This window comes from Theobroma cacao, chromosome 6, assembly GCF_053813885.1.
Source record: "Theobroma cacao isolate CCN51 chromosome 6, ASM5381388v1, whole genome shotgun sequence".
Taxonomy (NCBI): Eukaryota; Viridiplantae; Streptophyta; class Magnoliopsida; order Malvales; family Malvaceae; genus Theobroma; species Theobroma cacao.
Window position 1 is genome coordinate 186,670 of NC_142644.1, and position 232,818 is coordinate 419,487.

Here is a 232,818-nt window from a genome sequence, read left to right on the forward strand (position 1 = left end):
ATTTTTTATATATATCAACTGACCACCAGACAATGATTCTTATATTTTCTAGGGAAGACCATTCTTATATTGTGTTTCATATATTCTAATATTTTCCAAGGATGGATCGATAGCAAAACTTGATGTCAATTCTGGGCAGTTCCAATCTTAGATCCAATACAACGTTGTGACAAAATCATGGCTCATAAACTCACTTTCTAAAGAAGGTTTGTTGCTTGCTACGAATATGTAAACATCACAATTGATACCAAAACCCCATTCTACTTACATTTGTCTAATCATCTAGAGTTAGAAGTGTTCTCGAGACAACCAACAAGAAGCTACTTTAAACAAACCCACAAAACCACAAAGACACAAATTAGCCCTAGGGCGACATCACTTGGGGATCCATCAACAATCAACATCGGGCCACCATCGATTGTTTTCAGACACCCTACACACTTGCAAAGTCAAGCAGCACCAACAAGCTGCACCTAGACGAGCCTTGTAGCACGAGCAATAAAAGTGCAAAAAGATTGCACACCTAAGTGTCGCACATGCACAATGAGCATGCATGAGCCACACACATTGAAAGCACTGAGTTGCAAACTAACTTCCTCATCTATGGATCAACAACATAAACTTGATCTTGATTTGGGACAACTTTATGATGATCCCAAATAGTATAAACGTCTCATTGGCATATTACTTTATCTCATGATCACATGTCCGAATATTAGTTACACATCTTGAGTCAATTTATACACAACTCAAGACAACCACACTTTGACGCCATTATATGAATTTTTTGATACCTCAAAATGCTCCCTGACAAGGCATTTGGTCAAGAGCAATTTCAAACTTTACTGGGCAAGGTGGGCATTTCCAATCTTCATGCTCCAACTTAAAGGGGAGTCAAGGAGAATTAACTTAGGATATGGGCCACACGCAAGAGAACTGTACGCATAAGGCCAACACAAACAGATGCGCACCAACTGTCCACGTTCACAAGACAACTTGCATGAAAGGGGTCTGATAGTTGTTAAGAAGAGTAGCAGCCAGTAAATGATTCTAAGGCAATTAGAATACTTTTCATATTTAAATTTTCTTTACTTGTTAATTGCTTTGCTTACATAAAAAGTAAGTCTAGTTTTTAAGACATTTACTTTATTATCTTTTTACTTTACATGCACTCCAAGAAAGTCTAAGATTAGAATACTTCTTTATTTATTTTACTTATATTACAAGTAGGTTTAGGATGGACTATCTCTATAAATAGTTATTTTATGTTTTAGTGTAAAACTAAACAAGGTTTCCTTTATTCCATTCTTTTGAGTAGGGATTTTTTGTTTCCATTATTTTGAACAAGGTTTTCCTGATTCTATTGTCTTAAGACATTTGAATAGAGTTTTCTTGATTCTAATTTTTTAGACAATTTATTTTTCAACATACTTACTATGTCTTGATACCTTTTCGCAAACTACATGCTTAGCATGTCTTAATGCATACCTTCACATGTGTTGTGTGGAAATAGTGAATGATGATACCTGAATATTAAGTACGTATGCATGTCACTCACATGTCATAACATCTCATACCATGATATATGAATTACACACCTCAACATGTCTTGATCACGTGCTCCATCACGTTTTGATCAAATGCTTTAGTACGTCTTGTATACGTGCCCCACACGTCCTGATTTCATGACTTAATGTTTCCCGTTGCATGTTTCATCACGTCGTCCCAAGCATCCATTCCACAAAGTGCATGACTCTTGTAATATGATAGGGAAAGTGGTGCGCAAAATGCTTACCAAAATATCCTAAATTCGAATGATTGAGGATTTTATGTTGTTATAGATCCAAGAAGGTTCGATCCGGTGTTAATTGTAGTTGATAAATATATGATGATGGTATTAAATGTTTAAGGGATTAAGAGTGCCTCTTGTGTTAGATCGAAGGCTAGAAAGTGATGAAACAAAGGAGAACATATCAGTCCTTAAAAGTGAAAGTATTGATACTTGACTTATAAAATAGGAAAGCAGTGACGAGTGTCGTGTCTCATACTTCGAATCTCGGATACATATTTCGAGTTTAGTGGTACCCTAAAATCGATTTTCTGAAACCTTAGAACCGGTTTTTTGAAACCCCAAAATTAGTTTAGTGAAACTCTAAAACTGATATTGGAAACCTTAAAATCGACTCAAAAATCCAGTTAAGTCAGACAAGAGTAAATCGCCATCGCAGCTCCATTCCGCCTTCCTCCCGCATTATATCCCCGCCATGAGATCAAAAAGGAGAGAAAAAAAAATAAAGAAAATGTATGTTGGTGAAGGCTACCACGCGTCAGCAAAATAACCTTATTTATTTAATATATACATATATGATAATTAAATGGATGGATATTTCTTATTGGCAAAGGCGAAGTGAGGTACAAGTTAGAAGTCGAGCGTTGAGAGTGTGGGAGCGGGCATGGCAGCAGCAGCAGTACTCAGCTACTGCAAGCCTTCGCCATTTATTGGCCAATTTCCTTCCAGCTTTGTAAGTTTCATTCTCCTTTATTTTAATTGGAGTGGTTTTTCGCCTTCTATATATATATATTTCATGTCATTGAATTAGTCTGGTTGTAAAATTGTTGGCTGCTAGTTGTAGTTTGCTGAGTGATCATTAAATTCTTCAATAAGAAAGACAAGCAGAGCTGCCCATCCATCATTTACTTCATTATAGTATTCGCATGTTAGAGGTTTGAATTTGATGATAATTTGTTCCATATTTTCTTTTGCCTTTTTCGTCAATAAGAAGAGATTAGGATAGAACATGCTATCCAATTTGGCTCACTAACTGTTTCTTTCTGGGATTTGATCAGCTGCAGTTCCCATGGAATTATGTTCTTTTATAGTTTTTCCTTTTTTCCATTAGTGATAACTTTAGGCTACATTTGCCTAGTAATAAGGGTTTTGTTGATGCCTCGTTGACTACAAAAGCTCTATTGGCAAGGGATGCTCTAGTATGCTAAAGCATTTCCAATAGTGCAAGCTCTCGAAAGACTCTTGGTCTCTAGTATTCTAAGGCATTGCCAAGTACGTTTTCTCAGTTTCCATGGTCTTGAAAGATTTGTGTTTCTTAAAAATTTATTCTTTAGGTCAAGGAAGGTTCCAATTAAGAGGCCAAGAACCTTTATAGAGCATGCACTTATGCCACATCATTTTGGTTAAGAAAATGGTTATTCCAATTGATAAGAACATTACCAAGTTTATTTTGCTCCCACCATCTCCTAATTTTCTTGCCGCATTACATTAGGTCCATTGATGAATTTACTGATACATTAGGTCCATTTGTTTATTGAAATTGCAGGGGAAGTCAGTATCTTCACAAAGCTTTGAAATCTCAACGCAGGCATCTAGAGTCACTGCACTATTTTGGGGATCTAAGAAATCTGTGAAGTCTCAACCTTTAGATTCTTCATTGGGGGATTTCACTTTGATAGGGGCAGGAACAGAGGTGTTCTTATCTGACATCTTGTAGAAACTAAATAAGTCGGAATTTTCTTTACGTAGTAGTATCAAGCACCTGGTACTGCAGCTAACGTCAACTTATTATTTCTAACTTCAGGAAGCTACGGGGAACCAGGCAAGAGGCAAGAAGATATCGGTCTCTATTATTTCTTCAATCATGGAGGTTTCACCACATGAATGGGATGCGTGCACTCTGGACGCTACAGGTCCTGAGAAGTTTAATCCATTTCTTACTCATGGTTTCCTTTCAAGTTTGGAGGAAACAGGTTGTGCAGTGAAGGTTAAGGATCATAGCTCTGTAAATGCTTAATAAGTTCTTTGTCCATTTTTACTATAATGCCGTTTGACCATCATATTGGAATGCAGGCCCTGTCTTTTTTTTAATTTAGGCTCATTAATTTTCTTCTTCATTTCCAATTGTGAATGCAATTCAAAATGAGGTTACTGTGTGACCTATCTGCATCGCACCATGTTTATTTGGAAACTGTGTGGTATCTGTATAAGATAACTGAGCAAGTTCAAGTTGAATTGGTTTTTTACGTGAAGGAAAATAAATGTCATTGTTTACATCAAGTAACTAATTAAAGTGATGAAAAAAATTCTTTATCTGTATGGGTATGCCATGAATCAGTTCAGAAAGTTCATACCTGCAAGTATCCTGTTCATAGTTGAGTTATGAGTTAGTACTGCATTTAAACATGCATTCAGGCCATTTCCCACTCCCCCATTCACCCGCACAATGATTTAATAACTCTTTAAAGTACACTGCTGTTCTTGCAGCGATTCATTTTAGAGTAATGGTGCATGCATTACTGGGGATTGCATGAGCTATATTTTGTCTTTCTTGTTGTTGGCCCATTTATCCTACATTGTAACTGTCACAAGGAATTATTCCTTTATATGTGAGAAATATGCAGCTCGGCTCTGTCACCTTTAGTTAAATAATTGAGACCTTTAGTTAAATAATTGAGACACATAAGCTTAAACTCCATATTTTTTAAAGTTTTTATGTAAAAATTTTCAGGAAACAGGATGGATGCCAAGCCATGTCGTTGCTAATGATGAATCTGAAAATATTTTAGGTGTTGTTCCACTCTATCTTAAAAGGTTTAGCATCTATTATGCTGTCCGTATTGAACATGCTAATGCAGTTTCTATACTATATTTCTTAAAATTTTTTGTTTACCTACTTCATTGGTTGGCCATTTTCTCATCTTTTCTAATGTGGATTTGCAGCCATTCCTACGGTGAATTTGTTTTTGATCATTCTTGGGCAGATGCCTACTATAGTTTTGGATCAAGATATTACCCAAAGTTCCAATGTTGTGTGCCTTTCACTCCAGTGACTGGGCCTAGGATTTTAATCCGCAATACTTCATTCAAAGATCAAGTTTTTGACATTATAGTCTCTGCTCTGAAGGATCTGACAGCCAAGGTAGTGGAGGAATCGCATCATTCTTTTGCTGAGTGCATTACTTATCACAAGTTTGCATGCCAAACCATATCCAATCATTTGTTTTGCTCATAAAGCATTTTGTGTTGTTTCTCACATTCATGAGATACTCAAGGATAATTGGTATAAGATTGAGCCTTTCGTCTTTCTTTCCTCTTTTTTGAGGTACAATGATGGATTTATATATTTTCCGTTCTGCATCAACCAAATCATATTTATACCAGAATCCAATTATCCAGTTTTAATAAAAAAAAATGCAGATCTATCAATTTTCTTGCAAATCATGAACTTTCCAATGGGCCAACATTTTCTAAATGTGTACTCAGATACAAATTTTTGTCAAACATGCCAGAGAAATTATTCTGGAGTTCTAGTGGGCCTGGTTAGTTAAAACTTGGTCTTGTTAATGTGATAGGAATCAATGTGACCATTCTAGTTCTAAGAAACACCATCATTGTCATTGTGCTATTCCAAATTTTGATATTAGATTGGAAATGTTGAAGGAGAGCCCTAAAGTAAAAATGGTTAGGAGATATTATGCCAGTTTGCTGAAGCTGCAGATTGCCTTAAATATGGAAAAACTACCTTACAGTTCCAGAGAACTCAAAGAGCCAATGCAACTACCTGCTTCCATTGGCAGATGGCCTTTGCCTAGACCGACCCACAGGATAGAAGAATAGAGGAAAAATATTTGAAACAAGCAGTTAAATGCTATTAATGAATGGGGCATAATGGGAAAATTATAGGAGGAAGAGATCTGCATGAACAAGACAACCAAGACTATCTAAAGCAATGCAGAGCACCATGACAACTGTTTGTTGCACAGTTTAATTAAATATTAAGCCATATTGCAATATGAGGCCTCCACGTTCAACCTTCTGTTTTTGTTCTTTCTTTTGCACTGTGCGAGTTATTTTTTTCTTGCAACCACAAGAATAAAGATCTTGTTTTTAAATTCCAATATGCTACCCCCTTAATGCAATTTAATCTCTTTTGACAGTCTCAAGTTTCCTCTCTGCACATTACCTTTCCATCTGAAACCGAGTGGGAAAAATTGAAGGATAAAGGATTCTTACAAAGGATTGGAATGCAGTACCACTGGAAGAATCGCAACTATAAATGGTGAGTCCTGACTGAACTGTTTCTTAGTTATGATAAAATGTCCTTCTGTAGTTAAGTACACTGCTGCAATCTATATCAATTGTTCTTTTTTTCTCTATATTTGACTTAATGTTGAAATCTTGGCATGAATCCTCACTTGTGTAATTGGCTGATTTCCATATATTCTCATAAATAAAAAAATATCAATCAAAGAAAGAAATTAAAGAAATTAAACTTTCATCTGCCATGTTTCCTAAGAGATAGACAAATAACAGTTAGAACTTGACATTCCATCGTAGAAATGTAAGTAATTAAATAAGTATTGAACAAAGCAATATGTTATAGAAAAAGCTGCATCAAGAGAAGATATGAGAAATAAAGATAATCAATGGAGGAAAATTCCTGTGATATGGTATTTGTTGTGTTCGTTTATTATGTCAAGTTGAAGCTTTTTTTGTTATTTAATAACTAATATCTTCTGTTCTAGTTCACAGAAATATTTCTTTTGTTTCATATTTATGTATAATTATAAAAATACTGTAAATTATGTCTTTGCACTACAGTTTTGATGAGTTCCTAATGGATATGAAGCAAAGTAAAAGGAAAAATATTCGTCAAGAGCGCAAGAAGGTCTGTATCTTTTTCCAAATAGTTTAACTTAATAACTGTGTACTTAAATCTTAAATGGCAAACTTTGACATTTTGCATGAAATCTTCTTGAGTTGATATGAATTGGAGCATTTAGAACTCATTAAGACTTTACTAAGATTCACATTATGTTAGTAGTTTTTAACTAGTACATTTTTACATACTTCAAATAATTATCAAGCTAGAATATGCGTAAAACCCGATACTTTGCATATGATGGTGTTGATACTGATGATTGCATCCATGTTTTGCGCTCTCTTTATTGCTTAAATGAATCCCCTCTAGCATTATAAATTTTAGTCTCTAGCTGTAACTGAATTTGCTGTTATGGCAATTGCATTTTGGGGTACACCACATAGACCACTTGTGAAAGCTCTAAGTGACTTTATATTTCTATCAAGGGATGTAAATTCTATCTGGTATGGATAGCAGCTAGAAAACATGAAAATGATATTTCCATAGATATGTATTATTTCTAAATCTGCAAAACTCTTTCAATAAAATATTGCAGTTTCAATGTCATAGAATGAAGTCAAATTGTAGGTGCATTTGTTTGCTGCCTTCTATTTGCCTGTTATGAGGAGGTTCTCTATTTGTGTCAGAAACATATGGTAACATGCTCAGATAGTTGCTTCATTGAAGGACATCCTTCTTGCTTATTTGCTTTTATCTGAGTGAACTTTTCTATTTGCAGATTTCTGCACAGAACTTGACTATGAAACGGCTTAGAGGCTATGAAATAAAGGTAGATGTCATTAATTCAACCGACCAATATTTCCAAACATATATGCAAATATTTAACTATTTCTTCAATTATGCATGTGATAGACCCTTGAGCATGTTCTATAGTTTTGCTGATCCTTTCCATGTGGATCAATGACAAATGTTACTCAGTTTGCAAAAGAAAACTGGCGGTTATACTTTTAAATTTGCATTGCTTGGTTAGGACAGAAGGTCATCTGTATCTATATGTCAATGCATGTGTTGAATGTCATTGAAAGAAAGTAGAGTTTGGAATTTTCTTGCAGATCATCCAATTTAATTTCTTTTATGTGCATGACCATGCGCGCTTACACACGTGTTTGTACATACATATTATTTACATATGCTTGAATTAATGTGTTCTGTTTTGTGTTTACCCTTTCAAGCAGTATGAATTTATTCCAAGTAATGATTAATTTGTTCTTTTTTGAGCTGTTATACTGAATAAATTGTTGCAGCAACATAATGGGACTTTAATTATTCACTTCTTTCACTACAATTATACAGACGGCAGCAGTTGCATGTATTACTTTTATTTTTTATGGCTGTCTTGGCAGGCCAGTCACTGGGATTCCTTTTACAAGTTCTACAGAAATACTACTGCTAACAAGTTTGATCCTAATCTCAAACCTCCTTTTGGCTTTTCATAGAAATTTAAGTAACTGTATATAATGTTGATGAACATATCTTAGATTTCTTTCTGTTGTCCTATTCTATGAGCTGCCTGAAGTGTACTGTCAATTTTATAGGTGGGGTAGTCCTTATCTAACAGGAGATTTTTTTCACGAGATGGGATCAAAGATGGGAGATCAAGTGTTACTTGTAGTTGCTGAAGAAGGGGATGAAGTTGTGGCAGGAGCTCTAAATCTCATTGGAGGAGATACTTTATTTGGACGTTTATGGGGATGTCACCCTCAAGTCCACTATCCGAGCTTGCATTTTGAAGCCTGTTATTATCAGGTTCAGATCTACATGTTTAAGAAAAAAGAGAATAAAAAAAAACAAACCTGAAAAAGTTAGTAGAAAAAAAGGTTCTTTTATTAGGATTCAATTACCTAAAACATTTTACATTAAGTACAATCTGGAACCATGTTAAACCAAAAGCAGACTCTTTAACTAAACCATGAACTGCAATTTTAGAATTACAATCCATGAAAAATTTAATTGTTCAACTAACATCTTATCATCCTGCATCATTCTCACCTTGTTGGAGAAAATTTGACCTCAAGTTTTGAAATATTCAACTAGAAGGTTCTGGCAAGATTCAAAAGAATATAAATTTCAACTATGAATTTCTCTTGTCTTACAAGCATTTTCAGTAAAACAACTTAAACATCTCACTCTTGAAATAACAAAGTCAATAGGAAAATGCTCATTGATAGCCATAGGTGATTTCCAGAACTGGAAGAATAAAATCAACAGAAGGATCTTCACTAGGCAACTCTTCAATAAACTCCTCTTTTGCTTCGACCATCACCAACTCAGACTGTAAATTTTCAAGTTCAACCACTATGTTCTCGACCTTTAGAATCCCAAAAATGGGTTGTACGTCTTGCTTCTCAACTTTTGTTTATACAATGGCATTTGGCTTTTCTTTCTCAAAGGATTACCAACAACTGGTTGTACTATAGCATTCTCTTTTTCTTCCTCATGGCATGATTATAGATTTATGCATTGTTTTGCCACTGCAGGCGATTGAAGCAGCTATTGAATTGAATCTGAGCACAGTAGAGGCAGGAGCTCAAGGTGAGCATAAGATTCAGCGAGGTTATGTGCCCGTGACAACTTATAGCTGTCATTACCTTATGGATGAAGGTTTCAGGAAGGCCATAGAGGACTTTCTGGAGCGAGAATCATGTCAGGTACATATACACACAATGATACCTTGAAATAATTTCTTAGCGTGTTACATATATATCAAAATCAAAATGGTAACTGACTCCTACAAACAGTACGCTTGTCTAGAAAGAACCTCCATGTAATTTATCCATCCTAGAATTGTCACAGTTCAAGTTAATTCATCTTTTGCAATCCATCCACAACTCTTTCTCCCTCTGAAGCTTTGTTTCAAGAATAGCCAATTACTTGCATTACTTCATGGAAGCTCTAGCTTTTTTTTGCAGTTGCTAGTGGTAACTTGATGTTTGTAAATTCGAACCCTTCATTTGCAGGTTAGGCTGGTTATGAAACTATTAAACGATTCTGGTCCCTTTAAGGAGGGTATACACTAAACGAGGTGCTGCTTTTTGTAGAGGAAGCAGCAAATACATTGGTGTTTTCCAGCAAAATATGTAAATTGGTGATAACTGTAATTCACGAAATGCTTTTTTTTTTTTTTGGGTGCTTTTACACGTAAGTTGAACCATGTAACCACTTGAAAGCCTTTGTGCATAATCACAGCAGCAGCATTATATCACAAATGGAGAATAGGGAAAAAGTAGTTGCAATTATATGAAGGTATTTGGAACAAATCATGGTCAGCAGTAACATAGGCAACTCGAAATCAGCTCTAATGTATCTTTTCCAGAATTTAAACTGCTTATGTAGGATAATGTCAACTGGAAATCAGCTCTAATGCATCAAGACTATTGTTCCAATTAACTGGTTATGGTGTTTTGAGTTTTAGGACTCTTTGCCTCGCTAGAATCACCCATAATTCCCGGTGGGTAATCAGCAACTTGACTTGGCCTTGAGCTCCCAAGTTTTCTACTAGCTCGGATTGGCTATCCCCCTCAAACTCAAATATCTAAAAATTTAGTTATTTACTATCTCCATATCATTTGTATTTTAAACCTATGAGTTTACTCACTAACCGATTGATTATTCAACTAAAATTAAATCCTTTCCGGTAAACAAAGCTTATTCAAAGGATGATCAAATATTGAGGATTTGCATTTGCAATCATTGTTAAAATTCCATTTTCCTCAAACCTAATTAAGAGATGGTTTACTGCCACTACTTTAAAGGGCCACAAGTAACAGAACCAAATCAGATGAATAGCAAAAAATAAAACTATATTATTCGGAATCATACACATCAGAAATGAATAGCAGTTATTTTCTTTCTCAATGCCATGAACACTTCAGGAATCAAATCCCGTAGCATTTCTATCATAATGCTTTTCTCTGTTCTATTATCCTCCAAAGAAAACCAAAAAATTAAATTTATCTATAATCCTCCAAAATTTCTGCAACCAGCAATTTTCCTGCCTGCTGAACCTATCTGTACAATTTGAGCCAAAATAAAGATCAAAATTGGATGACTATGACAAAAGCCCTGTAAGAACTAAAGATCCCAAAACTTTAAGAATGAATGATAATTGAGGATAAAAAAGAATTTCAATCCTTCCCTAAATTAATCTCTCAAAACTCCATCACTGTCGAGCTGAGGTTGAGCAAAGACTCCAATGCACTAGGAGCAAACTTCCGAGCAAAGAGATAACACGCAGATGTTTGCTCCTCATTATATGAACAAAGTGTCCCATTTTTCCTTATGGCTTGTATAAAACCCTCCGTGATATTAGCTCCCCCATGCATTGCTGGATGAGGACCCCCCATTGACCAGTCAACCCAAGTCACGCTCCGGTTTGCATTCAAAGATCCATGGAACATGTTCAGGAAAGTTGGAATGTAATGCTCATCTGGATAGCAAGCAGGCCTACAATACTTCCTGAAAAGGGTGTAGTATTTGGTGTCTGAAATAATGTAAATGGCAACTAAACGGTGCATCTCAAACCATTGAGATCCTTTTCGCCATTGATAGAGCTTAATGTCAGGAAGCATCTTGCGGCTGTAGCGGCCACGACCATAGCGGGAGGGATCATCATATGACTCAACAAAACTGTAGGTAGAACCAATGAGATACTTGTAGACAGTTGGGAAGTTATAGACTGGGATGCAGCTCTCAGAAAGAAGAACAAATCGCTCATTTGAGAAGTCAAGCAGTGCATTTGCTAGAAGGCGCCTCTCTGCATCGGCCAGTAAAACAGTCCCCCATTCCACATTCTAAAAAGAAGAAAAACGGTTCATGAAATAAAGGAAACATACTTTGATCGGAAATGGCAGACTAAATGTGAAAAAATTGAGTATTTAAGATGAGGGAAGTAATTTCGAAATAAAATTCATGTGCAATGTTGATTTACCTGTCCTAGTTCATTGCATCTTTTGCATTCATCTGTGTGTTTAGTGAATATTTACAACAATGTTTGCCATTGATCTGTTATGACACATAAAACAGATATTCTCACCTCTCTCTCTCCTGTCTCCCCTCTCCCCCTCTCTCTAAACTACTAGCTAACCCAAACAAAGGACTTACTTCTGAGCAAGGTTATGGCACAAATAGAAGGAATAAAACACAATACAGGTGGACAGGTTAGGAGGCAACAGGGTCATATGTCAGTGCAGGCAATGATCCAGAGCAATGTTATTTACACCTTCCTTGATGATCTGAAAGCAATAAAAATTATACAACTGTGATGACACCAACTTGACCAGTTGGAAAAGCTTGTCATTCTGCATGTTCTTACTGTTTTCTTTCTTTCCCATCACCATGGCTAAGGAATTAAGGAAGGGGTGCTTGGGCAGTGAGGCTTGATCAATGAGAGGATGGAAGGAGGATCAGGAATGGAATAAAATTGAGCTAAGAAGTGGATTTAAGATGAAAAAGAGAATGGACGGGGAAAAAGGAGAAAAGGAGAGTGAAGATTGACCAAAAACCATGACATGGCAATGAAACTCCAGGAAAATTTAGCCCACCCAATTCGATATGGTGGTCTCAACTACCCAATAGGTAAGGTCCCGTGTCAACTTATATATAACTACAGGCAGCAATGAAATTTCTTCCCCCTATATTATTATGTTTTGTAAGGACTAAAAAAGATTTTTCTTGCTTTACAACATAGATTTAAAGGTTTTGATAGACTTTGGATATGAAGCTTCAAACTTGGCACTATCCTGAGATCTACCACTCTGAGGAAAAGTGGTGGAAGAGCGACAGACTCATTGTTTGGACAGATCTAAACATATTTAAAATAGATTCCACAACAGACTTCAGCATCCAAACTCTTAAAATGACTTTTGAGGATATTATTTGTAAGAAGAATTAATAAGCTAAAACAAGAGTCAACATCTAAGTGAACAATCAGGTTCAGGCGCGTCTAATAATAAAAAGAAAGTGAAAATTTAAAAACTTTGAAATTGAAAATATAAGAATGGCACATGGAATACTTATGTCCAGAATATAAACACCTTATACAATCTGTGAATAGCTAAATAATTCATAAGGCTCATCCAACCTTTATTATGCATGAGATTGTCATCATTGTTCACAGTTTAAAAACAATCAAGAAAGAATTAAAAAAAAAAACAACACTCAAGAAAGCATTATAATTTCCCAACTGTCCGACACAATTCACAAGCAATAAGAACTGAATCTGAATCTCACATCCCCTTCTCCTCCTTGACCCTCACTGTTGTCTAACAATTTTGACCTGTCTCAGCAGGTAAATAACATAACGAGCCAACTTGTATCCAAGTTGATTGGTAAAAGGCAAGGCAGGGCACGCAAAGTCCTCAGGGTATATTCATTAATTTTGGGTATGAATCAGTTGTTTCCCTAAGTTTCAAAGAAGCAGAGCTAGAGCTTTATAACAGGAATTTAAGCATCTGTCTGTCATGATGTAATACAATCAACATAAACAACCTCAAACCTGGTTTCCATAAACAAGTTTTGTAAAAAGTTGTGAACTAATCTTGTAGTAGCAAAAAATGAAGAAGGAAATGACAAATGAAAAGGGACAAGGTGTGAATAGCAGGTACCTGACTAGGGATCTGTCTGCCATAGAAAGGAGAGTGAGAGGAGACATTGAGGTGATAGGCAGGAGGAGTGTGGAGATAAATGGAGAAATACTTTTCATGGCCCTTGAAAAACCTCTCCCATAAAGGCAGCAAAGGCAAAGGCCCTCTGGTCAGAAACATGAAGGCCACCTTTGGCACCCTAGGAAATGGGAATTCATTTTTGTAAGGCGCCATGGAAGCTCTCCAAAATAACTCCTCATCCGACATTTTATGGCTCAAATTGGTTGGATGAAGGAAGGCATCCATGCTGAAGCAATCCACTTTCTGGCTGCAATTGGCTTTGGTGGTGCCGCTGGACACACGAAACGAAGTGGCTGTGGAAGTAGAAAACAGCTGCGCCTGCGCTTGGGAAGAGAAATAGGTGTTTATGTGAGAGCTGGTGGCTAAGCCAATGATAATCCCAGCCACGAAAACCACCAAAAATGAGAGAACTTGCACCAGTTTCAGCAAACCCATGTGCCTCTCTCCATCTTCTCCTCTGCCTCTGGGCATAATTTCTTTTTTTTTTTTTTCTTGAATGAATGAATTGCGGAAATTCCAAAATGCTTTGCTTCTTTTCTTTTTTCGCCACTCACCACTCGAATCTATTCATTCAATTCATATACAATGGAGATTCCAAAATCTCCTTTCCTTTGTCTTTCCAGATCCAGAATAAAACTATTATTCTACTACTGCAATTGTATAAATAAAGCAAACAAAACAACGAATTCGCACTTGATGTCGATCGGATTTGGAAGCAATAACAAAAGGGAACAAAGAGAAATAATGATTAATTTGATTAGGATGGAAACTGGTCTGGTTGATGATTTGATTTGAAAATGATTTGTTTTTTTTTATCTGACAAGAGAATCCCAATCGGAGTCGACCATTAAAGCTTTGAATAACGTAAAAACAATACTAGTAGATATGAATATATATTTATAGTTATATGTTTCATTTGGATTTAATTCATTTTATAGCAATATTAATTACAATAAATTAGACAAATCAATCATTTCAATTTTCAATTTTCAATTTTTGTTGAACAGTTAACAAACAGTTGAAGAAGATGGTGACGTGGAATGTTATTGCATAAATTAATTGGGCTCCAGCCCATCCGGTCCTGGTCAATCCAACGTGTGTTATTAATAGAAATATAAAAATGCCTCGTGCTGAAAAGGGTGGCCAAGCCGATACTGTTGATCTAATCTATGCCGAATTACAAGCCCAATAAGAATATTAGGCCCACCTTTTGACTAATTTTTAAGGTAATAGTAAACAAAAATATGAATTATTTTTTATATTCTACATATATAACTATTATTCATTAATACTTTTAAAAAGGACTTTAGTTTATAATTTTATTTAAAAACTCATATACAAATCTGCATAACCTAAAATTTTATAGATGGCGAACTTTGTTTTTTACAATAGAGGAAAAAGGGTCGGTTGAGAAAGAAACACCTACCAATATGAATTTGGTGACAAGTGCAAAAGAATGATGCAAAATCTCTTCCGTGGTGAGTGGCGACCCGTGCCAGCGTTGAAGAGTAATATCCCTTAAAAATATCTTACTTAATTAATTATATAAAAGAATTAATAACTACTAAATTATAATCTATATTAATTAAATAAGTATAATATAAGTTTAACTTTTTATAATTACATATATGACTTTTGAGTTTATAAAAAAAAATAAAAGAATGGCTCTTAAAGCATATAAAGTGTTTTAGTTAATGGTAGTTATAATATATCACGTTATTTACCACGTTTAAAAACAAATAGATAAAGGAGGTTAACATAACTTTAATTACCACATTTAAGAGAAAAGTAGATAGAGGAGGTTAAAATACAATTTTCATTATCACGTTACAGGAAAACAATAAAAAAAAGAAGATCATTTGAGAGAAATTAATCCGAGAGAAGAAGAAGGCAGAAAAAGGAAAAATCTATTCAAGAAAGCAGTGATTTAGATACAATCAGGTTTTAACTTATGAAAATTATATTTTTGCATAGTTCGAAATAAAAATCCCTAAGATTAGTTTATATTTCTTTCACTTTTGCCCAAATTCAATACTATTTTGGTGACTTTCCGAGGCATAATAGGTACCAACGAAAAGATCTTGAAAAGATATTTCTAATGCTCTTTGTAGCATCTCGTTTGACCTCTTAATTAGAAATATATGAATTTTTAAAGTTGACTAAAAATTCATTTTTAATAATATTGATAACCCAACTTTGAGTCACCAGAATTTCACATTCCAAAAAGGCTTGGAGTCGTTTTTAAAGGGCTTTTGTAGTATAAAATGTGCTCTTTAATTCGGTGTCAATGGTTCGATTAGGAGCTTTCTGTGTCAATGGTTCAAAGTTGGCTACTCGAATCTGGAAATTGAGAAATTTAAGCAAGTCTATGATAATTTTTAAACTTTTGGCTTTTGTAACTTGGGAATTTTTCAATCTTTTTTATCAAAACTAATTTTAATGTTATGGTGTGACATGAATACTTCAATTTGGTTTTGATTTTATGACTAAAAACAATTCGAGTCAAGAGTTATAAGTGCTCGAAGTAAGTCAGATGGTTATGAAAATCTAAAATTTCAAAATTTGTAAAAATTCATTTTTAATTATTTCAAAAATTATTCTTGACCTATATTCAACTTATTTTGATAGAAAATTCAAAAATTTAAGTTATTTGATTTTAATTAATTTTTTTATTAATAAATGTTTATTTAAAAAATTATTTTTAAATTGACAGATTTCGAAAATTTTGTTAACAATATTCAAGAGTCAAGATTTAATTAGCATTTGATGTATTTCCATCAAACCTCATATGTGTTACTGATTTCAACTTTTGAGCTTCTAAGTTTTGAATGTTTTTATGTATTTATAAATTATTAAAGAAAATCAATTTTTAGTTTTAATCAAAATTAGTTTTGATTAGCGAAAGAGATGCTACACCCTAAATGCTTTAGAATAACTAAGGAGTCATAGTTCGTTTTGATAAGTTAGCAGTGTTGGTTACTAACTTTGAATATTTTGAATTAACAGGCTTCAAGAGGATTCTAATTCTTTGTCTTTTGGTTTTGATTTAACGAATCAAATTAGTGACTGATATTTTTTCAGTATTTTCACACACTTAAAATTAGCCACAATGTGATTTTTACACTTGTGTATAATATTTTGTCCTATGGTTTGTTAAATTGGGTGAGCATGCTAATAAATGTAAGTAAATATGATCTCTATGCTGAATTTTGAAATATGATTTCAATTTTGTTCTGGAATATGATTTTTATTAATGTATGCATATATGACTATCTTTGTGAATATTGAGTTTGAAACAATTATGTTTTTGATATGCATGAGATATGTTTTGACAAAATGAATACATTATTTTGTAAAATTTGGATAATTTAAAAATATATGTTTCCGTTTTATTTCCTAGTATGATTATGCTCTGACTCTACCAATGGGGTTAAATGTTGGTCATGTTGACATGCATTCTGTGATTAGAGATCGATCTCCCAACCTCACCACCAATTACAGAATAGTGGTATTTGTGATACCTGTTTAGTGCAGCCAATGATTGGTTTTGATATACTTCCAACCCGTGCCATTGAATTTAATTATGGTTCTGATTTTGACTTGTGCCACTAGGTAAATTGTGGTTTTATTTCTTATCATGCCACAGGCGTTAAATGTGGTCATAACATGTTACAGGAGATCAATAAAATATGAAATTAGTGTGAATTATGTTTTGTTATATTATCTAAAAGTTTCAAAATTTTGTTAGCTATGTTATCTGAAGTGAAATTATATTGACTTTTATTATTTTAAAGCAAAATTTTGAAATATATGATTCTGAATGAGATTACCCAAAATTTTGTTTTGATACTTATATGTGTATTAATAGTTTCAGCCTAAATTTTTTTAGCATGCTTAATCCGGCTGATAGGATGTCAGTTATTTGCTTAGTGGTTGTACTCATTCCACTAATTCTCATGATTTTACAAATTTCAATATCTTTGCATGTTTGGGAGTTATACTTGCTTGGCAAGAGTTTTGGTTAGCAAGATTAACGTATACCCTTGGATAATTATAAGCTTTGATATGAGTATTCAATTTTTAGTTTGTTAAGTAGATGTTAACTAAATGAGAAATGTGTATCTTTTGAAAAATTATATTTTAATATTATATTTGGAGACTGGAGAATTTGTAAAGTGTAAATTTTGAAGAGAGTGTGAAGATAGTACATTTGTTTAGCATGATATTTGTTGCCTTACATGCTTATGGGATTTGTTTCATAAGTACGTGGAGTCTGTTATGTCCTAAAACCTTGAGTCTAGGGCATGACAGATTAAGTGGTATTAGAGTTTAGGTTAATGAACTATGGGTTTTGGAATCTTTAGTTGAATTGATATTTAGATAAAAAGTTTAATTGATAATTAGAAAATGAATTCGAAAATCAATGGTGAGGAAAAAGAGATCTATGGTAAGAAAAGGATTGATTAATTTGATGAACAGTAATGTTACATTTATAAGTTGATGTGATTTCAGAATGAATCTTGATAAGATAGATGGTTTTGGAAATCTATGATAAGGATAAAGAAATTAGTGGTGAGGAAAAAGATTTGTTAAGTAGATAAACAGTCATGCAATGTCTATAAGTTGAAGTGATTTTAGTATGAATTGCAATAAGTTAGATATTTTAAGCTCAAGGTTATTGTGAAAAAAAAATTTGATGTTTGAAGACACTATGGAATTGAAATTAGATTTTTGACTTATTGAGATTTTTAAAGTATTCTTATGGATGTAAAGTGAATATTTGATCATGATTTTAATATACTTTATTGGAGTTTAAGTATTAAATATCAAAGTTGACAAGATATGATATTTTGAAATCTTAAGGTATGTATTGGTATTAATGTTGTGAATTGCCTTGTTTGGTGATTGTTTTCAATCTTGCATATGTGAAGAATTAGCATTATGATGATTAAAAGAGGATATTTGATCTACTTGAATGGTTTGTTTTATTGGAAAAGTATATAAGCTTGATGTTGAGAATTGACATTGTGCAAGATTTAAGGATTGATCATTAAATTTCTTTTTGATTACTATGAATTTACTTGTGGTTAATGTGATTAATTTGTGAATTGTGACTGCAGTACAACTTAAAGTACAATATGAGATTCATTTATATTATGTTTATTAGAGAACATCGTTCATCATGATATGAGTTTTTGTCATGATTTTGTATATAAAAACTAAGGTCATGATTATAGAAAGGTTGTAATATAGAAGTTGAATTTTTATTTAGCATTCTGAACTACTGAAATATGTGTTGTTAAGAAAGTCTGATATGTTACAAATGCATTGAATATGATTCCGTATTGTGGTAAGACTAATTAATAATTATATATATTTTATATTGGAAATCTTGATTATGGTTTCAATTTTGAAGAATATAAGAAAATCTATTAGATTAGGTGATGCTTTTAATTGGTGGTTATAAGTTTGCTTTTGATATGAATTCGATTAGTTGGAGTTTATAGTGGTTGAAAATCTATATATAAGAATTTTCCTTATGATACAAAAATTGGGTGTATAGATTTTTAGATTTTGATTTTGAGAGTTGATAATGATATATTTGATATAAGAAAAGCTTGGATAGGTTGATACTTATAAGCTTTATGGAATGTTTAGTTGTCATATGATAGTCGATCTATGAAATTAGAAGAAAATAATATTCGAATTTTGAAGATGACTTGAACAGTTAAAGATTAATATTTAAAATGTATGATATAAGATTTATCAATATGATTTAGTGCATTGATTTTATTTTGTCATAGATTCATGATGATTAAATTTATCAAGAATATTCTGTTAAAAAAAACTTGTGGGTGTGATGTATTACCTCGGCATAATTTTATCAAAGTTTAGGGATGATTTAACTGTTAAAAAGTACTCTGATAGCTAAAAAAAAATTTGAAATTAGTATGTGATATATTTGAGGTTATCAGAGGATTTCTTAAGTTATAGATTTGAGGTGGTATGTGGTCCTAATTACTTTATGTGAATTGAAGATTTCTTTTTGGAAGAGATTCTTGCACTTGTTATTATAGTTGTGAAAAATAATGTTATGAAAGTATATTTTGCTGTTTTTGAAGTTATATTGAATGAAGTAACAGAGTGCGCAGTGGAAGCATGATTTGGTTAAAATAAAGATTTTCGGTAACATAGCTAGCGATAGAGATATAAGAAAATAGAGATTGAGTGATTTGTATATTGATGGTGTATGATTATTGATTCTGATATTGAAGATATTTTGAAAATGTAATTAGGTTGAGAAATTATGGTGTTTTGTTGTTTTGATCCCATTAGTAAGGAAGATGAATTGTATAAAATTTGAATTGTATTGGAGTTATGTTGCCTAGCCAAGATTGAGATTTTTGAATTTGCATATTTGGAGTCTATAGAGTTCTAAAAAGTTTAGTACTTTTGTAATTGCATCTTGCTTTGGATAAGAATTGAGATTTTAAGTTTTCGGATGTTTGATTAGTTGGCTATATAAGATTTAGATTTATAATTATGTTGAATTGGCTACTGGATACAAGATCATGTGAAGTTTTGATAGAATATTTTTAGATTACGGAGATGAATTCTTTAAATGAGGAATGTATGTACTATTTGCTTAAACGTTGGACAAGATTTGAAGTTTATGGAATTTTGAATTTAGGGACCAAATTCTATTAAGTGGGGGAGTATGTAATATCCCTCAAAATTATCCTACTTAATTAATTATATAAAAGAATTAATAATTACTAAGTTATAGTCTATATTAAATAAATAACTATAACATAAGTCCAACTTTTTATAATTATGGATATGACCTTTGGGTTTATAAAAAAAAAAAAAAAAAGAAGGGCTCTTAAAGCAAATAAAGTATTTTAGTTAATATTAGTTATATTATATCATATTATTTACTACGTTTAAGAGAAAAGTGTAGAGAGGAGGTTAACACAACTTTAATTATCACGTTTGAAAGAAAAATAGATAAAGGAAGTTAAAAAGACAGTTTTCTTTATCATGTTAAAGAAAAACAGTCAAAAAAAGAAGACCATTTGAGAGAAAATAATCTGAAAGAAGAAGAAGAAGGCAAAAAAAGAAAAAATCTATTAAAAAAAGTAGTGATTTAGTTACAATCAGTTTTTAACTTATGAAAATTATATTTTTGCATAGATCGAAATAAAAATCCCTAAGTTTAGTTTATGTTTCTTTTACTTTCGTTCAAATTCAATTCTATTTCAATGACTTTTCGGGGGCATGATAAGTACCAATGGAAAGGTCTAGAAAAGATTTTTTTTAATGGTCTTTATAACATATCGTTTGACTCTGTGGTTAGGAAGATATGAATTTTTAAAGTTGAATAGAAAGCTTTTTTTAATAGTTTTGATGACCTAACTTTGAGTCACTAGAACTCCACATTTCGAAAATGTTTTGAGTCATTTTTTTAGGGCTTTTGTAGTATGAAATGTTCTATTTAATTTGGTGTCAATATCTCGATTAGGGGCTTTTTGTGTTAAGAGAACTGAAGGTTCAAAGTTGGCTACTTGAATCTAAAAATTCAAAAATCTGGGTAAGTCTGTGATAATTTTACACTTTTGGTTTCTGTAACTTGGGAAATTTACAATTTTTTTCATCAAAACTAATTTTAATGTTATAGTGTGACATGAATACTTCAATTTTGTTTTAATTTTATGACTGCAAACAATTTAGGTTAAGAGTTATAAATGCTCGAAGTAAGTCAGATGGTCATAAAAATTTGAAATTTTAAAATTTATAAAAACTCATTTTTAATTATTTTAAAAAATTATTCTTGACATATATTCGACTTATTTTGATAAAAACTTCAAAAATTTAAACTATTTGAATTTTACTTAATTTTTTTATGAATAAATATTTATTTGAAAAATTATTTTTGAATTGACAGATTTTGAAAAATTTGTTAACAATATTCAAAAGTCAAGATTTAATTAGCATTTGATGGTTTCTATTAAATCTTATATTTGTTACTAATTTCAACTTATGAGTTTTTAAGTTTTGAATGTTTTATGTATTTATAAATTATTAAAGAAGATCAATTTTTATTTTTAATCAAAATTAGTGTTGATTAGCGAAAGAGATGCTATATCCTAAATGCCTTAAAATAACTAGTAAGGAGTCATGATTCATTTTGATAAGTTTGTAGTGTTGGTTACTAACTTTGTGAATTTTAAATTAATAGGTTTCAAGAGGATTCTGATTCTTTGTCTTTTGGTTTTGATTTAATGAATCAAATATGTTATTGATATTCCTTCGGTGTTCTTACACTCTTAAAATTAGTCTCAATGTGATTTTTGTACTTGTCTATGATATTTTGTCTAATGGTTTGTTAAATCAGGTGAGCATGCTAATATATGTAAGTAAATGTGATCTCTATACTAAATTTTGAAATATGATTTCAATTTTGTTCTAGAACATGATTTTTATCAATGTATGCATATATGACTATCTTTATGAATATTTACTTTGAAACAATTATGTTTTTTATATGCATGAGATATGTTTTGAGAAAGTGAATATATTATTTTGTAAAATTTAGGTAATCTAAAAATATTTGTTTTCATTTTGTCTCTTAGTATGGCTATGCTTTAACCCTACCAATAGGGGTTAAATGTTGGCCCTATCAACATATATTTTGTGATTAGAAATCAATCTCTTAACTAGACCACAAGTTACAGAATAATGGTATTTGTGATATCTGTTCAGTGCAATCAATAGTTTCTTCTGATATACTTTTGACACATGCCACTAGGATTAATTGTGGTTCTAATTCTGACTCGTGCCACTGGGGTTAATTGTGGTTCTGATTCTAAGCTATGCCACAAGGATTAAATGTGGTTGTAGCATGTTACAGAAGACCGATAAAATTTGAAATTAGTGTGAAATTATGTTTTGTTCTATTATCTGAAAGTTTCAAAATTTTGTTAGCTATGTTATCTGAAGTGAAATTATATTGACTTTTGCTATTTGAAAGTAAAATTTTGAAATACATGATTTTGAATGAGATTACCAAAATTCTGTTTTGATACTTATATGTGTATTAATAGTTTTGGCCTAAACGTTTTGAGCATACTTAATCCAGCTGATGAGATGTCAGTTACTTACTGAGTGGTTGTACTCGTTCTATTAATTCTCATCATTTTATAGATTTCAACATCTTTGCATGTTTGGGAGTTAGACTTGCTTGGCGAGAGCTTTGGTTAACAAGATTAACGTATGTCATTGGATAAATATAAATTTAATGTGAGTATTTAGTTTTTAGCTTTGTTAAGTAGATGTTAGCTAGATAAGAAATTTGTATCTTTTGAAGAATTATATTTTAATATTATATTTAGATATTTGAGGTTTTGTAAAGTGTAAATTTTAAAGAAAGTTTGAAAATAGCATATTTGTTTAGCATGATATTTGTTGCCTTACAAGCTTATAAGATTTATTTCATAAGTACTTGATGTCTGTTAGGTCCCAAAACTTTGGTTTGGGTCATGATAGATTGGCTTAAAGCTCTACGCAAAAAGAGAAAGCAATGCGGGAATCACATGAATCTAGTGATTTTTTTTCTCTTCTGCAACGGAGGACAACGCAACAAATAACAAATCTACTTTTGACCCAAAAATCTAGCAAATACGAGTATTAAATGTAAAGAGCTTAAGATTCAATTAATCAGAGGGAGGAAATAGAGAGAAATATGTGGTGATTGCTATGGGCATCGCAGAGTTGTTGGCTTCATTCTCCAAGTGGGAGACAGTTAGATAGGATTAATATATTTGTGTAGTAATTAATATCAACCAAAAACAACACTAAAAGTATTTCTATCTAGGTAGAACACTAGAAAAGAACAGAATTGAAGCCAAAAAAAATGGATAATACAAAAGAGTTCGAAAGGGTGGTATATGATCATGAATACTATGAGAGTAAACAAAGTGATGGGTCATCAAAATTCTCAGATGTTAAGGCGGTTGGGACAATGAAAGAGCCATTGCTTTTCAAAAACAAGATTAATAACACCTTTCAAATTGCCATTGTTGGTGCAAATGCCTGCCTCATTTAGAGCCTTGATTATGAGTAAGTCTAAATAAATGTTTTCTTGTGTTTTTCTTGCATCATTGTTATATCATTTTGGAATTATTAAAGCAAACCAATTATATTTGATTCAGTTTAGAAGCAAATTGCTGAAATGTAACGCATAAAATAAAGCTTCTAATTATAGGTTTTGTTTTCTTTTGAAAATTGTATTTTCCCATAATGCCTAGTCTAAAGTGACATTACAAAATGACTTCTGAATCTTGTTTTTGTTTAAAAAGTTACTCTAAGAAAGCCAAAGAGCCAAAGCAAAGCCTTGAATTAAATTTAATGACCCCATTAGTTGGTGTTTACCTTTTGTTCTACTGACAAAGCACCTAAACATGCATACAGGGACATCAAAATCGATTGACAACTAAAGGGAAATGAGTCGAAAAGCCACATCTCCCATTTATTGTTTCCTTTTTGAGAAAAAAAGCTTTATATATACTGGAATGATCTCTAACAACCATCAAACACTACTAACTCTCTAAAATTCCCATGCTGTATAGTCTTCATGGCATTCCAACACTGTATGTCATTCATTTGTTCTTTAAAGTTAGCATCACACTGCTTTAACTAGACCTTAATTTGGTTTATGCCTTCTTTTTTTCTCAAGGTCATAGAGAATGATCTTTTTAAGCAGGACTAGAGGTCTAGAGCTAAGGTTGAAATATTCGAGTATATTGTTCTTAAGTGGACTTTAGCATTCTTGATTGGGTTGGGAATAGGGCATGTTGGCTTTTTTAATAACCTTGCTGTTGATAACATAGCTGGTTTCAAACTTTTGCTAACCAACAATCTCATGCTGAAAGAGAAGTAAGTTTAACCGTTACTTTATAAAACTATCTTGCTTTCCTAGCCCTATCACATTATTTCCTACTTAATTTAATTGTCCTTATTATCCTGTTAAATTAGCATATGTTTAGCTCTTGTTTGGTTGCAACTTGACACAGATATAATTGTATGATTCTCCAACAATTTACAAGATAGTTTGGAATACTAGTTTAAAGTTCATTTTTTTTAATTTTGGATTTGAACTGTTTGTTTTTCATTGAAATTTCATAAATTCTTGGGGCTCCACTACATTTCTTATGTACCTAAAACATTTTCCATATGGTCCACCCGCATTCAATTGAGCTATATTGTTCAATTAAGGTGTTATATCAATAAGCACAAACATAATGTTAGTGTAAAGGTCATGATATAATGAATATACACCAGCCATAGTACTTTGTTTTGGAGGTAGTGCCTCCAACATTTGACAACATTTGACACAAAATGCTTTAGTTTATTAACTTGTATCTCTGTATTGGGATTTTGGTTTTCCAGATAGAGCTATACTCTTAGACTAATTAATGTTACCAAAAAAACATGTAAGATTGGCACTTGTAATTTAATTGTTCTTCACATAACTACTTAGCACGTGACCATGGCAATTATTGAATTGACAATGCTTATTTTTAGAAACAGCTTCCTATGGCATTATGAGACTTGTCAGAATTAGGAGTAATTATGAATCATTCTCATTCCAATGTAGATATTATCAGGTATTTGCCGCATATACTGATTGTCACATGGTTTTGGTTGTTGCTACTGTCGCCTTCTATGCTTATATTGCTCCTGCAACTGCAAGCTCTGGCATACCTAAAGTGAAAGCATACTTTCATGGTGTAGATGCTCCATCCATTTTGGTTCCAATTACATGCTTTGCAAAGGTGAGTCACACATTATTAAGTGATACTGTGTGTGTCCATCCACTAACAATTTGAAAACTTAAGTAATTAGTACTAAGTTACTACATCAATGAGCTGAAAATTTAAGGTAATCATTTGTAGCCCATTCTTTGAGGGGTGTAAAACTTTTCCAACTTATCTAGCAACTTTCTAGCCAATAAATGTAACAATGATTGTTTAAATAGTTTTATGATATTGATTCATACCTAGTAGATTTTGGTTCCATATTTGGAGTTGTGGCTAGATTTGTTGTTGGTAAGGAAGGACCTAAGGTACACATTGTTGCTTGCATAGCCTATTTACTTGGGCAGGGTGGTTCTCGTAAGTACCATTTGACTTGGAAATGGCTCAAATACTTCAAAAATGACCAAGATTGACGAGATTTAATCACATGTGGTGCTGCTGCTGGTGTAGCAGCTTTCTGTGCCTCAGTTGGTGGGGTACTCTTTGCATTGGAAGAAGCAGCATCATGTTAACTCTAACCTCTGTGCCATCCTTCTTAGTTAGCATAGTAATAAAATGAAAATATACAACTAGGTGCAACAACCACATGGCTTTTTATTTAATTATTTTTGTTAGTTTATTGTCATCTTCTCTCAATCATCTGACTTAGTATTAAAGTAAAAATAAAAGAAATACAATGGAGTGGAAGTTGAAAATATTGGAAAAACTTGATTACGATATATTAGATTGTTTTTAAAACCTCTAAGGTTGTTCGAAAGCCACACCAAACTTATCAAGGTAATATGATCATTCATAAAAATTGGGAGAAGTATTTTAACTTTCATATGCATCTCAAAAAGACTTTATGCTATATGTAGTTGAGATTTTACTATATTGATGTCAGTTCAGTGCTTTCATATGATCAAGGACTTTAAGGCTCTCTTCTGGTGTTTTACCTTGAAACAAATTCCTATTCTTTTATGAAATTACAAAGGTGGCGGAGTGCCTTACTTTAGTGGACATATTTTACAACAGCTATTGTAGCAATGGTGTTAAGAGGTTTCATAGATTTTTGCCACAGTGGAAAATGTGGCCTGTGTGGGCAAGGAGCATTGATCATGTTTGATGTCAATTCCACAAATCCCAATTACAGTGTCCTAGAACTAGTTGCAATTATATTCCTTTGGATTATAGGAGGAGTTCTTGGAAGCTTGTATAATTATTTTGTGGACAAGGTCCTCCGTACTTACAGCATTATCAACAAGTATGTTTAAGCTCTTTATAACAAAAATGTTAATTACTTGAATATGTTATAAGATACAAATATAAGACTATAATCATTTATAAAAAAATAATTTGCCTGTTATTAAAAAATGTCTTTAAAATTGTGAAGTCTGCTGATATTTTCTTGAAAGATTTGTGTTTAGAACATAAAAAGTACTTATAGTTTTACAATTGACATGCATGTTGCACAAATTCATTCTCAAGGTTTTGTTTTTTTTTTTTTAATGCTGAAAATTTCCACAGGGCCCAACTATCCTGTAAATATTTTATTAATAATTAAAAAAATTAAATATAGCAAGGAGGGGGATAAAAACCTGGCCTCTAGAATTACATGAGCAGAGAAAGAAAGAATTCATAAAACATGGATTACTTTCTTTGCAAGAATTTTTGAGGCAAAAGAAAAGTAATTTGCCTGTGTACAAGGATCTAAGATAAGTTTATAAAGATAAAAAGCAAAAAAAAAATAAATCGTAATTTTACATTTATTTGAATCTAACATAAGGTAAATTGAGAATACCCCATAACTTTCCTTGTGCTGCTGAAATAACTTGAAGGCCATGATGTTGATGTCCATGATTCGCTAACCAATCAGCCGCTTGATTTCCTTCCCTATATATATGAGATATCTTATAAGAGAAATAGGTTAAGCATTGGCGTATAGCTGCCAATAAATACCTGTTGTCATGTGAACCCCGATATCCCTCCTTTAACATTTGAATGACGATCATAGCATCCATCTCAATCCAAATTCTCAAAATATTATAATCTTGGCATAGGATAATCCTCTATATAATGCTAATAACTCTGTTTGTACAGAATTTTTAAGGCCTAAGTTTTCAGAAAATGCAAATACTAACGTACTTGTATAATCACGTAGTATCCCACCACCTGTAGCATTTTAAAAATTATTTATAGAGCTACCATTAATATTTAACTTAAATACATCTATCAATGATTTATGCCAATAGATTATTTTTGATTGAGGAGGTTTCTTTCTCTGGAAATTCAGTCCCTACATCTGAGCTATCTGAATATCTCCTCGCCATTGCCAACGTTGGAACTGCCCCCCATACAATAACTGATTTATAAGTTTGAAATTGCGCCATATCACTCAGCTATGATGCATACCCAAGTTCCTATGCTTAGCATCATTTCGTTCCACCCATAGGAACCAAAAAATAAATAAAGGCATTAGTGTACGTATGTGGCCCTGCTTCGTATAATCACCAGAGTATATCCATGCGCAAAAGATGTGAAAAACATTTTGCAGATTAGTAACATAGATTTGAAAGAATTTTGTAAAATACTTCCAAACCTGTTTAGCCACTAGGCTATCCCACATGACATGAATGAGAGTTTCCTCGGAATTATAGCATTGACATTTAGATGCAAATTAGAAACCTTTGTTTTTCAATCTCATCTCCATAGGAATCCAATCATGTAATAATAGCCATAAAAAGAAAGATGTTGTTAGTGGGATACTTTTGTGCCAAATAAAGTTGAATACAAGATTAACTGATTGTCATTGTCGAATTAAATCCTAGGCACTTTTAGTAGTGAAATGCCCGTGAGAAGTAAGAACCCAATAAACAGTGTTATCACGTGACGTGTCAATCGAAATTTGCAAAATATCCCGAATAACCTCCTCTGGCAACAGTAGTTTTAATTTATCCACATCCCACTTATCATTTTCAAAGAAATCGCAAATCTGTGACATAGATGAAGTAAAAGAAGGAAAGTGATTTACCAGAGGTTTGTCCCCCATCCAGCAGTCATGACAAAAGAATAATTTTCCTCTACCAATCCACCATCGCATGTTTTGTTCCATCACCATACAGCTCGCCACCATTCGTTTCCAAGTCTGAAAGTCATGTATTTGGTTTTACATATCGTGGAACCTGACCAACACAATATTTCTGTCTCATAAATTTTGTCCACAAGCTATTGCAGGATTGAAACCTCCACCATAGCTTCATTCCAAAAGCCTCAAAGACACCAGCTATGTTCCTAACATCTAAACCATCTTCTGAAGATGGGAAGGTAATTTTCTACCAAGACATCCAATGTATCCTCTTCCTATCTGCCGAATCTCCCCACAAGAAACTGTTAAACAGTCTTTCAATTTTCTCAATTACACAAATAGGAGGTTTAATGTCACGACCCGATACTCCCTTTGAGCTCGTGACATCCATCGCGATGTCTCAATAGACATTCATTACCCGAAATGTCAATCGAAACCTCACAAGACTCTTGAATCAGTTTTACTTCTCCCCTGTGAATAATAATTACTAAATATCATATTTTAAGGGATATAAACTATTTTTAAATCAAAACAAACAAAAAAAATAATTTTTGCCACACAAGGGTATTTTGGTCATTTTTACCCGAACATTTTGAAACCTGGTGACAATACAGTATACGATCGAAAATATATACATTTCTTATCTAAAAATAATTTTAGCAATCTAAATCATCCATTTGAAATGAAATTATGGCTAATCAAACTAAATAAAAATATTAAATAAAATATTTCATTTTTTATAAAATAATATTTATAGAACTCTGCGTAAATAATTTTTGTAGCGTAAAAGCAAAATATATTCATACAGACAGTGGCACACGCAGTCAGGTATACAAAATATTCTATAATGACATGTGGGCTCCCAAAATAAACAAATATGTACAAGAAGGTAGACCTTTGATTTCTAAGGATGTAAATCTTAAAGTAGATCCTCAACGAAATCAGCTATTTATAGACTATCTTGAGCCTGAAATGGGTAAAAAGAATGGGTGAGTTTATATAAACTCAGTGAGTAAACAAGCATCATCTAAAATATCTAAAGTCGAATAAATGAAGACAACTTAAAATAGTTCATCGTACTATGATTCATAACGTTTCAAACTCATTTCAACTAAATAAAATAATTTCATTTTACTCAAATAATCAACATGGCTTATGAATTTCTTAAAATTTTGGCTCGTGGCAAAACTCATTCTCAGGGATACCTTGGCCGGGGCATCCAACCGAGTCTGCCAAGGCTGTTAAAGAAAAGTTCATATACACATAAAACACATTTTTACGTTTAAAAGCATAGTCGTTCCTTAGCGTTGGCTGAGTTCACCCTCACGTGGTGGTTTAACGTGTAGTGAACTCTAAAACTTTTCCTTAGGAGATATCTTCCGCATCTCTCGTACCAAGATAAAATATAACCAGGTTTACCGTTCCCCTCTCTAATAGGCTGGTCCACGGAAACCCACCACTGCAGTGACTAATCAATATCCCACCAAATCAATAAAAGTTTCGACAGCATGACATGGCAATTATATCACTATCAAGCCTGTTAAGGCAAAACAAACAATTCATACAATTTCAACACAATTTCCAATTCAGCCATTCATGCCAATATCACTATAAGCTATTCAATTCAAACCATAAATTTACAACACAATCAAACAGTCTCCAATTACTCAATTTCTAAAATCATCATTCAATTTCAAAATGATTTATAAAACTCATTTCATTTAATCACATTTTACTTATAAAACATAAGGATTTACTATTTAAACTCATTTTTCTATAAAATCACAAAAACGAATAAAAACTACTTTAGATAATTAAAACGATAAAAAGGTTACTCATAATATCAAGAGTCGAAGTACTCCTAGTCTCGGTCTTCAGGTACAATCTCCTTACCCTTATCGGAAGTTTCACCACCTATACACAATACACGACAAATAATTCAATATATTGTGTCATATCATTATAAATCTATTTCAGGCTCTATATGAATGCATGAGGTTGTTTGGATAGTCACTTAAAGACGGTGTTACACGTTGGTTCAATTATGATCGGAATGGATCGGTTTTTGACCTAATTCGAACTCTCCACCTTTGATTTAACCAAAACATCCAAATTGACTCCAATTATATTCATCACACTTTCAATGTCCCAAAATACACCAAAGCGCCTCAATGAGCTTGACTTTCTTACTGTTATTCAACTTATTTACTAAAAGAACTATACTTTAAAATTACCATTTTCGATTTCCATCACCACCATTCATTAAATTCTAACTAAATAACACAAGATATCACAAGAATCATCATCACTAGGTTTCTTATGAAATTCGGCCATGATGGGTGCATAAACACTATGGTTTTTCATACTTGATTTTTTTATACCATAAATCATTAGTTCCTAACCAAATCACTTGAAATAAAAATCAAATCCACCATCAACAAACCATAAGGAAGATTCGGCTAATGAGGGAGATGGAAGAACATGAATTTTTCTTGTTTGCTTTTCATGCTACACATCACCAACCAACTAAAAACACTAGAATAACATATTTTTCAACTAAATTCATCATCAAATCTTCTCCCCCTAGGTTCGGCCAACAAGGGATCCATCATGAAATCATGAACTTCAACCATGGAAAATGAGAAAGAATGCTTAGGAAAGATAGATCTCAAGCTAAAATTGAAAAATCTTATCTTTTGTCACTTGATTCCTTGAAATTTCAAAAATTTCTCTTGAATTTTCTAACTAGGGTTTTGTTCTTTCTTTCTTTCCTCTTTTCCTTGGTGAGGCCGAACATATGGGAGTGAAATGGGAGAGTCATGCGCTGATTTTTAATGTAAATTATAAAGAAATGAATGTCACCATTCCATTGGTCTATGTTTAACACTTAACAACTAAGCTTTCTTTCACCACCACATAAAATATCTCAATTATCCATAATATAAGATGTTAATGGATGAAATCCTTAGGCATGACAAGTGTTGGGTGATGTAAAATTCCAATTTTGCCCTTTGGTGGCAAAATGATTATTTTGCCCCTACGTCATGAAAATTTCAATTTGACTCCAAATTAATCCTCGAACTCTGAATCACCATATTAAGTCATTCTGGGTTTTTAAAATTCTCAATTTCATTCTTAAAATCTCTATTTGGATTAGTTCGAGGCTTAATTCAATTTAGTTGTATCACTAGGTTTACTGCCGACTTTTAACGATTTTTTTCGGGGCTTTCCAAGTATGCAAACATATTATCAAGCACATAAATGACATGGCAAATATTTTATAGAGTTGGGCTTGACATTTAAGGACTTGAAGTAAATAAGCGGGCAAGGAAGACAAAACACTTCTCACTAAAGTAATTCTACCGCCTTGGGACAACGTCTTATTTTCCCACCCTATGATGCGCTTCCTTATCTTTGCTACAAGATCATCAAACAACAATACCTTTTTAGGGCTTTTATACAGAGAAGCCCCCAAGTAAGTGATAGGAAGACAACAATGTTTAAATCCTATAGTTTGATATATGATTTGGTGTCTAGAATTTGCCAAGTTTCGATGAGTAATGAAACAACTCTTGTGGTGGTTAACACGCTGTCCAGATACAACTTCATATTCCTGCAAAAATGATAATATTTTCTGCAAAGATGACTTAGCTCCATTAGAGAAAATAATCACGTCATCGACAAATGTTAGATGACTCACTACCATTGAGCACTTGGACAAATAATGAATAGAGAGATATTGAGCATAAAGAGCATTTTCTTTTTAAATAAGAACAAGAAGTTGTTCCTACCTTGACTAGTTGATCTTTCATTTTGTAGTTGAGAAAAAATTCTAGAATCTGGATTTCAATTGATTCCTATTACAATACGTGTGATCAAACTTGGACAATTTGATGCATTAGTTGACTTAGTCATTAAGAATTGTAATGCTTCAATAGTTTATTTATACATGACATTGGTTTTGTTACCATAAAAGTTCTCTCCCTGTTGAAAAGGTCTGAATGACTCAGCAGAAGCAAACACAGTTGAAAAATCAAGTCCATATACAAGAAAAGAAAAAGGAAAAGGGTTTAAACTTGTGTACATTGTAAACACAAGTTGAAGGGTACTACTTACGTGCCACAGTCGACAGAAGAGGCAATGGTCGCACCTACAACAAGTCCTTAATTAATTAATGGAGTATATAACTATTGAAAACAATTTTTTCCATGGACCCAAGAGAGAGAAGATGAATGAACCTAATTGTAAATAAAACTAAGTGAAAAGACAATGCTTAAGAGTATAAGCCCACAAAGGCTAATAAGAAAACAAAAAGGTGAGAAGGATTAGAAACTATAATAATAATAATACAAATAGTTCATGTGTCCCATTTTAACATTAAAAAAATCAAATTTGATTATTAGATATTTAAAAAAAAAAATTTTGAATCCCCCTTCTTTTTTTTTGGTCCGTCAGACAAGTGGCAGGTGACTTCCCCCACATTGAGAGAGAAGAAAATTGGATTTTAAAAAAAAAAAGTTGAATTTAAACTGTCCCCATTGCTTATTGGTCGCTTTTGGGTTATTTAACCATGACCAGAAACCAAACCGTCATTTTCATTTCTCATTTCTCAACTATTTCGCTGAGAGAAATCGAAATTTGAACAGACGAAACAAAAATATTCAAAATTTTTGAATCCCCTTCTTCAATAACGCAAAAAATCAGATCCAAATCTAGGGTTTTTCCTTTCTCGTTTTCTCTCTGTCTCTCTCAAAGCTTCGATCTCTAATTATTTTTGTTTTTGGAATCGAAGAGAAATGGAGGCAATCGAAGAATTGGCAGAGCTTTCCGAATCGATGAGGCAAGCGGCTGCTATCCTTGCCGATGAAGATGTCGATGAGACCTCATCATCCTCCTCCAAACGCTCCTCCACTTTCCTGAACGTCGTCGCTCTCGGCAATGTCGTATGTTCCTCCATCCGATCATATTTCTTTTACACCTTTTTGATGTTCCCTAATGGATCTGCTAGATTTCCTATTTCTTTTCGGTGATAAAGATTGGAAATCTTTGGATGCCAGCTGAAAGAAATGTAACCGGACTAAATATAATTCTTTATGGAAAACTGTCATATTTAGTTGAATTTTATTGATTGATGTAGGACGCTATACTTTTTCATTGGATTGCTAAAGTTGATATTGTTGAGAAAAGCTAGATTTACTAGAAAAATGAGAGAGCAACACGCTGGCTAACATTATATTTGTTTTTTTTAAGGTTTCTTTTGATTCTTTTCTCTTCAAAGCTGAGGGAGTTTTTTAATTGCTAATTTCTCTTCGATTAATTCGAATGCTAATTTAATGATGCTCTAGGATATTCAATCTATAACAGTTATTAGATCCTTGAGGCATGTTGATTTAAACATGAAACATATTTTCCTGTTCACTTTTAGGATTACATCAATTTACCTGCTGCATTTCCAATTTTTTAAAGTTGTTAATGGTTTTTCTATGGAGAGAAAAAAGAAAAAGAAAAGAAGAGAGGAATAAACATTCACCTTTTCCTGAAAAGGCTGGGCATGAAAAGGCCTGTATTTGCTACGCATTCTGTGCCTTATTTGTATTACTATACCCAAAACTGTTTTCACTGTGATTCATTTGTATCTCCAAGCATCTCTTTATGGTGGTGAAGTAGTCTGCATCTTTGTTTTCATCTTTTGGTTGAGATTTCAGTACCTATTTCTTGTCTCCCTCTAAGAGCAGGGAAAACTTAAACATTATTCAAATCATAGGAGGTAGCTCATTGAATAAAAGTTCCTAAAAAGTGAAGAAACAGCTAATTTGTGTTGTAATCAACCTGTTTCTGTCCTACCATGAGGTGTTGAAATATTTTGTCTCATTCTTATATAAATTTTAATTTTCCTTTTCTGAATGTACCAAATAGGGGGCTGGTAAATCTGCAGTCTTGAACAGTCTAATTGGGCATCCTGTTCTGGTACGTTGCATTTGTTTTGAGCTTTTGAGGATATTTATTTTTATCGGAGGACTTCCTTTATATTAGTATTTAATGACAGCCAACTGGTGAAAATGGTGCCACTAGAGCTCCTATCAGCATTGATTTGGCTAGAGATGGTTCTTTAAGCTCTAAATCAATCATCTTGCAAATTGACAATAAATCTCAACAAGTTTCTGCAAGTAAGGCTTCCTTTTTTTAGTTTGTTGCTTCTATTTCATTTGTGGCTTAGTGTTGCTTGTTTGCACCTGGCAAATATACCATTGTTATTATATACTCTGCATATCGGTCTTTTGATGTTGTGATCTCTCTTTCTGCCCTTCATCTTTCAAATTGGTGCATTGTAGGTGCTCTTCGGCATTCTCTACAGGATAGATTAAGCAAAGGTTCTTCAGGCAGGAGTCGTGATGAAATATATCTGAAGCTTCGTACTAGTACAGGTTAGTGTTGATGTTTATTGAATTGTATCATTGATTTGTAGTCGTTTTAGTGAATGTATAAGTAGAAGAATTTCTATAAGAGGTTGATGTCTCCATGAAGTTTTGCTTGTTATATGATAGTTTTAAGTTGTTTTTCTTTTTAAATGATCAATTTAATGAGTATTGTGCTTTTTACATCCAGGGGTGCTTTTAAGAACTAAGTTTGTACATGTGGGTGGCTGGATTGTTTGCAATTATTACCTATGAACTTTAACCAGAGACCTAGCTAACTTTAATAATTTATACTAGCTGATTACCTGTGTCTGGCCATGGGGTTAAATTTTATTGAATAGATTTAAAAGATTATTGTTATTATACTTTTTTTGCATGCACCAACATATGTTCATTTTTTGTTATTTTTAAAAATATAAATTGAGAAATTCTTATATTTGATGATATCTGTACAAATTATTTTAAATTATAAATTTTTTGAATAATCTTAAATCATTACTTTTTTTAGAAGTTTTTGTTTGAAAATATTTAGGAAAAGCGGTAAAACAATTAAAGAATGGCGGAAACAAAGGAAAATAACAAAGAAAAAGGTCCAAATTTTAAAAAAAAAAATCCGTGAAAATCTCAAAGCATATATTAGTTTTTCTAATTTTAAAAGATACAAATTTGTTCATCAAACTTTACTATTTGATATTTCTTTAAAAGTTTTTCAAAATTAGAAATTTTTAAGAAAAATTATCTAAAAGGAATGAAACATGAGAAAACAAATAAGAATAATAGAAGGAATTTAGATTCCCATTTTACTTTTTTTCCCCTTTTAAGTATATTATTTTTCCTTATTCGTATTCCTCATTTCTTTTTCCAAATGAGCTGAAAATGGTTTTGACCAATTTAAAATAAAAGATAAATTCATTGACTAAATCTGTATGCTTAATAATGTTTTTTCTTAAGTCATTCTGAATAATGTTATTTTTATTTGAAGATATTTCAAAATATAACAAATGAAAAAGAAAGAATAGAGGAGAATAAGAAAATTAGAATATTTTCCCAAAACCAAAACCGTTTTTTAATTTTGTTTTGTTGTCCTTTTTTATCACCTTTTTCTGTTCTCTTTTCCCCTTAGTTTTCCTTTTGATGTAAAAGACCAAAATACCCTTAGAATCAATATATTATATAGATGATGGCGTGTAAGTTTCTTCGTTTCCTTACTCTTCTTTTAAATAGTAGTGGCATACCAGATCTAAGTCTTTGTTTGGGTTGCGGAATTATATTATCCATGAAAATCAGTCCTTAAAAAGAAAATATTTCTACTTTTTGGAGAAAACAATTGTAAATATATTCCATGAAAGTCAGTCCTTAAAAAGAAAATATTTCTATTGTTTGGAGAAATCAATGGTAAATTTTTCCTTTGGTTGGTGACCTATAGAATATTTGCATTATTGAGGCATAGATGAAAGCTCTATTAGCTAATCTAATCGAATTTGATTAATCTATTCAAATCTATTTCCAGAATGATACCAAATAGGAAGTTAACATTCATCAAACGCAAATTATCATAAAGTCTTTGTAAGAAAACATGGCCATTCAGAGGTCTATACTTCCCTTTCCCCAATGTCTCTGTTTCTCTCACGTGTGCATGTGCTAAGATATATTCTTGTATGTATGTGCACGTGCAATATAAAACTTACCTTACATTAATAAATTTCTTAACAGTTTTTCCCCTTGTTTCGTATCTCAGCCCCACCATTAAAATTGATTGATTTACCTGGACTGGAGCAAAGAATTGTGGACGACTCATTGGTGAGTGGCTGAATGTTTTCAATTTTTAACAGCTGGACCCTCTGACACATTCTTTGTTTCTTAATTCTTTATTTAGATTGCCAGTTTTTGAGATGTTTTGATTGGCTAGTTATCTGACTATTTCTCTTACTTCATTCCTCAGCTCAGAGAGTATGTTGAACATAATGATGCTATTTTGCTTGTTATCGTGCCTGCTGCTCAGGCGCCAGAAATTTCATCCTCCCGAGCACTTAGGATTGCGAAGGAATATGATTCAGAAGGTGGGAATTCCATAGTTCTTGCATATTTAAATGATATTTTTCCAGGCTGAAAGTGAGAAAATTTTTCTTTCCACTGTATTTTTAAAATTGTTTTGCCAATTTTTAATTGATTGTAGGGACCAGAACTGTTGGCATCATTAGTAAAATTGATCAAGCTGCTTCAGACTCAAAAGCCCTTGCAGCAGTTCAGGCTCTTTTGTCAAATCAGGGACCACCTAAAACTTCTGATATTCCATGGGTTGCTTTAATCGGTCAGTCTGTTTCTATAGCTTCAGCTCAATCTGGAAGTGCTTCATCTGATAATTCTTTAGAAACGGCTTGGCGAGCGGAGAATGAAAGTCTCAAATCAATTTTGACCGGAGCCCCTCAAAGCAAACTCGGGAGAGTAGCTTTGGTAGACACCCTTGCTGGCCAGATACGTAACCGTATGAAACTCAGGCTTCCAAATCTCCTTTCAGGGTACTTGCTTTGCCCAATTCCTTCTGCCCTTTGGTTTCTGTTTATGTCATTATTCAAGTCTACGAAATTGCTGCATTCTTTTTTTTTTTGGTGGTACTGTATTTTCCTTTCTAATACTGCTCTATTACTGCCTAGAAAGTGGGAAATATTGTGTTCCTAGATCCTATTTTGGTGCAGAATTCTTTTGTTTTAGCTCCCAAGGTTTAAGGAAAGAATTACCACAAGGCCCCTTAAATAGATTCTTTCAGAATCTATGTAAATTTATATTGCTAGTAAATCACATATTATCTTTAAAAGCTCATGCTTGTATTAAGGTATCTGTACTACCTAATGAGCTTAGTATGATTCTCAATCAAAAATTGTTATGAGGTTGACCATTTGCAAAATAATTAGGTTACTAATAGATGTCTTCACAATGGTAGAGGTGGCCTAGTTGGCAAGTAAGTATTAAGGTTAAGGTTCTTTTCTATGATTAGATACCCAAATATATGTGAGGTTGATAGCATCGCACAAGATCACCAACATTTGGAGTCTTATTGGAATCATCTTCAATTTGCATCCATATACACCATCATCATCATCATCATCATTATGATTAATATTAGTATTATTCGTTTGTTGTATAATTGGTGGAATTTGCTTCATTTTTTTTAAGACAGTTGTTACAGAAGAGTTGAAACTAAACTTGGTTTTACATTTATTATTATTTTAAAGCTGTCAATGTCTTAATTCCTTTTTTAGGTTTCTAATTATTCCCTTCTTCACCACATGCCAGGCTTCAGGGGAAGTCTCAAATAGTCCAGGATGAATTATTGAGGCTTGGTGAACAAATGGTTAGTACTGCTGAAGGCACAAGAGCTATTGCGTTGGAGCTGTGCCGTGAATTTGAGGACAAATTTCTGCAACACATAACGGGTGGTGAAGTGAGTTGCTTCTTGTAGAAGTGAAATGCTCATCTTTATTGTTAAGTACTGATAGAGAGGGCTAAAGAACTATCTGCATGCTTATGATAAATGTCCAAACAATATTTAAAAATGGCTATTTTTGACAAATCTTTGTAGTGTTTTTTGGTCTGAGTCTGATTTAATAAATTCTCTTATATTGCTTGAATTATTTTTGCCCCCAATTTTGCAGGGAAATGGTTGGAAAATTGTTGCTAGTTTTGAGGGAAGTTTCCCTAACAGGATTAAGCAGCTCCCTTTGGACAGACATTTTGACATAAACAATGTCAAGAGGGTAGGTTCTACAGTCAAATTTCATTAAACTTTTGTGCCTTCTTAAGTTGCTAGTTATTGGTCGGTTTCTTTACCTTCACAATGGCACTTTTCTCTCAGATTGTCTTAGAAGCTGATGGTTATCAACCCTATCTGATATCTCCAGAGAAGGGTTTAAGATCTTTGATAAAAGGTGTCTTAGAGCTAGCAAAAGAACCTTCACGTTTATGTGTTGATGAGGTACCTCTTTGTTGTGCTCTGGACCTATACTTTCTTGTAAAGGTTAATTCTTCATGATTGTTTTCCCTTTTGTTGCATATTTGTAAGTATACTTTCTACTAATGCAAGCATTAAGCCTTTTATTTCTGCTGTATCTGTTTTCTAAGTTTTATATAAGTATGTTTGCACAAGTTTCTGCTGTTAACATTGTAGGTGAGGAAACAAGGTTATGGTTGGAATAGATAACAACGTATATTAAGCATTTTCACTATAACAATTAAATCGATATTCTGGCACTTTTTCCCGTGTGAAAAAGGTTCCTGAACATTTATAGCTCTGTTTCCATGCAATTAATTAATCATATGATATTCATCTCAATGAGATTTTTTCTTTGTTTTTTATTCCAACTTTGAAGCCAATGTTTTTGGGTGCCTGTCAAATTAGGTTCACCGTGTATTGTTGGATATAGTTTCTGCTGCTGCAAATGCTACACCTGGTCTTGGAAGATATGCTCCTTTTAAGAGAGAGGTATATACTTTACAAACTTTAAAAGTTTAGACTATTGCATGTGGAATTTATTACTTAAAAAATTTATGCAGGTTGTGGCAATTGCAAGTGCTGCACTTGATGGTTTTAAAAATGAAGCCAAAAAGATGGTTGTTGCACTAGTGGATATGGAACGTGCGTTTGTTCCCCCTCAACATTTCATTCGTCTGGTGCAAAGGCGGTAAGCTAAGAGATATACTTATATGAAATATTTTTTTGGTCGTTCTAATGATTTATTTATTTGTTGCAACTTTTCTGTTCCCCTTTCGATAATTTAAGCAATATATACTTTTATTTTTGTTTTTGTTTTTGTTTTCTATCAATTCTCTGACCCATTAGTTTTCATTAGAATGGAGAGACAGCGTCGAGAAGAAGAGCTGAAGAATCGGTCCTCCAAGAAGGCACTTGATGCAGAGCAGTCAATTCTTAATCGGGTATGGAGTTATTTACTTTCTTTATGCTAAGTTGGCTTTAGTAGATATTTTAATATTAAGCTTGTCGGTGACTACATTTGTCCAACAGACTATTTGTTTTCTTCATTTCTGTTTTTTAGGCAACTAGTCCTCAAACAGGTGGACAACAATCTGAAGGAAGCTTAAAAACGTTGAAAGATAAATCAAGTAAGCAAGAAAAAGATGTACAAGAGGGATCAGCGCTGAAGACTGCTGGACCTGGTGGTGAGATAACAGCAGGTTAGTAATCCAACTGAGGATTTGGAATACATAACTATGAAATTTATGTTTTCATCTACCATCCGGAATCATAGCCTCGAACGTCTTCTCTTTCCTGTGGTGCCATTGCGAAATGGCAAAGGATTTGTGCCTGTGGGAATTATCAAATTTTCATAAGTAGTCTGTGAAATAATGAACATGATGCTGACATGCTGTCTCTCAGGAGCAGAGCCACAATATGTGTAAGCAAGGGCAATTTACTCTCCTGAATTCCAAAAACAAGCAGGTTTTAGTTTGAATCTATAGCACACTATGTAGATGTTGTAAAAGTGCTCTTGCTAACAGCAGGCAGGGATCATTTTGAAATCCTAGAAACATATTAAAGGTCAAGACTTTAAAAACTGGGTATAAAGCTTTGCATTCATTTTTTTTAGGAAATTTACTGGTTTTTAAACTCTCAATAATATGTTAATAATCCCAGTTATATAATGTTCTAACTTCACATCTCTCTTTCTCTCTTTCTCTCATATATATATAGATAGATAGATGTAAGTGCAAAAGCTTACAATAAACACATATGTGTTCACCTCTTAGTTTCCCTTCTTAGAATCTTGTAGTAAGGCTGGCTGGCTGGAATATTGAAATGGTGATAAAAGAAATCCCACATCTCTCAAAATTAGGGGTATCTTAGGCATATAAATAAAACAACGGCCTTTCTACAATTGCCATTTGGTTTTAGGTTCGATGCCCATCCTAAAAATTTAACATGGAATCAGAGGAGGTGTTGTCCCCATTCGTTAGTCCCTTCGTAGGTCCCCCGTCAATTGATTCATGCCATGTGATAGGTCTGTGGTCCCATACTTGAGGGGGAGTATTGAAGTGCTGATAAAAAATATCCCACACTGTTTAGTGGTTTTCTGGACATATAAATATAACAAGGGCCTCTCCACCTATTGCCAATTGGTTTTAGGTTGGATGTGCATCTGAAAATTTTTAACTCTATATAGAGTGCAAAATCTTGTAATAAACATGTATGCATTCATCTCTTAGTTCCTTTCTCAGAATCTTGTAGTAAGTCTAAGGTTTAGCTGGTAAGAAATGTCGAAAAAGTGAGGTTGTAGGGATTTAGGAGGGATAGGAATGGTAGAATGGAAGTTTGGCAGGTATTTATTGCAAAGTTCTTCATACACAGATACACCTTTATATTAATTATTTGCAATTTTAAACAAAACAATTTTCTTTTCATTTATTGAGCTTATTCTGGATATGATCCTAAATAGAGCCCAATAGCACAATACGATCCATGTAGCTGACTGCTTGTGGGAAAACCCTTAGCATCAATTCTGTTTGTATCTGCAGGATTCTTGCTGAAGAAAAGTGGCAAAACAAATGGGTGGAGTAGGCGATGGTTTGTTTTGAATGAGAAAACTGGCAAGGTTAGTGTGTTGTATTTTCAAAAACCAAAAGTTAGTGTGTTGTGCTGCTATTATCCATCTGTGTGTGTGTGTGTGTCTGTGTATAGCTGATGATGCCTGTTATTTTCTCTCTGTTCAAGTAATGATGTTAAACAGTAATCTTTGCTACAGTTTGGTTATACAAAAAAACAGGAGGAAAGGCATTTTCGTGGTGTCATCACATTGGAGGTATGAAGTGAATGTTCATCTCTCGGATATCTTGCTTTGGAAGTGACTATAGTTGGATTATAACGCTAATAGACACATGCATGTCTTCTGATTGTTCAATATTATTCATTATCTCTTAGTGATTATAGAAGTTGATTAATTTTTGTTCACTTTTTAATGGTGCAATGTGTACAAGTGGCATTCTAACCTCTCTCTCACTCTCTCTTTGCAAGTTGCTTTGTATGAGGGTATTGGTACTACTTGAAGATTAACACTCTCCATATGTCAAGACTAACTTTGTTGTCTTTTAGGGTGTTAGTTGCATTAGCTCGAAGGTGCTTGTTTCGAGATATTGGTTATTATGGAAATGTTTTCATCACTTTTAGATTGCCTTGTACATGGGTAGCACCGCCATTGTTTCTTTTGGTGCTTTTGTTCTTCACTTGTTAAGAAAAAGGGAAATAAAAGATTCTTTCTTGATCTCTGCCGAAGGACAGATTTGGGGGAATTTTCCTGCATATGGTGAATGGAAGTGAAGGAATTAGGATTAGGATTAGGGTTTAGAGCCTGTTTGGCCCAGTGGAAACTTCTATATGAACTGTTGCTCGAGTAAGGCTGTTCTAAAAGTGTTGCAAACATAAGCTAAATTAGCAGTTATCGAATTAATGCAGAAATGTTGTAAATGTAAAAAATAATTTATTAATTATAATTTATTTTTCATAATTAAAAAAAATTAAAAGATTCAGCTTTATTAAAATCATAAGTTCTAGAAAGACACAAATAAATAAAATAAAATAAGTTTGTATTAGTTATAAGTAACAAAATAAATTAAATTAAGGGATAAAATTGAACCAAATAAAGATGAATGTGGAAAAATATAATTCTCTCTATCATTTTATAAATTATTGAAGGGTAAAGTGAGAATTTAGAAAGGTCTTATTAAATATTTTTATTGGTGAGAATTTCATATTTTAGATTACACTACATCTCTATCTGTTATGTTTCTGACATTAATGAGCACCCATTTTGTAATCTGGCCTTTATATTTTCATATAAATTTTCATGTTTGACTTACTTTGTTTTATATTTGTAGAATGCAAACGAATTATTTTCTAGGTTTTGTTGTTAATTTAATTATGAGGAAGAAACAATATGTAAATATTGGTTAACATTCAATGTGGCAGTGTATTTGGAAGATATGAGGGGATGATTTTAAAACCCACTCTTGTTTAGGTATTTTGATGAATGAAAAATTAACAAATCTATAGATTTTATTGTAATTGTGAAATTTCTGTTTTCAAAGGCTTTATTGTTCTCATTTATCCTAACTCTGAACTCCAGAGTCCTCCTTTGAAACTTAAATTTCCAAATGCTATCTTAATACTTCAAATGGATAAAGAAATTAATTCCTGTCCTTTTCCCTCTAAACTACCCTAAATATTCTTAATACATAATTATTTAGCTAAATTAAAATTATTAGACAGGAAATCAGTTTTCTCTTCAAAAATAAAAGACTAGTGTGTGTGTGTGTGTGTGTGTGTGAGAGAGAGAGAGAGAGAGAGAGAGAGAGAAAGAATTTTGGGCTTGACTAGGAATAAAAATCCTAGAATTGCTGATTGGGACTAGAGAATTAGTAAGCTGTTATATGTTAGATTGCTTTGCTTTATAGATGTGATCTCAATAAGATTGCTCATATTTTAAATCGATTGGTCTGTCCTCTATGTCAGTCACTGCTTTTCTAATCATTTAATCATCAGGAATGCAACATTGAGGAAGTTGCTGATGATGAAAGTGGCTCATCCAAAAGTTCCAAGGATAAGAAGGCAAATGGACCTGATTCTGGGAAAGGACCCAGTCTTGTTTTCAAGATAACTAGCAGGGTTCCATATAAGACAGTTTTGAAAGGTTTACTAGTTTCCTTAAATTGATTTTGTTGTTCTTATACTAAGTTGCATGCCATTATATGCTTCAATTTTATTTTGCAGCTCACAGTGCTGTGTTGTTAAAGGCTGAGAGCACTGCAGATAAGGTTGAGTGGTTAGAAAGGTTAAGAAATGTTGTTGAATCTAAAGGAGGGCAAGTGAAGGGTGAATCAGCCCCTCCCATGAGGCAAAGTCTATCTGATGGTTCACTTGTGAGTTATTGGTTAATTCCGATTGGCTTCTCTTATCTTATACTCGTGTTCTGATGATGTTTTAGGTTCTTGGAGTTCTGTAGTTCATTATTTTGTTAGGATTTAGGGGTATTTTGGTTTAGATTGTTTTAACTAATTTGATCATTCAATTTGATTTGGTAAAATTTTAGCTATGAATCAATGTGTGGTTGACCAGCATAAGAATGGCCTTTTCTTTTTGTTGGGAAAATAGTATCAGTCAAAAGGTTTTTTGGTAAAAAGTAAAAAACTGTGGTTTAAATAAAACAATTCATAAAAAAGAAATCACCTGGAATGTTTTTATTTGTATTTTTATTTGTTTATAACAGAGTGGAAAGTTAATATTTTTCCTATGATTACTCTTAAATATAAACAATTACTTTTCAACTTGTTTGCTTTTTAATCAGTTGGGAAATTTTCAAAGGTTCTCCCCCCTCCCCCCACCCTCTTGGTAAGCAAAGAACTATTGAAAAAAAGTAGCGTTTGGTATGAGGAAAGTGAGAGCACATTCCTTGCAGTGTGTCTAATTAAATTACGTTACAGTGTTTGTATATTGCATTTTAATAAATAAGGGTAATTCTGAAAATTGACATTACATTTTCAGCAAAGTATTAACGCTACAATGTCATCTTTCATGCATTTTAATCGTTACTTTGCTTATATATTAAACACGGTAATGTTATCTTTCTTGCAATCACATTACCTGTAATCATATTGCATTGTAAGGTACCAAACGCCACCAAAGAGTTGTTGGGGAGGTGGCCAATGTATAGCTTAATTGGCCTGCTTTAATTCTGAAAAAAGAAAGTTGGAATCTGGTTTGTCTATCAAAATTTTGATTATCAAACATCTATTATTACCAATATGCATATTGCCCTTGCAGGATACAATGGCAAGAAGACCTGCTGATCCAGAAGAAGAGCTTCGGTGGATGTCCCAAGAAGTACGTGGTTATGTGGAAGCTGTTCTTAACAGCCTTGCTGCTAATGTTCCAAAGGTCAGTTTATTCTCTTGAATGACCTTTTGTGTTTGTGCTGATGTATAGTTTCTAATCATCATTGTTTTAACTTAGCAGGCTGTTGTTCTTTGCCAAGTAGAGAAAGCGAAAGAAGACATGCTCATTCAATTATATAGCTCTGTTAGGTCAGTGCTATTTATGTTTCCTAGCCTGTGTAAAAGTGCTTGTTTTTGCTTCTTCCTTCTGTCTTCTTTTTGCTTTGTCAAATTGATTCTAGAAGTTTGCTGGAAGCAGCTTGCTCGATTGTCATGGATGCTCATTGATTCTGGCTATCTTTTTTCTTTGAGGCATAGTTTTATCCATAGTAAGATTCATTCTGCTGGATATTCGTTTTGAAGATAGAGCCAATCTTAGGAGGCTCATACTGTCATAATAAATGGGTAATGAGGGTTGCCGAATGTTTGATATATTCCTACCACTTTTGTTTAATGTTGGAAGAACACAGTTTGCGGTTAGGTCAAAGACATGCAGCTTTTATACATGCTATTAATATCCATGCTTTGTTGCTGAAAACTATTACCTTTTTTGGATATACTTTTATGTTTTGATGTTATTTCAGTTCTTACTGGGGAATGACATTACTCTCATGCTTTGATGGTTAGTGCCATAAGCAATGCCAGGATTGAGGAATTACTCCAGGAAGACCAAAATGCAAAGCGCAGGAGGGAACGTTACCAGAAACAATCGTCTCTTCTTTCAAAACTTACGAGGCTACTTAGCATTCATGACAATCGAGCAGCTGCCGCCTCCAGCTGGTCTAATGGTAGTGTAGCAGGTAGCATTTTCTTGTGATTCTCGTTGTGCAAAGAAATGTCATGCTTATTTGCAAAGATGGTTGCCATCCATGCGCATGTACAATGTTTCTGTAGAAATGTTAATCATACAATGTGCTTTGTGCAAACCTTTTCTTTCATTTATTTGGTCAAATTGGTGCAAAACCTTCCAATGATCCAGAATTGAATGCATTCCATTTACATTTAACTGTAGGATGCTTGTTTTGTCTTGTAGTGATTTTATTTTATAGGTCTCTCCACCTGAACAACTGTGGTTTTTTCTCTCCTTTTGTTGAGATACAGAAAACAGCCCACGAGCAAGTGGACCCTCATCAGGTGAAGACTGGAGGTCTGCATTTGATGCTGCTGCAAATGGACCTGTTGAATCATCTAGATATGGGGCCAACGGTCATAGCAGACGGTATAGTGACCCAGCACAGAATGGTGATGTAGGTTCAGGGTCAAGCTCTGGCAGCCGGCGGACACCAACTCGGTTGCCACCAGCACCACCACAGTCTGCTTCATCTTACAGATACTAGATAAGGACTTAAATCACTTATATTTCATTCATGCAAATTCATCTTGGGTGGGCATTTGATCTTGTCATGGAGCATATTTCTCAAGCTCAGATTATATCATGTAGCGTTTGTAGATTTAGAATAGGTGTGTAGATATATGTGGCGTTACATCTATGTGATTTTGAGATGTATTTTTGTCAATTATAATCTTTTTTTCTTTGGGAGGGGTTGTATCGGTAGGAGGGTCATCTATTTCAATTCTTTAAGATACTACAAATGTATTTGTTTGTATTGAATCTAAATGAGCAAAACTTTTCGTTGTCCGGTTGCTTTAAGGAAAAAGCATTTAACCTTTGGAAGTAAATTACCCAACTTATGCTCTTTTCCATAGCAACTTATATTTGTTATTTAGTTTCAAATGTCCCCGAATATTTCTTATTTCTTCTGTGTTTTTTATTCGTCTGCTCTTGATCCTAAATTCTCACACCAAAAGCTTCTTCAATAGCTTTTGTTGAGACAAATTTAGTGGAGTCATGGGTGTAGAATTAAGCCCAGGTTGGCCGTCTCTGCCGAGTATAGCTAGTTAGCATTGGCCGAAAGCGGCACAATGGGGGGCACTGATGATTGGTACTCAGAATCAGCCAGTACTATCTCGGAAGAGATGTGAACTAGGCATACTGCTCTAAAGGACGTACGAATCTTGCACTCTTCCACCTTGAAGCTTCGGTTTTTGCAGAGTTTCCATGTGCAGGTATCAAAGTTTGAAAGCATGAAAATCCTTGATCGAAATTTTGAAAGCAATAATGACTTTCTCTCGTTTAGTGTAGCACAATATTTTTATTTTCTTTCTAAGTATCCAACACATATTGAGTGAAATTAACGATATGATTTTTTAAAAATAAACAGTACTTATTCGAAGGAAAAAAATATTATAAGAAAAAAGTTAAAACTTATAAAAGACCTAAGTAAAGTTTACATTTTACATTCTAAATAACAAATCTTGATTTGATTTGAATTAAAATGTTAATAATATTTATTATTACATAAAAATAAAAAATTTAAAATTTTAATAATAAATAAAATTTAAATGTTATCTTATAAGCCTAAAGTTATGTATGGATTTGATTTTTACTCTGAATATTTTTATTTATTGGTATTGGCCGCTTTTGGACCGACCCAAGCTTCAAACCGCAATCGAACCGAATCGAATCGACCCACATTTTAAAAGACACGAGTTGCGGCATCATTTTTCTTCCTTCCTCGCCTGACAGAAAAACCCTAGTCTTAAACCCCTCCCCCTTGTCTGTGTTTCTCTTTTTCGTGTCTTTGGAAGAACACTAAAAATAAAAATCAAAATAAAAACGAAACTGATTGTTGAACCATGAAGAGCAAGAACGAGAACAAGAGAGTGTCGGCCCCAAAAGGAGGGCAAAAAGGCGGGAAATTTTCCATGAATAATGGCCCATTCTTCGAAGCGGAGAGCAAGAAGCGGCGGAAAACGGAGTACGAGGACGATGACATTGAGTCAGGCGACTCAGAAGAGGAGGCAGAGATTCTCGGGGGTTTTGACGCAAGCGGGGGAGTGGAGGAGGATGAGGATGATGTGGAGACCCCCGGTGAGATTCGAAAAAGGGTGGCGACGGAGCTTTTGGATAAGATGCGGGCAATAGCAAGGAAGGAGAAAGAAGATGAGGATGAGGATTGGGAGGAAGGGGAAGAGGCCAGGGATTCGGTTGTGGCGAAGATTTTGCAGCAGGAGCAGCTTGAGGAGAGCGGCAGGGCAAGGAGAGTCCTTGCTTCCAGGTAAAAAGTAAAAGCCGTCTTAGCCTTTTCCAATGTGTTCGTACATGTAACTTTTACGAATAACAATTTCCAATTACAGTTCCCGAGCCTTCCCTGTGTTTTTTCTATTTGTTCTAGGTGCAGAAAGTTTAAAGCTTGACTTTGTATCTTTTGCTGACATTCTTTTTTGAGAAAATGTCTTTTGTAAATGTCGGGTAGTAAACAATAAAACTAGTTTCTTTGGAATTGAAGTCCTTGGAAAGATTTAGGATTATTTTTGCTTTCTTGTTGAGACATTCTTTTGGATGCTTACATTGTTGAATGTGCTCATGTCAGACTTAAAAAACCAGAAACTACTGATGGATTTAAGGTCTTAGTGAAGCACCAACAATCTGTTACTGCTGTAGCTCTCTCTGATGATGACTTGAAGGGCTTTTCAGCATCCAAAGACGGTACTATCTTACAATGGGATGTAGAAAGTGGCAAAAGTGCAAAGTACCAATGGCCTAGTGAAGATATTCTTAAGAGTCATGGGGCCAAGGATCCACGTGGTCGAGTTAAAAAACATAGTAGAAATGTCTTAGCATTGGCTGTTAGTTCTGATGGGCGATATTTGGCAAGTGGAGGCTTGGACCGCCATGTTCATCTGTGGGACATTCGTACAAGAGAGCATTTACAGGTAGTTCTGGCTTATTCTCAGACTTGGTGGATATGCTATATAAAATTGTATGCTTTTTTCTTTAGTTAAAGAAAAGGCCCAAAGTGAAAGAAAAAAAGAATATATTATTGTTAAAGACATTTAATTTACACATGATGGACCTTTTTATGCTATCAAGGGCTTATATGCTCATTTGGTTTTTACCAGTTATAAGATTCTTGAAAATTTATTATCATGCTGTGTCCTTGCTTGAGTCTTCTTTTAATTTACTCTGCACTTAACCTGTTCCAAATTTTCAATTCCATGAATAATGAAGTGTACAGCTTTCTCAATTTGACCTTTAATTTGTGCTTGACAGGCATTTCCAGGTCATCAAAAACCTGTTTCATGTTTAAGTTTTAGGCAAGGCACGGCAGATCTTTTTTCTGGATCATTTGATCGAACAGTCAAGTATTGGAATATGGAAGACAGAGCTTACATTGACACAATATATGGTCATGAAAGTGAAGTATTGACGCTTGATTGCCTAAGGAAAGAACGAGTGTTGACTGTTGGACGTGATCGGTGTATGATGTTGTTTAAGGTAAACATGATTAGTTAGAAGTTTTAGTTCATCCTCCAAATAGACAACCACAGACAAAAATAACAACACTGATGTGGAGCTACTTTTAAGGAGTACCTCATGCTTGCATTAAAAGTTTGCTTCCTCTGTAATTACAATCAAACTAGATGGATATCTTCTAATCTGCACATCCTCTAGCCCACCTTTTATTCTGACCAATGTGTTAAACAACTAGTGGTATTACTGGCATCAAGCTGTAGGTTGGGATTTTGCTTTTCTTCTGCATATCTGATAGGCATCAGTTCTGCACTCTGCTAAATAGGTCCTTGACCAGTCACGGTTGGTATTTCGTCCTCCACCATCATCTTTGGAATGCTGCTGCTTTGTTAACAATGATGAATTCTTATCTGGCTCGGACGATGGAAGTATTGAACTTTGGAGCATTGGAAGAAAGAAACCTGTATACATTGTGAAGAATGCTCATGCTCTGCTGCCTGCCTGTCAGAATGTTGAACAAAAAGGCAGTGAAAAAATCCCCAATATCCGTTTAGGTAAATCACATATTTCAATAAATCATGTTTTTACTAGTTCTGATATTAGAAGAGGGAGGGCTGGCCGCTGGGAATTTTGATGGCATTCTTTTTAATCCTGCCATTTTGTGCACAAATTATCATTTATGTTTGCTTTTAATCTGATCATGGATACTATTGAAGTAATCATTTTGCGATAATATTATTGATTAAAATTATCTAATTTTGACTTTTTTGTGTCTTGATTGTCATTGATCCTGTCAATTGGTCTTATGCTACTTTTCCTTATGCACACAAAATTATTTAATGATTTCTTGCAATCTGATCTCTGGTAATACTATGAGAGGTGTCTAGCGGTAAAGCAGGCCTACTTGTCAAAGCTAAGCCCAGGCCTAGCCCAGATCGCCCATAGACATGCTTTTATCATTGAATAATTATAAAATGATTTTATATATTAGAATTAAAGATAAATATAATATCTTATTTGTTTAATGAAACAATACTTTGGGTCAGGCTTAGGCTAGCTCAGGCTTAAAAAATCTTAGCCTAAGCCGCCTAAAGTGGGCTGGGTAGCCTGGCCAATGGACATTTCTTCTGTCAAGTTTTGGTTTCTTAAAGATGCCTAAGTTATCTCTTAGTGTTTTTCTTTTTGGTTTTGATTTTTAATCTTTTCTCTGTTCAAATGCTGGTGTGATATTGTTTTCAGTCAAGAAAGAAACAAAAATGGCCAGCTTTTAGGTATGATTTTAGGTTGTTTGTGTACATTGTTAGCCTCTTTTCTTAGTTTGCTTCATACTTGAACTCAGCAGAGAACGGTGATCACAAAATTGAGAGCTATAGTAGTTCATCAACATATTCCTGGGTCAGTTCAATCACTGTATGTAGAGGCAGTGACCTTGCTGCATCAGGAGCTGGTAATGGCTGCATTCAATTATGGGCCATTGAGAGTGGGAGAAAGGACATCCAGCCCTTATATGGCATTCCCTTGGTAAGTTTAAGTCACCTACGCAATACCTCAGTTAACAGTTTACTACAGTTTTCAATTGCACTTTTAGGCCATTGGATTATCTATCGCTAACTCAAATTTTTGTAAAGAACTGAATATAGTCACCATAATCATTTTCATGTATCTTTAACTCTCCACTGAAACTTATGTCTTTGGAGAAATACTAATTAATGCATTGCCGAACTTTACAAAAAGATACTGGTATTTCTTCATTGCTGTTAGCATTAAGGATTGTGCAAAGAAGTCCTAGAGATCAAAGTTATGGATTGAAATTGCTTCAAATCTCTTGATTAGATGCTTTATATGGTATATGCTCTAAGTGACTCTTACTTCCTAGTTAAAGTATTCTTCCCTTAAACTGTTGGAAAAGATCCATGATTAAGCTGTTGTCAAAGTATTACAATTTTGTAAAGGAAGTGGTGGAATGCTATTGGGAATGTGGTCAGCTGCAGTCACTTCACTTTAACACTTATCTGATGAGATTTGAAACAAATTACTATCTCCATTAACTCAGATTCGACCTAGTAGGTTATATTGTCTACTAAGGTGCAAAAGCTCAACAAGTAAGACAAAATGGCTGAGACAAGACACTATTGTACTTTTCTATTGTAACAGAAGTTTCGTTAATCATTTCTAGCAAATCTTTATCACAAGATGAGTGGCATTCGGTTGAGAAAGGTCAAAAACACTCGTTAATCCAATGGAGTTTCTTATAATTTTATATTTTTCACTCTTCTTTTGGAATATTAGTGAGGTTGAGTCCTTCATAGTATTGCATTCTTGTTTGACCTTTTCCTATCTCATTTTGGTTGCTTACCGAATCCTTTGCATGATACAGGTGGGATTTGTTAATTCCCTGGCTTTTGCAAATTCTGGACAGTTTCTAATTGCTGGAGTTGGGCAGGTGAGGCATTTGTCCTTGACATGATCTGGACAAGTCTCTTGCATAAACGTTTTGTATTTCTGAGTTTGGTTGAGGGGTGTGAATATTAACTTGAATTGTTCATTTTATATGAAGTTCATTAAAAACAAACCATGATTCTGTAATTACATCCTAATGTGCTAAATTTGGCTCCTAATAAAGAAATTTAGTTCTTAGCAGACTGTCAAATCATTTCTATTATGTATTAATTTTCCTAGAAAGTCTTCCACATCATTTTTTTTTTAACAATATAATTCTTTGGTGGCTAATATATGTTATCTTTCAATTGAATAATGGTTTGGTGCCTTACTCTTATGTTTTTTACAATCATGATGACAAATTTCGAAAGTTATTTGTCTTTACATTTGTATGTTTTACATGAACATCAGTAAGATTGATTGCAGAGCAGTTCATGTTTAGAAGGTATACCATGGTTTCATTCTTCAAGGAAAACTTAGAAAATTCCCTTAGCAATTTTACCTCTAATGCTGGTTGATTTTTATACTACATTTTCTACCTAAACTTCAAGGATTAAGAATCATAGTGAGGATCAGTTTGAGCGTGGGCACAGCTCTTTGGATCAATTTTATTTTGGCTTATCAAGTATATATATATATATATATATATGGTTTAAAATGGGTGCTCATTCTGTGATATTATTTAAGGAGGGCTACTGTGAGACTCTGCTATATATACTTTTGTGTGTGTGCATGTTTTATGTTTCTAAGATGAAATGGCAGCTTGTCAATCTTCTTGGTGCTTCAAAATACTTTTGCTGCAGGAACCTAGACTAGGAAGATGGGGACGCCATCCAACTGCTCGGAATGGAGTTGCAATTCAATCATTGAAGCTCTTGTAAGACAGGACAAGATTTTGCATCTCTTCAGTTTTGACTACCATGAGCTGAGAAATTCAGTGTAAACATAGTAGTGTATCTTTACCATTGAGATTTTCTTTTTGTTGTTTCTTTTTTTAAAGGAAAGAAAATTTGATATATTATGATCAGTTAACCGTTCTGGCGTTATGCATCCAGCCTTAATGGCCGCTTTCAACAAATCCTCCCTCCCATTTACAGCATCCGTTTTTCTTCATTTAATTGCCAAAAGAGAAGAGGAAAATCATTTGTCAATTACAACATTATTTTATACAGGGGTTCTTAGAATTGCAGGAGAATCTCAATTAGCTAATAGGCCATTGGTTGCAATATATGTTTCAGGGATTCATTCAGTGCATTGAGACTACAAAATGGTTGATTTATAGTCTCGTCTCCAAACCTTTCTGCATCATATCATATTCATCTCTCTCCAAAGCTCTTTTCTTTCTCTTCGTAGTGGGGGAGAATGTCAAAGGTAGACGATGTTTTAATCTCATATTAGGTTCGTCTTTTGGGGGAAATTAATCATCTCGTGACACTTGTATTTTGAAAATGATATATCAAGGGTAGGGTTTGTTTGGTAATTGTAAAACAACTGTATAAAATATTTTACAGTTTTCTGATATTTAGATAAGTTGTCAAAAATATTTTCTGTTTTTTGTATTATCTTGCCGAAAATGTTTTATTTGAGTGCTAAAATGATCTCATATTATAATGAAAGCAAGTTCTAATTTTAAAAAAGCTTCCCATTTCATCATTTTTTTTTTATCATAACACTGTAAAGATATCAATATTCATAAATTGTTTTTCCTATAGTACATGTCAATATTCCTCAATTGTGTAAAACATTCAAAATTTATATTTATAAATATGTATTTATTATATGATGATCTTCGAAATATTTTTTATTATAATTATTTGTAAGTTTATTCAATTCATAAATATAAATATTAATTACATTAAATGATTTCATTATAAAATATTTTTTTAATTAATTTTAATATTATTGAATAATTTCAATATTAATATTTATCACACTTATTATGCTAATATTAGTGTAAGAATAGTTTTTTTGTTCTTTGAAAAATGTTTTACGCTATTCAGAAGTATAAGACATTTTACGTAATCAATGAATATTTTTTTTATTGACCTGTAAAATGTTTTACATTTAAAATAAATTTGAAGTCTTTTAAATAATATAAGTCTTGAAAACATTTTAAAAAATATATATTTTACATTTAAATAAACATATTCTAAATATTGATTATTGTATAAGATATTAATCATTATATAAAACAAGAAGTTTGATCATGGTGTATTAAAATTTTCAGATCAAGAATTTTGATAATGACAAGACTTATGACCTTGAAGAATATGTGATCGGTTGTTGTCAACTTTGACATAAAAATTAAATGGTAATTCTAAACTATGTGTTAAATTATATAACTTAAAGTCTATTTTATATTTAGAGTGAAGGGATGTACTAATATCATGACGTGAGGGATGAAGAAGCTGACTTGGCCAGAATTAAATCTTCCAATAAATGGTAGACGGGAGTGCAAGTTATGTGGTTTAGCATGTCACAAGAGAAGGTAAATGTTTTTTTATTTTTATTTTTTTTTTGGGTTTGAAGAGTGTTTATTTCAAGGTTAATCATTTTTATGAAATTGAGAAATAATAAATATTCTTTTACAATATACAATATAATATAATATATAATTTTTCTAGATTAGAATTTGCCTTTGATTTAATGTATTGCCAGGTAACAATGATCAAATTATGATTTTGTAGATGAAAAATTTGGCTTTGATTGGCTTAAGTTTAAAATTATAATAATAAAGTCATTGGGTCACATTAAATGCCCTTCCTAAAGCAAGTGGACAACAAACCTCCAGCTTTATTGGGGAAAATATTTTTTGTCCTTTTTATGTTATTCCTACTCCATAATATTATTTGATAATTAAAAAAATGGTAATTTTTTTACGCTTTCATGCGGAAAATAAAAAACAAAAAAAATATAATAATTCAGCGCACATATATTACACATTTATTTGTTTTATTTTACATTTTTATTTTATTTTTAGTTTCTCCAAACACTCCCGCGATTACGGGTGCCTTTTTGGTTTCCTTCTCTCCATCGCACCCAAATCCATCGGCTCGATCCAATCCCATTACCATCCACTTTTTTCAAGGTTACATTTCAAATCCGTACGGTTCAGATTTCTAAGGCTTCCTCTGCGGCGGATCTTTTTGTTTTGTTTCTTTAAATTCGCCGATTGCTAGGGTTTTCTCTGGTTCAGATCTGGGTTCTTTCTTTGAGGCGATTTCGCTTTTGATTTTTCGCAAAGATGTTTTGGCGTATGACTGGATTGTCCACTGCGTCTCCTGTGAGTTTTGCCTTTTTTTTCGATTTTCTCTTTCTTTTTTTTTTATTTTCTTATTTTTGATCTATGCAGATGTGTTTTTGATTTCTTGTGTATTTAATTGAATTCTGGGGTTTCTTGCTTGTGAATATTCTGTTTGGCTGCCGGATAAAATGCAAGAAAAATAACGAGGGCTTGAAAATATTGTGTTTCAGTATCTGGAACTGACTAAATGCCTTAGGTATTGGATGCTCCTCATTGTTAGCATAGGGTTACAAAAATGGACTATGGGCTGGTTTTTATGGATTTTTTCAACTTTGTTGATTGTTAGAGGGTTTTTTTAAGCGGCATCGTCCTCTTACTCTGAATTTACTTGAAATATAATTTTCATCCATTCAAATTCAAGTCTACAAACCAAACAGCGTTTGCTATGGGATAAAACGAGTACCTTTCTTTTTTTATTAAACTATTCAAATCGATGGATGTATTTTCAAATGTGAAATTTAGTGTTGGTAGCTCTGGGATCAATGTTTTCTATATTCTCACTGTCTTTATTGAGAAGGAAGTTGGAGGGGAGGAAGGAAATACTTTGTTTTTGTTCTCCTTGTCGTAGATTATACTTTAGATAGGCAAAGAGCCAGAAATAGTCGGACCCTGTGTTTTTCTCTCAAGTAGGTAAGGCCGTGGAGGAAAATTTTTAAGCTTGCATCGTCATGCTAATTGCAGCAGAAAAGAATTCACAGAAAGTATATGGATTTGACGCAGCTGCTATACTCTTCTCTGGAAGCATAAGATGATATCCTGTAAATAATCATTATCTTTTACATATTAGGTGGGGCTGGTAAATGGTGGTTACCCTTTTTGTACTTGCCAATAATCCTCATTGTGAAAGGAAATGATATTTAAGGGCCAAGGCTATGCTTGCTGTTAGTTTACAGTCAACTTGTATGTTTACTATTTTCTGTCTCAGTACTCTTTAGAAAGTATGACTTTTGTTTTCTTTTGTCAATTCTCCATTTCATGATCATTGCAGGTTGAGACAATTTTGGATAAGGAAAATTTTACATTGGAAGAGCTTCTTGATGAGGATGAAATCATTCAGGAATGCAAAGCCCTTAATGGGCGGCTAATAAACTTGTATGGTTTTTAGTCTCCACATATGCTTGCTTTCTTTGTTCTTTCATCTCCCAGCATGTTAAATTTTTTTTTATACCATCACATTGCAATTTAGTAAATATGGGCTCTGATGTGCTTATTTAGTGCTTTTTGACTTTAATCACCATGCAGGGTTTTGTTACAAATGAGACAATTTGTTAATGTTTTATCATAGGAAATGGCTTTAAGTATGAAAGCCTTAGGCTAAGGCTTCTGAAATCCTCAGGGAATTTTAGTTTTACAATGTATTAAGAATTAAATAATGGGGTGTTTGGAGATCTTTGGGCAATTATGTAGAAATGCATTCACCTTTTTGGTATTGGGATCATCATAGATGCATGTCTTCTTGACATGTAAAGTTAAAATTAATAAATAAAGAGTAAATTACAAAACAATGCCTCATGGTTTGAGGCAAAAAAAATTTGCCCACTGAGATTTAAAAAGTGAGACTTAACCACTCCAAAGAAGTTATCCTTTGGTTACAAACTATCACAGTTAACCATTACTCATTTCTCTACCATGTGTTCTGTATCTTTTATTCCCTTCCCTGTCTTTATCTTTCAGAGTGTTTGAACTCTCTCTTTACTTCTATCTGATTTATGATTTCTTTATTTCTAATCTTCAAAGTACTGGCAAAAATAAAAAAAAGATGTTCCCAGCCTATGGACTGACCAAGCGTGTCTCCAAATTTCAGCCGTGAATCACCATTCATATATATGAGCCTAAACTTTCACTCTTTCTCTTCATTTCTTAGAAGGCTTTTCTTTTGGTGAAACACCCCCCAGATATGATAATAGCTCTATAAGAACATGAACAATTACTTACATAATCAAGTAAATTGATTATTTAATTGTTGCAGCCATGACTGGAAAACATTTTTTTTTTTCTGACTGAAACTTCATTTTCTTTTCTTTTTCCAGAAGCATCGTTCCATCTAAGACAACTAATTACAAATGCAATCAGGAAAAAAACTATTAATAAGATAAATAATGTAAAAAAGGTGCTTAAAGTTCTTTCTTTCCCTTCAAGTTCAGGAAAAAACACTTTTAGAAGAACCCACTAAACCTCATAAATCCTCTTGATTCATTCTTCCATTTTGCTGCAAACCAAAAAAAAAAAAACACAGTAATCAGGAAAAGTAAATCAGAAATCACATGGTTATAGAGAGAGAGAAATAGTTCAAAGTTCAAAGTCACTTCAAAACTCAGTAGAAGATGAGGAGAAGGGAAAAAGAAAAATGAAAAACAAAATGCTGTGTGCGGAGAACTGGAGGAAGAAGTTAATGGTGTTAACTTGAAAGCTAATGGAAAATTTCCTCAGGGTGGTTAAGTCTCACTTTTTGAACCTTTAGGGGCAAATGTTATCGTCTCATACCACTGGGTGTTATCCTATAAATTACTCGAAAAGAAATGCAAATGGTTATCTAAGAGATTATAGCTTTGAATCAACATAAAAGGAGTTGAATTTGAGGCGAAGAACACATGTAGAAGCAGGGTGAAGCATTATGTACAATGCTTTTAAATATGTAGAAAACCAAGTAAGCTACATTGGGGAAAAATCAGTTCAAGATTGATGGAGATCTTTTGCTAAATTTGATGAAACTTTCGGTGGAGCTGCTCAGTTGAGTTTAGGCCCCATATTTGTATATAGAATGTCATGCTGGTTCACTTGGAAAAAGTACTCTCTTTATTAATAATTATATTATGAAGAATTGCTTTATAGTTGTTATTAGCCAATGCTTTGTCTATTAATAACTGGAGCTTAATGTGAAATGTAATCAATACGTACTATAGCCTCTGGCAGTATTGCTACCAAGGAGCTATCTATCTGGAATAAATTCTTTGAATAGTTTTTGTAATTTGTGGGGTTGTTTGCTTTTTTTATCGCTTGCTAGTCTACCAAAGGTATGGCTAGATGAAGCTGCCTTTTTTCCTTTTTTTAAAAAGACACAAAGGGGATGCCAACCCAAGTACAATGCTAATTTTTACAGAAGTAAAGATTAATAATATCCTGAGTATCATGTAATTCTAACAGATGCTGCCTATGAAACCAAAAATAAAGTGTTAAAACAAGTGTCCAATAGCTTTGTACCTCTACAAGAATGTGAACCCTTCCAAGTCTGTTTAACTCCTTTTCAATTAACCAGCAACAACGCATTAGCCATATACCAAAGTTCTCTTGCCCAAGGGCAAGTAGGAAAGAGATGATGAATTGACTCTGCTTCTTTTGTGTGCAAAAAGTATCTATCAAACCCTTTGTTGAGGTCCTTCCAAGCAAATGAAGTAACCTTAGTTGGGCCTTTCAGAGGATGTTGATAGCTTGAACTTTGGGAGGGTTGGATTTAAGCTGCAATTTTGCAAATTTTGTGTATGTTAATGGCTAAAGTTTTGCTTCATTGATTTTTTCACTGTCATATATTGTTCTCATTTGCAGCTTGCGTGAGAAGACTCAGGTTGAACAACTTCTTCAATATATTGTGGTAGAACCTCCAGAAGATGCTGAGAAGAAGCGAACTTTCAAGTAGGTTCTATTAGATGAGCTTGTGCCCCCCCTCCCCTGAAGATAGTACTTTATACATAATGTTTTGATTTGTGTGATTGTAGGTTTCCTTTTATCGCATGTGAGATCTTTACATGTGAGGTTGATATCATACTTAAGACGTTGGTCGAAGATGAGGAAGTAAGAAGTTGACCCTTTTATTTGCCCTGTTTCTGGAGTTGTAATTTTCCTTTTTTAATGTTAGTTTTTAAATCATTTGGTGCTTGCTTGTTTGCAGTTAATGAATTTGTTATTTTCCTTTTTGGATTCGAATCACTCCCACAGCACATTGTTGGCAGGGTACTTCAGTAAGGTATTCGATTTTGAACTTTTGAAATATTAGCATGTTTAACTTCGTAGCTTTTATGCATTTCATTTCATTTATTATGTTTAAAAATATAAGGAACTTCGAATGTCTTGTTATAGTTGGTTATGGTTTCTTGCTAGGTTGTCATATGTCTGCTGTTGCGGAAGACATTGCCATTCATGCAGTATATTAAGGTATCTTTAAGATTTTATTTGACTGGATTGAGAAATGCATTGTGTTTATGCACTGAAAACTGGAATGATGGTTGTCTGTTGGTATTACATGACATGTATGAAAATTTTGTTTTGCTTTACTATTTATACATTGGCAACAAAGTGTGCCAAGAATGAAAATGAAAATTTTATATTTGCATGGAAAATCTGATGTAATCATAAACAAATGGCCATGTGTTAATTAGGACTTTGTGATGTGTTTGCCATCTGGTCTATCTACCTATTGAATTTGCTTGTGCCCTTGTTTTGAGGGTTAGCTCTATCTCTGTTATGGTTTTCTTTTCTTATCTTCTTTGAACAGTTAAATATTTGTAAAAGATGTTGTGTTTTTCCTGGTCTTGTTTGCCTGTTTAGCATAAAGGATGTAATAGAAGATACCGGTGTAACTCAATAATAAGTAGAGCCGTTGCAGTCCCTCCTCACACCTCTAATTCGACTATTTGCAGGTTCATCACTATGAGAGTTCTGGGACTACAGTAGCTCCAGATACTTTATTCCAATTTTAAGCATAATTTTCTGTTGTTTTGTTACTCATAGGTTAAGGTAGAAAAACCTTTTTACCTTGTCTAAGTAAAATGAGAATTCTGAATGGAAGTGTGGATGTGATTTTGCATGTTAAAGATTGAGCTAAATTAATTATTTCTATTCTGAATCCATGAAAAAATTGACTGAAACTATTGTTTATTTCTTTATGAGTGAAGACTGAAACTTCTCAATGGGAAGAGGGTCTTTCTTTAATTTGACATATTATCTTGCTAAATTTGGATGGCTGTGTTGAGAATTGCTGTATATTTCCTTATCTTAATTGAACTTTTGTATGCAGATTGAATCTCTCCTTTAGCACTTCACTGTCTGAACTTAAGTTACTTAGAATTTAGATTGATTTGGTTTGTGGGACAGGAAGTGGAATTTAGAACATCACCTGTCCCAAAAGGAGTTATGGTGGGGGTATTTTTTTTTCACCCTTATTTTAAGCAGATTTGTTTGGAGTTCTAGATTTAATTAGGAGTTGTAGAAGTACTTAGGAGTAGTAGAAAATAGTGCATCATTTTAATTTGTAGTTGGCTAGCTTATTCCACCAAGAATTTCATATCTAGGTGAAATTGATTCTTTCTTTGTGGAGTCATTTTACATTTTGATTTGATTGATTTTTTTTCAGTTTTAGAAGATTCAAAATTTAGATTACACTGCATTGCGTGATTTAGTACAAAACATCTAGTGATTAGAGTAAATTCTAATAGCTATGTTATTAACTTCTTTGGTTTTTTCCCTTGCTGGCAGCATAAATATGGCTGCAACCAGTGGTGTTATATTAGATGCGTCTCTATATGGATACGTGTCAATGTAACAAGGAGTAAGGACTGAGATGTTTGATGCTTGAAGATTTTGAAGAATGCCATCGGTTTTTATGGACTTTTAGAAGACTTAGTGTTGATAATGTTGTTGAATTATTTGGAATTTGGATAATCTGATGTGTGCCACTTGAATCTGTAATATAATGCATGTTAATATAAAGTGCTTGCTCAACTTCATGTCCTTTTAGGATCATCTCTATGGCTGTGTTGCAGTTGTGGATGCTTATTGCTGCATGTAATGCTTTGTTTATGGAATGGAGATGTTGTCTTTGAATTGGATTTGAAGTCTCCTGTATACTATTGATCTGATTTGTTACCTTTATGCTGCTATGCAGGGTCATGAGGAAATTGTCAAGCAGCTAGTTGACCTGATTGGCATAACTTCCATAATGGAGGTTGGTGTTTATCTATCTTTTTTTTTTTTTTTTGAAAAGCATGTTTATCTTATCTTTATCTGTTGCTTTGCACATATGAACCTCTCATATGCTTAAGGTGTTTTTTTTTTCTCATTTAATGAGATTACTTGTGCACTTGGTTTGTTATGGAAGTTGTTCATGTTGTCAAATCTTTTTGGTAGTTTGCAATTCACAAAATACACTTTTGATTCTAGATTGCCCTTGCTACCCTGCTGAGAGGTTTAATATTAGCTTATGATAGTCATTCCTTGTTAATTAGGTTTTAATACGTTTGATTGGTGCTGATGAGCATATGTATACAAACTACATGGAGTCGATGCAATGGATAGAGGATACAGATGTATTGGAGATGATCGTGGACAAGTTCAGCTCTTCAGTAAGTGCCTTTGACTATTTGAGCAATAGCAAATTTGTATTTTTTCTACTTTCATAAAATGTGGTTGTCACTTGACAGTTCCACACTTTTGTGAGGGTCGCAGGTGTGGAGATTGGCCTTCTTTAATTTGTTGTGCACTGGCTTTACCATCTTGCCTTTATTTTTCTTTTACTGTTTTAGGATACTAAGCCCCTGATCTTCTCTAAGGATATGACACTTTATATTCCTTCCAACCTTGCCCATGTGAGGAGCACTTTAGGTAAAAAGTATAAGCTAGTCTCAATTAATGACTCCTGAGTGGTGTATTTGAAGTAACCAAATTTGAACATTTGCTTGTCTTCTTTTATCGTAAGGCATTTATGGCAGCACTACTATACACACACGTGTGCACACGCACGCACACATATGTATATAGCACAAAACAGCTAATTTTTGTAGCAAGAACCTTTGGGGACCAAATTAACATTTCGATGTGGTTGGCAAAGTATGCCTTACCTTGAGGATTTTTCAAAATATTGTCACTAGAAGATTGCAAATAATTCCGACGTAAGGATTTTTATTACTGTATTCTTTTTTTATTTTGCAAATTAAACAAGGAGTAGCTCAAAAATCACCTTCTTTCCGTTTTCTTTACATTGTGTCATGATGTTTCGCTAAGATCTTTTGTTATTTCAATTGCTATGTCATTATCTTTATTTTATATATATCATCTTATTATTCCATGATGATGCTCAGTATCTTTCTACTCTTACTGTTTTTGTTTTTATTTTCATTTTCATTTTATCTTTTAATTCTTTGGGGCCAACCCAACACTTTGGCAGGGTCAGCCAAATTGTGTACCTTGAGAATTTTCGAGAATTTTGTCAGTACAATATTTCTGACAATTTCGATGTTTTGGGGATTTTTACTACTATATCTTCTTCTATATTTGTAAAAAAAAAGAAGGAAAGGGTAGCCCAAAAATTGTCATCTTACTTTTTGTTTTACTTGGTATTCATGTTTATATTTCAACTGCCTGGTGATTAATATTATTATTCTTTTATCATTTTGTTACTCCATGATGCTCAATATCTTTCTACTTGCACATTTTATTTTATTTTTTTTGTTTTCATTTAATCTTTTGATCACGATTTTCAATCAATCTATTTATTGTACAGATATTTTGAGACTCACCTAATACTTTGTTGTAGCCTGCAAAATTTTCCTTATATCAAGAATTCTCCTAAAAAGTGGTCACTAAAATTTCATTTACAAATTCCAATGTTGGACAATTTTTAATTTTTTTTTAAATGATTTTCATTTTGCAAAATAAAACAAAAGCATGCTATTGGAACTCAACTTTGGCCAGATGACACAGCAGTCCACCACCCCTATCAAATTCGTTTTTTCTTTTCTTTTTATAAATAAAGGTATCTTTTTGTATGGTGGACTCCTCTCTTTAATTCTGAAAATTCAAATTGTCCTCACTCTGAAGTGCTTTCTCTTCCATACTGCTTCCTTGGTGTTGCTGCGGAAAGCCCAGTTGCCAACCGATCCTCCCTCCATCCTTTTTCTTTTATTTTTATTCTTTCCTTTGCTTCTTTCCCCTTTTCTCCTGTTTCTGTTCAGGCTCTCTCTTAATTCCCTGTTTCTTCTTGCTGTTTATTTAGATGAGCTTCTTCTCATTTTTTCTGTAAACCGGCCTTGCATCTTCCAATTTTCCTGAAGCAGCCCCTACTGTCACTCAACATCTAATTCTCTCTTTCAAATAATGAATACTTTATCAAACATTTACTACTGAAGTTAATATTTGCTTTCAGATTCTTTCTAATAGCTGTTAATTGGGTTTTTTTTTTGGTATAGGGTGCTTGGGTTGCTAGAAATTAGCAGGATATGTAAATATTTGGTTTGCTACTTTTGCCTCCTCGTTTTCCTCCCTTAGTTGGGTTATTTATAGGGAGAGAATGGGTGGTGGTGATGGTGGGGAGACACCTTGGGCGGATGTTAAGCCAAAAGGTCAACCATTAGGGACTTTTTTATTTTCTTTTGATGTTATTTTTCAGAGAGGGATATCTGATGGAGGATCAGCCTGAGAATAAGTTAGAAATGAAACAAAATAAAATGAGATAAAGTTGAAGAGAAATGAACATGGAAGACAAATTAGATTACCCTAGATAAAGAGGGCTATCTGCAAACCTCGTTTGTAAATACATATTTGACTTTGTGTCCAACGGGCTTCTCTTTATTTAAACCCAATTCTTCTGCTGTTCTCTTGTACCTTGATTAGAACACTGTTGTTTGATTCTTTGTTGCACAAGTGCTGATTTCTGCACCATTCATCAAACTCTTTTCCACTAATGGAATTAGTGTCTGCCAGTTTAGTAATGATAGAGATGTACTGATTCTTTGTTAGGTATTTTGGAATTATTTCCGCATAAACTTTTCCTGACCTATAAAGAGTATCACCTACTTATGATCATTGAAGGCATGTAATTAAGGTGTCATGTTCATTATTGGTGTTGAAATGTTTGTCAGTATCCATTGAACGTATTTTCAAATTTTTTTTTACAGGATTCTGCTGAGGTGCATGCCAATGCAGCTGAAACCTTATGTGCTATAACACGATTTGCTCCTCATGGTCTTGCTGCGAAAGTTACAAGCCCAAAGTAGGTCTCGTCCTTTTCTTCTCATGTTGCTTATAGATGTGTCCAATATGTTTTCTGACTTATCAATCATTTAATTTGGTTTTTTTTTCTCTGTGCTGTCATGAAGTTTCATCGGAAGATTATTTCGTCATGCTTTGGAAGACTCAAGACCAAAATCTGTTCTGGTCAATTCCTTGTCTGTGTGCATATCTTTGTTAGATCCCAAGAGGCTAACATTGGGTGTATATCACGCATATAACCGCCAATTCTCTCAAGGGTCACTGATAGCTGCAAACCCTGAGACAGTTGAAGGAATGCTGGAGAGCTTAGGTGAAGTAATCTCTTCTAATTTACTATTAGTTGCAAACAAATCCTTTTGCAGACTCACCTTGCTCAGATTTGGAAAATGAATTAACCGAAGATGTTAAAGGGGTTTTCTTTTCTTTGCATATGATGTCTTATTATCAAATTAATTTTCCTAGAATCACTTTTTTTTGAAGAACTCTCAACTACATGTCTATGAAAATGTTTAGATATAAATTACAGAAAGAAAGAGTGTTACCATCCCACTTAAATGTCAGTGTCATCCCACAGGAGAACTTATAAATCAGGTTACTATGCTGCAGGTGATTTACTGAAGCTTTTGGATGTTTCATCTTCAGAGTCAACCTTGTTAACAACATACGGAAAGTTGCAGCCACCTCTTGGGAAACATCGCTTGAAGGTGGTTTTTTTTTTTTTTTTGTGTTTTATAAATTATCTTTGTGTATTTTGAGAATTGAGTGTGTTTTTTCCCCTGCATGAGTCAGCTATAGCTTATGGTTGAACTTATAAATTTCTATACTCGATTGCTATTTTAATGGTCCTCTTCTATGTATCATCAATTGCCCATTTAGAAAAAGCTGATGAGATTATTTGTAATTTGAAATGGGGCTTTCCAGATTGTCGAGTTTATTTCTGTCTTGCTGACTGTTGGTAGTGAAGCTGCTGAAAAGGAATTGATGCGACTGGGAGCTGTGCAAAGGATTTTGAACTTGTTCTTTGAGTAAGTTTAAGATTCTTGCAATGTGATGATTTTTCTGATTAGATCTTATTTCTCATTCCCTTATTTAATTTTCTGTGCAGGTATCCTTACAACAACTTTTTGCATCACCACGTAGAGAACATAATCTTGTCATGTTTAGAGAGCAAAAATGTTCCACTTGTAGAACATCTTCTTCGTGAATGTAACCTTGTGGGAAAAATACTTGAAGCAGAAAAGAATTGCACGTTAGCTTCTGATCCAAATATGGTAGTTATCCAGTCATACTTTATTTGGATCTTGTATTCATTGTGCACCTTCTCTCTATTTTAATGTTGAATTGGTGCTTGGTTTTTCCTGTGTTCCAATCTCCTGCAGCCAACAATTAGTGCTGAAGGTAGAGCACCACCCAAGATAGGAAATATTGGACACTTGACGCGTATATCTAACAAACTAGTTCAGCTTGGGAATAGCAATGGTGAAATTCAGGCATTTTTGCAGGTTTTAATTCTTATGCAGTCTTCTTTGCATACTTTTATATACTTTTGTGTGTTTTATGTAGTATTGCAACACTTAACCCATCTGGAAATGTTTTTGAATTTCTGATTAGGGAATCAGAAGTATAGTTTAATCTCTAAAATTGAATGATATCTAATATTCTGTCTATCCGGTGATAACTCTATGTTTCCATTTGGGGATGTTGCATATAAACATCCACAATTAAGTCTCACATAGTGTGAAATTATCAAAGATGTCTAGGGTAAGAATTTTTATCAACTGAGGACAAAGAAACAGGAATCTTAAATAAGGTGATGATTATAATTTTTTTGAGTGCTTTTAATGTATTTTCTTAATAATTTTTGGGACCGAGGGAGTGTGTTAAATTACACATGGTGACTCTTGATTCTTTATTTATAAGTTTAGCTATTATATTGTTGTTTAACACTTCTGGAATTATACTGTCATGTCAAAATTTTATCTTTTTTCTCTGGATGTTTGCATTTTGGTCTCCGTACTTTCAGACTATCTTTGTCTGGTGTCACAATGTGGGAGGTAGCCTTCTCCCATTTCATTACCTGACTCTCTCATTCCCAAGGTTTGGACCTATGACTTCCAAGTTGAAAGTTCCAAGTACTAACCATTGGGATGTTCTCAAGGGAAGTTTCTGCCTATTGCTGTCAGAGATGCAAAATCCTATAGGCTCAAAATTTTGGTCCACTTTCAAGAGTTGTGTTTTTAATTTGTTTTTCTTTTGACAGGAAAATAGTGAATGGATTGATTGGCATACAAATTTCCTATCAAAGCGTAATGCTACAGAAAATGTTTACCAGTGGGCTTGTGGGTAGGTCATCTTCCTCTGAATATTGCTCTTTTTCTCTTCTTTTTAGAGGCTATTCGTGATTGCCATATTTTTGGGTGAATTTCAGCACAGCTAAAATTAAATTTTGTGCACGGTAGAGCCTTGTTGGAATTGCCTTGATTGCTACAGTTCCATTGATCCCAATTTACAGAAACCTCGATCCTGGATAATAATTTCACTTAGTATAGTTGGACAAGGATTATATGCGGTAGTAGAACTGTTTTGTGATAAGTCTTATGATAAAATGGATGAAGATTAATGAAATTACACAAAGTAGAGGGAAGAAGTGATTAGTTTATTGATTGGAGATCTAATATTAGATTGCAAAATTAATTTTTCACTTCAACCTTAATTTTATAGTCAGTTTATAGTCAGTGTCCGTAGGCAAGTTGTCCAATGTGTCCAGTTTCTTTGACCGAAATACTAGGGTATAATTGTTTGCTTATACCATTAGCAGATATTTAGAATTTTCAGGTTCTTGTAATTCTTGATCTGATACTAAAAGACCTTTCTTGCAGTCTACTTGCCTATCTAATCCTAAGTGAGACAGTAAAATAGTTTTCTGCTAAGTTTTTGTGTAGAGTGATAATTGGTATACAGAAAGTTGTGATGGGAGAAAAAAGCATGGGTGAGGGAACGCCAAATTTATGGAGAGTGCTGTCTTAAATTTATAGAATGCTTCTTTTGACGGGTTAAGCTGAATTTTCAAAAGCTATTTAATTTCACAATGTTTTATGTACACTTATAATTGGTCTTTCAGAACAATGTAAATTTATCCTTGATAAATAGTGGAGCTAATTAATATAATCACCGGCAGTGTATTATTGGTCAGTTTTCTTTAGTGTAGGTGGAAGGTTTGTTGGGATAATTGAATTCTTAAGGTAGTTATGATCCCTTTTTGATTAGAATATGTGGTTTTGATATTCTGAGATATTCATAGAGAATTGATTAGGATTAAGGTCAAATTTGCCATTATACCATGCATCAATATTGAATTTTGCTTTAGTACTTCAATTGTATTGAATTTTGCCAATTTACTTTAATTAATGGCTTTTTTGGACAAAAATAATGGAATAGTGCATGTGAAGTCACATGATATTATCTCAGGTGTTTTTGATTAGTTGGCAATAACCCCGATCCTAGCAGCCATGATTTGCACTGGCAGGCAGTGCTGTGGCCGCTGGCAGCTGGCTGGCTTTCCCTCTCCTCCTCCCCTCCCTTTTTCCCTTCTCGGTCTTCCCTTTTGTTTTCCTCTTTTGCAGTTGTTTCTCTCTCTTTACTTCTCTTTCTTTTAACTCCAATGCTGGATCTGGCAGCAGATGACAGATCGGCTTTGGAAGGTCAGATCTGGCTATTCTCTAACCTCCCTGTTTCTCCCTTCCATGTTCTTCTCTGTTTCTTCACTCTTTCCTTCTCTTTGTGTTACGTCTCTCCTCTGTTTGTTTTTCTTGTTTTCAAGGTTGGATCTGGCCGTCTGGTGCCAGTATCGGATGGCCAGATCCAGCACATTCCCCCCTTCTCTCTCTCCCCTTTTCACTCTGTACTGTTTATTTTATAAATATTTCTTAATTTTTTCTTTTAAAACAAAATTTTGATAAATTTTAAAAAATTAAAAGAAAGAGCAGACTCATTTTTTCCAAATCAGCATGCCACATGTATGTTTTTTTCAACATGCACATCACAAATTTCCCCTCTGCAAAAGTAATCAAATTGAAAGTATAGTGGCAATAGTACAGTGGCAAATTTAGCTTTAATCCTGTATTAATTTGTCATTTTATCATCGAATGACGTAGCCCTTTCTTTTTCAAATCAGTCATCAAGCTGAAGAACTTGAATGATTTTGAATGTCAGGCCAGAAACGAAAATGATTTTTGAATGAGCTTTAGCTACTTGAATTGTTTATTACCATGCAAAAAACTGGAACACAGACAAGGAAAATGCTTGGAAGTTTCTTCAAGTTGCCGCTAACATTTTTGTTTGATATTGTAATATTTATATCTCTCTGAGTTTCTTTAATATGATTCATCAATTTTGACAGGAGGCCAACTGCACTACAAGACCGGACAAGAGATAGTGATGATGATGATTACCAAGATAGGGATTATGATGTTGCAGCCTTAGCAAATAACTTAAGCCAGGCATTTCGATATGGCATTTACAGTAATGACGATATGGATGAGGTGCTTTCTAAAACTTTCTTAATAATTCAGCTTTATTTGAGTTTTATTTATCTACTTATTGAGTACCAAGACCAAGAGAATACGGTTTCTGGAATAAGAAATTATTCTGCATTATAAAAGGATGGAAAATTAGCAAGAAAGATGGAAGCTTGGGCATTTGGTTTGAGTGGATAAATACACCATTTATATCAAGAACAGTTTTTAGTTTATGAATTAGCCTTGAATTGGTTAGTCTCAGGACAAATAAATTCTAGATTAGATCGAGTACCACTTTATTGTTGTAGCTGGATGTAAAAGTCATGGTCAACATAAAAGGTTATAAGAGTTGATCCTAACCCTAATCAATCTGGTTTTTGCTTTTGTTTTGTTTTTTTTGTTTTCATTCTTCGGAGTGGATAGTTGAAACACCAAATCTGTCTTATTCTTTCTGTTCTTTTATCTATAAAATGTAAGCAACCAATCTGTTAGTTCATTTTAAGTTATATATATTTCATTCCTCTTTCTTTGTTGGATTAATTGGAGATGCTAATTATCTGAAAGGAAAATAAAAAAGATAAAGAGGCTATAAGTTTTTCATCTGTTGTATGTAAATGGAATATGGGGATGTAATCTGTTGTTTTGAATGTTATCGAGAATTCAATTGTTCAATGTTATTGAGCATTCGATTTTCAAACCCTCAAGTCTTTATGTATTTGTTTTTCCAACTAACAGGACCTTGTTGCAAATAGTTTTGTAATTATGCAAGAAACGGTGATGCTTTGTTATATAAAAAACAGTGGTTTTCCCTACTATTCTCATTTTAGTTACTGTATCAGGAATGTCTTTATGTTGTTTAGCAAATAAAACTTGTTAGTCTTTGACTATACTATCTCTAGTTTTTACTTTGTATTTTTAAATCTTGTTAGTTTAGATTTGTTTTTTATTTCAATATTTGTCTTTGTGTATTCATTCTGTCGTTAAATTAGTAGACACTCTGATTTAAAATGTGGAGGTGTTTGTTTATTCATTTGATGATATCTTTTCCATTTGTTTCAGGTACATGGCTCTCTTGAACGAGATGATGAGGTATATGTCGTGTTATGATCTCAAATTTCAAGTCAATAGCTGGACAGTTGGTCAAAATAATAATTGTGTAGGAAAAAGTTTGCCAAAACTTATTTTGAGGAGTCTTCCTCTTTGTGCTTTTTTCCCTTTTGTTATAATGTGGAATTGTTAGTTCTTGCTAATGATTTTGCACTCTGTTGTTAGTTTGGTCATCAAAATATGATCTCCTTTTATCATCAAGAACATCCCCTGTCAATGGTTTTCCTTTCCTTTTTTATTTTTTTAGATTGTTGTTTTTCTTCCCTCTCTTTTGGTAAAAGAATTTTTGCGAATACCTGTAATGGTCTATTGCTGTTGTACTTGTCAGGATGTTTACTTTGATGATGAATCTGCTGAAGTTGTGATATCTTCTCTGCGCCTAGGAGACGACCAAGAAAGGTAGGTTGAAATCTTCTTTTGAACTAACTGGTGGAAATGAGAAATTAGTAACTTTCTTGTCCATGTTGAATTTTCTATTTTTGTGCTGACTCAACCGCTTGACCTACTTGGTGGGGCATTTTCTTTATTGTTTGCAGTGGGTCTCTTTTTACGAATTCCAACTGGTTTGCATTTGAAGATGATAGAGTTTCTAATGAACGTTCAATTGGTGCTCTTGCTTCTCCATCACCTAATAATGAGGGAGCTGGTGTTGTAAATGGCGATGGAGAAGATGAGGTTGTTGTCGGTGAAGATGATGACTTGGATGATACGGCGACATCTTCTCAGGTGCCTGATGCAAAATTAGAAGATAACTCCGCTGACGTGTCTGAAGACTCTAGAGAAGCTGGGCCAAGTGCAAATGATAAACCACCTGCGTGGGTTGAATGGAGAGAGACCCCGGATTCCAGTGAAGCATCCGGTTCTGATGAATCTTGTACCATCCCAAATGGTGAAGTGCAAGTGAAACTGGAGGATAAAGGTAGTGGTCTTAACCCAGATGGTACTACTGAAGATGCTCCATCCTCTGACAATACAAATGAAACTGCGTTGGGGAGATGTGCATCAACAGATGAAAACCCTGGTTCAAAACCTCCTGAGCCATCAGAGTCTGTTAGTGGGAATTCAAGTCCACTTGTTACTGAGGAGGAGAAGAGAGCTTCAGGAACAGAATGTGCCCCTGAGATTACCAAGGATGGAGCTGAAGAAACAGAGGAGTAATGTAAATCCCAAAGAATTGGTTTAGTTGAGCTAACTCATGTGGGGTGCGGACATGGATGTGGGGAATGAACACACTGCGTGGTTGACCAGGCTGGCCTTGTGTACAGGGTTGGTTATTCGGGCATTGGGTCGATCAGAGTTAATGATTCTTTTACCAGGCCCAGGCCCTGGCCCTGGCCCGTTTGGGCAAAATTGGAGGAGGCAAGTAAAGCAACATTTAATTTGTTGTTGTCTAGGTTGTGCTAGTAATTGAGGAAATGGCGGGTAACTTTTAGCGCAAGAAGGTGTTTATATGACATAATTGTTGTTTCCCTACCCAGTTCCCATGAATGATTATAGAAATGATTTCTTCTTGTGAATGACGTTCTCATGTCTCCTTAACCCCGCACTCCCTCTTTGACCTTTCTTCAACAGGTATAGTCTAGTGTTTTTGATCAACATTGTTTGTATTCCTTTTCTTGTCTGTTGTGGTGGGAAAGAGTCTCTCTTCTTTTATTTTGGGTTATTAATAAAAATCATCACCAAGGCTATGCCATGTCTTCGTTAAACGATGCGAAATTTTCTCAAATTAAAAGATGCAATTACTTAAACAAACAGACATTTATTAATCATTTTAATTTTCAAAAAAATAATAATTACATCTTTTATGTTCATAAATTACTGTAATAAATTCAAGCAAAATAGATTCGGGTCAATCCATGCTAAGTAAGATCCGCCTGTATTCGTATATATGTGTTTGATTCATTTCTTTAATGTTTCCATTTGTCATTTCTTCATTCTTCTTTCTGTTAGTTCATCAATATATGTATTCTCTTATCTATTATTTAATAATAATAATAATAATAATAATAATATATTTTTAATCTTTTACAATTTATATATATATATATTGCAGTGTCTTCTCATTATTTCAGTTTTACTAAACCTTTACCCCCTTTTTTCCTCCATATTTCCTCTCAAAGCGCAAAACTTTGAATCGGATTCCTTTTCTCATTATTACTTCAATTTGATGTTCTTTCTGGGTTTTTCCTTCCGAGACCCGAGAAAAAGAGCCGAAACGGTGTGAAAAATAAAAATGCTAGGTGGGTTGTACGGGGACCTCCCTCCGCCGTCCGATGAGGATAACAAACCCAGCACTAACTCCACGGTGTGGTCAAGCAGCACCAAGATGGCGCCTCCGACCCTCCGCAAGCCTTTCTCAGGGTTCGCTCCGCCACAGACAATCCTCAGATCCCAAAACAAACCCAAAAACTCAATTCCCAAAACGACACCTTCTGTCTCAGCCTCAGCCTCCCCCTCCCCCACGCCGGTTGCGCCCGACGAAATGGCGCAACAGCAGCCCGCACTGGTGGGCGTCACTTCCACTGTAATGGAAGAGTATGACCCAGCCAGGCCCAATGACTACGAGGACTATCGGAGAGAGAAGAAAAGGAAGGCTATGGAGGAGGAGATGAGGAGGGAATTGGAGAAGAGGAGGAGAGAAGAGGAGGAGAGGGAGAGAGAGAGAGAAGAGAGGGAGAGGGAGAGGGAAAGGGAAAGGGAAGGAGATTACAATGATTCAAGGTTGAATATTTCAGGCGAAGAGGCTTGGAGACGACGTGCAGCCATGAGTGGCGGAGTGCCAAGGTCCCCGTCTCCGCCGGGGAATGCTGAGGGCTTTACCATTGGAAAGTCGGAGACAAGTGGGCTGGGCGTTGGGGCAGGTGGGCAGATGACTGCCGCCCAAAGGATGATGGCGAAAATGGGGTGGAAGGAAGGGCAGGGTCTTGGAAAGCAGGAGCAGGGAATTACTACTCCATTGATGGCAAAGAAGACAGACAGGAGAGCTGGTGTGATTGTGAATGCCAGCGAGACTAAGCCTGATAAGAAGGTCAAGAGTGTCAGTTTCAATGGCCCCCCTACTCGTGTTTTGCTGCTTAGGAACATGGTATATGCCCAATTGCCCTTCTTGCTAATTTTTTTTATGTTTGTTTTAGATGGCATTTCTGCTTGCAATTTAAACTTCGCTGCTCAAATTTTTCTTACGTGGCTTCAGTAGCCTTTTTTGCTTGACCTCTTTTCTATTGGTTTCAGTATGTCAACTACTTTTAATATGTAATTTTCAAAACTAGTGCTTTCATGGATGTCATCCTGATCAAAGGCTTCTGGCATATCCTACTTATTGGTTTAGGTCTTGATGCTATTTCATGCTGGCATTTATTGATGGTTGCCTTGATGATAGTGATTGGACTTGTAAATTCTCTTTTGCCTTTCTTGATTCTGTGCCCTCTGTGTCTTGTCTAAGTTGGAAACGCATACTAGATCACTGATTGCTTGGATGAAACTTCATATAACACAGAGAAAAGAATGGATGCAGTGTCGCAACCATTGAATGCTTAAATCATCCAACAACAAAGTAGCAAAAGAATATGGCAAATTGTTTATGTTTGTTCCAATCACTGTGATAAACACCATAAAGAGGAATACATGGATTTTTGAGTGCTTGACAGACTCTAGCAATATGCAACATAAGTTTAACATGAAATTTATTTCAAGCCTTATGTTAGATCAAATTTAAGTACTCAAAGAAGTTGTTTGTGGTTAATTGGGTGGCTGATGCTTGTTTTAGGACAAATCTGAAGAATGCAGTGCTTCACTAGTCTAAAATTTTTCCATTCTAGTGTATTGAATTGCTATTCATTGCAATCGTAGATTCTTAGGTTGGCGACCATATGTCTTTCGGTTTGGTCTTGAGAGTTGATATCGTACAAATAAAAATTAGGTCTTGGGGGATACGGTTGTTTTCATGTCACCTTTCTTGGGAGGCCATCTTCAGCAGGACTAGGCTCGTTGGCTTCTTGGCAAAAAAATTTTACTGCTTGTGTTAATTGAAGTTTTTAATTTCGCTGAAAACATGTCTCTCTCAGGCTAGTTTGAAACAGTTGGGGGCATGTTGGGACGTATTAGGCTAAATGCTTGTTTAGGACATGGATTTTGCCCCAATGTCCATTTCAGGACATTAACTTTTAATTGGTCATTTTAGGATCTAAACTTTCAAAATTGAACAAATTCAGGAAAATTGATTGCAGAATCTGTTAGATCCATTAAATTTTTCCATGTAGCTGTAAAAGTGATAGGTGGCACATAATGTGGCAGTCAAGTAGACAACATCACCATTTAATCTTCCCCTTTTTTCTCAGAATGTTGCTTTCTCTCTCAATCCTTCCCTTCTTATTCTCTCCCACAGTAGCCATAGCTTCTTCTTCTTCTTCTTCTTCTTCTTTTTTTTCATTTTTCAGCCTTTAATTTCTTCAATTGCCCCTTTCAAGTCCAAATTTCATATCAGACACATCTGTCCAAATACGAAGAATCTAGACTCCATTTACAACCAAGGAATGTTTTATAGGTGTGATTTCGGAAATTTATAGTTTAGCCATTACATCATTGGGTATAGAAGTCCAGAACGCCTTTTTTTTTTTTTTAATAATGTTTGATTTTCTAATATATACTCTTCTTAGATGCTTCTAAAGCCAAAGTTTGATTCCTACTCAAGCGATGTGCACTATAGCTTTTGTCATGACCCTGTATCATCAACACAATCTTTCATTTACTTTCCTTTGCTCTTAAAAATGGTGAATTTCCTACTTGGAAATGATAAATCATGATATTAACTAATGCTCTTAAAAATGGTTGACTCTATATTAGTAGTTTTTAAAGGCAAAAGTTGAGTCGGACAATCCCTTCCTTGAAAAGAGAAAGCCTCTTTTCCTCTTAAACTATAACCTCTAAAATTCCTTTGATTAATCAAGTGCATATAAGTTTTTCCTTGTATCTTGGAAGATGTGTTTAATCTTGAAATTTGGACTTGAAAGGGGGCAGTTTAGTGAAGTTAAAGGCTGAAGAATTAAAAAGGAAAGTTGTGTCTATGGTGAGAAAGAGACATTTTGAAAAAAAGAAGAGAAAGAAGCAAAAAGAAAAGGGGGAAAAAGTTCAAAAGTGATGTTGGCCTAGTTGACAGGAAAAAAAAAATTAAAAAGGTTCGTCAACCACCCTTACCTGAATATGTTCAATTTTTAAAGTCTAGGTCCTGAAATGACCAAATCAAAAAGTTCACATTTTGAAATAGACATTGGGGCAAAGTTTGTGTCTTGAAAAAATCATTTAGCTGGATATATTATAAAGCATTCAGCTAGGGTTGGATTCCACTGATATAGCCAAGCTTGGCATTCCCTGATATTAGGCTTGTGACATGATTGGGTTATCTTGGGCCTATATGATAATTATACGAGTGTCTTTGCTTGTATCTATTTACATTATAATGGTCATATCATTAACTAGTGAAGCATATTGAACTGAAAAGATGTGTGGCACTAAGAATGACTAGAGCAATGACTTAATTAGTCTAATGCATGTATTAACAGTCGAGAAGGATGGTAAAATGGTGGTTCGTCTTCACATCCTTTCCCCCTTTATTTCTCAAGTTTCTTCATAATTTCTCTTAACTATACACCTCCTACAAGCTCTCCCACCAACAGGAGAAAACTAGAGGAAGAAGATTTACATGGTCTTCTCCTCTGTTTTTCTTTTCTTTGGTTTCATGTCCTTTAACTTGGTTGCACTGTAAGTAACAGTGAAATGGAACAAGCATGGCATATATAATTTTGGATAAATTAATTTACTAAGTGCATTTTAAAGAATGATGACAGCAAATGCAATCTGGCAATAATGGGGTTCTTACTATTAAAACAGTTTTCTATTCTTTTATTTTTTATAAGAGCAATGTAATTCTTTCTTGTCTAGCTCTGGTGCTTTCTTGGAAGTAATTATGATGGTATAATTTGTTTGCATTGAATTATATAGAAGAGAAAGGTAGCCAATTTCTTAGGATGCATGTTGGTGTTGACTGTTCTGTGCATATGTTGGTTGTGGATACGGCCAACTTCATCCCGAGTTCAGTGCAAATTATTTTTCCTAATGTAGTGTTTATTTGATTTTCATTTTTCCTTGTCTTGTTGGATGTGTTTAAGCTGTTCATGAAATTAGTTGTTATTATCTGGATAATTTTTATCACCTATAAATGATAAAAGTGAGAAAGAATATGAGAGATTTGTTTGCTGTCTTGATGACTGAGATGCGCTGACGAGATGGAGGTGGGAGTGGCTAACTATTGTGCTTCCTTGTTGAAGGTGGGTCCTGGTGAAGTAGATGATGAGCTAGAAGATGAGGTTGGATCTGAGTGTGCCAAGTATGGAAGTGTTACCCGAGTTTTGATATTTGAGATAACAGAGCCAAATTTCCCAGTAGAGGAGGCAGTGAGAATATTCATACAGTTTGAGAGGTCAGAGGAAACAACAAAAGCATTGATTGACCTTGATGGTCGGTATTTTGGGGGAAGGGTTGTTAAAGCCTCGTTCTATGATGAGGAGAGGTTTAGTAAGAATGAGCTTGCTCCGATGCCAGGGGAAATTCCTGGTTTTTCTTGATGCAGTGAAGGAGGTGCACTGATAGTTGATCCAAACAAGTGTTGTAAGTAGCACGCATCCAAGCTTGGAGTTTGTTTTGGACATTTTCATAATTTGTATTTGTACTACTAAAAGCGAAGAGTTGTAGCAAGTGATTGTTATATTAATATGAAGGCTGTTGAGATAGAGCGTTTGTTCATCAGTTTTGTATTGTTTTGATATGTGTGGCTTGCTTGCACTATTACATATGGCTATCTATGTCTATGTGCATTTCCTTTTGTCTATAGCTTCATTTACGTTAATCCAAATGATTCAAAAAGAAGATGGATTCCATTTTAATACAGATTGACATTGACATGTAACTTCTTCCAGGGACAAAATTTTTAAATTGATTTTTTTTTTTAAATGTATAGAAGCGTTCAATTCAGACTTGTGCCTTTAGTTTTCTACCTCATAATCCCTTAAAAAATTGTGGATTAAAACGACAACCCACGAATATATCCATACCAAAGTAAGTTTAGAATGTAGATTGGAATTTAAACTCATAAACTGAACCAAGGTGATATGTAGTCTGTTTCTATGAAATGTTTTTAGTTATATGTTTTCCTCCTTATTGCCCCTAATAGGGGTGAACCAGGTGGCATGCACTGGCTAGGTGGTGCTGCCTCCTGTGGGTACAGTTGCTGCAATGCCAACGTTGAAACCCCATCCTCACCACCATACATGTAAGGAGCTATGGGAATGAGATCGTCGCAAAAACTGTCAATGACGCGGATGGGATCTTCGACAGCTGCCACCGGGTTGTGTCGAGGGGATGCGGTGGTCGAACACTCTCCTCCACCTATCACAACGCTGCTACTGGGTGTTGGGGCGGTGATTGGTTTCATGGCTCCACAAACCGGGCAGCAGTTGGCAGTCTGGAGATATCAATCAACGAAGAAAGTTGAGCCGAACAAAACCAAAATTTTAAACGCAAAGGGTGAAATCAAAAGAGAATAGTTAAATCCATGATCCTGTCCTGTCCAAGGCATTCATAGTAGAAGTGTTTTAAAGTAGACAGACCATGTAATAAGTTTGTGGCGTTGTTTCGCAGGGAAAGAAAAAGTTAGTAGTACCTTGGAGAAGGAGACGGAGCGGTAGGTGGTGCCATCGGGTTCAACCACCCAACCAGCCTCGTTGGCAAGCTGACGAAGGACTTGATTGATATCAGCGCGAGGGAAGAGATGGTATCCGCCATGCCTCCTAAGCCCATGAAAGATGTTTGTAGTTATTGCCCTTCTTTGCCTTTCTCTCATTTTGGTCCTCTCTTTCTCAATCTCGCTCCTCCCTCTCCCTCTCCCTCTCCCTCTCCCTCTCCCTTCTCCCATCTCCTTCACAAAAGAAAATGCCGTCCAACAAATTAAAGTCGCTATGGTCTGTGGCCTCTGTTGCATGACGCATATTGCATGCTACTCATCCCTAAAGAAGAAGGTAGGCAAGTAAGATTTGCGTGCTGCTGTTGGCTGCCTTGGGGATACACAGTCACGCGCTGGAGTAGAGCGCGTGTTAGGGAAGTACTAACGCAACATAGCAAAACTGTTCAGAGTCAAACATGTTCTCAGTCTAAACTGAAAACCAACCTTCCTATCCCTCCCCTTCCCTTCCCTTCCCTTCTTCTCCCTCAGAGCCAGGACTTGTCTTTCGGAAAACAAATCAAGCCCAAAAGCCTGCAATTTCGTAATTTGTTCCACCGCCATTCCACATTCACTGTCCAACACGTGTCTTCAACCATACACAACATACAATTTTTCTTTCAAAAGTCGCCCCCACTCTAAGACATAACGTTCTGCTTCTGTTAGACCAGATGTTTTTCATCTGAGATTCAGGGATCAACCCTGGTTTCACTAATTATTCCCACATACTGCCGTAAGTATTTTTAGACAAAAATAAATAACCTTAAATGCATAACAGATTTATAAAACAGCATGTTTTCTCTACTTTTCATATCTCTTTCCGTTACAGATACAACGAATGCGGCGATAACTATCATAATAGCCTATGCAAAAGAAAACAATCAAGTCAAGCTACTGAGGCACTTCTAGGTCTGGTCTTTGGTCAAATTCTTCCCTAGTTAATTCATCCGGAAATGCATCTGGATATGTAGCCATAATTTTTTCCTTCATGCTCCTGCAGTATAAATAGGTAGATAAATCAGTAAATGGACAGAGAGACTCTTTCTGGATCAGCTATGATTCAATTATAGATACGTACGATAGTCTAAATCAGGAACAAAAATTGCAATATGTCGAAAAGTAAATCCAATACTTGAAATCCATACAGAGATAAACGTAAAGCAGTTAGACAAAAAGGAACCGAGATGTGTGTCCTCACATTCAAATGTTGCTAACTGAAGCAGATACCAAAATTTTAAAAATTACAATCAGTTAATGCATTCTTTAAGCTTCCAAAAAATTTTTTACATCATACTTTTCCTTTTTCTCCACCAAAGCATTGCATTATATATTGATTTAATTTATTGTACAATTTCTAACTCTACCCGAGAAATCAAGTTTAGTAACCTTTGGAGAGTACAAACAGAGATGATCAAACATGACTGAAAAGGAGTCTTCGGATACCAGTTGTGCAACTAGAGTATATTGGCAAAAGTACAATAGCCAGATAATAAGGCGACAATAGTGTAATATGACCAATAACTTGACACATCCCATATACAAGAACCTTCACATGTATTACAATTTAAATGTCATCACAGAAAAAAAATTATTTAATAAAAATATTGTATGTGATCACTTAAAACAAGAAATTATAAAGAAATTATACCTAAGCTTTTGAAATATATAATTAAGGTCTGACTTCATAGACTTCAAGAGACGTGTATTTCTTGAAAAGTCACTAGAAACCTCAGCAAAGCAATGTTCTGAGTACTCATTAAAATGAGATAAAACTGCATTGCTGTCCTGCAACCTTCCCAATCTGCAAGTTGTAGCATAAATAAAAACTAAGAATAGAGGAAAACATATTGTTACACAAATTCAAGCTACCTTCCCAAAATATGCGACCAAAGCAGGGACAACAACAGAACAGTACATACAGGAGAGTTTAAAAAGCATCCCATTGTAAACTTATAATAATTTTGGCAGAGTAAGCTAAGCTAGATAGATCTTTGTTCTCAAGACTGTAGAGGGTCTCCTGTTTTCAATTCTCAGGACAAATGTTTCTGCACACTGCAACCACAAAAAGTGACCTTAGCTTGAGAAATGACTATTAAGTGACTTTGGGGATAAATGCCAGGCAATGCCCCTTTCCCCTAATTCTGTAAACAAAGGCATGGGGACATAGACATGCCGCATCTGACACAACATCTCTAAAAACCAAGATATAAATGTTTATGTTTGTATTCATATCATTTTCATGTATGCTAAGAATCAGGGAACACCTGGTTCCTGCAATCCAAAAAGCATCTTGACAGAGTATAGCTCATTTATGGAGATTAGTTTTTTCTGCCCGATATTATACTGATTTGAATGATGAAAAAGAATGATCAAGAATAGTTTCCAGCCATTTAATAAGATCACGAAACATGCTGTTTCTTGGTTAACCAGCTTGAAATGATTCTGACCTGAATTTTAAAAAATGCCATGTTAACCTGTCTATATACAAAATGCAATTACGACTCCATTAATCCATTAGAAGATGCCAATTTTAATTATTATTTTTATTATAATACTCTCCTAATGATTCAATAATCAGACTGGTTTTGTAAATATAAACTACATGTTAACAAATTAATAATGTTAATTTCAAGTAATAAATCATAAACGTTTCAACCTAATGATAAGCACAAATGCTAATCTCGAATTTCTTGAAAATATCCAACACAAAAAGCCATTTATTTGATTGCATCATCTTCAAATTCCATTTAGAAATCTATTCTTAAAATACTAAAGCAACAAACTAAATGCACCAACAAGGACAAAAAATGAGCAGGGAAAGAAAACAGAGTAAGCATTTTCGCCGTTTTGCAGATTAATTTCAGCAAACAATTAAATCAAATCCAATTTTTTTCTTTTAAAAGAAATATACCAAATGAATTTTCATACAACCGAAAAATCAAATCAAAACAAAAGAAAAAGTAAAAAGTGCAGAAAAAAAAAAAAAACATACATGAGGTGCTGCAGATGCTTGAGAGAGTCCAAATCATTGGTATCGATTAAGGTTTTGAACTGACGAGACACCTCTTTTGAAGCTGCTCTTATGGATTCTTTCTCCGATTCCTCCATTACTCTTTTCGATGCTCAATTTTGTTAGGTGTTTTTCTCCTCTCTATTATTCATTTATTTTTCGAAATTTCAACTTCACCGACTCCCCTTCGAGACTTAGGCCCAATACCGCAGCTTAAATAACAGAAGTTAAATTTCTGCGCCAAATGCTGATGTGGCGCCTACGTGGCAATACTGATGGAACCTAAACTACACCGTCTCATTGCCCTTAAACGAAGCCATCTTCCTGTTCACAGGAGGAACATCGAAAGCTTGAACCCCAAACTCCTCTCCTAGAAAGTCCTTAGCCGCACTCTTCCTTGTCCAAACTCCACAGAAGTCGAAAGGAAAACAACAAGACACAGTTGCAGTGGCGGGCACACTCTCTTCATCTTTTCACACTTCCCATAATTTTACAAAAAATAAATAAGAATGGGAAAAACAGAAGTGAAACGGACGGTGACGTCGCTATCGTCGATGTTCCCCACGGAGGAGGCGCAGAAGGCGGCGAAGCGGGTGGAGGAGACGCTTTTAGAGAAGCAGAATGAAATGAACCAATTGAGAGGCTTCATCGCCGATAACACCTCCCTCATTAACCTCGTTCAAAAGCTCCCCGACGAACTCCACCACGATATCATGGCAAGCCTATCCATTTACAATCAATCGATTTTACTAGTATTTATGCTTCTTTTTGTAAAAATAAAGTGAAGTTTTTTTTTTTTTTAATTTTTAAAGGTTCCCTTTGGGAAAGCGGCGTTTCTTCCTGGTCGCTTGATCCACACGAACGAGTTTCTGGTATGGTACCTTGAAGCTAAAATTAGAAGCTTAATTTTGAAATTAAAAAAGTTTGGCATTTTGGTTTAAGAATATAAACTAACTGCAGGTTCTACTGGGAGAAAGTTACTATGCGGAAAGAACAGCTAAACAAGCTGCTGAAATTCTAAAGAGAAGAGGGAAGTCATTGGAGTCTAAAGTAGATTCGTTGAAGGCCGTCATGCAGGATCTTAAAGCTGAGGCTTCCTTTTTTGATTCCACTGCTTCTGAAGCAGCAGTAAGTTTGAGTATCTTGTTTGGAGTCTAAACTGGATTCTCTTTTGTAGCTAGTCTTTACCAATTGTCATGATTCTATTGTTACAGGAGGGTCTTGTGGAGATTAGGGAAGAGTACGAGGATGAGAGTTCTACCCAGAGGGAATCTCAATCAGGCAGGGTCTTGCTCCCTTTTTTTTTCCTATCAGTAGCATAGCATTGAAACTTTGGACTTTACTTGATTTAGTAGAGATGAAAATGGAAGCCACTGGATTCTGATTTATGTCATAGACAAAGCTAATGGAACTTTAGTTGCTTCCATTATTTCTTTAACACAGTTGGCATCCAACGTCTGTTTAACACATTGCATTACCGTCTTACTCTGTTCCTATCTTTATATATATATATATATATATATATATATATATATATACACACACATTATCATGCAGCCTACTTATCACATGTTTGTTACTTTTATTTTTACTTGATTAGAATAAAATGGTTATTGATTACTTTTCTGAAGATGAGGATTATAAGTCAGGCGAGACTTTTTCTTTTTTAGATCCACTGGAGCAAGATTCACCTAGTTTCACTGAAGCAGACAATATGGTGGGTGCATCTGAGAATGAAGAATATGCCCGTATAATGTCCAGGTTGGAAGAACTTGAGAAAGAAGAACTTGCAGCTGAAAGTTGTGGAGAGGATGATGAAGATCAGGATAACAATCCTGCTGAAAGTGACGGTGATGACAAGGAGCAAACTAAAGCTGTTTTTGACAGAAAAAAGAATAAAGGTTACAGTTCTCTTGATCATGATCAAAGATATTCAGAGGTAATGTTGAGACTTGATGCTTTTTATATGTTGAATACAATTATACATTGAATGATTTCTCTGGTTACTTATGACATGGGTGTATCAGTCAAGGAAACCGCTACAGCAGTCAAAAGGCAAAGATCCAATGAAAGAAGAGATGTCTAATAATTATCATCATCAAGATTTAATTAATCAGTTAGCTGTAAGAGACTTAATTCTTTGTATTTTTTCTTTACTCTTTTACCTTTTTTGTTAATCTTTGTCACTTATTGATGCTCAACACTGTGAATTAATTTTTGTGTTTGTACAAGCCATTGATTTCTTTTATATTTCAAAATGCAGTGTACTGGATTGACGGTAGAACCTGTTACGAAAGGTCAGTATTGGTGTTTTATATCTCTGACTTACTCATGTGGTTAATCATGTAAACCTAATAAGGAAAAGAAACTATCTTGTCATATCCACCAATAGACTTACATATCATTTAAAGTTTGTTTTATGGATGACACAATTCTTTTATTTTATCTTATTCAGGTAAAATGTCACATAGTGGGAATATGCGCCAAGACACAAAGATGTTAAATCCTTCCATTACTGCTTCTGCACCTTCTGAAAAAAAGGTGAAGTTTGCAGTAGAACATTCATCAAGAAATGAGGTATCTATAGCTTGTATTTAAACTCTATTCAAACCGTTGTCCCCTTAAAATGCTTTTTGCTTCTATACCTTCATCCTTGGTCTTCATTGCTGCAAGGCATTTCTTCGTTTCAATGTCCAAAATTTCAAATATCTGGCACAAGCATTGCAATTTTAAAGTGTTGAGCCTATGCGTATTATATCGGCATCATAATATTGGAAGCAGTGGTCTTTGGGGGGAAGAGAAAAGAACAATACAACATAGTATCAATTATGTTTAGAACAGTTTACATAACAATGATGATTTCAGTTTGAGTTTCATCTTTATATAAAGTACATTAAAACTTGCAAGATCCTCATGGAAGGGCTTTTAAATACATATTTGACTCCAATTTTCTGTTACAGAAATCTGTCCAGACCTCAAATTCAGGATTTGATGGTTCCAAGGTACATCTACCTCCAATGTTGGTTAGTTTTTCATTTTCATGGGCATGATGCATGCGATTATGGATCATGATGTACTACTCTCTATTATATAAAGGCTTTTACAGGCTCCATAGTAGAGCATAATGAGAATATGGAGAAAAATTTGGCGGGTCAAAGTACAACTTCATCACAGGTATTGCTGCCTATACACCTTTGGGAGCATGTAAGAATTTAGTAAAGTCCATTGAGTTCTAATCCAATTTGTCCTTAGCAGCTTTCTGGTTCTCAACCGTGGAAGCCAGTGTCTAGATTCAAAATGCAAAGAAAGTAGTTTGGCGTGGTTAAGAAACATGGGAAGGCACGAAATCTAACACCACTGGCTTATACTCTGAGCAGCACCAAGGATACTTGTAGCAGAATAGAAAATAGGAATGTTGTATATTTATGATTTATGCTTGTTTGATTCACATATATCATTGTAAGTAATTTTGGAGAATGGACCCTTGGCTGTTGAGGATGAAGAGAAAAGGCCCAACTACAACCTCTTTTGACTGGGCTTGGGTTTGCATTCTTCTGCCCTTTTAGAAGGGCTTTGGCAAATGAGAAAGAATGCTTTGAGGAGACAAGGAATAAAGGGGAAAGAGACAGAATGATTATAATTATAATAGATTAGTATTCGTATTTGTTTATTCAAAGACAGTCAAAATGATGTGCGAATCAGTTGAAAGCACATGCTATATCCTGGAACGTATTTAAGTTAAGGTTACCTTTTATGCAACTTTTATTTTAATAAAATGAAATAATTACAAAAAAAAATTTTGAACCCGACGTGAATCGAACACGCAACCTTCTGATCTGGAGTCAGACGCGCTACCATTGCGCCACGGATCCACGGTTGCTTAAAGATTTTTGTCACAATTTTAGAATCTAAGATCAAAGCTTCTTCTTGAAGCGGATTTTATTGCCGTTGTTTTCATGCATGTTTCTCCTGAAAGCAATTGAAATTGGTTTTTCTGTTGTAGAGATAAGGATCAAGGTTGAATCGTGGAATCATAAAAAATGCAGAAATGAGAAACCAGAGACCAACTACTGCTACTTGCAGTTACTACTAATACAAATCCAATTCACTTTTGTGTTGATGAAGATATATTCAGTCTTCAGACCCACACTTCAATTCATTCAAAACTTGCTTCTTTGGTCCAACACAAAACCCCAAGAACAAAAGCATCAATGATCAAGTCTCTCCACTCTCTACCCCAAGCAATTTCCCTAAATCCACATCTGCAAAACCCCAGACTCTGACTCTCATGCCCGCTCTCTAAAATATTACTGACTACGCGCTAGTACCAAGTACCAATCTCTCATTTTTTTTTTTTTTCTTTTATGATCAACTACCATACTACAAGTGATAAAGGTGCAGCAGGAGCAAAGAACGCCCCATCATCATCATTTCGTTTCCGTCTGCAGAACAATCCAGCTCTTAATTTACCCCCCCCCCCACCATTCACAAAACCAGAAAGCTCCAAGTCTGTTTTAAACGCCCTAGAGGTAGAGGGACAGACCATGTATAATTAATACTAGTCTATAACATAACTTTGTACCACTAATAAATCGTCTATATCATCATATTCTAGTAATAAATCTCCAAGCCTGAAAATATGCAACAGCCAGGGAAAGTAGTCGACTACTGCAAACAGCTCTTATTCTTGAATTCTACACATATACAAAGACAAAAGAACAAGGAGAAACCCTCGGGAAGATGGGTTCTCTTTTTCTGTCTTTCTTTTTTTTTTTTCTTTTATGAACCTTCATTTTTCAGTCTGCCTTTTACAGTTACTTTCCCTCGGGCATTGAAAAGCCGGAGATCTTTGCACTTTAATGTGGGATTTTCTTTTCTTTTCTTTTTTATAAAAAAAAATGGGTGCAGTGACCTGTGGTGGAATAGTAAGAGTGGGCAACGCAACGCAATGCATGAAAAGAATCCAAAACCAAAAGCACGCTTGGTTATGAGTTATGAATGAATCCTAGTGCTGAAAAAGTGACAAATTTTTAAGAGAAAGAAAGGAACAGCAAAAACTGAAAAGAAAAGTATGGTCTAAGCATGAGATGAGATGAGATGAGATGATACAAGACAACAATCGACAAAAGCAGAAAAAAAGTAGTCCCCTCCACGCGGGAACAGTGCTTTAAATTTTGGTCTGCACTCCGCACCTCCCACCCTAACCCTAAAGGATTAGTATAAAGCATTGAGCAGCAGATTTGGGAAATGGCGGATGAGATAATTACAAATGTAATTAAGTAGTCGCAGCAGTAACGTTGTCCTCTTTTTTCTGAAAAAACAAACAGAGAGGGGGCCATATGGCATACAGCAGCAGCATGCACGAGGCTCGAAAATACAGTGGCTTTCGCACTCAACTTTAAAACAATGCCTCGAATTTCAAACGCTGAAAAGGGCAGCCCTCAACGCTATATATAGCTAGCTGAGAGCCTAAGACTAATTCTCTCTCTGATCGAAGCATGGGTCCCATTCTTTATGTATCATCATCCATGACATGTTCATATATGTTTGCTGCCATCTGCATGCATGGTCTACATGATTTCTGCAACCCTATAAATAAACATCCGTACCTACGGTTTTGGGGGGCATTCAGTTCTCTCAGTTAACGTTCATAATTCATACAATGAGTGGGGCCCCGCCTAGGAAAGAGAGAACCATGAATATCAGCCATTTTTGATTGAGCAGAAGCTGGTTCCGTTTTTGGGGCTGGGATTCCGAAAGTGACCCTTCCTTCAACTGAGATATGGATTGTTACTTTATTTATCGTTTCTGCAATATATTGCTCAACCTTTTCAGAAAAAGGATTGGAGCCTGAACCGTTGAAGGTCTCAGTTTCTGGTTCGATTAAATTGGCTAGTAAAAAGGATTAAATACAGTAAATATTTAATAATAAAACTATCAAAGTTATTCTCAAATCTATTGTATTGGACACTTGATAAATCTGTAGTACTATCTGGGATAAGCGGCTTAGGGATATCAGATATGGTATGACCCAAAACTCAGCTCAGCTCTATAAACCATTTGCATCCTCCTAGGCAGCCTACCACGCATGAGATTACACCCTGATGGATACAGGAACCCAAGATTTCAGTTTGAGAATGGTGGATTCTTTTTTCAGTTTGAAAAAAGAATTGGATTTGCAGAATTGGAAAAAGGGTTACAAGTTTAAAAAAAAAAATGATCATTCTGCAAGGGACTTCTCAGTTTCTGCAAGGATCCTTCAGAGTTGATGATCTCAGTGAGAGAGACTTGGGATCTTTTACCTATAATAGCATTTCTTCCAGCATTTCACAACAATCCAGTAATGACTATGCCATAGAGGATAGAGCTTTGGTTTGTCCTCATTTGATCAAGATTGCCTCCCTCGCAGCAGATCATAGATTTAGACATGATGTATATCGTCATTTATTAGACAAGATATTGCCTGGGATAATTGCAGAAGCAGATTTTCTGGCCTGCTATTTGTAATAAATAGACTGAAAAGCCCGCTCCATTTACAATTACTAATTTTTCTTTCTTTCTTTTTGCAGTAGTGAACTGAGAGAGAAGACTGAAAAGCCATTAGAATTTAGGAGCAAGGACTTGGTCTAGTCTCATCCTTGACCCCATAAAATTTGCTCTAACAACAAATCCACTCAAGAATCAAGAGTTCTAGGACCAACAAAATTCGAAAGCGTTGTAGTTGCAGGCTGACTGATGGCTGCCAACTAAACTTTCAGTTGGCTGAGTCTGTCATCCTTTGCTGGAAGTAAATAATCGTCGAGATACCATACTAGCAATCAATTGCTTTCAGGGTCTTTTTCTCCTGCCGTGTCAAATCACAAATGCCTTAACTTGTTTATAAATTTACAAATTTCTCGCTGTTTTCTGTAACGATTCTCCTGAAAATCAAAAGTTCACACTGGGACCTTCCTGTCCAGATGACAACCATAACTATACACTTGTCTTTTTAATATAAGCCCTTCGGATTCACTTGAGAAAACCCCCGGATCCTCGCTTGCAAGTTCATTGTCAAAATGCTTGATCTTAACAGGTTTCACAAAGGGAAGGTTGGTGGTGAAAATGATAAGCATCACAAAATCAATTAAGCATCTTGAGAGAGATCGCCATAATAAATAGAAAATTTGGAATGAGACGTGACATCACATCGCTCTCCAATGTGGAAAAAACGTATGATCAAGATGAACCATTATAAGACGTTTATCTGCTGGAAATATAGCGTACTTAAGAGTCAAAGATCATTGTTTATAAAAGACCACAATCCAAAGTTTTACGGAGTTCATGTAGGGAAATGCAAATGGGGTCTTGCAAAACAGTTTTGAAGAGCATGCTTTACATCCAGGGTCTGCATAGTTTGCCTTATCCTTCTGTGTCTTTTGAGGAAAATTTAATCCCGCTTAGGATTGATGCTTGACAGGAAAACAAAAAGAGCATAATGACGTTGAAACATGTCTTATCTTCCCCGTATTTAAATGGGAAAATGACACAATTCCGCAAGGAACTAAGCAACAGACAAACACAAGAAAACTTGGAAGTGCCAACAAACCCAACAGCAGGCAGGCCCCACAGCTGTTACCCCACTACTCGCAACATTATCCAATTTGATTGAGATCCAACCAACTCAAAAGGGAATCAGATAGTTAAAGATAAGCAGATTCACATCATCAAGAAAACATCTAACCATTCACATAAAGACATAAGCATTCATAAAATCCTACCAATAACTTCTTTATATATCATACCATCTTCTCAAGTACTAAAGAGCAAATATATAACTTAATAGATACCTAAAATTTAATTCTTCCATACATCTTACTAGATCACACAAAAGACCAGTTTACGAACATGAAGGTAAGGCAGTGATTCGCATCATTGTCATTGAGAACCTTCCATGCAATAGCCTGCTCATAGGACACTGGTCTGCCCATACTAGATACACATATCCCTGCTGGGAGATATGCAAAACCCTGCAATTACAAATATAGCACATTAGATAAATTTCTATCTAAGCCAAAGAATAAAAAAAAAGGTTTCTCAATGACTTTGACAAGCCAGTGTCATTTTGTTCTGTTAAACCTAAGAAATGAAGAAAAGGAGTCAAGGCAGTCCCTAGGAGACTAGAGAAAAGTAGACATTGTTAGGACTGGTCAAGATGGTCGAATGTTATAGTTATTTATGCAATTTAAAATGCATTTCAAAGCTTCAGTACCACATTCAACACTCGCAAGTTTTAAGGGCCTACCTGTTAGAATCAGGTTCATTCATTCTTGTATTAGTTTGATGGAAAAAATTCAATGTCAGAGCTGCATAATCCACTTACTGAAAATTTTACCTGTTGCATGATTTTTGAGAACTCAGAGCAGAGAATCTTGCGGCCAGCTTCATCAAGAATTTTGTCCAGCATTATGTCTTGCAGGGCCACTAGAGTAGTTTCAAGCATATCAAGCCCAGCCTGATTTGCGAAGGTAAAAACTGGAGATGCCTGCAATAAAATTTGACCAATTCCGTTAGTTTTCCTAGAACAAAGTATTAAGATAGTTTCGGTCGGGTAAAATGAAGAATAAAATGACACTCAAGTTTAATTTACCTCTAATAAGATTTAAGACACACTGAATAAGATTGCAGTTTCAGGCGGGTAAAATGAAGAATAAAATGACACTCAAGCTTAATTTACCTCTAATAAGATTAAGACACACTGAATAAGAATGCATTTCCACAAGAAACATGGAATTTAAAATTTCAAAGGAGAATGTTCATTACATTTGTTTTCAATGAACAGCACATAATTGCATCTGAATGGTGCCACAGTTGCTTCAGCAAAGCATCGCCAGCTTGTGAATCTACTCGAAGGAGTTCTTCTCCAGTATGAATTCTGAAATAAGCCATACAATTACCATTCTTATTACATTAAGTCCATAAAGAGAGAATAAGATATAACGAAAGTGGGTGAAAAACCTCGTATTTTTCCTTTTCATCTCTGTAAAAATAGTTAAGTGCATTGATAAAGAAAATGATCAACAATTCCACATGGCTCATCTGCTCTTTCATTAAAATGAAGGAAACTCATCGCAGTTCATTAATACATCCCATTAACACCAGTCTTATGAAATATAAATGTCCACAGCCAGTAACTCCAACATAACTCATTGCCAATAATACAATTTTAAGAATCCATGGTGAAATGCTGATACAGTCAAAGCTGAAAACCTTCTCTGGGCCAGGTTAAAGCCAAACAAAATTCTAAAGCATAAAATCAAAGCCATACCTGTAGCTTCGACAAATCCAACGTGCCAAAGTAAGAGCCTCAGGAGAACCAGGTAGGGCTTTTGGTTCCATATTGGAGCTAAGACGGGATGGGGCAATAGCCATGGCAACCCTTTGAACAGATCCCACAACACTACGCACATACTGCCGAGCCATAGCAGCCACGTTGTCCCTCAAGTGGTTTTCAAAAGTGAATTGGAATGCAATGGTTAAGACAGATCTAAGGTTATAATTGCTTGGATCACCATCACCAGCTAGGCGGTTGCTACCAGGGCCCACTTCAAGTGCAGAAGCCAAATCCAATGTTCGAGTTGCTCCAGCCCCATCCTGCATACAAAAGTTACAGAAACAAATACCAGAGAATAACTATAACAGTCAAGGGGTAAACTAATTCTAAAAAAACTGCCTAAAAGTAAGAGGAATTATTCTCCTGAATTCTTCATTATAGGAAGCTCGCAGGGTTAAGAATCCTCAAGTTTATTCCGACAAAACATTATATTTACAGTATTTAGACAAGCCAAACCTAAAAAGGGGAGGGGAGGGGAGGTGGGGTGAGGTCAAATCATAGACCTGCCAAAGAATCCAACTGTTGAAACCCCAAAACTTCTCAAATAATTCAGAGCATCGGGGTTTTTCACTATTCTACTTTACCAGCAAACTATGATTCTGACTTTACATACTAGGTAAATTAATTAATAAAAAATAATAAATGAGCCAAACATCACAAGGGAAAACCAATTTGTACAAGTTTCAAGCAAATGCAATTCATCATAATCAATTTACAAAGTCTAGAGCAAACAAGAATTTTCTCAATCTCTTTTTTTTCTTTTCAAAAAAATCCCTATAAAGTACAAGCATGCTAAGGAAAAACTCACAGCACTAGATTGACATGTCAACGTAACTGTCTTGGGATCCAGAGGTATGACTCGAAATCCAGATGGCAGCAATGGGGCATCATCAGCAAAGGATTCATCAATAGGTGCAAACACAAGCTGTGCACAGGCGCCAACTGCATTTTCATCAATCCCACTGCATAGCTGCCACAACATGTTTTAGAAACCACATTGTCAGCGAAGAAACAACCAGTAATAAACATATCTGCTAAAGAGCAAATAAACAAAATTTCAGATATAACACTAAACTAACCTGTAATAAGTACATATCCCGTGCCAGAGCTACATCTTCTGGCGTGAATGCATGGCCTTCTAGCCGAACAACTTCAAGGAACTATAGCAGAAACATATTTTAAAAGGAAATTTATCAAAAAGAATTCATGGAAAATCAATGACAATTATATAAGAATGATTACCTCTTCATGTTCAACGGTATGGGCAAGAGGCAGAATGACCTGGCTACTAGGGAAGCCACCAGGTCTTGCACAGGGAACCGCATATGGACTAGCTTTAAGACAAGCAGCAGAGTAAGTATCAACTCCATAATCGGCCCACTCTGAACGATGCTCCCTCAAAAAGCGAACAAGTAATGCAGGAGGAACATTCTGCAGTTCCATATTACCAGATTTATGACAAGTTAATCCACTGTAGGACCTATGTGATATAGGCTAAAGCTAATGCAAAAAAAAAAAAACAAAATTACTCCCATATGGCATTTGGCATATGGGAAAATACCTGAAGCAACATTGATGCCTTGGCACATAGTACACCTCCCCCAAAAGAAGGGAACATTGAGGTGTTGTATTGAGACCCAAGAAATTTGCCTGGAGATGAATTTATCATAATGGTCACATCTTCAACACCATCACTACCCATCAGTGACCAACCATCATCAGCAAACCCATTCACAGCATCATTAAAGCCCCTAATATCATTTTGAACAACAATCAACAGAGGATAGAAATGACAAATGAAATTGAACCTCCAGGGTTGAAGTATGAAGAGCATGTAAAATTGAATCTTTCCAACTCTTTCTCCCGTCCTACTTGACTAAGTCACACAATACTGTAATAGTAATACAGCAGACTAATAAATTCATTAGCCAGGTGTCTCAATACTATGGTAAATGCCTAACCTGCAAAGTCGCTGACTAAAAGTCCTTAAAACAGCAGGTTGACGACCACCACCATACTGAATTTCTCCACTTGTTTCTTGTGCAATTTGTCGTATATGCCGCAAGGCCTGGATCACAGAAAGCATGATAAAATTAACACAAGAAACATTCACATGTTAAGTAACGTATGATCCTGCTAATGAACTTACAGCAATGGTCATTTTCTGAGCAAGAATTTTGGACGATTCATAAAGTGGCCTGAGAACTTCAGGAACACTCCAAACCTAATGTATAAGAGGTACAAAAATGGTAACACAACTTAATAAATCAATTTTCAGTTATTAAAAAGCCAGAATTGTTAGTTAGTCCTTGTCCTCACATCTAAATCAACATGATCAACAATGTGAATAATGGAGCCACCACCCTCACAAGGTCTGATTAGGAAGCCACTAGGAAGCATTTCAGCTCTGACAAAACTTGAAGTAGGAGGCCCTGTAGGGCCACCAGTAGAAGATGTTAACGACCTCTCGCATATCTGCACATAAGTATGAAATAGCAAACATGTCAAAGATCACCTTACACCCTGAGGATTAAAAACATACAAATGTAAAAAGCTTAACATCAACCTCCTGATGCATGGTTAACATCAATATTCACCTATTTCTATAGCCTCTCCCATCTATGTAAACTTCAAGGTGTGAAACCTCTGTTAACATCTCCAAGAGAAACATACAGGACAATACTAGGAACCAGCATACAACTTACCACAAGACTTCCATCTTCTAAGCTTGTAGTATATCTCAGCGTCCAAAAATCCCGTGCCGCTGCCAATGTTGTAGGTGCAAAAGTCTGGTAAATAAAGAACCAGAAGATTAGCCAAGAATAAACTAAGTAAATCAGCTACATGGCTTAAAATTGCAATATCTACAATAACATACCTGCATATATATGAGCTCAATGGTTCCTCCATTTCCTGTAGGAATTACACTCAATACATCAAGGCATCGGCAGTCACGAAACCAAGATGGACGATCTTTGAGGATTTCCGCAACCTGAAATGAGATCCATCATATACTTTAAAATTTACATGCATTTGCACATGACATTGTTTGAAAATTGTTGGAGATTATTACCTTTGTGGGCTCAAGACTCACAAGACCACAGGCTCGTGCTGCTACCCCACTACAGTTGCGGGAAACAGCAACAATACCAATAGAATCCGGACCAGGCTACATAATACAAACAGCAAGTTACATTTTCAAAATATTGGGGAAATGCAAATATCATGCAAACAAGTCAGACATGATCAAGCGAAGTTCCATACTAATGCACAAGTACATACACACAAAAAAATGAACATTTTAATGAGCTGTACCTTCATCCCAATCATCTGGACCCAGTCGACAGCAGTTCCAGTAGCCTTAGACAGGAACTCTGCCAGGGTCTCCTCAGCTATTGCGAGAAGGCTAGCAAATAAAAAACAAGGTTCAGTGATAATGAGACCAATCAGAAATTACAAATTTATGTTTGAACTAAAAGAGACATCCTTTACTTACCCAGCTGGGCTGTTAGCATCCCTTAGGGGGTGCTGAGGTGTTGGGTTTTGCTGTTGTTGGTGCTGACCACTCATGACCACAGACTCACAGCTATTATTGTCTGTGGTCGTTGCAGAACCCTGTTCATAATCTTACAAGTAAGAAAAATTTCAAGTACAAAAATAATATAATGCCCATAAAATTTCAAAGATTCTTATGGAAGAAGCATCTAAAAAATGAAAGCAAGAAGTTGAAACTCAAGTATTATTGGTTTATGAGGGGATATTTAAAAATTGAATTCCAATTTGGCAATATAAATTGTAACATGAATGCATGGAAGTGTAGGAAGTTGGTATCTCATAAATGTTTCGTACAAAGTTTTCATATAAACAAGACAAGATATCCAGAACATGACAGGCCACTGGTAATGTAGGCAGTAATAGGAGAGAATGAATCCTGCAATCAAAGAGTCGGCTGCCAAACATTTCAAAGCACAGGAGCTAGGAAATAAAGTTAGAAACACTCACGGTCTGCAGTTGCTGCCTCATGTATCCATTCTCATAGACCAGCTGGGAGACCTGCTTCTGCAATCGGTCATTCTCTTCCATCAACAGCTTATTCATCGCACTCAGCTTTCTATTCACCGTCTGAAGGCGGGAAGCTTCCTTCCTCTGCTTTTCGCGGCATCTTCATAAAAAAGGACAAGAATTCAGAAAACTGATTACATAAACATATAAATTCTCATTAACAAAAATTGCTGAATTTGTTCATCTGTTACCTATAGTCATATATATCTAACACACACACACACAAGAATAAAAATCAAATAATGACAAAATATGAAATGGCCCACTCCAAAGAGCAATGCCAGACACAATGAACTATTTCAAACGACTTCCAAATAGCCTATTTCTTGAGATGTTAAGGGTTCCAAAAGAAAATCTAGCAACATTTTACAATCAAACCAACTATACATGTTAAAGGTGTAAAAGGACACTAAAAGAGAGAATCCATCATTAGAAAGAATTAAAAAAAAAAAAAAAAGATCCCCAGTCGGTGTACACTGTACAACCTAAGACAGATTCGTAAAATGCTACCAAAAACAAGAAAAATGTCAGCAAAGAAAGAATATAAGTAGAAGGCAAAAAATGAAACATGGAAAAAGCAGCCAACAATGGATAAAATTTACACCTTGGTTCATTAGTTGGTGCATAATACCCTATGTAAAGAGCAGGGTTCGAATCCCCCTCCCCCAATTATAAAAAAAAAAAAACCAACAATGGATAAAAACTAAGCACATAGCTAGTAAAATGAGTGGAAAGATACTAAACAAAATAAATTTAATTAGTTCCCTTTATCCTTCATCACTTTAAATCAGTGGCAAGTAAAAGGAGCAGAGACTTTCTTGCTATTAAGAATATACACATACTACCATAAAAGTTTCTGTTTAAACATCTTGATATTGTGCAGAAACTTAATTGTCAAAAGTTCGAATGATAAAACACAAGAAAACCAGCGACACAAAGGCAAATATATTGTCCTCAAAGGTCTACTAGATTAGCTGTCATTAACTTCATACAGCTTTTAAAGAACCCAGAAATCAGAAGGAAAAAAAAAGCAAGAATTAACCATTACCACAAAGAATAGCCATGGGATGGCATTTTCCTTCAATTTCTTCACATAATATATAAGGCAAAGCGCAAAGGAATAATTAGTAGTATTTTGTAAAACAAAAACCATTAAAGCGGAAACGAGAAAAGCAATGGAGTCAAGAAGAATCCATCATCTCCCCAGAAATCCATATCCGTCACATAATTTTTTTTACAATAAAGAAAAAAAGGTGAATAAAGATCACAAGAAAACAAATAGATTTAAAGACGAAAATAAAAAAGAACACTTACTCCTCTTTGAAAAAGGAAGGAAAAAACCTACACTTCGGTTCTTCAAACACAGAAAACAGGGAAGAAAATTTTACCAAGTTCTACCTTTTGAAGAAACCACACATCGGATGTGGCATTAATGCAAATCGAACCAACAACAAATGATATAAATAAATGAAAAACAAGACGAAAATGCAGATAGGAAAAATACTAAATAAAAATAAAGTCTCCTCAGTAGATGATCAAGAAGATTGGGAAGCAAAAAAAAGTCCATTATTTTGTCAGAAAATGAACTTAAATTGACAGAAATATAGACACCAAGAAATAAGACAAAGTAGAGTGAAATACTAAAAGAAAGGCACTGATTCATCTGGCCATTTCCCATTCCTGTTTTTGGGCCAACTTTAATACTAGCAGGATAGTTTTGAAAACAATACAAAGGGCAGAAGAAAAGGGAATGGAAAGAAGTGGTAAGAACACTACCCAATGACAAAAGAAAGAAAGAAAAGAGAGCATGGAAAAGAAAAGGGGAATAATATAATAATACCTGCGGTTCTGAAACCAGACTTTGATCTGCTTAGGCTCAATGTTGGAGAGAATAGGACACTCTCGAATGAGCTGTTGCCGTCTTAAAGAGCTAGGCTTTGGGCATTCACTGTAAACTCTTTCCAGAGCCTCCACTTGCTCTGGTGTATACCTCACATACTTGCTGCTATCCATCTGCTTGTTATTTGATGAGTCTTTGTGCATGGAAAGTGCCATTTTTTCACATTAAAACACACCCAAACAAATAAAACACTAAACAAAATGAAGAGATCACCAAAAACAAGACACACCCAGACTGAGTTTTTGAGTGTTTCTCTTTTATTGTCTTCGGCAGATAAAAGCAAATCTCTAGCTCGTCACTTGCTTTCTTATCAGAACAAACTAAGTTTGTTGCTTTAGCTTTGGTTTCTGAATCTGATCTCCTTCTTTGTTGATGGTGGTGGCGGTGTTGTTCACAGGCAGGCTCTCTCCTCCAGGAGAGCCTCCTCTCTCCTTCATCAGATAATGGGTTTTGTCTTCGTTCTTTGTTTCTCTCTCTCTCTCTCTCTCTCTCACTCAAAAGCACTGGGTAGAAGAAGAGCTTGAAACTGCAGGGGTCCTGTGGTCTTTATCTTAGACGCCAATCTCGAGATTCTTCAGAGAGAGAGAGTGATAGCCTGACAGGGCTAATTTTTTTCAAAAAAAAAACTGAAAAAGGGTGTCGTTTAGATAAACAAAAACAAAAGCAACCCACAGAAATAGACAGAGAAAGAAAGAAACAGAGAGATGAGACTGTGTTAGTGTGTAGTGTTCTTTTGTTGTTGTTGTTGTATATAAATATAATAATTGTTTTTGTATGTGACAGAGATATCAAACAGAGAAAAAGGAAAGAAAAAACCAAGCAATGCCAGTGCCTAATGAAATTGAAAAGACCAAATGTGCTTCATTTAGCTTTTCCCTTTGCTTGCTTTCTTTTCCTCTTTTCCTGCTTAAATCATAAAAAAAAAAAAAACCTCCGAACAAAACAATCTGCTGATCAGTACTCTCTCTCTTCCTCTGACAACAATATAAACAAATATTTTAATAAAAATTACTTGTACTGAAAGAGAGAGAAGAAAGAATAAATGAGAGGCTGATTTTTTTTTTTTTTTTTGCTTGTTTTAACCTGTCATTTGCAGAGACGTTTTAATTATAGACGATTGTTTTATTGTTTTTAGCTCTTCATTTCTTTCTTTAAAATATACTGCTCGTACTAAAAAGATTACCCTGATGCAGAAATAGCATCCCTCTCTCTCTCTCTCTCTCTTTAGCATCACTGTATCAGTACTTTAGCTCTGTCTCTAGCATTTGTTTGGTTGCTCCTATCCTACCCTATGTGATGCATGCATGCTGTCTGTATGTGTATGTATGTGAGTACAAGCATGCACTCGTGCATGGCATGATGTATGATTGATGCATGTGAAGATAATGCGTCTGTTGCCTCTGTGGGCATGCATGTTGCATGGGAGGCGTGAAGAGAGAGAAAACAATAAAGATAGACAAAATTTTACTTTTCTGAAGGCCCGAGTATGGGTCCGGATGGGTCAGCCAACCAGGACCCGGTTCCGACTTATTCAGGTTATCGCATTTGGTCATAATTAAGCTCAAATTTTTCCATTTTTAAGCAAGACAAAACAACTTTTGATCAGAGAAAATTAAGTGATAATACATAAATGCTATATATAGATGAATATGATTTTTCTTATTAAGTGAATGTGATAATACATAAATACTATATATAGATGAAAATGTGTATCAGATCAGAACATCCTTGTATCTTAAATAAAGTTGAACATAAAGACGAAAACTGTAGCATCAAAGATTTTGGTGCAAAGATGGAGCATGACCAACCAACCTTTTGGTAAGAAATCAAAGTGTTTCCCACCTCCATACCTTGGGTCAGAAGAATCCAAGAGAGAGAGAGTAAAAATTTTGAAAGAGTATGTTTCCGCTTTGGATGCTTTGAAGATGGAGAGGGACAACACTTTTATTGCAAATGTCAACCTTGTGAGATCTAAAAGTCAACAATTGCTTTATTCTACACAGACTGAGGCTCACTTGGTGTCTTCTTGTCTCCCCCGCCCCGCCCCCGCCCCCATTTGATTATCATGATCTTTGCCTTTGCTTCCTCCTTTTTAACCTTTTATTTACTCGTAATTAGTTTCCTTTTGGAAGGGAAGGGAAGTCAAGTCAGTGGGGGGTTTGGGGTTTGGGACATGGTTACCCCACCCCCATGTTCCCCTCAGAATCACATTGCGTGATATTGCAAAATATAAACATTTTTACAAAGCAAAAAGATGCAAGATGGAAGATGGAAGATGGATGGGGTGACCCCATTTTTTGTCATGCACCAAAAGAAAAGTGTCTCTGTGTGTGTGTGTGTGTGTTAGCCAGCAATTAGCCTTCAGGAATTAGACCCCACCATCACCATGCACATTTCTCACTCTAGAATTGTGTGCCTTTGCTTTGCTTTGCTTCCGTTTTACACCTCTCTCGCCATGTTTTTGTGTATTGTCATTGCGAGTGAGGTGGTGCCGGGGGTCCATATGCATGATCAGAGGTGTAAAGGTGCCTCTTGCCTTATGGATATTATTTATATATACATAGGTAGTGAGAAGTTGTTTGCTAGTAATTATGCCACGAATTTCATAAAATACTTGCTATAATTAGGAGTGGCATTAAAGTATATGAATCTCATTTGTCAAAACCTTAAGAAAACGACAGGAAAAGGGAAGGAAGATCATTGCCAAGCCATGGATGATATATCTCTCTTCTCAACATCACCATGCATATCTTTATATATACTGTTTACATGGAGACAACAGAAGCATCTTTATCTTCAAATTAAAAGTATTGATCAGGTGCATGCTTCAGGAAGCAAGGCAATGTTGCCTATATATGTATGTATCCATGTATTTTCAGCAATTCAGCTATACTTTTCTAGGGTTTACTTCAACGTCCCCTATATCAAATATTTAAGCAATCTGGCAAGATATATAGCAACCAAGGACATTGCTTGTTTTTGGGTTTCTCAGGCAGCCGCCAATATCATCCAATTTTATTTTATTTTTTAAATGTCTCTGGAAATTAAGCTCCCACAGTGCATTGATGTTGCATTACTATCTGTTATGGTAAAATTCTCTTCCATTATGATATAGCAAAATATGGAAAAAGATGTGACATGCGTGCTAGTTATTCTGAACAAAGCAAGAAAGAAATAATTATAATATTGTAGACAATATTTATCTCCTAAATTATTTCTCTCTGCTGTCTTGTCTGCAAACTGTTGGGAGTTGAATTTGGTGATGACTGATGGCTGATGAGGCTGAAACCATATTGGAATGATTAAGGAGAAGAAAATAAAGAAAAGAAAGAAGATGCATGTTTCAAAACAAAAAGCCATTGCATAAATATGTATACAGTGTTAATACTGGTATCCACTAGTACTACAAGTTAAGAAAAATGATGCAGATCCAAAAAGAGACAAATTCAGAAAACGCTTATGATTTAATTTCATGGAAATGATTCAGCGGCTGGAAAGAAAAACATTAAGGTTGAATTTTAGTAGATTCCATACCCTTGATGAAGGGATATATGAATGGGACAGGAGGATATTGTTTGCAGTTTGAACCATCCATAATCAAAATCATTGACAATGAGCAACAGTAGTACTAAAGACCACTTGGTTGACCTCATTTTTTTTTTCAAACCACTATAATTTCGGACAAGTTTGGAGAGAGGATATATGAGTGGGGAAGGGAATTACATGATATTACAGAAAAATGGGGGGAAAAAAAGACAAAATTAAAATTATCTAAGGTATAATTAATGGATATATATATATAATTTTGCACGTCAAGCCTTATAAATTAAAAAATAAATATGCATACTTAATTTTAAAAATGAATATCATTATGACAACGGCCTAGGCCCAAACGATTACAAGCCCACAACAAGTGACGTAGTCGTCAAGCACCACAGTCGTTATAATAAAAACAAAATATTCTTGACAATGACCATCATATTATTGTATTGTAGTGTATTGTATCGTATGTGACAACAGGCGTGTTATGTACCCCTCAGATAAGGAGAGCACGTACCCAAAGGTTTGATGTCACTATCTCACTATACTCAGACACATACAATACAAACTTAAGCATCGGAGAGGGAATCATTGAAAACCCTCTTCTGATCCTTATTTACGTCTCCATCCACGTCAGTCGAACACCCTTTCAACCCATCCAATCCACCTCTCCCCAACCGATACATTCTTTGATTTAAACTTATAATTTTATATTTACTTACCTTGACTATATTTTATTATCTATTTAATAAACTATAATTAAAAAGTATTGACAACTTTAATCCAAAGTAATTCAAGTAAATTCTATGTTCGTAATAAAAAACTTTTAGAGATAAAATAATAAATTTATTAATTGATAAATGTTTTGAAAATTCAGATAATCAAATGTATATATTTTATGTAGGTACCAAATTGTACATTAGAATAATAATTCAAGTACCTTATTTGTTATTAACAGTTTTATTTTTTGAATATAAAACTATTATTAAAACTGATGGTGCACTTTTAGTCATTTATTCATTTTTTGTTTTAAGGTATTTAACTCAATATATAGTTATTCTTTTAGTCTAATCCTTTTTCTTTCCATCAACATTGGAGAACGGTCGAACCCAACTAAAAAAAAAAAAAAAAACCATATTAAGCTTAACGTTGCTTCATCTACAGCACAAGGTAATGATTAGATGAAATGTGCACTCTCCTGAAGTGGGTCATCTCATGACTCGTGATTTAATTAGTGCTAATATATTTAATTAAATATCAAATCCATGACATCTTAGAGTTGGATTTCCATGTATAATACAGAGCTATCAGCCCCATCCCCATTTTGAGCTTAATTTATTCAAATGCCCATTGCCTTCTCTTTTCCAATGGCCCATGGCATTTTCTTCTTCTATATTTTCCTTGCAATAAAATATCAACTTTAAATTAAGAAATCCTTCACTTCTCCTAATCAGAAACACGAGACCTTCCCTCACTTCAGATTCAGACCAATCAACTTATACAACATACATTGACAAGGTTTCCAGTTTTTAACTAAACTATAGCAAACTTAATCAGTAAAGAGGTACAAGGGAGCTCCAACTCTATGCCACTAGAATCCCATCAGCTATGCCTTCTCACTTCATGCCAGCCACTTCAACCTACCCTCTTCCTCACAATAACAATTTGGACCAGGGTTGATTCTTTAGGGCTGCAGCGGCCGGCCATTGCCCAACTTACAAAGAAACATACATCACTTGCTCATCAAACCTCCTCAAGCTGCCCCACCTCTATTAAGTTTCACTCTTGAGAAACCATTATACATACACATACATATGTCTCATTCTTGGTGGCATGGACAACAACTTCTATTTACTCTAAGCCATGCCAACCATGCCAAGACATAAACATACAACACGTTACAAATCGATTTAAACCATCTCAAATTATTATCCAAGTTGATAAGAATAGCTAATGGAAATGGGGCTAATACTACACTGCAACAAGATCTAACCCTCGCTAAACTATTGGAAAACAAATCAACCTGACTCCAGTTTTTCGTTTGAAAGACTCCAACCTATCACAGCATTTAAATCCACAGAGCAAACTTCCTATCAGTCACTCAGGAAAAAATGTGCAGGAGAACTATCAATGCACTTGAACAACACTCTACCTTGCTTCATTTAAGCAACCTCCCTATGGTCCTGCCTATTACTTGAAAATCTATACACACTACTGACTTGTAAGTACAGTACTAGAATGGTTGGTGTCGAACCTATGTTCTCTGGCTTTGTGGCAATAAGCCCATTGTATATATCAGCAACTGCTTCCAAAATCTCAAGATGTGCCCTCTGCAGAAGCTACCTCATTTTTATCAGAGTTCAGATTGATATCGGACTGTGATTTATCACCTGATGCTGCATCATTCTGTTTGTTTCCATTTTTCTTTGCATTGAGAAACCGGCCCCCAGATCCTCTAGCCCTTCTCAATGCATGCAAATGACGGGATTCATGCAAGTATGGCTGCAAAATCAGTGCAGTGGCAACTAATGAGTCAACATTGTAAAACTAAACGCAAACATTTGAAATGAGAAAGAATCATAAAACCAAAAATGTTAACGTACTTTCCGAGACTTGAGAACTTTATTCTCTGATTCAGCTTTTGCACGAGATTGTCGACGCCGCAAGATGCCATGATATTGTTTTGCATTCACAAAAACAGGCTCCTCAACTGCATCAGATGGCAAAGGAACTCCAGCTTGCTGAATACCCATCAACTGAAGATGGACCTAAAACAAATGCAAAAATAAGCCAACTTCAGTCTTAAACCCATAATTACAATTGTTTGATAAAAAAAATAGGGTCATAAACACCACAAAAAAGAACACTATACCATAGGTTGACCACCATAGGGCTGTGGAGGATAGGGTTGTGCATCATAGGGAGCAAAGATGCTTCTATAATAGGGATCTGGATAGGGGTAAGTAGCTGGTACCTTCAGTTTTATAAGAGAGGGAAACAAATAAATATATCAGAGATCCTTAACAAACTTTTGTACCTCTCAAGGTCATAGTTCGCAATTACTTCAGTCATATAACATCAGCAAGAACTAACATTTTGGACAAAGTAAATCCTTTAAAACAAACACAGGCTCACAACAGCACCAAACAAAAGTGCTTTTACAGAAACAGGAAGAAGAGCAACATCTTTTGATTATCATAATAAACATAAAGCAGTACCTCAAGCTTCAAATAGCTCAAACCACAGAAAGTTTTATTAGTAATTTCATTTAGAGTCAACTCCTTTTCAAAAGTGAATAAACAGATGCACCAACATCATACAATCTTTTTTCACCAGAGATGTTTTATATCAAAACTGTAAGATTGTAGTAGCTGGGAAAGAAATAAACACACCTCCTCTCAAGCAAATAATTTTTCTTAGCCAATGAGGATTTGGTCTAATTATGAGTCAAGCTACTTGTTAGTCGTGAGCTACTTGGGCTCGGCTCAATGAATACTTGAATTCAACTTGTTCACTATCAAGTCAAGCTCAGGCTCGAGCTGCTCAAGGAAGAAGTCAAGCCTAGTTCAGCTTTGTTAATCCTCAACTCGAGTGGCTCACAAGCCTCCTTACTTATGTTAATAATAACTTAATAGAAAAAAAAAAAAACTTATGTTAATAATAATTGAGCCTAATCGAGTTGAGCTCAAGGAGCTCTATTATTTTTTGAGTTGAGCTTCAGCCTCGAGTTTTTTAATTGAGCCAAGCTCAAGCCTAGCACTGTATCGGCTTGGCTTGGCTTGTTTACACCCCCTAGGTCCAAATGGTAGAGGAAAGGGCTAGGCCCTAGTTTGAACATCCCTACCTTGTGTGTTTGACTGCACTCTTATATATAAAGGAGGAGGGGGGTGTGGAGGGCTCATAATAGCTTGTTTGTGAACCAAATGTCTGACAGCAATTTAATCAATTACAGAGCTCAATAATCCCCCTCTCCACCATAGCCATTTCATCTATCAAAAGAAAAATGAAACAATCAATATCGTTCATATGACTCAATTCCATTAACAGAAAGGGTACATTATTACAAAACAAAGTTCATGAGGTTGCAAGTCATGTCAGGAGTTTCACCAAGTCTATTGAACTCACTAACTATTACTAAGCTAAGTGCCTTGGTCCTTGTATGAGGATCTTCTAACCCAATCAAAGATGCTTAGCATATTAACTATATTGCAACTAGCCAAAACTTTATGTACCAGGATGCAGACAGCCAGAGATGAATCTGCCATCATTTAGCGCAACGCAACTACAAGAGTAACATAGTATGGAATTAAGTAGCCAGTTGACCAACAGATATGTATAATCAGAACTTTTTACCAAAAAAAGATTTTTTAGAAGGAAAAAGACAATAAACACTTGTTCTCCAGAAACTAATTTCCTAAATTAAAATAAAAAAAAATCTCCTAAATTTACAACCTTCAAGTGAATAACTGCCAGTACCATCACCCTCTCAACAGACAGAAAACAGCAGCATCTGAAAAGCATTCTTGTATTACAAAAATTTCTATGCACCTGTTAATAAAATTTATTCGGCATGCAGATTCAATACTTCCTTTTTCTACCACAAAGACTTTGGTTGCAAATAAAACTAATCAAGCCTAGAAAGTAAATATAACTCATCAGGCCTAGGAGGTAAAATTACTCCCACTAATGACTCCAACAACCAGACAATTTTAATATTGGAAAACAGAAAAAACACAAGAAAATCCAATTTGACTCCACCTTGAAACAAGAGAGCCCCGACTAATTTGGCAGAGCACAAAGACTGGCATTTTAATATCCTAATTACTGGTAAAGAAATCATCTGCTGACACCATTGAATATTTAAACAACTATACAAGACCACAGAAAAAGTTTAATAAATGCAACAAGACTCGATAAAATCAGAAAACTACTAAGTACCCCCTCCCTCTCCTTTGTCTTAACATTGTATGGTTGGGGGAAGCAGGCGATGTTGGATCATCAGAACTGCTATTACATCCTCATACACGCATTGACACCACTGCAAAATGATGCTCCGAAACTTCACCAATTCTTAACTACATAACCCTCGACTTACATGATTATGGACACATTGCATTCTCAAACAATAAACTTGCACAACCATCTCACTAAACCCCAGAAGTCAAGAACTTAGAAAGTATAATTACTTGTCCAAACAGTGGGATATAAAGTCCGCATATCCTCATATTGAGCAATTTAGCCATTCAAGTTAATATCAAACAGCACATATTTGCTATTCTCTATATCCACCAATATCATTTCTATATTTAACTAAGGTTTTCTGCACACATTGCATTTATGTTTTTTTCCTTACATCTACCACTGCAAGGATCCATTGGAAAATTGTAATTGCTCAATAGAACTGAAGACTTGCACATAGACAACTTCACCATCTTAACAACTTTGTCAGTCCACAGGTCAATTTAATTTTTTCAGAAAGCATTTCTTTTTGAAATGTTTTCTCACAAACATCATAAAATAATGTTTTCTTGTTCTTGAGAATAAGGATGCAATTATATCATGTTAATAGGGAGTGATATCTGAGAGGACTTTCATGCAAGTAAATTAAATATTAATTTAGGTATCAAGAGATTTTGTGAACATATCATTCAATGCAACTAAAGTAGTCAGACCAAAATAAATAATAAACGATTTTCATATAATATTTTCTGCATGAGATTAAACGCATACACATATATGGCCAGGTTAGACATTCACATGTTATAACTAAGTATTTCAATCTTGGTTCCACTCTCCCCTGGATGTAAATGGTAACCGTGAATCATGGATAAAAAAGAGCCAGGAATTATATTCCCTGGCAGAATATATTGCAGGCTACCTTTTTAAATGCATGTAGAAACCAACTTCAATATCAGATATCTTGCTGAAGGCATTGTGATGAAGGGGGAGGAGGACGTAAGGGAAGAGAGGGGTTTGCGAGAAGTTTCTTTTTAACTAAACGATTGGCTAAAATAAAAACTAAACAAAGTAATAACATTGTGAAATAATTTTCAGAGAAGATGATTTAAGTGGTTAAGCAAAAGGTATGCAAGGCCAAGCGACTTAAATGACACTTTGATGATAGCTAATTAATCACAACTAGTTTCAGACAATAGTTAGTGGGTCAGACATAACCTAAGTGTCAATACAATGACCAGTGCAAGCTTGCTTCAAGGAGAATGTAAAGCTGAAAATAAATATTAATGCCGAAAAAGATTTTACTCTGAAGATGATACCACAGCATGTTGAGGTGTCGCGTATGGGACGTTTGTGGTTGTCATGGCCAAGTGAGAAAGTCCTGTTGGAGGAGATGAGGACTGATCCTGGGACTCTGATTGTTTTTGCTGCTCATTAACTTCATTATTATCTGGAAAAGATAAATTAGTTAATACCAACAACATACTGAGAGAGCACTCCAAATGAAAAGCAACCAACAAACAAGGTCAGGAAAATGAAAGCACTTAGACAACTAAGATAGAAAGCAGTGCAAGCACAAATAGTGGCAAGTAAAATAAAACAATGCTGCCTACAAAACCCACCAGCTGGCCCAGTATTGCATGCATATAACACATGGACAGAAGGAACCACCCCAATAAATCTAATAACAAAGAGGAAATACCTAATAGAAAGTAATTCATTCAAATTTCAAAATGAAAAGAAATAACAAAACAAGGTCAATAAAACAAAAGCACCGAGACAAATAAGATAGAAAGCGTCCAGGCATGAATACTGACAAGCAAGTTAAATCATGCAACCTTAAATACCCACTAAATGGCCCCGTAATGTGTCCTTATGACACAGGGAAAATCTTCACAAGGAGCTACCAAAATAAGTGAAATAAAAATGAGGAAATAAGCAGGAATTCAACAAGCTGAAAGTAAAAAAGTTTTCCCAATCTCATTATTTAAATATCAAACCTCAATTAAATGCCAAAAGATCAAAGATGAAAAAGGCCACAAACATATCTAAATTTTGATCCATTCACAAAGTTCATAACAGCATGATTACAGTGATAACATAAAGCATGAAGTTGACGAAGCATTTGACAAGAAATACCAGAAAGATCAGGCACAGACGAAGTCATGAGGCTGTTATGCGCACAGGATCTGCAAACTCAAATCTGGCAGCACAAACAACAGAATCAAGGTAAGGGCTCTAGAAAGAATCAAAGCACTATTATCAAACAAGGAGAGCTTAGAGTTTATTTTAGATTTAGATTTAAATCAAAGTCTATATTGGAATATATTTTAGGGAGCTTCTCGTGAAATCAGTTAGATTTAAAACAATTTTCACAAAATTTAGACAATCAAAGGTTTTTACAAATTATAGGTATGCCACACATATGTTATGCGCTTGCTCCTGAGAACATAACTATCACAAATAGGTAGTTGTTTCTAAGACACTCAATAGCTATACCTTAAAAAAATAAGTTGTTACTTAGGCTTCGTTTGATTGTTACTTTTACAACTTGCTTTTTGCTTCTTCAAAAGTTACTAAAATGCAAAAGTAAACAAAGAAAAATCATAGTAATTGATTAAATATGAAGAAATCACTAAAATGCAACACAGATTCTAACATAATTATTCTCTTTAAAGTAAAATCGTGCATTTGTTCTCCAAAAAATTACATTCCTAAGTTTAAATTCTTCAAAAAGATTTATTTGCTTTTGCATCTGAACACAATTGTTTTATTTAACTTCCCAAAGAAAAAAAGAAATAGCAAAAGTAACAACCAAATGAAACCATAGTAAATTGCTACTTGTTACAAATCATAACAGCAAATGAGCCCAAATTCAAGATAAATCATACCTACAAGTCAAAATAAACTAGATTTCTATAAAAAGGTATTCAAATGTCCCACTAAAACTGAGATAAAGCTTCATTATAATTATTAATTCAGCAGCTATAAACAGCACCACTTTGTCTAGAAAAATAACAAGAAACAGTAAGTTTCACACAAAATGAGCTTACAAATTCAAAAATGATAAATTATGAAAAAGTTTGTAAATAAGCAAGCTCAAGCTTCTTTTTATTTCTTGATTGTTTTGCCACTAGTGAGAGATTCATTTCTTCTAGAACAATAATCCACTTCACTTTAGATTACTCTTTTCAGTTAAACTGAATATAAAGTGGCTTGGGAAATTTTCGCTCTCTATCCATTCCCTTCCATACTTTTAACCCATCCTCTTAGTCTGCCCAGTGCCTAGCAATCAGTTATAAACTCATACTACCTTCTCTCAATAGTTTGAGACCAACAAAGTAATAAGTTACAAATATATATCCATTCTGAATTCTATTTCTGAAAAGTAAAAACTAGAAAATTCCTAGATAAAAATGTTTATGAGCACCATACACGAGATTGTTAAGAAAAAAGAAAAGGATAATCAAATAAATTCAACTCGAGCAAATTCAAACTCGGTTCAATGAGCTCAATTAACTCATGCAAAACATAGTCAACTCAATTAAACAACATACGTGAGCCCTGAAACAAAAACCAACCAAAAAAAAGAGAAGAAGAAGATGAAAATTGGGGGAATTTAAGAAAGGAATTATTCATTACATAATCTTTTGGGGAAATTGAAAAAAGAAAACCTCCAAAATCTAAAAGAAGCGGAAAATGCCAAAATTTCACAGCTATTTTCTCACACTTTCTCAACATCCAAACGGACCAGGAAATCGAGCTAGAGGAAGAAAAAAAACATTTCTGAATAATTCTCCTCTGCTCGAATTTTAAAAAATTATAAAAGGAGAAAAAAACAATTAGCATCTGTTAGCTTGTGGGGAAATTCTCTCTCTGTAACCAAAAGGAAACAGCAGAAATTTTAATTTGAAAAAGAGAGAAAAGCAACTAGGGTTTCCTGAGAATCAAAAACTTTACCGTAAATAGCGAAATTGACTGAAATTCCGTGTGTTGCAGAGGGGCGTTTTATTTTTACGTTTATTTCTGTTGCGCGAATGTGAAATTATGAATCTCTGCTAACTGTGTTTGGAAACTCAGAAAAAATAATGAAATGAAAGGAAAATGAAGGAAACATTCAAAAAAAAATAATTACTAAAACATGAGTTGAAAACTATTTTACCTTTTTTACTTTTTAATATAATAATTCTTTTTGTCACGCCTTTCGTTTTGCATATGGCATGTGGAAAGAAAGTTATGCTACACTCGGGTTCATGGAGTCTCATTTTGATTTATGCATATATAAATATGTATTATGTTTAATCTAATTTCTCTTTATTAAAGTCTCAAATGGAAAATAAAAAACTCCCTTTAGCAATTCCATCTTTTCTTCTCAACATTTTTCATTTGGCTCTCTCTATCTATCAAGGTGAATTGGGTTTATAGAATACAAAACTCAAAGTTTAAATTAATTTTTCTTTTTTATTAGATAAAAAGATATTTGAATTCAATTTATATATTTTTATATAAAATTTGTTACAAAATGGTATTAATAAAATCAAAATTTCATTACTAAGAGTCAATTACTCAAATATACAAATCATGTTGTACATATATAACTAAAACAAGATAATAGAATTCACACGGACTCCATAAAGATATATTTTTAAAAAAATTAGTTATTAAATATGCATTTAATAATCATTTAACATCATTTATAACATTTAAAACTTCTTTCGTGTATATGTAAAATTATAAAATTTAATTTAAAAATGAGATAATTTTTTTAAATAAAAGAATACATATATCTACAATTAAGTTAAACGTTAAAAAATATTTTGTTCTCAATATTGTAACATGTGAAACTAATTCTAGTAAACATGATATATCATATAGTATGATGTATCCTATTCTTTAACTAAACATCAAATAAAAATACTAGTTTTACGGTATTTCAGCATCGATATATCGCAGACGTATGATTAAGAAGAGCGCACGGTGACTATTTTGGACGCGCAAACACAGTATAGAAAAATCTTCCTTGGCCGTGGTTAAATTTCAATGGAAAATGAGTTTCGGGCAGTGATGGTGCTGAGTAGGGAGATAGGAGAATAAATCTGGGCCACGAATGATGTGGCGCCCAGAGGTGTGTGGATGGGATTGAAGGTGACCGCTGCCCGTCTATGGGGTGGAGTTGAAAGTTGGAGTACGGATCAGCTACACGTGGGTCCAGCGAAAGGGATCGTACAATTGGTACTCTGCTGCTGTCCTCCTCGGGGCACATGTTGCTGCCAAAACTCCTAGATTAGCCATGTCACCAAAAGGAGAAGTCTTGAAAGATTCTATATTTCTATTCCAAAATTTTTTCGACATTTTTAGAACACATTTGTAAGGGCACCTTTTTTAATTAAAGGTGTTCACCGGTCGAGTTACTTGTATAAATTCAAAGTGAATTTGAATATAAATATTTGATTTTCAGAAGTTTGAATTCAATTCAATTCAACTTGATTATGTAATTTTAAGAATAATTTTATTATGTGCTGTAGTTTCAGGAATATGATTTAATATGTGGTGTAGATTTAATTTTAAGGGTGTTTTCGTAATCTAATAAGTCATGTAATTTTAAAAGTATTTTCATCATCGAATGTGTCATGTAAGTTTAAAAATATTTTAATAATTTGATATGTGATGCAGTTTTAGAAATATTTGCATAACTTTGTACATGATGTAAAATTCATATGTTGTTAAGATTTTTCATTATTTTAATTATTCAAAGTTATTTTGTTATTGTTTTGGTTACAAATTTATTTTTCTTGAATATATTTGGATCGTGTTAATAATCCAATGGCCATCCAAAGTTAGCAATCTACTTGTATCTTTTTAGATGTATGTATGATACAATGAAACATTTCATGATTGCATGAGACACTAGGTAAAAAAAAGAAATATCTTAATTAATTTTGATCCTTAATTGACTTGATCTAAAGTGCAATAGTACTAGTAAAAGTTAAATACCCAAATCTCTTAATCAAAGTTTTTGATAAAGACAAAAGTTGTGGCCTTTTAACTCCTATATAGTTGGCTCTGGTGTCTTATCTTAAATAGCAGAACCCAAAGTTTTTTTTAAATTTAGATTCATATGAGCTAAAAATAGTTTGAAATTGATGAAGAATAAACTCGTTGAAAGTGTCATTTCAAAACAAAGTAAACAAGAGGGAAGAAGCACATTGAAATGTAAATATGTTATATAACTTGCATGAATGTTGGTGTTGGGGATTCAGATGGCCTTAGGCTTAGATTGATATACATGTTTAAATAGTGCAGGCCCTTGGGTGAAGCCACTCAAGTAAGGGCTTTAGGTCTTTAATTTGGAGAGGTTTTATAATTTTATAATATAATTTATTATATTAAAAATATAAAAAAATATAATTAATACAACTATTTATTTTTTTTATTTTTTTAATTATATATATAATAAATCTCAATTTTCTATCACTATCTAATATATAGAATACTATATTATTTTCAATCAATTAACAATCATATGTATTTAATAATCTTCAATAATTATTTTTTTCTTACTTATTTTTCCTATTTCTAATCAACATATTTAGTAATTTATAACAACTATTTTTTCTCCTATATATAAAACTAATTATTTATTTTTTTAATATATAATATATACTTTTAAATTATTTTGTTCTCATTTGCTCTTTCTTCCTTCTTCCTTTAACTTTAATTTTTCTTTAAAGAACACACAAAAAGTCCATTATGTTATTTTTTTTATAAAGCCATGAACTTCATTTACAGTTTGTAATAAGCATTCAACAATTAGGTACTATTATTTTAATATTTATAGACTTTTTTACTTTAATTTTTAATTTATATTATATTATTATATTGCTTTTATTTATGTGATAGTTGATTTATTTGAATTAAAAATTTGAATTGTTGATTTTGTATTAACCATTTAAAAAATATTAAAATTTTACATCTTAAAAAGCTAAAAAGATAAAAATTTAATAATTCTTTTAATTTTAATAAAAGAATGTCTCATTGAATATTTTACTTTAAGCCTTTGAATTTGTTGAGCCACCCCTATGTTTAAACTTGTTTGAATGTTTGCTACGTGTCCATAGATTGTTGTTAAAGTAGATTAAAAATATGTTAGTGGACCATCAGATGGAAATGGTGTACTTGTATCTCTTTTGTATTTTTGCTGTTTTTTTACCAAGATTGAGTAGTGGAGGAATGTGTGTGTGCGTCTGATCTCAGAATTCTGATTTTGAAGTAATACCCCTTTCTTTTCAAGTTTGGTACAAATGATTTGATTTCATATTTGATGGCCTTTTGGGAAATGCAAGAGGTCTATGTAGTAACCAAATCACCCTCCCAAAGGGCTTCTCTGGGCCATGATGGAGAAACTATTACACTTTTTTTTTTTTTGTTTCATTATTATTTTAAAACATAATATATAATTAAAAATGAATTATATAACTTTTTGGATATCTATTAATTAATATTAATGAATTTGATAATATAAAAATGATTATGCTTTCTTGTTAATAAGTAATTAATTAATCAACTTGCTCAATTTGGTACCTTCCCCTTTTCTTAATGTACATCTAATTGAAGCCAAATACTAACAAATTTCCTCAAATTTCCTCAAATTCCAAGGATAGAGCTGGGATTATGTTAAAGGTTTTTTCATCAAAAATTGAGTTAATTAGTCATAATTTATTATTAATTTATACCATAAAACAAATAAATTGGTTTAAAGTTGATTGTATTAGCATTATGCATAAACAAAAGAGTCAAAGGGAGGGGAAGCAGAAGTAGCAAAGTTTTAATTGGGAACTAAACTAAGCAGCAATCCGAGGAGCCAAAGGTAACAGCAAAGAGGCAAAAGGCTTCTTTTGGCTTTTGCCACTCTCCAAAGGATCATTTATACTAATCAAATTCACCACATCCTTGTTTCTTTCATGTTCATTTCTTCTTTCTCTGGAAACCCCTTTAAATCACTCAGCCCTACACACAAGACAAGCGAAAAAAGCAAGACCCAACCCCCATTTCTCTTCACCCTCGCTTTCTTTGCACTTCTGACTATCTCTATCTCATCTCATCATGGCTCATTCTGCTGTATCCCAGGTTTTTTTTAATTATTATTTTTCTCTTTGAGTACCCAGGAATATATATTTTTTAAAAATCTTACGATTTCTTTAGCTGTTATTGAATTTATCGAAATGGGTTTTCTGAAACACTGGTTTTGTTTTGTTTGTTTTTCAGGTTTCTGTAGCTGTTCCCATTGGAAGCGATATTTCTCTAAGGAGATCTGTATCCAAGGTATTGATTAGTATTATGATTCTGATTTTTCATTCAAAATCTAATTAATTTTTACATTCCTTTTGAGTATTTGGTTAAGTTGCCGTGATGGGTACTTTGATTCTTTGGAAAGACTAGGGGTAAACGATCTTTACAAGTTCGAATTTTCAGCTCAGGTTGTTAAGCCTTTTATGGAGGAATTTGGACAATCAAGTTAAGATGTTATGGTTGAATTTTTTTGATCTTATCTACTCTAATGCGCTGTTGGAGTGAGAATTTATGTATAATCTTGATCACCAGTAACCAAACTTAAACCTTTTCTTCTTATGGGCTAAAATACAATTAATGTTTTAAGTTTTGATATTCTCTGAGACTGAGAGTGGTCATAATTTGTGTCAGAAGAGATTATTTTCACAAAATAGTGCCACAGGTTGTAGGAAAAACGAGAATACCATGGTCATCTTTCCTATAATATTTAACTATTTCAATTGTCAATATCAACTAAACAAATGCAATGCCTTGTTTGTGATTTCTTCTTTTGTGTCAAGCTTCAATTTCCAAGTTCTGTCATGCCTAGAGGCTGAAGGAGTGTCTAATGTCCATATTCATGCTCCACTTTTGCCTTCAAAACTGTGACGATAAAGCCAAATGATCATCTCTTCTTCTCCTTCCTTCTTTCTTTTAAGAAGTCAAAGTTGCTGACAGCAGAAGAATCATATTGCTCTTTGTTTCTTCCTTTTCCCTTTAAAATACCGCATTGCACTCTTGCCACTTCTGAACACATTTAAAGTCTTCCAATAAATTGAAGTTGCTAACTTCATTGGCCAAAGTGAGTGTGGTTGTCAAATGCAGCTTTGTTGACTAATTTGTCCACATGATAGACAACTGTATTCAGCAATTTGTGTTGGGAGTTGTTTCTTTAGTTAATATTGTTGGTGCGATAACTGAACTAGAGTTGCATTGTTTCTTAAGAAGTTGTTTCAGCTTATTTTTCTTTATCCTGCAAGTTAACCTTCTGCATGGTGCATATGGTAAATTAGTTCTTAACACAGAAGCACTTGGCTTTGTTGCAGAGGAACAGTATAAGCTTTGGTGACAAGTCATGGGTTTCCACCTTATCTTTGGATTTAAAATCACGAAATATACAGAAGAGCAATCAGTACATAGTATGCATGTCAGTGCAACAAGCCAGCAAATCCAAGGTTGCAGTTTCACCTTTAGAGTTGGAAAATGCAAAAGAGCCCCCTCTAAATTTATTCAAGCCCAAGGAACCTTACACAGCTACCATTGTTTCTGTGGAGAGACTTGTCGGTCCAAAAGCTCCGGGTGAGACTTGCCATATTGTGATTGACCATGGTGGAAATGTACCCTACTGGGAAGGGCAGAGCTACGGTGTTATCCCTCCTGTAAGCTTGCCATACCTATAATGCTGTGTTTTTTACTGTTTTGAGTTAGTTTTGTGCAGTTAAATCAGTAATTTTTATCCTTAGAATGTATCAACTTTAAGCATAGATGAAACTTGCATTGACAAGAAATCATGCTTGGAACATAGGAATGAGATATTTTTGAATTTTGAATGTCATGTTCACTATCAGTGTCCAGTCGCATCCATTAGTGGCTCTCAATCTCATAGCTTGAAGTCATGTGTATTCTTTGAACTTCTTGTTTTAGTTTCTACTTCATCGATTTCCTTTCTAAAATTTCGTTTGTTTCTACTTCATAGGGTGAAAATCCAAAGAAACCAGGGTCTCCCCACAATGTTCGTCTGTATTCCATTGCCTCAACCAGGTACGGAGATTCTTTTGATGGGAAGACAGCCAGTTTGTGTGTTCGTCGTGCTGTCTATTATGACCCTGAGACTGGAAAGGAGGATCCTTCAAAGAATGGTGTATGTAGCAATTTCCTATGCAACACCAAGCCTGGAGATAAAGTTCAGATAACTGGTAAGATCCTTTAATAAAGTGGAACATCTTAATATAGCACAGTCCTCCTACATATCTTAAATATTACTGTAGGGTGATGGTTAAAATTACCCAACATACAGTTATTGACAGCTAGTAATTCAAATCAATTGGAAATTGCAATACAGAAAGCTAGGTTTTGGTAGTTCATAAAAAGACGGTCTTTAGCTTTTACTAAATTTTACTATCCTGATAGCTTCATAAGGTGTATTGCAATGTCTTAAGGCAATTTTATTTGGATGGTCCAACAAGATTGTTACTGAACTGCTTACATTCCAGCCAATTGTGCATTATATTCTTGGTTGAATTCCACTAAGGTTGTCTTGCCATTATCTTATCAAAATACTAATTCTTGTTTAAATCTTTTTGCCTAGTTAAGATTATTGAATTAGGTTCTTTTTGTTTTTTTTTTTCCTCTTGTTGGTGTTGGTTAATTATATGGATTTTACAGGAAAATTGATTGTCACAACTGATCACATATCTCCTATTAACTCACTAGAATCTTTCGGCAGGTCCCTCTGGCAAAATAATGCTTTTGCCTGAAGATAACCCAAATGCCTACCACATAATGATAGCTACTGGCACTGGTGTAGCTCCATTCAGAGGCTACCTACGGCGCATGTTCATGGAAGATGTTACATTCAAGTTCCGTGGCCTTGCATGGCTTTTCCTTGGGGTAGCCAACGCTGACAGTCTCCTTTATGATGATGAGTTTACCAAATACCTTCAGGACTTCCCAGATCACTTCCGATATGATGGAGCTCTTAGTAGAGAGCAGAAGAACAAGAGTGGGGGCAAGATGTATGTTCAGGATAAGATCGAGGAATACAGTGATGAAATTTTCAAGCTCTTGGATGATGGAGCCCATATATATTTCTGTGGGCTCAAGGGAATGATGCCCGGGATCCAAGAAACACTGAAAAGAGTTGCTGAGAAGAGAGGAGAGAATTGGGATGAGAAGCTTTCACAACTCAAGAAGAAGAAACAATGGCACGTAGAAGTATATTAGTTTTGCAGGACTGTACTCAAGTTATGCCCTGTCTTTAAAGAGATGCGGCAGTGTAGCCATGGTAGACAATTTGGCATTTTTCATTTAATCGGACCTTGGATTTCGCTGTCAGCATACATTTGAATGATTAAATAATCGAGCCAGTTGCGTGATTAATACAAAATTAGAAAACCTCTCCATTGATGATTGTTGAGTTTCATTTCATCTTGGCTACTTGTGTTTGGGTTGTTTCTTCTTTTCATTCTTATTGTTGAATGCCATCCAAAAAGGGTCCGGTCAGAACTATCTCCTTTTGGACTTATGGAATACAACCAGGCCGTGCTTGGTGAATGTTATATATATTTACATATATATTGCTAGATTGGCTTAATACATTACTGGTTAAATTTAAGATATCAATGAGTATTTTGTAATGGAAAATGTTACATTAGTTGGATTAAGTATGATTAGAATATTATATAATCAGGTTCGGATAAAATTAAGATAATCAAATTATTATACATCATGAGTCCGGATTATCGCTAGCTGTTAACATTAGAATCCAAGCTTTAATTAATGAGGCACCACACAAAATAAAAAAAGAAAGTCAAAAGGTTATAAATAAATTTTAATTAAAAATATATTGGTGATCTTTTTTAAGCTTTATGCATTATGTTTTGGTCACAAGTCTTGAATTTTTATTTAATAAATATTAGTAGAAAATTAAATTATTTTGGGCTAAAATGTTGATTTACTGTCTTCTTCCGATAATAGGCAGAAGACAGATTCCATAGACTACGTGATTCATTCTCGTTGCTGACACCTTACACAGAAACTGTCTTTATTATATAAATTATTTAAAAATTAAAAAAAACGCATACAATAATTACAGAATAAAAATAAAAATAAAAATTTAATAAAGCTTGCTTTCCATAGTTTTCATTACCTTTTCAAAAGTAGACCTTTTTATTCTCATTCTCTCTCTCTCTCTCACCCACATCTGCCTCTGGGTAATCTTTGGATTTGCAATTTCAATTCAGTGGTGAACTTCTAAATACCTCTTTCAGATCTTTCATATCATTTTCATTGAATCTCTTAGCATTCTTTGACTTTTCTTTCTTTCTTTTTTTTTTGAATTTTCCGTAGTTGCTTTGGTTAATGGGTTTCTTCATATTATCCTCTCTTTTAATCAACGGCAAACTCTTGACTTTTGATATTGTTGTACCTTGTAGCGGATTTCTGAGAATACCAACACTGGGCTTTCTCCGTTTCTGTTCTGTTTGTTGCTGAGAAAATGTAGGAAATGAAATTAAATTACAATTTTCATTTGGGTTTCTTTTGGATTTTTTTTTTTTAAAAATCATTTGGGTTTTTGTATGGTTCCATTTTTCACTTACTGCAGTTTTGGGATATTGTCATATTTGATTTGAACTTTTACCTTAATTTCATTTGTCTATTTCTTCTTTTACCTTGGACCACCTTGTTTGACGATTAGTGATTCTTTTTGTTATTATCATTTTTCTGGCGTTTTGATTCTCTTTAGAATGCAGTATATGATTTGGAGCCCAGGAATGGAAAAAAAAAACGTAGAAGATATTGAAAAGAAAAATGAACAGAGAAAAGTCCTAACAGAAATTACATGGCAAGTTTGTATCCATTTAGCTGATATGGATTGGTTCTTGTTTGGCTTTTTTATCAGATTTTCAAGCTTTCTTGTTGGATGATCGTGGTTTGGTAGCAGAGCAATGAGTGGAACTACCACAGGTATGCTACTGTTACATCAATCAATGATGAATGATTTGAAACTTTCCGGTCATAAATTATAGATGATAGTCATGTTCTCAATGTAATATTATAAGGCAGTACATAGCTCAGAATTTTTCTTAGTTAATTATTATAATTTTTTGGTTAATCTTTCCTTCAATAATTTGCAAAATTAAGTTCGCAATCTACAATGGCCAAAAATAGACAAGCTTGCAATTGTTTTTCACATGTGAAATTTTAAGTAGTAGGTAGCTATCATGCATGGGACATTCCACACACGCTCAAACTTCTCTCAAAGTAATTGCATGATGTTTTACCACTATTTTGTGGTTGGCCTGTGCATCTCAATTTGAAGAAAACGAGGTGAACAAAGTGTAATGCTTCTTTTAAAAAGAGCTAATTTTCGGAATTTGGCTTTGTAGAATTCAGTTGTCAACTTGTTTTCTTCACTAGGAAGTGCATAAGTTGTATATATAAAGGCCTGAGAATTAGACTGGTGCTGGAGGATGAAGGGATAATTCATATCCTTTATGCCACTCATTTCTTTTCTCTTCTCCTTATCCTCTCTACAAACACTTAATATCTGGTTTTGCACTGTGATCAAACACTAAATGCCTAACAGTTCTCTTTTTGGTTTACGTAAAATTGAGTATAAGAGGCTAGAGATTCTCCATGTTGGTGCATTGACCTTAATCGGCATAATTGCGTATCTTTTTTAGGATAATATATCTGTCCTATTCTTTTATATATGTTGATTTTTGTTTTTTATTTTTGATACATTAGTTTACTGATTTTTTTTTTTGGTAAATATGTATTTCCTCTGCAGCCAAAGCAAGATTGAAGAACTTATTGAGTCAGACTGATAATCGCCATTGTGCTGATTGTGCTGCTCCGGATCCAAAATGGGCGTAAGTTTAACCATTACGACTTGCTTAGGTTCTGCCTATTCATTTCTTTTACTATGATGATACGGTGATAATGAAGACAGTTTGATTAAATCAATCAACAACAATGTACAGAATATTTGTTTTTTCATTTTCAAGTCCAGTTTGAAGAGAAGATTTTACTTAAGCAATGAACATTGAGTAACTTGTTGACTTTCTTTTCAAGGACAGAGCTAGGGGAGTTCCAAGGGGACCATGACCCCCACTGGTTTTCCAAATTCTACTTTATCCCTTAGATTATCTTACTTAATCTTTTTAGTTTTCTTTACCTGGCCTCCGTCAACTTTTTCAAATTCTATGTAGTCCTATGAAAGTTCTTTTTGTTTTAGTTTTGTTAGTTATTTTTACTTGCCCCTTGATTTTCTCAAAGTCTTTATATAATCATTAACATTTTTAATCTATTTTACTCGATACTTGATTAATACTTATGAACTTTCTCTTTAATACTTATGTAATAAATCTTTTACTTTCACAAAATTCCTTTGTACATTTACTATAGGATTATATGATGCATTTAACTCTCCCAAATACATGTGTACGACACAAACTTAATTTCTCGTATAGATACTAAATGGTGATAGTTAGCTTTTTTTAGAGTTATTTTCTTTTGTGATACTTTTTTATATTTTGTACATACAACTTCTACAATGATTTGCTTTTAGTCTATGCCATGCATAGGGAATACTAATTTACTATAATATTGCAAGATATTTAATAATGTACGATAGTGTATTATAAAAAAAAATCATTATACAATAACATCAACAAAATAAAAGATATTGTAAATTTTTTTTTTAATAATTGGGGGAGGGGGGATTTGAACCTTGCTCTTTAAGTAGGGAGATAATGCACCAACCAATGAGCCAAATGCTCGGGTGCAAAAGATAAAAAAAAAAAAAGGATATTGTAAAGATATTGTAAATTTAGTTATTAATTTTTTAATGATTAAATTTTTATGTATAACTTTGTTATAAAGAAATTGAAAAAATTTAAAAGCTTAAATACTAATCTTATGCAAAATATGATAGCATCCCATGCAAAGTGTCGGTATCTATCAGGGATATTTAGTCCTTGATGTTAGGAGAGTGTGTCGCCTGCTCTAGGCACTATGTGTCTCTCAAGTTGGTAAAAGGGCCTAATGGGCCCTTGTCTAATTGGGCTTGAAGCTCTTGGTATAACATTTGCCTCAGGTCATGGTGATCATAAATTTTTGTCTTGGATGTGGTCACTTGCATTGCTCACCATTTCTGTAAATTAACTTTTGGCGGTTATGTTTTGGGCTTGTTTATCTTTTGGGGGATGTTTGCCATAGTTGTTGGGGTAGTTTTTCGCACTTATTTGATTTTGGTGGAGGTTTGCATTGTGTTATAAATTTTCTAAAGAGTTGCACTTGTAAAATTTTTGGATTGAATTTTGAAAAGCCTTAATTTTTGCAGTTCATTGAATTAGAGACAAGTAGTCTCAGAACTAAAGTGACGTCTGGTTTTGACAATTGTTGTGACACACAAGTGTGTGATTTCTTTTTAATCGTTGACATCACGACATGCTAGGTTGTGTGACTGCATGCAATGCCATGTGACTACATGTATTTTGGTGATGTCAGTTCGTATGTTTGCATTTGCTCACTGGCAAATGTCACAAAGCACATGGATTGACATAGTTGGTGATAGTTCAAGTGACTCTTTGTCTGAGGTGTTTGTTGGTCACTATAAGTTGGGTACAGGGGTGAAAAAATTTCACTTCCGTTCTTTTTGCTTTTCTAGTGTTCTCGAGTTTTTGAGTGCTGGGTCTTCTTGCATTTCAAGTGCTTTTTGCCATCTCTACATCGTTTTTTGTTAATTGTCTTTCATTGTCTACCGTCAATATTCTAGTAAGAGTTTTTCACTTGTATTCTGTAAGACTGAAGCATATGATGGGAAGGCAAAGATTAAAGACGACTAGTCATGAGGGTGATCACCTTAGTTGCCCCTACGCCTATCAAGGGCTTCAAGACCAATTAGCCAAGGGCCCATTAGGCCCCTTCACCATATTGGGAGACATGTGGTGCTCAGAGCAGGTGTCACATGCTCTTGACATCAAGGAGTGAATATTCTTGACAGTTTCCACCAACTGTTTACATTGTTCTAAGGTCAAGACGTACCATGTCACAAAAGGTATGGTCTTGCTCTCCCTCCTTCCTCGTGTCATCCATTTGCAACTAAAGTTTCAAGGGATTAGTAGATTCTGAGTTGATTTTGATGGCTTTAGGTTTCTTTGTTTATGGTGCTAAGGTAAGTTGAGTCTTTCTTCTTGTTTGTCTACTTGGTTGGCGTTTGGTATTGGTTGGTTAAGGTTTGGGTTGGGTGGGTAGAATGTTTAGGGGAGAGTTGAAAGGGGGGTTGAGTGGGAATTGGACATGACTATTGTCATTCCCAGAGACAACACCAAAATATTGAGTTCAAATGGAGGAGAAGAGCTGAGTTAACCGGAAGACTTCTCTGAATGGTCTGGAAAGCCTTTTTGGTTGGATTGAGGACAAAACTTGCAAAAATTGGGTCATCAGAGGGTTTCTATGATTCCCTCTTTGATGCGTAAGTCAACAAGTGAGGAAGGAAAAAGGGAAGAAAAAGTGGAAAGAGAGTGAGGTTATACCTTTCAGTAGTTCTCCTCTCTTATACATGGGGAAGTACATCTTGACCTAATAGCACACCATGCAAGGTGTTGGTGGCAGCTGCCAGGAATATTCAGTCCTTGATTCTATGATACATGCTTGTATACCTTAGGAGAGTAACAGGACCCTTTTGGTGGCTTAAATGCCTTTCACGATGAAGATTTATTTGGCCCATTCTTAATGAATGTTATGATTTTATTTGATAACTTGGTGAGATGCACTTACTATATTTTTGGCTGAAATTAGCTCTGTTGAATTAGCGTGAAATTAAATTTTTATATAGAAAGGGCATTTGATTTCAAGTTTGAGGATCAAAGAAGGATGATAGTGAGAAATCAACAAATCTACATCTGTTTTTTCTGTTATTCCTTAATTTGCTCAACTGTTAACCAGAAAATTGGTGACATAAAGGAGAATTAATTTCTTTTAGTTGCATCATCATGTGTATGGGCCTTTTTGTTCACTAATTTCTCCTTGAATTAATAAGAAATGTTAATTGAGGAATAAAGGAAATATTTAAATTAGAAATCTTGCATTTTCTTGTGAAGTAGTGTAGATTTATGGTTCATAAAGAATTAAATATTTAAGAAGATATCTTTAATTCACGCTGGATTCATATTATTTTGTGCTAGTTTGTTATTTACATGAAATTGATTTTCAGCACTTGCATAATGTTATATTGAAGTGTCTTTCAGGAGGCCTTTTTAAGTTGACAATGTTGAAGATGAGTAGTGCAAAGCTATATAACCTAACCACATAAAGCACATAATCTCAAGCTTGTGTATGTATATTTGTTTGTGGCATGAGAAAGGATTCAGAGAATCACTTGACAATTGTATTTTCAGATCAGCAAATATTGGCGTCTTTATATGCCTGAAGTGTTGCAGTGTGCACAGAAGCCTTGGTACACACATCTCCAAGGTGACTACTATAGGCTGCATTTAGTTTAATATTTTTTTTCACTCATGGAATATTGACTCCTCAGTGGGGAAAGATATGAGATATTCTGTTGGCTGCTTATGGCAACATGGTTATATAATTTATCATAGACAATTTGTTTATCTGATTTTAGCATGGAGATTTAATATAATTAAATGAATCAGTAAAATTAGAAGATCCAAGAATTGGGTAATAGGTGTGTACTTTAATAATAGAATGTCAGCAAAGCTGTGATTTTTGACAATTGATAAATAAAATGTTTGTTGGATGAACTCAAATTGTTGTGCGGAACTGATACATGGCAGAAAAGTCGGCTGTAATGTAGTGGGTTGGTTGTTATGATCATAATACCAGTTGAATCTTTCATGGTTTAACTGAAGTCTTTCACTTGTTTATGTTATACTTATAGGTTTTTTAACTGTAGATTGTTGTGACTGATTTGCTCTTTTAAGGACTTAACTTCAGGCTATTATGTTTTTTTAACATAATTATGGCCAAATCGATGTCTATATTATGCTAACAATTCCTCCTACATAATCCTTTTCTAGTTGATGATACTTTGAAATTTTAGTGTGTTGTTATTCTTTCTTTTGTTCTTGTCCCTTTTTCTTCTGATGACAGCAACAATACTTTCTGATGATCCCAGGTTTTATCTGTGACATTGGATGAATGGTCTGATGATGAAATTGATGCCATGATTGAAGTTGGAGGAAATTCCTCTGCTAATGCAATCTACGAGGCATATATACCTGAAAATTGTTCAAAGCCTGGCCCAGATGCTAGTCATGATGAGCGGAGGAGATTCATCAGGTTAGTTTGGTCAAATTTAGAATCTCACTAGTTGTGCATTTCCTTGTGACTTCTCTTGGATGCCTTTATGTGCTCTAAACCTTTTTTTTTTTCTGTTCAGACCATTCCTTTTGTTGTGACTGGATTTAGATAGAATGCCAGTGCTTAAACTGCTGTAACCTTATCACGACTTACCAACAGACCTATTTTATTCTTGTTCTTTCTGTGTATGTTCTGGAAGCATATAGCAGATTTGATGGATCAGCCATAGCTTAGATGTTATAGTAATTACTTATTTCAAATCTTCCTGTAGGTCCAAGTATGAGCTTCAAGAATTTGTGAAACCTAGCTTGCGGATCACATCAGGGAAGAGTTCTGCTTCTCTTCAATCAAGCTTTTCTAGAAAGATTTTGGATAGTTTTCGAGTAAAGCCATCAGAAAATTCGGTAAAATCTTTTGCTCTTTGTTACTTCCATTCTGCACCTTTGTCTCAGGAACCATAATGAAGATCATGCTGCTAATGATTGTAAGAGATGAACATGGTTACTTGCTGCACAGCCATGAGCACTGAACACATAGATGGGATGCTTCTGTTGCATTCTGTTGTAGGCTCATCTTGCATTCAATTTTTCTATGGCTAGATCCATAATTATTGGGGTTGTTATATTTTATGTGCTGCTTGTTTATATGGTTTTGAGTTGGTTCATGTTTATTATATTGGAAAGAAAGAACGTCTACACTAAAACCTGGCAAATTCCCATGTTAGGGGTTGCACAAGTTGTGACTGTATTCTTTCTGAGAAAAGTCAAGTTAGTATTAACATTAATAATTAAAATACCTTAAGATGGATTAACTGGTTATATTTGCTGTGGTTAATAACTTCAATCTGTTTGACGTGAAAGTGGTAACAGGAAGGCATGGTAGAATTTATTGGGTTACTGAAGGTCAAAGTGGTAAAAGGCACAAATTTAGCCATTCGGGATATGATGACCAGTGATCCTTATGTTGTCCTGACTCTTGGGCAGCAGGTTGGTTGCTTCACATCTGTGGCCTTTATTCTCATAACTGAAGTTCAAAAGTTCTGTTGAGGTTATACATTCTGTGGTTGCTACCTATTGACATTTGCAAGGTGTAGACTGTTAGAAACTATGTTATTGCTTCTGTCTCTTTCTCTATGTGTGCATGTGCATGCATGGACTTGTGGGCATTTATGCTTTAGATTACATCAGTATCAATTCTGCATGTGGATCAAGCTGTTGGTATCATTCACTCAGTTTTGATGGTGGTTCAGACCTCTATTAAAACTTTGGATAACTGTTATGTGTTTTCTTTTTTCCTATTTGTGAGTAATAGCTTACATTATTATCAAAACTGAGAAGGAGATTACTAGTTGCTTTAGATGGTGCTAGTTCATTTACAATTGATCACGATGGGTCTTTGATCTTATTAGACTGTTCAGACGACTATAATAAAGAGCAACTTGAATCCAGTTTGGAACGAGGAACTCATGCTATCTGTTCCTCAGAACTTTGGGCCTGTGAAGTTGGTAAGTGTGTTTTTCTTCCCAATCGATGTTATTAAGAAACTTTGTTGTTGCAAAAAGTTGACTATTTTTAGAGAACTATCACCCTCTGTATGTATCAAGTATGAGAATGGTGGTTCTACCTATTTATGAAGTTCTGTAAATGGCAATGAGTCTGATTGGGTTGGATTTGGGTCAAGTCATATAAACTTCATGTATTCGGCTCCAGTTTAAGGGCTGTTTAAGTTCCAGTTGTTTTGGTTTCATGTTGGCTGGGTTTGGGTCATTTCAGGTTTTGAGATGTTCCAGTTCCTTTCGCATAGGTTCTGGTTATTGAAGTTTTAAATCAATTTGAGCTGCATGAGAACAGGTTTTCAGTGGGTTAGTTAAGGCCAAGGTTTGTTGCCTCTAGGTGTGTTAAAGCAGTAATCGGGTGGGACAGTGGTGTGGTCAGGTTATTTCAGTTTCACATAATTCGAGGTATTTGGCCATTCATTTGAGTCATTTTAGATTTGGGGTTGCTTTTCAAGTTACTAAATTTTTGAGTCGATTTGGGCTTTGAAGAAGTCAGATTAATTTGTGCAAACTCTAGCAGTGAAAATGGAAAATATACTGTATTGCTTTAAATGCTAAATACTGTCTAACTTCCTGATGTTTTGCTGGTTATTTCACATCTGGAATGCTTTATGGTTTTATTTGGGAACTTTGATGAATTGCACATTTACACGATTAGTACCCAGCAATTTTGAGCTCGAAAACTTAATGCATAGTCAATGTAAATTCCTTATATTCTATCCACTCTTCCTGTTCGTTGGTTATCCTAATTGCCCGTAGCTGTGCTGGATGAACAATATGACCGGTTGTTTGTGGTTTTATTCTCAATAATATGGTTAGACAGATAAAAACAATGTCTAATGAACTGGAAATAAAGGGAATTATATGCTGGCATTGTGGAGCAGACTTACCCCCTGTGACTGTTATCTGTTGAAGAAGGATGGAATTAGAATTCTCAGATATAGTCACGATTGATTTATTAGAAGCTAGAAATTCATGGGAGGTGATGAGTCTTGAGCCTTGATTAAGGCACCTGTTGCATTGATTATCTATTGAGATGAGTTTGGGTTAAATTTCAAAAATATTCAGATAAAAATGGCAGTTACAGGAGTGTTCAACAGCATGACAGACAGGGGCAATCATTTCATGTTTTCCTATGGTAGGAGAAAGGAAACTGAAGAAATTATTGGCTTTTCTCATTAGCTACATTTCTATATGCACATTCTCTAGTCAAATCCTCTCCATTAGCAATAGTTATCACCAGCTAATAAGAGTCACTACAATTTATCATACTTAACCAGGAGTTTCACATATACCTTTCTAGATTATGTGGTTGAACTGCTGATGCTTGCATTGCTATTCATCCATTCATATGAGATTTCATTCCATGTTAAGCATAGTGACGATTGGGTTCCTCTAATCTGTTGAATTTCCTCATTGCACGTTGTAGCAAGTGTTTGATCATGACACGTTCTCGGCTGATGACATAATGGGAGAAGCAGAGGTTGATATCCAGCCCTTGATAACATCTGCAATGGCATACGGGGACCCTGAAATGTTTGGAAATATGCAGATTGGCAAATGGCTCAAGTCCCACGATAACGCCCTCATAGAGGACAGCATCATCAACATTGTGGATGGGAAGGTGAAACAAGATGTGTCACTCAAGCTCCAAAATGTTGAATCTGGAGAACTATATCTAGAGGTAGAGTGGCTGCCTCTTGATCAATAGGTAGTACATTTTATCGTTCTTCCTTCCAACCAATAAAATCAGTCACTGTAATATTGATTCTTGTCCATATGGAGTGGAAAGTGGAAACATATGCTTGTCTTTATTGATTGTATGTATTGTATTTATTCATTTAACACTTACTCATTTCTCGCTCATCATTTTCTTGTAAAATTTTGCTGAAAGGCTTCTGTAGTAGAAGTGTTTAAGAGTCGAGCTACCTGTCCATTCGAGTCGAGCTTGAGTATGGATTTTTAAGTCCAAACTCAGGTTTGAACCGGTTAGATTACCATATCAAAAGGGTTTTTTTTGGGAGATTTATAAGTTTATTGTAGTTAAATTTATTTTTTCTTCATGATGATAATTGAGATGTTCCCGCACTCCTTAGTAATAATGTTCATGTTTCTTTTGTACAACGCTCCAAGGAATGCAAGTCTACTTTCATGTGCTCAAAACTTCAGTAGAAGCAGCCAGCTCTATCTATGATCAGTGAATCATATTTGACTGAAATGAAATCTATAAACACATCAATAATCCTTGATGTGAGGATGCTTAAAACTTTTCCATGATTAATATCTTCACTTGTTAAATATTAAAATGAAATAAAAATAATTTTATTAATTTTACAATGTTTCGGGTTCAGCAAGCGTGGGTTAAGTCCTGAAAATCTTGTCTAAAACTCCACTTGAAGACACAAATACGGCACAAATACTCCACTTGGGTTCAGTTAATTATGATGCTGTGTATTCATATAATTTGCTTCGCTTATTACTGTATATGAGTATGACACGCTTATAATTAGATTAATATCGTATAAATATATATATATATATATATATAAATATATAATTATGAGTAATGACGATGATGGTGGTGGTAGATTTTATATTTATATTTATGATTAATGATAATAGCGAACTTTATTATACATCATGAATATTATTATTATTTTTAATTATTTTTATCATTATTAGTTTTTAATTTGACAAATGAAGTTATATTTCATTTGTAACTTAATGGTATTAATCGTATTTCATGTTCGTCACATGTTATGTTAATCGTGTTAATATTTTGAATAAGATATAAATTGTGTCATATCATATAAAATTTAATTCTATCTGTTTAATATACATGTTAAACCAGTCATGTGATGTTACACATTTAATAAACATGTTTAGCATCTCAACATGTTTAACTAATTGTGTCGTGTTCGTATCGGATTACCATGTCAACTCTAAACCAGTTTAATATAAATAAAAATGTAAAAAACTATTTTAACCTTGTTAAAATAATTTGAAACAATTAATTTTAGAAGTAATTTTTTTTTAATTTTACAAGGACAATAAGATAATTATAAAAAAAAACCCTAAATTTCTTCTTGCTTTCTTTTGATTTTCGAAAATGACATCCAAAATCTCAAAACAAAAGAAAAAAAAAATCAAAGTTTCCGGTGAACGCTACAATAAGTTTAATTTTATTGTAAGGTCAATTAATAAAATTTTTAAAAAATAATAAAAACCTGTATAGCATATTAACAGATAAACAATATATATAATTTTTTAAATTTATCTATTTTAGGATAACAACGTAGATAATTTTTAAACTTACTTAGTTTATTTTAAAAGCTATTTAACTTTTAATTTTATTTTATTCTTTACTTTAAACTATAAGAATATTATTCTTTTTAATATTAAAATTATATTTAATTAATTGATTCAATAAAAATTATTATTATCTCTTATTATGTTAACTCTAACATATTAAGATTTTAAATTTGCTTATTCCACTTTTATAAGATTTTATGTCAATTCTTACAACTTTACGTTAAGCATTTTCAATAATAACTTTTAATTATAATTATCTTTATCTTTATTATTCTTTATTTAAAATAAAAATTTGAATGTCGTTCCATACTTTTAACCCGATAATATAAATATAAATGTTTGTTTTTCATAAAAATTAAATTTTTTACTTAATTAACTTATTATGTTAATTCTTATACATTTACATTAAATTTTAAAATTTAGTTATTCCACCTTTATAAATTTTTACGTTAATGGTTATAGTTTTACGTCAAGACTTATCTATGTCAATTTTTAGTTATAATTATTTTTATTATTATTATTATTCTTTATTTAAAAATTAAAATTTGTATATCATTAAACACTTTTAACCTGAAAATATAAATTTAAATATTTATTTTTCACTAAAATTAGATTTTTTTTATTTAATTGACTTGTTATATTAACTCTCACACATTTACATTAAGATTTAAAATTTAGTTATTTCATCTTTATAAGTTTTTATGTCAATTATTACAGTTTTATGTCAAAGCTTATTTTCGTTAATTTTAAACTATAATTATTTTTATCCTTATTATTTTTTATTTAAAAATTAAATTTATATATCGTTAAATACTTTTAGTCCAAAAATATAAATTTAAATTTTTTTCACTAAAATTAGATTTTTTTATTTAATTGACTAATTACGTTAACTCTTATACATTTACGTTAAAATTTAAAATTTAGTTATTTCACTTTTATAAGTTTTTACGTTAATTTTTACAATTTTACATCAAAGCTTTTCTATGTCAATTTTGAATTATAATTATTTTTATTCTTATTATTTTTATTTAAAAATTAAAATTTGTATATCGTTAAATACTTTTATTCTAATAATATAAATTTAAATATTTATTTTTCAATATAATTAGATTTTTTTACTTAAATGACTTATCATATTAACTCTCACACATTTATATTAAGATTTTAAATTTAATTATTCTATCTTTATAAGTTTTTATATCAATTCTTATAGTTTTATGTCAGAATTTTTCTATGTCAATTTTGAATTATAATTATTTTTATTTAAAAATTAAAATTTATATATTGTTAAGCACTTTTAATTCGAGAATATAAATTTAAATATTTATTTTTTACTAAAAATTAAATTTTTTTACTTAATTGACTTATTACTTTAATTCTCACACGTTTACATTAAGATTTAAAATTTAATTATTCCACGTTTATAAATTTTTACGTCAAAGCTTTTTCATATCAATTTTAAATTATAATTATTTTTATCCTTATTATTCTTCATTTAAAAGTAAAAATTTAAATATCATTACATACTTTTAGCCCGATAATATAAATATAAATATTTAATTTTTATTAAAATTAACTTATTATGTTAACTTTCATATATTTATGTTAAGATTTAAAATTTAGTTATGTCACTTTTATAATTTTTTACATCAATTGTTACAGATTTACGTGAAAACTTATTTATATCAATTTTGAGCTATTATTGTTATTTATTTTAAAATTAAAATTTGTATATCATTAAATACTTTTAGCTCAAAAATATAAATTTAAATATTTATTTTTCACTAAAATTAAATTTTTTTACTTAATTGACTTATTAAGTTAACTCTCACACATTTACGTTAATATTTAAAATTTAGTTATTTCATCTTTATAAGTTTTTATATCAATTGTTACAGTTTTACATCAAAACTTATGTATGTAAATTTTGAACTATAATTATTTTTATTTTTATTATTCTTTATTTAAAAATTAAAATTTATATATTGTTAAATACTTTTAGTTTGAGAATATAAATTTAAATATTTATTTTTCATTAAAATTAAATTTTTTTTACTTAATTGACTTGTTACATTAACTTTCACATGTTTAGGTTAAGATATAAAATTTAATTGTTTCATCTTTATAAGGTTTTACGTTAATTGTTACAGTTTTACGTCAAAATTTATTTATATCAAATTTGAACTATAATTATTTTTATCCTCATTATTTTTTATTTAAAAATTACAATTTATATATCGTTAAATATTTTTAGTACGAGAATATAAATTTAATTATTTTTTTCACTAAAATTAAATTTTTTTTACTTAATTGATTTGTTACGTTAACTTTTATATGGTTACGTTAAGATATAAAACTTAGTTATTTCACATTTATAAATTTTTACGTTAATTATTACAGTTTTACATTAAAGCTTATCTATATCAATTTTAAACTATAATGATTTTTATTATTATTATTATTTATTTAAAAATTAAAATTTATATATCGTTAAACACTTTTAGTCCGAAAATATAAATTTAAATATTTACTTTTCAATAAAATTAGATTTTTTTTCTTAATTGCTTTATTATGTTAACTCTCACACATTTATGTTAAAATTTTAAACTTAATTATTTTACCTTTATGAGTTTTTATATCAATTTTATTACTTTACATTAAAGATTTTTAATTATAACTTTTAAAAGTGTGATAACTCAAATTTTAATATACTCGCAAAATAACAAAATAATGGTAACATAGATCAAGGAAAAATTCATTTTTCTTCTTGATGAGTTTTAGTGAATATTTATATCCAAAATTCAATAAATTATTTGATAATCAAATTTTTGAAAAAAAATTATTATTGGAACTTACTTTATATTTTATTAAGAATAATTAGAAACTTAAAAGAATTCAAAACATATTCTTTGAAAGTTTATTTCATATTTTAATTAAATCACATAGAGATTAAAAAAATGTATGAAAATATTTAACTAAAGATAAAATTTTAATTTGACACAAGCTTTATTTTTTACTTAATCAAACCTTCTGTTACCTTTTCATACTTTTTCTCTTCCTTTGTTGGCCGGCCACCAAAACCCATTCTCTTGCTTTCTTCCATTTTCCTTGCCATAGCCGCCCAAGACTTCATTCTCCCGTCAACGTGTTCCATTTTTTTTTCTTTGTTTTTCTTCAATTTCTTCTTTCATCTGTCTTCTTCTGTTTCTCCAAAAAAAAAAAAAAATTAACACTTTACCGTCACTTCCTTTGGGCAGAACCTTAAGAGAGAGAAAGTCTCTCTCTCCTCCCCATTCTTCCTTTTATTCCTCACCTATTTTAAATGTCAAGGCTGGAACTTTAAATTCTTTAAATTTGAGCTAAGTGAGGTAATATTTTCAGCTTTAAAACTTTCAACTTTATTTTTAATTTTTCAGATTTTCGTTTTTTGAAATTAGTAGGTTTTGTTGATTTTTATACCTCTAAGCTTACCAATGTAAGAAAATCTTAAATTTGAATATTTAGTTTAATGGGTTTGTGAATTAAACTAAAATTTTAGATTAAATGGTAAGTTAGAATGTAGTTTATCTAGTGTATATTTATTAGAATTATTAAGTTTAAATTTATGATATATTTGAAGTTATTATTGTTTATTGATAAATATAAGTTTTAATGGTATTTTAAGACTTAACTTGGATTGAGGTTTTATTGGTGCTAGTTTTGTATAGTGACATCACCAAGATGAATGAACTTGCATTTAAAATATTTTGAACAAATGCATATGTGTTTGAATGAAATATTTAAATATTTTTATTTGATTTTTTTAAAATATGCATGAAAATAGGCTTTTGATGAGTGATATCCTTATGTTGTAAAATGTATAATGTGATAAATCACGTGTTTGAAATATTCTATTGAATTGTGGCATGTGATGCATTGAGAATCTTGAGATGTTGTAATTAGTGATATGATGGTTAATATTATTTTTTTTGGAAGTTGGATTGTGTAACCATGTATATGATTAAAAATAATGAACTATGTAAAAGGTATTAATATGTCAAGATTCTTGTATACATGTCATGTATGCTATGCCTTGAGAGGTATTATTGAATGACAGTTATAACTATGTGTGTGCGGTGTAGGAGTGCACATAACTGTAATTGTGGTTTATGGTATGGGAGCTCATGATCACAATAATTATGTACGGTGTGGGAGTGCACATGACGATAATAGTTATGTGTGGTGTGGGAGTGTACATGAACTAAGTTGAGGTCGGTGGTTGTATGCACCGAACTATGTGGATTATTTTTGGGACTGAGCTAAATGTCTTTGATTTATGTTTGAAAATATATATAGATATATATATATATTATATACACATAAATTCTTATACACATACTTACATATACTATAGAGATGTTGGAAAAATGAAATGTGATTACATTGAATATTGAAGGTTGGAATTACTAAATGTTTTCAAAATGAGTTAAAAGATAACATAGCATTGGGTTTGGTTTATGAAATATAAATTGCTTTGTTTCTAACATAAGTGCATCGTGTTTTATAAAACCTTTCATTTGTTTGCTTATTCTCTTTCTATGTTCACTCACTGAGTTTATACTCATTTTTTTTAACTTCATGTTTTGGTTTTTAGATTCAGAGGTAGTTGGATCCTAGGTTGAGGTGCTTCCTCATACTTATCTTTTGGTAAGTTTACTATGACACTCGATGATAGTACCTACACTTAGAGTCACTTTACTAGTAGTCAAGGGCCTTTGCATGTGCATATGGTTATTTAAATGTAAATTGTGAAATTTGTTGTAAACACTGTATATTTCGTTGATCAATAATGTCGTCATAAATTGGCAAGTGATAACATCATTTTGAGGATGGTATATGCTTGGTTGTCATGATTTATTCTCGAAAAAATTATTATTAAAAATTACGAATTATGGATCTTAAAGAAAGATGGGTGATAGATAGACTAATGAACAGAGTTTCATAGAAAGACTTGCTTGGGCTTAGTGGGTTATGCCTATTAAGCCCATACACCGATCATGGACCGAGATTAGATTGTGACAAAAAGCTTTACGTTTAGGTTTTTTAATGACAATTTTAAATTACATGTGTTTTTATTTTTATTATTATATATTTTTAATTTTAACTTTTTGATTTATTATAGTGATAATTTTATCTATAATATGAAATTTCAGCCATTAAATAAAAGCAATGCAAATTAATAGTTTCTATTAATAAGGTATAAAAGGAGTCTATAAAAGAAAAGATTTTTTATTTACCGGTTGAATTTATTTACTAGTTTTTTTATAATTTTAAATCAATGACTGTAATTTAATTTAATAGATCTGATCATTTTTATTAATTGACCTTACTGCAGAATTTGCCGAAGTTTCTTTTTCCCAAACGGCGCACCCACGCTGCTGTCTGAAAACTGCATGACTTTGCTTTGTTGGATTTTCCTCTCAAACTCTGCGGATATTGGTACCTATTCCTGCTTCTGACTTCTTACTGCTTGACTTGACATCCATTAGCACTACTACACTAGCTACTCCATTCATTGTTTCACTATATTTGTCAAGTATCATACATGTAGAATTTGAATTCCGAACTCATTCTTTAAATTGCAAAAGATATCTGGTTTTCCGCTGCCAAATACCCACACCAAGCTCTTGAGCAATTATTCTGTTGTTTCCTTTTTTGTTTGATGGCATTTTCTTTTTTTTTTTTTTTAAAGAAATGAGTATGACAACTTGATCGAGTACGATTTCTGTGTACATGATGTTCCATTTTCAAATTATGGAGCATTTCAGTATCCCATTGAGTTAGTCTCATCATAAAAACATGGTTTATGTCTATAATGTCAACTGATCTTTTTTCTTCTCTCTAATTCTTGTTGCTGCAGCTGCTGCCTTACAGTTTAATGGTTTTTGGTTAATGGTAATTGAACATGTTTTTTGTTTTTTGTATGTGTAGGGACTAACTGAGAAATACAAGGAGAAGGACACATATGACACTTTTAGTTTCGTTGTTGCTGTGATACCATATTGGTCTCGCCTCTATCAGGTGTACTTATCTATTTATTCACCCATGTTGAAATCGAGTACATATCCAGAAGAGAGTTGTTGACAAAGACATTAGTGTACAACTTAGAATTTTGTTGTCTTGTGGATGCAAGAGCCTGGTTCTAAATTCCTTGATCTAGTGCATGGTTTTAAAGCATGTTTAGTTGATATTATGTTTTGCTGCCTTTTTATTTTGTTTGCAATTTGATTGGTTTTGATATTATGCTTTGCTAAAATAGTGAGGCTAAATGGTAAATATGGTCATTTGCAGATGGAATCTGAGAATAACGGGATTTCCCTTGAATCAAATGCTCATCCTTTGGAGGAAAATGATGAGATACAACAGACAGATGAGAAAATGCAAGGCAGACAGAAAAGGAAGTTAAGTTCACAAGTTTCGACCTTTTCTGAACATTTTCTGAAGAAGAGTTCAATTGATGGAAAAGCAATAGCAAAGTGCAAGCACTGTGGAATTGTTTTGAATTGTGATAGTAAGCATGAGATAGATAATCTGAAACGTTATAGTGAAAATTGTGTTGGGGGAGACACACGTGAAATAGGTCAAATGATTTCTTCTAATCAACATGGGTCTACGTTAACAAGGTCTTCAAATCTTGATCCTGAAAAGTTTCGTGAATTGGTGATAGGTGCAATTTTCATGCATAATTTGCCATTATCATTTGTGGAGTATAGGGGGAGTAGGGCTCTTTCCTCTTACTTGCATGAAGATGTGACTTTGATCTCTAGGAACACTCTTAAAGCTTATATGATTAAGATGCATCGTGCAGAAAGAAGTAAGATAAAGTGCTTGCTTGAGGAAACACCTGGGAGGATTAATTTGACTTTTGATTTGTGGAATTCTATCACTACTGATACGTATATATGTCTTATTGTTCATTTTGTTGACAAAAATTGGGTTTTACAGAAAAGAGTACTGAATTTTTCCTTCATGCCACCTCCATACAATTGCGTTGCATTGATTGAAAAGGTGTATGCATTACTAGCTGAATGGGGAATTGAAAGTAAATTGTTCTCTGTGACATTGGATAATGTTTTGGCTAGTAATGCTTTTGTTGAATTGTTGAAAAAGAACTTGAATGTAAGAAAAACATTTTTAGTAGGTGGCAAGTTTTTTCATCTAAGATGTTTTGCTCAGGTTCTTAATTTGATTGTGCAAGATAGTTTGAAAGAGGTTGATTGTGTTGTCCAAAAAGTGAGGGAAAGTGTTAAGTATGTGAAAGGGTCTCAAGTGAGAAAACAAAAATTTCTAGAGTGTGTGACACTAATGAAATTGAATGCAAAAGGAGGCTTGAGACAAGATGTTTCAACCAAGTGGAATTCCACATTTCTCATGCTTAAAAGAGCCCTTTACTTCCGCAAGGCTTTTTCTCACCTAGAGATTAGAGATTCAAACTATAGGTATTGCCCGTCTGAAGACGAGTGGGAACGAGTTGAGAAACTTTACAAACTCTTGGCTGGTTTTTATGATGTTACTTGTGTCTTTTCTAGAACGAAGTACCCAACAGCCAACTTATTTTTCCCTTCCATGTTCATAGCACACTCAACATTGCAAGAACACATGAGTGGACAGGATGTGTACATGAAAAACATGAGTACTCAAATGTTGGTTAAGTTTGTGAAGTATTGGTCTGATTTTAGCTTGATTTTAGCAATAGCTGTGATATTGGACCCTCGTTACAAGATTCATTTTGTGGAATGGAGCTACGGGAAGCTTTATGGGAATGATTCAACTCAATTTAAAAATGTTAGAGACTGGTTATTTTCTCTTTATAATGAATATGCTGTCAAGGCTTCTCCTACTCCATCCTCTTTTAATAATACTTCAGATGAGCATACTTTGACAGAGGGAAAAAGAGATTTCTTTGAGGTAATTTCTTCATTTTTGAAGTCTTAATTTGTTATTCAATTTTAATATCTTTTATGCTGTTTTGTAATAAAAAGAATTGTATTTTAATGACTATTGTTTCTATTTATATCTTGCTAAAGTTATCTTAATGGTTTTATTTTTCTTAATTAGGAGTTTGACAGTTATGCTACTGTTAAGTTTGGGGCTGCCACCCAAAAATCTCAATTAGAGTGGTATTTGTCTGAACCAATGGTTGAGAGAACAAAAGAATTAAATATTTTACAATTCTGGAAAGAAAACCAGTATCGGTACCCTGAGCTTGCTGCCATGGCTCGAGATGTCTTGAGTATTCCCATATCTGCAACGGCATCTGAATTTGCTTTTAGTGTTGGTGGTAAAATTCTTGACCAACATCGTAGCTCACTCAAACCAGATATTTTGGAAGCCACTGTTTGTTGCAAGGATTGGTTATTTGGGGAAGTTGGTAATGTCATCTTCTTTCACTTTTTTATTTAATGAATATTTTAGTTTTCCTTTATTTCATCTTTAGTAGAATCATAAATATAATTTATTTTCTCAATGTAGAATCAATGCTTCATGTTCTTTGCAATCTTTTGCATTTGCAACAAGCCTTTTACTTCATGCTTTTGCTACTCTTGCACCTACATTTGAACATTGTTATAATACTTTTTTTTTTTTTTTGTCCTTAATAAACTTTTTTTACTTTCCTAAACAAATTGTAGAACATGAAGACATGGATTTAAACGTGGTTATAGAGGATAATATGAACTCAGATGTTGGTATGGAAGAAGTTACGTCAGCAAACCGAGAGGTAACTAGTTGCTAAACTAAATTTTAAATTTTATTTAGATTTTTTTTCAATTTTTATCTAATTTTATTAATATATATTATTTCTATTTTATAAATAGGTTGAAGTGCAAGAATGATTTGTGACAATTAATGGCCAAGGAATTTTTAATCTTGATTTTTGGTGTTTCATTATGTTTATATTGCATATTATTTGGATTTTACTATGATTCTCTATGTTGATGTTGATGTTGATGTTGGTATCCACTTTTATTAATTATTATGCTTATGTTGATATTGATGGAGTTATTCGGAGACTTTTAACATGCTTGGTGCATATTGCTATTTTGTTGTAATTATTTTATGATTATTAGTTTTACATTTTAATAGTGGATTTATCTGTTTTATTAATAAAGAAATATTTAATTTAAACAAGTTATTTCATTAAAAACAAAGGTAAACAAATTTAAACGGATAATCAATCATGTCGCATCATATGAAATTTAATGTAATTTGTTTAATAAGGTGTTAATAGTATTGTGTCATATAGTATGTTTAATAAACATATTTGTGTATGTGTTTAGATTTTTGATACGTTAATTAATGGTGTGATGTTTATATTTATTTATATATATGTTAATACCTTCCTTTATACGATACAATCAAGATTAAGTAAACTCAAATGAGATCACAAATGAGATAAATAAGATGTATTTTGGAATTCTTGGAAAGATAAAATAATGGTAATTAGTTTCCATATAGTATAACTATTTTTTTATAAATAAAACCTATTTGTACATTTATTATAAATTTACCTAAGCATTTAATCAATAAATATTAATTATTTTAAATATATTACTGTATAAACTTTAATTTAATGCCCTCAACGATGAATTTTATTCTCATTTCACCGTCACAATTATTTTTATCAAGCAAATTAATCAACAGTAATGAGATCAAAAAGAGTAGTGATCGCCAGATTGACAACGCTGCACTGAGATTGGGAGTCGCAGTGTTTCCATTAATTCCATCATATAGATATTAATTTGGAGATAAATATTTTAAATTTTTTATAATTAAAATAACTTAATTTCCACTAATTTGGAAAAAAAAAAGTTTAGGGGTAAATTTCTTGTCCATGGGAAAGAGAAGAAAAATCTTTTTCCTACAATTTGATCACTTCTTTTACTAGACTAGACTCTCTCAGGTAGCCCAACCTTCGAAGCAAATTAGGCTGTCTAGTCTCAAAGGCATGTGCCTGTTTCTATCAGGCATCCCTTTGTCATATTAATTTCAAGGTAAACACGGACCTAACAATCAAATTCTAAATCTCAGATCCAAAGTGGAGAACAGAAGCAATTGCATACAGCTGCATCAACCAGACTCCCCTATCCATCTCACCTAATTCATACACAAACCACATGCCACACCAAAAATATATCTGTAGCCATGATATATATTCATATTGATTTCTCAAGGGGAGCACTGCTTTTCAAAGTGAGACCTTTGGAGCTGACCTTTTCAAACCCATTATGCATACGGTAGGGACACATTGAAAGCAATGCACACTTCCCCAGCACTCCTTTGTCTACTGCTCATTTGTTTAACTCCCAATCCAATCCGAACTAGTTGGTACAGGGATTTGTTTAGCTGGATTAGGCTTTCACCACCCAACAAACACGACAGGGTTACTCTTAAATGCTACAAAAAATATGTTTCTTAATTTTAGGTATCTGATTCTCACAGCTTTGCTTATCCCATCCATTACTATTTAGCATGAATGTTATACATACATGGGTTCTGTTAATATCTCACACCATCCCACAACTTGTTCTAATCTCTTCTTTACTTCCAATTTTTCCAAGCTCATCAGATAAGCACAAGTACTTTAACCAGATTTGTCCAGCAAAACACAGAAAAGAAAAAGAGAATAAACAGAAGACAATAACTTATCCCAATTGTTTCTAGCTAAGCAAATTTATACCCAGCATAAATTGTGGATTTATAAGCAAATTAATAAAGGGCACAAAGGGTTATGTACATCAACAATTGAAGTTTAGCAGACAAACAAACAAATTAAAAAGGAAAAAAAAAGTTAAAAGAAGAGAGAAAGGAAAAGATAAAGAAAGCAAAGGCAGCATTTTTAGTTTTTTTTTTTTCTTAGCTATGAAGTTTAACTAATATCACCCTCTTTAACTACTTTACATTGATCCTTCCTAAAGATATAGACCCAAACAAATAAAAATGAAAATGGGAAAAAAAAAAAAAAGAAATTGGGCAATCCACTGGAAAAGCTACATATTTTGAATCCATCCTAAATCACTTGCTGCCAATTAGGACTAAACTATTGTTGGTATTATTATTATTGTTGTTGTTAGTGGATGGGGATGATCTCTTGATAAGATAAATGAAAGCAGAAGCAGCCAACAATGCCACACCTGTGACGCCACAAACCAAGCTCCCCAGCAGCAGCACGTGCCTCAAGTGGTCACTCCCCCGGCGGCTGCTGCCTCCCGCCCACCACGACGTTTCGTTGGAATTCATGGCCTTGGGCAATGCCACCGTGGAGGGCGTCGAAGAAGAGGAAGACTTGGATTCCGCTCCGAAGAAGGACATCATCTCCGGTGACTTCAGCCCGGTCGGCGGCACGCTCTGGTACTCCAGACCGTGGTCGGAAGGGCGTAGCTCCCTGGCCACGGATTCCCCGATGATCATCATGGTGATCAACGGAAGATACGCGGCGATGGCTGCAGCAATTCTTGTTGTGCGGGAAGAAGCCATAGCTCTGTTCCTTTTTTTTGTTTTAGTTGGGAGATAGTTTAGGTGAAGGGAAAAGGCATTTACATTAGATATGCATGGTCTGAGAGCGACGTCGTTTGAGTGGAGAGCTTTATACCTTATTCTGTGTTTAGTGAATGTATTTGTCTGGACGCGGAAAAAGCGTGGCATAATGTCGGGGGACCTCACGGAAAAGTTTTCACTCTTCGCCGCTTGTTTCTTTGTCTTTAACTGCTATCCCCTTATTTTTCCCTTTCTTCCAAACTAATTGCTATAATTTTATCTATTTATTTATTTATTTAAAAAAACTATTGCAACTAGCTTTTTGAGTAAGCAATTATGGATTAATTAATTTAGTTTTAAATATAACATTAGACAAGATATAACTTTTGGGTCGAGATTTCAATTATGATTTGAATCAAATTTAATTATAATTGGACTTTAAATTGAAAAATAGAGAAACAACATCATAGTTTTTCTGTTGGAGTCTTTTCACTGGCATTTGTTATATCATGTGAAATTCACAACTACTTAATTTGTTTTGAAATCAAAGCCAATGATATGCATTATCATCTCTTCTTCTCACCTTTTCTCCTCTAAATCATAGGCATCATCTAATAAAATTGAAGTTTATACCTTCATCATCATTTACTCATAGGGGTGGTAATTCAGCAGGTACATATATACATTGTATAGCTTGAGTCACTTCAATTCAGTTAAACAAATTGAACATAAAATTCATAGGGTCCTATTTTAATAAGAAATAAAATATTTTGTTTGAGTTTTATGAGTAGTTAAGATAAGATAAAATAGGTCCAAGTTTGATAAAGTCAAACTAGTCTTTTGAACGGTAGTTACTCTAAGTAATTTGTCTATATAATTACCTTTTGAAGATTAGAAGGCCACATTATTATTATTAGGCTCTTTACCTACCCTACTGTTCATGTTGATACACATTTCCAGCTTCTTCTACCTCATTCTTTTACTTACCCTTACTTTACCATTATTGCTGGAGTTGGTAAAAAGCTTGGGTTGGCAAATGTGCCTTTGTAAAATACTGTGAAAAAGTGTTGTAAACAGTTAAAATGTCTGAAACGTAACTTCAACATTTCATTGGTATTTATCTAATTTTAGGTTTGAACAAATTATATTATTAGCTTTAAATAACTCAAAGTCTCAGCCTTTGAGTCCCTTAATATTGTGTTGGCTTGTCTAGTTTGGTTTGTTTATTATTCAAACAACAAGAAAAGCAGAGGAGTCCAAATTCATATTCATGAAGCTGTTGTTCACTACAAGGATTCATCTTTCACCTACTTGATCAGACGTTTTTCTTAACATATCATAACATGCATAATGATCTGAGAAAGTTGGAAGTAAAAAGAGGGAGGAAACATGTATTTCATAGAAGAAGGTAGTTGTTGCAGACTGTGTCAGGCTTTCAGCATTGCTTGGGGGATTTGATCCAGCACAGTGGTGGCTGAGTCTGTTGAGTAGAGAATTCAAAAATTGGCTTGACGCTTGCATCTTTTCAGGCTGATTATGCCCAACCTCCGTGCAAATTCTAAGTTTCCTCCATTAATTATCCGAGTAATAAATTGAGTTCCCTTGATTCACAGTTGGAAAAAGATTGAACTCAGACTAAAACAGATTGATTTCCTCCCAAGAACAAAGCACAATGGCTCAAAATTAAATTCCATCTCCATCCATTTTACATCTTCAAAATCCAACTTATAAACATGATCCCTGTGTGGACAAACCTTAGGATGTGTGCAGTCAGCAGCTTCGCAGACCAGTTTCTCATCCCAATCCACAAACTTGCCGATGAACCTCACAACGAGCAGGATATCTCCACATAATTCGACCAAGTAAAACCTGCAAGTACAAAGATTTAGTAAGTGACAGTTTTCAGGACAAGGAGGAACAAGATCCATCCTTTTTGCCTTGGAAAATCCCATATTTCAACACTATGATTGTTGGCATATGACATCTTGGTAGTGTGGATACCTAAAGTTAAGTAATTCGGTCCAGGAACCGTCTCCACTTTTATGATATGCAATCTTTTCCCCCTCCCTGCACAACAGAACCAATACACCATAGTTGTTATTAAAGTTGCAATCGGGGTTCTCCAGCTGCTGTCAGGATTATTGTTTTCCCAATAAAATAAGCTCCTGCTTGTTGCTTTTGATAGACATAACTATAACCTATTCAATATTATCTCCATGGATGAATGTATGAATGCTTCAACAACATGACATTTTGTTTGCTTGAAAATCATTATGAAATCCCGCCAAGAATCATTTCTAGCTGTTATGAAACTGCTGCGAGTGCATGACTTTCATTTGAGGCTCAGTTCTGTTTTGAGAATATAATTTGTGTGATTTAATGTCACTTTAGGCCCAACCACAGCTGGAATCACATCAAGAAGTTTTCAGATGTTTAGTATGAAGAAATGACTCTTTAGCTTGGCCTTTTGAATGAATTAAAAATACTTTTTGAAAAGACCCAATCTATCCCTTTATCTACATTTTGTATTATTCTCATTTTGATTTTCTTCCTTCTCTTTTATTTGTTTTTCTCTTCTTCTTTGCTCACATTTTCTAATTTGTGCGCTCCTCTATGAGTTCATTGTAGCAGCACCCTGAAGAATTTGCTATTTTGATGAAGAAAAAATCTTACTGAAACTGGTTTAAGTATAAGGTACAACAATGTTTGTGCACAGAAAAGAAGACTATCACTTTGTTGATGCTTTTCCTTTTTCTTTTATGAAGGGTTTTGGTTGATCACTGCCATCATATGATATTATGGGCAAAGACTATATAATATTCTAATTATGTGGCCTACCAACCTCTAACTAACACAAGTTCATATGATAAATGGAATTATGAGTATACCAATTGTTCTCTTCATGATAAAGTTTGCTTGAGCATTTTTCTTACACATAGAATCGTTAAGGATATATGTATATGGGATGCACTAAAATGTGAAGCTCATGTTCAGATTCTGTGATAGCCCCAAATTTTGATCTAGTTATTGAATGCAGTCATATATTATAGCTGCAGTACTATTCCCCTCTTTCTCTCCCTTTTCTCCCCGGGGCAAACCTGCTCTCCTATCCTTTTTATAAATTTGTGATGCATGGCTCTGACCTACTGTTGGTGGTCTACTTTTTCTACAAACTTGGTTGCTAATGCTAGTTCTCCTGTCAATGTCCACTTCTGAAACTTCAATCTTGTTTCCTTTCTTTTCCGGGTTGGAGGGTGGGGGTAACTACCAGGTAGCTAATTACATGGCTATCGTTGGACCATTTCCTTTCAATTCAAGTCGTTGGTGGTAAGTATCGTGTTGCAATTGTAAGATTAATAATCAAGTTTCAGACTCATCTGCTTTCCTTTGTTACACTTTGTCTCCGTCTACTAGTGAAGGAAAAAAACAATGCAATCCAAGGTAAACATGGCCTTGTGATCTCATTCTCCAGTTGTTTCCGAGAAGGCCCAATGCAAAACAAAATTTTGGGCTCATTTCCCTATTTATTTCAATTGGATCCCTACACTAATTTTTTATAGCATTAAATTTGAGCAACCTTCTTAACTTGATAAGGGTGTTGATATGTATGGAGGAATGACTGATTGGGTGCATTAAATTGCAGGATTGGCCACCAGAGCAAGCTTTTGCAGATTGTGTTCTTGGATAAGTTTGTGCCTCTGTTATTTGGTTGGCATGACGCTGAATTTGTTAGAAGGATTTTTTTGCCTTGCTGCATGTAACAAACACCTTATCAGGTTTCAGCTGATGTTTTTGTCTATTGGATTCAAGTTTGGGCAACCTTTTCATAAGCCAACAAGGGTTTTGCGTGGCTAAAACATCCTAGGATGCTGTCATTCACCCGTCATTACAGATATAATATTCCAGAAGAAGATCCGAATTTAACTTTTATTATTTGGAACTTTGCGATAAACACGCCTGGTCAAATGTTTAAATGCAAGTCCACTTGTGGATCATTGTTTTGGGAAATATTTTTTAACCTGTGGTAGGTAGTAAGGTTTTGGTTTGAAACTTGTGGCGCTGATTAATTGGGAAAACAAGACATGTCTGTACTTGCAATTTGGAATATCTAATCTCTGCTCTATTGTTTTCCAACAATAGGGAATCTTTAGTCAGAACAGAACAACTGTTTCTTGTCGTTTGTCAGACGGCAGGAAAGGAAAGGAAAGGGGAATTAATTCTCCCTTTATTTATTTAATATATATATGTCAATTTTGTACAACATTTTTAAGTTAAAATTTTTTAGATAAACAGCGAGTTTGAAAATTCAAACTCATAAATTGAAAGATGTTATAATTATAGATCATGTCAGGCATACATATATAGTTTGAAATAATTCGATTTAAATAAGCAATTTTTATTAAGAATAATTTAGGGTTCAATAAATAAATATTGATGAATTTTTATTTGTATAGTTACTACTTTTAATTAATTTATTTTTCAAACTATTGATTGATTTATGAAATTTGTAGTGTAATTGAATGATTTTTACGTGAGAAAAAGGTTTGGTATCATTGCACAGCACAAATATAACATCATTCATCACGTGCCACTTTCCCTTTGAGAAAAGGCGACAAAGCACTGTTTTCATCTGACAGAAAATTCTTTGCCACTCATTTTCCCTTTGAAAATTTCTTCCCATTGACTTTTCTTTAATTTTATTTATACAAATTAATTTAAGCAAATAAATACAAATTCAAATTCCATGTACCCTTTACTTTATTGTAAGTTGCATTTAATGTTATTGATATACGTAATGGTTTCATCTAAAACAATTTTCTCGTGGCATGCATGACGTATATATATGTAGCTGAAATAACGTATCCAAATAAAACAATAATATCTTTCCATCATTGAAATGGCAGGCCTGCCTTAATTTCCACATTCTTTTCACTGCCCTATAAGCGGAATTCAACCTAAGGCTGCTTTCTATTGGTCTTGTGTTTTCTTTTCTTTTTGCTAAGCCTAGATAGTGAATTCATTCTATATAAGATTAAAGATAGTATATGCAATGAGACGAACATAGCAGTATTGGAGCTTTTCTTATATAAGGATCTCAGTGAAGTAGGGATATACAGTTGAAATCAAAGGGAGATGGAAATGTGTGGTGAAAAGAGTAAGATTCTGATATTTGGTGGCACTGGCTATCTTGGTCAGTACATGGTGAAGGCAAGCGTTTCCTTGGGTCATCCCACCTATGCCTACACCCGCCCTCTCACCCCCAACTCCTCCTCCACCTCCAAGCTCCAGCTTCTCAAGGAGTTTGAATCCATGGGGGTCACCATGTTCTATGTAATTTTTATAACTTTCTCTGCAAATCTTCTCATACTACAATAAATTGTACGGTTTCCTTTTCCCTCCATTGATTTGGTTTTTTTTGTGTTGACACATGCACACAGGGGGAGCTGGACAACCATGAAAGGCTAGTTTCAGTGCTTCGACAGGTTGAGGTTGTGATCTCCACTCTGGCAGTCCCCCAACATCTTGACCAACTCAAAATAATAAGTGCCATCAAAGAAGCTGGCACCATTAAGGTTGTAATTACTCCCCATCAAACCAACTCAAGTTTTAAAAAGATCTATTCTACTCCCCAGGAGTTTCTAAACATGATTATGTTTATGTTATTCGGATTCTTTAATTACTTTATTCTTTGTCTTTTGATACATACGAGAAAGTTAAACAGGAAGAGAGATTCTAATTCTTGCATGAATTCTATCCCTTGGACAAACTTGGATTAATTAATGTTAATTTCTTTCTTTTTGTATGGTAATATATATATACTATTCACCAAGAATCTTCCTTGTTATAGCTAGCTAACAAGTTGTTATCGTGTTTCATATATTATGGGAAAGTAGAGGTTTGTTCCATCGGAATATGGGAATGAAGTGGACAGATCAAGTGCACTTCCACCCTTCGAAGCTTTACTAGCTAACAAAAGGAAGATCAGAAGGGCAGCAGAAGCCGCTGGACTCTCATACACTTACGTTGCAGGGAATTCATTTTTAGCATATTTTGTGGAGTATCTGCTTCACCCACACGATGAGAACAAAAAGGACGTTGTGGTTTATGGAAGTGGCGAAGCCAAGGGTAAGCACTTAATTGAGTTGGATTAATTGCACTACTCTTTTTTACTTGAACCAAAACGCACATACAGGCCATAGCTCTACCTACCCACCAATCCCACCTTAATAACAGTCAAATATAAAGAAACAATCAAAGGTCAAGAAAATGCAACAATCAATAGCTTAATTTCCTTCATGGAATTTCCTATTTTGGTTCAGAACAAACCTTTCAAACCTCGGAAACTTCCGACACAATCCTTAAGTTTTGGACGTGATGCATGAACAAAAGGAAATGTATAAGTAACCATGTAGAAGCCAGGTTGGTTGTTTGAAATGGTCATTGACTTTTGGTTATCTCGTGGAATACATTTTGTGGGGTGAGCTCACCAACGAAGGAAAAGTAACAAAGTACCTTTAGAAAAACTAGGGGATTTACACTGGATAATATTTTATTGGCTTTGGTTAATCTCCAACATGCAGTTGCTTTCAACTACGAGGAAGATGTTGCAGCCTATACCGTCAAGGCCGCCACGGATCCAAGGGTGGCCAATCGCGTCATCATCTACAGACCACCAAATAATATTGTAACTCAGTTACAACTGATCTCTGCATGGGAGAGAAAGAGTGGTCGAACCTTCAAGAGAGTTCATGTTCCAGAGGAAGAAGTCATAAAGCGCTCTGAGAGTGAGCCCCCCATCCCATGCATTAGTAGTAACACCAATTAAAAATGATTTTAAATTAATTATATCATGTTCATCTTGTTAGAATTAACTTCTTACGTATGATTTTTCTTTGTTGGGATTTTTTGCAGCTTTACCTTACCCGGACAATATTCCGGTGGCGGTTTTACACAACATATTCATCAAAGGAGATCAAATGAGCTATGAACTGACGGAACAAGATTTGGAGGCATCAAAGCTATATCCTGACTACGAGTATACTACAGTTGATAAGTATCTGGATATGTGCGTGGTTAACCCTCCTCAGCCCAAATTAGCAGCATTTGCATGATCATTTCACCTATGTGCTCAATCCTTTTTTGGAGGCTTAATTTGGTCCTATATATGTGTCTAATATTTTTGAGGCGTAATAATCATCAATAATTAATGTATAATTATATGTAATAATTAAATATATAGCCGTCATTCTAGATAATTAGAATGAGGTGAGATATTTGAGTAAAACTTAATTTTTGGTTTTATCAAGTCGTAAAGTTGAATCTTGACTAATTGTGTTCTAGAAATGTGAGAAATGTATGCAATCGGCTGGCGTGGTATTTAATTAGATTATTAATGGGCATAAACGTGTAGAATAAAAGTTCCAAATTGCTTGCCGTACACAATCAGCTTTGTAAAGTTTTCAACTTTATATATATATTATCATGGCAATAAGTTAAAATTTTTCTCAAGCTTGACAAATAAACTATAAATAATTAACAAATTAGGAAATGGATTAATTGCTAGTTACTTTCTGTCTAATCAAATATAATATACAAATTGCTATGTAACTTTATTGATTTACAAATATAATTAATAGAGAAAATTATAAGAAATAACCTTTCTTGATAAGAGTATTTCAAAAATAACTATCAAAATAAATTTAATTATTTTTAATCATATTTAGTCATGACTTGATAAAAATATACTTGAAATTATTTCAAATAAATTAAACAATTCATCACAATTTCTTTTCGTTTGTGTTCCCGATTTCTCTTTCTCATCATCCCACTCTCTCTAATTTTATCGATTTCTCTCCTCGGTATTCGTCTGCTATGCTCTCGATTTCTCTCTCCAGCGTTTTCAAATTTCTCATTCCTGCGCTTTCAAGACACAAAGCGATGGTTTTGATGTGCTTGGGTGAATGGGTATATGGAAAATTTGATTTTTAGGTATTTTAGATAAAACTAAAATAGTAAAAATAATCACATGTGTTTAAAATAGCTTTTAATCAGATCAATTCGGAACCTAAATACCAATAATCTCAAAATTTTGAAATTTATAAATCTAAATTTTCAAAGAAAATTTTTTTCGACTTTTAGTTGAAATAGGTATTTTAGACAAGAAAATTTATGAAAACATGTTAGAAACATTTTAATCGGTGTCAAATTGTTAAAAAAACAAAAAGAAATGAAGAGAGTTGAGAAGATTTGAAGTTTTAGTTCGTAAGTAACAACAACATTTTAAGTGTTAAAGTGTAATAAAATATTTTTGAATATGACGTGTAACAACAATATTTTTTTAACATGGAGTGTAACAATAATATTTTTTTTAATATGACGTGTAACAACCTAATCATGGCGTGTCACATGTTTTTGTACTTGACGTGTAACAACCTAACCATGACGTGTTACATATTTTTGTACATAGCATGTAACAACCTAACCATGACATATCACATGTTTTTGTACATGACATGTAACAACATAACCATGACGTGTCACATGTTTTTGTATATAGCGTGTAACAACCTAACCATGACGTGTCACATGTTTTTGTACATGGCGTGTGACATGTTTTTATACACGACGTGTAATTTCATTGAGAGTAATTTTACATGTTTTTGTACATGACATGTAACTACCTAACCATGACGTGTCACATGTTTTTATATATAGCGTGTAACAACCCAACCACGACGTGTCACATGTTTTTGTACATGGTGTGTGACATGTTTTATACATGACGTGTAATTTCATTGAGAGTAATTTTATCCAATTTGATTAAAAATAGTTAAAATTAAAAAAAAAATTATTTTTAGGGATGTCAACGGGTACCCAATAAGCGGGTTTGGAACGGGTTCAGGTAGTGTTTTCACTACTCGAATCGAGTTCGGGTAAGGTTTGAGTATCACACTTTGGATACTCGTTACCTGTTTACAAATACCCATTTATATTTTTTTTTATTATTTATATTGTTGAATAAAATTGAGGTTAATTGGAATCGAACCCAAGCCAAGGAAAGAAAGCACTCATCGTCCCAACCATCTTGACAAGCAGGTTCTTTTGGTATATAATGACAAATATATTTAAAATATAGTTAGTTAAATAACTAATATAATGATATGAATATATATAAATAAAAAAATTTATTAAATTATTAATTATGTTGAAATAATATGAATATCATATCATATTACAAAAGAATATAAATACTATTATATACATTTTTAATGAAAATGTATTTACTTTTTATTTTGGGTTAAGATTACAAAAATTATAACTTATAATATATATATTTAAAGAGAGCCTTTGAGTTTAAAATAGTTTTGGAATCTAACTTAAAATAGTTTTGAGTTTAAAGTGATTAAATTGGTTTTTTCACTTCCTAACTCTTTACATAGATAGTTGAGTTGCTTTGATTGATTGGCTAGTCAGTTAACTACTCTATTCTTTATTTTTTTTTGCTTTATTTTAATGGCTAAGACCAATAGAAGCTGAGATTCCAAAGACTTCAATGTAATGCTTCATTAGGACATCTGCAATTGTCATTACCATCTATCTTCTCTGCATATATTATTTTTGTGCTTCTCATATTTTGTTATTTTTGTCTTTACGTCTTTTGAAAAATGGATGCAACTGACAAATGTGATGATAGTGTTAATTATAATTGCTATAAGACCCGCTCTCAATCGTCCGCATTTGTAGGGTCAAGTTCACAACAAATACCTATAATTGAGCTTTCTAGAACTCCTGCTAGTGGTAGTCAAGCTTTGATCTCGCCTACTGGAAGTAAACCTCCATTGTGTAGTTCAAGTGCCAAACGTCATCGAAAATTAACTTCGGAGGTTTGGAATCATTTTGAAAAGAAAAATATCGATAGGGAAGATGTGGCAAGTTGTAATTATTGTAAAACTATTCTTAAGGCTAATAGTAAGAATGGAACAACCGCTTTGAAAAGTCACATGAATACTTGTGTAAGGAGAAAAAATTCAAGCATTGAATAATGCTTTGAAAAGCAAAAGCAACTTGGCATAAATACACAAGCTGATGGGAAGGTTCAGATTAGAAATTACACATTTGATCAAGACATTTCAAGACATGATTTGGCTTGTGCTATAATCTTGCATGGGTATCCGCTTTCTATTGTTTCTCATGTTGGTTTTAAGAAGTTTGTTGCTGGTCTTCAACCCTTATTTAAGATGGTTTCTTGCAATACAATTAAAGAGAACATTCACAAGATTTATTGCTCAAAGAAATCCAAGCTACAACAGGGGTTTGAGAAGTTAAAAAGTCGCATAGCAATCACCACGGATATGTGGACTTCAAATCAAAAGAAAGGTTACATGTCCATCACTGCTCATTATGTTGACAAATCTTGAGAGTTGCAAAGCTATATCTTGAGATAAGCAATTTTTATTCTAATTCTTTAAATTGTGTTATGTTATAGATTAATGGTTTTATGAAAAAAATTTAAGCAAATTCATTAATATTTTTTTGTAAACATGCAGATTTGTATATGTCCCAGCATCTCACATGATAGATGTTCTTACTCAAGAAGTGATGAATGCTTTGACTGAATGACATATAAAGAGCAAACTCTCTACTATCACTGTGGATAATTGCAGCTCCAATAATGGTATGATTTCTATCCTAGTGAATCACTTGGGTTCTGAACTTTTACTTGATGGAAAACTTCTTCACATGAGATGTTGTGCACATATATTGAATCTAATTGCTAGAGATGGATTATCTGTGATTGAAGATGTGATTGAAAATGTTCGTGATAATGTAGTATATTGGTCAGCTAATCCATCTAGATTGGACAAATTTGAAGAAGTGGCTCATCAAGCTAAAGTGTCATATTCCAAAAAGTTGAGTCTAGATTGTAGAACTAGATGGAATTCAACTTATGTGATGCTTCGGACTACTATAAAATACAAAGATCTCTTCCCTAAGTTGAAACTTAGAGACAAAGGTTTCTCTTGTGTGTCCAGTGAGGAAAATTGGGAGAGAGCAAAAATCTTGCTGACAAGTTGGAAATCTTTTATGATCTCACTAATATTTTTTCTGGGATAGAGTATCTTACTGCAAATTATTTTTTCGTCAAAGTTCGTAAACTTCGAATTGCAATTGTGAAATGGATGTGCTCTGATGATGTGACAATTAGTGCAACGGCAAAGAAAATGTTTGATAAGTTTGAAAAATATTAGAAGGATATTCATATTGTGCTAGCTGTGGCGATTATCTTGGATCCTAGGTATAAAATGAAGGTGGTTGAGTATTATTTTCCTAAAATTTATGGTGGTGCTGCAAATTATGAGATTGAAGAAGTTAGGAAAACTTGTTATGATTTACTTCAAGAATACCAGAGTAGATCCACCAATCTAAAACCAGAGTCTTCTCAGAGTTCATTAGAAACAACATTTGATGAATCACCCGATCTAGATGATTTGTATGAATTACTTTATTCTTCTACTGATGGGCATGTGAAGTCAGAATTGGATCATTATTTTGAAGACAAAATTTTGCCATTCATTAAAACTTTTGATATTTTGAATTGGTGGAAGACAAATGGGATAAAGTATTCCACTTTACAAATGATTGCCAGAGATTTTTTTACTATTACTGTTTCTACAGTTGCATCTGAGTTAGTCTTTAGCATTGGTGGGAAAGTGGTGACTAACTATCGAAGTAGGCTTAAATCATACACTTTGGAGGCATTGATGTGCACTCAAAATTGGTTGAGGAATGAAATGAAAGGTAAATAAACTCATTATATTTTTATTTCATTTCTTTTCTTTAGAAATTATCTATTATCCTAAGTGTTATATATATTCTTATTTTTTTTATTTGTGTAGGATTATGTATAACAATTGAAGATTCAATTGCCACGCTTGTTGACACTAACACGGAAGAAGATGATTGAATTGTTCATGAGCTTGCCTTATTGTCAATTTGTAATGTTGTTTAACTAATTGTTTGGATAATATTTTAGTTATTTAAGTTTATGTTGTTTGTTTGGATCTTTGTGTTTAGTTATTTAAGTTTTTGTTGTTATTTGGATATTTATGTATAGTTATTTAAGTTTATATCATTGTATGGATATTTGTTTTTAGTTATTTAAATTTATGTTTAAAATCTTTGTTTTTGATTATTTAAATTTAAATTTTATTATTTTTATTTTTATTAATTTTATTAGTAGTTAATTTTATGAAATACGTAAAGAAATATTATTGTACATGTATACGGGTTCGGATAATTGGATACCCATGAAAAAAAATTTAATAATTTTTTAATCTAATCGGGGTTTTTAATCGAGTTAAGGTAATTATAGGATAGTAAAAATGTAACAAGATTAAGATTATGGTAGTAACTTTTAAAATTATTGAGGTAATTAATAAAATTAGGATAGTTAATTTTTTATAGAGTTAATGTTTGAGTATCTCGAAATTATAGGATACCCGACCCGTTGGCATTCCTAATTATTTTTGAAAACACCTCAGCTATAAAGGTTATTTTTAAAAATACCCCTAATTAATAACATCCATCACCCCTTGTTTCACTCACCCATCTCCATTTATTTATTAATTTCTTTTTTCTCAATCAAAGTAAAGTTTATTATATATCAAAAACTGATATATAATTATGATTATCAATAATAAAAATCAATTATAAAAAAATACACAAACGTCTGAATGTAAATTAAAATAACACCTCAACCTAATAATTTATTTTTATATCCACGTCGACGTCGATTAAATTTTATATTACGAGTAAAGTGATACAAGATTGATAAAATTATTACTTAAATAGCTAATCATATATTACCTAAACTCGTATTTGTATTTATCTTTTTGTCCCCAAAAGAATCTAAAAGGAACTGGTCATTCTGATGAGTACTGAATTAAATTGTCAAAGTTTGCTAGGCGAGGATTGTAGCTGGGACATGACATCTCTTCTAACTTGGTCTCTTCTTATTTTTCCAGTTGTTGTTAGTGGGAATGGGGTCTTCCATAAAATAAATATCTTTGGAATTTTAAACCTGAAAACAGTAGCAAAGAAATAGTTAACAAAACCATATTCATCCAACACAAGTGAAGGAAAATTAGTTAAAGTTTAGCAGAGTGATATACCTGCTTAAGTTCCTTTCTCTACAATAATGTCGAAGAATCTCACTAGACAGGAATAGCTCGTTGCTTTGAACTGAGAATTTGGAACTGTTATTGGACCACTGCCAGTTATCTCTTAATCGGATACAGGCGACAACCATCTCTGTCAGACGAGGATCAGGAATTCCCACAACAATGGAGGAAATAACTCCCGGATGTTGATCTAGCACCGCCTCTACCTATATGATCAAACAAATAAACATTATAAGGTAATAATAAAGACCATATTTTAAGTGACAGATCAGTAAATGATATGAAGAGCTATATATGGATGCTTACCTCTTCAGGGTAAACATTTTCTCCTCCACTCTTGATTCGACCATTTGTTCGTCCAACAAGCCATAAGTTGCCATGGTCATCAATGAACCCGATGTCACCAGTGTCTAGCCAAGCTTCTTCAATAGAACCTGATGCATTTTCTGGAATTTGATCCCAGTACCTTAGCATTACATGTGGACCTCTAGTTAGAATTCTTCCAACATCAGAAGAGTCATCAAAGCGTATCTTTAAATCGACATGTGGAGCAGGCTTGCCAACACAGACCCCTCCTGGTTTGACTGGACTTGGATTACTTTTGGAAAACAACTGCAGTGATGTACCAGAGGCCTCAAGCATTGGCTCAAAGAGGGTCGTGAAGGCTAGAGAAGAACATGTCTCAGTCATCCCTTCACAAATTTAAAATGTGAAAGAGAATTAAAAGAATATTATGGCATTATAAATGTTTCAAGAAACATAAGGAATATCCTAAGTGTTAGCTACTTAACCCTGTATATTCATGTAAATTTACTTCTTGTCCTAAGAATGTCTACAGAAACATATGGCCTTGCTTGGACAAACTGTAAATAACCAGAAGGTAACTTATAAATTATAGCTAGTGTATTCATGCAAGAGCTCAATAAGGTGAATTTCCGCTTAGCATGTTCACATATGACAGTGCTTGAACTCGTAAATAGGCTTATTCACCTAACTAGGAATAGCCTACACAAGCTCATATGAACCTTAACCAGAAGAATGTATATCACATTTCTGAATCAAAAGTTGGCTCAAGTTAAGTATAATTTAATGAAAGTTGCTCACTCTACATGCCTAAGTTCACTCATTGCAATTTGATTGCAAACACCACAATGTACTTCATGCCTGAGTAGATGACTAAATTACAAATATAAATGTCAAGTATAGAGAGCTAGATTTTTATCACCTTTCTAGCCATAAGAAGATCATTGAATTGACTAAGCTTCTCCACAAACCATTAGGGTTGCTTTAGAAATGATTTGAGTAGAATATATCATGAAATACTTGAAGAAACAAAATTGAATAAGTTAGACCAACCATAAGCTGAAAGAAGCTTTGCTCTTGGGAAGAATTTGATCACATCTTTAACAAGGTCATATGATAGGCCTCCTCCTCCATTTAATATCTTCTTCACACTGTCTCTACCCTTCCAACTTCGCTTCGGCCTTAGAGAATATCACAGAACAGAAACAACCAGATCAAACAACCCTATGATAAAAAATAAGCATCACCATTATTTTCTAGATAAAAAGCTGTATATTTCAGGCATGGAATTAGTTAAAGTGTTCAAATAATAATGAATTTCAGTAAGCTGAACAAGAAAATGCATAGGTTATTTATATGAGACTTGGTCCTGGGGGAAAACAAAATAGAAAAGAAAGGCTATAAAATGGAAAAGAAGGCTACAGCCCATTTAGGGGGAAAATGAAGATAAAATCTCAAAGAGACCTAACCAAGAAAATTTTAATTATCATCATCTAATGGAAAAATAATTCTATTATTCACCTGATCAACGAGATTAGATCAGCCATTATCGCAGGGACAGTGATCAGAGAAGTCACATGGTGCTGCTCTAAGGCTTCAAGGGCTAGCCTAGCTTCAAACTTGGGTATGAAGACATGGCAAGCTCCTATCATTAGCATGGCCATGGCTGAGGATAAACCACCAATGTGGCACAAGGGAGCGGTATGCAAATAAACCTGGAAATAACCAGACAATAAAAAATTAAAGAGAGGGTTGTCACGGTGGAACCAATGGAAAAATAAAAACCAAAATAAACTAAAAGCACTTTTTCTTTAGCTGTGTGATTCCACCCAAACCATATAAGTCCGGTTTGGAACAACTATACTTAAGTTATTTCACCTCTTCAATCAGATCCTTGTAATTACAGTCAAAACAAATATACATATTTCTAGAAGAAAGGCGTACATCATCCTCACTGTAACCAACAATTGCAACTTTTGCCAGGGATTGTACAATTAAAGCTGTATGGCTTATGACAACTCCCTTTGGCTTCCCAGTAGTTCCTATAAATAGCCAAGAAAGCAAACACTAAGTTTTTAGCACATTTAAGGATGTAGGAAGAAATTAAAATAAAAATTTTACACTTAATATATAGTTAAGATGCAAGTTATGTTTCTCCGTTGCTTTCATTTAACAATGTAAAAAGAGAAAAAGGATGGAAGGGGGAAAATTTTCATTTAGAGTAAATAATATTGCTTAGAAGCTAATGTTGATTTCTCAATGCCAAATAAATTGCTATTCTCGACCAGGAAAATGATTTGCATTACGCATTACACCACCACATTTTCTCCAATGTTCAGGAAACAAGGCAAAGATGAGATATCTAACAGGTCAATTGGATCCTATCCTCGCCCATATTATCAGCAGGAGTCATTAACATCTGAGAAGTTATACCAAGCTTTTTACAGGCTTAATGCAAAATTTAAGCTCTAAACTGACCTTTGATAATGTTGCCTCTACTTTGTTGTGACCCAAATTTACTGGCTTATCATGGCACAGCATTTCAATTTTACAGTTCACCACAGAAATCTGACAACTCATATCTGCTTATAAAGGGTAGAAAAAGGGCCATGATGTGCTGCACTTATAGAAGTCCTAGTTTTAGAAACACAGGAGAAGTTCCAGGAAAATACTCATTGGTAGGTGGGTAGGCATGTGTTGAGATCAGTCCTCACACAATCTTGCTTTGGTGCCATAATAAGTATGGATAAAACCCCAAATCTACGCACTCTTTTAATGATGGAAGAAACAAAAGGAGCAGAGCAGAGCTCTTACTGGCAGGATTTCTTTTTTCATGAGGCAATGATTACTCAATTATGTGCAATAATACGTTATCTTGCAAATTTTCCTGGAGCGAAAATTTTAAAATGGAATAAAGCATACATAAAGGGGAAGGAACTTTCTTGTCTGCCCTTTACTGCCTTCTTTTTTTGGTGATTTCATAAGTGACAGAGAACATTCCTCCTTTAGGATACAATCATATTAACCATAAGTAAAACTTAAAAATAATTTACAAGTAAAACCAATACCTGAAGTGAAGCATATTACAACAGCGCCCTCAGGTGCACATGAATAATTCATAGATCCAGATCTTACAGATTGCTCCAATAGCATTTCCATTGTTAATACTGGAAAAATGAGGCGAAAGATATTATGGCAATTGATAAATCACATTTCTGACTTCATATAACATTTATATGTCAAGATAATACGTACTCTTGTATTTGTTTATAAAATCTGAGGAAGGGGAGCTTAGTGAAATATGCCACCTTAAAGATGGTATAGCATGACTCTGTAGTGCAGAATGCCAGTTGTAACAGCTCTCATCTGTCGCCAACATTTTTGGCGTAACAGTTACCATTGCCATTCTTGCCTCTTCAAAGCTCTATATTTTAACCGGGCAATGCAGTGCAAGAAACATCAGACAAGTTTAAGAACCATTCACCAGTTGCACACATCAGAATAGAAACCAACAAATCACTGTACTCCTAAAGAAACTCCAGCCTATTGTGACAGCAATTCCAGCTAATAATTAAGAATTTATAAAGCATAGGAATATCAACAAATACTTAAATTTTCATGAAGCTCCCAAAGAAACTCAATTTAGAACGAAATTTTTTTCTTTTCTCAAACAAATTTGAGAAACACTTAAATAACTGTAACAGAAAACAGTTAAGAGAAAACTGGTAAACTGAGATACTCACCCATCGATAATTCAAAGGAGCAACTATGCCTCCAATAAATGCAACAGCTAAAAGCCACTCTAGATACGTATCACTAGAACAGCATGGATTGAATGTCATAAGTCATAATTTCAAGAAAATAAATAAATATTTACTTATTTATAAGATAAACATTCAGTATTCCACATATGTTTTGGACCAACATTATGTTAAAATTTTTGGACTCAAATTCAATTACAATTCCACTGAAATTCTAATAATTAAGAAATAACCAGGAGAATAGGTTTATGCAGATATCTATTTTTGCTCAATTGCATATTTGCCAAATTAAACTTGTTCTTGAGCATGTGTTGCAGGTTAAACAAATAGAACTACACTATGAGATTCATGTATGGGAATTCTATCCTACAACTAATGGCATGGTTTTCTGAATAAACTCTCTGTCTCTAATGTTGTAGAAATCTTAACTTGGTGACTCAGATATGAAGAAGGTATGAGGTCTCCCACCAAAATTTACTAAAAAATACATGACTGCTACCCATGCATGTGGCATCTTCCACACAGGACACTACTTCCTCCTTCTATCACATCCTCTTCATAACAACCCAATCACTCTATAGTTTATATGAATGTAATTAATTATTATAAATTAAGTTGGCACAATTGTATTGGTTGCATGATTTACATGCAATACTTAATATATAAATTTTAAGTGCTAGCAAGTCCTATTAAAATATTTAAACTAGGATAGTGCCCGTAGCTATGCTATGAAAAAGATCACAAAAATATTGATTATGTTAGAGTTGATTTCAATTTGGTACCTTTAAAAGAGTTTGTAGAGAAAGCAATATTGTATTAGTCAACTGTATGAATGTCCGATTTTTACTGATAGAGGAAAAAATAAACTGCTATTAATTGAAAATAATTATTTGCTCTGGTTTCAATTACCGGAAACTTGCACCTACATATATGATTATAAAACAGTAAAATATTAAGAAATGAGAAAGTATATAACATGTACTATTAGTAGATTAAGATAAACAGTTATACAATATAAGGCAACCATATAATATAAAGATCACATCAATATAAAATAGTTACTAATTTATAATAATATATCTTTTATATATAAAATGAATGGCTAAAGATTGTCAAATTTAGTTGATTTATTTGTTCAATGATGACTATGTGCTATGTATATTAAGAAATGAATAAACCTTCTTGATTTTTTTATTTTGTTCAATGAATTTGATGAATATTTATTGGAATTTAAACATTCATGTACAAAAAAAATGTCTAAATACTATAGATTCAGGTTCATGCAGAATAAGAGGATATAAACAAAAAATATTATTAAATTGTAATTAATAAATATTAAATGAATCTATATTCTAAATATTAAAAATTACTGTTTTCAAGTTTTTTTTTACTGAAATAAATAAAAATAAAAAAACCCTTCAAATGTAAAAAAACAACACAACTTTGACATAAGGTGTAAAAGAAAATTAATTCAATTGAGAATGACAACCAATTGACCTAATTAGTTATCTTATTTAAAACAGAATTTATCCAAAAAAGACAATAATCCTATCAAAGGTTATTAGATGTATAATAAACTATTAAGAAATGAGAAAGTATATGACCTATACTATTAATAGATTAAAATAAACAGTTGCAGAATATGAGGTAACAGTATAATGTAAAGATCCTATTAATATAAAATAGTCAGTAATTGCTAGTATTATATGTTTTTTATATATAAAATGAATAGTTAAAAGTTATCAAATTCAATTGATTTATTTATTCAATAATGACTGTGTGTCATATATATTGACAAATGGGTAGACCTTTTTGACTTTTTTATTTTATTCAATGAATTGGATGGATGTTTATTAGAATTTAAACATTCATGTACAAAAAAGATGTCTATATACTATAGAATCAAGTTGATGCAGAATAAGAGAATATAGACGAAAAATAATATTAAATGAATTTATCTTATAAATATTAAAAGTTAGAAATTATTGTTTTCAAATATTTTTTACTAAAATAAATAAAAGAAAAAAAAACCCTTCAAATGTCCAAAGCAATGTAGTTTTGACATAAGGTGTAAAAAAAATTAATTTAATTAAGAATGACAAATGTCAATTAATTGACTCAATCAATTATCCTACTTTTATATAACGAATTGGATGTATATTTATTAAAATTTAAACATTTAAGTATAAAAGAGATATCTATATACTATAGATTAAGGTTCATGCAGAATAAGAGAATATAGATAAAAAATAATATTAAATTATAATTGATAAATATTAAGTATTTTTTATTAAAATAAATAAAAGTAAAAAAAAAAAAAAAAAACCCTTCAAATGTCAAAAACAACTTATTTTTGACATAAGGTGTAAAAAAAATTAATTCAATAGAAAATGAAATGTTAAAAAAATATAAAGGAGTTCTAATTGAATGACACTTGTCATTCAATTGAAGACTCAATTGAAAAAAATTAAAAGAAATTGAAACATCCAACTTTTATATATATTATAGAATTGAAGACTCAATTGAAAAAAAATTGAAAGAAATTGAAATATCCTATTTTTATATATATTATAGATATGTTAGATGTATAGAGTATTAAAGTAAGCTAGATTAGTTAAATGTGTCAATGAGAATTATTTACAAGTTAGGCAGGTCAACCTGCATTAAACATGCACATTTTTGTGTCATAATTGAGTTGCACGACTATGACACGAACACATTATGCAATACCCAAACTTAATTTCACATTATCAGGTTCTATCACAAACCCACATGGGATCTACCTACGAATGGAACAGTTTTTAAGTCTGTACAAATGTTATGTTTTAATTAATAATTGTAGCACCCCTTAGTTTAATTTAAGGGTGCGAAATTTCCTTGCAAAAACCAACACAAGCATCAAAGAAATAACACATAGATTCTATTTAAAATAATACCATGCTTACTTCACATACATCAACTTGATGTGTCCATTGAAATATAAAATCATTCCATAGTCGTATTTTCAGCGTGCAGCCCAATATGGAGAAAGAGATTGAAACAATGAAGGTGGCAAAACTCAAATTCATGACGTTTTGGCTCTGTATTTTAACAGAATCACAAGATTTTCCAAATCCATTTACTATTAATATACAAACTCTTAGCATAATGCATTATATTTAATTTTGCATGCTAATGTCAGTGCGTTTGCATCAAAATTAAAAAATAGCATTCCAAACCTCACACGGTCAACAAAAGATAACCCAAGACTGCGTTTGGCGTGAAAAAAAAAAAAAAAAGAGCATTTCCGGAACCGTGATTGAGAAAAAAAAAGCAAAAACAGAAACAAAAGTGCTTCAAGATTTGAACTTGAAAATTTCCATAAAACAAATTTAGGCAAGTATATAAATAAGAACCTGTTGAAAGCAGAGATGGCAACAACGTCGCCGTTTCGGAGGCCGAGATGGAGCAGGGCGCGAGCCAGACTGAGCACGCACTCGACCAGCTGGTGGCCTGTTTTTTGGCGGTCGCCTCTGATTGTCACCACGGAGTTCCGTTTTTCGGTGGTGAGGCGGCTGAAGCACTGGCAAATGTGGGCCTCGGAGTAAAATCCCATCTCGACGGAAGGCGAAAATCGAGAATTCGGCGTTTCGACTTCGTGAAAATGAAGGAAACTCTGTTTCTTCTTTGCGTTTTGGACGAAAGAACGGTTGGAACGAGAAAGTGCGGTTCAGCTTATCTTAAAATGAGATGAAAGTGCTCCTGTCCCCGTGCTGTGATGTTAGGCATTTCACCGTTTGGACGTTGCAAATTGCAATTGTCACTTCTAATCGGAAAGCAAGTTTAGAATCATATATATTTAATTTAATTAACAAAATATTTATTTTAAATTGAATAATGAAAATTTTTAAATAGGATAATCAATAATGAAAGAGGACTCAACAAATTAATAAATTTATTTTTAAAAAAGACTCATGGTTGATATTTTATTTCATATTTAATTGTCATTTTTTATTCGAATTTGAAAGTAAGTCATCAGTGTTAAGTTTATTTTCTAAACTTGATAAGTTTCATTTTTTTCTAATACATTTACAACATTATATTATAATTTATAAAATTGAATTTTCAAGTTGGGTTGAATCGAGTGGGAGAGTTTTTAATCAAGTATCCACCAAATAAATGATTTTAGATAATTAATAGATATAATTACTCGGTTTCGATTAAATTATACTAGTTAGAATAAGATTAACAATTTACTTAAATTTCGAATACCTCAATAATAATTAATTTTAACTATTTCAAAATAAATGAATATTTTATTTTTGTCAAATAATAAAATTTTTTTATATTTAACAGAAAAGGGATTCAAATTTTATTTTTTTAAAAGAGAAAATGCGCGAACTGTTGAATAATAATTAAAATAAACAAATGAAAGATTTAGGCATCTTAACTTAGCAAATTAATAAAGAGATAATAATAATTGCCAGCCTTATAACAGAACTGCCACTGATGGTTGCATTTAAGTTATCCAGCTTTAATAATGGAAACTAAGCAACTAGCAAATAAAGAAATGAAAATAGGTAATGAAATTAATCATACAGATACAGATAAGCTGGCTCGTTCTTTCAGCCATGCAAAAAATGGCGCCGAAAACAAGGTCCACATTTTCCCTGGTTTCACCAATCAACATATGGCCCATTCCAGGAAAAGTGTTCAATGTTTTGTCCTTGCTCCACTGATTCATACACTAACCGAGCAGACCAACAGTGGCACACGACATCATCTTCCCCGTGCACCATCAGCATGGGCACCTCCAGGCCATGGTATCAATCTGATAAGAAGTTGGTGATTGAAGATCAAGGAGAGAAACTATCAACTGGGTTGAAGAATTTAAGAAGAAAGGAAAGGAGCACGTGTGATTGTGAATTACATGCTTTGTAATAACAATATACTTGTGTTATTTATTGTTACTTTTATACTTACTGTTTATTAAACTGTAAAAATATCAGTTAGTTAATTGTTTAGTTACTTTTATACTTACTGTTTAGTTAGTTGACTTTCTTCACCCGAGTTTGTTGAAAAAATAGAGTATAAATATTCTGCTGTACAGCTTCTATTTTGTAATGAAAAATAGCTTGAAGCTTGACAATTCTCTTTCACAAATAGTACACTTTCAACACAAATACCTTCAGAAGAAATTACATTAGTTAAAGTATCGGTACTTTATAATTAGATATGTACTCTGCATTACTTGATTCGATTAAATAAAATTAAGTTACTTTATAATTAAGTTTGAGCAATAAAAGTACTATTTATCATGAACTCAAATAAATGTTAGAAAATGGTCCTAGATACCCACTATTTAAATTCGATTATAAATAATAAATTTAATATTAAATTTTATTATATATATTATTTATAAATATTTTATAATTAATATAATACTTATTAAAATTCATTTTGTGTCAAATCTAAGAGCCCCACTAGGATGCATTTAAAATGAAAAAAAAAAAAAGGAGTTTGGTTGATGAAATCATTCAATTGATGGTCACGTTTTTATTGATAGTTGATTACATTAAAAACAATTAAAGATTATAAACATTTTTAATGAAAATGTAAATGCTGTGAACATGAATAAAATATTTAGTTTAGTATAACTCTAAAAAGTTTTTATAGGTTACATAATTACATGAATTTTAAAAGGATATTGTAGGTTTGAAAATTTTAAATATACGAAAATTCATTTGGTATATATACTACTAAAAGATAATATGGAGTAGAATTATTAATGGAATTAACCCTTAATTTAATCAAGGGTCAATTCCTTGTTGAATTAATACCTTAAAGCAATTGATCAACTCTTTTTTTTTTTTTAAAAAAAGCTAAAAGCAATTCAAAGGTTCATATAGAATGGAATATAAATAATTAGAAAGTGATATGTAGCTTTGGATCCCATTAATTAAATCTCCTATAACCTTTGACCAAAATCATTTCCCATCAATTGTTTCACCCATTAGAATGTGTCATATGCTTTATTCATGAAAAACCCCTTTTTTTTTTTTTTCCTTTTTCTCTTCTTTAAAATGGTAGGTAAAGTGCTCATGCATTCACTTTGTCCCTTTAAGTTTTTTTATCTTTTTAATTTAATTTTTCCCAATTACGCATAAATGAAATGATTTGAAGATACTTCGAATTTAAGTTATATTAAGTTCGATTCGTTTTGAATTAGTTTCAGGTTATTTTAGATTTATATAAAATATAACAATTTTAACATAATATTTGAGTTGAAATTTTTTCGAATGTGGATTTATTTCAAATTAAGTTTTTCTCAATTTAAATCTCAAACTTTTTAATCAAGTTGAAGCATTATAAAGGAGCTGTGGATTGGGGTTGGTTTTACAGCCTCTAATATGAAATGACAAAAGACAGGGAGAGACAAAGTAACAAGAAAGAAACAAGCTTTAAATGATGGTCATCATGATTGTTTTCTTTTCCTTTCTTATCTCGTTTCCTCCTCGATCACACTGATTATGATTGTCGTATTAATTAATTATAATTAATTATAATAAGCTTAATTAATTTGTGCAGGTGGGCCATAGAAAGGAAAGCACACTCCTTTCTCAAACATCCTTTAATGCTCTACAACTGATTCCTTAGCATGAACAAAATTGGATAATATACTTTTCTTGTTCAATTCTCCTAAAATTATTCTCATAAGGTCGCGTAACATTTCACGCTATGTCATTTCTTTTTTTCCTTTATCTAAATGTTGTATAACATTAAAATTTGAGACTTTAAATTAAGTTTTAAATCGAAATTTAGAATAAAAAGAAAGAGAAACATATCTAAATCTTTCATGCAAAATATTTCATTTTGTTTGACATAAATATATTATTTTACGTAAATATATGTTCAGGTGAATATCTCCCAAACATATTAAATTTTTGAAAAAACATTACATACATGTATGAAAATGAAAAGGTGTAATTAATTTTCTTTCTTTTTCATATATAAACGTTCTTTAATATTTGCCGTTACAGATAAAGACAAAAATTGGTAACATAAAGCATATGCTTAAATACATGCAAGTATTTTTAATTAATTTTCCTTTCCAAAAAAATGAAATTAAAAGAAAAAAGATTTCCTTTGGAGGAAGAAAGGTCAAATATGGCAGATTATGTAAATAAATTTAATACCAAGGTTCATTGTATAGTCTGCCCTTTTCACTCCCGCTCACCAAATCTATCTGGACTCTTTTTGTCTATTTTCTCAGAAACCCTAAACGTAACCAGAAGAACAGAGGGAAGCACAGAGATTTGTAAATGGAGCAGCTTTTCTCTCTGAACTCTTCTCTTCTCCTTTAATTTCTCCCGGAAAATCTCGTAAGTTGCCCTTTTTTTTTTTTTTTAATTGTGTTTACATTTTTAACCTTTTTTTCTTTCTTTTTTTTTTTTTTTGTGATTCTTCGCTTTTGTTCATTTGCTCTTAGAATCCTGAGCTTATATTTCTTGTTAATTTATCTTTGTGTTTAATTTCTTTCTCAAATGCAATATGTTTATGAATGTGTTGAGCTCAATTTTCAGTGTCAAAAGTTGTCAGATTTTGTTAGTGTGATTTGCATTTGTTTTAGAAAAATTTGACTTTGAGCTAATTGTCATTGTTTGACTGGTAAGAATACATCAGAAAGGGAAAACGAAATGCAATCTGATGCCTTGTAGTCCATTTCTACAGTTTTTTATGCTGAAATCTGAGCTCAACCATGTAAACTGATGAAATTTGAATTTTTATGAAGTAGTTAGTTTCAAATTTAGTTAAATTCAGCTTGTTGAAGCGTAGAAACTTATGGTGATCTTGAGCAATATGTATTAATTGCTATTGATTTAGTTTGCTCCTTTTTTTTTTTTTGTTTTTGTTTGCAGTTTAATAATCCTGCTGGTGAGAGGCAATTCTGAAATGGGTATGGAGAGCTGTAGAGATGTGAATGCTAGTGTTGTTTCATGTTGTGATGCATCTATAAATGGGTCGGTGCACATTGGTGATACTATAAAAGAGGGTGAGGAACTGGATGTTGACTTTCTCAATGAATTTGATTCATATGTGGAAGACATCAACGACCGGTTGACAGTTTCTAGGTTGGTGAGTGACTCAGTCATCAGGGGCATGGTCAATGCTGTTGAGCAAGAGGCAGCTGATAGGATTGCTCAGAAAGAGTTGGAGTTAGTAAGATTGAAGAAAATGATGAATCATTACCATGTTTGTTCAGATGAAAACAAGTCTTTACTGAAGCACTATGAACCAAACATTGAAAAAGATGGTGTATTTTCAAGATTGTCAGATTCTTTTTGTGAGCATGACAGGATCCGAGAATCTTTGGGCAGTCTTCAAAATGCAGCTAAAGGGCAGTTTAAGAATCTTAGGATAGAAATTGACAAAATCAGAGGGCATAGTTCTATTAGGAGGATTAATTCAAGTCCCGAGTGGGTGGGATTGGGTGGTATTCTGCAAGAGGATGAAACCACAGACCGGATTGATGTGGATAAAACACTTGATTCTTTAAGAATAACCCTAGACACTATCTATGAGCAAGTCGACGATATTATTTGCTCATCCAGTGTTTCACTCTGTCAGTGGCAGCTGGAGCTAGAATATCAGGAAGATGTTGAACATATGGTGGTAGCAAGTTGTATTCGGAGTTTGAAGGAACAGTTTGAAGAAAGACTATGGGATCAAAATGCTCAATGTTATGGTAACGGAAATGTAAATTGGATTGAGAAGATCAATGAGATTTCCAGTTTGCGTCAGGAATTAGATACCATTTCTAAATCACTGTCTAATCCTGAAACTGGGATGCTGAATTCTCATAGTTCCTTGGAGATCAATGATGATTTGAGTAACAATAAAAGGACCGATCATTTACATCGAAAGGTTTCAGAGAATCATGTTTCATCTCTTTGGGAAGGAAATGGCAAGCAAGAAGAGTCGGTAATTGCTGTGCCAGAAAATTTGGATGCTGCGCAACTGAGTCACATGTCAAAGGGGGAATTGGTGAATTTTTTCAAGATTGAGATGACAAAAATGAAGAGAAACCATGACTACAAACTACAACAGTTGACTGAAGAATATTTTACCCTCAAACGGGAATATTTGAAAGAAAGGGGTTCTTCTTTGCCATTCAGGAAGGATAAGGAGTTTGATGTCTTGAGGAAAAAGATCCCAGATGTCATTGTGAAATTGGATAGAATTCTTGTTGGAAATGAGAAATTTCCTTTAGTAAGTAATAACGGTGAGACTCTCGGAAGTTTGAAGGACAGATTAGAATCTCTTCTTTCAGAAAATCATCAACTGAGAGATTCACTATTCGATAAGAAAAAGGAAGTTAACAGCCTTTCTTCACAGGTTTCGGATGCCATAGTGAAAATCTCACAGTACTCTCTGACCGAGGATAACTTACTGAAAAAGGTAGAAAACCTTGAATCTGCAGTTGAAGATGTACATATTGAATCTGCCATTAGTGGGGATGTATATAAATGCTTCATCAGGGAGGCGATCAGCCAGACCAAGCGGATCAGTGAAGATTTAGAGGTGGAGCACATCATCATGAAAGAAATTTATGACCTTATATGGAGAGATGCTTCTTGCAATATGCCACATGCCAGCAAGAGTGAATTTGAAGATTCTGATTTGGAATCTTTAATTATGGAAGGACTATGTGCAATTGTATTCAGAGCAGCCTTCTCAGAAGCCAAGGAGAAACTCCATGACTTAAGCAAGGATGCATGCAAGAAAGAAAGGGTACTAAAACTGGAAGTTGAAGAGAAGGAAAAATTGCAGCAGCATATGCTCCTAATGGCATCAACAATTGATGAAAAGGAGAAGTTACTTAATGAAACATCTGCTGCAATGGAAAGAGAAAAGGAGAAATTTATGTTGGCTTCTCAAGAACTTGATGTTGTAAGGGATAAGACAAACCGGCAGCAAATGATAATTTCTAAGTGCAATGAAGAATCCAATGTTCTGAAAGTTAATCTCCGTCAAGCATCGGAGAAACTTGAATTACAACAAGTGGAAACATGTAAATTAAACGAGAAGCTTGACCAGGCAGTGAAAGATTTGAGGGAAAGCGATGATGAGAAAAGAAGGCTTCTTGTTGCTGCCAAGGAGAAGGAGAATATTTTATCATTGTTTGAAGCAAATGAAAATGAGCACAGAAAACAGATGGAATCAATAATTATTCTTGTTGAAGGACTATATAAGACATTTGCTGATTTTGAATGTCAAGTAGCAGAAGATATGAAGAGGAGTAATCTAAGGTACTTTCTCTATCACCGTTACCTTTTTTCATTTCCCTATTGATAAATTACTGAATGCTTGGATAAGTCTTATGAAATGTTGATGGTTCACATAACACTCTTTATGCTTTAAGAGACAGGAATGTTGTCTCAGTTCTATCCTCTCTTATCTGTCCTTACAAATGACTAGAAGGTTTTAAGTGGAAAGAAACCTTAAGTTGCAATGTGTTGTCTGTTCTGTAACCAAATGAATTTTTTCCTAGGTTTTGTCATTGGGGCTGTAACTGTTGAATTGCATTGTTTTCCTCTCAAATGTATGATATTGAATTTTACCTCAGACCTTGACTTGCTTAGTAATGGAAGATGGACTTAAGCTCTGTCTCTTCTTCAAAACTTGTGGAGAAAAGGCGTATAACTCATGACTTTGGAATTCATTAAATTTCAGTTCCTAGTGTTCTGCTACTGCCAGATTGCCAATACTCAAATATCTGGTTAATGTTGTCAAGAAAAGTTCAGTTAAGCTCATTCTCATCACTTTTAAGCCTATCAACTGAAACTAATAAGATAACTTTCATTTTTGTCAGAGATCCTTATTGATATAAATGATTTGTTGTTGCTAGTTGTCTATGACATCTGTCAGTTTTTGATTTTACAATTTGACTGAGGTAGCTCTGCCAATCCCTGCTTCTTGCAGAATGGTTGAAATTTTTTAAATTCAGCACTTTCAGGTGTTTGGGATAGTGATGTATAGATTGTATATCCATCAAGTTAAGCTAATTTGGATTTCTTTTTTTTTTTTGAAAATAACTTTCACTCTGGTCAATTTCCTGGTCTTTGGTCGGTGTGTGACCTTGTGTCCTTCAGTCTAATTCATGTTCCTATATGAACCATTGACTTTTATTATCTTTAGATTATAATTTGGTTTGATACTCTATTACTGAGTTTTTATGTACTTCTTCTATTTTGAAAAGCATCTGTATTAATTTGGAGATGGAATTTTCTATTGCATTTATTAACTCAAATATGTAATATATGCATATGGGTCAATTTTCAGGTTGGAGAATTTGAACTCCCAATTCAGTTCTCTCATTCAGATGGCGAACGTATTGAAAAGAAAGGGATTGCATTATAAGCAGAATCTTGAAAGGAGATGTTCTGACCTTGAAAAGGCTGAAACTGAGGTAGAATTAGGAAATGTTAAAGTATTCCATTTTGTGATGGCTTTATACCTGTTTGACATTGTAGAATGAATTTCACAAGGAATAAATATGAATTAAATGATGCTTGGCTTATATTTTTGATAATGATAAACCGAGCTGCAGATTGTCTTCTATGGTATGAGTAATGATATTTTATTTGTGAATTTCTTGTCTCCCCTTTTCGATTAGTAGTGGTTTAGGAAGAAAACTACCAAAGGATAGTGTAGTGATATAGTAGTCTACAATGTATTTGATCGCCAAATGGACTGTGTACTGGCTTCTATTTCAAGGTTAAACTATTACATAAATAACCCTGTTTTAGTTTTCACATTAACTGTATACAGTTTACATTGAAATAACTTAAACCAAAGCAGAGAAGATCATTGAGTATCATTGATTGCATTATACATCATAATAGAGCTTTCTGATTTGGTAAATCATTATTATTATTGTATTTATTATGGTTCTTTTTTTTATTGAAGGTGGATCTCTTGGGTGATCAGGTGGATGTTCTTTTAGGCCTTCTTGAGAAAATATACATAGCGCTTGATCATTATTCTCCAATATTGAAACATTATACCGGAGTAAGTTGTTTCTTTGTTCTACTGAACTTTTATATTGTTATATTTCTTAAAAGTGAGTCAAAACAGATTCATGCGTCTATGGAACGTTTCTTAGGTCACAAAGATCAATAATAACTTGGGTTATTCAAATGTTGTTTGCCGGTTGCATATGTTTCTTAGAATTGGAAAGCATGCTTTGGAAATTAGAGAAATACTTTCTTTGTGTTTAAACCAAGGGATATCCTGTGCAAACAAGTTTTGATTGACTGAACTTGATGATTTAATGAGCATTTCCATGTGGACGGTGAGATAGGAAGACCAAGAGGACATTGGGGGAAACTATAAAAAGGGACAACATAGTCCATTAAGCCAACCTCACATAGTGGAACTTTGTTATTTCAACTTAGTGACAGGCAAAAAGTTATGTCACCAAAGAAAAATGCAAAAATCATGCCATGGAGTTTCCATGCAAACCTAAATAACTCCGTCTCTCTTTTCACAATGTGCCTCATTATGTTCAGATTTATTTCTTCCTATTTATGGCAGGATGGAAAACCTGAAAAACTTTAGATTTAAAAAATCAAGGGTTTTATTTAATGTTGTTGGTAATGTTCACAGGAGTGTTTCTATAACTTTCCCAGGATTATATTCTTTTTTAGTCTACCTTTCTAATGTGATGACTGAAATGTGACAAAATCCTGCTTGTTGTCTCTCTCCCAAAGAGGATGACCTGAGTTTGAATCTCCCACCCTCAAACTCTCCCAGAGAAGGAAAGAAAGAAAGATGATTTCAGTTATTTAACCAAAGCTTATACTTGAAGTTGCGAAAAGACAGAAATAGTTTTAAGGGAAAAGGAATACCGTTTAAGCTAATTCATGGTTGAATGCATATGTATGCAATTTTAACCTGTTGAAAGGTAAATTTGATAGTAGCGGAGTGAGAAAAAGTAATCAGTTTATTAATCTGTTTTTTATATGTATGCTTGAATATCCATTTTTATGAAGAAAAAAACATATATGAACACTTAATAACTTCTTGTGGTGTTCTGATAATTGTGTCGTAGCTTGGCCATGCCCGTAATTTCTGTATACTTGTCATCCATGCATTTCCAAATCTGATGTTCAGAAGTACTTTATTTTGCTTGTTTCAGGTTATGGAGATATTGAATCTGGTTAGAAGAGAGTTGAGTGGAGAATCTACTAGGCCAGTTTGATCTACTCTTCCCACTGTAGAGAAACTCAGAACAGAGGTAGGTTGTAAAAATTGTTGCAACAGCATCATCGGGCAAGTTAGCGAGATTTTGGGGTATTAGAATACAGTCTTTATTGAAGTTGTCCTTGCTGAATATAGCTGTACAGTCTAGTAAGCCAAGGAGATTCCCTTTTGCTTCCGTTGGACCAAAGAGTTATAGATCTTTTTCAGTGTTTGACCAGAGTGTATATTTGTTTGATTTAGCAGTTGATGAAATTAAACTAATATTTCTCATTACCCTGTGCTGGGAGTATGATGGGGATGTCTTTGTTCTCTCTTTGGCACATACACCATACCTGACACATTTACAATCAAAGCTCACATATGTAGTTTACTTTCTTTTCCTTTTGAGAAAGAGAGATAGAAGTCTAGGTCTTGACAAATAATTCTTAAATATGCATATATACTTTTAATTAGTTTTATATAATTTAGTGGTGTTATGATTTTTTGGAGTGATGGTACTCTGTTATTTAAATGTCTATTTATAATAAGCATTCTTAAAAGTTTATGTCAAGGAAGATATGTTTACTCTTTCCATTTACAGGGAAAATATTAAATAGGGTTTACTGGTAATCTTTCTGGTCGTATTATCAAATTTGGGATGTGAAAATCATTGAAAATTTTTAAACCGTTGAAAATGAAAATTAAAATAAAATTAAAATTATTAGAAATTATACCTCACAGATGAAAAAAAAACACCACTTTTTGAATTTGGATGTAGGTTTTGAGCTTAACTATCAATAAAAAGGTTTTATATCCAAATCAATGCATATTTAAAAGTTACTAATTATTTTCAAAAAATAATGATAAAAAAAACCCTTTTCATTTTGATTAAAGAAAAAGTTGCAGTTTTTAAGTTTTATATGCTATCAATAAATCAAATCTTGTAATTTTGTTAATAAATAAGTTTAAAAGATATTTATTGAAAAAGATTTTTAAATTTTGCGATTAGGTTATAATGTATATATAATACATTGATAATACGTTAAATATAAATAAAAGAATTAAATTGGTAGTGCGTGTCATAGGTCAAAACTTAAGTTTAATTTTGTGCGATTTTAAATTTTAAAAATAAAACTAAATAAGTTTACAAATCAAGTTTCTCAATAGTGTACGGCAGCCTTTGCTAGTCCTTTTATATAGAATTAAGAAGAAAAAAAAAGCTGGTAAGGAAGGGGCGAGAGTACTGAAGTGTGAAGGAGATGAGAAAAATGAAGACAAGAAATAGAAGCTGGTTGGTGCCATTTCACCTTCTTCTTCATTTAGCAGCTATTTGTGTATTGGGGGAATGGTTAATCTTTCAGTTTGGAGAGAGGGACAATACGAAAACAGACATTTCACCTTTAAAACTACTCTTTAATTTAATTGCCCTCCAAGCAAACCTCGCTTATCCCTCCCTCACCCGCTTCTTCTTCCCTTCCATCCCATGCCTGCTTTGTTTTTCCACCCATAATGGGAAGCCACTGCAATCCCAGCAAGCGCCATTATGACATTACACTGTCCAAGAGAACCCGGAAGCCATTGGATCTCCAGGAAGCTAACGGTACATCCAACATTGCTTCCTCCAAATGGGATAATCCTCTGAAAATCTTCCCAAGAAAAGCAGCTGATGATGATGATGATGATGAAGATGAAGGGGAAGAGAGTAGTGATCATAAAAGCTTGAAGCAACTCATCAACGGTGATGGAGGAGAAGCAAAGGAGGAGACCAGCTGCAGATCATCAGGCAGGAGCTCACTGGTTCAACATTTCAACCAAGAAGAGAAACAGCTTCAGCTGGTGAAGAAAAACCAGCAGGATGGGGTCCATGGGGGGGCGAAGCTGAAAGGAATGATGAGTCGGTATGCCAAAGTTTTGAGCCGTTTGGTGAAAGCCAAGCGTGAACCGCGCTTAGGGTCCAACAAGAAGCATCTTCTCCGGTTAACAATGTAGGGTTTTTCCTCATACACGAGCTTATGCCTCAGAGTATACAATATTCCCAGATCTCAAATCATACCTCATATATATATATATATATATATATATATATATATATATATATGTATAAACCTTATGATATGCTTGTGTTCCCACGTTCTGTAATTGAATTCTACAATTAATTAATTAGTAGTATGTGCTTATCTCTCGACTGTTCCTTCAACAGTGCTTTTCTCTCACAATGACCAAAGCACTGTTTAAGTAACAGTGACATTGTCCATTTATCCTCCTTCATGAGGTTTTGTGTTTCTTGGGAATTTGATCCATAGCCAATGGCCATCATCAGATGATAGATGTCTATTGTTTATACTTTGAGAAATTCTTCTTGGCTTTTTCTGGCCTTTTGGGCAATTTTTTATCCTTTATTTCTTTCATTTTATTGGAAAAATAAACTAATTCAATTTAATATATTGTTTCTATGCAATAATAAGAATAAAGTTGTTAATTTTGTTTGTGGCCTTTTACATTAATTTGTATTTCAATCATAAATTTTTTTTAATTAACTTAAAATGCTTACTTGTATTGGTTATAAATTTTGAATCCGTACTTGATTTGTGTCAATGGTTCGATCACATTAAAAAATACCGATTGATACTCCAAACAATAACACAAATAATTTACGTAAAAAATTCAACCAAATTTATTTTTATTTTTTTAAGCACGTGAATTTTGATTGATCGAAAAAAAATTTCATATAGATTCATAGATAGAAGTGGTGGCTCAACCCTTTAAGCTACCAACTTACTAATGCACACGTGTGATGATTGCACTTTGTTTTAAATTGTCCTGATTTTTTTCTTTTTTTTATTTCGTAAATATGAATTCTTCAAAATTAAATATTTATAATTTCAGACGACATAATTCTTCCACGATTTATTAATAAGCACTTTTAACTATCATGATGTTTCTAATTATTAATAAAAGTCAATTATATATTAATAGATATTAACTTTGATTCCATATTAGTTTTTAATAATTCAATAAGTTTCGTTTCAATTAATTAAAAATTCACTTGATTGATTAATCTCTCTGAAAATTTTAAAAACAATTGAAGGTCACTTTAAATCGGTTAATATCATAATTTCCTTACATGATAACTTTTTATAATTTGCATATTATGATATTATATATATATATATATTTATATATTTCTGACTTAAAGTTTATTGCGCCCCTAATTATGATTCTTTGTTCGATTATGAAATATTATCCTTCAATTAAAATTAATTATATAAGTTCGAACTTTAAAATATAATATTAAAATTATATTTATTAAAATAATATATTTGATTGAAAAAAATAATTATTTCTTTTATTTTATTTTACCAATGATCATTGTTCAATAAGAACTCAAAATAATTAATACCAAACCGTGATAATAAATTTACATCTTCTTCTTGAAAAAATAACACATATGATTATTAATTTTTTTTTTCATTTTTTGGTTTTGATTTAATATTTTAATTATATGATTAATTAAGGAAAAAAATTCAGCTAATGCGGGTCGGCTCGGATTGAGAAGAGTGGCGGGACCCAAGAAGGCGGTCCGGTCCAGCCATTTCAGCTTTCTTTCCTACGCTTTGCACTTCCATCTCTTCTTCTCAGATCTCTCGCTTCTTTCCCATTCTTTCCAGATCCCAAAATCACCATTGATTCAATTCAAACCAACACATTGGATTCGCCTTTTTATCATTTCTTTTCAGAATTTCGATCCAAAGGAACGAAAAAGAAATTTAAGGGAAAGAAACAGTTTGATGACTAGAAAGCAAAATTGAGAAGCCAATTTTTGTTGATTGATGATTTGTAGATCTTGAAAATGGATCCGCAGCCTTCCCCATCGGGAAGGTCGTCCCCAGTAGGTCGAAGCCCTTCATTCTCCGTGACCGATGCGGGTAGCCAAAGTCTCTCTTCGATCCTCAACAACCCTCACGCTGCCAGATTGGAGGCCTCTTGGGTTGGTTGGTGGTCCGTTTCTCCTCCCGAGTTCGCGCCCTTAATTTCAACCAAAGCCTCCTCCGACCTCACACGATCCGACTTCCAATCCTACGTCTCTTCCGTCTCTGACTCCTACCATCGCTTCGAGGACATTCGCAACCACTCCACCAAGGAGCAAACCCTCGATGTCGACAACATTGGGGAGGCCCTCGTCGCTTGTTTGAGGGAGGTCCCGGCACTCTATTTTAAGGAAGATTTCGCACTCGAAGATGGACCCACTTTCCGGGCAGCCTGCCCTTTCACCGATGTTTCTGAAAACATTGTGCTTCAGGAGAAGTTGTCACACTACCTGGACGTGGTGGAGCTGCATTTGGTCAAGGAGATTTCGCTGCGCTCCAATTCTTTCTTTGAAGCGCAAGGGCAGTTGCAGGACTTGAATGTTAAGATTGTGGAAGGTTGCAGTCGGATTCGCGAGTTAAAGGAAACTATTCGGCTTTTAGACACTGATTTGGTTGACTCTGCTAGGCAGATTCAGGAGTTGAATGCCAATAGGACCAATTTGTTTGCACTCCAACATAAATTGAAGCTTATTCTATCTGTTAACCAAGCGTTATCCGCTCTTAAATTGGTCAGCTTTTAAATTTCCTTTTTTTCTCTTTTATTTTGTGTCATTCACCAAGAAAGAAAGGAAAACAATATAGATTTGAAGAGGCTACTTTGTTAATGCTTGGAGAGGAGTTTGATTTATTTTTATCGGTTATGCAGCTTGTTGCATCTGCAGAGTGTGCTGGAGCTTTGGATGTTATTGATGACCTGCAGCACTTGTTGGTATGCATTCATCTTTCAATGAAATCATATTCTTTGCTTTTTTATTTTTTATTTTTTTAAAGTTATGTTACTTTGCATTCCTAATAGGTTTACTGAAATCCCTAGGAATGATATGCTGTGCAAAATGTTTCTTTTGTTTTGCAAAACATCACTGAGCTTGGTCTTTCTAGTGATGAATTCCACCAAATACTTAATTTTTTGAATTTGGCAACAGGAGGTGGTTTTGGTTAGCATCATTGGGTAACAACTAAGTTCCCTAACAACGGCTTAGCTTAGTAGCTTAACTTAACTCTTTTACTGGCGTGGCGTGATTTTATGCTTTTTTTTATCGATAGAAAATGAAATAGAGTTAGCCAAAAGGAAACACCACCAAGATACGCGTAGTGATTCAATCTTTTGATCACCCATTGATGAAAAACCTTTTTTCGGGGCTTCTGCCTTGCACACAGAAGATTGAATTGCCTAAATCACAGTCTTATATGATGCTATGATCACCTCATATTGATAAAAAGTAATGGGCTTGTTAGTAGGTTTTGAATGAAGTGGTGACAGGCTTCTGATCTAGTCTGATTCCTAATGGGGAAATTAGAGCTATAGCAATTCTTTTAGAAACATAGCACATCAATCTTTTATAGCGATGGGATAGCTGGGATGCAGATGATCACACCGGTAAAGTGGTGTGCATTGGCACGGTTTGTTTCAAAATGTTTGACGGTATTGTAAGAATCTTTAAATGTTTGGCACATTCTTGAAGTGAGATTCAAACACCACTTGGTTGTGGCATGTGTGGCTTGGGCATATGGTAGAGAGATTTGACAGCATTGTGTAGGTGAGGCTTTTTTTTCGTGGGCAGTATATTGGAAAGCTAGAATTGTTCAAGCATTATGTGTTTAGCAAAATAGACTTGAATGAAGTTCAACACTAGGATTCCTAGTACCAAAGGTACAGTGGACTACATTTGTACTGGTCTTTGGGGTTCCTTTGACTATTTGTGAGGGTGGTTACAACATTTGTTAACTTTTATCCATGATTCCTTGAGGAAGGTTTGGGTGTAATTCCTAAAGCATTTTAAACAATTGAAGGCTTCGATTGAAAACCAAATGGGAAGAAAATCAATCAGTTGCAAATAAATAATAGTTTGGAGTATGGCTCAGGTGACTTTGATGAGTTCTGTGAGAAAGAACAGTGAGACACCACACTTCTCGACATACATCACAGCAAAATGGGGTTGTAAAAGACATGAATAGGACTCTCTTGGAGCAGGCTCAATCTATGATATCAAATGCTAGGCTCAATAGGGACTTCTAGGCTGAAGTGGAAACTATTGTGTGCTATTTAGTGAATAGATCTCCATCTATAGATATTGAGCTGAAGACTTCAGTGGAAGTATGGTTTGGTTCTTCATTTGGGGGATGTGCTCAATATTGTCAATCTACTAGCAATACCGTCAAAACATCTTGATTCGGATAGTGCAAATGTAACTTTACAAGCATGATCATCACCCATTAGTATTCAGCCATCACACTTCTCATGTGTGGCAAACAAGTCTCTAGAAGTGCTAATGCAAAATGTGTAAAGAATCCATTTGTCACTAACACGAGTATATGATAATGTTACAACAATCCTGGCATCATCTAAAGAGACTGTGCTTCAAGGCAAGGTGGAGATTTGTTGGAAATGATTTTGAAAGTTGAACGCCACAGTTTCCCCCCCTGGACTTCTTTTTTTGTTGCCCCTACTTGACTTTTTTGTTTCCATTATTTTCAATTTGGTTTAAAGCTCGTTAAAGTCATTCAAGGAAAATTGAAATGTGGGGTATAAAAGTGTGTTTTGTAAGAGAATTTGGTGGCACACTCGGCTTGTTTTGGTAGAAAAGAAAAATGAGAATTTAGGAGCTTTGAGAGTAATGGCGCTCAGGTTGTGGTGTTGTAGTGGTTCCTTATGAGTTTTGGACACTAAAGCTCATTGTAATCTTTACCATCTTCTTCATTATAGTGGAAATTTTTACTCGCCTCTACTTGCAGATGTAGGTTAGCCGAACTAGGCGATTACTTTGTTAAAATTTTAGGAGACCATCACCTTCTTTGCGTGTTGTATGTGTAAGCTCATAAGATCTCATATAAACAACAAAACCACAATGAAGCACTGCTGTAGTTCAAATTTTAGTTATCTTATGAATTTTTGCATGTTGTACGTGTAAGCTAATAAGATCTCATATAAACAACAAAACCACAATGAAGCACTGCTGGAATTCAAATTTTAGTTATCTTATGAATCTGTGCCTTTGATAGGATGGGGATGAGCTTACTGGTTTACATTGCTTTCGTCACCTTCGAGATCATGTAGTGGCTTCTATAGATTCCATAAACAGGTATTTATTTATGTATTTGTTTTTCCCAATTTATGGCGACATTAATGATAGAGAAAATGTTATTCACAAGATTTCTGCTTGTGAAATGATTTATTAATTTGTGGTATGTTAATATTCATTATTCCTTGTTGCAGCATTCTTTCGGCAGAATTTATGTGTGCTTCAATACATGATACTGGAGATGCGGATGCAGTTATATTGTTGAAAGCAAAAGCCAGGGCATCCAGTTCCTTGAATGGAAAAGATGTTGAAGTAAGCTTAATTACATTCTTTTCTTCTTTTGAACTTGAATCCTTCTGTTTGGCTGCTTGTATCTTTAGTAATGGTGGATGATAAATACCATTTCATTTTTCTCGACTGATTATGAGCAAGGCAGTCCTAGGAAGGTCCAAGCAGTGAAACACTACAAGTGCTAACTTGTTGCATTGCCAATTATGTGGCAGGGAGCCTTATAATTTAATTTTCATTTTGCAATGAGAAGTTTTGGTAGACCTGACCTAGATATAGATAATCGTGCACTGTGCTGCACTTGGTCATTAATTTGGGCATTTCTTGTCAATATTAAAGGAGTGCGCCTGCATTATTATTATTTGCATTATATTTCTTGCCTTTCAATTCAAGTTTAAATTGGAAACAATAGAAAACGGCTCGATTTGAGGGCTTTTAAAGCTGACTTTTGATGCAATACTCATGGTAACTTACCAGGATGTCCGACACGGACCATGATGGCTTCGGAAATATAATATTCTTCATGTGATGGTCTTCATATCCGCTTTAAACTTGACACAACTCAACTACTAAACTAGTTGGACTTTATAATTGGTTTTATGTTGAAGAGTTGTGGATGTTGTAGATCCCAATGGATTAAAAGTGAAGAAAAAGGAAGTTTGTGCAGCTTATAAATAATGCTCAGTTTGGTTTGATGTTTTTACTACTTGCTTTTTGCTATATGTTTTTGCTTCCTAAAAGGTTGCTAAAAGTCAAAAGCAAATAATTGATTAAAAAATGAGCAAATAACTAAAATGGGACACTGAATAACAGAACTATCCTATGTAATAGTAAAATCAAGTGTTTTGTTCTTCAAAACTAGTAATTGTTTACCAATATTATTTTCTTTTAGATCTGTATGCTCTTTACCTTTTAGGTTTGGTAGCAAAATGAAAGTAGCAAAAGGAGGAATCAAATGGAGCCTCAATTTGCTAGAATTGCTTTGAACTGTTAAAGTGCTGTTTACATTATTTTTCTTTGTGTCATTTTCTTTTCTTTCTAGTACTTAAAGGTTTGCATGTCCTTCTAGGCTCATAAAACTATCATCTCTTGAAGGTCATGAAATTTTCATGTACTATATAAAATTGGGAATTATTTGCCTGCCTTCTCTTGATTGCTCTCTTCTTTCCTATAAACTTGCACAATAACTGCTATTCATGGTATTGCTGCTATTATGGTTGTGGTGGTCTGATATTTTGCAGCTTTGCTTCTCCTGTCATTTGATATGGGGGAATATAAGATTGTCGCTGATTGTCTGAATGTTTTGACTTGCCCTGGTCTTTACATACTATGCTGCTTGTGTCTACTTAATTTAATTATTTTTCCTTTCCACTAATATTATTTTACTTATTTGAGATAATGCATGAAAAAGCCCTTGAACTTCATTGACTTGTGCAATCGAGTCATGAAACTATTTTATTTTTGTTCAATAAATCTAATAAACTTTTATCTTTGTCTGATCTTATCCAAAATTGATGATGAGTGGAATTAGGCAAAATAACTGTCTATCAAAGTTATGGTGCGGCAACTCTGTGGCATATAATTAGAATTAAAAAAGGAAAATATAACATGGAAATTGTGTCAACACAAAAAACCAAGCCCAATTCCAAAAGCAGTTAGGTTTGTACAATGTTTGAGTCAGGATTTAGCTCAGAGAAGAAATCAGGGATCTTTAGAGCTGTTTAGAAGCTGTTCTGTTACTGTGGACAGTACTATTGAACAGTAATTTACTGATTAGATTTGAAGTTGGATGGTTGTTTGAGGTTTGCTTAGTAATGGCTTAAAAGAAGAGGTATTTAGGGTTTTATGGTAACAAGATAAACTGATATCATGTCTGCATTCTCAGCGAAAGTTGCAGACACTCAATTAGAAGTGAAGGGGTTATATCTAAGTATCACACTTGACTTAGGGTTCCTTAGGAGTCACACCTAAGGTTGATTGCATAGCACATGCAAGAGCAAAGAATGCTGGAAAAAGGTTTTGACATCAACTAGGTATGGTTTCCTCCATCCTTTTCCTTAGGTTCTTCAATAGAAATAAGATATGGGTTTAAAATTGTTGTCTCAGCAAAATGAAGTTGGTGTGGGATTCGTTGCTAGGTCATGGGCTTATTTTGATTTGGGAATGAGTAAAAAATATGTTAAGAACCTTAGCATAGTTTTATTTTTCTTGAACATCCCAATAGAAAGGTTACATTGGTATATATGGACTGGCACTCTTACTCGTCTCTATCTAGGACTTTACTAATCCTTATGCTCTATTGAAGTCTTGATTTGAAGTAATTCCAAATCCATTAATAAAACCTTCAATTTTGATTAATTTGGAAGTTGCCATAATACTCTTGGTTCTTAAAAGCTTTGGAAAACAATAAAACATAAAACCTGCAACTTTCAAATCTAAAGACATTTAAAAATGGGACTTAATATCATCTATTTTAGTTAATAAGGTCCTCAGTTAATCCAATGTCAAATGCAGTCATACAGACTATAATCCCAAATAATTTTGGAATATATGTTGACTTTTCTTGAATCTGCATCAGGGAGTTTGCTATGACTGGCTTGAGCATCATTGAATAGTGTTTGTATGTCGTTTTAGAAATTATTGTGAAACAAGAGGTTTCATTGTGAGAAATGGAATATGTTGAAATAATTGCATAGGCTTTCCTTGTTGGCTATTGAAAATTGATTTCAAATTGCATACACACACACACACACAGAGAAAAAGGCCTTAGCTAATTGCTTTGCCTGCAACAGTGCTGTGATAAGAAGTTAGGGAGAAGAGAGAAAGGGGCCCAGTGAAATTAGTTGATAAGTTATTGATATAAATAAAATAATTTTACCACATATTTTTGTCTTAATCTGACTGGTGATTTTACTTGTCAAAAAAAAAAAAAATCAAAGTCAACGGTTTACCTACCACATCATGACAGGGAGGCAGTGGCTTGGAAACGAATGGAATTTTCCATATTCTGTAATGGTTTGACCTTGATTGCATAAAAATAGTGATTTAATGGCTTGATTGAACCAAATAATAGTTTGATGGTAAGTGCAAATTCAGAGTTTGAGGGCTTGTTCATACTTTATCCATGTTTATTTCTTTATATATTGTTACAGGGACTTTTATGAGTAAGTTTGATGATGCATTTGGACTTATAACTAGAATGGTTATGTTAGCAGGTTAAGTTGGATGAGGAGGAAACCACTAATTTTCGAGATCGTCTTCTGCCCCTCATCATTGGTTTGCTTCGAACAGTGAGTGATTTTCCCTCTTTCCCATTTCATTATGTCTTTGTTGTTTTCAAAGTTGAGTTGTATACCAGAGATGTATAGCTTGGTCTTTTTATTTTCCATGAAAGACTTCATAGTAAGCAAAAGCTTCAAATTAGCGAAAGTTGAGCAACCCTGAAATGTATTCTGTTACTATTATTTATTGGAGGAGATTTTTAAGAGCCCTGCTTAATGTGATGTTCTACTTTAGGCTTGAGCTTTAACTTCAACTTGAATCATTGTTTTGATATGTCTAGAATTGGTGAGATTGGTTTAACTTTTTGAACTGCTTTTTATGTAGTCTTGTATTAAACTTAAGGTTATATTTAAGAACAAATACTTGTAAATATCTGGCCAGAAACAATGATAACAAAGAGCTCTTTAGGACAATATAAAAACACACCGTGCCAGAAGCAACCTGTCAGCACCAATAAGGTTTACATGTGAAATTTTAGATATATATGCAATTCAGAATTTATTAATCGTAACAAATTAGTTAAAAAGATATCAAATTGTCATCTTGCCTGGTTGATGACATAACTGTTATACTAGTCCCTTTTTTTTTATATGTTTTTTTGATCTTATAGAAGATGAAAAAGATATCAAGTGATACCTCAATTTTATTATTATGTTATCTATTTAATTCTTGCAAAGTTTCTGAACTTGTTTAAATGCTCAAGAATTTACTTTTGAAATATATTTGGTGGCTGTGATTATATCACACCAAATCTTGGAAGAATAGTAAAGCTAGTAGACAATTTGAAGAACTTGGAAGGAATTTGGAAGGATAAGGATTGGATGGAACAATATTGAAGTCTTTCAAGGTCAAATATGTCTCATGGGGTCCCTGGGAGAAACTGATTGATTGATGTGTTTAGTCGAGAATCTAAGCATATTTCAAATATATGTTCAAAAGATTGCTGAAGGAATAACTCTTGGTGTCTCATTGTTTTGTGGAAGAATATTTTAATTTCAGTTTTCTTAAAACGTAAAATCTTGTAGTTCGTTCATGTACCATTGAAAGTTGCCCCAGAAGAGTTTCTTTGAAAGCTAAATCTGAAGGAAATTTTAAAGTAGCAATGATTTCTATTGAAATATGGGTTAGAAAGAGCTTTCTATATTCAAATTTGTACACTTCAAAATTGTTCAACATATTTCATAATAACGTTTATGTTTCTGAATGTTGAGTTATGATCAAATTAGTTGTCAGTTATATGCAAAATCACATTGTTATATCACAGTTGAAAGTTTTAAATTACAAGTGTAAATGAGCTGACGTGAGCTGAGGTTTTTCTTATTCAAACCCGGCTTGACTAAACTTTATCATGCTCAAATAATAATTGAGCTCAACGTGAGATTCAGAAAATCTATTCAGGCTTGGCTTAGCTACTTAACCCAGCTTTAAGCTGAACATGAATTTATTACAAGCTCATTGGCTTAGCCAAAAATGAGAGCTTTACGCTCACTTAAAAAAATGAGGCCTATATGTTCTAGGCTAGTGAGTCATAGGCAGAAATGGCCTTGACTTAGGTAGGGTCATGCATGTGCTTGGACCCCTGTATGCTTCAATGTTGATTAGTAAATGTTGTGGGGAGGAACATAAAATGGGAAGAGCCCTACCCTGCCCTTATATTTCAGATCAATGTGTGATTGGTCGCTAGAAACAGAAGATTTCTTTTCTATCCCATGTCTCTGTTGTACCTAGTGCGTGTATTTGGTTCTATAGAAAATTATCTTACAATAATTATTTTGGGGAAAATTGCCCAGTTGATCACCAAAATTCTAGACTTTTCTAATTTGGTCACTCAACTTTCAAAAGTTACATTTTGGTCACTAATGGTATAAAATTTGGGCATTTCTTGGTCACCTGCCACTAGACACTAAAAGAACTCATACCTGGCATTATGAGTCAGTTTTTTTGCCAGTGGCATGTGGCATGTAATAACATGAAGTAAAATTCAACAAAAATTTTGGTCATCCAAGTTTTCAAGCTGTTCTGTTTTTGCACCACCTTGCAAAACTTATGTTTTGGTCACCAAAAATGGGTGATGAGGAATGTCAGGTTTGAGTTTCCATAGTCTCGAACAGGGAGTGAGTGAAAAAATGCATAACTTCTCTAATCTTGGTGATCAAAACATAACTTTAAAAGGTGAGTGACTAAAACCGAAAGGTACGAAACTTTGGTAACCAAGTGGGTAATTGACCCCAGAACTATTTTCTTCAATTCCTTCAAGAAAGTTCTACAAGGAAGACTTATTGCAGACATGCAGTTGCATAATCCAATCTATTAACCCCGTTTCCTTTTTATCTTTCTTACCTTTATCATGCACTTTTAGCTTTCTACTTTTAGTGGTGGAATCTAAGGTTAAATCCATTATAGAAAAAACCATCTCACAATATGGTGGTTGTTTTTCAGGCCAAGCTCCCCTTTGTCCTGAGGACATATCGTGATACACTTACTGCTGATATGAAAACTGCTATTAAGACTGCTGTTGCAGAGCTGCTTCCTGTTCTTGTTGCTCGACCTCTGGAGTCTGATTTAACTGCAGAGCGTTCTATGGACATAGATGGTAGGAACTACTTGGATAAGTAAATCTTCCATGTTCATCTTCACACACAGCATGTGTAAAATTATTTATTTGTGGAGTTCTCAAACTTCTTGCCCCTTCTCTATGGATTGCGGTGATTTTTGTGTTTGCATGTGTGTGTGTCTACTCTGTTGCTTCTAGTTGTTAATGCTTACCATCTGATGACTTAAGGTGGAGGCTCATCACTTGCAAGCAAATTGAGGAGCTTGTCATCTGAAAGCTTTGTTCAACTTTTGGCTGCTATTTTCAAGATTGTACAGGTAATGTATACTGGCCTACTACCAGACTAAGCATTTATTGAAGTTTTAAATGATATGGAAGGCATAATTTATGACATCCTGCATAAGGTCTGAGACTTTTTTATGGCTTGAATATGATAAAGATCTTTCTTGGAAACTAATTTAAATGTTTGATGGAGGAAAATGATCATGACTAGGATAAACTGAAAGAGAACTGAGTTTGCTGTTATAATGGCATTCTGAGCAAGCCAATCTTGTGTACATTCACTGAAGCATCTGAATTAAGGTTTGAAGTATTAATAGTTCATTGTCCATTTGCTGTTCTCTGGTCAAGGCCTTCTGTGATTTGATTGGTAAATGAGATGAGCCATGGGTTTGGTTATCAGTTAATAAACTATGTCTAACAAACGGGTTCTAACATTGACTAGGTAAAAAGAGTGATTTCTGGGTATTGGTGTAAGTTTGCTAGGGTGTCAAAGTCAGGTCATTTGTTTCATAGCAGATGGTAATATGTCCGCTCCTTAAGGCTGTCCTTTTGACAGGATTATGGGGATTGAGGGTGGACTTATCCTATGAGAGGCTTGAGCTCCTGTTGCAACATGGGTTTGGATTGCTGTCTTGTGCAATTGAGGCATTTATTCTGCACAGGATTGTGATACCATAACATTCAATTATTAGATTGGGTATTGTGTCATTTATGCACCCTTGTTATTCATTGTTTCTTCACTTTTTTAAATTTGGTTTTCTTTGGGGATAAGAGCCAAATGAGCCTGTCCAACAAATGAGGGACATTGAGTTTGGAAATTTGTCTCAAATTTTTGGTTAAACTGAAAGCTTATCCTCAAGATGGCTGGATGTATAAATAAAGTTGTAAAGAGATCATTAGGGTCTTAAACCAAGGTTGAAAGTATAAGACAAAACAGAACAGTGGCTAAATATTGATAAATAATTGAAGTTGTAATGATATCATTAGGGTCTATGATAAGAGATGATATTAAAACAGGGTGGCTTCTTAGAATGAGTCTAGAAGACTATTCTAGGGTTGCATCAATTAATCCTAGACCTTGGTTACTAATCAATATTCTTGTAATCAATTAATTCTAGGGTTACTGGCTTGCAATATGTGTCTCCTTTGGATATATATTTTCCCCAACAAAAATGGGGAGCACTTGTTCTATTTAACATAAAGAAGTTACCTGTCACAGTATCTTTCTATGCTTGATTAACTTTTAATATGATGTTAAGCTTGGTATAGTTGCTTCTTTATGAAAATTTTTAGTTTTGCTTAGTATTTAAGTAAGATGTAATATGATTTCATTTCTTTTAGTGAATGCAGGCACATTTAGTGCGGGCTGCTGAAGTGAAAAGGGCCATTGAGTGGATAATGTGCAACCTTGATGGTCATTATGCTGCTGATTCAGTTGCTTCTGCAATTGCTCTTGGTGCCATGGTGGCAGAATCTTCTCAAGAGAGTAATGGTCAAGGTGGTCCACTTCTTCCATATGCGCCTTTGAGGAGTACTGCCAAGGCTCTTTCATCCCCAGGGAAAGCAAGTGATGCAATAAGCCCCTCTAATTTGTCAAAAAATTTCAGGTTTAGCCCTCTAGTATCTTTGCTAATTAGCAATGTTCGAACAATATTTGTGCTGGAACATACTCTCTTAGCATATGAGGTGGTTTTTGGTGGTTGGGGTAGATAGGAATATGCTCCCGAGGGTTTTAAATGGTAATTTCCTATTTCTTCCCACAATTGTATTGGTAAATGGAAAATATTGTGGATTTATGTAGGAAGAGAGTAGTGGCAAAATCTTCTTAACTGTTTTCAAAATGTATCGTTTTTCAATTTCCAAAACCTTTGGATACTCAAGATGTGAACAATGATAATTTTCTGACCTTTCTAGTGAAAGTTGTAACGTTTGGCTTTAAAATTGATAAATCTGAATCAAATTCTCTAAGGCAAAAATATTTTAATTTAAATAAAATTGTCGAAAGAAAAGAAACTCAGAATCGTCTAAATGCTGCAGAATGATGTAGTGCAAATATGTTAGCTTGTTGTATTTTAAATTAAATTGGTGAAATAAAAAACTCAAGACTTGTCTGTTTGGCATTTGTATCTTATTTATAATACTCTAGGAAAATTTGATCCTTGGCAGGGCTGATGTTTTAAGAGAAAACACTGAAGCAGTCTTTGCAGCTTGTGATGCTGCTCATGGAAGGTGGGCAAAGCTGCTTGGGGTTCGTGCTCTTCTTCATCCTAGGTTGAGATTGCAAGAGTTTTTGAGCATATATAACATCACTCAAGAGTTTATAACTGCTACAGAGAAGGTATTCATTGTTTTCTTCTCTATATTGAAATAAAGGATTTTCTGGAAAAGAAAAAAAAGAAGAGAAGATATAATGGATTTGAATATCCTATCTGTGGTGGTGATGGTATTCCATGTGAACTTCAACAGATTGGCGGAAGGTTGGGATATAGCATACGTGGAACACTACAGTCACAGGCCAAATCCTTTGTTGATTTCCAGCATGAATCTCGAGTTATTTCCTGATTCCAATTGTCAGTTGTTTTTCGTATTTCATTCTGTTGATACTGGAATAATTTTTTTTTATCATCTACTGCAGATGACAAAAATAAAAGCAGTGCTTGACCAGGAGACATGGGTAGAAGTTGATGTTCCTGATGAATTTCAGGCAATTGTGTCTTCACTACTTCATTCTGAAGCAATAATTTCTGGAAACAAGGATAATGCTGAAACTAATATGACAAGCTACAGTGATATGGTTGCAAGCAATGAAGGTTCACAAGTGGCTGACACTGGATTACAGGGTGCTTTAGAGCAACAAGAGCAGACTGACTCTAGTGGCGCAACTGCACTCAATGCTGCCCAAGGGAAGGCTGAGGCGATTGAGAAAATGAAATCTGATTCAGTAACTTCATCTCAGAGTAACAGTAGTAACATGAAGGAACGTGGAAAACCTACTACTCAAATGCTTGAATATGGAGGTGTTGGTTATCACATGGTAAACTGGTTAGTTATCTTGTTTTATTATTGTTATTTTTTTTTCTTTTCTTCTTCTTCGTTATCTATTTATAAGTTGTTCTCTTCTTCTTACACTCCTATGCTTTCCTTTTCCTAAAATGTGTTCCTTATGAAGTTGAGCTTTTAGTTAGGATTTTAATCCTCTCTCTGGAGCAATAGTTTGCTCTATTATGTTTAGCAATGTGACTATGTTGACTGTATTTTTGTATATACACTTGATACATGTTTAGTAATAGTTAGACAAAATTTGCATAAGAAACAAGCCATAATACCATTTGTTTTTCTTTGTTGCTCCTTTCAGTGGCTTAATATTGGTGAAGATGCTGTCGGAGTACATTGACATGAATCATCTTTTGCCATCACTGTCCTTGGAAGTGGTTCATCGTGTTGTGGAGATTTTAAAATTTTTCAATACGAGAACTTGCCAACTTGTCCTGGGTGCTGGAGCCATGCAGGTATGAAGTGGTTTTGGTAACTAGGATATTTGCATTCTCAGAAGTTCTACTTGAGAATAATTTGATTAAAATCTGAAGTGTTCTGAATATGAGATGGGTCTAATCAGATGTCGCTTTTCCTTGTGCATGTATTCATGAGCCCAAGTAGTGGCCTAGAAACATCTTGAACTATATGTTGAGAAGTCTATGATGTAATTTACATGAACTCAATTTGACGTTAGGCTATTGTCATAGTTTTTTTTTATTGAATTTGTGTGGTATTGCAGGTTTCTGGTTTGAAGTCCATTACTTCTAAACATTTGGCCTTGGCAAGTCAAGTCATTAGTTTCACATATGCTATTATTCCTGGTAGGCTATGATATAATCCTTATGTCACTACTTTTTTGAAATCGTTTATGCTGCTCTGATAGGAAAGTTTTTTGAAATGCATCAGCTGCATCATCCTTGTTGGCAACTTTTAGCTATATCCTGTTCGCAGACTGAGGATCTTTTCAATTTTTAAATAACTTTGGTGTCTTTTTGGTCTGGTTAGATTTTCTGTTTCTTGAGTTTAGGAGGATTATATTTTTTTTCCTTTTTTTGTTGTTAATTTTTTATTGTGCATGTGCTTTTGGTGCATGGACAGACTTATGCTAAATCATAAAGGCAATGGTTTTGAGTTGAAGAGCGACATCAAAGAAATGAATACATGGAAATCTGAGTGCTTAAAACACTATGTTTGGGAGCTATGAGGGGAAGGGAAGGAGAGGAAAGGGAGGGGGAAGGGGAAAACACGGTTCCCCTTGTTTTGATAGCTTAAAGATGAGGGGGGAAAGGGAAGGGAGGGGTACACCAACCTTAATTGGTAAGGAGTGGAAAGTGAAGGGAATGATAACTTATAATATCATTTTCCTATTTTATACTTTATGAGTTAAAATGAAATGTTAAAATATGGATAAATGTCTTTGCTGTAAAAAATTTTAATGAGAAATCCTTCCTCTTCAAAACTCTCCAGTTTTGAGGGTTTAAGAAAATCAAGGTGTGGAGGGCTTTGGAGGTGTACATAAACCCCACTAAATCCCTCTCCCATTTAAATCTTTTCCAAAAAGTGAGAGGTAGTATTCCCACTCCCTTCCCTTCCCCTTCCTTCCATACCCGCAACCCAAACACAATGTAAATGATAGAGTGCCTTGAGGTCTGTGTACATTTATAAATATAATATAATTAACAGAAAATCAGGTTAGCAGCCTACTTTAGTGTGGTGGTAGGACTGACGTGGTGCAAAATGATGAGTTGCGTGTCTCGGATGTGATTCCCTATGCAAGTAAAAGAAAGATGGTAGATGTAATGCTTTTAGCAATAGAAGCAGATGAAAGAGAAGCTACTCAGTGAGTAGCAAAAGGGCAGTGTACCATGATCCAAAATAGTGAACCAATGAAGAATACCCCGATCGTAGCGTCAAATAATTAACCCTCATACCTTATTCCTAAACTCATGTCACGTCTCAGGCCGTACCATGTTCGTGGTAACTATGATTTGAAACTGTCCCATTAACTTTTTGTGCATAAGAAGCTTGACCCTGTCTCGAAAATTGATTTGCTGCCCCCCAAACTGCTGTGAACAGATCCAAATTGATGCAAAGAAGATCAAGTTTCAAGAATCCAAAGAATTAAGTTGCTCTTTTTACAAATTTGTTTTCATAAATGATGAACTAGAAATGTGAAAGCAGCACACTGGCAAATCAACTGTCAGATGAAGTTGATTTATGACCCTTATAAAACCAAGGAATGTTATGAGTTCAAACTGTTTATGTTCTTTGGTTCTAACAGTTATGGTTAAGACATCCTATTCTTTTCAAACATGAACTGATTTTGCTTTCTTGCTTATTTCATACATACATTTCCTTTTTTGTTAGTTTCATATTCATGATTGAAATATAACCAAAAATTTTGCCAAGTAATTGATGACTGCTATGTTTCTGTTCTAAGAAATCAGGCAAATCCTGTTTCTGAAAGTTCCCGAGCCTCGAAAGTCACTATTGTTGTTGGAGTTTGATCGAGTAGCACAGGTATAAGGCTTCATCTCTTTTTCTTCATTTTACCACATCGACAACTCTCCATTTATTTATTTATCCTTCGTTTCTGTTTTTGTTTTTGTTTTCTTTTTTTTTTTTTTTTTTTTTTGGGGGGGGGGGGGGGGGGGGGGTGGGGGTGGGGGTGGGGTTGGGGAGGGTTGGGGCATGTTGCAGCATTTTGTTGTTTATTGTTATAACATAGTTTGCCTGTGGTTTTCTGCCCTCCAAATTTTATGGAAAATCTTAGAAAAGATTATATGTACCTGGGTCAGACACATACCTTTGTCCTACACTCTTGAGTCTGAGCAACATAGATTGGATATGATGTTTTGTTTAAATTTCCTGATATGATTTTTTTTTCCATATTTTCTATTTAACAGAAAATAACTTTTTATTTATTTCAATCTGGATAGAGATATCTTTGTCACTGACACATAGTTATTAAAGCTGTGTTGGTTGGCTGGTAAAATTAAATAGGAGCATCTGAGAAGAAAACTAAAAGCTAAGAGGGTGCCCTTTAGTTTAATTGAATCAGTTCATAAACTTCATTTGTAGCTAGTCTTTATTTGTGTCGTTCTGTTTCTTTGTTCTACTAATGTTTATTGAAGTGTCAAATGGCTACTGTTAAGTGGTTTATCCCTCATTGGTTGAGTCTTGAGCATAGTGACCAGGATGGTGACAGGGGTATGTATGTCTTTGCTGACAAGAATTCAGTGATACATATGAATCATATGTGCAATTGTAGTCTAATAGCTCAATTTACCTTTTCTCTGCCAAATCTCTGACACTGTTTCATTTTCTAAATTCAGGATTATAAGGTTCATCGTGATGAAATACATACAAAGCTTGTTCAGATAATGAGAGAGAGGTTGTTGGTTCATCTGCGTGGACTGCCCCAGATTGTTGAAAGCTGGAATAGGCCAGAAGATGCTGAACCACAGCCCAGTCAATTTGCTCGATCCCTTATAAAGGTAGCTACCGTGATTAGCTCAATTTAATTCTAGGGGTTCTTACCTTGTTTAATCCCGTTCTTTTTCATTTTGGTCTGTGATGGATTCAGTTTATAAGGGCACTTTATTAGTTGAAGAATCGTGCAAAAATTGAGTGTCATACACATATGTATAAAGGTTTTGAAATTAGTGTTTTATGCAGCATATCTTTAAATCTTTTTGATAGTTTTCTAAGGTAATTATTACTTGACATCAAAAAGGGTGTTTGGTTCCTAGTAACGGTATAAATAATGCATCTTGTTTTTTTTTTTGTTCCCCCCTCCCCATTGAAGCCCATCTACCACCCGTTCCCTTTTTTCTTTTGTTTGTCTCCATCCCCACCCCCCTCTTTTCCCCTAAGATGGTGTATCTTGCTTGCTTGTCTTCCTTCCCCATCGCTTGTTTTTCGTGTTGTTGCTGTTTTTCAATTTTTAATTGAGCCTCTTTTTTAACTGTTTGGCATTGGGATCATGGATCCTATTATGCCATTGTGCTTTACTGAGGCAGAAAAGGTAAGGTTCTTTTTTATAGTTTTTATGTCTTTTTTAGACATTCTCTGCTGATTTTGGCATGACAATGCGGTACAGGAGTAGATATGGTACAAAAAGCTAGAATAAAGTCTAAAACTGATGTAAAATTGAAGTTGGAACAAGAAAACTAGGGTCTAGGATTGTAGGACCAGTAATAGTTGATATTCCACTCTATTACAGCTGCCTAATGTGTGTAAAGGACTATTTAGACTAGAGTTACATTGTTTTTAATCCTAGCCTTGGATACACATATATGCCATCAGCCATCTACTTAGCGATTCAAACTTATTATGAGATCACATTCTAGTAACATGAGCACTTAATAAAGTGAGAACATTATTACTAATCATTAAAGTAAAACAGAAAACATTTAGAAAAACATATCAAGATCTTCAATTTCGATTAGGGCTATGTAGTACATCCACTATCTGACATGTGCATTTATTTTAGATCAAATCTTATATTCTTCAATCACACAGATTATGATATCGAAACTTCTTTCTACAGTATGTCTTGATCTCTGATTCTCATTGTGACTTCATTATCGTTTCTGCCCAAGTTAAATTTGCATTTGATGCACTCCCTCTAAGTCCTTAACTGAACCCTTTGTCTTAAAAGTCACTCTCCCCAACTCAAGCTTAGCTTTAATCGTAGCACTATTCCAATCCTCTTATATGCCTAGCAAGTTCCTGGTTGGCAGATCCAGAACCTTGTATTCTGGTGTGTGCTTCTGTTTGATGATTTGGTTTTGGTGGATAAGACCGGCAGTGATTATATAAAACTGCTTTCTTTTTCTTGCTCTGTTATTTCAAAAAGACAATATTTCTTATCAGTTTTTATTCTTTTTCCCTATTGATGTTCATTTAGTGGTTGAGTTGTTACTGAGCTGTTAGTTTAAAAGCTTAAAACAGTTGAAACTATTTTCCAAAACATCACTTATGTTTATCGTTCTTTTGTATGACCTTAAATAATTTGAAACTAATGTCAAATCATCATTTTGTTTATTTAATTTTCATTGTAGTATTTTACTTGGGGTACCATGGTCTCTGCAAGCATAGTACATTTTTATGTGATCTTAAAGGAATGTGTTAACAAGTATATTTTAATGTAGGTTTTAACTTTTGTATTAGGTTTCTTGTTCAAGTGTCACTAGTTCACTTGTTTGTATGTTGGACAATAATTGCCACGGATGAATTGATTTTGATTGGCTGTTCAATTTGTTTGCAGGAAGTTGGCTACCTCCAACGTGTTTTATCTCGAACATTGCATGAAGTAGACGTTCAAGCAATTTTCAGGTGAGGCAAATTGAACTTTTAAGCAATTTCCAGGAACCTGCTTAATTCGTCCTTATACCATTGTGTAACCTGTTAAGAGAAAAGGTTATCATGCCATGATAAACTTTGTCTAAGAAGTATAATGGCTATTCATATGCCGTTTGCAAACTGTTTGGAGAAATTTTCAAAATGTTCTTTGGACCAGGAGGTAAATTTGAACAATGGAAAATTTCTGGGAGTGTTGAATGGCAATCCTATCCTAGGTTTATTTTATATTCCTAGATGGACATTGAATGTTAGATCTCCTGCCCATGATATGAGGAGTAGGTGCAATTTCATTTAAAGCCTTTTAAAGTCCTGTTGTAAATGATTTTTATCTTATCTTATATTTTGTTGATCCCTGTTACAATGCCAGTGAATCTTTTGATAAAATGACTGGCCTGATGATGTTTGGCTGGGAAAGGCTTGAATTACATGTTAGTCTATTCCGGCAAATATTTATGAGAAGAGATCCATTTATCTTGGTATAAAGAATGAGCAACTTTTGCACTTCTACAACTTTCTTTAAGGTTATCGTTCATCAAATTTGCCATTATACTGATATGATATACGTAAAATCTTGATTGGTGAAAACTTCTAGCAGCATTTACGATTTGCTCTGTCCTTTAACTGGTGGATTTTTTTCCCTTTCTCTTCTGTTTACTGACATTAAATTTTGTTACACACTAAAGTCATCTACCTCACTCTAGGTGAGTTGGGATAAGATCATGCTCTACTACATGGAAACTTACTGAATATCGGAAAAGAACATTGTACTTTTATCAAGCAACTGCACATTCATTTATTTTCTCTTGATGAATAATGAAAGAAATAATTATTCATGAAAGTGAATTGTTCCCTTCAATTACACATGCTACGCTTTGCAGGCAAGTTGTTGTAATCTTCCATTCGCAAATTTCAGAAGCATTTTCACGCTTAGAGATCACCACTCCTCAGGCAAAAGATAGGTATTGTACTGTTTGTGGATTTTTATATGAACTTCAAATATGATTCTGTTTGTTTTTTCTATGATAACAAGCTGGCAGGCTTTATAATGGTTTATTTAATAATTTTCATGGCAGGCTGCATCGTGATATTAAACACATTCTTGGATGCATTCGATCATTGCCGACTGATAATTTGAACAATTCTGCTACCCCTAACTGGGGGCAACTGGATGAGTTTCTAGTGCAAAGGTTTGGGGCAGAGGCTGGTTGAGGTTTGTTGTTTTGTACAGTAATAGAGACCACATTTGAAGGGAACACTTGGGGATTTGTCAGAACCAATTCTCAGCCTATGCAGTTGCTTTGTAGAATTAAATTGAGGTAGGGAATCTATTCTGTTTCTCTCTCCCTCTAGATTGATTATTGAAATGTTTTAAGTAAGAAAATCAAAATATAGATATCTAATAATTCATCTGACAACATAATCTTATTCTTCCTTAGTCATTAATCTTGAAGCATTTACCACGGGTTGGTTGTAGAGATATTGGGTGCAATATATTTCATGTGATGCTTTTTTGTTACAAGTTGCCTAATAGGTGGCATCTATTATCAGCAACCTGGGGCAGCCTCAAATTTCATAAACCTCATTTTGGTTTGAGTTATGACAACAAATGGCATGTATATCTCTGAGTACTTTCCCCTGGGGTTCATGTTCGAGTCTTTTGCTCATCAGTTGTCACCTAATTCCTTTACCCTTTGAATGAATGTGCATGCTAGGTTTTTGACAAAATTGCATAACATCCCCATATTTTATTAAGCAAATTTCTTTGGAAAGATAAAAGGGATGTGCTTTTTTTTCGATGCTAACAATAAGAGTTGTTTGATGTTTTGTTTTTGCTTCAGGTAGATTGTGAAAAATAGTACAAAATCAGATTGAAATGTTGCGGCAGGAAGGAAGCATTAATAGTTTTGGGAGTCACAGTTGAATCTACATATACACATCATTTAATCATTACATAGTTTGTAATGGAATAGAATGGTCGGGTCCGTCCATGTTTTGTTCCCTTCATGTAATTTTTGAGTAAAAACAGTGAAACAAATTGAGTTTCCTCTCCCTCCCCCAAAGTCCAACCATTTGAGTGAGTGATCAGCATTGGTTTTGCATTTTGTTCTCTTTTCCCTTTCTTGTTTTCTCATTATTTTTTATTAGGGCTATATGGAATTGGACTTTAATTGTTATTGATGTAGCAAATAAATTTCGTTCTTCATTTGTTGTTGCATCACATTATCTCTATTCTTTTTTTTTTTTTTTTGTTTTTTGGTTAAAAAAAATAACAAAAGAATGAACCAAATGGAGTGTTCAATTATTCATGTTTTAATCAGTACAATGTAATCTAGTTGAATCTACATGTATATCAGTTAACTGTACATTATGCATGAATTTTCAGAGGACAGTTTAGTCTGGTGTATATCATATAACTGTAGAAGACACATGAAAAAGATAAATTTAATCTTCGCAACCTAAATTTGGTTACACTTGAAGTAATCTCCTACACTCAAATTGAACTCCTTTCACCCAATCCAATTTACTTATAGTTAGTTATTTTCATTCTCATTGAACCAACTGTCTTTTCCTTAGGGGTGGCAATTGGCGCTTGGGTCTTTTTGGATCGAAAGAAGTTGTAGTAATTTCGAGTTTGGATATGGGTCCTTTTGAGTTTGAATCATTACGAGTTCGGATTGTTTCGAATTTGACTCTTGAGATATTTAGATTCAAGTCATTTCCATCAAGTTGTTGATATGTAAAATTAATTTAATCTTTTGAATAGTGCAAATTTAGAGTATTTTGGTTTCAAATCAATTCAGTTATGAGCCGTTTCGATTCAAGTTATGTCAAATTCGAGTTATTTTCAATTTAGGTATAGGTTTAGGTTTGAGTTGAGTTGATTAGATTGTTTTCTTTTTTGATTAAATCTAATTAAGTCTGGTTCGGATAAATGAGATGACCTTTTCGGACTTAGTATGAGGCAAGCTCAAGTTTCCCCGGTGAATAGATTATCCATTATTCAAGTCATGCAAGCAGGATGCACTCAGGTGGTTCTTTGCCCAACTAGCCGAAATCATACAGGATCGGGCTCCAGCTTTGAGTTCAGCTGTGTGGCCTTACAAGATGGTTTATTCCTTACCAAAGGGAAAAAGAAAATGACGCCTTAATCTAATTTACCCTGATCAAACTTGGATTGCAATAGGGATTGATTCCCTTTTCAACTTGAGGATCATCATTTTATTGTTATTATATTTTGGGGGAATATATAATGACCCTGCACTCTGCAGTGAGTGATATTGCTCTTCTCCAAACCTATTTTTTCTGAGTTTTGAGTTGCAAATTGAACTCCTGTCCGACCGGTTGCCTCAGTCCTGAGACCTCCACAATTTGGAATATTGCATTCTTGTCTAATCTTGCCTTCACAAGTGGATTTGCATGCAAGTTTGTTTTGTTGTTGCCACTGCTTAATTCATACCCTTTCAACCTCTCAACATTTTCCAACCCTATGAATGTCACTCTCTCTATCATCCACTTTTGACTCAAAGCAAATGCTCCATTCTCAACCTCTGATCTGACAAACACTTCATCGCCGGAAGATGAAATTCCTCCATAAAATCTCACCAAACTCCACTTGCCCCCCTCTACTCCCATCTCCACTTCCTCCCCGTCATCCAAGAAAACTTGTCCAGTCATGGTTTCGGTGCTGCTGACAGCCACCAAGAGTTGGAATGGTGTCATACGAGCAGCTTTGGTTGTCCTGGCCTCTCCCTGCATGGCTATAATGTTACCTTCTCGAACATGCACGTTTATATGATCTCGTGGCGCAGCAAGGGTGAAGTATTTTCCAGAGTTTGCACTCACTGAGTTGGAGTAATTGAAGAGGTCAAACCAATTTCCGGATGGGAAGTAAGCATCAACAGAGACTGCTTTTGACTTCAGTACAGGTGACACCATTATACCCTTTCCGAGGAGAAATTGCGAATTGATTTCGTAAGTGTGAATATCCTGGGGGAATGTGAAGAAAAGGGGCCTTGCAATGGGAGTTCCTTTCTGGTGTGCCTCGTACATTAGAGTGTAAAAGTATGGGAGCAGGCGATAGCGGAGGCCGAGCACCTTCCTAGCTGATGCAGCAACTGAATCCCAGAGATAGAGCTCTTGACGAATCGTATAAAAGTCAGAGTGATCTCTAGCAAAAGGGTAAAAGGCCCCAAGCTGCATCAAATTAGGCAAATTAAAACTTGTTTGATCACATGAAAGAGCATATCAGTTGGTGTTCGAAATTAAGGCTGAGGAACTTTTCCTTACCTGAATCCATCGTTGGCACAGATCTTCAGTCGTATCCCCGGAAAAGCCACAAATATCAGCTCCTACCATTGGAATCCCAAAGAGTCCGAAATTCAAAATTGATGGGATTGTGTATGCCAAATCCTCCCAAGTGGCTACATTGTCTCCCGTCCAGTGGGCTGCATACTTTCCCGAGCTTACAAAAGTTGATCTGCTAAGTATAAATGGCCTTTTTCCGGTCACATTAATCAATGCTGCGTGAGTAGCTTTGCATTCTAGTAAACCATACAGGTTATGGGCATTGTACTCTGTCAGGTTACCAAAATGTAGAGATGCGGCAGGAACCGTTTTGTTGTTGATAGGCCGCTGGATTCCCTGGTTATTAATCTTGTATGCAGGATCATCCAGGGCAGAATTTGGGGTTGGAGGGGAGGTTATGAAATTGGATATCTCGTTCATATCGAGCCAAAGACCATCAACAGGGAGAAAATCTCGAAACGTTTTGATCTCACCAGCCCAATATGTTTCAGTGCGCGGATTTACAAAATCTGGGAAGTAGACTGGACCAGGCCAAACTTGTCCCAAGTAAGGGACGCCATCTCGTTTTATGAATATATCAGCTTGCATCCCCCTGATGTAGGTTCCATATGTACTGTTTACACTGATTCCTGTGGAGATTGCATGAAGTGAAAAATTTAATGTACTTGTTTCGAGAATGCTTAACAAATCTGATCTGTTCAAACATGCATTAATGCAATCTGAATTTCAGCATTAATATCTAGAGAGTCTTGACAGACATACGTACCAGGATCTATGATGACCACGTATTTCTGGTCATTCTGATGAAGCTTATCAACAAATGTTTTCATCTGGTCCTTGGGAAAGTTGACAGGGTCAAGAGTGAAATCCTTGAATCCATCCATGTAATCGATATCCGTCCACATAACTTCAAGAGGAATCCTAGCTTTTGCATAGCCCGCAACCACACCCTTGATATCAGAAACATTTTTGTACCCATATCGGCACTGGTGGAATCCTTTAAGATGCAATTAATGGCCAAATGAGTGATTCAATGGAATTAGGAGAAGGAGAATAACTCTGAAAAATAAAGAAAAGAAAAGAAAAGAAAGAAGGGTGCATACTTACCAAAGGACCAATAAGGCATAGCAGCAGGGCGGCCAATAAGCTGGGTGTACTGCTCCATGACTCTGTCCGGCAGTGGCCCGGCAAAAACATACAAATCTATGACACCTCCAATAATCTTGTAAGTTATCCTGTTTCCACCATAAACAATGTCCATCCCATTGCTGTTAAGCAACAGAACTCCATGGGTAGTTCCTGCTGATACTTTGCCATCTGCGGATGCTGATCTGATGTCAAGGTAAAAGGGATGTGATCCATAAAGATTAACATCCAGATTAGCACTTGCCAAATCCGCATTCCACAAAGTCAAAGTGTCATTATGTTGCAACTTGAAGGATCTCTTGGTGTGCTCTCCCAGTCCATAAAGTGAAGACCTGCCTTGTGGCAGGGAGGAGGAGAGTTGAATATATTGGTCCTTGAACACCAGGAAAGTGCCCGAATCGGAAGCATCCGGCGATGTGTCGAAAAGAATGTCGCCTGAGGAGCGGCGCCTCACGGAGAACCCGAATGGCGTGGTGTTATGGAGGGTGAAGATGAGGTCCGATGTTGGGTCCGACACGTAGTAGTTTTCCTTCTGCTGCTTCGGTGTTTGGCCTTGGTACTTTGCGGATGAGCTCCGATGGTTTTCTGGCAATGACCGGTGTGGGAATTGAGATTGACGGGGAATGATTTCCTGTCCGATTTCCCATCTTTCATGGCCTGAATCTGTAACTTTGATTCTCAAACGATTGCTTGTCTCAAAGCTTCACATAGAAAGCAGTCAGCAGAGGCTATCAGTGACCATGAAAATCTTTACTTTCCATGGAAAAAACAACCTTACACGATTAAAACAAACAATCCCATATCCTCTAGCACTTACCTGGCAAAAAGACTCAGATTTTGAATGTCAGGTCCATAAACAGAGGAGTTGCGGATAAGACCAAGATCAGCGGTCAACCATTTTCCATTTGCATCGACGGAAACAGATTTGAGCTTGTAGCCATATCCAACTGCTTCACTACTTCCATGGACAGAGGAAGAAAAGCAAACAATGATGAATAACACAAATAGATTATGAAACAAGTGCTTCAAGTCCAATCTATCCATGGTTGTTTTGGTTTCCTTTTGATGAGGGAAGTAAACTGGCTTGTATCCTTTATTCCACGAGCGACTTGGACCAAAACGATAAGCTATTGCTTTCATTCAGCCATTGATATTTATTTTAAGGAAAATGGTATTTTTGTTTTTTTTTTTTTCCGCATTTCTCGCTTCATTTAATTACTCTTCTTCCTACTCTTGACTTCTGCTCTATAGTCAATAAAATTTCATATTCTGTGTATCAATGGCTTAAAAATTTTATATATTATCACTGAATTTAATATTGTCGCTTACATTTATGAAATGAGATTATGTTTACGTGTATCAAATATAAATTATTAATTTAATAAGTACGGATGATAACAAATAGTATATCATATTTAATATATGTAGTAATTGAGATTGGGATATGTAAAATATATGCAATATTATATCAACAGCCAGTCATGGAGGTGATGTTGGTCAAAGGGCAAGACCATTATCAAGTTGTCACTCTAAGTCTCTTAAGATATACTATTTTTTTTTATTTAAATTATGCAAGTGGGTTATAAAGCAATTTCCACATGGATATGCTAACATTGGAATAAAATGTCACATGAATGTCAAATGCTGACCACATGCACTGCATGTGTAACAATCTCATTGCTTTTGCAAGTTTAAATAAGGAACTGCATCAAATACTTTAATTGTAATTTATATGATATTGTAGACATATATATTTTGTGCTAATTCAAGGTATATATATATATATATATATATATATATGTATTATGTAAAGAATATTCTATATATTATATCTTTTTCTTTCTCCATCAATTGGCTTTTATTCCCCTTTTTCGTCTTTTTCTCTCTAAAGGTTTCAATTCTTTCCCCTTTTTTAATATAACAAATAAAACCTTTTTTTCCCCCCTTACTTTCTCATTCTCTTTCTTTATGAAGTTTCTAAATGTTAATTTCCCATGCATATACGCCCTGAGACCATGGTTAAATTAAAAAGGAAAGATAAATTATGAATTTTATACGTTCCAATTCAAAATCTATGCAAAAGTTTCTATGTTTGTTACATTTATATCTAAATGATTTATTGAATAGAATTATTCATTAAATAGCATAATATATATGTTAACCAGTTACCTTTCTCTATAATACACACTCACTTGTAATTTGTACGATACATAAGATACTTTTACCTATTTAAATCTATTGTAAATACACAGAAATTAACTAATAGTCTATGCATATAATTATATTTAAATTTTCAAAATTTATAACATATCTATCTAAAATTCGATCATATTATAAAATGCAACTGCCCAGTAGGAGAACCAAAATAGTAATAATAATAATAATAATAATAATAATAATAAAAGAGCTAGAAACATATAGTTCTTCACCAATAATTGGCAACACCATATATCATGGTCTTCCCCTTTTCCAAATCTATGGTTTTTTGCTTCAATCATTAGATTCCAATGTCAGGGACAAAACAAAAAGAGTTGCTGTCTACCTCCGAACAAGCAATGATATATGAGGAGGAAGCATGGGAGCTATAGCAAACAAGAAAATATGATACAAAAAGCCAAGCCTGGAGGTTGGTTGCATTCCTTCCAACTATACAACATAAACGAGTCATCTACTTTTTTCTGTTGCCCTCATTGCAGGATATGTTCCAAAGACATGGTCCCAAATTGAAGAAGTAATCCCAAACCCTTTGCTTTGAACTCTAAAGTGATGATTCAAGTGATATCTCTGTCAAATCAAAACACCAAGAGAAATGATTATTCAAGGAGTTTTCTTTAACCCAAAGGGTATTATATCATAATCTTATATCTATGGTAAGTTGGCCTGCCTGACTATGACCATGAGGGCTCTCATTCTTTTCACTGCTATATATTTCACTCTCTACTTTATTCTTTTACCTTAACAACAGCAGGCACTTCCTTTCAAATAAATTGGCAGCAAAAAAAGGAAAAAGAGTTTTTACCTTGAGAGTTTGACTTAACCCTTCAGATGGCTTTCCATGGTGCAAGTAGTAATGGGTGCAGTCATAGATTACATATCCCAGCAACCCACCTGCAAATAAAGCTGGAGTAGTTGATGGAGTGGAAAAAAGCTTAAACAGGCTCCACACCTAGCAATCAAAAAACACATGCTGAATCAGAATCAGCTTAAGTAATCCATAAGCAATTGAAATTGGTTTCGATTTTACACTTGGATTTCTAATTCTGAAACCTGGAAATACACACAAGAATTCTCTTTGGTAGATAAAAGAGAAATCTCTTAACTATAGCACACTCGGTATAGAAGATAGGCAAAGAGTTTACAACAAATTAACATACTGGCACACAGAGAATTGCTGTTGCAACTGGGGGGAAAACGAGTCGTAGTCTATCCATGGGGTGCTTGTGATGGCAGCCATGAAGGAGAAAGTGCAAGGTGTTACCCCTGAAAGGAAATTTTCCCGAACTTGCGTCAGCATGCCAAGTTGCTTAAGAAGACGGTAAACAGCGAGAAATGGAGAGAGGGGACAGAGAATGAGAACTGACCAATAACTTGTTGTTTTCATATGGAAAAGAAAGCGGTGCAAAGTATACTCAATCAATGTCCAAATGAAGACGCCACCGGCTACTGCTGAGGCTGCCTGAGTAGGAGTAAGACCTCTTTGGATGGAGGTGGAAACAAACCAACATACAACTGGTAGCCAAACGAGTGGGATCACCCACCATTTCGTGCGTGTCAAGAGCTGTTCAAGCAATATATTTGTCCACACCATTCATTCAAGAATCAGGGAGAATAAAAGAACAATGACGAAGCATGTGAATGTCAATATCTCCATATATATTCTGTTTTGTAATTCTAGAACTGCCTGAATGGAAAGACAAGGGATCAATACCTCACAAAAGTCATTGCCAAAAAATCGAGGGCATTCCTTGCTAACAACAGGTTGGTGAACCCATTTGTCATAAGCTTCCCCAAGATGGCCAACCTGTGAAAATTCTCAGTTAATCAAGCACCAGATCATAGGAACAGAACCAGAACTCCAAGTACTGGTGAAGCAAATTAGGAGTTCATTGTTTTAGGAAGTAGAGGGCCTTGGATCAGACCTGGAATACAAGCGGCTTATCCAAATCTACCGTAAAAGGCTTTTTGACCATCCTGGCAGCTTCTGTCTTGTATGAATTATCAACCAAATAAAAGAGAAACAGCAGCAAAACAAAAAATCAATGGATAATTTCAGAAGAAACACAAAACCACTTATGTAAATTGTCTATAACTTCCTAAGCATGAATATTTGGATAATAGATTAAATGTGGCATGGCCTAGTGAAAGAGATAATACGGTACTCTTGAATTTCCACCCTTCAATTCCAATAGTATTTAATACTATTGGAAACTAAGTACAGAACTACAAAACCTCCACCACCTCAAAACTTGGCTTCCATCGATCCCAAGTTTATCCCAATGTTCAAAAGAGCAAAAGGTATTTGACTCGATAATAAATACATGTATCTTTCATTTAAAAAATTAATATCATTGCGACGTAAAAATGAATTAAAAAATCTTTCGAACTATGAAATTCTTCAGTTAATGGCTGCATCAAACCTAATGAAGTTTCCTGTGACATCCAAATCAGTTTCATATTTCATTTCCAAACTTTGTCAAGCAATGAATCACATTTACAACAAAAAAGAAAGAAGGAAGAAAGAAAGAAAGTGAGAGAAACCTTGTTAGTGCAGCAATGCAAGACCCTCCAGGGAGCTCTTGAGTCGTGAAGATCCCCCCCACAAACAATAGTTTTTGTTTTGTTTTCAATGGATGCTTAATTCTCCTCCTGTGTGAATTGTGAGGAAAAGCTCCTTTATTTTCAGGCCGAAATGCATGCCCAAGTAAAGGGCGGGTGTTCAGCCTTCCAAAATCGAAATCACAGCTGCACCTCATGTTCAAGGCTTACCAATTTAACACATAAACTAGTTTTAACAAGTAAATAATGAACAATTGTACTATAAATATCAAATAATACATTATATTGTTTATGAAAATCATTTTATACATATTCATTTAATTAATGTATAATAAATAGTACTACAACATAATGATAATATTAATTTCAATGGTATAGCAAATATAATATATTATTATATATCTTAATATATTGTTAAAATTTGATATACATGATTTTAAAATATGGTTCTATAATATCAGTAAGATCTATTAACAAGAATACTATAATTAACAAGAATTAAACAAAAAATATAAATGGAGTCATTAGTTTCAATAAATTTCAAATGTCAACAAAATTTATTTAATACAAATAATTTTAATAGTTATTGGTTAATTTATCTTTTAAATAATACCATCACTGGTATTTTTTAAAAAGATATCAATTAAACCGTCAGTCGCATCGTTATCGTGACAACAGGATGAAGGTGACATGTGACGTGAGGAAGAATCATATAACCCCATCCACAACAAATAAAAAATAAAAATAAAAATAAAAAGATGGGGAAAGTAGAAGAGTGAAAAGCTGTGGTAAAGTATGGAAAAGAGCAGAAACTTAGTCAAGCAAGCATAATGAATAGCACCACATGCTTCTCGTTTTAATGTGCCTAGTCCTATGCAAAAATGATTGTGTCCCACTTCCCCCCAATTTCCTCCTCACCCATTGCTTTGAATTCCATTAATTTCCACCATCGAAATGTTCAAATTGTGTGTTGAAATCTTTTATTATTATTATTATTAGTATTATTTAATTGAAGTAATCCGCCTATCCTTTTCCTCCTTTGTTAGTGCCTGCCTGCCTGCCAATCAAACTCATCCCATGAAGCATACACAACATAAATGTGATTCTATTTGTGTTCATGGATTCACTTTCCAAAGGGAAATTCTTGTATGAATGAAAAACATGTCAATGTAGAATATGACATGGCAAAGTAAGAAAGCATAGCACTATTAAGTTTAAATAAAAATATTTTTTGAAAAATCTAAATTGATTAATCACTTGGTATAATCAAAAACAAAATGATTATCACAAACTAAAATTCCAATTATCATTATCCAAAGAAATTCAAATTATAATTATTTAAAAAAAAACACTAATAAAAGAAAAAAATTAATGGGGTTGTTATATATATATATATATATATATATATATAAAGCTATAATTAAAGACATTTATTAAATTATTTATACAGCTTAAAAATTGTATTTTCGATATATAAAATAAAAGAAAAAAAGGGAAAAAAAATAAAGGGTCAAATTTAGTAAATCTAAATAAACTTTAAAACTAGAATTTCCTCCTTCAGTTAGGAAACAAACTCCAAATATTAACAAAGAAAAACAAATTAACCATCTTTTATACAAAATAAATTATAAAAAAGAAAAAAGAGAACTGAAAATTGACCGACAAAAGAAAGAGAAAAGGCACAACAACATCGCTCCACTTTCCTCTGAATCCAAACCTTCTCCCCCCACGCGTCTTCTACTTTCTTGTCTCCTGCCTCGCCTGGGTTTTAAAGCATAATCATGTAGTCCTTCATACCCAATTTTCTTTTTAATTCGTTTCCTCTTTCCCTTCAACCAAACAATCAACTTAACAACCAGGAAGGAAAGAACAGAAAAGAAAAGACCCAGTTTTGTTTTTTTCTTTCTTTAGGTTTTGGTTTTTCTTTGTACCATGCCTTTTCCGTGGAAGAAAGCCAAAGTTACTCGTATCTCCCGGCTGGTTGCCGACCTCCACCAATCCCCCAAACGCGGCGGATCGCTTGTGGTGGAGACTGGATTCCCAACCTCCCTCATCGATCTCTTCGTCAAGAACCGTGATCGCTTGAGGAAATCCTCCAAAAGGAAATCCAGTCCCAGTTCCAGCCCCCCCCAGATGCAAACCCCTCCCACCCTGCATCAACCCTCCTCGCCTCCCAAATCATTCCCTTCCCCTCCATGCAAAGAAGAGCTACGATCTCCTGACGTAGATGTTGGGCAGTTAGTGTTGGTCAAGAGAGAATGCGAGGAGAGGATTGCCTTCCATGCGGCGTTTAAAATTTTTCTAGTGGTAGCTCTGGCTGTCAGTAGCAGGAACCTTGCGGTTTGGTTCATGGTGGCGGCATTCTTGCTTGTGCTAGTAGAGTTTGTTGGGACGCGGTTTTTTGGTTTCTTAAGACCAGAGTCTAAGATGCTTTTATTGGATTCTTGGATTCAAAAGGGTTTGCTGGTTTTGAAGAGATGGGATTGGGAACAAGGATCAGCGCAGGAATTGGTTGTGAAACAACAAGGCACTCTCTTTTCTGATTCTTATGGGTTGACTGAATTGGAAGATGATTGCGTTGAGGAAATTCAGATCGCGGAATCGAAATTTGATTCCGTAGATAAGGGGTGTGACAGTGAAAGTTTGGAGACGCAGATAAAAGTGGAGGGGATGGAGAAAATAAGGGAAATCTTGATATGTAGAAGTGAGCGTAGTCGGAGTGCTAGAATCAAAGCAAATTTGATCAGGAAATTAGTGCCAAAGAAGTTGCGTAATGGAAAGAAGCAGGGGAAGAGTAATGACAGGGATGAACCATGTACTCAATCGGGAGTGGAAATAGATAAATCAGACAAGATTGAAGAGGGAAAACAAGGGCCGGAGGCCGATGATGGAGAAGATGAATCACAAGTAGAGGTAGAGGAAGAAAGTTGCAAGCAAGTTGAGGAATTAGGAGACAGGATTTCAACTTGTGCTCAACTTTTGTGGGTTGAGGAGTCAGGAATGGGAGTAGTTAAAAACAAAGTGGGGAATGATAGAAAAGGGAAATCAGGGTATCTGATTCTGTTTGTGATCGTTCTAGCTGGACTTGTAGGTGGGCGGGGTCTTGCCCTTTTGCTTACACTTGTATGGTGTTTGATAGTAAGATATATTGGATTTGGGAGGCTAAGGAGATGCTGAAATGGGGCACATGATCTTTCTCTCCTGTCCCAATCCTGATGCGCCACATTGATTTCTAGGGTGTGGCAGCTTGTCTGAGAAGAAACTAGAAAGCATCAGCATCTTCTCTCTAGCTTTTCAAGTGGTTCTGTAGATTTAGCTTCTGGTTGAATCTGCTGCTTGAAGCGTGGCTGATGATAGGGAGTAGTGCCAACGTGTCTGTCGGGCAGGGCAACTTGATTTTGTTGTAATTTGAACTGTAAATTCACATATATACAACATTCGTTGATTTAACTCTGCAATTCGAGTGTTACATTTTTGCCATTGCATGGTTCCATGCCGCCATTTGCAAGCTAAATGATCAGTACCAAAGCTCTGCTCTCCACTCTCCATGGCTTGGACATTCACTTGTCAATCCTACGACATTCAAGACAAACGAAAAGCAAACAAGCCACATTGGAAGATTTTGTCTGTCATGGAAATTTTTAAAATGGGAACCATTGAGCTGAATTTATTATTGGGGTTATTGTTTTGAGATTCTATGTCAATGTTTTTTTCAATGACTTAGTCCTTAATGCAGCTTTAAGACAAATGAAGCCTTAATTATACAAATTTCAAATAATGTTGGGTGCAGAAATCAAGAGATGCTGCATTTCATAGAATTCACATTTATATAGTAAGGACAAAACTTATAATAATTTATATACATATATATAATAATAATAATAAAATAAACATAAAACAAATATATTGAAGAAAAAGATTTACTTAATCAAGGTTAGAGTCTAGTAGTAATCATCATTAATTTTAATTTTTTTGTGAACCTTTAGTTCTACAAATATCTTATATATTAGGAGATTGTGACTATGAGACATGGGATGTTGAGTAAAAGGGTCAAATGAAAGATGTTTAAAGGTTCAATCAAAAGAAAAGCAGTCATGGTGACGGTATTTCCATAGTTGCAATTCAAAGAAGAAGGGTGCAAGTGTACCTTTGAGTGACAACGCCAAGGAAACCGCTAGTAACGCGTCTTAGACTTAGAGCATGATTTTATTAGTCAATTATGTGATAGGAGACATGTAATTTGCTTTGACTCTCATGTATGACATGAGTTTGTAAAAAGCCTCAATTTATACTTGTTTATGTTTGTTGGATGAGTTAATCGAAACAAAATTTAAAACTCGTTTAATAAAAGAATTGAGCGTGAACAAAGGTGAATCAGATTCATTTATGCACATGAACAAATTCATGTAAGGTTCGTTTATGAACTTGTTAAAAACCAATTTTGATCGATAAATTCTTTTCGTTCCAAATTGAATATCCACTTTTTAATCGATAAAATGAATAACATTTTTAAAAATTTAAATAAATTTTTATATCGCGTAATACTGATATGATATATTAAAATATCATAATTGATGATAATATGATATGTTAATTTGATAAAATAATATGATTATATAATTTTTTTCACTCTTTACGTTAACATTATATTAATATTGGATAAATATAAAATAATAAGTAGTATTTTGATTAATAGCAATTAATCCATTATTACTTATAAAGATTTATTTGATTTAAAATAAATATATAAAAATTTAATTTAACGTAATAATAGAGTAAAGATTTATTTAAAGTTTTTTAAATAATTTAAGAGTTTTTTTTTAACATTATGTGTATATATGGGTTTAGCTTCTAAAATTGAAGGAAAAGTAAATTGGACAATGAAAAGTCCATATCCATTGCCCAAATATCTATATATGAAAAGGTAATTTTGACATGTGGAACCTTTTAAAGTAGCCTTCATCTCCAGCCCGGAGGGCATCGCCTCGTCTGCCTTGCACAAATCCGGATGCCAACTTAAAACCCTAACACCCTAACTCTAAAATATTTGGCTTTTCGCCGCTTCCTTCCTCCGTTGTTTTTCTTCTTTGCATTGGTTTTGCTCACCTATTCTTTTGAATTTCCAATATATTTGTATAAATGGTTAGAAATTGTTGTTAGGCTCAAGGAAATGTGTTTGAAATTGTTTTTCTCCTCTTTTTTTCAGATAGAAATTCCTTGTTTTTTGTTTGTTTAGGAGCTTAGAAACAAGCCCGTTCATGACCTGGGCATTGCCCGATTCCGCATTCTACCGAATCGAGAAACGATATAGAAAACCATGTCGTTCGATCTGACTAGAAAAGAGCCCCAACAGCCAACGCCCCCGAGCGCTGGTTGTAACGGAAACGGTGTGGCGGTGTTGCCGAGCATGGCGACGGCGCACCGGCTACGGCTGAACCCTAATACGGAGCACAAGCCGGAGACCTACGAGGGTTTGCAGTTGGAGTTCAGTCCACTTCTGTTCAGCTCCCTGGAACGTTACTTGCCTCCTCCGATGCTCTCACTCTCTCGCGACTCCAAGCTTAATTACATGCGCGATATTATCCTTCGTTACTCTCCAGAAGGCGAACGTACTCGCGTAAGCCTTTTTTTTTTTTTTTTAATTTTTATTATTATATGTTTAACTTTCAGGTTCGAAAATTTCTTTCCTGAGTGTAATGTCGTATTTTACGATCTAAATGGCCGTGAATTCTTTTTCTTTTGGGATGAAATGAAATGATAGTGTAAATTTTGAATTATGTTGATTTTCTAGTTAAACTTTAAGCATTATGTTAATGAAGGTGAAAATCAGATAAATTTGTAATAGAGTGCAAGGAATATATTTAATATTTAAAATTTAAAATTTTTATTTCAGGAAATGATTGTTTTATTGCAGATTTTAAATTAAACGAACATGCTAAGAAGCATTGATTGTTTCAAATCCCTTTTTGGCTGATTGAGAAATAGTGGTGAACAAATGCTGGAACAAGGGGGAAAAAGAAGTGAATTCTTTTTCGTCTTATCTTGGATTTATTAGTTGCCTATTATTGTTGAGTTGGATTTGGATGAAATGAGATATTAAATCATCTGTCATAATTGATAGATGGGTTCTGTGTTCCTTATTGCCATTGGACTAATTTTAAGTTTCAATCTGTATCTATATAATTTGTCATTGTTCTGTATTTTCTGCAATGTTATGCATTTTATGTTGGTCAATGTTTGTCATTCTCACATTTTGTTGAACTTCTAATTTGTGGTTATTTTTCTCTCTTAATTTTCCTTTTCCATTTAGCTGTGTTTTTTCTCACCGTTTGAAATTTTTGAACAGGTTCAAAGGCATCGAGAATACAGGCAAAAGATTATATCACACTATCAGGTACATATCGTAGTTAAGGTTTGACTAGGATTGCTTGTGCTTATGCCATTGGGGAATACTTAATTTATGCCTGCAAACTTTCCATACTATGCTGTTTGTGAGATATATCATGATTGACCCTTTATGGTTGCCATGATTAAAATAAGTAGAAGTGCCTTGCAGTGGCCTTTTGTTTTTCCTTTTGCAGATTGCATTTTTGTGTGTAATCTTTATAAGGTTTATATTTCTTTTCTGCTTAAGTGATCTCTACTTTATGCAGCCGCTGCATAGGGAGTTGTACGCCATGCATGCCTCTAACTTCTTTGTCCCCTCATTTCTCAAAGCAATTAATGAGAATAAAGAGGAAAGTTTTCGAAGTATAATGGCAGAGCCTGCTCTTGGGGTTTTTACATTTGAAATGCTTCAACCCCATTTCTGTGAATTGTTGTTATCTGAGGTATCATTGCTGCCTCTTCTCATTTGGCATTTTTTACTTTAAACTTTCTTGTTTTTTAGTTTTTATATTTTTCTTATCAGGTTCTGATTGCTTAGGTAGAAAACTTCGAAAAATGGGTCCATGAAACAAAATTCAGAATTATGCGTCCAAACACAATGAACAAATTTGGCGCTGTTTTAGATGACTTCGGTCTGGAGACCATGCTTGATAAGTTGATGGAGGACTTTATTCGACCTATTTCCAAAGGTATTTAATTTTCCGTCCATCATGAGATCTTAAGTGCATGCTAAAATATATTTTAGAGTTAAAGCTGATACCTTATTGTTTTTAATATATATTTTGGAAATGGTCTGCAGTTTTCTTTTCTGATGTGGGTGGATCTACGCTGGATTCTCATCATGGTTTTGTTGTTGAATATGGAATTGACAGGGATGTTGAGCTTGGTAGGTTCTAACTTCTTTCTATTTTCTTTTTTGATTAAATCCTTGCCATAAGTTATCTGAATGATGGCAGTTTATGGTTTATGTAATCTGTGCCGTTTATCATCCACTACCGTTAGGAGAATAAATCATTAGCTACGGTAGATGAAAACTGATCTACAGTTAAGTGTTCAGAAGGTATTGCACAAAATAATTTTCTTCATTTCTTAAGACGTTTAAATCACGAGCTTTGTGCGTTGCTTATAACTTGAGGTCTTTCTTTTCCTCATTAAATGATGGCACATTTATTTTCTTACATTTCATGATGATCATCGTTTTTCTTATAACAGCCCATAATATGAGCATGATTGGCTATGCTTTCTTCCTAATATTTTAATTTTGGTGCATATTAAATTTTAATTGTTGATGCTTGTTTTGTTAACCTACTTGTTCTGTTAAAATCTTGTTTTTAAGGTAGTAGCTTCACAAACTTCTGTAGCTTTGTCTCTGTAGGTTTCCATGTGGATGATTCAGAAGTCACCTTAAATGTTTGCTTGGGTAAACAATTTTCTGGAGGAGACTTGTTCTTTCGAGGTGTTCGTTGTGATAAACATGTCAATACAGAAACCCAGTCAGATGTATGCTAACCTTTCTGTTCAATTCTTTCTTACTACTGTTCATTTTAAGGTGCAGGAACTGAAACTTTCCTTTGGCTTAACCATTCAGCTCTAATAACTGCATGTTCCACAAAGCATCAGGATGAAGTTTAGTGTCAGTTTGATAAGAAGGTTCCCTAAAATGTAGCAATAAGGAGAACTAACCCAAATGAGAACATGAAATTACAGATTACTTAAACAAAATAAATTGCTGATGTCTTCGTAATATAATTTTCCTAGACAACAGGTGATAGGCCATATTATTTAAATTGGTTAGCAGATATTGGTTCATAGAAGAATATACATACATACATATATATATATACACATATATATAGATGTGGTATGTCCTCTATTGTTAATTTGTTAGTCATTGTACCAAAATGATCATTTTTTTAATGTTTTCTCATTGTTCTGCATTCCAGGAAATTTTGGATTATTCCCATGTTCCAGGACGTGCAGTTCTTCATCGCGGGCGCCATAGGCATGGTGCAAGAGCCACAACATCTGGTCATCGGGTCAACTTACTTTTGTGGTGCAGAAGGTATCTTTCTTTTACACCCTTAGTATAAACGTACCAAACATGTAATAGCCTTTTGGAGGGATCAGGAGTCTCTCTTAAAGTTGTAATGGGAACATGACTTACTTCTCTAAGTTGGAAAAAGAATACCACTTTAATACAAGTTGCTCATCGGTTTGCATTTGAATATCTTTATGTAATATTTAATATTGAAATACGAAGAATTTAATTTAGAATTTAAACTATTGGGCTATTTGTTTGACTACATTTAGAATTTAGACTTGTTTTAGGAGTTGAAATGAGATAAAATATTAGTGGATGACTGAAAGTTTAATATAGTTGGCACTTGCATCTTTGGAGAATGGTGCTACCTGAATTCGCTGTCATATTTTTGGTCATTTATGTATTTTTTATAAATCTAACTTGTTGGAAAGAAATTATTAAGTTGGAGTTATCTAGGGGCTTATTTGCCATATTTTCTAACAAAAGTATCAATAAGGGTTTTGTTCTGAAATTCTTTGGGCTGCATTGTGCTTGTATTGTTTGAAACTTGTTAACAAAGCCTACTGAGATGCAATAATGTGGAGTGGTGTTCTTTTTCTGAGAGCTGAGAGTTTTCAGTTTAGATAACAAGTTACAATGTATGAGGCATAGGATGCTCTCAGACTTCTTACTTATGTATACGCTGAGCTTCACTTTGGTCCACATTCCTTAAATTGTATTGTGAGATTTAGAACTAGTGCATTTTTTTTTCCCCCAATTAGTTTAAAATGCATGCAAAATTTTCTTCTAGTTCGGTCTTTCGAGAGCTGAGGAAATATCAGAAAGATTTCTCAAGCTGGTGTGGAGAGTGCCAACGCGAGAAAAAAGAAAGGCAGCGTGTTTCAATTGCTGCTACGAAACAGGTGAAGTCCAAATCAATTGTTTTTGTAGAAAATAAAAATATAAATTCTGACTGTCTACTTTGATCAGGAATTACTGAAGAGGGAAGGAAAACCTCCGACTTGAAGTGTGTCTATTTTTAAACAAGTTTTTGCTTGTGGAAATTGTAAAATAGTAGGATTCTTGTCAATGTGACACAAGCAAAGCTATTTTTCTTATTTTGTTAGTGATGTGCACTATTGCCAAAAAATTGGGTGGGTAAAGATGGAAGGGTGAATGGTCTTGTGTGTCTTCATTGTGCTTCAATGCTGTACATACACATGTTGTCTTGGGTGTCCAGTTTATGAGACAGCTACAACTGCAACTGAACTATGTTTTTAAGATAGTGGCACTAGTTTTTTTCTGTTGTTGGTTCCAACATTGTTTCAAGCATCATAAAACTGGTTGACAAGTTGTGTTGCAAGTAAACCATCATGTCAATTGATGAGGCATGAGGGAACGTCATCAGGTTGCCATTTCAAGTACAATAAATTTTATATACTTCAAGAGAGAAATAATAATGACACATCAACAATTCTTTGTATCTAAATCTCAATGCATACTGGTTTTTTTTTTTTTTTTTTTAAATCTCATTTCAAAATCTTTACAATAATTTAATTTTAGTTTTCTTAATTCTATTTTTCAAGTGAAAAAAATAAAGAAAAATATATATAGAGATTAGTCATTCTTTTTGCTATGAAAGGACAGTCTGTTCATTGACTTGATGGCACGTTTGGATAAAATAGAGAAGCTCCTAACTCCTGAAGTCCAAACTCAAGCAGAAGCAAAGAAATGCAAAGCAAACGCAGTCATTCTCTACAATCATCGTACCACTCACACTTGCAATAGTAAAATCCCTAACCAATAATATAATTATTAACAAAAAAAGTAAACTCTCCCACAAGAAGGATATTAATATAAGCCTTTTTAAGATAACAGTATTATAAGATATTGTATTCAAATAAATACAAAAATTAATTTATATGATTTTATCTATGGAGACACAATTTTTACCAAAAATGTAAATCAGTTTAACACTATTAATCCGTCTATGAAGTTAATAATAATTTTGTCTCCTATATTTTGTTTCAATGCGTGGAACAATAATAATAATAAAAAAAATTGTTAGTGACAATATAATTATTTATTTTTTTAACTTGAAGTGATTTAAAATTTTATTAAAAAAATTAAAAATGATAATTTTTTAATATAAAATTTCAAAATAATTTAATATTTTATTATTAATAATAAATTTACTATTTTTCCAGAGGACTAAACACCAAAAATAGAAGCATTTTTCCAATTTGGACAACAACAATCTGTCCTTTTCTCTTTCATCTACAAAAGGCTAAACTTTATCAGCCAGCCCAACGCAGCTGCGCCCATCCTTCACTCTTATCCTTCCATTTCCCAACAAAAAGCAAAGCAACCCATTTTTCCCTCCCTCATCACTTTCCCCACCACAAGGAAAAAAAAAAACCAAGTGAAGAGAAAATGAGAGAAATCTTGCACATCCAAGGAGGTCAATGTGGGAACCAGATCGGGGCTAAGTTCTGGGAAGTGATTTGCGACGAGCATGGAATTGACAACACTGGAAAGTATAGCGGTGACTCCGATCTGCAGCTGGAGCGTATCAACGTCTACTACAATGAAGCCAGTGGCGGAAGGTATGTCCCCCGCGCTGTTCTCATGGATCTTGAACCGGGCACTATGGACTCCGTCAGATCTGGTCTTTTTGGACAGATCTTTAGGCCAGATAACTTCGTCTTCGGGCAGTCTGGTGCTGGGAACAACTGGGCCAAGGGTCATTACACAGAGGGAGCTGAGCTCATTGATTCTGTTCTTGACGTTGTCAGAAAAGAAGCTGAGAATTGTGATTGTTTGCAGGGTATCAATCCTATAACTTGACTTTACCCTTTTTCTTTAAAACACATTTTGACCTATGGGTTTAGTTTAATTTGTTGAGATCGGTACGTTTTTGAGGTTTTTTTTCGTTCTTTTGTGAATTTTGTCATGTATTTTATTGGTGGATCTTCCTCAATTCTGAGTTCTGAGTATGCTTTGTAAAATTTGGTTTTTTTTTTTTTTTTTATCTTGGGTTCGGTGAACCATTTTGGGTGTTTTCCAGGCTCTTTTCTTTTCTTTCAATTTTGGGGTTTTTAAAGATAGTTTGTTTTTAATGCAGATTTGTTGTCTGTTTTAGTTTGGATTATGTCTTGTCTGTTATATCTATGAACAAATCCTTTTTGAAGTAAATTTGTTATATATATATGGAGGAATATGTTAAGCCATTGAAGCAACGTGGTTATTGTTTTGAACTGATTATCGTGGCAACTTGTTTTGAAAGTTTCTTGTTAAATTGTACTCTGGTTTTCTCTATTTGCATTTCTAATCCCCCTCCTCCTGCAAGGCCAAAAGGAAAAAAAAACAGCTATATCTGCTTTCAAATCTCACTTTATGTGTTTTTGGTACAGGATTTCAAGTTTGTCATTCTTTGGGTGGAGGTACTGGATCCGGAATGGGTACCCTTCTTATTTCCAAGATTAGGGAGGAGTATCCAGATCGCATGATGTTGACATTTTCGGTTTTCCCTTCTCCTAAGGTATCTGATACAGTTGTTGAGCCATACAATGCTACCCTTTCCGTTCATCAGCTTGTTGAGAATGCTGATGAATGCATGGTGTTGGACAATGAGGCTCTGTATGACATCTGCTTCCGAACTCTCAAGCTTGCCACTCCCACCTGTAAGTTTGATTTATAGTTCTAAATGCCTAGTGTATGCAGCAAAGGATTTTTAGCTTTGCCTAAAGCAAGTTTCTCCATTTGTTTTCAACAATTTAAAATTAAAACATGTAGTGGGCATTAATTTGATTATGTTGCTTTACCTTCCTGTTCTGGGTCTTTGTGAAAAAGGATGTTGCTCAATTGTTAAGGAATTGGTGGCATATGAGCCCTACCCCTTTATTAAATCTCAGTTGGGTTGCTCATAAGTATCTTTCTTACCAGAGACACGCACCATTTACTTTTTGTCCCCAAACACAAAAGAATGTGATGCGTTAGGAATAAATGCTCTCATATTTGTTCTATGAATTGGGATAATAACTATTATTTTCTTATGCTACTTCAAAAATATTGAGTGGCTTCTCTTAATGGAATCAATTTCCAGAGTATACATGATCTGCCCTCTGTGCTTATATTCTTTTTCTTTTAACTTGACTCAGTTGGTGATCTTAACCACCTCATCTCTGCTACCATGAGTGGTGTCACATGCTGTCTGCGGTTCCCTGGACAGCTGAACTCTGATCTCCGCAAGCTTGCCGTGAACCTTATTCCCTTCCCACGACTACACTTCTTCATGGTTGGATTTGCACCCTTGACATCCAGAGGATCACAGCAGTACCGGGCCTTGACTGTGCCCGAACTGACTCAGCAGATGTGGGATGCCAAAAACATGATGTGTGCTGCTGACCCACGCCATGGCCGTTACCTAACTGCTTCTGCAATGTTCCGTGGTAAGATGAGCACTAAGGAGGTTGATGAACAAATGATTAATGTCCAGAACAAGAACTCATCATACTTTGTTGAGTGGATCCCTCACAATGTCAAGTCTAGTGTGTGTGACATCCCACCAAAGGGTCTGAAAATGGCATCCACTTTCATTGGAAATTCAACTTCAATCCAGGAGATGTTTAGGAGGGTTAGTGAGCAGTTTACAGCAATGTTCAGGAGGAAGGCTTTCTTGCACTGGTACACTGGTGAGGGAATGGATGAGATGGAGTTTACTGAAGCTGAGAGTAACATGAATGATTTAGTTGCCGAGTACCAGCAATACCAGGATGCCACCGCAGACGATGAGTACGAGGAGGAGGAGGAGGAAGAAGAGGAAGTTCCAGCTTGAGGGGAGGAGTCTCTATAAGCTTGCAGTTGGTCTGAAATTTGTATCTATGTTGGCTGGCTCTAGCTGGCTATGCTTATGTTGTTGAGATGTCAAATTTAGATTGACATGATGTGTATGGTTGTGGCTCCTATCTGAGATTATGCTATTGCTTTTAAAGCTTGAATGGATGGATGTTTGTCTTTAGTAGAATGCTAGAAGATTGATGGTGATATTGTCTAAATTTTCTTTTATCCTAGGTGTGCATGGAATTCATATGAAGTAGCTTTTCTATAATTTTTTGTTGGAGTTGACAATGGGTTCATTCAAGCTACAATGCATTTTGAGATTTAATGTATAAAATTTATATATTGATATTGTATTCTTTTTTCTTTTTTTTGTAATTAATGCGTAATTGGTGATTATATTTTGAATCTTGAATCCTACAAATCCATTTTTTTACTATTCTCTTAAATTAATTTTAAATATGCAAATAAAGTAATAGAAATATTTCATTTATTTTTTAAATACTCCCACTTTCAAATTAAATCTAGTTTTTTAAATGGTACAAGTTTTAAGAATATGAATAAATAGCATTATTTATGGGTTGTTGTATGATTTTTTTGTTTAAAAAAAAATATTTGGTTCATTGATTGTTATATGTTTTTTCTATTTAAAGAGTAGAATTTGATTTTTTTTTTCAAATTTTAAAAAATAATAAATAACTACAAAATAAAGTATCAATTGATTTAGTAAATAGATAAATTTAATTGAAAATAAATAACTACTAAATTAATAATGATAAAAATTGTCACTATTTAGCGTTTATATATATATATATATATATATTTATTTATTTATTTTGCGAGTTGGTTTCAGCTGTCACGCGGAAGAAAGCAGTGACTGAGACAAGGCTGAGAATGCTGTGGGAAGGAGAAGTGGTCGCGAGAAACAAGGAACAAGTCAATCTCTGTCGAGGTTTAAGACAAAAATCTGAACATATATCCAAGCAATAAGCTTACAACATGTCCAAAGACGAATGTTTCAACTCCATCCATCTCCCGACGGCAACTTCTTTTCTCTTCTGTTCGTCTCACTATAAAAGGAGACAGTTGCAGCTTCCTCTTTTCATCAATATTATTAGGAATTAATAGTTTTGTGTTAATTATCACCTAAGCTGACATAATTGAGCTGCATTTGCATGCATGCTTCCTTCTTCCAAAATGTTTACGAGGATTGTCTTTGTCTTAACTTGCTGTCTTGCCCTTGCATCTGTCCATAGTACTCCTCTTCAAGATTTTTGTGTTGCAGACCCCAACAGCAAAGGTACTGCGTGTCTGAAATTTCTTTCTATTCCCCTTGCCTCATTTTTTTTTATAAATTTATATTAAGTACTGATAAATGAAGTGTCTCTTAGAATATCTCTTCCTTTGAACTTTTATAAAAATCGAACCAAAATAAATTAAAGTTGGATGGTAAAATTAAACTCAGTTAAAATATAATGACAATTTGGTATCCGAACCAAAGTTATTGATTGATAATATCCTTTTCTGCATTTCTGCTTCATGACAGTTGTTGTCAATGGCTTGGCTTGCAAGGATTCAAAGCTGGTTGTAGCCGAGGAATTCCACCTCACAGGGCTGCATTTGACAGGCAACACTTCAAACCCCTTCGGGTTCAAGGCGACCCCAGTTACAGTAGCCCAGCTACCGGGGCTGAACGCCCTGGGAATCTCAATGGTTCGTTTAGACTTTGCACCATGGGGTCTTAACCCTCCCCATACGCACCCAAGGGCTAGTGAAATGTTGACTGTCTTGGAAGGCACCCTGGAAGTGGGGTTCATCACTTCCAACCCTGAGAACCAATTGTTCAAGAAAGTTCTTAACAAGGGTGATGTATTTGTGTTTCCTATGGGCCTTATTCATTTCCAAAGAAATGTTGGATATGGGAATGCCGTTGCGGTTGGAGCCCTTAACAGCGAGAGTCCTGGGGTTATTACCATTGCTAATTCAGTGTTTGGCTCAAATCCAAGCATTCCCACCGATGTTCTCGCAAAGGCTTTCCAGGTTGACCAAAATGTGATTTTTCAGCCGCTAGCTAAGTTCTAGACAGCCATTTGTAATACCAAATGGCTGCTAATGTCTGTGTATTTCTGTTCAACATTTTAAAGTTGTAAAATCAAATAATAAATGGTGAAAGTATATAATCTTTCACTTCCAAAGAAGATTGAAAGTGCTTAGAAACTGAGAACTAAACCATGCATGCGTTAAAGCTAAGAAAACTAAGGGTAAGGTTGAAAAACTATAAATGCAGATAAAAATGCTTGATTTCTAGTTTCGAGGACCCTTTCATCCTCCTTTAAATCTTGCATTTATGCTAGGATGAAGGCTTAATACGAGCTTGCATATGTAATTAACTTGCAGTGGGACACTCTTCCACTTACCCGAAAATGCTGAACATGAATTGATAACAGCCCATTATCTCCTAAAGGTAAACGTACAATAAGTGAATGGATATATATCAAGTAAGATTTTTTATGACATCCAATTAGATCGTAAACTCTGTCCAACCTTGCCTTACCTTACTTACCTCACATTCCTTAGCCTTTGCCTGAAATATATTTTCTAATAAACAGAGAGAAGAATGACCCATTACTTGTTAAAATTTCAAGCTTATCCGAAATTGCTGAACATGAATTGATAACCGCCCATTATCTCCTAAAGGTAAACGTACAATAGGAGAATGGATATAATTTTTTAGCATTTGCTTGAAATATAGTTTCTAATAAACAGAAGAATGACCCATTACTTTTACTTTTAACTTCGGTCAAGGCTAAAACTTGTTAAAATTTCAAGCTTTTCAAGCTTATACGTGTGAACTTCAATCATGATTGACAATATTCCCAAAAAGGTCAAGATTTTCAAACTCAACAATTTGTAAATTTCAACAAGTTTATAGCCTTCAAACCCTAGCCATATACAAAATTCAATCAAGATATAAAAGCTCAGATCTTAGCTTAACAATTCTCTAAATTTGGATATACATCATATGCTAAGAAATATATATGAATATATCCAAATATTTGGCTTATTGATTGATAAATGATTTTCCTACTTAAAATAGCAAGATTTGAATTCTCTTTCCTCGATTTTAAATATATATATATATTAATAGACTTATTAGAAGTGGAAAGTTAGAGACAAGAGGGCACAAGAGAATTTGATACACCTTTTAATAGAAAAGATCGGTAGAATTAATTTAATAAAAGGAAAATTTGGCTTAACTATATGGTGGCTTCTTCAATTCTACAAACAAATAAATTGAAATCAGCTGTAAACGTCAATGAAAGGGAACACCAGAATCTGTCCAAACGAAAAAAGGGTTGTTTTACAAAGGCCAATTGAATCTTGATCCAGGTTATTAAGATCATATTCTAACAAATTTCTACAGAATTAAACACTAACGATTATATATTCTCTTTTAAAAGTAAAGATCACTTCATTAACATATTGACGAAAGCAATAAGTACATAAAATGTGAACGTCATCGTAAAACAAAATAATTTTTCAAACAATCAAATTTATAAATATAACTAATAGTTAATATCAGATTTTGCATTAATTGAATATCAAATTTAATAGGATCATTTGTCAACTTATTAATAATCTAAAACATACAGTGAATTTGCCGTCTTCCTAATTGAATTTTTAAAATTTTAATATGTAATATAATTATACAAGAAATGAATCTTGCAAATGGATGATAGCTAACAGGTATCTCTCTCCTCCGTCTGATCACTATAAAAGGAGAAGCACTGCTTTTTCCTTGCACCGAGCAATATTTGTTGCAAATGGCTGCCAAAACCCTGTTTAGAGCACTCCTTGCTCTAACTTGCTTCGTTGCATTTGCATCTGCTCAGAATGGATTTGAATCTGGTCAGAGTGCATTTGCATCTGGTCAGAGAAATAGTGCTGTTCATAAATCAGTAGATGATTATAAATCAGATAGTGAAGATGTATCTTTAAAACCAAAGCAAATCATCGAAACTGATGACAGAGGTAGTGCTGCAATATCTGATGATCATATTAATGATCATAGAGTTGGTGCTGTTCCAAATCAATCCTATCGTAGACATAGTCCGCATCAAAATTTTCACCAGGCAGCTGATCCCAAACACCAACCAAAGGAAGGTACATCTGCAATTTGGTTTTGTTTCTTTTTTTTTTCCTTTATTAATGGATGAATATATATTAATATTGGTTTATGGTTTTGTGCTGCTAGGCTAGCCATTGATGAGTGTATTGTTCCAATCCTAGCAATATTACCAGTGATCATCTCGCCAAGGCTGCCAAGGATTTGAGTTATCTGCTACAAGCAAACTTCAATAAGGGTCTTTATTTGTTTGTTCTAAAATGTCAAATTTCCTCTCTTTACTCTAATTTGAGCTTGTGATTACTTTATGCTATATTGAACGGAGTGTTCTTATGTGTGTGTCATATGACGTTTTAGTAGAAATGTGTGTGCAATGGGATTTTGTATCATTGTATTGGAATAAAAGAAGGTGTTTATTGTCTAATCTTTGGCGTATCAAGTACTTGAAATATTTGCAACAGTTATATTGCTCTCTCAGGTGCATTGTCTTTGTGATGAAATGCACTCCAACTCCAATAATAACAATGCAAAGCAATAACTATCCAAAGGTCAAGAATGATGATCTTAAGTGCTAGCTACGTCCATTTGAATTGTCTATATAAAGGCTAAGGCAGCTTCGGCAAATTTGCTTATATTTCCTCCAAACTTCCAAGAACTTGCATCCCTCTTAGTTTCTTCCTTTCATCCAACACACACACACACAAATAATATTATCATGTTAATGGTCTTTTAATGAAATTTTATACTGTCGTTATTATCATATAATTATTGAGATTATTGAGCTGATGAGATTTTGGATGGTTTTGATTGATCACTTTAGTTCATCTGCGCAGACCATTAGTTTGTTAAATCCTAAAAGTAATATATCAATATTGCACCTTGCTAATTGTCCTTTAGACAATATTTGGAGGGGACAATTTTAAAGACAGTGATTCCTATCATGCTTACGATTTAAAGATAAGTTGAGACAGTTAGCAAATAAGATGACCTCATTCAATTGATGATTTTACAAGATTTAAAGTTCTAAAACAGTTGAGAACTAAATTAGCTATGAATTATTTAAAGCTAATTAAGAAAACTATATAAAGTAAACATTGAAAAACATAAATGAAGATAAAAATGGTTGATTTCTAGTTTCTACAACCCTTTTCTCTTCCTCTAAATCTTGAATTTATACTAGGAAGAAGGCTTAATACGAGCAAGTACGTAAGTAATAAACTTGCGGTGGGGCATTCTTCCAATTATCCGAAAATGCTGAACATGGGTTGATAACAGCCTATTATGTCCTGAAACTAGAGCCTGCAAGGACAAGTAAACGAACAATAAGAGAAAGGATGTGAAAATCATTGTCTTCATCCTCTGGCCGGCCTTTTGGTTCGAAAAGAAGCATTATATATTGCAGGAGGGTCATTCTCAACAAATTTCGCCACATCTCGACGAATATACCTGCTATACAGTCCATTAATAAAGCATAGTTAAATACAGACAACAAATAGCTCTCAGTTGGACCCAGGCAATTTTGAAGAATCACTGGAAAAATTATATCAAGATTGCCTGAATTGTCCTGGATTAGTTGATGGACATCAATCCAATGGCTGCAAACAATACCTTTGCCGATTCGTTGGCCAAGTCTGATGTGGAAAAAGTGGACACTATTGTTTTCCTTGGTCGGTTGCTGCATCTAAAGGTTGGCCACTGCCGCTTATATGGGACGTGGAGACGTTGGTGCTGTACTGATTGTGTTTGCGATGTATGGAGTTACATTTATGGCGTAATGCTGTGATGGCCTCTGGGTTTGATGTCTGTTGGCAATGGATGCACTTGGTGCATGGGTAGAGTATTGGATGGTTTTGGTTGGGTGTGCCTCTGTCTTCAGTTATAGATCATCTGTTTTGAGATTCTTGGGGGCCCTGTTATTGGCTGGTGCACTTTGGTGGTGAAAACTATGCTGCTGTGTTGGTCTGAATTTATGTGTTTTTAGTTATTTAATGTGTGCCTGTAAGCTGCTGTATGGTTTTCCTTCCATTATTCTTAGCGGCTGCCATTACTGTTTCATTACTCTTAGTTGAGTCATAAACGACCACCATTACTTGACCTGAAAAACCATATTTCCTATGGAACTGTTGAAAACAAATTTATGAGCATTGCCTTGGAGATGAGTAGACGTGTTAGAAGTGGACAGTTAAGGACGAGGCCGGAAGAGAATTTGGCGTAAGTATATGGTGGTTTCTTCAATTATGGAGAAGTAATAACAATAATACAACTAAATCAGCTGTCATGTAGCAACGAAATGACAATGAAAGAGAACCCCAGAGACTGTCCAAACAATAAAAAGGTTGTCTCACAAAGACCAATTCAATCTTGGTCCAGGTTATCAAGACTAATCAATCTATATACTCTCACAAATTTCCAAAGAATTAAGTGACAAGGATTGTCTATAAATAGTTTTCTTTCAAAAGCAAAGAATACTTCAATAAATGAAAACAATAAGTATGTAACAAACCCACGTCAACACAAAACAAAATAATTTCTTGAATAATCTAAGTTATCAACGTAATTAATCATCAATATTAGATTCAGTGTTTATTAAATATCAGATTTGATAAAATCATCTGTTGGAAGGCACCCTGGAAGTGGGGTTCATCACTTCCAACCCCGTGAACCAATTGTTCAAGAAAGTTCTTAACAACGGTGACGTATTTGTGTTTCCTATGGGCCTTATTCACGTCCAGAGAAATGTTGGATATGGGAAAGACGTTGCGGTTGGAGCCCTTAACAGCGAGAGCCCTGGGGTTATTACCATTGCTAATTCAGTGTTTGGTTCAAATCCAAGCATTCCCAGCGACGTTCTCGGAAAGGCTTTCCAGGTTGACCAGAATGTGATTTTTCAGCTGCTAGCTAAGTTCTAGACAGCCATTTGTAATACCAAAGGGTGTAATTCTTTGCTGCTAATGTCTGTTTACTTCTAATAATCAAATAATAAATAGTGAAAGTATATAATCTTTCACTTCCAAAGAAGATTGAAAGTGTTAAGAAACTGAGAACTAAACCATGCATGCATTAAAGCTAAGAAAACTATAGGTAAGGTTGAAAAACTATAAATGGAGATAACAATGCTTGATTTCTAGTTTCGAGAACCCTTCCACCCTCCTTTATATCTTGTATTTATATTAGAATGACCCATTACTTTTACTGTTAACTTCGGTCGAGGCTAAAACTTGTTAAAATTTCAAGCATTTCTAGCTTATACGTGTGGACTTCAATCATGATTGAGAATAGTTTCAAAAAGGCCAAGATTTTCAAGTTCAACAATTTGTAAATTTCGACAAGTTTATAGCCTTCAAACCCTAGCCATATACAAAATTCAATATATAAACTCAGATCTTAGCTTAACAAGTCTACAAACTTGGATATACTTCACATACCAAGAAATATATATATGAGTGTATCCGAGCATTTAGCTCATCAGTTGGTGTATAATTTTCTTACTTAAACTAGCAGGATTCAAATTCTTTTCTCTTTATTTTAAATATATATATATATATATTAATAGACTTGTTAGAAGTGGAAAGTTAGAGACAAGAGGACAACAGAGAATTTGATACTCCTTTTATTAGAAAAGACCGGCAGAATTAATTTAATAAAGAGACAATTTGGCTTAACTATATGGTGGCTTCTTCAATTCTACAAAACAAATAAATTGAAATCAGTTGTAAACGTCAATGAAAGGGAACACTAGAAAAAAAATGTTGTTCTACAAAGGCCAATTGAATCTTGAACCAGGTTATTAAGATCATATTCTAACAAATTTCCAAGGAATTAAACGACAATGATTATGTATTCTTTTTTAAAAGTAAGGATCACTTCATTAACATATTTACAAAAGCAATAAGTACATAAAAAGTGCACGTCAACATAAAATAAAATAATTTCTCGAGCAATCAATTTTATAAATGTAACTAATAATTAACAGCAGATTTTACGTTCATTAAATATCATATTTAATAAGATCATTTGTCAACTTATTAATAATCTAATTAAAATATATAATGAATTTATCATCTTCCTGACTAAATTTTTAAAATTTTAATATGCAATATAATTATATAAGAAATGAGTCTTGCAAATGGATGACAGCAAACAAATATCTCTTTCCTCCTTCTCACTATAAAAGGAGAAGCATTGCTTTTTCTTGCATCGAGCAATATTTGTTGCAAATGGCTACCAAAACCCTGTTTATAGCACTCCTTGCTCTAACTTGCTTCATTGCACTTGCATTTGGTCAGGATACATATGCATCTGGTCAGAGTGTATTTGCATCTGGTGAGAGAAATAGTGCTGTTCATAAATCAGTAGATGATTATAAATCAGATAATGAAGATGTATCTTTAAAACCAAAGCAAATCATCGAAACTGATAACAGAGGTAGTGCTGCAATATCTGATGATCACATTAATGATCATAGAGTTGGTGCTGTTCCAAATCAATCCTCTCGTAGACATAGTCCGCATCAAAATTTTCACCAGGCAGCTGATCCCAAACACCAACCAAAGGAAGGTACATCTGCAATTTGGTTTTGTTTCTTTATTTTTTTTCCTTTATTAATGGATGAATATATATTAATATTGGTTTATGGTTTTGTGCTGCTAGGCTAGCCAATTGATGAGTGTATTGTTCAAATCCTAGCAGTATTACCAGTGATCATCTCGCCAAGGCTGCCAAGGATTTGAGTTATCTGCTACAAGCAAACTTCAATAAGGGTCTTTATTTGTTTGTTCTAAAATGTCAAATTTCCTCTCTTTACTCTAATTTGAGCTTGTGATTACTTTATGCTATATTGAACGAGTGTTCTTATGTGTGTGTCATATGACGTTTTAGTAGAAATGTGTGTGCAATGGGATTTTGTATCGTTGTATTGGAATAAAAGAAGGTGTTTATTGTCTAATCTTTGACGTATCAAGTACTTGAAATATTTGCAACAGTTATATTGCTCTCTCAGGTGCATTGTCTTTGTGATGAAATGCACTCCAATAATAACAATGCAAAGCAATAACTATCCAAAGGTCAGGAATGATGATCTTAAGTGCTAGCTACGTCCATTTGAATTGTCTATATAAAGGCTAAGGCAGCTTCGGCAAATTCGCTTATATTTCCTCCAAACTTCCAAGAACTTCCATCTACAAAGCCATCCCTCTTAGTTTCTTCCTTTCATCCAACACACACATACATAATACACACTATTTTCATCATATAATTTATCATGTTATTAGTCTTGTTATCATAGTTTATACTATCATTGTTATCATATAATTATTTACATTGTTGAGCTGGTGAGATTTTGGATGGTTTGGATTGATCACTTTAGTTCATCTGCAAGGTTGCACAGACCATTGGTTTGTTAAATCCTAAAAATAATATATCAATATTGCATCTTGCTTGCCCTTTAGATAATATTTGGAGGGGACGGATTTCCATTTAAAGACAGTAATTCCTATCACGTTTAAAATTTAAAGATAAGTTGAAACAATTTGCAAATAAGATGACTTTATTCAATTGATGATTTTGCAAGATTGAAGTTGTTAAAACAGTTGAGAACTAAACTAGCTATGAATAAAAGCTAATTAAGAAAACTATATAAAGTTAATATTGAAAAACATAAATGAAGATAAAAATGCTTGATTTTTAGTTTCTACAACCCTTTTCTCTTCCTCTAAATCTTGAGAAGAAGGCTTAATATGAGCTAGCACGTAAGTAATTAACTTGCAGTGGGGCATTCTTCCAATTATCCGAAAATGCTGAACATGGGTTGATAACAGCTAGCCCGTCATCTCTTGAAACTGGAGCCTGCAAGGACAAGTAAACGTACGATAAGAGAAAGGATCTGAAAATCATTATCTTCATCCTCTGGCCGGCCTTTTGGTTCGTAAAGAAGTATTATATATTGCAGGAGGGTCATCCTCAACAAATTTCGCCACAGCTCGACGAAGATACCTGCTATACTGTCCATTAATAAAGCATAGTTAAATACAGACAACAAATAGCTCTCAGTTGGGCCTAGGCAATTTTGAAGAATCACTGGAAAAATTATATCAAGATTACCCGAATTGTCCTGGATTAGTTGATGGACATCAATCCAATGGCTGCAAACAATACCTTTGCCGATTCGGTGGCCAAGTCTGGTGTGGAAAAAGTGGACACAATGGTTTTCCTTGGTCGTTTGCTGCATCGAAAGGTTGGCCACTGCCTTTTATATTGGACACTGTCTTTACATAGAATGATACTTTCAAACAAAATACCTTGCTTGCCCTTCACACAATATTTTCATTTGAGAAAGTTTCCAATAAGATGACCTTACTCAATTGAAAGTGTTAAAGAAGTTGAGGACTAAACTATGAATTCAAGCTAAGAAAACTAAAGGAAACGTTCAAAAACATAAAAGAAGATAAATATCCTTTGTAGCCTTTGTAAGCCTAGCCATACACAAAATTAATTAATTTAATCAAGGGAAAATTAATTAATTAATTTAACATGAGTATAGCTGGACGTGTATTGGAAGTGGGAAGTTAAGGACAAGAGGCCGGAAGAGAATTTGATACACCTTTAATTAAAAAATATAGGCATAATTAATTTAATAAAGGGACAATTTAACGTAATTAATATGGTGCCTTCTGCAATTTTACATAATCACTAATTATAATGAATTTAAATCAACTGTCATGTGGTAAAAAGACATCAACGAAAGACAATCCCAAAAAATATCCGGACGAATTCAATTTTGATCCAAGTAACTAAGAGTAATCTATGTAATAATAAATTTATAAGAAATTAAACGGTAATGATTATATATAAATATTTTCTTAAAATAAATACAAACATCACTTCATTAACATATTGATAACAACAATAAGTACATAACAAACACACATCAACCCAGAACAAAATAACTTCTTAAATAATTAAAATTTTTAATTCAACTAATCATCATTATATATATCAGGTTTTGTATCCTCTTGGACATCAGATTTGATAAGATCATCTATAAACTCATTAACTACTCAAAAGACGTCACCAATTAATTGATTTTTTTTAATTTTTAAGATACAATTTAACTCATCACCAATGACAGCTAACCAATATCTCTCGCTTCCGTCTCACTATAAGAAGGATAAGCATTGCTTTTTCTTCTACTCAGCAATATTTGTTGCAAATGGCTACCAAAACCCTGTTTATAGCACTGCTTGCACTAACGTGCTTCGTTGCACTTGCATCTGGTCACAGAGGCGGTAGTGCTCAGAAATCACCAGATAATTATAAACCAGATAGTGAAGATGTATCTTTAAAACCAACCAAAGCAATCGAAACTGATGATAGAGGCAATGCTGCAATATCTAATGATCATAGAGATGGTGCTGTTCCAAATCAATCCCATCATACACACAGTTCGCATCAAAATTTTCATCAGGCAGCTGATTCCAACACCAATCAAAAGGAAGGTACTACTGCAATAATTTCATTTATTTCTTCCCTTATCAATGGATGAGTATATATACATATATATATATATATATATATATATATATATATATACATATATATATATATATATATATATATTAATATTGGTTTATGGTTTTGTGCTGTTAGGCTAGCCAATTGATGAGTGTATTGCTCAAATCCTAGCAATTCCAATGATCATCTCGTCAACGCTGTCAGGAATTTGAGTTATCTGCTAGAAGCAAACTACAATAAGGGTCTTTATTTGTTTGTTCTAAAATGTCAAATTTCCATTGAACGTGTGTTCTTGTGTGTGTTGTGTGAATTAGTTCAAGCTGTGTTAGGAATGTCTTGAATTGTGATTTAATTAGGATTGTTTAATTCTAATTAAATTAGTATACCTTATAAAATAGTCTTTAAATCTAGTTAGACTAGAATAACAATTCATAATTCTATTAGGATAAGATTCCTAATTATATTAGGATAAGGTTATTGTATTTGGCACTATAAAAGGACCATATGGGTTAAAGAATAATCATCACCTAGATTTAGAGAAAGTGATTTAGGTGTACGTGGGATAAGGGTTATGAGTTTGAGACTGTTCTTGTAATCTCCTGATTTTTCTCTTAGTAGATTTTTCTCTGTTGCTGTGCCCGTGGACGTAGGTCATCAAAAGACCGAACCACGTAAATTCTTGTGTTCTTGTGGGTGTGCTTGATTTCTTTCTTTCTTTATTCTATTGATTGGGTTAGATCTTGGGCAATTCTTTAGAGACAATTTCGTAATTTCCCAATAAACTGGTATCAGAGCTTCAAGGTCTTTGGTCAATCTGAATCTCGCTATGGCAACTTCGTCGACCAAGTATGAGATTGAAAAGTTTAATGGAAGAAACGATTTCAGCCTGTGGCGTGTTAAGATGCGCGCATTGCTAGTGCAACAAGGACTATTGAAGGCACTGAAGGGAAAAGAGTATCTTCCTTCGAATTTATCTGATGGTGAGAAAGATGACCTTATGGAGAAAGCACATAGTGCTATTCTCTTAGCTTTGTCTGATGAAGTGCTAAGAGAAGTCACGGATGAAAAATCTGCTGCTGCAGTGTGGCTTAAACTCGAAAGTATTTATATGACCAAATCTCTGACGAATCGGCTTTATATGAAGTAACGATTGTATACTCTTAAGATGAGTGAAGGTACGTCCGTTAATACCCACATTGATGAATTTAATAAAGTTATTCTTAATTTAAAGAATATCGATGTTAAAATTGAGGATGAAGACTTAGCCCTAATTCTTTTATGTTCTTTGCCTCCATCGTATGAAAATTTCGTGGATACTATATTATATGGCCGAGACACTCTCACTTTCGAGGATGTAAGAGCATCTTTAAATTCCAAGAAATTGAAGAAGAAAGTTGGTGGTATCCAGAATGAAAATCAAGCAGAAGGTTTGGTTGTGAATAGAGGAAAAGATAGAGAGAAGGGTATAGACAGAAAAGGTAAATCTAGAGTAAAAGGGAAAACTTGCTGGAATTGTGGTCAGAAAGGGTATTTTCGTCAAGACTGTACCAAATTCAAGGATGATGAAAAGTTCAATAAGTCTGAGAATACTGCAAACATGGTTGGAGATGACTTTAATACTTTTGAGGAAACTGATAATGTTCTTGCAATTACTAATTGTAACCTGATGGATACATGGATCTTGAATTCGACTTGTTGCTTTCATATATGTCCTAGGTGTGATTGGTTTACAACTTATCAATCTGTTAATATGGGCACTGTACAATTAGGAGATGATTTCTCTCTCTCAGTTGTTGGGATTGGCACAATTCGAATCAGAATGTTTGATGGTATGGTAAGAACACTTGAGGTAAAACATGTCCCTGACATGAAAAAGAATTCAATATCCTTAAGTTTGTTAGATAAGAAGGGCTACAAATATAGTGGCCAAGATAGTGTCTTGAATGTATCTAAAGGAGCCTTAACTATCATGAAGGGCAAGTTATCCAGTGACCTTTATTGTCTAGTGGGAAACACGATCATTGAAACTGTTTCTGTGGTCTCATCTAATGATCCTGAAGATGATGTAACATGTTTATGGCATATGAGATTTGGTCATATGAGCGAGAGAGGGATTAGAAAACTAAGTAAGCATAGTTTGTTGTGTGGTCAAAATAGTGGAAAGCTAGATTTCTGTAAGCAACATAGAGTGAAATTTAGCACTAAAACTCATCGAACCAGGAGTACAGTAAACTACATCTATTTAGATTTGTGGGATCCTTCTCCGGTGGCATCAAAAGGTGGATCATTATATATGTGGATCTTTATCGATGATTTTTCAAGAAAAGTGTGGACGTATTTTCTAAAGGCTATGAGTGAAGTGTTAACCACTTTTTTGCATTGGAAGGTATTGATCAAGAAGTAGACTAAGAAAAGGATTGAGAGCTTTCGAACAAACAAAGGTTTGGAATTTTGCAAAGGTGAGTTTGGTTTATTCTACAATAATGAAAAATTCATTAAACATTGCACTGTCGTCAAAACACCACATCAAAACGGTATTGTAGAATAGATGAAGAAAACACTTCTGGAGAGAGCAAAATACGTGTTCTCTAATGTTGGCCTAACCAAAATATTCTGGACAAAAGCTATCAACAAGGCTTGCTACTTGGTAAATCGGTCTCCATCAACTGCAATTGAATATAAGACTCCCAAGGAAGGTTGGTCTGGTAAGCCCGCTGATTACTCTATATTGAGAGTGTTTGGTTATCTTGTTCATGTTCATGTGAGTGATGGTAAACTTGAGTTGAGGGCGACGAAGTGTATATTCGTAGGCTATGCATATGGGGTCAAGGGTTATCGGTTGTGGTTTACTGATTGTAAGTTCCCCAAGTTTATGGTGAGTCGGGATGTTACATTTGACAAGTCTGCATTACTTTGTGGGATAAAGTCTAGAATTGCAAACACATCAGACCAAGAAGTTGGCAAGCAGGTGGAGTTTGAAATCAATGCTCTTGTGACAATGCGGGATGATAGTGAAATCCAGAATGAATTACAAGAGGTACAAGAATTGGTATCTCAACAAAGCATTACTTGTATTGATGGTGATTCTGATTCTTATGTTTTATTTGTGGAAGTAGAGATTGATGAACCTTACTTTTATCATGAGAAAATTACATATGCCGAGTCTTCTAAGAAGATTGAGTCTCTACACTGGGATCAAACATGGGAGCTTGTGAAAACACCTAAAGTTACTATTGAAGTTGGCTTAGTATATGAAGGAGGTGCAAACACTAGTTGTAATGTGGTTGGCTTCTCCGATTCAGATTTTGCTGGTGATCTAGATAGTAGAAGATCTCAAACGGGGTATGTGTTCACTCTCTCAGGGTCTGCAATCAGTTGGAAAGCAGTTCTTCAATCAACCGTTGCTTTGTCTACAACTGAAGCTGAATATATGGCTATGACCGAGGCAGTGAAGGAGGCTTTGTGGCTTAAAGGCTTGGTTAGTGATCTTGGTTTTGAACAAGCACAAACAGTTGTGTTTTGTGATAGTCAAAGTGCTATACATTTGACTAAAAATTAGATGTTTCATGAGAGAATCAAACACATCCAAGTCAAGTGTAACTTCGTTCGAGAGATTATTTCTAAAGGTGACATTGTAGTAAAGAAAATAGCTACAGATGAAAATCCGACAGATATGCTAATTAAGTCAGTTTCTGAGATAAAGTTCAAGCATTGCTTGGACTTGATCGGTGTTCATAGTGCTTGAGGCCCTTTGGGGCATTGGCGGTGTCAACAGAGATTGGTTTGTAAGGTGGAGCTTGGTGAATTCAAGCCTAAGGTGGAGATTTGTTAGGATAGTCTTGAATTGTGATTTAATTAGGATTGTTTAATTCTAATTAAATTAGTATACCTTATAAAATAGTCTTTAAATCTAGTTAGACTAGAATAACAATTCATAATTCTATTAGGATAAGATTCCTAATTATATTAAGATAAGGTTATTGTATTTGGCACTATAAAAGGACCCTATGGGTTAAAGAATAATCATCACCTAGATTTAGAGAGAGTGATTTAGGTGTACGTGGGATAAGGGTTATGAGTTTGAGACTGTTCTTGTAATCTGCTGATTTTTCTCTTAGTGGATTTTTCTCTATTACTGTGCCCGTGGACGTAGGTCATCAAAAGACCGAACCACGTAAATTCTTGTGTTCTTGTGAGTGTGCTTGATTTCTTTCTTTCTTTATTTTATTGATTGGGTTAGATTTTGGGCAATTCTTTAGAGACAATTCCGTAATTTCTCAACAAGCTGAAATGTATTTGGAATGGGTTTTGTGTTATTGTATTTGAACAAAAGAACGTATTTATTTTCTTATTTTTGGCGTATTATTTATAATATTTATAACCCTTTTTTTTTTCCTCAGCCAAACCTGGTAAATTGATTAGAAATATAGGAATGAAAACAAGAAAGTTTCCCCTGAAGATAGGGAGGAACAAAAGAGCCAAAAAAACCTGTGGCAAAACTGGTGAAATGTCTGAGAACAGCAACTGATACAGAGCAACGGAAAAACAAAACAGCCATGCAAAAAGGACAAAACCACGAATCAAAACAGCAGGAACAAAGGCAAAAGAAAGAAACAAAGCTGAGCAAAAAAAAAATGGTCATCCACAGCAATATCAGGGGCCAGCTTGAGAAAATAATCAAAGCCGCAACACCATGAGAATGCCAAACCAAAGCTGAAGCGGAGAAGAAAGAAACTTCGAAGATCCCGAGCAAACACCAGCATGATGGCCAATCCAGAAAAAATCATAAGCAAAAAGCGTCATTGAGTCACCACAAAGCAATGAACATGGATGATTTATCAACACCTACTTTGGCTAAATAATCAGCAAACGAATTTCCTTTTGCGCAAAATATAACTGCAAGATACATTACCCAATTGATGACATAACGTGTCAATCTCATTGAAAATTTGCCAATGATTCCAAGGTCAATAAGAGTCGCCAGTCACTCAAGAAATAGCAATTTTTGAGTCAAACTCGATTGATAACTGAGAATCATGACAAGGTGAGGAGGAAAACAAGTCTTGGAGCATGCAGAATTACCATGAGCTACGTAAAGTTCAGAATTCCTTAGAATGTCCCCACAGCCTGCTAGTCCAGGCTTACCTTTAGCAGAGCCATCCACATTAAATTTAAGTTCCCCTGTTGCTGGTGGTTGCCATGAAATCTGAGGATGATGAATATGGGAAGACCTTGATAAGAAGAGATAAGGGGAGCCATCCACCCGCCATTTTCATCAATGCAATCATTATCGTCACAAGCCTGAATCCATAAAAAGGAACGGGATCTAATCAGGAAAAGGATCTCATGTTCATTCCATGTCTTGTTGGAGAAGACTGTCCCATTTCGGGCCAGCCAAAAAGACCAGAAAGTAGCAGCGCACACCATTATCCACCTTGAATGAAAATTGAGATTGAATTAGGAATGGACCATAAAAAACTCACCATTGAAGGACGAGACCCAAACTTTCCAACTAGAGCTGCACGCGATCAGGATATGTGAGCAGTCTCGCTCCCAAAACCACACCAAAAACAATGAAGTTGGCCATCACTCAAAGGCATACCACGGGAAGCAAGAAAATGCTTGGTAGGAATTGAATCAAGGTTGGCCAGCCATAAGAAGCATTGAATTTTCAGAGGAATTGCTAACTTCCATAAAGAGTGAAACCAAACTCTTTGATCATGAGAAATGGAGTCAATTCAAACTCTTTGCTCCAACGCATTCTGTTCACTCATTGCAGCACGTCCTTTCTCCTTACCAAAACAACCTTTTACAGTATGCAACATTTGTATGGATTTTAATATTTACCATGGATTCTGACCTTTCTTAAATCCTTTCACAGAAGAAGAAATCAAAAGCAACCCACAAAAACAACAAGGTACTATCAAATTTTATAGAATATAAATTTGATTTAAAATTTAGATTATCATATCTTCCCACTTTAAGAAATTCAATCAAATTCGATCGTTGTGGTATCTAAACAAGTTCACTTTCGAGTTCCCAAGTGGTCTCTTCGATTGAATGATATTGCTAAAAATTTTTGCATGGGATATTCTTTTAGAATTTCACTTTCAAGTTCACTTTTGACACCTCATGAGCAGGTGTCTTTCTTTAAGTTGTTTACCACAGTGTCTGAATAAGCACCCAAATCCTATTAAATACATTCAAAGCAGTTCAATTAGATTAAAACAAGAGAAAAAACATTCTCCCTTGTGCTGAGAAATGTAGCAAACCAGAGATGTTTTTGTTGTTTTGGACTTGATTTTAAAACTCAAATGCTAAAACTAAATTCTCGAAGATGTTTTCTAAATCCTTGTTTATAACAGTTTGTACTTAATTAGAGTTAACTCCTTAAGTTATGTTAATTACAGCTTTTGTTCTGCTGTAATTATGCCTGCAATGTTTTCTTCCAATCTTTCTTTCAGCCAATTGATGGGGGAAAACAGAGAAAGAAAAGCTATACTGACTAACTGATAAAATTTTGCAAGATGAATCAAGCTGGTCTGCAGAAGTGCAAATACATTGGTGCATGTGTGTAGCTAGAAGCCTAGAACAAAACTATGCAATTAAAGTTTTGTCCCAAATCAAAGACCAGAAAACATAAGGAAAAGAATTAGATGGGATAATTGGTTAATACTATTCTGTCAAAACATTTGTAGGAGGAACCTCATTCCTCCAGAGAAGGTGA

The 232,818-nt window shown here is 34.0% G+C and overlaps 24 protein-coding genes, 1 long non-coding RNA gene, 1 other non-coding gene and 1 pseudogene across 41 annotated transcripts; 17 read left to right on the top strand and 10 right to left on the bottom strand.

Annotated features, from left to right (window-relative positions):
* Window positions 1–2,049: 2,049 nt before the first annotated feature.
* On the top strand, window positions 2,050–9,931 carry LOC18595030 (acyl-CoA). Of its 2 annotated transcripts, XM_007022785.3 has the most exons (12): window positions 2,362–2,522; window positions 3,336–3,482; window positions 3,594–3,776; window positions 4,521–4,603; window positions 4,733–4,931; window positions 5,950–6,071; window positions 6,614–6,680; window positions 7,393–7,443; window positions 8,018–8,070; window positions 8,210–8,420; window positions 9,152–9,322; window positions 9,632–9,931. In XM_007022785.3, the coding sequence occupies exons 1-12, from the start codon at window positions 2,454–2,456 to the stop codon at window positions 9,689–9,691; spliced, it is 1,416 nt and encodes a 471-aa protein (XP_007022847.2). In that variant the 5' UTR covers window positions 2,362–2,453; the 3' UTR covers window positions 9,692–9,931. The 2 variants fall into 2 exon arrangements, with proteins under 2 accessions (XP_088663702.1, XP_007022847.2); XM_088807576.1 differs by lacking the exon at window positions 3,336–3,482 and having other exon boundaries at window positions 2,050–2,522.
* A 522-nt stretch (window positions 9,932–10,453) lies between these two features.
* LOC18595031 (Core-2/I-branching beta-1,6-N-acetylglucosaminyltransferase family protein) lies at window positions 10,454–14,209 on the bottom strand. Its single transcript, XM_007022788.3, has 2 exons — window positions 13,277–14,209; window positions 10,454–11,464 (listed from the first exon to the last, which is right to left on the bottom strand). The coding sequence occupies exons 1-2, from the start codon at window positions 13,805–13,807 to the stop codon at window positions 10,823–10,825; spliced, it is 1,173 nt and encodes a 390-aa protein (XP_007022850.1). The 5' UTR covers window positions 13,808–14,209; the 3' UTR covers window positions 10,454–10,822.
* A 9,148-nt stretch (window positions 14,210–23,357) lies between these two features.
* LOC18595032 (chloride channel protein CLC-c-like) lies at window positions 23,358–32,318 on the top strand (annotated as a pseudogene).
* Window positions 32,319–32,782: 464 nt separating this feature from the next.
* Window positions 32,783–46,278, top strand: LOC18595033 (dynamin-2A-like). Of its 2 annotated transcripts, XM_007022790.3 has the most exons (22): window positions 32,788–33,159; window positions 34,133–34,183; window positions 34,263–34,383; window positions 34,549–34,641; window positions 36,371–36,432; window positions 36,575–36,692; window positions 36,809–37,151; window positions 37,927–38,074; window positions 38,286–38,387; window positions 38,486–38,605; window positions 39,029–39,112; window positions 39,184–39,311; window positions 39,480–39,564; window positions 39,684–39,822; window positions 41,161–41,237; window positions 41,388–41,444; window positions 43,181–43,328; window positions 43,409–43,557; window positions 44,459–44,572; window positions 44,651–44,718; window positions 45,196–45,368; window positions 45,670–46,278. In XM_007022790.3, exons 1-22 carry the CDS (start codon window positions 33,013–33,015, stop codon window positions 45,903–45,905), a joined length of 2,763 nt encoding a protein of 920 aa, XP_007022852.2. In that variant the 5' UTR covers window positions 32,788–33,012; the 3' UTR covers window positions 45,906–46,278. The 2 variants fall into 2 exon arrangements, with proteins under 2 accessions (XP_017979108.1, XP_007022852.2); XM_018123619.2 differs by lacking the exon at window positions 45,670–46,278 and having other exon boundaries at window positions 32,783–33,159; window positions 45,153–45,368.
* Window positions 46,279–47,117: 839 nt separating this feature from the next.
* Window positions 47,118–52,400, top strand: LOC18595034 (U3 snoRNP-associated protein-like EMB2271). 3 transcript variants are annotated; one of them, XM_018123956.2, is made up of 7 exons: window positions 47,118–47,687; window positions 48,003–48,345; window positions 48,683–48,907; window positions 49,209–49,437; window positions 50,223–50,404; window positions 51,261–51,326; window positions 52,126–52,400. In XM_018123956.2, the coding sequence occupies exons 1-7, from the start codon at window positions 47,266–47,268 to the stop codon at window positions 52,201–52,203; spliced, it is 1,545 nt and encodes a 514-aa protein (XP_017979445.1). In that variant the 5' UTR covers window positions 47,118–47,265; the 3' UTR covers window positions 52,204–52,400. The 3 variants fall into 3 exon arrangements, with proteins under 3 accessions (XP_017979445.1, XP_007022856.1, XP_017979446.1); XM_007022794.3 differs by having other exon boundaries at window positions 50,226–50,404; XM_018123957.2 differs by having other exon boundaries at window positions 47,428–47,694.
* Window positions 52,401–54,275: 1,875 nt separating this feature from the next.
* LOC18595035 (SIT4 phosphatase-associated family protein) lies at window positions 54,276–70,935 on the top strand. The gene is made up of 20 exons (XM_018123402.2): window positions 54,276–54,410; window positions 54,519–54,605; window positions 55,615–55,718; window positions 58,170–58,256; window positions 58,340–58,415; window positions 58,513–58,587; window positions 58,722–58,775; window positions 60,505–60,564; window positions 60,845–60,961; window positions 63,512–63,606; window positions 63,713–63,915; window positions 64,212–64,309; window positions 64,527–64,630; window positions 64,711–64,876; window positions 64,985–65,107; window positions 65,866–65,948; window positions 68,005–68,146; window positions 69,182–69,211; window positions 69,558–69,628; window positions 69,766–70,935. Exons 2-20 carry the CDS (start codon window positions 54,567–54,569, stop codon window positions 70,385–70,387), a joined length of 2,349 nt encoding a protein of 782 aa, XP_017978891.1. The 5' UTR covers window positions 54,276–54,410; window positions 54,519–54,566; the 3' UTR covers window positions 70,388–70,935.
* A 358-nt stretch (window positions 70,936–71,293) lies between these two features.
* DRT111 (D111/G-patch domain-containing protein) lies at window positions 71,294–76,030 on the top strand. Its single transcript, XM_007022801.3, has 2 exons — window positions 71,294–72,314; window positions 75,553–76,030. Exons 1-2 carry the CDS (start codon window positions 71,463–71,465, stop codon window positions 75,847–75,849), a joined length of 1,149 nt encoding a protein of 382 aa, XP_007022863.2. The 5' UTR covers window positions 71,294–71,462; the 3' UTR covers window positions 75,850–76,030.
* Window positions 76,031–76,289: 259 nt separating this feature from the next.
* On the bottom strand, window positions 76,290–80,215 carry LOC18595042 (kxDL motif protein). 3 transcript variants are annotated; one of them, XM_018123725.2, is made up of 4 exons: window positions 78,649–78,790; window positions 78,079–78,131; window positions 76,944–77,994; window positions 76,290–76,745 (listed from the first exon to the last, which is right to left on the bottom strand). In XM_018123725.2, exons 3-4 carry the CDS (start codon window positions 77,259–77,261, stop codon window positions 76,419–76,421), a joined length of 645 nt encoding a protein of 214 aa, XP_017979214.1. In that variant the 5' UTR covers window positions 77,262–77,994; window positions 78,079–78,131; window positions 78,649–78,790; the 3' UTR covers window positions 76,290–76,418. The 3 variants fall into 3 exon arrangements, with proteins under 3 accessions (XP_017979214.1, XP_088663532.1, XP_007022865.2); XM_088807406.1 differs by lacking the exon at window positions 76,290–76,745 and adding an exon at window positions 79,993–80,215 and having other exon boundaries at window positions 77,780–77,994; window positions 78,649–78,801; XM_007022803.3 differs by lacking the exons at window positions 76,290–76,745; window positions 78,079–78,131 and adding an exon at window positions 79,993–80,212 and having other exon boundaries at window positions 77,780–77,994; window positions 78,649–78,801.
* Window positions 80,216–80,317: 102 nt separating this feature from the next.
* LOC18595043 (uncharacterized) lies at window positions 80,318–83,686 on the top strand. 2 transcript variants are annotated; one of them, XM_018123724.2, is made up of 11 exons: window positions 80,318–80,726; window positions 80,823–80,882; window positions 80,971–81,138; window positions 81,225–81,291; window positions 81,681–81,949; window positions 82,038–82,133; window positions 82,274–82,307; window positions 82,466–82,551; window positions 82,971–83,012; window positions 83,107–83,184; window positions 83,266–83,686. In XM_018123724.2, exons 1-11 carry the CDS (start codon window positions 80,520–80,522, stop codon window positions 83,320–83,322), a joined length of 1,164 nt encoding a protein of 387 aa, XP_017979213.1. In that variant the 5' UTR covers window positions 80,318–80,519; the 3' UTR covers window positions 83,323–83,686. The 2 variants fall into 2 exon arrangements, with proteins under 2 accessions (XP_017979213.1, XP_007022868.2); XM_007022806.3 differs by having other exon boundaries at window positions 80,321–80,726; window positions 82,466–82,587.
* A 124-nt stretch (window positions 83,687–83,810) lies between these two features.
* On the bottom strand, window positions 83,811–83,882 carry TRNAW-CCA (transfer RNA tryptophan (anticodon CCA)). The gene has a single exon. It is a non-coding gene; the product is annotated as a tRNA-Trp (tRNA).
* A 3,822-nt stretch (window positions 83,883–87,704) lies between these two features.
* Window positions 87,705–96,192, bottom strand: PHV (Homeobox-leucine zipper family protein / lipid-binding START domain-containing protein). Of its 3 annotated transcripts, XM_018123716.2 has the most exons (19): window positions 95,572–96,188; window positions 95,283–95,475; window positions 93,383–93,542; window positions 92,877–92,995; window positions 92,696–92,786; window positions 92,454–92,549; window positions 92,259–92,372; window positions 92,086–92,169; window positions 91,700–91,855; window positions 91,530–91,604; window positions 91,342–91,448; window positions 90,942–91,131; window positions 90,623–90,811; window positions 90,460–90,540; window positions 90,189–90,350; window positions 89,315–89,640; window positions 88,810–88,921; window positions 88,382–88,531; window positions 87,705–88,016 (listed from the first exon to the last, which is right to left on the bottom strand). In XM_018123716.2, exons 2-19 carry the CDS (start codon window positions 95,453–95,455, stop codon window positions 87,870–87,872), a joined length of 2,532 nt encoding a protein of 843 aa, XP_017979205.1. In that variant the 5' UTR covers window positions 95,456–95,475; window positions 95,572–96,188; the 3' UTR covers window positions 87,705–87,869. The 3 variants fall into 3 exon arrangements, with proteins under 3 accessions (XP_017979205.1, XP_007022874.2, XP_017979204.1); XM_007022812.3 differs by having other exon boundaries at window positions 90,216–90,350; window positions 95,283–96,192; XM_018123715.2 differs by having other exon boundaries at window positions 95,283–96,189.
* Window positions 96,193–100,329: 4,137 nt separating this feature from the next.
* NF-YA7 (nuclear factor Y, subunit A7) lies at window positions 100,330–107,957 on the bottom strand. The gene is made up of 6 exons (XM_018123162.2): window positions 107,799–107,957; window positions 105,978–106,041; window positions 105,158–105,288; window positions 101,755–101,856; window positions 101,486–101,650; window positions 100,330–101,384 (listed from the first exon to the last, which is right to left on the bottom strand). Exons 2-6 carry the CDS (start codon window positions 106,003–106,005, stop codon window positions 101,199–101,201), a joined length of 612 nt encoding a protein of 203 aa, XP_017978651.1. The 5' UTR covers window positions 106,006–106,041; window positions 107,799–107,957; the 3' UTR covers window positions 100,330–101,198.
* Window positions 107,958–111,693: 3,736 nt separating this feature from the next.
* On the top strand, window positions 111,694–115,308 carry RFNR2 (root FNR 2). The gene is made up of 5 exons (XM_018123160.2): window positions 111,694–111,965; window positions 112,104–112,160; window positions 113,213–113,545; window positions 113,863–114,082; window positions 114,613–115,308. Exons 1-5 carry the CDS (start codon window positions 111,942–111,944, stop codon window positions 115,107–115,109), a joined length of 1,131 nt encoding a protein of 376 aa, XP_017978649.1. The 5' UTR covers window positions 111,694–111,941; the 3' UTR covers window positions 115,110–115,308.
* Window positions 115,309–115,986: 678 nt separating this feature from the next.
* LOC18595048 (putative ADP-ribosylation factor GTPase-activating protein AGD13) lies at window positions 115,987–125,693 on the top strand. Of its 4 annotated transcripts, none has more exons than XM_007022817.3 (9): window positions 115,987–116,130; window positions 116,788–116,852; window positions 117,679–117,760; window positions 121,292–121,367; window positions 122,032–122,195; window positions 122,488–122,620; window positions 123,086–123,202; window positions 123,625–123,720; window positions 125,201–125,693. In XM_007022817.3, exons 2-9 carry the CDS (start codon window positions 116,834–116,836, stop codon window positions 125,480–125,482), a joined length of 969 nt encoding a protein of 322 aa, XP_007022879.1. In that variant the 5' UTR covers window positions 115,987–116,130; window positions 116,788–116,833; the 3' UTR covers window positions 125,483–125,693. The 4 variants fall into 4 exon arrangements, with proteins under 4 accessions (XP_007022879.1, XP_007022880.1, XP_088663241.1 ...); XM_088807115.1 differs by having other exon boundaries at window positions 116,059–116,098; XM_018123161.2 differs by lacking the exon at window positions 115,987–116,130 and adding an exon at window positions 116,296–116,384.
* Window positions 125,694–137,810: 12,117 nt separating this feature from the next.
* Window positions 137,811–138,693, bottom strand: LOC18595050 (GATA zinc finger protein). Its single transcript, XM_007022824.3, has one exon. The coding sequence runs from the start codon at window positions 138,595–138,597 to the stop codon at window positions 138,136–138,138; it is 462 nt and encodes a 153-aa protein (XP_007022886.3). The 5' UTR covers window positions 138,598–138,693; the 3' UTR covers window positions 137,811–138,135.
* A 1,147-nt stretch (window positions 138,694–139,840) lies between these two features.
* Window positions 139,841–140,929, bottom strand: LOC148761941 (uncharacterized). Its single transcript, XR_016026933.1, has 2 exons — window positions 140,599–140,929; window positions 139,841–140,466 (listed from the first exon to the last, which is right to left on the bottom strand). It is a non-coding gene; the product is annotated as an uncharacterized LOC148761941 (long non-coding RNA).
* Window positions 140,930–143,592: 2,663 nt separating this feature from the next.
* On the top strand, window positions 143,593–145,903 carry LOC18595052 (isoeugenol synthase 1-like). Its single transcript, XM_007022826.3, has 5 exons — window positions 143,593–143,928; window positions 144,036–144,170; window positions 144,492–144,723; window positions 145,179–145,382; window positions 145,510–145,903. Exons 1-5 carry the CDS (start codon window positions 143,731–143,733, stop codon window positions 145,707–145,709), a joined length of 969 nt encoding a protein of 322 aa, XP_007022888.1. The 5' UTR covers window positions 143,593–143,730; the 3' UTR covers window positions 145,710–145,903.
* Window positions 145,904–151,274: 5,371 nt separating this feature from the next.
* On the bottom strand, window positions 151,275–159,554 carry AAE14 (acyl-activating enzyme 14). The gene is made up of 10 exons (XM_007022828.3): window positions 159,238–159,554; window positions 155,825–155,897; window positions 155,337–155,505; window positions 155,150–155,248; window positions 154,026–154,123; window positions 153,603–153,796; window positions 153,135–153,262; window positions 152,085–152,470; window positions 151,770–151,984; window positions 151,275–151,678 (listed from the first exon to the last, which is right to left on the bottom strand). The coding sequence occupies exons 1-10, from the start codon at window positions 159,435–159,437 to the stop codon at window positions 151,549–151,551; spliced, it is 1,692 nt and encodes a 563-aa protein (XP_007022890.2). The 5' UTR covers window positions 159,438–159,554; the 3' UTR covers window positions 151,275–151,548.
* Window positions 159,555–163,041: 3,487 nt separating this feature from the next.
* LOC18595055 (myosin heavy chain-like protein) lies at window positions 163,042–169,550 on the top strand. The gene is made up of 5 exons (XM_007022829.3): window positions 163,042–163,203; window positions 163,741–166,131; window positions 167,165–167,291; window positions 167,792–167,893; window positions 169,023–169,550. The coding sequence occupies exons 2-5, from the start codon at window positions 163,775–163,777 to the stop codon at window positions 169,083–169,085; spliced, it is 2,649 nt and encodes an 882-aa protein (XP_007022891.2). The 5' UTR covers window positions 163,042–163,203; window positions 163,741–163,774; the 3' UTR covers window positions 169,086–169,550.
* An 846-nt stretch (window positions 169,551–170,396) lies between these two features.
* On the top strand, window positions 170,397–171,419 carry LOC18595056 (uncharacterized). The gene has a single exon (XM_007022831.3). The coding sequence runs from the start codon at window positions 170,576–170,578 to the stop codon at window positions 171,053–171,055; it is 480 nt and encodes a 159-aa protein (XP_007022893.1). The 5' UTR covers window positions 170,397–170,575; the 3' UTR covers window positions 171,056–171,419.
* A 1,225-nt stretch (window positions 171,420–172,644) lies between these two features.
* On the top strand, window positions 172,645–193,198 carry VPS54. 4 transcript variants are annotated; one of them, XM_018123334.2, is made up of 19 exons: window positions 172,650–173,663; window positions 173,801–173,863; window positions 176,155–176,234; window positions 176,369–176,486; window positions 179,675–179,752; window positions 182,184–182,337; window positions 182,527–182,615; window positions 183,931–184,187; window positions 184,747–184,918; window positions 185,047–185,130; window positions 185,216–185,622; window positions 185,936–186,089; window positions 186,356–186,437; window positions 188,057–188,136; window positions 188,952–189,113; window positions 190,889–190,956; window positions 191,862–191,942; window positions 192,057–192,299; window positions 192,822–193,198. In XM_018123334.2, exons 1-18 carry the CDS (start codon window positions 172,917–172,919, stop codon window positions 192,190–192,192), a joined length of 3,012 nt encoding a protein of 1,003 aa, XP_017978823.1. In that variant the 5' UTR covers window positions 172,650–172,916; the 3' UTR covers window positions 192,193–192,299; window positions 192,822–193,198. The 4 variants fall into 4 exon arrangements, with proteins under 4 accessions (XP_088663558.1, XP_017978823.1, XP_017978825.1 ...); XM_018123336.2 differs by having other exon boundaries at window positions 192,826–193,198; XM_018123337.2 differs by having other exon boundaries at window positions 172,651–173,663; window positions 179,678–179,752.
* A 758-nt stretch (window positions 193,199–193,956) lies between these two features.
* Window positions 193,957–197,606, bottom strand: LOC18595059 (alpha-glucosidase-like). Its single transcript, XM_007022841.3, has 5 exons — window positions 197,252–197,606; window positions 196,396–197,135; window positions 196,055–196,285; window positions 195,271–195,917; window positions 193,957–195,177 (listed from the first exon to the last, which is right to left on the bottom strand). The coding sequence occupies exons 1-5, from the start codon at window positions 197,572–197,574 to the stop codon at window positions 194,278–194,280; spliced, it is 2,841 nt and encodes a 946-aa protein (XP_007022903.2). The 5' UTR covers window positions 197,575–197,606; the 3' UTR covers window positions 193,957–194,277.
* A 1,321-nt stretch (window positions 197,607–198,927) lies between these two features.
* LOC18595060 (dihydroceramide fatty acyl 2-hydroxylase FAH1-like) lies at window positions 198,928–201,363 on the bottom strand. The gene is made up of 7 exons (XM_007022842.3): window positions 201,193–201,363; window positions 200,574–200,635; window positions 200,363–200,455; window positions 200,016–200,212; window positions 199,809–199,914; window positions 199,454–199,600; window positions 198,928–199,218 (listed from the first exon to the last, which is right to left on the bottom strand). The coding sequence occupies exons 2-7, from the start codon at window positions 200,622–200,624 to the stop codon at window positions 199,099–199,101; spliced, it is 714 nt and encodes a 237-aa protein (XP_007022904.3). The 5' UTR covers window positions 200,625–200,635; window positions 201,193–201,363; the 3' UTR covers window positions 198,928–199,098.
* A 1,505-nt stretch (window positions 201,364–202,868) lies between these two features.
* Window positions 202,869–204,668, top strand: LOC18595061 (ethylene-responsive nuclear protein / ethylene-regulated nuclear protein (ERT2)). The gene has a single exon (XM_007022844.3). It carries the CDS (start codon window positions 203,143–203,145, stop codon window positions 204,385–204,387), a length of 1,245 nt encoding a protein of 414 aa, XP_007022906.2. The 5' UTR covers window positions 202,869–203,142; the 3' UTR covers window positions 204,388–204,668.
* Window positions 204,669–206,151: 1,483 nt separating this feature from the next.
* Window positions 206,152–210,920, top strand: LOC18595062 (2-oxoglutarate and iron-dependent oxygenase domain-containing protein CP2-like). Its single transcript, XM_007022845.3, has 9 exons — window positions 206,152–206,827; window positions 207,557–207,604; window positions 207,864–208,040; window positions 208,136–208,286; window positions 208,397–208,483; window positions 208,973–209,097; window positions 209,541–209,659; window positions 210,429–210,540; window positions 210,608–210,920. Exons 1-9 carry the CDS (start codon window positions 206,528–206,530, stop codon window positions 210,641–210,643), a joined length of 1,155 nt encoding a protein of 384 aa, XP_007022907.2. The 5' UTR covers window positions 206,152–206,527; the 3' UTR covers window positions 210,644–210,920.
* A 991-nt stretch (window positions 210,921–211,911) lies between these two features.
* Window positions 211,912–214,643, top strand: LOC18595063 (tubulin beta-3 chain). The gene is made up of 3 exons (XM_007022848.3): window positions 211,912–212,444; window positions 213,031–213,300; window positions 213,778–214,643. Exons 1-3 carry the CDS (start codon window positions 212,051–212,053, stop codon window positions 214,452–214,454), a joined length of 1,341 nt encoding a protein of 446 aa, XP_007022910.1. The 5' UTR covers window positions 211,912–212,050; the 3' UTR covers window positions 214,455–214,643.
* Window positions 214,644–215,514: 871 nt separating this feature from the next.
* Window positions 215,515–216,538, top strand: LOC18595064 (putative germin-like protein 2-1). Its single transcript, XM_007022849.3, has 2 exons — window positions 215,515–215,756; window positions 216,003–216,538. Exons 1-2 carry the CDS (start codon window positions 215,636–215,638, stop codon window positions 216,536–216,538), a joined length of 657 nt encoding a protein of 218 aa, XP_007022911.2. The 5' UTR covers window positions 215,515–215,635.
* Window positions 216,539–232,818: the final 16,280 nt, after the last annotated feature.

Bases quoted from the DNA above. Each gene is read 5' to 3' on its own strand.
- PHV (XM_018123715.2), bottom strand. From the start codon at position 95,497: ATGGCACTTTCCATGCACAAAGACTCATCAAATAACAAGCAGATGGAT. The intron at 92,550-92,695 runs GTACAGCTCATT...TGTATTATGTAG, and splicing joins TCCAGATGATTGGGATGAAG to CCTGGTCCGGATTCTATTGG. The intron at 90,541-90,622 runs GTAATCATTCTT...TTTCTGCTATAG, and splicing joins ATACCGTTGAACATGAAGAG to TTCCTTGAAGTTGTTCGGCT.
- LOC18595042 (XM_018123725.2), bottom strand. From the start codon at position 77,261: ATGCAACAGAGGCCACAGACCATAGCGACTTTAATTTGTTGGACGGCA. The intron at 76,746-76,943 runs GTACTACTAACT...TGATATCTCCAG, and splicing joins GCTCCGTCTCCTTCTCCAAG to ACTGCCAACTGCTGCCCGGT.
- LOC18595063 (XM_007022848.3), top strand. From the start codon at position 212,051: ATGAGAGAAATCTTGCACATCCAAGGAGGTCAATGTGGGAACCAGATC. The intron at 212,445-213,030 runs GTATCAATCCTA...TTTTTGGTACAG, and splicing joins GAATTGTGATTGTTTGCAGG to GATTTCAAGTTTGTCATTCT. The intron at 213,301-213,777 runs GTAAGTTTGATT...AACTTGACTCAG, and splicing joins CAAGCTTGCCACTCCCACCT to TTGGTGATCTTAACCACCTC.
- LOC18595055 (XM_007022829.3), top strand. From the start codon at position 163,775: ATGGGTATGGAGAGCTGTAGAGATGTGAATGCTAGTGTTGTTTCATGT. The intron at 167,292-167,791 runs GTAGAATTAGGA...TTTTTATTGAAG, and splicing joins TTGAAAAGGCTGAAACTGAG to GTGGATCTCTTGGGTGATCA. The intron at 167,894-169,022 runs GTAAGTTGTTTC...TGCTTGTTTCAG, and splicing joins TATTGAAACATTATACCGGA to GTTATGGAGATATTGAATCT.
- LOC18595034 (XM_018123956.2), top strand. From the start codon at position 47,266: ATGAAGAGCAAGAACGAGAACAAGAGAGTGTCGGCCCCAAAAGGAGGG. The intron at 49,438-50,222 runs GTAAATCACATA...ACTTGAACTCAG, and splicing joins AATCCCCAATATCCGTTTAG to CAGAGAACGGTGATCACAAA. The intron at 50,405-51,260 runs GTAAGTTTAAGT...TGCATGATACAG, and splicing joins CCTTATATGGCATTCCCTTG to GTGGGATTTGTTAATTCCCT.
- LOC18595064 (XM_007022849.3), top strand. From the start codon at position 215,636: ATGCTTCCTTCTTCCAAAATGTTTACGAGGATTGTCTTTGTCTTAACT. The intron at 215,757-216,002 runs GTACTGCGTGTC...GCTTCATGACAG, and splicing joins TGCAGACCCCAACAGCAAAG to TTGTTGTCAATGGCTTGGCT.
- LOC18595061 (XM_007022844.3), top strand. From the start codon at position 203,143: ATGCCTTTTCCGTGGAAGAAAGCCAAAGTTACTCGTATCTCCCGGCTG.
- LOC18595031 (XM_007022788.3), bottom strand. From the start codon at position 13,807: ATGCCCAGAGGCAGAGGAGAAGATGGAGAGAGGCACATGGGTTTGCTG. The intron at 11,465-13,276 runs GTACCTGCTATT...TCTTCTTTTTAG, and splicing joins GCAGACAGATCCCTAGTCAG to AATGTGGAATGGGGGACTGT.
- LOC18595050 (XM_007022824.3), bottom strand. From the start codon at position 138,597: ATGGCTTCTTCCCGCACAACAAGAATTGCTGCAGCCATCGCCGCGTAT.
- LOC18595048 (XM_007022817.3), top strand. The intron at 117,761-121,291 runs GTAAGTTTAACC...TTGTATTTTCAG, and splicing joins GCTCCGGATCCAAAATGGGC to ATCAGCAAATATTGGCGTCT. The intron at 121,368-122,031 runs GTGACTACTATA...TGATGATCCCAG, and splicing joins TTGGTACACACATCTCCAAG to GTTTTATCTGTGACATTGGA.
- RFNR2 (XM_018123160.2), top strand. From the start codon at position 111,942: ATGGCTCATTCTGCTGTATCCCAG. The intron at 112,161-113,212 runs GTATTGATTAGT...GCTTTGTTGCAG, and splicing joins TAAGGAGATCTGTATCCAAG to AGGAACAGTATAAGCTTTGG. The intron at 113,546-113,862 runs GTAAGCTTGCCA...TCTACTTCATAG, and splicing joins GCTACGGTGTTATCCCTCCT to GGTGAAAATCCAAAGAAACC.
- NF-YA7 (XM_018123162.2), bottom strand. From the start codon at position 106,005: ATGACTTCGTCTGTGCCTGATCTTTCTG. The intron at 101,651-101,754 runs GTATAGTGTTCT...CATTTGTTTTAG, and splicing joins CCTATGGTGGTCAACCTATG to GTCCATCTTCAGTTGATGGG. The intron at 101,385-101,485 runs GTACGTTAACAT...CTGATTTTGCAG, and splicing joins AAGTTCTCAAGTCTCGGAAA to CCATACTTGCATGAATCCCG.
- LOC18595060 (XM_007022842.3), bottom strand. From the start codon at position 200,624: ATGGTCAAAAAGCCTTTTACGGTAGATTTGGATAAGCCGCTTGTATTC. The intron at 200,456-200,573 runs GTCTGATCCAAG...GAATTTTCACAG, and splicing joins ATAAGCCGCTTGTATTCCAG to GTTGGCCATCTTGGGGAAGC. The intron at 199,915-200,015 runs GTCAGTTCTCAT...ATTTCCTTTCAG, and splicing joins ATGAAAACAACAAGTTATTG to GGGTAACACCTTGCACTTTC.
- AAE14 (XM_007022828.3), bottom strand. From the start codon at position 159,437: ATGGGATTTTACTCCGAGGCCCACATTTGCCAGTGCTTCAGCCGCCTC. The intron at 153,263-153,602 runs GTGAATAATAGA...ATATTCTCTAAG, and splicing joins GATCTAATCTCGTTGATCAG to GCCGAAGCGAAGTTGGAAGG. The intron at 151,985-152,084 runs GTAAGCATCCAT...TTGATCATATAG, and splicing joins AAAATGTTTACCCTGAAGAG to GTAGAGGCGGTGCTAGATCA.
- LOC18595043 (XM_007022806.3), top strand. From the start codon at position 80,520: ATGGGAAAAACAGAAGTGAAACGGACGGTGACGTCGCTATCGTCGATG. The intron at 81,950-82,037 runs GTAATGTTGAGA...TGGGTGTATCAG, and splicing joins ATGATCAAAGATATTCAGAG to TCAAGGAAACCGCTACAGCA. The intron at 82,134-82,273 runs GTAAGAGACTTA...TTCAAAATGCAG, and splicing joins ATTTAATTAATCAGTTAGCT to TGTACTGGATTGACGGTAGA.
- LOC18595062 (XM_007022845.3), top strand. From the start codon at position 206,528: ATGTCGTTCGATCTGACTAGAAAAGAGCCCCAACAGCCAACGCCCCCG. The intron at 207,605-207,863 runs GTACATATCGTA...TACTTTATGCAG, and splicing joins AGATTATATCACACTATCAG to CCGCTGCATAGGGAGTTGTA. The intron at 209,660-210,428 runs GTATCTTTCTTT...ATTTTCTTCTAG, and splicing joins TTACTTTTGTGGTGCAGAAG to TTCGGTCTTTCGAGAGCTGA.
- LOC18595033 (XM_007022790.3), top strand. From the start codon at position 33,013: ATGGAGGCAATCGAAGAATTGGCAGAGCTTTCCGAATCGATGAGGCAA. The intron at 39,565-39,683 runs GTATGGAGTTAT...TCTGTTTTTTAG, and splicing joins AGCAGTCAATTCTTAATCGG to GCAACTAGTCCTCAAACAGG. The intron at 41,445-43,180 runs GTATGAAGTGAA...TTTAATCATCAG, and splicing joins GTGGTGTCATCACATTGGAG to GAATGCAACATTGAGGAAGT.
- LOC18595035 (XM_018123402.2), top strand. From the start codon at position 54,567: ATGTTTTGGCGTATGACTGGATTGTCCACTGCGTCTCCT. The intron at 58,257-58,339 runs GTAGGTTCTATT...GTGTGATTGTAG, and splicing joins GAGAAGAAGCGAACTTTCAA to GTTTCCTTTTATCGCATGTG. The intron at 68,147-69,181 runs GTGCTTTCTAAA...CATTTGTTTCAG, and splicing joins GTAATGACGATATGGATGAG to GTACATGGCTCTCTTGAACG.
- DRT111 (XM_007022801.3), top strand. From the start codon at position 71,463: ATGCTAGGTGGGTTGTACGGGGACCTCCCTCCGCCGTCCGATGAGGAT. The intron at 72,315-75,552 runs GTATATGCCCAA...TCCTTGTTGAAG, and splicing joins TTTTGCTGCTTAGGAACATG to GTGGGTCCTGGTGAAGTAGA.
- VPS54 (XM_018123334.2), top strand. From the start codon at position 172,917: ATGGATCCGCAGCCTTCCCCATCGGGAAGGTCGTCCCCAGTAGGTCGA. The intron at 186,090-186,355 runs GTATGAAGTGGT...GTGGTATTGCAG, and splicing joins TGGGTGCTGGAGCCATGCAG to GTTTCTGGTTTGAAGTCCAT. The intron at 191,943-192,056 runs GTATTGTACTGT...TTTTCATGGCAG, and splicing joins ACTCCTCAGGCAAAAGATAG to GCTGCATCGTGATATTAAAC.
- LOC18595030 (XM_007022785.3), top strand. From the start codon at position 2,454: ATGGCAGCAGCAGCAGTACTCAGCTACTGCAAGCCTTCGCCATTTATT. The intron at 7,444-8,017 runs GTAGATGTCATT...CTGTCTTGGCAG, and splicing joins TTAGAGGCTATGAAATAAAG to GCCAGTCACTGGGATTCCTT. The intron at 8,421-9,151 runs GTTCAGATCTAC...TTGCCACTGCAG, and splicing joins TTGAAGCCTGTTATTATCAG to GCGATTGAAGCAGCTATTGA.
- LOC18595052 (XM_007022826.3), top strand. From the start codon at position 143,731: ATGGAAATGTGTGGTGAAAAGAGTAAGATTCTGATATTTGGTGGCACT. The intron at 143,929-144,035 runs GTAATTTTTATA...ACATGCACACAG, and splicing joins TGGGGGTCACCATGTTCTAT to GGGGAGCTGGACAACCATGA. The intron at 144,724-145,178 runs GTAAGCACTTAA...TCCAACATGCAG, and splicing joins TGGAAGTGGCGAAGCCAAGG to TTGCTTTCAACTACGAGGAA.
- LOC18595059 (XM_007022841.3), bottom strand. From the start codon at position 197,574: ATGAAAGCAATAGCTTATCGTTTTGGTCCAAGTCGCTCGTGGAATAAA. The intron at 197,136-197,251 runs GTAAGTGCTAGA...TTCTATGTGAAG, and splicing joins AATCTGAGTCTTTTTGCCAG to CTTTGAGACAAGCAATCGTT. The intron at 195,178-195,270 runs GTAAGGAAAAGT...AATTTGATGCAG, and splicing joins TGTGCCAACGATGGATTCAG to CTTGGGGCCTTTTACCCTTT.
- LOC18595056 (XM_007022831.3), top strand. From the start codon at position 170,576: ATGGGAAGCCACTGCAATCCCAGCAAGCGCCATTATGACATTACACTG.